Source organism: Pan troglodytes, chromosome 16 (genome assembly GCF_028858775.2).
Source record: "Pan troglodytes isolate AG18354 chromosome 16, NHGRI_mPanTro3-v2.0_pri, whole genome shotgun sequence".
NCBI classification, from domain to species: domain Eukaryota; kingdom Metazoa; phylum Chordata; class Mammalia; order Primates; family Hominidae; genus Pan; species Pan troglodytes.
In genome coordinates, this window is record NC_072414.2 from 91379078 (window position 1) to 91627616 (window position 248539).

Below are 248539 nucleotides of genomic sequence, written 5' to 3' on the forward strand. Positions count from 1 at the left end.
GCTACTGTCCTGGGACCCGGGGAGCTCGGCTGGCCAGTCCGAAAGGGCCTTCTCGCCCTCGAGACCCCTTCAAGTCCCCCTTTCTCTCCGGGCCCGGGTCCCAGAGTCCCCTTGTGCTTGCTCCTGAGGGTGACCTGCCCGTGCCCCGGGGCGAGCACAGGTGCGGCCCTGGCCACAATGCGGGCGTGGCGAGCCGACACCCGGGGAGGCCAAGGGCGCCTCGAGGGAGGGAGGGAGGAGGCTGACCCGGGCGTCCCGAAGGACCCGCCCGGCCCCGCGCCCCGCCCCCGCCCCCGGGAGCCCCGCCCAGTCCCGTCGCGCCGCCCCGCCCCGCTCCGCTCAGCAGCCTCGCCGCCCCACCGCCCGGGTTGGCCGCCCTGGAGGCCACGCGCGGCGATTTGCCACGCGCCGCGTCACCGGGCCGCTCCCGGCCTGGGCTCCCGGGGGCTGGTCACGGAGGTGGCGGCGGCTGAGCGGCGGAGCGGGGGCGGCAGGGCGCGACGCCGCCGGGCCGCCCCGCCCTGGGAGGCGCCCGGGCCCTCATCAAGTGACCAGTATCCCTTCCAGGAGAACACGGTCCTTCAGAGGAAAGCGAGCTCCAACCCGCGGCCCCGGCGCCAAGCCGCCGTCATCTCCTTCCTGTGCCGGGTGATCGTCTCCTCACCCACCCGGAAAAACATAGTCCGCCCCCACGTCCTTGTGGAATAGCGCCCGCTTCCAAGCACCGTGACTCTCTTTGCCCTACCCTTGTCTTTCCCATTCCAATTACTCTAGAACCCACCGAGAGGATAATTCAGTCCTGAAAAGAAACCGATGGGGAGAGGCGAGGAAGGGAACCCAGGAGGGAGGGGAGGCAGGGCTGCGGAGGGACACCGAGGCGGCGGACGTAGTGCGCACGCGCAGCATAGAACGAGTTCCGGTCTGGCCGAGGCTTGTCTCCTAAAAATAGCCCCGGTGTGGGGATCCGTGCGCGGATGTCCCGGCGAGTCCCGGGCTGAAAGAGGCGGCTCCGGGCGGCGCGGAGCGCTGGTGGCGGGCCCGGGCTGCGGCGTGTGCGCGCCCGCCAGCTGCTCCGGAGATACGGTGAGGGCCGCGGGCAGCGGGGCTCAGTCCGCGGCGCCGGCAGTGCTGGAGGGGGGCGGCGTCTCGCTTAGGGGACCGAGTAGGGGTTGGGGTGGAGGTGCTGGGGCGGGGGACGGCGCGGCCGAGAGGGTCGCCCGGGGGGCTCCGGGGACCCCTGGACGAGGCCGTGTCCGGCTTGGAGGGGGCCAGGGTCGCGTTCGCGCATTGGCGGGGCGGGTAGGGTGCTGGGAGGCGGGTAGGGTGCTGGGAGGCGGCGAGGGGTGGTCGGGTCGGGGTCGGCGCTGAGGAGCTAGGCGCCCGGGGAGGTGGGGGCGGGGTGCCCTGAGGGCGGGCCGGGGGGGCTGGATGGGGCTCGGCTGGGCGGGCCGAGGGGAGCTCAGTCGCGCGGGCTGGTGGCGAGCAGCCTTCCCGGGCGCGCACCGCTTGGGGCCGGGGGGCGGTGGTGGACGTCGCCTCCTTGAAAGTTGAAGGAGTTCTCTGGAGACCCCGGAGAAGGTGCGCTCCGAGGGCCCTTTCCTTCCCCTTTTCCCTCCAAGCCCGGGGGTCTCCCCGAAGGGATTAGCCCCAAGTGCGGGGGGCCTTCTGCCCTGTTGGACTTGAAGAAGTTCCCCCACTTCTGCTTTGGGAGAAGATTGGTCCAACGGGGCGGAACGCTTAGGTACGAGTTCTGTGAGTGTGTAGATGTCAGTGGCGGGGTCGGTGTTTGGGGCGGACACCTGCGGTTGCGGACGCCCGATCGTGCGGGGAGACGTCGCGGGGACAGAGGGGCTGCACAGGGAACCGCTGGCTGAACCCCTGCCATCCGGTTAGATCCCAGCACGCAGAAAATATTTTTTGTGTTAGAAACTTTGCTTTTTGGCTCGATTTCATGCCTTTGAGCAGTGAGGGTTAAAGTAAGTGAGATAGTGCAAACAAGTTTGGAAAAGGTGAGCAATCCTGAATAAGAAAACAGTTTTTCTTTAAAAGTGTAGCTGTAGAATTGTTGCTCACATCCGAAATAGATTCCTGAGCTGTGAAGCGAGCCTCCTGTTATGGTCCAGCAGGGAACCGTGTGTAGCTTGAATATAACATAGTGTTAACCTGCGTTTTAGTTTACAGTGAGATTGGGATTCCAATAAATGCCCTATTAGAAAGGCCTGCTGTGATGTGTTAACAATAGCATATGTATTTTTAAACAAACATTGTCTTAACATTTTTTCGGGTTTTTAGCGCAGTGTGTTTCCCTTGTGTCTTGTATCATCTATTACTATATGAAGAGGAGATTCTCTAAAGCTGTAATTAGGTGTACATTACCCAAGAGTACTTTCCCTTTAAGAATCCAGCTGTGTTGTTTTGGCAACTGCTAAGTACTCTAGTTGTCAGTTTTAGAATCTGTGTTACCTTGGCAGTTCTTGAACAGTCTGTGGAAAAGGTAAACAAAATAGTTCTTTTTTAAACATACAAAACTGACATTTCTTTTAATATGAATTTAGGAAGTGAGGATAAAAATGACTGCATTGTGCCTTTATGGCTTTTGTATGTACTGTGTGTGTGTGTGTGTGTGTGTGTGTGTGTGTATTTTTGGAGAGCTCAGTCTCCATTTCTTTTTCTGTAAATTACAACTTTTGTTTTAGGGAATCAAGAGTTTTCACTAAAGCAGATGCTGATTTAGATTAGTTTATATTAAATGTCATAAACACACACCTGTATATCATAAAACATTAAGATCAGTATTTGTTATATATGGTGACACATTAATTGACAATAGAATCACCTTTATTTTAATTCTCAGTGAGCATTGTTGCAAAAAGTTGTGATAATGGTGTTACAATAATCAGAAGTACTCTGAAGAGCTAAAACTGGTGATTTGAATGTTTGTAGACTCTAGATGAACAGTTTTGTTGAAGAGTGTGGTTCCAGTAGCTACTTAGTGAAAACAGTGACTGTGAAGTAATGGTGACCTCTCTAAACGCAATTATTTGCTTACCTATTTCCTTTAATTCACACTATGGTTATATATAAAATTGTGGTTTGATTTCATATTAGAACAAAAGTGTTAAAATTACACTTTACTTGCCTTCAAAAGTTGTTTAAAAAATTAAATTCTGGGGGGTGTTCAGTGGAAGGAAAATAGCTTATTGACACCCAGAAATAATTGTAATGTCACCATGTTGAATTAATGGTTTGAGAATAATTTCCTTCTGTATTCTTAGAGTTTGTTTTCATATGGGTATGTGTGACAAGGATTTTTTTTTGTAAATGCAGTTGGAAATAATCTCTTAAAAAGGTTGAGTTGTTTCAAATGGTGATGTTATGTTTTTCAAAGCAATTTCATTACAATTTGCCTTTTCCATCATGCATTGTGGGTTAATATTAATTTTATTAATATTCCAGCAATAGCAGTGTCATCCATTAATTGGCTACCAAAAAGAGGAATATTGCATTATATTCTGAGGGTGGTTAAGAAATTGTGGAAATGTTCATTAGAATATGATTTTGGAGTTTGAAATAGTCTAGCTAAATCTTTTCAGTAGATTTGTGTTCTGATTTAGGAGGAAGAAGCCATGAAGAAATTTGTTACTGAAAAACAGCATTATGCTTGTCAGGTTGGAAAACCATCTTTTTTCCTCCCTTTGCTGCTTTTAGTCTGGCAAGAAGAATGTAGTGTAATATACGGTGATGATGGGCCTGGATTTGGGGGCATTTCTAATTTCACATATTCTGTGTTGTCATCAGACCGTGCCCCGGTTACTCATGGTACATATGAATGTTTCAAAGTCTAGCTGAAGTTTTCTTTTTATGCGATGACACTATGAGAAAACCATTTGTGGACCAAAAATGATCACTATTTCTTTTTTCTAGATAAGAAAGAAAATCTGTGGATTCTTAGTAAATGGAGAAGTGAGTGCCTTCTCTCCTAATGTTTAAATAATAAGTGTAAATATGGAAATCAGATCACCCTTTAAGCTGGATAACCTCATGCAAGAGAATGCTTTTAACATATGCTGATTTGCAAGCCCCAGTAAAGGAAGGCTGCTTGACTCTGTAGTCAGATCTTGATTCAGATCCAGCTCCACTGCTGACAGAGTTGAGATACCTCCTGTAAAATGAGATAGAATTACACTACCTGCCCCGTGTTGGAATTAAATGAGATAGCGAGTGTAAAAGTTCTAGCACACTGCCTGAAGCTTCATGTGCAAAAATGCGTATTGCCTGATCTCCCTGCCTCCCTTCTGGCTTTTGTTTCTTCTTTCCTCTGAAGATTATGTAGGTACCCTGCCCAGTACCCATACGTTTAGTGTTTGTGACCAAAAGGATTTCGTATAATGTATCAATAGAGAATGCTTAATGTGTTTGTTTTGGATAAAATATCCCAGCATCTTAAATTCATTGTCAGATTATACGTAAAACGCTTAATTGGCTGTTTTAAAACATTAGAATTTTGATCTTCAACCATAGTTTGTTTCTAATCTCCATAATCTCCCCAAATATTTTTCTAAAGATTCAAGTTAAATATAGTTTCCCAATCTTCAGTGAGTTCTGTCTTTTAGGGATTGTCTGTTGGAATGGTCTCTAAGATACGGTATTTAAAATTTAAAGTTAGAAGAATACTTCTGTAATCTACCTTGAATAGGTATTTTAAAATAGCTTAATTTCTGAAGAAAAGTTTTTAAATATTTTAATATTGAAGGTTATTTTAATATTTTAAAGTAACTTTAGTTAATCTGTAATTTTTAAAATACTTTTATTTGGTGTGAAATTAATGATTTTCTCGAGTATAGTTTATCTGTGTGCCTTATAATAAATGGACCTTGTGTCCAGTTTATTATAATTAAGAGTGTAAATCCATTTGTTAATTAGTAAATCTTACACATAGCACACGATATAGGTTGGTACTTATTTAATAAGTACTAAATTTTTATATAGATGCTTTATATTTTAATAATTATATTTACAGAATTGATATTTACTGAATTTAATATTTTAATTAATTATCTTAGTCGAGATGAAATCATAAGCATATGAGTTAAAAATATTAGATCCTTTGTGAGGTGGAATACCATATTTAAACATTGGTGTATGAAGGCAGGTAATTTACTTCATCATTATTTTAACAAGTGATGTTGATAAAAGCCGGAGGAACAAACATGGGTGAAAAACATATTAATTAATCAAACTTCTAGTAAATACCAACTCGGGCATGTCTTTTTATGGTTGTCTTGAATTAATACTAATTTTACTTCCTTACACAAAAATACAAACTTCAAAAACAAAATAAACAAGAAAACATGAAAACATAAAAACGAAACAAAGCAAAAACAAAACAAAAACCTTTAATATATGGACTTAAAAAAATTCTCACCATTATTAAAATTATATGCTCGAGAAAGGTTTTCAGTAGTGGTCAGTAAGTTTATACTGCATGAGCTGGACATTTTTACTTTGTTACTTTTGCGTGACCAGCAGCATGCATGTGCAGGTTGACTTGGATTCATTTGAGGCATGATTTGTGACACTTGGAACAAAGGGCTGCTTCCCATTCGACCTGGTAAGAGAAATTGTAACTTTTGGGCTTAATAAAACAAGCGGCTCTTGCATTGACTAATACTATATTTGCCTGTTTCACCTCTCGTCCTCATCCTTAGCTGTCCATCTTCTACATAGAAATTGGAATTATATTTCTAAAATTCAGATCTATGTGTCATTTCTTCTTAGAGAAAAAAAACAACTTTTGAAGGCGTATGAGATCAATAGAGTGGCAGTAATGTAAGGGATAGAAGATTGGCCTGTAAAATCAGACTTCCTGGCTGGGCGCGGTGGCTCATGCCTGTAATCCCAGAACTTTGGGAGGTGGAGGCGGGCAGATCACCTGAGGTTGGGAGTTTGAGACCAACCTGGCCAACGTGGTGAAGCCCCGTCTCCACTAAAAATACAAAAATTAGCCGGGCATAGTGGCTCACACCTGTTATCCCAGCCACTCTGGAGGCTTAGGCACGAGAATCGCTTGAACCCAGGAGGCGGAGGTTGCAGTGAGCCGAGATCGTGCCACTGCACTCCAGCCTGGGTGATAGAATGAGACTCCATCTCCAAAAAAAAAAAAAATCACAACAACAACAGACTTCCCATCCTAAGTTAAAATACCTACTGTTCTTACTGTGTTCTTACTTAGTTACTTACACTTTGTGTTCTTCGGCAAGTTCTTATGATTTTTGAGGCTTAGTGTATAAAATAGTAATTATAACATTATTTCATACAGTTTTTGAGAGGATTAAATGAGGTGTGTATTATAAAGTGCAGTGCCTGGTATATAACCTGCATTAATTTTCCTCCTACCATTACTATCGTTACTACTACTGCTATTGCTATTAGTCATGGCTCACTTTATAATATGATTCCATCGTGTCTTTTGAGGCTCATTTTCAGCCATCACCTTTCAGTTTCTATGCCCTAGTCAAAGCCAACTATTAGCACTAATCTGAAAAGGCCATATGTTTTCATACCGATGACTACTACTTTTATTTTTCCAGCCCAGACTTCTCTTGAGTTTGATATTCACTTGGAAGTCTAGTTGGAATCTCAAATATAATATAAATGATATGGGTAAAATATAGCTATTTTTTCCCTCTCCCCCAGCCTTCTTCCTACCCCTAAACCCTGGTGTCTCTGCTGGCATTCCCCATATCCATAAATGGCAGTACCCAAGCCAAAAACTTAAGATATTATTCTTGATTCTTTCCATTTCTCTTAAGTCCGATCCATCCCCGCGTCGTGTTGCATCTTCACAATTTGCCTTGAGCAGTCCACTGCTCTTAGTCTTCGTTGCCACCTCTTTATTTGAAGCCATCATTCTCTTGCATGAAGTACTGCAGTAATTTTCTAAGTGGGCTTCTTCTTTTTCTTCTTGCTCCACAGAAGTTTTTTTTTTTTTTTTCTTCACACAGCAGCCTGAGAATTATTTTAAGAGCCTACATTGGATCATATCATTTCTCTGCTTAAAATCTTCTGGTGACTTCCCATCCCTCTCAAAATCAAGTCCTCCATTCTGTGGCCTAAATGGCCCTGAATGAGCTTTCTCCTTCTCATCATTCTTCCCCTCATTCATCACATGTCAGCCACGAAGGCCTCTCAGTGTTTCTTAAACCCTCTGCACCCTTTTTTCTTTTAGGGCCTTTTGCACTTTCTGTACTCCCTCCTTGGGATATTCTTCAAATGTCTGGCTTGGCTAAACACTTTGGAGTTTGGCCCAAATCTCACTTCTCACTCAGAGGCCTAATCTGACCATCCTATTTAATATTGCAGTCTGTCATTTTACTCTCTTACACAGATTATTTCCTTCAAGACAATTGTAATTTGTGTATACCTGGTTTGTTTAGTTAATGCTTATTTATGGTATTTGTCCATTACCTGAATGTAAACTCCATAAAGGCAGAGGCCTTGTTCATCTTACTCTTAGCTGTATCCCCAGGCATTAGCATGCCGCCTGGCATTTGGAAGATAGTAAATATTTGATGCTTCTGTATCTTTGTTCCTGTTTTTTGCCAATGATTGGAATGCTGTCTTGCACACAGTTATAGTTATTGAACTACTTATCCTTTAAGTCTTAGCTCAGATGTCATCTGTGATACCAGTTTTAATCTCCTAGACAAAAGTTTTTTGCTCTTGCTCTTGTGTGCTTCTAAAGCCCATGATACATGCACTATTTGTAGAGTAAATCCCATGTTAGGTATTTAGAATATTATTTGATTATTTGAATATAATTGATGTCACTGTCTTCTATTAGGCTGAATTGCTATGTCAAGGACCAGCTGGCTCTTTTGTGTGCTCAGTATCTACCAACCAACCTATTATAGTAGATATAGTGAATTCTCAGTAAATGTTGAATTGAGTAGAAGTTGTCCTAATTGGCCGGGCGCGGTGGCTCACACCTGTAATCCCAGCACTTTGGGAGGCCGAGGCGGGCGTATCACGAGGTCAGGAGATCGAGACCATCCTGGCTAACACAGTGAAACCCCGTCTCTACTAAAAATACAAAAAATTAGCCGGGCGTGGTGGTGGGCACCAGTAGTCCCAGCTATGCGGGAGGCTGAGGCAGGAGAATGGCGTGAACCCTGGGAGGCGGAGCCTGCAGTGAGCCAAGATCGCGCCACTGCACTCCAGCCTGGGCAACAGCGAGACTCCGTCTCAAAAAAAAAAAAAAAAAAAAAAAAAGAAGTTGTCCTAATCAACGGAAATAACCAACCACAGACCAGTTTTCCCAAATCACACTTTAAAAATCATAAAGGTACTTTCCAGATTATAATCTTACTTTATGTGTTTTCTATTAACGTACGGTCATTATTCTAAGGGCAGGAATTTGAGAGCTATGGAGCACAAGGGACGTTTCCTCAGATTCTATTTTGCTTTCTTGCTGGGCACTGAGTAGCCATCTTGTCTGAGGGAAGTATTTCCAGTTTGAAATGCATATCTCTGTTGTTCCTTACTAACCAACATCCCTTCTGGCCCTATTCCTTCCCTCTAGCTTATCCAACTAATTTCATATGTTTATAGAAAAGCTCCAAGTTGAGGGGGAACCTTATGGAAATTAACACAGTATACATGAAATACATTACTAATTCAGCTGTATTGCTAATGAAAATACATCAAAGAACTTTTGTAGCCAACATTAGGAACCCAGTCACCATTTGTAATAGTGAAAGTCATTCCCCATTCTAAATAGCTGACTTACAAATAGGCTTTTGGAACATATCCCATTTGTAAATTGGGGATTCCTTTGGCAAAATGTTTATTTTGATACTGAAAACCTTTTTGTTAATGGTGATAAACCTAATTGATGATATGGATTACGAAGAGAAAGGGAGAGAAGAGTCTAGGAGTTAAGGTTTTGTTTTTGTTTTCTTTCAGAAATGGCTTAATTTCCACAAAGTAAAGTTTTAGGGTTGACAGATTTTTTTTTTTTTAATTTATTTCGGAAAAAAATCAAACCTAGAGAAAAGTTACAAGAATAGTACAATGAACTCCCATTTATATCTGCCGCAGATTCACCAGTTGTTACCATGGACCATATTTGCTTTGTCGTTCTTGCTCTCTTTTTATATTTGCAGAGTGGGTACAAAGTCTGGAAACAGAGATTATTATTTTATTTACAGTTTGAAACTCCTTGATTACATCTTCTGCCTAGAGCAGCTATTACCAGCCTTTTTGGCACCAGGGACCAGTTTTGTAGAAGACAATTTTTCCATGAATGGTGGGGGGAGGGGATGGTTTCAAAATGATTCAAGCACATTACATTTATTGTACACTTTATTTTCCATTATTATTACATTGTATTATGTGATGAAATACTTATACAACTCACCATAATGTAGAATCAGTGGGAGCCCAGAGCTTGTTTTCCTGCTACTAGAGGGTCCCATCTTGGGGTGATGGGAGACAGTGACTGATGATCTCATCAGGCATTAGATTCTCATAAGGAGTGCACAACCTAGATCCTTGGCGTGTGTGGTTCACAGTGGGGTTTGTGCTTCTGCGATAATTAAGTGTTGCCGTTGATCTGACAGGAGGTGGAGCTCAGGTGGTAACGCAAGCGATGGGGAGCGGCTGTAAATACAGATGAAGGTTCACTCACTGGCATGCCGCTCATCTCTTGCTGTGTGGCCCCATTCCTAACAGGCCATGGACTGGTACTGATCTATGGCCCCGGGGTGGGGACCTCTGGTCTAGAATATGTCAAAGATGCAAGTTTATTTAGTTAAAGTCAGTGGCAAAACATCACAGGTATGATTAAATTCAGGTTATATACAGGGATAGATGGAAATGCTATGTTAATGCACTGTGTACATTTCTAACAAGGAAACCTGACATGTTATTATCATTAACACATCAGGCATTGTTATATAATATCAAGAATCCACTGTGTAGATCTGTTTCCTCATCTCTTTTTCTCTTTTTTGTTCTCTTCCTATTAAAATTATTTTTATTGTTGAACCATTTGAGAGGAGGTTGCGCACATCAAGTTCCCTTACCCCTAAATACTTCAACTGATATCTCCTAATAAGGGCATATTCTTACATTAGTATGGGGGATTCAAGAAATTTAATATTGATCTTATTGTTTAATGTACAGTTCATGTTGAAATTTCTCCCATAGTGTCAATAATATCCTTTAATATTTTTCCCATTCCAATATTATACAATGCATTTTAATTATATCCCTTGTATTGTTTAATCTGAACAGTTCTTCAGCCTTTTTAATTTTTGGGTTTTGTAGAGTACAGACCCTTTGTTTTGTAGGATGTCCATCAGTTTGGATTTGTCCAGGTGCTTCTTTGTAATTAGATTCAGGTTTTGCATTTTTGGCAAAAATCCCATGTAAGTGATGGTATATCCTCAGTGCATCACATCATGAGGCAGTACGGTGTCATTTTGACCATGTTGTTGATGTTTATTTGGACCACTTAGTTAAGGTTTTACCTGCTAGTTTTCTCTATTACAAAAGGTATCATAGTCCCCTTTGTTATTACTGAATAATCTGTTGGAGACACTTGGAGACTGAAAATTTCCTCCTCCAAACGCTTACAGAATGGTTTTAGCATTCATTGATTACTCTTGCCTGAATCACTTACTACACAGAATTGCAAAATAGTGTTTTTCTAACCATCGTTCCCTCTCCATTTATTAGTGGGCATTCTAGTCTGTTTTAAAGAAGACCTTGTCCTATTCATTTTGATATCAATATGATATAATGGATTCTTTTTTATTAAGTAGGTTGTTTTCTGTTACCTGCCAGTATTCATTTTGATGTTCCAAATTAACCCACATTTGGTTAGTGGAAACTTCTTCACATTAACTCATTGGTTGTTTTAACATGCCCCCATCATTTGTTGAGCACTTTCTTGCATTCGGGACCAGTAAGATATTCCAGGCTCATCTTATGGTCATCTCCTGCTCTTGTCCTGGAATCAGTCATTACATTATTTCAAATTTTCCTTTATTGGGTAAGAGTATTTAGAAACCAGAAACCAGGCAGCAGGTATGCTATTGATATTGGAGTTTCATTGTTTTAGAGCCTTTTGGCTTATTAAGCTGAGAAATTTTGAATTTATGCTGATTCCTCGGGCAGTAGTTTGTAATTTATCTTTATAGTCCCAAAACTCCTAGGAGAAACTGTTTTCTTTGAAAGTGTTAACAATTTAAATAACTACTTTCACCGAATTCTTCTATTTAATTCTACAGTGGTTGGGTCTTGTTTTCCAAAACATTTTAAAACAGGAGTATGAATCCTGTTTTATATCTTTTACTTACTCAGTGAATATGTTCATAGTGTCTTGAGCGTGGTTGATTTGTCTTGAACAAGGTTGTTGTTTATAATTATAATAATGACCCAACATTATTTTTATTACTTTTATATGATAATGAACTATTCCTGTATTTGTTATAATATTTTAGTTAATTTTGTGGAAACCTTTCTTTTAAGCGAAGTGTTGATTTTATATATTTTGTTTTTAATAACTGTTATTCTAGAATAAACATAAACTTTAGTTTTTTTGTTGTTTTTTTTTTTTGAGACGGAATCTTACTCTGTCACCCAGGCTGGAGTACAGTGGCGCAATCTTGGCTCACTGCAAGCTCCGCCTCCCAGGTTCACGCCATTCTCCTGCCTCAGCCTCCTGAGTAGCTGGGACTACAGGCGCCTGCCACCACGCCCGGCTAATTTTGTTTCTTTGTATTTTTTAGTAGAGACGGGGTTTCACCCTGTTAGCTAGGATGGTCTTGATCTCCTGACCTCGTGATCCACCCACCTCGGCCTCCCAAAGTGCTGGGATTACAGGCGTGAGCCACCACGCCTGGCCATAAACTTTAGTTTTTAACTTAAAAAATTTAAAAGCCTAATTCCTGAAATTAAAGTATATAATTAATGAACATCAAAATGCCTAATGTTGGCATTGGTGTTATACTGTTTTGTTCATTAGCAAGTAAAATAACCTTTCTGGGCATCACTTTAATTATACAATGATATGATAGCTAGATCCTTTTTAACTCTGTGTTACACACTGTATATGTAATTAATGTTAAATTGTTTATGAAAGTGAAATTAAGTGCTATAAAGCATAGTGGAAGGAATATTATGCTTCTGATCCAGGAGTTATTGAGTTCAAATTCTTTGTAACTATTGTGTTACTTTGGCTTATATATTTTGTTTTTAATAACTTATTCTAGAAGAAACATAAAGATTTATTTCACAGTTTGAAATAACTGGTAACAACTGGTAACTTCATTACTTTATTCAGTCCACTGGGCTAGGTGCTGCGGAATACCAGTGAGCAAGGCTTGGCTTTCACGGTCGGGGGGCGTGTGGACATAGATGATTTGTGCTTGATTTTGATGTGTAATAGATGTGTGCGACGCAGAGTACACATCTGCAAGGGTAATTAACCTAGTTTCAGGAATGCCAGGAAAATCAGCTTTAATGTTGGACAGCTATATAACCATAATGTAAATGCCAAAACCAGGAAAGTAATACTGGTATGATACTGTTTACCTTTTCACTATGAAAACCTTCTTTTGAATTTAATCAGTTTTTCTTCTAATGGTGTTTATCTGTTCTAAGTTCTAAGTTTCAATCCATAATCCCACATTGCATTTATTCGTTGTGTTTCTTTAGTCTCCTGAAATCTTGATATTAACTCATTTTTTCTGTTGTCTTTATGATCTTGATGCTTTTTTGAAGAGTACTGGTCGTTATTTTGTAGAATGTCTTTCAATTTGGGTTTCTCTGATGCTTTCTTATGATTAATGTGGGATTATACATTTTTGGCAATACACCGAAGTAATGGTATCATATCAGGAGATATGTTTATATCAGGGGCTACAGGATGTCACTGTCTTATTACTAATGACGTTAATCTTGTTCACTTAAGGTAATATCTGCTGATCTCTCCTCTGTAAAGTCATAGTGTAGTTGATAAATATTTTTGGGGAGATACTTTGAGATTATGCTAATTTCTGTTTTTTCTTCCAACTTTCATCCATTCACTTCAGCATTCATTGCTGGAACTTATCTGTGATACCTACTACTGTAGTATTAACCTCATGGTGATTTTGTGATTTCCTTGTTCCTTTCTCATTTATTAAAATTCTTCAGTGAAGAAGTGTCCCTTCTCCCTCGTTTATTTATTCATTCATTTATATCAGTATGGACTCAGAGGTTTTTATTTTCTAGGTTGCAATCTGATGCTGTCGCTTATGTTACTGCTCAGATCGTTCTGCTTTGGCATTGAGAGCTCTGTCCGGTTGGTTCCTTGTCGTTTTTACATGCTCCCTTCAGCTTGAAAGCTCTTCTTCACTTTCTGGTACTGAAAAGTTCCTGAGAAACTTCAGGCTCATCTTGCATTTTACCAGCTCCAACCCTGTAATCATCTTCTTTTCCACAAAGCCCTGGCTCCTTGTTTTGGGGGATAGCATTTAGAAACCGAGATCTGGGTACTAGGACTGCCGCTTATTGCTACTGGGGAGTCTTTTTCCTTCTCAGCAGACAGAGCTAAGAAATATGTGTGTATACGAACCCACACATTTACTCACATCCACAGTCAATTCTGCTATAACGCAGCATATTTATTCCCCAAAATCACTATGTGTGCATAATCATGCAATGAAAGCCACAGGGTTCGTGTGATCAATGAAGTTAGAGACATAGCATTCAAAAACTTTGTCACTGACACAGTAAAAGAAAGGATTGGAACTTAAACCTGATTAAAACAGTGGCATGGTTTTAGACATGTTAAATCATTAAGGAATATATAAGTACATGATAAATGTGTTACTTTACCATGAAAAAGGCATGAAGTTTGCTTATGTGAGTGTCCTAAGGTGTGTGGCTTTTGAGTTACTGTGAAATGGTGGAAGGAGAGTTGTCAGATGAAACCTAACACCAGATGTGGATAGATGGGGCTCATAACACATGACCTGTGGTAGCTCATTTTCATTTGAATCACTTCTTTCTTGGGTGCCTTGCAATTCAGTCTTCATTTCTGTACTAATGTTGTATTTTTTCCCATTTCTTGTCTGAATTTAGCCACCTTTTAAATTGCTCTTTGTATTTTGTCCATTTAGTTTTTAGATTTCTGATTCACGGTAGTTTTCATATCATCAAATGCTTGTTTGAATGTATTTAATTCTGTTTAGAGTATTGGCTTATAGTTTTTTTTTTCTGCTTTAGGGTTTTTTTTTTTCGGTCAGTGGAGGGTGGGGCAGGGTTCCTTGCTGGATATGTACCACATTCTCTTTCTTAATTTTCTGGACTTTATTTTTCTTTTGTCCTTTTTTTTGAGACAGAGTCTCACTCTGTCACCCAGGCTGGAATGCAGTGGCATGATCTCAGCTCAGTGCAACCTCTGCCTCCCATAGTCAAGCGATTCTTGTGCTGCAGCCTCCCAAGTAGCTGGGATTACAGGCACGTGCCACCATGCCTGGCTAAGTTTTTGTATTTTTAGTAGAGACGGGGTTTCGCCATGTTGGCCAGCCTGGTCTCGGACTCCCGGCCTCAAGTGATCCACTTGCCTCAACCTCCCAAAGTGCTGGGATTACAGGCGTGAGTCACTGTGCCCAGCCTTGTTTATTTTTATAGTATTGAGTGTTTTATAGTATTCCTAGTTTATTGATTCCCTCTTTTGTCAGTATAGAGTAGTCCTATTACTTCAGTGATTTTCATTTGTTTCAATGGTTGGAGAAGAGTTGTGGGACTTGCAATTTTATGAGTCTTTTAAGGTCTTGTAGGACCTTAACTATTCCCTTTTCTTTTTCCTTTTACCTTACAGTTACTGAAGAACAGTTTCCTCTCCCTTTTGCCCATTTTTGCCTGCTGCCAGAAGCTGTGTGTTTCGGTGCGCCTCTTTATGTGGCCCTTTAAATCAAGAGAATTTTGAAATTCCTTCCCTGTAGTCTGTGTTCTGATCTCTCCAGAAACTTCTCCACTATTTTCAGATTTTAGGGTGGGTTTAATATTTCTGATGATCTTTCCAGATGATCCTTAGGTCCCATTGCTAGCCTCTTGCCACAAAGCTTTGGGGTTTCGGATGGATGAGAGTTTGGGGGATCAGTCAAAGAGCTGGGGTGAATGACAGTTTGAGGGATCAATGGCTGGGATTTGGTGACTTCCCCCGCCCCCCTCACAGTTTTGCATTGTCAACATTCTTTGTCTTCAGGCTGTGCTGTGTGGTTTGGAATAGAATTTCCTTTTCCTTTCTTGTTTTTTCACATGGTTTAGGGATAGTATTTTAGTGCATAGATACACTTGCACCAATGTGGCAAGTCTTTACTTTGAGAGGGGTGAGGAAAACCCATTGACTTATCCTGCCCATGCTAATAAAGCTTTTAGTTATGAAAAGACATAGGCAGTCAACTTCCACTGGTGAGCTAGAGTCTCTGGAAAGTATTGTGGAGGAGGAGAAATAAACTACATTTAAATGCCCTTACTTCATTCTGATAACGTGCAAATACTGGTTCTGGGTTATTGCAAGTCTTACTGCTTTTTCTGAAAAGCAAGGTTATTCAAAGGTTTGTGTCTATAATATAAATAGGAAATGGCTTGGTTTTATTATATGAAGGAGTTATAGGCCTGTATTTGACCAAGGGCTTCCTTTGGTACTTTTTATTTCAATGTCAATCTAACATAAGATGTTTTCTGAAAAGGTAACTTCTAAACTTGTGAATTGGTTTGGTAGATGTTAGCTTTTTGAAAATTAAACTTCATTACCTCTTTATATATTTATTCTACTTTTGGTTTTCTTGGTTTTATTTTATGGTTTTGACAGTTGTTCCTTTCTTCCAATAAATGGTAGGTATGATGTTATTCCTTGACTCTACACTTGTTATTGTGTTTAGTAAGATGGCACTAAATCTGTTAGGTAGCTTAATTAGTTCTCTTTTATGCCTTTTATCTGTTTTTTTAACATGAGAGATTTAACATAAAGTTGGAGTTGTGTAGAAGTTCTTTATGCTTGGTTTTCCTCTATAAATTAGTTGCTTAAAATATTTATTACTTGTGAACATTTTTTTCCTTAGAGATAGTAAGTAGTCTGTCAGTATTTTCTGTTGGAGTAAGAAATAGACTTAACTTCATTAGTCATTATACATTTATTTTTGTAAAAATATCAACCAGAATTAAAGGGCATATTGGCTTTTAACATCAGAATTCTATCATAATATAAATTAAAATCTTTTGCTATTAATGACACAGCTTTGGAGTTATCCACATGGCTTTCAAATGTTGTTCAAAGGCAGTCGGTCTCCATGCCCATGTGTCTGTCATTGGGACTTCATTTATGAGCTTTCTTTTTTTTTTCCATAGTTTCCACAAGGCTTAATGACTTCTCAGACTCATTATACCTTCATTTCCTCATTTGAGTGATCATTTGCCAAAACTCTTTCTTTTTATTGACCTCCCGTTTTTTTCTTTCAACTGGTAAATATGGATCATCCCCATACAATGGCCTAGGCTCTGGTTCCCCCAAACCCTTCCTCTTTTGGACTCTGTCCCTTATCTGTTTCTCACTGTTTTAGTGATTATTTCTATATTGTTGATTCTGAAATGGAAACATATATAAGATATAGCTCTTTGCTTCTAGGAGGTAATGGTTTAGGCAGGGTAAAATCCCATTAATTACTAAGTGATGTGTAAATCTTACACATGATAATGGATTAGGGAGTTCAGGAGAGGAAGAGTTTGGAGGTGTTCAGGGAATGCTTCACGGAAGGATTGACATTTGAACTGGATATCAAGTTTTATTGTCAGAGTTGTGGAAAAAATACACCACATAGAACAGTTTGAGCAAAAGAGCCAAAACAGAAAAAGAAGAGCTGCTTGTTGGACACAGTTTGGCTAGATTGGAGGGTTTTTCAGAAAAAGAGATGGTAAAGTGGGAAAGAGAGCTCGAGACCAGTTTTTAGTGCCGCTGGAATGTTCAACAGTTTAAATTTTGTTCTTCAGGTAAAAGAAAAAAAAGAGCCATTGACAGTTTGTAATCGCGGAAGTGACCAAAGCCTTCTTTAATATGCCCATATAAGATAATGAAGATAATGTATATGTCCTTTCTTATTATTAACATTAATAATGATTAATAAAGCTTGGGGCCTTAAAGAATAATGCTGAAGATACTTTTTTAGAAAGCATAGTGATAGGCTCATTCTTTGATTGTTGGAAGGGAATTGGTAGGAATACACAGCTTTCGAGTGGAAGATGGGGGTAAAGATTGTCCTTTCGTCATTCTTCCTTGTATCCCGCTTTCTTCTTGATTTCCTTTCCCAGGCCAGACTGTGCTGTCCTTGAAAACTGGATTCCTTCTCATTAGTAGTTTTTCTCTTTTAAAATCCGATAGTATTTTTTCTGCCTTACTGTATTTTTCATATTTGACCTTATACTAAGGTAATAGATGTATACACACTGCATTGAAGGCTTTTCTGCTTGTCTTATTTCTTCTTGTATTCTCTTCATGTAGCATCTCAGTGAAAATGTGGTATGTAAATGAATCCTTTACATTGCTGTCTTACAAATGACTCAGGATTTTATGCTTTGCAAAGTCGCTATTCATCTAGCATTTGGACTGAGCTGAGCTTTCGACATAGTGGCTTTAAAGTCATCTCTGTAGCTCTGCTGGTCTAGATAAGTAGTTGTCAGCCTTTTTCTTCTGTGAGATACAGTAGGTAAAATTTTGACATGCATGATGCACTCCCTTGACTTTTATAGCAGAGAGGTCTAGTATTACAGTAATTTATAATTGCCGCAACTATCCTGGGATATGTTGTAGATAGAACAGTTAGTAGGTAATGTGCAATTCTTAGGGCAGTAGCTATAAATCACCCCAGTTCTCTTCCACGGAAGAAGGGATATCATAGTGTAAGCAAAGGGGATGTTATGAGGATAGTCTGAAATAAACTCATTTTTCTTTTAAGATTCAAACTAATACTTTAGGAGTGTCACATTACTTGTAAGAGAACTCCCAAGTTGTTATGTTCATCTGTCAAGTTAGCTTTAAGACCTTTTGGAATTTTTATTTTCCATTAGTTCAGGTGCTTTTTGTTCGTTTTAAATAGATAGAACCCTATTTCAATATAGATTAGATTGGTAGTTGGGATTATACTCCTGGATTCTATTTCATTTCTCTGAGCTTTAGAGTTTGCATTCCTCAAATGTCCTCTGAGGCTTCTTCCAGTTCAGAACTTTAGGAAGTTGGTGAATATCGTGAATAGAGCATCCAAACTTTTTCTACATTCTGGTTAAAAGCCTTATTAATATGGAAACCTGTTTGATAGACTTCGACACTTTACTAGATTGTTTAACCAAAGTCATGCATATTTGGCCATTATGTGAAGTACAAAAGATTACATTTTAAAGTGTTCCTGTTTTTAAAGTTTGTGTTTGTGTGTGCTTCTTGTTACAGGTGTTTGGGTGGTTGAGGACTGTAAAAGTGATGGATTCCAGTCACCATATGCCTGAGAAGGAATACTGGGAGTATTAGCTTGTACCATGATACTGAAGAGTAGGGCAAATAGAAACTTAGCATTTGGGAAGTCACATCCTCAATCTGAAGAATTAAAATTCTAATGAATTTGTAATTGATAATATGTATTAATAAATATTAGCCTTAATATTTATTACAGGCTAATATTAAGTTTAATGTGGAAACTTTCAGTATGGTTACTGATTATAGATTTGAGGTGGTAGTAGTGATAATTTATTTGGGAAAATACAATAGGTACAGTCATGAGTCACTTAATGACAGGGATATGTTCTGAGAAATGCATCATTAGCCAATTTTGTTACTTTGTGGACGTCATAGAGTGCACAGTATTTACACAAACTTAGATGGCACAGTCTACTACACACCTAGGCTATATTTGGTATAGCCTATTGCTCCTAGTCTACAAACCTTTACAGCATGTTACTCTGCTGAATACTGTAGGCATTTGTAACATAGTAGTGCGTATTCGTGTATCTAAACATATCTAAACATGGAAAGGGTACAGTAAAAATATGGTATAAAAGATAAAAAATGGTAGACTTATATAGCACAGCTCCATTATAATCTTATGTGACCACCGTCATTTATGTGGTTCATTACTGACTGAAATGTTGCTATGCAATGACTGGGGAATGTCAGCCAATATGTGGATCACTGTGGAGAAGATGTTAGATACCCCAAGGCAGTGATACAGAAAATCTGAAGACACTCTTAGGTTTTTTATTGTAAGAACAGAAGCTAGAAATGAACACATAGATTCATGTGAAAACTTGTGTACAAATGCTCATGGCAGCATTAGTCATAATAGGTAAAAAGTTGAAATCACCCAAATGACCATCTGTTGATGAAAGAATGCATAATAGGTTGTATTTCCACACAAGGGAATATTACTCAGCAATAAAAAGGAATGAAGTGTAGATACGTGCTGCAACAGGGATGAATCTTGAAAACATGTCAAGTGAAAGAAGCCAGCCACAAAAGACCACATATTGTGTAATTCCATTTGTATGAAATTTCTGGAATAGGCAAATCTATAGAGACAGAAAGTAGGTGTCCCACTGCCTGAGACTGAGCCATAGGGGGCTGTGGTAGGCATAGGGAATGGGGAGTGAGTCCTAATTAGTACTGGGGTTCTTTTAAAGGGTGATGAAAATGTTATGGAATTAGATAGTGGTGAGGGTTGCACATACCTGAGGATATCAAAACATTCAAGTGTATGCTTTAAATGGGTGAATTGTATGTAAATTATATCTCAATAAAGCTACTTTCTTTTTTATTTTTTCAGAAAAGAACGGAAGCTGTTTGAACAGATGTTTTGGGCCTTTGGGTAGTTGAGTGGATGTAGATGGAGGTGGAAGGGCATGGGGGGGATAATGCGTATTTCTTGGCATTACTGTGTTATCACATTGTCACACAAATGCTACCTTCTCCTCCATCCACTAGCTAAGAATGTAATAAGTTGTGTTTTAGTGGAGATTGTATAAAAACCTATCTTTTTAACCTACCTAGCACTTGGGCTGGAATTGTGCTTTATTCTAGTTGACAGGATTAATCTTACCATTCTCTTATCTGTATTTTTTAATATTAAATTCAGATGCTTTCCTATTTTCAGGGTTAAGGTTATACAAAATTGTGTTCTGCCCATCTGTCTATCCTACACCCTCCTTTGCTGTTTGTTCATCCCTATTCAAGTTTGTGTCATTTTTCTTTTTTACCTCCTGTAATTGGAACAATCTCGTTTCGTGAGTGTGTATAATCACTTTCTTCCTTAAATGCTTGCTTGTGTGAAATTTTACTGACTTAAAGATATTGTTTCCTGTGAATTAGTATCTATTTATATGTTTTGAAATAAATCTGTTATTTTAAGACCTTATTAGTTTTTTAAAAAAATTATAGTATTCAGCTATTTAATGATTCTAAATATATTCCAAAACTTCTAATTTGGCTTTTACTGTAATATTTGCCTTTCTGATGTCTTGGACGCAGTGACGACTTTTCAATAAGAATGTCATTAAGAAATTAGTCATGTGTACCACAGTAAATACTTGGTACTTAAGGAGTTTTTAGTGTATGCCAGTCACTGTGCTAAGCACATTACATGCTTATTTAATTCTCACAACTGAACTTATGAGGTATAGATATTATACTATTTATAGATGAGGAAACAGACTCAAACAGTAATGCTGATTGTTCTTGGTGTTAACTTTGTGAAATCACAAAAATCTTTTAAATTATAGCTTTCCAGTGTTGAGGAGTGGCTTTCATAATGTATGAATTGTGGATCTTTTTGTGTTCTTCGGTGGTATCTTAAAAATTTGTAGGTTTTTTTCCTAAATGGAATCATGCAATAGGTATTCTCTAGTGTCTGGCTTTTGTCCCTCAGCAAAATGTTTTCGTGATTCATCTGTGTTTGTATCTATCAGTAGTTTGTTCCATTTTTCTGTTGACTAGTGTTCCTTTTATATTTAAACTACAATTTCGCTGTTTGCCTTTCATGGACTTTTGGTAGTATTATGAATAAAGTTGCTATGAAGATTTGAGTACATGCCTTTGTATGGACATATGCTTTCATTTTTCTTGGGTGAATATTATACCAAAGAGTGGGATTTCTGGATCACATGGTATATGTATCTTTTATTTCATAAGAAACTGTGCAACTGTTTTCCAAAGTAGTTGTATGATTTTACAGTCCCATCAGTAGTAAATGAGAGTTCCAGTTTCTCCATATCTTCACCAACACTTTGCATTGTGAGCCTTTTTAAGTTGAGACATTTTAGTGGATATTTACTTGTATATCCATATCGTTTTAATCTCCACTTCTTTGATGACTAATGATTCTAAACGCTTTTCATTTACTGAGTGGCTCTTCATACATCTTTTTAAGTTTAATGTTCACATCTTTTGCCCATTTTTAATAGGGTTATTTGCCTTCTTATTACTCAGCTGTAAGACATCTTTATATATTCTACATAGAAGTCTTTTTTTCATTTTCTCCATTATGTTGTGAATATTTTTATCCCTTAATGGTATCTTTCAAAGAGCAGAAGGTTTCAATTTTGATGAAGTGCTGTTTGTCAGTTTTCTCCCTTATGGATACCTGCTTTTTTGGTGTCCTATCTGATAAATGTTTGCCTTACTTGGGGCAGTGGGATTTTTGTTCAAACTGTAAAACTTTGAGAAGTTTTATAGTTTAGCTTTTATTTATAAGTCTACAGTTCATTTTGAGTTAACTTCTGTGAATGTTATGAGGTAATGTCAAGGTTCAAGTATCATTTGTTGATAAGGTTTTTCTTTTCCCCTTGAATTACCTTGACATCTTTGTTGAAGATCAAATGACCGTATTTGTGTAGATTTATTTCTGGATTCTCTGTTATGTTCCATTGATGTATGTATTTTGTTATTACAAGAGCACACTGTATTAAATAGTCTTAAAATCAGGTAGTGTAAATCCTTCAACTTTTTTTTTTTTTTAATTATACTTTAAGTTCTGGGGTACATGTGCAGAACGTGGTGGTTTGTTACATAGGTATACATATGCCATGGTGGTTTGCTGCACCCATCAACCCATCATCTGCATTAGGTATTTCTCATAATGCTATCCCTCCCCTTGTCCCCCACCCCACGACAGGCCCCGGTGTGTGATGTTCCCCTCCCTGTGTCCATGTGTTCTTACTGTTCAGCTCCCACTTATGAGTGAGAACATGTGGTGTTTGGTTTTCTGCTCTTGTGTTAGTTTGCTGAGAATGATGGTTTCCAGCTTCATCCATGTCCCTGCAAAGGACATGAACTCATCCTTTTTTTATGGCTGCCTTTGTTTCTTTCAAAAATTGTTCTGGCTGTATTATAAATTTTTAATTTTTTTGTCAATCTTTACAAAAATGCTTTCTGAGATTTTGACTTAGATTGTGTTGAATCTATGGATCATTTTAGGGAGAATCAGTATCACAGCAGTATTAACTGAGTGTTCAGCTCCGTGAACATGGTATATAATTATTTTTGTAGGCCTTCCTTAATTTCTTTCAGCAGTGTTTTCTAGTATTCAGAATGTTAGTCTTGCACATGTTGTTAAATTTGTCTTTAAATATTTTCTGCTTTTGAAACTAATATAACATATTTTTACAAAACTTAATTTTATATTTTCATTACAAATATGTAGAAATACAGTTGATGTTTAATAGTGATCTTGTATCCTATACCCTTGCAAACTCCACTTCTTAGTTCCAGTTACTTTATTGTAGTTTTTTTTGTTTTTTACTGTGTGTGATGTTTGTGAATAGAACCTGTTTTAATTCTTCCTTTCCAATCTGGATGCCTTTTCTTTTTCTTATATTATTCCATTGCTTAGGACCTTCAGTAAAATAGCAATTAAAAATGGTTAGAGTGGACATTCTTGTTTTGTTCCAGTCTTAGAGGGGGAAATTAGTCTTTTACCATTAAGTATGATCTTAGCTGTAGGTTTTCTGTGGATGCTCTTTATAGGTTGAGGAAGTTGCCTTCTTTTTTAGTTTGCTGAGGTGTTTTGTTTTGTTTTGAGACAGGGTCTCCTCTGTTGCCCAGGCTGTTGTACAGTGGCACCGTCATGGCTCACTGCAGCCTCGACTGCCTGGGCTCAAGCAGTCCTCCTGCCTCAGCCTCCTAAGTATTTGGAACCACAGGCGTGTGCCACCACACTCAGCTAATTTTTTTTTTTGTTGTTTTTTCTTTTCTTTTCTTTTTTTGAGAAGGAGTCTCACTGTTACCCAGGCTGGAGTGCAGCGGCACGATCTTGGCTCACTGCAACCTCTGCTTCCTGGGTTCAAGCAATTCTCCTGCCTCAGCCTCCCGAGTAGCTGGGACTACAGGCGCCCGCCACCATGCCCAGCTAATTTTTGTTTCATATTTTAGTAGACTCAAGGTTTCACCCTGTTGCCCAGGCTGGTCTCGAACTCCTGAGCTCAGGCAATCTGGCCATCTCACCCTCCCAAAGTGCTAGGATTACAGGTGTGAGCCACTGCACCTGGCCTTAATTTTTGTATTTTTTTGTAGAGATGGGGTTTCACTATGTTGCCCAGGCTGTTCTCAAACCCTGGCCTCAGGCAGTCTTCTTGCCTCAGCCTCCCAAAGTGCTGGAGTTATAGCCGTGAGCCACTGCACCTGGCCAGTTTGCTGAGTTTTTGTTTTTTTTTTTTTAATTTTTTCCTGAATGGGTGTTTTGTTATTTCTCTATGTCTATTGGAATTAATCACATGGGTTTTTTTGGCATGTTAATGTAGTGAATTACATTGATTTTTGAATACTGAACCAACCTTGTATTCCTGAGACAAACCCCATCTGTACTGATATTTTCTTTACATATTTTGCTGGATTTGACCTGCTAATATTTTGTTAAGAATGTTTGCCTCTATACCCAAGTGACACTGGTATGAAGTTTCTTTTACTTGTGGTCCTCTTGCCTCATTTTGGTATCAGGGTTATTTATACTGGCCTCCTTAAATATGTTAGAAAGTGTGTCCTCTCCTTCTGTTTCCTGAAGAGATTGTGTACAGCTGATATTAAATCTTTAGATGATTGAAGAATTCACTAGTGAAACCATCTTGGTTTGGAGTTTTCTTTGTGGAAAGCTTTTAAATTAGGAATTTAGTTTATTCGATACAGAATTATTTAGACTTTTCTTTCTGTGTCAGTTTTGATAGTCTGCATGTTCTAAGAAATTTTATCTACTTAAGTTGTCAGTTTTATTGGCATAAAATCACCCTTAGTATACTTTTAATGTTTGCAGCATTTGTAGTGATGTCCTTTCTTTTATTTCTGATGTTGGTAATTTGTGTCTTTTTTCTTGACCAGCCTAACTAGAAGTTCTTTTCAAATAACCAACTTTAATTGATTTTATCTAGTTTGTCCCACATCTCTGTTACCATTTTCTACTTTTGTTATTCCCTTACCTCTACTTTTAGTTTAATATCCTCCTTTTTTCTAGTGTCTTAGGGTGGAAGTTTGGAATGCTGTTAAACCATTATTTTTTCTTCTAAAATATGCACTTAAAAGCTGTAAATTTCCAAGTATGTATCTTTAGCTTTACCCTATATAATCTAATCATGTTTTTGCCATTTAGTTCAATGTATTTTTAAATTTTTAAATGATTTATTTGATCCATGAGTTATTTAGAAATCTTAATTTCCAAATGTTTGGAAAATGTCCCAAAATAGAAATGTCCCCCCCCAAAAAAATGTCCTTTTTGTAACTGATCTTTAATTCTTTTGTGGTCAGAAAACAGTTTCTATGTCATTTCAGTTCTTATAAATTCATGTGTCTTGTTTTATGGTCCAGCATATGTTCTTTGTTGTTGATTGTACCAAGACACATGTACATTTTCATGTTTGTTCTTATGTGGTTGGTTGTAGTATTCAGTTAAACCAAGGTGGTTTATAGTGTTGTTCAGGTCTTATACATCTTCACTGATTTTCCATCTACTCATTTTACCAGTTAGTGTGAAGGAAGTATTTAAATCTCCAGCTGTAATTGTAGATATCTATTTCTCCTTTTAGTTCTGTCAGTGTTTGCTTTATGTGTTGTGGAACTTTATCATTGGCTGCATAAATGTTTAGAATTATTTTGTAGTTTTGATAATTTGAGACTGTAAGCATTATGAAACATATTCCTTCTCCTAAAATCTTCTTTGTCTGATATTAATATAGGCACTGCTGCTTTTAGGATTAATGTTTATATGATATATCCTTTTCTATTTTATGTTTCCTATCTGTGTTAATTTAAAGTGATATCTTATAGACAACATATATATAGTTGGGTCTTGTTTTTTTACTTAATCTGACAATCTCTACTTTTAATCTAGTATGACAGTCTCTACTGTTTAATTGAGGTTTGTAGATAATATATATTTACTGTAATTATTGATATAGTTAGATTTAAGTGTACCATCTTGCCATCTTTGTTTTCTACTTGTCCTACCTATTTTGTGTTTTCTTTTCCTCTTTTTATACCTTTTTTGGATTACATATTTAAAAAATATGCATTCCATTTAATCTACTTTCTTGGTTGATTAGTTTTATTTTATGTATTTGGTAGTTGCCGTAGGGTTTTACAACATGAATCTTGAACTTATCGCAATCCACCTTCATCACTTTAGAAATAATGTAAGATCCTTACTGTAGTGCACTTCCAGTTTCCTTCCCTTCATTCTTTTTGCTTTTGTCATTGATTTTATTCTACATGTTATTACCATACATTATTACTACTTTTGCTTTAGATAATCAAATGTCTTCTTAAAACTTAAATGTCTTATAATTTGTCACGTTTACCATTTGTTACTCTTTCCTTGTGTAGAGCTAGGTTTCTATCTGCTCTTTTAAAAAATTTCGTAGACTATATCTTAGAGCAGTTTTAGCTTTACAGAAAAATTGAACAGAAAGTACAGAGTTCATATATACTACCCCAATCCCACCCTTTGCAGGTTCCCTCTTGTATTGGTGTGGTACATTTGTTGCAACTGAGGGCTGATACATTATTCTTAGCTGAGTCCATAGTTCACATTAGGGCTCACTCTGTGATGTACGGTTCTACCATTTTTCTGCTTCTTAAAACTCTTCCTTCAGTGTTTCTTGGATTGCAGGCCTCCTGGTAACAGATTGTCTCAGCTTTTGTTTGTTTGAAATGTCTTTATTTCCCCTTTATCGGTGAAGAATATTTCTGCTTTATATAGATTTTAGCTTACAGAGTTTTTTTTTGTCCTTTCTAGCACTTTACAGATGTAATTCCTTTGTTGTAAACTTGTTGCATTACTCTTGACAAGGAGTCTGGTAATTATTATCTTTGTTCCTCTGTGTGTAATGTGTCTTTCCACTTCTTTGGCTTCTTGTAAGATTTTCTCTATATGACTGGATTTCTATTATGTGCCTTGGTGTGGTTTCTTTGTGCTTAATCTGCTTTATGTATGTTGGAGTTTCTTGAATATGTGTGTTCAGTTTTCCTCAAATTTGGACCTTTTTCTGGCCCTATTTCGTCATATATTTTTTGTTTCTCCTTCCTTCTGCAGTTCCAATTACATTATGTTTAGGTTGCCCTTGATCTTCTCACAGGTTCTTCATAATCTGTTTTTGTTTTGTTTTGCTCTTTTTGATGTTTTTACATCTTCAATTTTGTCATCTTTTTTTCTGCAGTTTGATCTACTGTTAATTCCATCCAGTTACTTTTTTGAGATACTGCATTTTTTATGTTTAGAAAATGCATTTTATTCTTTTAAAAATCATTTTCTTTTTTGTTCCTTTAAAAAAATCCTTTAATATATTTATAATATTTTGAAGTTTGTGCCTTTAAAGACACCCTGTCTTGCTTCTGGGCTTCTTTCTTTTATCGGATTTCCCCCCTGGTGGTGTGGGTCACACATTTCTTCATTTTCTTACATTTAGTAAGTTTTGATTGACTCCTGGACATTCATCACACTGTTGTCTGGATTTTGTTGATTTCCTCTGAAGAGATTTTAATTTTGTTTTGGCAGACTGATAAATTTCTTGCAGATGTGTATGAACCTTTTGAGCTTCCTTTTACACTTTGTTCTGGCAGATCTAGTGTAGCCTTTACTGTAGGACTAGGTTAGCACGCGGCGGTGCTGCTGCTGCATTTTCTACTGATTGCCCAGGTTTCTCTGGGTGGAACTTGAGCATTCTGCAGTCTTATGTAATCTTTGGGAACTTTTTTTTTATTATACTGCTTCCTGATCATTGTTCTTTGCCTGGCCTTGTGAATTTCACTTTATTCATGCACACATTCAATGAAAAACTATAGAGCTGTGTTGTTACATGTGGTAGCCATTAGCCATATGTGGCTCTTGAGTGTTTGAATTATGGTTATTCTGAATTTAAATGTGCTGTATGTGCAAAACACACTGTGTTAGTCTGTTTGCATTGCTGTAAGGGAATAACTTAGACTGGATAATTTATAAAGAAAAGAGGCTTATTTTGACTCATAGTTCTGCAGACGTGCAAGAAGCATACTGCTGGCATCTGCTTCCAGATGAGTGTGTCAGGAATGTTACAGTCATGGTGAAAGGGAAAAGGGGAGCAAGCTTGTCACATGGTAAGAGGAGAAGCAAGAGAGAGTGGGTGGGGGGAGGTACTACACTCTTGAACAACCAGATCTTGCGTGAACTCAGAGTGAGAACTCACTACCAAGAGGAGGGCACCAAGTCGTTCATGAGACATCTGCTCCCATGACCCAAACACCTCTCACCAAGTCCCACCTCCAACATTAGGAGTTACATTTCAACATGAGATATGGGTGGGGACAGATATCCAAATCATATCACACACACTGAATGTTAGGGGTGTAGGTTGGAAAAACATATATGAAAATCTCACTTTTTAAATATCAGTTACATCCTGAAGTGATAATATTATGAGTGTATTGGGTGGTATACATTGTATTAAAATTAATTTCACCTTCTTTTTACTTTACAGTGTAGTTACTAGAAAATTAAAAATTACATTTTAGGTTCATAATATGTTTCTTTTGGGCAGTGCTGCTCTAGAATCCCTCTGCAGATTTCAGGAGCACTTTCTCTCCTGAGTACCATCCTTTTTGCTAATCTGTCGCACAAATTCCCACTACCTCAGACTTCCTGAATTTTTATCTGTCTCTTGTACTCTGTGAGTCCTCCGTATTCTTCTTGGCTTCCCTTTTCTGCACTGTCGTCCTGACTGTGCATCCAAGCATTTGTAGAGACACTTTCCCTTTTTCCAGGCCTCACAGTGCGGGGCTGTTCATTGTCTGATGTTTTAAAATTGTAGTTTTATATATTTTATCAGTTTTCTAGTTTAGTTCAATGGGAGAGCATGTCCGATACCAGTTACTACATCATGCCTGGTAGCAAATATCTTAAGGCATGAGGAGTTGGGTGCCCATATGAGTTCACCCTTATTTGGAATTAAAAATACCCGTTGCAACTAATCCTAAATTTTGATTACAAGTGAAATCCATAATTTTGTGAGTTTCATTTTGGATTGACTTTGGAACTGTTTTCATATAGAAACTTTTGTTTTCTTTGACACTGCATTATGCTCAGTACAGCAGCATCCAGTGAAATTTTGATAGTTTTTGAATGTAAGGTAGTTCAAATAGTTTGAACACTGATTGAAGTCATTTCATTTAACCATTCCTACTAGTATGGAAAATTGGAAGCTGAGTTAAGTTGTACCATGGTATAAAACATGATATTCAACATTTAAATGTCCTTGATAATGCTTCAAAGGTCTTGTTTCTTTCAGGAGTACCTTCTATTAAAAAAGATGTTTTGTTTTGTTTTGTTTTTAATCACCTATTTGAGATAGGTAAAAAACAAATTTTTTTTTTTTGTACTCTTTCACACACCACTCACCACAGGATACTTTGCCTTCGGTCACCAAAACGTGTGTGAGGGTTTCCCACTTACCAAGTAGTTCTCCAGTGGACACCAGCTGGATTTCCTATAATTCAGTTCAATTCTGATACTATCTACCTGGAGATGGCATCATATCCTACAGGTTGAGGGCTCAGCCTGACAAGACTGACCCACTTCAGATGCCAATTACAAGTCCCTGGTTGTGATCAGTACTTCTGATCAATTGGCTGTAAATCAGGGGTTCTCACTACCCCTTCTTCTGGTTTGATTAATTTGCTAGAGCAGCTCACAGAACTCAGGGAAACACTTTACTTATGTTTACCCATTTATCATGAAGGATATAGATGAATGACCAGATGGAAGAGATGCATAGGGCAAGGCGTATAGAAAGGGGCACAGAGCTTCCATCCTCTATCTGGTTGTGCTACCATCCAGGAACCTCCGCGTGTTCAGCAATCTGGAAGCACTCCAAACCCTGTCCTTTCTTTTTTTTTTTTTTTTGAAGGGTTTGTTACCTAGGCATGATTGATTACATACATCATTGACCGTTGGTAATCAACGCAACCTTCCGTCTCTCTCCCCTCCCCAGAGGTTGGGAGTTGGGGCTGAAAACATCAACCCTCTGTTCATGCCTAGGTCTTTCTGATGACCAGCACACGTATTGAAGCTACCTAGGGCCCCCTAGTCACTAGTCATTTCACTGACATGCAAGAGACACTTGCCACTCCAGCAGAAACCAAATATGTATTTCTTATTACATCACATTATTTCTATCTGTGTGATTTGTGTGATATTGTATAATTTTTAGTTCTGGTAATTGTCATATAGAAACTCTAAATATATTTTAAAGGGTGTTATGAAATTATCAGTAACTGTAAATACTTCACAGCAGGTGTCTACATGTTCATGGTCTCTATCATACATAGGTATTGATGTACAACGTATATCTGAACCTGCTCAAATGTACTGGTCCTCTGAGACTGAATTTGCTTTGCTGTCTTGAATCTATTGCTATAGTAGGCATTCATTTTTTCCCCACCTCTTTATTCACCAAAAGCATTTACTGAATTGTGGTTTTGTATAGCAGTTAAAAGCATTCCTGGATTCTAATCCTGGCTTCACCACTTTACTAGCTGAATACCTTGGGAAGTTGCTTCTTTAGTATTTGCATTCCCTCTTGAGAATAGTAATGGGGTAATAATGAGGTGGTTGTTGGCATTACATCAGGTAATGACATGTAAAGCAATTAGTATGCTGATTAGCATATGATAAATACTCAAGTATTACTGCTGCTCTTGTAGTTGTTGTTATTATGTTAGGCTTTCCCTGGATGCATTGTCTATAGTTTTAATCTCCTTCCTCTGGCAGTACTTCCTTCCCTGCTTAATTTTTTTTTCTCATTAAGGACTTTTCCACCAACCTACCACCTATATTATATATTCCTTATTCACCTTGTACTATAGGTCTCCCCACTAGAATGTAAGCTCTATGAAGTCAGGAATAGGGATAGGGATTGATTCCTAGCACCTAGAAAAGTGCCTGGAATATGTTGGATGCTTAGTAAAAATTTTCCAAATGAATTATATTGAATCCTGGGCCAGATATTGAGTAGGTATTGGGGATATAAAAAGAACAAAGTACAAAGTTCCTTCTTTTAAAAAAGCATATGGTATAATAGAGGAGACTCATACTTGTACAACTAACTACAATAATTTTACCCCCCTGGGAGTGATGGTGATAGTTAAGGTGTACTGAAGATGGCGTCACAGAACGCGTCATTGAAGTGTACGTTTGATCTATATAAGAGACACAGGGGAAAGTTATTTCCAGGTGGAGGTAAAAACAAAGTTAAAGAGCTTAACAGTTTCAGCAGTGGCTTGTTGTCTAGGTTAACAGTGTACGTCAACGGGTAGTCGAGGGAGATAGGGATAGCAATTAGAGGACCAGGCTGTCTCCCTTTTAGGTGGATGGAAGCAACGGGATTTGAAGGTTCAGTGTATGAAATTTGATGATAACTGACTCAGCACTAACATTCTAGTTTAGTTTTTTTTTTTTAAAGAGCGTGTCTCATTACAGATTATTGTAAAATAACTATAAAAACTTGATTTTTTACAGTATTGTCTTTTAGAAACTACTTGAAAACTAGGTACAACGTACATCATCAATAACAGTACATTTATATAATTGAGGAATGCATTTTGAGATGAGAATATGTACTGTGATGTGTAACTATCAAATTTGTGTTTAATCACTTGTTTGCCATGGGCCAAATAGCTAAATTTTGGCTTTACTTTGAATGATTGTATTTTAGAAGTTGGTAATGCAACTAAATTTGAGGAATTTTTTCCTGCATTTTAGTACCATTAGATTAAAAGCTGAAATTGGTGTTTTAAAGTAAGCTCCTTTTACCTTTGCAAAAAAAAAAAACTTGTTTATGTGTTTTTATGTCTTTTACAGTTTGGGTTTTTAATACTTAATTTGTTAGTATAAAAAGAATACTTGGCAGTTTGTGTTTTTCCCGCCCCCAGAGGAGGTGTCCGTTTCCAAATAGAAACAAAATCAGGGTCATAATAATTAATACTGCTGAATCAGATTCAAAAGATTGGTGTTTCTGTGGATAAATTATCATTTTCATTTGATGAAATGGATTTACTTGGGGATTGGTTGAATCACCGGATCATGCAATTCTAAATTATTGTGTTAGCATTATAATTGATCCTGGCCAATAGGAGCGAGGAGAGAGACAGCTTTCCTTTTTCTACCTGAATGTCCTGCTCTATCTTCAAGCAAGAATGTAGCAGGGCTGGATTATTGTTTGTGCACCTAATCCATTGAGCAGTGTTCACTAGTTGTTGCGAGAAGTCAGGGACCCCAAACGGAGGGACTGGCTGAAGCCATGGCAGAAGAACGTGGATTGTGAAGATTTCATGGACATTTATTAGTTCCCCAAATTAATACTTTTGTAATTTCTTATGCCTGTCTTTACTTCAGTCTCTTAATCCTGTCAGCTGAGGAGGATGTGTATCATCTCAGGACCCTGTAATAATTGCATTAACTGCACAAATTATACAGCATGTGTGTTTGAGCAGTATGAAATGTGGGCACCCTGAAAAAAAGAACAGGATAACAGTAATGTTTAGGCAACAAGAGAGATAACCTTAAACTCTGACTGCCGGTGAGCCGGGTGGAACAGAGCCATATTTCTCTTCTTTCAAAAGCAAATGGGAGAAATATCGCTGAATTCTTTTTCTCAGCATGGAACATCCCTGAGAAAGAGAATGCGCACCTGGGGGTGGGTCTCTGAACTGGCCCCCCGGGCGTGGTCGTCTCTTATGGTTGAGACTGCAGAGGTGAAATAGACTCCAGTCTCCCATAGCGCTCCCAGGCTCATTAGGAAGAGGAAATTCCCGCCTAATAAATTTTGGTCAGAGACCGGTTGATCTCAAAACCCTGTCTCCTGATAAGATGTTATCAGTGACAATGGTGCCCGAAACTTCATTAGCAATTTTAATTTCACCTCGGTCCTGTGGTCCTGTGGTCCTGTGGTCCTGTGATCTCGTGATCTCGCCCTGCCTCCACTTGCCTTGTGATACTCTGTTACCTTGTAAAGTACTTGATGTCTGTGACCCACACCTATTCGCACACTCCCTCCCCTTTTGAAACTCCCTAATAAAAACTTGCTGGTTTTTGTGGCTTGGGGGGCATCACGGAACCTACCGACATGTGATGTCTCCCCTGGACGCCCAGCTTTAAAATTTCTCTCTTTTGTACTCTGTCCCTTTATTTCTCAAGCTGGCCGACGCTTAAGGAAAATAGAAAAGAACCTACATGAATATTGGGGCAGATTCCCCGATAACTAGTGTTCCTTTATTAATGTGAATCATAGACAGCCATCAGTCTTCTATTCATTTTTGTCATTTTGTGTTAATTTCATTGTTCCCTTTAAAATATAGCTAGCTAGTGAAAATTACAAATATACACATTGTATTGAAATACAGGTATATTTTATGGTGATAACAATTATTTCACAATTTTCTTGATGAAAACAATATGGTGAACATTTTAAACTATTTAAAACAAGTTTAGTTTATTGAAACTAGTAAGTTCAATAGGCTATACGCACAGTACAGATAAATATAAAGCATAACATGATACAGAGGATAGGAAAATGGGACCTAGGAAACCAATTTTTGAATCTCGCGATGCAAAGAATATTACTGAACATTTGAGTAATACTTCCTGAAGAAAAAGGATTTGTAATAGTAGAAATACTCAGTTGGCTGACGTTTTGTTTTATTCCAAATAAATGACTTTTTAAAATATAATTTTCATTTAACAGTATTTGTGGAGCTTTCTGCTAGGAATGGTGTTGAGTGCTAGAATTTTGTATAATGTATATTTAATTCAGCTTTGGAGTCAAGAACAATAACGCATCTCAAATTTTTTTCTTTTTTAAGGAATTGCATTTTGTGAAAAAAGAACAAGAATTTTCTGCAAGGATCATATCTAAGTGCACTTTTTGCTGATACTTCATTTCTAGTAAGACATTTTTTCTTTTCTATGTTAAGTAAATACAATGGAAATGTATTTTAAAAATCAGGCTGTTCTTGTGAGATTGAATGGCAGTTATTTTAGAGGTTTTCTTGGGGGCGAGGGGGGCTTAATTTAGACCCAGTTGAGGAAATTTGTAAAATTCGGTTGAAATGCATAATATTGTGTAGTGGCAGTTTCTCTTATATTTTGTCTGACGCTGCTGAAATCATCTCATATTTTTTCATCTTTCACACTTCTTCCATATTCTCTATCAGTTAACCTCTAATTGAAGAAAGAAGAAAAAAAATTAAGTAGGTAGTTGGTAGTTACTGAGACAGTTAATAGGATGAAGGGAGAGTTGGGGGACATGAGTTACATGAGCTGAGGAAAGATTTTCAAGTGAAAGATGACATGCATGTCTAGCCATATCTCATGAAGCATGGGAAAGGTCAAATAGAAAAAGCAAATTTTAGGGGATCTTTTAAAAATGTGGACATTTTTAATGACTTGGAATTTACTGCCTTAAATTAATGGGTTCATATTTGCAAAGCTCAGGAGGAGATTATTTTGATTAAAAAAATTACATTGGCCTAGGTTAACATTCACAGTATCTCAGTAAGATGTGTAGTCCTCAAAAGTTTTCATGAGTGAAACCTTACCTGAATTCCACCTTCTACTTAAAATGGAAAAGAAGTGAATTATATTAATGCTAGAATATTTTAAAATAAGTAATTTTGAAAAATGTTAGGGGATATTCTTCAGTGTGTTATAATAAGTTAACATTAGCATTTTAAATATTAGATATCATTGATCCAGGCTGATGATTATGTCAGTAAAAATCTTGGAAAAGGTATCTTAAAAATTTTTATTTTGCCCATTTCAGGAATACTTTTGCTACTTAACATAGGTCTAAATTTTTTTTCTTGAATAATTAAATAGTAGAAAGAAATCACATTTTACAAACTTAGAAAAATGAGTTCTTTGTTGAAGTATGATATTCTGACATCAGTTTCATATGGTTATATATTTTTCTTGTTATAACTTGACTGAAGAACAGCCCATTTAATGATTGATAATCTTTAGTTTAGGAGACTAGGAGAAAAAGGCCTGTTTATCCAACTGATGCAAAGTACCGTCAGTTTAAAACTTGGTGTATGTGTAGGTGGGATGGGAACAGTGGAGTTTAATTCTCATTTTAAAATATAAACCTTGATTAGTCTTCTGTAAATCTTTTTCTTTTCTCATCATTACAGTTGGCCCTTACTACCCATAGGTTCCTCATCTGTGGATCAACCAACTGTGGATTAAAAAATACCCTAGACTTCAAAACAATAAAAAATAATACACCAATAAAAAATTTTACATTGCATTAGATATTATAAATATTCTAGAGATGATTCAAAATATAGGAGGATTTATGTAGGTTGTATGCAAATACCGCACCATTTTTATATAAGAGACTTGAGTGTCCTAGGATTTTGGTATCCATGGAGGATCCTGGAACCAATTTCCCACTCCACAGATACTAAGCAAGGATTTTACTTAAATTTCTCACCTGTTTGTTTTGTTCATTAACTGCTGGAAACTGAGTGATATGAGCTAAAGCACTCATGCCCTTAGCTGAGAACTCTGTACTTTCTCTGAACCTCAGTGATGGCTGTGGTTATAACTTCAGATGTTATATTTTGAGTCATGTTTAAATTTTAGGGAATTCTCTATGCTGCTTCCTCTACTAGTCTCTAAGGATGTAGACAGTGTCTTATCCTTCATGACGGGCCTTCTCTATGGTTCTATGGGTTGTGCCTGAGTTAATAACTACTTGTTTAGGAGTTACTCTTGAGTGTTTAGATTGGAAATGCCCTTTCTTTTTGAATAGATTCGTATGTTAACTGGCGAAGCTCAGATTAGAGATTTTCTTTACAATTCTGCTGCAGTAGAGATTGAAGGTTTGTCATAGGGATTAGACAGAATTTCTCCTGGCTTTCCTTCATGTCTTGGAACTTCTTTGGACTACTACATTGAGGTCAGTGATCCATTTTGAATTAATTTTTGTATATGGTGTGAGGTAAGGGTTGAAGTTTACTTCTTTGAGTATAGATATCATATTGTTCCAGCAGTTTTTTTGAAAACATTATATTTTCCCCTGTTGAATTATCATGGCACCATTGTTGAACATTAATTGGCCATTATGTGTGGGTCTGTTTCAGGACTCTGTTCTGTTGATCTGTATATCCTTATGACAGTGCTTCACTGTCTTGATTACTGAAGCTTTCATAGTAAATCTTAAAATCTGGTAATGTAAATCCTCTAAGTTTGTTCTTCTGTTTCAAAGTTGTTTCTTCTATTCTGGATCCTTTTTATTTCTTTCTATGTAGTTTAGAATCAGCTTCTTAATTTCTACAAAAAAAGCCTAACAGGATCTTGATTATGAATGTTTTTACCCTAGAGATCAATTTGGGAGAATTGACCTCTTAAGGATATTGAATCTTATTAATGCGTGAGCTTGGTACCTCTATTCATTTAAGTCATCTTTACTTTTTCTCAGCAGTGTCTTGTAGTTTTCAGTGCAATGGTCTGACACATAGTTTGTTAAATTCATCTTTAATTATTTTAATTTTGTTATTATAAATGGGAATTTAAAAGAATATCAGTTTCCAATTGATTGATGCTAGTTTACAGAGATAGAATTGATTTTTATATAAAACTTTATAATTTGTAATATTGCTAAATTAATTATTAGTGCTAGTGGCTTTTTTGTAGATTTCTTCAAATCGTCTGTGTAGATCATTATCTTCTCTGTGAGTAAAGACTATCTTATTTCCTCCATTTAAATTTATGCACCTTTTATTACTTTTGCTTGCTCTATTAGACTGGTTAGTAGTCCCAGTGCAATGTTGAATAGAAGTGGTGAGAACTAACATCCTTGCCTTGCTTCTGATCTTAGGTGGAAAACTTTGAGTTTTTCACCAGGTCTTGGTAAGAGTTTTTTTTTTTTTCGTTTTCACGAGTAGGTGTTGAATTTTGGCCAAATGTTTTTTCTGCATCTGTTGATATGGTCACCTACCTCCCCTCCTGTTTGTCTGTGCATATGGTCAGTTACACTGATTGATTTTAAATATTGAACCAACCATTCATGTATTCTTAGGATAATTATCACTTGGTCATGATGTGTTATACTTTTTGTGTATTGCTGGATTCACTTGCTAAAATTGCGTTGACTCTTTTAAAAAGTCTACATTCATAGAAGGCATTGGATTGTAGTTTTTGTCTGTTTTTTGTGTGTGTGTGTGTGTGTGTGTGTGTCAGGGTAATGCTGGTCTCAGAATGAGTTAAAATTTCTTGTTCTTGAAGAATTTGCATAGAATTGATGTTATTTCTTCTTTAGGTGTTTGGTAGAATTCACCAATGAAGACCTCTGGACCTGGAGGTTCTTTGTGGGAAGGTTTTAAACTGTTACCAGCGGTGAATCTGCATAGGTCTACGGCAACCTCAGTTCTTGCCTTCTCAGAAGAAAGAATTCGACTGAGGGGTATAAGGCAGAAGGAGAGACCGAGGCAAGTTTTAGAGCAGGAGTGAAAGCTTATTAAAAAGCTTTAGAGCAGGAATGAAAGGAAGTAAAGAACACTTGGAAGAGGGCCAAGTGGGCAGCTTGAGAGATCAGTGCGTGGTTTGACCTTTGACTCAGGGTTTTATATGTTGGCATACTTCTGGGGTCTTGTGTCCCTTCTGCCCTGATTCTTCCCTTGGGGTGGGCTGTCTGCATTCACAGTGGCCTAGCACTTGGGAGGGGAGCCTCTGCAGTGTGTTTACTGAAGTCGTATGTATGCTTCCTTGAGGTATTCTTCCCTTAACAGTCCAATGTCCCTAGGAAGTCATATACCAGTTAAACGCTACCATTTTGCCTCTTAATGCGCATGCTGGAGCCCATACGTCCAACTCCTGAGATGTTATAGGGAAGCGGCTGATCACCAGCTTCAGGTTTTTTCTATCTGTTGGGAGACTGCCTTTCACTGGCTTGGGCCGCGACCAATTATCATTTTAGAGAGACAGTTTAACAACTGCCTGACCGTCACCTGGTGGTTGCCTGACATTCCTGGTGTGTGTGTGTGTGTGTGTGTGTGTGTGTGTGTGTGTGTGTGTAGGGGTGGGGAGCTTTGTAACAAAACTATGAATTTAGTTTCCTTAACTGATACAGGGCTGTTTGGATTTATGTTAATTCTTGTTAAATAAGCTTTAGTTGTTTGTTTTTCAAGGAATTTGTCTATTTTATGTAAGTTGTCTAATTTATTGGCACGAAGTTGTATTTTAGAATCCCTATTCTTTTACATTTGAAGAATCTGTAGTGATATTCCCTCTTTCATTGCTGATATTTGGAAACTTACTTCTTTTTCTAAAAGAGTATTTAATCTTTTAATTTTCCTTTGTTTGCATCCTACAATGTTAGTAATGTTGTGTGTTCATTTACATGGAGTTCAGAGTATTTTAAAATTTCCATTGTGATTTTTTTTCCTTGACCCACGTCATTTTCAAATATTTGGTTAATTTTCCAGATTTCTTTCTCTTACAGGTTTCTAATTTAATTCTACTGTTGTCCAAGAACATACTTTGTGTGATGTAAGTTCTTGTCAACTTGTGGAGATTTATTATAAGACACAGTTGTGGTGGTCTGTGTTAGTAAATTTTTTTTTTTTTTCCAAAGACAGTCTCACTCTGTTACCAAGGCTGGAGTGCAGTGGCGTGATCTTGCCTCACTACAACCTCCACCTCCTGGGTACAAGCAATCCTGTGACCTCAGCCTCCTGATTAGCTGGGACTGTAGGCATGCAGTCATCACACCTGGCTGATTTTGTGTGTGTGTGTGTGTGTGTGTGTGTGTGTGTGTTTGGTAGAGATGGGGTTTTGCCATGTTGGCCAGGCTGGTCTCGAACTGCTGACCTCAAGTGATCTGTCTGCCTTAGCCTCCCAAAGTGCTGGGATTACAGGTGTGAGCCACCATGCCCAGCCAGTGTTAGTAAATGTTTTGTGTGTACTTAAGAAGAATGTGTTGAGTGGAGTTTTCTAAAAATGTTAACTAGGTCACATTGGTTGATAGTGTTCTTTTAAGACTTCTGTGTCCCTTTTGATTTTCTGTTTGTTTCAATAATTTCTGAAAGAGAAGTGTTCAATATTCAACTTTAATTGTGAATTTATTTTTCCTTTTACTGGTTCATGTGTTTGGAGGCTCTGTTACTAGGTGCATGCGTAATAAGGGTTTTTATGTTTTCTTGATGAATTAGGTCTTTGTCACTATTAAATTTTGTGAAATAGTTTGTGAAATAGTTTGCATAGTTTCTGACAAAAAGTCTGCTGTTCTTACCTTTTGTTCCCAGTATGTAAGTTTTCTGTTTTCTTTGGCTACTCTTAAGACTTTATTACTAGGTTTTAGTCATTTGATTTTGATGGGCCTTGTATGGTTTTCTTTGCAATAATGCTGCCTAGATTTTTTAGTTTATTGTTTAAAACCAAATTTGGAAATGTTTCACCACTATTTCTTCAAATATCCCACTTACTCCAGGTTTTTGTTTTTGTTTCCCCTGTAATTTTAGTTATATATTTGAAATATTGTCTCTCTTGGCACTGATACTGCTTTTGTTTTTCATTCTTTTCTTTCTGTCTTTGCTTTATTGGTTGGTTAACAGTACCATGCCTTCAAGTTCACTGATCTTTTCTTCTGCATTGAATAATCCCATCCAGGGTGTTTTTAATTTCTGAAAATCATTTTTCATTTCTGGAAGTTTTATTTCTTCCATTATTCTCTTCATGTTCTTATTTTTCTTTGTCTTCTGTAACATACTAAGTTTATTTATAATCTTTTTTTAATGCCCTTGTCAGTTCCGTTAACTTTATCATTTTTGGATCTCTTCATATTGATTGACTTTTATTATATGGGCCACATTTTTTTGCCTCTTCTCATTCCCTATAATGTTTGGATGCTGGATGTTGTGGTTTGACATTGTTGGGCTTAGGGGTTTTTTGTGTGTGTGTGTGTCTTCTATATAGTGTTGGACTTTGTTTTTGTACATATATAAGTTAGTATCAGCTGAATCTTTTTGTTTAAGCTTGTCAGTGTTGGTCCAGAGAAGCCTTTTCCGTGGGGTTAATTTACTGCCCATTAAGGTTATATCCTTTTGAGGGCTATACTCCATGCTTTTCTGAGGATTATTCTCAATTCAAAGTAATCCCAATCAATATTCCAAAAATTTTGTTAGTTTATCTGTTTTTGTTGGAGACAGAGTCTTGCTCTGTCGCTCATCCTGGAGTACAGCAGTGTGAGCTCTGCTCACTGCAACCTCCACATCCCAGGTTCAAGCCGTTCTCTTGCCTCATCCTCCCAAGCAGCTGGGACTACAGTCACGCATCACCACACCCAGCTATTTTTTTTTGTATTTTTAGTAGCGACGGGGTTTTGCCATGCTGGCCAGGCTGGTCTCGAACTCCTGGCCTCAAGTGATCTGGCTGCTTCAGTCTCCCAAAGTGCCGGAATTATAGGTGTGAGCTGCTGCGTCCTGCCTCTCTTCCACTTTTAAAGATGTGTTCACTTTGAGCCAACCCAGATAATCCAAATTAATTTACCTATTTTAAGGACAAATGATTACCAACTTTAATTCCATCTGCAACCTTAATTCTCCTTTTCCATGTAATGTAACATATTCACAGGTTCTGGCAATTTAGGATGTGGTTGTCTTTCCTGCGTAATTATTCTGCCTATCACAACTTCCAAAGTTGAACTATATTGTGCAAGGTGGACATCCAAGCTACCAACAATGTTGAAAGCTTAGATTTGTTCAACACATTTACAGACGTTACATTCTTCTTTATGCCTGAAAGGTAAACCTTATACATAAAGCATGAACAAGTAAATTGGTATGCTTTTTTATAGGATTCTTGGCTCAGGGCCCAAGGAGCTTTACAGTACTTTTTAGATTTTAGGTTTAAAAAAAAAAAAAGGGGCTGGGTGCAGTGGCTCGTGTCTGTAATGCCAGCACCTTGGGAGGCCAAAGGTGGGTGGATCACCTGAGCCTAGGAGTTCAAGACCAGCTTGGGCAACACAGCAAAACCCTGTCTCTACAAAAAATACAAAATTAGCCAGGCATGGTGACGCATGCCTGTAGTCGCAGCCACTCAGCAGGCTTAGGCAGGAGGATCACTTGAGACCGGGAGGCAGAGGTTGCAGTGAGCCGAGTTCATGCCCTGTGTTGGATTTTAAAGGAAATTTTGTGGCCCAAGAATAGCTAAAGTAGTCTTGAAAGAAGATCAGAGTGGAAGAACTTTCTCTATTAAAAACTTATATAAATCTACAGTCACTGATTTCATGAAATAAAGCCACAAGGATAAACAAAAGAAATTAAATGCCTGGAAAAGGGTTCACATGTACACGGACACTTGCTTTATGACAAAACGCACACTTTAGTAGGGAAAGAATTATTCAATAAATCGTCCTGGAACAAGTGATAATCTCTATGGAAAGAAATGACTTATGTTCCATACCATATGCAAACATCAGTTTAAGAATGATTCATATATTTCAACATGAAAGACAAAACTGAAACTTTTGGAAGCTAATATAGATGAACAGGTTCATGCTCTTTGGCCAGGAAAATATTTCTTAAAAAAAAATCAAAACGGCAAGTATTAAAAAATTGATAATTTTGACTACCTTAAAATTAAGAAATTTTGTTCTTGCAAAGTCACCATTAAGAAAAGAGAGGCAAGTCAGAGTAGAGAAGATATCTGCAGTACCTTTAACAGACAAAAGACGTATCAGAATATTCAAAGCGCTTCTACAAATCAGTGTGACAGAGACAATCCAATAGAAAAATGGGCAAGAGACATGAAAAATACTTCACAAAAGAAATTCAGATATTTAAGAAACGTGGAAAAAAAAGTGCTTAACCTTATTAATAATCTGGGAAATGCGAATTAAAAAAAACTAGGCTCCACCATATGCCCACTAGAATGGCTGAAATTTTAAAAAGGGATTTATAGTACAAGTTTTTGAGAGGATGTTAGGTTATGGGAACTCAGCCAGTTTAAGAAACATCTTGACATTTACATACCCTGTGACGCATTAATTTCTTTTCATGGGTATACACTTGAGTAATACATGTACATGTGTGTGGAGGGATGTGTTAAAGAACGTTGGTAGCTGTTTGTAATAGCCTCACATTCAATATGATGTTCATCATAGTTGGCTACATAAATAAACTCATGATACATTCATACAGTGGAGTACTTTACAGCTGTAAAAATGGAATAACTATAGCTATGGATAAATATCACAAGATGTTTCTCAAATGAAGCCAGAAATCACACATTATGTGTGATTCCACGGATATAAAGTAAAAACAAAACATGCAAAAATAAAACAGGTAAAATAAGCTATGATGATTAGGGATCTGTGCTTATGCCATGAAATGGAAAATGAATAACAACAACAACAACAACAAAAGAGAGTTGCTACCACAATAATCAGGAAAATTGTTGACTTCTAGGTGTGGTGGAGGAGGGATTTAATGATTGTTGAATAGTGGGTGATTTTAGGAGTGCTCATATTCTCTTAGATCTGAATTGTAACTTGAGTTTGTAATCAGTCCTTGAATTGTGAATTTTTGTTTTATGTATTTTTACATCTCTGATATATACTCACAATCATATTTGACTGAATAAATATTGATAAGGTTAGACTTAGAGCACATTTATCAGGTTTGATTCAGATGATATGAGGTTAAAAGGTTTTAATATATTTGATATTTGAATCATGATGTAGAGAACCGAGATTATTTCTACTAATGATAATTCATCTTTTTGTATGATTTAATTATTTGTAAAACATTTTTTCCCCAGTAGTTATGACATCCTGAGAAGTATTTGAGATAGGCATAAGTATCTGCATTTTACAAATGAGGGAGCATTAATTATGAGAGTGAGTTGTTGGTGGTAAAGGATTAGAATCTCATTTTCATTTCTATGCCTTGCCTTGCTGTATCCTTTATTTCTCTTTTGTGTCCCATGTGAAGACAGGACGTTGTTCTTTATGTTGGTGTAATTAATCTGAGGATGAAAGAGCATGGATGGAGGGGCTGTCCTCTTAACAGGGCAGTTTACAAAGTCTCCTTTCTAATGATTTTCGTAATACTGTGCTTATCTCTAAGGAGTTCAAGGTGCCTTGTGATTATATCATCAGTTCTTATAATTTCCTATAGGAGTTTTGAGCCATAGTCTTGCTGTGCTTTGTAGAAATGAATTGAGGTAGTAGAAGACATGAATCACCGAAAATCAAATTATAATTCATTGATATATTTGATATTTTATAGACTGGTCATCCACATAAAAATTTTGAAGTTAGTAGTTTGGATGATTTACCATGATCAACTAATGGTTTATGTAGTTTTAAAATAATCATATGTCCTGTTTAAGGAAGCCCAACTTAAAAAAACTTTGAACTTCTTCAGCAGTTAAGTGAAGGGAGTGATTATTGACATTACAAAAAAAAATTACTTACAGCTTTAATGAAATTTAGTTAATTTCACTGTGAATGTAAGGTACTTGCACTATATTTGCTATTCATTGTATAAAATATGTTGCATATTTCACTAATAGGAATAGGCTGTAAACAGTTTACCCTTAAGCTTCTTTTATTTTTCAACATTCAGCTTTGAATGTCTCTAATCTAAAAACACTGTGTGGAAGCATACAAAAATATATAACTTGTTATTAATTAGAGAAATCCAAATTAAAATAGAAAGATGCCATCTTTCAAACCATGTTTTAGATTTTTAGATGATTTCTCCCCTCCTCCCATCCTGTTTTTGTTTTGGTGTATTGACTATTTTACCTAAAACATAAGAAGTAAACACATGATAAAAAGTAATACTTTGGGCGAGCGTGGTGGCTCATGCCTGTAATGTCAGCATTTTGGGAGGCTGAGGTGGGTGGATCACCTGAGGTCAGGAGTTTGAGACCCAGCCTGGCCAACATGGTGAAACCCCATCTCTACTAAAAATACAAAAAGTTAGCTGGGCGTGATGGCACATGCCTGTAATCCCAGCTACTTGGGAGGCTGAGGCAGGGGAATCACTTGAACCCGAGATGTGGAGGTTGCAGTGAGTTGAGATCGTGCCATTGGACTCCAGCCTGGGTAATAAGAGTGAAACTCCGTCTCAAAAAAAAAAAGAAGGTGCTATTTTGTTGTTTTGATTTTAGGCAAAGGTACCAATAATCAGTATTTCAGTTGTCTTAACTTTTCTAACAAGTAGATAGTTTAGAGGTATCATAGCTAGACCACAGCTAGTCTTTGCAAAGTTGGAAAAGGCCCCTCTGATTTTAAGTAAATAGTGGCTTCTGCTACGGTTAAGGTGTTAGACAGTGGAAGACAAGTTGGCTTTCAGACCCCACCTGCTCACTCTTGGCCCCAGGCCCATGTGCATGGCACGACATTGTTCATAATGGCTTTGGGTCATAGTGATTTCTTGCTGTCTTCTAGTTAGTAAGGGATTATTTTTCTCAATGCCGTGTGTATTTTTGTATGTTTATTGATCTTATTTCTTGAATCAGATGTTAGTATTTTTGAATTTTACCTAAAAATGTATAATAACCTAATTTAATTCAGAACTTCATAAAATTAGTGTGAGTATTTGTAGGGTATGTTCTGCCTTTATGAAAGTTACATAAAGCCAAACTGCACTTTCAGGTAATGACCATAAGTCTATGAGATTTATATTCAAAGTACAGTTGATGTTTTTGTTATCGAATCATTTCTTTATGGCTGTGATTGTGTTCATACGACATAATGTTGTATTTTAAAAACATATGATAATATAGCATGTACAATTCAGGCTCAAATGGAATACCTTAGTCATTTTCCATAAAATAATAGCTTATGATAGTCTCAGGCTAATTTAGAATTTGAATTTTGCCTGGATTTAATTGTAAACATTAATTAAAACATCTTAGTTTAGTGGGAACAAAGAAAAATTATCTTATATTAAAAGTAATTAGAAGATAATTCTGTAAGGGTAAAGAATCTGCCATTGTGTTACAAATTATAGAATAATTCTCCTCAAGCTTGACAAAGAGAGTATACAGTATGAGTGGGTTTTTATTTATATATTTTATAAGAAAATATATGGCATCATTTTTGTGTGTGGAATGTAGTTGCCTTGTCTCATATTAAAATTGGGATTAAAACTAATTGGCATTTCTTGATTCTGGTTTTTCACCATCTTTTAGCAAAGTAGACAGCCACTTGGGTTTCTTAGTTAGATCAATTTTTTTTCATTCTAGTAGATACTATTCAGAGGACCCAGGGTATCATATTTAAATACAGTAAAAATTTTAAATTAACCATCTTTTATATTACTGGAAGCGTTTGAAATCAAGAATCGTATAGAGCACTGGCAGTGAACAATCCAAAAATGAAATTATGAAAATTATATTTATAGTATTATCAAAATAATACAGTTCTTAGGAATAAATTTCACAAAAGACACAGAGCACCTGTACACTGAAAACTACAAAGTATCATTGACAGAAATTAAAGAAGACCTAAATAAATGCAAAGACAGTATCATCTTTATTGATTGGCAGATTTAATCTTGTTAAGATTATAGTCATCCCAAATTAATCAACATATTTAACACAATTCCTATCAAAGTCCAGCTGGTCTCCCCCGCCCCCCCCCCCCCCCCCCCAGAAATTGACAAACTGATCCTAAAACTCATACGGAAATTGAAGATACCTAGAATAGCCAAAACAGTCTTTAAAAAGGATAAAGTTGGAGGCCTCCCACTTTTGAATTTGAGAATTTACTACAAAGCTACTGTAACCTAGACAGTATGTTACTGGCATAAGGATAAACAGATCAATGGGACAGAATTAAGAGTCTAGAAATAAACCCATGCATTTATGGCCAGTTGATTTTTTTTAATTAATTTTTTTTTTCACAATGATGCCAAGACAGTTCAATGGAGGGAAATAGCCTTTTTAACAAATGGTGTTCAGACCTCTAACACTATATACAAGAATTGGCTCAAAGTGGATCAAGTACTTATTACATTGTAAGAGCTAAAACTATATAGGCTAAGTCTTCATGATCCTGAATTTGGCAATGGTTTCTTAGAAATAACATCAGAAGTAGAAATAACCAAAGAGGAAATAGGTAAATTGGACTTCAGCAAAATTAAAAACATTTTGCTTCTAGGGACACTATCAAGGAAATGAGGCCGGGTGCGTTGGCTCATGCCTATAATCCCAGCACTTTGGGAGGCCGAGGTGGGTGGATCACTTGAGGTCAGGAGTTCGAGACCAACTTGGCCAACATGGTGAAACCCCATCCCTACTAAAAATACAGAAATTAGCCAGGCGTGTTGGCAGGGACTTGTAATCCCAGCTACTCAGGAGGCTGAGACAGGAGCATCACTTGAACCTGGGAGGTGGAGGTTGCAGTGAGCTGAGAATGTGCCACTGGACTCCAGCCTGGATGACAGAAGAAGACTCTGTCTCAAAAACAAAACAAAACTCGATGAGTGGGAGAAGGTATTTACAGATCATATATTTGTAAGTGTTAGTATCCAGAATATATGAACTCTTACATCGCAACAATGAAAAGACAGTAACCCAACTTCAAAAAGGATTTTCTCCGAAGAAGATAAATAAATGACCAATAGGCACATGAAAAGATGCTTAATGTTATAGTTGTTAGGGAAATGCAGAATTAAAACCACAGCAAGATACCACTTCACACCCACCATGATGGCATAATAAAAAAAGACAGAAAATAAGTGTTGGAGAGAATGTGGAGAAATTAGTATCCTCATACTTTGCTGGTGGTAATGTGAAATGCTTCAGACTCCTTAGAGAGTAGTCTGGCAGTTCCTCCAAAAGTTAAATGTTGTTACCATATGACCCAGCAGTTCTGCTCCTAGCGATATATCTGGTAGAATTGAAAGTATATGTCTGCACAAAAACTTGTGCACCGTTATTCATAGCAGCATTATTTATAATAGTCAAAGTGGAATCAACTCAGATGTCTATCACCTGATGAATGGGTAAATGAAATGTGGTGTATCCATACAGTACAATATTATTCAGCCAAAAAAGGATGAAGTACTGATTAATGCTATAACCCAGATGAACCTTGAAAACATCATGTTAAGTGAGAGAAGCCAGACACAGAAAGCTACAGATTGTATAATTGTATATTTCCAGAATAGGCAAATTCCATAGAGACAGAAAGTAGATGAGTATTTGCTGGGGACTAGGGAGAGGAAGGAGTGGGGAATGCCTGCTAATGAGTATCAAATTTCTTTTTGGGATGATAAAAATGTTCTATAATTAGATAGTGGTAATAGTTGCACTGCTTTGTGAATACGATTTTTAAAAAAACACTGGGCCAGGGGCAGTGGCTCACGCCTGTAATCCTAGCACTTTGGGAGGCCAAGATGGGTGGATCATGAGGTCAGGAGATCGAGACTATCCTGGCTAACAGGGTGAAACCCTGTTTCTACTAAAAACTACAAAAAAATTAGCTGGGCACGGTGGTGGGCGTCTGTAGTCCCAGCTACTTGAGAGTCTGAGGCAGGAGAATGGCATGAACCCGGGAGGCGGAGCTTGCAGTAAGCCGAGATCACACCACTCACTCCAGCCTGGATGACAGAGTGAGACTCTGTCTCAAAAAAACAAACAAACAAAACACTGAATTATTCACTTTTAAAAGGTGAGTTTTACGGTATATGAATACCATTCACATACCATATTTAAACTCAATTTAAAAATCATATAGAATTGAAGACACCACCCTGAACAACACAGTGAAACCCCATTTCTTCAAAAAACTTTTTTTTAAAAATTAGCAGAGTCAGGGCAAAGGAGAGGAGCTGAGATGAGAGGGTTCCTTGAGCCTAGGAGGTTGAACTATGATTGTGCTACTGCGTTCCAATCTGGCTGAGTGGAAACCCTGTCTTTAAAAAATAAATAAAGGAAAACAGTGGTGTACTTCTAATAAACTGCTATCCAACCTGGATACTTTTGACAGTGAGGGGTCTTACTTAATAGTTATACCTGTCTCAGGTAAACCAGAATGTATGTTCTCCCTACTTTGGTGTGTTGAAACTATTTTTCCTTCAGAAATGTGAAGAATATAAAATTCTTCTCATATTCTTCTTTAGCAAGTGAAAAAAAAAAAAAGGAAAAGACCAAGAAAGCCATGTAATTCAAGGAAACGGGAGAGAGAGATTTCTCTATGGAAATGAAGGCCATAAATGTGTGTATAAATTGCAGTGCGTAGATATAATGCAATCAGGACTTGATTCATTTGTATGATTTTGCTACTTCACTCTTGTACATAGCCAATCAGTGTTTGAATAAAGAGTGTAATATTGTAATATAATAAAACAGAGGCTGTGAACTAAAGACGTACATCATCATAATCTGTGGAGCTTTTAAAAAGTAGTCTTGCTTGGCTATTAGTCTCAGTTATGATTTTATAGTTTTATTGTGGGGCTAGGGCAAGTTTGTGCATGCAGAGTATATGTTTTAGTTCCTCAGTTGAATCCGGTGTCCTTTTAAATTGAGAACCACTGCATTAGATCAGTGAGTTTTATTGATCCATTTATTGAACTATCTAGTTATTATTGTTTTATGCAACAATAGTAAATGGCAGTAGGAACTGAGAGAACCTCAATCTAAACAATACACACTTTAACAGTCCCCGCACCCACCCCTCCTAGGGCCATCCCTGTGGGTAATCTAGCAATTGTGATTCCTCTAAGTCTTTAATAATTGAGATTGAGAGGAGTCATTTATTTCTCTTTTTTTTAAAGGTACCTTGAAGCAGGAGTAGTAGTGGGAAGTAAGAAGCTGAAGTTCCTTTGCAAATGCTTGCAACTACAGTATATCCATGGAAGGCAGGGAAAGGTTATCAGCGTTGATAGCAGAGCAGGAGGGATTGGGAAATGGAGACCTTTGAGGAGGTCAGAACTCTTAAGTTAGCTGATAACTGCTCAAGGCATTTGTATTTTGACAGCCCATAGTAGCATCAGATAAATTGCCTTTTAAGGGGGAATGTATTGCCATGTAGTGGTCCTTCCACATGCTCTAGTTTCCCTTGTGCAGACATACACAACTTAGTAGAAATTGTTTTAATATTCTACTACTGAAAAGTACCATAAACTCATGAAATTGGGGTTTGATGGCTCCTTGAAGGTTTTATCACATCAGTGACATTTTTAACCACTATTTAAATAGTTCCAGTGGTGATAATGTACTGTTATGGAAAAAGACATGATATTAGGGCCAAAATTTCAACTCTGCCTCCTAGTGTGACTTTGGGTAAGTACTGATTGTTTTTACTCGCAGTTGCTTCATTTAGAAAGTGGAACAGATGCCATCTACCTCACAGGGTTATTGTTACTGTTACATGAGATAATATATATTAAGGTCTAACACAGCTACTGATAAATGTAGAAGATATTTAATAAATATTGTTACCTTCCCTTCTGCAGTTCAGTGAAGAATAACTTCTTTTTTTTTGGAGATGAGGTCTCACTATGTTGCTCAGGCTGGTCTTGAACTTCTGAGCTCAAGTGATCCCTCACCTCACCCTCCCAAAGTGCTGGGATCACAGGCGTGAGTCACCGCGCCAAGCCCAACAATAACTTATAACTCCAAAAAATTGGTTCTTAGAGAATGTCCAATAGCCTGGGATTGTGAAATCTCATACTTTGACTTTTGCTTTCATTTGTTAAGCAACTATGGTAGCAGCTGAGGTTATAGGAGTAAATACAACAGACTTGATCTTCTCCTTTGGTTACAGTTTGGTTGGGGGAAAAGAAATCAAACATTTAATTGTATAAGGAAGTAATTACAGTTGAGATAAATGCCATAAGAGAGAAGTACAGTCTGTTAGGAAAGTGCATTAGAAATCCTAACATAGTTTGGATGTTAGGGAACATTTCCTTGAGGAAATAATGGTAATACTGAGACACAAAGGATGGGTAGGACTGTCAGTAAGGAGAAGGGCTTGGGATAAGAGCTACTGAGAGAGAGCAAGGTGGTAGTATGTATGAAAGCCCTGAAACAGAAAGGAGTTAGGAGCTTTCTAAGTACATAACAGCTTGTGTCAAGAAGCTTGCTGGGCAAGAGGAAGTGTGGCATGGAATGAGGAGTTCCATGAGTAGAGGAGTGACAGGATAAGGCAGAGCCTTACAGGCCATGTTAAAGGCTTGGGCTTTTAAGAACAGTGATAAGTGACATGATTATATTGGCACGTTAAAAGGTTGCTGTAATGAAAATGAGGAAATTGCACTGGAGGGAAATAAAAGTGCCTGCTGAGACCAGTTAGGGGGCTGTTGCAATGCTTAGGGTAAAGGTGAACAGTGGCTGGTACAGAAAAGGAACAGGCTTGGTGTGTTTGGTTTAAGAAAATGTTGGGTTTTGAGATACCTGTAGGGTATCTTAAGTTGAGTAGTTGAGAATGTGGTTGGATATAGCCAGTTAGGCTAGTGAGGTAGCTCTGGCTGAGGCCTTTGCAGTAGGCTGATAAGCTGAGTTTCTGGTATTTGTCTTTTATGCAGACTTAACAGCAACTTGAGTGCATGTGTTGTGAGTATTTTTATACTCATTATTTTACAGTTTTTAATATTAAGTAATGATTATCACTTTATTAAGTAATGGATATTGCATTATTTTACAGTTTTTAATATTAAGTAACGGTAATAATAATGGCCAACATTGAGCACATGTGCAGATTACTAGGCCAAATACTTCATATGTGTTATCTCTTAATCTTTACAAGTTTATGAGCATTATTATTAGTCCAGTATTTTAAAGATTTGGCATCTGAAGCTTAGAGAAATTGAGTAACTTCCTCAAGGCAACCCATGTAGTAAGAGGTGGAGCTGAGGTTTGAATGCAGGCGGGCATGCTGCAGACCCTGTCCTGTTAACCATGTTAACCACTACCGTATGCCACTTCTTTGTGAAATTTGAACCAACCAGACAAACCAAACAGAATGACTGAGAGACCATTTATTAGTGAACTTTTATGGAAGACCTGTGTATACTACACGTTGTACTATAGGTGATTTGATACAGTCTCTTATTTATATCAACATTCACATGGCCTGTGTAGTATGGTTTTTGCCTCATTTTAAAAATGAAGAAACTGTGGCTGAGCAAGTAAGTGACTTGGTCAAGATCACTAATAGCTATTTAGTGGAACTTGGATTCAAAATGGACTCTTCTGTGTTATACTACTTAAAAATAAAAACTGTGTTGACTTAAAAATAAGAAAATTTCGCTGGGGAACACAATTAGATTTAGTGGTTCCCATATATCAAGCCACAGTCAGACTAGTTCTTAAAAAAAAATTAGATCTCAATGTTTAAAATTATAGATTGAATTTAGAGAACAAACAGCTGAGAAAATTGAGATACTTAAAAATAAATAATAGGTATTTTACATGTATACAAAGTAAAGACTTTATTAAAATTATTTTAGAAAAGAAAATGAGAAAATATTTTCTAGGAAATGTGTATCCATTTTATAATATCTGCGAATAGATTAGACAAAATTACAATATTGATGACTAGGTTTTTTTTGTCAATAGTTAATTGTTAGCATTTGTATAGGACTGCATCTTGATCTTGCTGTAATCACTCTGTCCTTTAAAATTTCTTCTGTTTCTTCCTTAGTTTTGAGAAGACAAATGGAAATTAAGTCAATGAGGTAACATATTATAATGCATCTTAAATATTGGCTTCTTTTAGCATCAGAGTTAAGACTCATCTTACCAGTACTTTCTACTGCCTACTAAAAATTAATAAGAGGCAATTAAGCGTAGTATTAACAGTGTAGCTCCTTTGGGATCTGGTTTTTGGAATACTCTGTTTTCAGTAAGCCCTTTGCAGAGAGATTTAGCCTTAGGTATATACTAAAATAAATATGTATATATACACCCATCATGTGCCTTCCACTTTTTTACTGACAGTTGATGATGAGGGACATCTTTTGGGTACCGGATATCTGTAAAGTAATGTTATATTTGGTTTTCTTTCGGTCGATGGGTACACCATTGAAAGCTGTGGCCATGGGGCTTGTTATTACAGTAAGAAAAAGCCTATCTCCTGAGGCTAGCACAACCTGTCTGGAACAGATAATTGGATTTTGATTGGTTGGCTGGAAGTGAGAGCCTTTTTGAAGCAGTCTTATAAGGTGCTTTTGATTTTAGGAAGCCAAATCAACAAGTTACTCTTCCACTGTCTCCTGCCTTGTCTTTGTTACAGTCATTTATTTGTCTTTTTTCATGTGATTATGATCTGTATATCTTACGAGAATTGCTTGCTCTTCTTTGAATGCTGTCTTCTGTCACCCAGCACTGCTGTTCAGCAGTTTTTGAGGACTTAACTCACACATCATCATTTCTTATAAAGACTGCCATACTGAGTTACCTATAGGATATCAGAAACAGTCAACTTCAGAACTGTATGAGAAGTTTCATTTTTAAGGCCATATATGTGTTTGGTTTTTTTTTTTTTTTTTGGTATGGTCTGTATTTATTTGTAAGGTATCTTTGCTTTCTATTTCTAGCTTTCTGGCATTTTGACTTAGATGATTTTGGTCTTCTTGACACTTTAGATATGTTATTAGTACAGTTTTTATGGCTAGAATAGAAAATATAAGATGAAATGACAGAGCAGAGAAAGAATATTTATGATTTGACATGAAAATGACCTACCTAAAACATTTTTGAATGATGTATAATCTCCTTGTCCTTTTGGGAACAGATTATAATCAGCTCTTAAATTATCAGCATGTATGTATCAGGATACTTTCTGCTGCAAGTAACAGAGGCTAATCAAAACAGGAAAGATTTTACCATCTCATATAATGAGAAGTACAGTAGGGTGGTTCCAGGGTTGGTTAACTCCAGTCCCTCTTTCATCTTTTCTTTGTTATTTTCATTTTCTTCTACTCTTTCATTCTAAATTTTTTTTTGTTAAATTGCCCATAACTATTAGCATAGTCTCTAAGCAGTGTGTGGTTGACATAAACTGTGTTTATGCCTGTGGGGAGAAGAAGCAGTAGTCATAGGCTTCTTTGCTCTGAATTGTTTCTAATGATTCTAGTGTATTTTCTGTTTCATCTTTTATTCTCGTAGTTGAACCCAAAGGAATATGAATTGTTGCCTAGATACCTAACAGTGTTTATTTGTAAATTACATGTAAACATTTAATGAAACAAACTTTAAAAAAGCACGGAAAATCAGTGTTTCTCTCTGTAGTCAGAAGCCCCACAGAAAATAAAGCATCCTGTCAGTAAATCCATTGCACTTACTGTGATGTCCCTTGAGTTGTAAAACATACTAATCTTTGCTTAGCAGAAATTATAATCTTCAATTAATATTACATATTACATTTTTAGAAGTGCTTTATAGATATTAGAACCATGGAATGTTAGAGCTATGTTACCCTAAGAAGGATCGAGAATCACTTGTGTAGTATTTTGGCTGGAACAATCCTAAACTGAGGAATATTCTGTATAATGACTGGCTTATATTCTTGAAAATGTCAGTGTCACAAAAGAGAAAGGCCAAGAAACTGCTCTAGATTACAGGAGACTAAAGAGACTGACAACTAAATGTGATGTATAATCCTGAATTGATCCTGTTACTGAAGAGGGTAAAAAATGCCCTAAAGAACGTTATTGGGATAAGTTACAAAATTGCAATTATGGCCTGCGCTTTAAAGTACTGCGGCAATGTTATATTTATTGAATTTGATAACTGTGCTATGGTTATCTTTATATTAGAGAATATTCTTCTTAGGAAATTTCGACTTTAAATATTGAGGTGTAAAGGGCGTGATATATGCAACTTACCCACAAGCGGTTCAGAATAATACATTTATTTATCTATGTTTATATAGATGTGTAGTACATATACACATAAACATATCCATGAGAGTGAGAAGAGAGAGAATGAAAGTTAATGAAAAATGTTAAAAATTGATGAATCTAGGTAATAGGCAGGCATTCTCTATACTGTTCTTGTAACTTTTCACTAAGTTTGAAATTATTTTTAAAAAGCAAAGTTAAAGTTGTAAGTTAAAAAGTAAAATAAAAACAGTTTTTCTAAATGGTTGCAAATATGAGTATACTTGCTAAAGACAAGCTTTATATTTTAAGGCATGTGTGAAATTTAAATTGTGAAAGGATAGGTATACTGAATCTAGGAAGATCTACATTCCAAAGTATGAGCAAATAGGAGGTGGCAGCACTTGAAGCTTGAAAGATTATAACACCTCTGGCATGGCTATTAAGGATGGAAGGGGGAAGGAGGGAAAGAACCAGGCTGTGAGAGCGGTGGTGGATTTCTTTATGTCGCTAGGGTTTATAGTCAACGCTCCTTTGGCAGCAGTGAGATGAGGATTTCTGTGGTAGGGCTGGGCAAGTAGCAGCCAGACTCCTTACCTTGGGGAGAGCCCTGGATCTACGGTCCCTGGGCAAGGGTGCTGCATTGCGCCTCAGACTAGCTGCTCCGAAAACCAAGGCAGGGCTTTAGCTTCTCACCCCCTCATGAAGGCAGCAGAATACAGCGGTTGGAGTGCTCTTCTGGAATACCACAGACCTGAGTTGTCTTGGCTCCAGTATTTAGCATCTGTGACCTTGGCGGGGTGATATTTACTGCCTAGGCTTCAGTTATTTTTCAGATTTAAAATGGGGATAATAATAATGCCTGTCTTATAAAGAGGTTGTAAGAATTTAAAAAGTTATGTGTGAAGTGTATTGCTGTTGTTACTATGCAGCAGGGCCCTAGAAAACCTTTCTTTCTCCATTCAGCCAACTGATTACTCATTTTGTTTTCAGATCATAAATATTCACATCATAAATGTTAATGTGTTCTATACCATGATTGAAAATGTGTGTGTTAGTATTGTAGTAATACTGTCTTTTGGACCCCTTTCTTCAAAATATTTGCAAATGTGTGGTATTTTATTCTGGCCTCATGTGGTACATATAATGCATATAATTGGATTTTCCTGTTGTAAAAAGTCACTTTTACTTAGAAATTGTCAGGTGCCAAAGGTTATACAACTAGTTTAGTGACAGGTTTGGGGCTGGGATGCAGGTTTTCTCACTTGGCTTGCAGTAAACCTTCTCAGTCAGGTTGTGAAGAAAGAGTAACTGGAAATTGCACAAGATAGTAAAGTAGAAGCAACATTTCAGTAAGTTTAAAGTTTTCTGGCATTCAGGATGTTTTTCTTCTTAATCTTAAAAGCATCCATTAGTTCTTGTTTTGTAGTAACTTTTTTTCTTACCACGACAGTGGTGTGTATTTTAGAAAAAAGGAAAATAATTTTTTAAATTGCCTTTAAGTTATTATTTTAAATAACTTGAGTATATGCTGCTAGTCTTTTATCTGTGAACACAATATCTACAGAATTTTTTTCTTTGACTTTTATTTTTGGTTCAGGGGTATGTGTGTATGTTTGTTACATGAGTAAATTGCGTGTCACTGGGGTTTTGTGTGTGAATATTCATGTCACCCAAATAATAAGCACAGTAGGTGATAGTTTTTCAATCTTTACCCACCTCTTACGCTCCTCCCTCTAGTAGTCTCCAGTGTTTGTTGTTCTCAACTTTGTGTCTATATACACTCAATGTTTAGCTCTCACTGATAAACGAGAACAGTGGGATTTGGTTTCTGTTCCTGTGTTAATTCGCTTAGAATGATGGCCTCCAGCTGCCTCCGTGTTGCTGCAAAGGACATGATTTTGTTCTTTTTATGACTGTGTAGTGTTCCACGGTGTATATGCATCACGTTTTCTTTATCCATTCCACTGTTGTTGGATATCTAGGTTGATTCTATGTCTTTGCTATCATGACTAGTGTTATGATAAAACGTACATGTGTCTTTTTTGGTAGATTAGTTTATTTTCCTTTGGGTATATACCCAATAATGGAATTGCTGGGTCAAATGGTAGTTCTGTTTTAAGTTCTTTGAGAAATCTCCAAACTGCTCTGCACAGTGGCTAAACTAATTTACATTCTCAGCAACAATGTGTAAATATTCCCCTTGCTCTGTAACCTCACAAACATCTTTTTTTTTTTTTTTGGACATTGAGTCTCACTCTACCCCCCCAGGCTGAAGTGCAGTGGTGTGATCTCGGTTCACTGCAACCTCCGCCTCCAGGTTCAAGTGATTCTCATACCTCAGCCTCCCGAGTAGCTGGGATTACAGGCGCCTGCCACCATGCCTGGCTGATATTTATATTTTTAGTAGAGATGGAGTTTCACCATGTTGGCCAGGCTGGTCTTGAACTCTGGACCTCAGGTAATCTACCCTCCTCGGCCTCCCAAAGCGCTGGGATTACAGGCGTGAGCCACTGCGCCTGGCCAACCTCACCAATGTCTATCTACAGAATATTTAATAACAAAACTAGAACTACATTTTTCCTACCCACAACAATACATTGTGAACATTTATTGTACAGTGTTCCACCTTTTTAATGGCTACAGTATTGTATGGACAGGCCACCTCTGTAGGCTTCTATATTATTCCCCTGCCATATATTCACTCTTTTGATTGTGTTGGGATGAACATCCTTATTTGTATATTTTTCTCATTATTTTTTTTCTTAGACTAAATTCTTGAAAGTAGAATGGATTTTTCAGGGGAAGCTGAAATTCATTTCTTTTTGAAATACTAAATTTTTAAATGTTGCCCAAATTGTTTAAAAACTTTCTATCTACAGGATGATTTGGGGGCCATTCATTTGCAACAGTAGTAAGTGTTTCTGTTTCTTGGGGCTGAGTTTGCTGTTTTCATTTTACATTTTGTCCCTTTACTATTGTCTATATGCCCAAGACTCCCAATGCTTATTTTTAGCCCTGATGTATGAGTCTTATGTCTAGTTTCCTATTTGACATTTTCACTTGCCCATGACCATCTCAAGTTTCGTATGTCCAAAATTAAATCCTTAAGTTCCATTCTTTTAAAAAAGTAATAGATCCTTAAAGATTTTCTTTTGATAGAGATGCCTGTTTATTTCTTAAAGGAGTTCAGTTGTTGATTGTACATAATCATTTTTATTCCAAAAATCATTTGCTAGTTTAAAAAAAAATTTAATGTGTAGTTGATTGGCCAGAGTCATCAAAATGGGGTGTTCTGATGAACTCAGTGATTGGTGTTAATAAGGACTCAGTTGAAAAAGTAAAGTTTACCCCCTGTTTAAAGTCCATGCTCTTAAAATATTTATTTACTTAAGCAACAAGTTTCTTTAAAACAGTAAACAAAATTGAGTTTAAAAGACTGTGAACATTTGTGATCAGTATTAGTATTAAATTGGTCTGAATATGAGTGCTAGATTGTATGATATCTTTTAAATTAAGACAGTAGAGCCCATATTGGGAATGTTTTTAAAAATCTGGTTCCTGATTTTTTAAAAACATGACACATTTTTTTCAGTTACCTGAGTATTCAGTTTAAAGTAATTTTTTCCTGCATTCCTGTTGCCTGAATAACAGATATAGGACTTGGGATTTAATTGGAGAGATTCTTTTTTCCCTCCTAGGAAAAGATAATATTAGTTTATGGGAGAAATGCCCATCTGTTTTCTAAAGGTAGATTTTAAATGTTGCCATTTTGAGTAAAACTCCTTTAGCTTTACCATATTGAAAAATCAGTACTTGCATGATTTAAAAAGTTAGTGGTTAGCTTGAATTAATAAAATCTGACTCCTGGAATTATTTGAAAGATATATGCATTTTTTTCAGTATTTGAATATTTTGAAATTGTACATAAATTTTTTGAAATTGTTTGAAATTTGTAAAACATACTTAACATAGAATTTACCACTTTAACCCTTTTAAAGTATATAGGTTAGTGGCATTAAATAAATAGACATTGCTGTACAACCATCACCACCATCCTTCTTTAGGATGTTTTCTTTTTTTTTTTTTTTCTTTTTTGAGATGGAGTCTTGCTCTGTCACCCAGGCTGGAGTGCAGTGGCGTGATCTTGGCTCACTGCAAGCTCCGCCTCCCGGGTTCATGCCATTCTCCTGCCTCAGCCTCCCTAGTAGCTGGGACTACAGGCCCCGCCACCATGCCCGGCTAATTTTTTTTTGTATTTTTAGTAGAGACGGGGTTTCACCATGTTAGGATGGTCTCGATCTCCTGACCTCATGATCCACCCGCCTCGGCCTCCCAAAGTGTTGGGATTACAGGCGTGAGCCACCACGCCCGGCCCGGATGTTTTCATCTTCTCAAACTGAAACTCTGTACTCATTACACAGTGACACCCTCCTCTTGACCCTCCCTGCAACCCCTAGCAACTAACTACCATTCTACTCTATGTCTCTGAATTTGACTACTTTACGTACTTCATACCAATGGACTCATTAGTAGATTGGTCCTTTTGTGATTGGTTTATTTCCCTTACCTAATGTCTTCAAGGTTCATCTCTGTTGTAGCATGTGACAGGATTTCCTTCTTTTTTAATGCTGAATAATATTCCATTGTATGTATGTACCACCTTTTAGTTTATTCTCCCACAGGTGGACATTCAGGTTGCTTCCACCTTTTGACTATTGTGAATAATGCTTCTATGAACATTGGTGTACGGATATCTGAGTTCCTGCTTTAAGTTTTTTTGATTATATGTCTAAAAGTGGAATTCTTGGATCAGATGGCAATTCTATATTTAATTTTCTGAGCAAACGCCATACTGTTTTCCATAGCAGCTGTACTATTTTACATTCCCAAGAACAGTGCACAAGTGTTCCAGTTTTCCACACCCATGCTAGTGCTTGCTGTTCTGTTTCTTAATAGCCATTTGAATGGATGTGAAATGGCATCTCATTGTGGTTTTGACTTGCATTTCCTAATGATTAGTGATGTTGAGCATCTTTTCATAGGCTTATTGAACATTGGTTTATCTTCTTTGGTGCAATGTCTATTCAAGTCCTTTGCCCATTTTTAAATTGGGTTATGTTTTTGTTGAGTTTTTAAATATATTCTGGATATTAATCTTGTATCAAATATATGATCTGCCGTTTTTTTTTTTTTTAATTGAGACGGGGTTTCGCCCTTGTTGCCCAGGCTGGAGTGCAATAGTGCGATCATGGCTCACTGCAATCTCCGCTTCCCGGGTTCAAGTGATTCTACTGCCTCAGCCTCCCAAGTAGCTGGGATTACAGGCATGCGCCACCAACCCGGCTAATTTTTTGTATATAATAGAGATTGGGTTTCACTATGTTGGTCAGTCTGATCTTGAACTCCTGACCTCAGGTAATCCACCCACCTCGACCTCCCAAAGCGTTGGGATTACAGGCATGAGCATGGCGCCTGGCCATGATCTGCAGTTATTATCTTTCATTTGGGGTTGCTGTTTTACTCTGTTGATAGTGCCGTTTGATGCACAGAAGTTTTTAATTTTGATAAAATGTAGTTTTTGTTGTTGTTGTTGTTGATGGTGCTTTTGGTGTTGTGACTAAGAAATTATTGCCAAATCCAACATCTTGAAGCTTTTGCTGTATGTTTTCTAAGAGTTTATAGTTTTAGCAGTTGGGTTTAAATCTTTGATCCATTGTGATTTAATTTTTGTATATGGTGTTAGATAAACATCCAACTTTATTCTTTTCCAGGTAGATATACCATTTTACCAGCATCATTTGTTGAAAAGACTGTCCCGCATTGAATGGTCTTAGCATCCTTTTTGAAAATCATTTGACCATATGTGAGGGTTTATTTGCGGGTTCTCTATTCTATTCCACTGGTCTTTATGTCTGTCTTTATGCCAGTACCACACTGTTTTGATTACTGTAGCATTATAGTAAATTTTGAAATCAGGTGTGAGTCCTTCAACTTTGTTCTTTTTCAAGATTATTTTGGCTATTTGGAGTCCCTTGAGATTTCATATGAGTTTTAGGGTGACCTTTTCTATTTCTGCAAAAATATCATTGGGATTTAATAGAGATTGCATTGAGTTTGTAGATCCCTTTGTGCAGTATTGATATCTTAATAACATGATCTTGAATCTATTAATATAAGACATCTTTCCATTTGTTTATGTCTTTATTCTTTCATCAGTGTTTTTTAGTTTTTAGTGTGCAAGCTTTTCACCTTCACCTCCTTGTTTCATTTTCTAAGTTCAGACGATACCCAACTTACAGTGGTTTGACTTACAATTTTTCGACTTTACAGTGTTGTGAAAGTGTTGAATTAATTACATGAGGTAGTCAACACTTTATTTTAAAATAGCTTTGTATTAGATGGTTTTGCTGAACTAGACTAATGTAAGTGTTCTGAGCACGTTTAAGATAGGATAGGCTAAGCTATGATGTTTGGTACGTTAGGTGTATTAAGTGCATTTTTGACTTAGGATATTTTCAATTTATGGTGGGTTTATAGGGATTTAACCCCATCGTAAGTCAAGTAGCATCTGTATTCTCTTTGATTCCATTGTAAATTGAATTTTCTTGTTTCATATTGTTCATTGTTAATATATAGAATTGCAGCTGGTTTGTGTGTTGATTTTGTATTTTGCTACTTTACTAAATTTATTAGTTCTACCATTTCTTTTGTAGAATCTTTAAGAGTTTTCTACGTGTAAGATCATGCTTGCTTATGAAAGGATTCTAGGGGACAAAAGACATCATGTCATCTTAAAACAGATATTTATACTCCTTTTTTTCTAATTTGGATGCCTTTATTTCTTTTTCTTGTCTAATTGCTCTAGCTAGAACTTCCATTACAGTGTTGAATAGAAGTGGTGAAAGTGGTCATCCGTATCTCATCCCTGATCTTAGAGGAAAGGCTTTCAGTCTTTGATCATTGAATATGATGTTAGCTGTGGAATTTTTATATATAGTATTTATTATGATGAAGTAGTTTCCTTCTTTTCCTAGTTTGGTTGAGTGTTTTTATCATAAAAGGGTGTTGTATTTTGTCAAATCCTTTTTCAGTACTAATTTAGATGATCATGTTTTTTTTCCCCCTTTATTCTCTTATGTGGTGTGTCACATTGATTTTAGTATGTTGAAACATCCTTGCGTTGCAGGAATAAATCCCACTTGATCACCATTATAATCCTTTTAATATTCGGTAGAATTCAGTTTGCTAGTATTTTATTGAGGGTTTTCGTGTCTATTCATAGGGTATATTGGTCTATAGTTTTCTTGTTGTATCTTTGATTTTGGTATTAGGGCAATAGGACCTCATAGAATGAGTTAGAAGATGTTCCTCTTCAGTTTTTTGGAAGAGTTTGAGGAGGATTGGTGTTAGTTCTTTAATTGTTTGGTAGAATTCATCAATGAAGCCATTGAGTCTAAAGCTTTTCTTTGTCAGGAGGTTTTTAATTACCAATTCAATCTCCTTACTAGTTATTGCTCTATTCAGCTCTTTTTTATTTCTTTGCAATTCAGTCTTGGTAGTTCTAGAAGCCTTTTGTGTTTCTAGGAATTTGTTCATTTTATCTAGGTTATCCCAGTTGTTGGTATATAGCTGTTTATAGTACCCTCTTACAGTCTCATTTATTTCTATAGAGTAAGTTGTAATGCCCCCACTTTCATTTCTGATTTTAGTAATTTTGAGTCTTCTCTTTTTCTTCCTAGTCAGTCTAGCTAAAGGTTTGTCAATTTTGTTAATCGTTTTGAAGAATCAACTTTTGGCTTCATTGATTTTTTTTTTTCTGTTGTTTTTCTGTTATCTATTTCATTTATCTCTGCTCTCAAATTTGTTATTTCCTGCTTTCTGCTAGCTTTGAGTTTTCATTTGGGAGAAAATCACAGCATCTTAATTTTTATGGCTTTATATAGTATGTGTGTCTTTTAGCTTTATCATTCAAGGTTTTCTTGGCTATTGTTTAACCTTTGTATTTCCAAATGAATTTTAGAATCAGCTTATCAATTTCCACATACAATAAGAGAGAACCCGCTGATATGTTGATAGGGTTTGCATTCAGTCTGTACATGAATTTGGGGAGAATTAACATCTTTATAAAGTTGAAATTTCTGAAATTCTGCAAATATAGATTTGCTTATTATTTTCTACATTTTAAATTTCTCTCAGGATCAAGACAAGCAAAGTCATCTAACCGAAAGCGAAGATGACTGATGCATGTTGGAGATGTAAGCAGAGAGAATATGGCATAAAATAATCAACAAGGAATTGGGAAATGGAAGGTTTCTGGAAATGGAAGATTGTAATATGAAGGGAATATTTGAGGTTTAAGGTTCATGACCTTCATGAACTTAAAGTGAGATTAATTGGCTTGATTGGCATGCTAATTTTTTTCATCTAGCCATATTTAGCTACATGGAAGCTGGTCTTCAGGGGTCAGATTTTGCAACAAAATGGAGGCAAGGGGTTGGAGCCAAAAGGAGGTGAGGGTGTGAAAATGTAACTGGATAAGGAGGATAGTAAGGAACACGAAGTGGGTTAGGGCCAGTGAAAAAGTGGGAGTTTGAGATCAGCCTGGCCAACATGGTGAACCCCGCCTCTACTAAAAATACAAAAATTAGCTGAACATGATGGTGGATGCCTATAGTCCCAGGTACTCGGGAGGCTGAGGCAGGAGAATCACTTGAACCCAGGAGGTAGAGGTTGCAGTGAGCCGAGATCACGCCACTGCACTCCAGCCTGAGTGACAGAGTGAGACTTTAATCTCAAAAAAAAAAAAAAAAAAAATTACTTGCTATAATTGTAGACTTGACTTAGTTTTTTTGGTGTTGGCTTTATATATAGGCATACCCTGTTTCTTAGCTGAAGTTTATTTAGGAAAAGTGTATTTTTACATCGCAAAACTCAGTAGTCTAACAAACTGGTATATGTGAAAAGTCACAAATTATATTCCAAGTACAGTTTGTAGAATATTAGAATTACATTTAGGCATTTTGAAGCATGTAAAGGGAATGTGCATCTCTGATGTTGCTGGCAATAAGCAAGACATTACAATATTAGAAGCCTTTGAGCCATTGTCTTCCATGTGTGTTTGTGCTAAACATTTTTCTAATTGCCTTTCATATTTAGCCCTTATTTTTGCTTAGATTTGTAGAATGCACAAAAAAGTTGAGGAAGTGTTAAATTGTGGAGAAGGAAAAAAAGCCAGTGAGAAAGTAACTGCATATGAAGTCATGTAGTAAGCATTTTACATCCCTTAGCCATGGTAATTTACTATAAAAGGGGATTTTTTTGTGTGTTGAATTTTAAAAGAGAAATGATTGGGGATTATGGTTGATGTGTAACATATTATAATTTTTCCCTACTTGAAATAATGGGAAATAAATTTCTGGTTATGGTTTTTGCACAGAATATCTGATTTTCAGGAGCAGATTCCTAACTGTAAGTGTTGTTAGGTACACTCAGATTTAGAACTGATTTGTCTTCCTGGTGAATTGAACTTTTATTGTTTTGAAGTATCCTTCTATATCTATCCATGCACTCCATGTATATGTATCTAGTGTCTGCCTCCTGCATTCAAGTTTACTATGATAGCCACACAACTTTCTTTTGGTTTGTGTTTTACATGGTGTGTCTTTCACTATGCTTTTACTTTTTTTCTGTATCCCCATATTTAAGATGTGTCCTCTGTAATCATCATATAATTGGGATTTTTAAAAATCCACTTCTATTATCTTCTTTTAAAAATTGAGGTTTAGTTTAATCCTATTTAATGTAATTACTTACATATTTGAATTAAATCTGTCATCTCTGTTTGCTTTCTATTTGTCTTTCCTTTCTTGCCTTTTGGGTTATTTATTAATCCATTTTTCCCCCTCTTAGCTATTTGTGCTTTTACTGTTCTTGCCATAGTTACCCAAGAGATTACCACATGCATCCCTGACTTAAGGTCTAAAGTAAATGAGCATTTTTTCTACTTCCTAATCAATGAAAGGATTTTAGGACACTTTTATTTCATTTTGCTATCCTCCCCTATTATGTACTATTACTGTTATGTATTATAACATTTGAAATCCCACAAAGTATTATTGTTTAGTCAGTATTCCTTTATTCCTTTGGAGTTACTCACTGAACCCTCTCGACCCTGTTCATTGCACTTCATCTTTTGTGCATATCCAAGCTGTATATAGGGTTCTTTTTTCTTTATACTTGAAAAGTCCCTTCAATGTTTCCTGATAACAGACTCTGTTTGTTTGCCTTAAAGTTGCCTCTCTATTTTGCCTTCATTTCAGAAGGATTTTTTTTTTTTTTGTCAGATACAAAATTTTGGTTTGGCATTTCCCCACCAGCATTTTGAAGATACCATTTCACTGTCTTCTGGCTTTTATTATTTGGGAAAAGTCAGCTAGCTATAACTCTTATTGTTGCTTCTTGAAGTTAATGTTTTTAAATTTTTCTGGCTGCTTTTAAGATCTCTCTGTCTGGCTGAACGCGGTGGCTCATGCCTGTAATCCCAACACTTTGGGAGGCCGAGGCGGGTGGATCATGAGGTCAGGAGATCGAGACCATCCTGGTGTTAGGAATAACACTCAAAATCCTAAGGAAATTGAACACTCGAACAAAGGATTCTTAGCAAAGCAATTTACTTCTGCACAGAGGGGTGCCTCGTTGGCCAGTCGCCATGAGAGCACACCTGAACAAAGGGGCACGAGAGCCTTTATTCCTGATGCAAGTCCTGCCCCTGTACCCTTTTCCCATTGTCTGGGGTCGGGTCGTACAATCTAAACTAATCCCGGTTGGCTAAACATTTGATTTTTTTTTTAGATAAGGTGGGCATGTAAAAGAAAGCGGAGAGGAAAGGGGAAGGGGTGTCTGTAATGAGCTAGAAAGTTAGTCCTCTTTCCAAATAAGGAAAGGAATGTGAGCTGGTACTGATAACGCCTGGTACTGTGGCGTGCCTGGGCATCTAACAAAGGCAAAAGGAGAAAAAGGGAAAAAGGCCGGGGGGGTACTATGAATTAAAGAATAAAAGATTGATCATGTTATTTGAAGAGAAACTTCATCGTATCCCATACTGGCTAACACAGTGAAACCCTGTCTCTACTAAAAATACAAAAAATTAGCCGGGCGTGGTGGCATGTGCCTGTAGCTCCAGCTACTTGGGAGGCTGAGGCAGGAGAATCGCTTGAACCCTGGAAGCGGAAGTTGCGGTGAGCCGAGATCACGCCACTGCACTCCAGCCTGGGTGACAGAGCAAGTCTCTGTCTCAAAAAAAAAAAATCTCTCTTTGGGGGTGGGGGACCTCCTTCTCCCTCCCCCAGTCTTGCCTCCGTCCCTCTCTTCTCCCTCCCCTCTTTCTTTCCTTCTCCCCCTCTCTCCCCTTTGATGTGCCTAAGTGTGGTTTTCTTTGTATTTATTTTGCTTGAGGATTGATAGAGCTTCTTGAATCTGTGGCTCGATGTCTCACTGGTTAGTTTTGAAAGTTCTTAGCTATTATGTCTTCAGATATTTTTTTCTTGCCTATATGTTTTCTCCTCCCCTCTGAGACTCCAGTTACATGTACTTTGTATCCGTTTTCCATGTGCTATAATTTCTCATTCTTTTCTATATTTCTCATTCTCTTTTTGTGCTTCAGTCTAGGTGTTTTATTGTTTCCTGTCTTCTGGGTTGATTCTTCAGCTGTGTCTAAAGTATTATTAAAACCATCCATCACTTCTTTTTCAAAATTGTATTTTTTGATTTCATGTTTTCCACTTTTTGTTTATGAAAATTCTTCATTTTACTTTTTAATTCCTTGAACATTTAACTTGTTTTAAACTTTTTTCTGATAACACCATTATCTGGATCTACTGTGAATCTGTTTCTATTGCCATTTTAAAAATCTTGGTTTCAGTTGGGTTTTGACTGGTTATATTTTGATTTCCAGACATTTATATGAAACGTGAAAAAATGTGAATTTCTAGATGATGTTATCTTTCTGCTGAGAATTACTTTTGCTACTGGTATGCAGCTAGGCCAATAAGAGTAGTTGGCCCAGATTGCCTTAATCTAATTAGGGATTGAGATGATTTAAAGCTGTGCTTCTCTTCCTGTGTGGGGTAGTCTGTTTCTAGTTTACCTTTATACCTAGAGTGTAGTTCTTTGGAGTCTGTCCATATGCCTGATGTGTTTACTAGGGCTGTTCCTCCTTGGCAGGCCCTAAATCTAAGTTTTGTATGTCCACCCACAGGTCTCTTGAAAGCTCTGTTAACGTTCTCAGTCTCTCAGGCAGTAGTTTTGGAATCTACAGGCAGATGAGTCCAGAGACTGGTCTCACCTATTTCTTCCACATCTCCACCCTGCAGATTCTCTAGTTTTGAAAGTTCTCTAGTGTATAAAACAGATTATCTTGTGTTTTTCTTTTCTAGTTGTTCTCAAAAGAAGGTTGGTTTGAAGCAAACTACTCCACCATTGTCAAAAGCAAAAAATGCCCAAATATGTTCTGGAATTCAGAATTTTTTAGGTGATATAAGGTAGTACAGTGTATCCATCTTACAGCCATTAAAATATCTTGCATGCCTTAGCAATACTGTCTCTGTAGTAAAATGTATTAATATTTCTCTTGCCTACTACAGTACAAGTGTTTATATTGGGAATTGGATACAATGTGATCTGTTAAAAGAAATATTCTACAACACAGCCTGTTTGATTGGGCCCCACGAGTGACTAGCCATCTTTCAGTTCCTCTAATGTTTCCTGTTCCCTTTTGTCATGGGGCTTTTGTACATGTTGTTCTCCCTGCCTAATATGTATATCTCATACTCGAGTTTGAGTATGAGACACATCCTCAGGGGAGCCTTTCCTGAACCATAAATTTAATTCAGATAAATGAACTTTCTAGTTTGGAATTATGCAAACTCATTTGCATTATGGTTTGATTAATGTCTTTTTCTTCTACTAGACTCTGAACTCTGCTAGATTAGGAATCATATCCTTTTTTTTTTTTTTCTGACCATGTTATCCTCTGTGCATAGTTCAGTGTTTGGAAGTACATTTATTAGAAGTAGGTGAACAATTAATAGGTTATCAGTTAATAGATGATCAACTACTGTTTGTATCAATGAAGAAATAAAATAATGAGGGAAGATAAATAAGAAATGCTGTGCTGATGTTAGTGCTGGAAATGATAAGAAACGAAAGGCTTATAGCTTTTGAGCAAAAGCCAGATTTAATCACACACTGGATTTGCACAGTACAATTGAAGTTTTATTGATACACATGTACAGTATTAAAAATACTTGCATAAAATTCCCATGGGAATGTATTATTATGACTGTTCTATTATAGCATTCATGCCCCCATCTCCTCGTATTTTTATTATGTAAGTCTGAAAGCACTAGGTTTTTAAAATGACACAGCCATCATTCAGAACATGACAAACTATATCATTTCCAGTCATCCTACTACACAGAATAAATGGAATAAAAAACGCTTGAAAGACTTTTTAAGTCTTGAAGGAAAGCAGACTTAAAATTTATACACACACACGAAGGTGCTGTTGTTTATTCTACCAAGGGAAATTGATTTTCACTTCATCTGGCAGTGCAAACTGAATCTTGACTGATAAGGAGGTGTTCATTAAATGGCCAAAGGAATGTTTCATTTAAATGCATATTTTTACGAAAGTATATAGTGGCTTTGTGAATTGACAAATAGTGATTTGGCTAGAGGCTAGGGCAATTTGCAAGAATTTGAAAAGACAGATTGGGGCTATCCAGATTAGTTCATTGTTTGGTATGGAGGTCATCAGAAGTTTTTAAGGATATTCTGTGTTGTTAAGAACAGAAGTGCTGGAACCAGATTCCCTGAGTTTATAACCCCAAGCTCTGCCCCTTACTACGTGACCTTGGGCGTATTGCTTAATTTTTCTGTGTCTCAGTGTCTCTATTTATAAAATGGAGGTAATAATTTTAGATTGCTATTAGGATTGAATGAGTTAAGACATGTCCATGCTTAGGAAAATGTCTAGTACATAGAAGAATCCCAATAAGGCTTGGCTCTTGTTGCTATTATTGTATACATTGAGAAAACCTCAAACATTATTGTTGCATTAGTTTAACCAGAACTAGAGACACAAAGAGATTCAAGAGGTATTTTAGGGGTAAAGTTAACAAGACTTCAACTTATTTACTAATTTTGTATAACCAGAAATTTCAACTAATAATGCTGTGTGCAGTGTAAAAGCAAATTTGAAATTTGTATAATACTTACATGATTTGTAAACTTACAGATTTTAAATCTTCTAATTTGTGTTTTGTTTTAGATCTTGTAGAAAATTTCAGCTGTAGCCCTTGGACTAGAAGCTGAAATAACAGAAGCTGTGTACGATGCATTAGGGTATTGAAGAAAATTAACTTTTGAATTAAATATTTGGAATATAAGGAAATAAGGAAAGGTGACTGAAAATGGGGCGGAAGAAAATACAAATCACACGCATAATGGATGAAAGGAACCGACAGGTAAATGAAAATTTTAATTTATTTAATTGATATAAATATTCTTTTAAAAAAGAACATGGGACAGAATGGTTGGGTTTTTCTTAAACTTAATTTTAAGTCTAAATATTTTTAGTTACAGACTAAATGAAAAATTCTAACAATCATAAAATTGTGTCTTTTCATCATCTGCTTTAAAGAGACTTCCTTATTATAGAGATATGTCACCAAAAACATAGATACTCAAAAGTAAAATCACCACAATCCCCACCATTACCATCCATTATATAGATTCCTCATAAGATATTTAGTCTTCTATGTATTTGATTATATATTTGACTGTTAGTCTTTTTTATATTGATTATTTTTAAGTTATCACATCTGTTTTTATAATTAGCTAAGTTAACTATAATTATCAGTGAATGTGTTCTAGTCAAATTTTCTCGTTAACCAATATGTAATGAGAATTTTTTATACTTATTGCAAATATTTATAAATTTATATATGTACCTCAGTTTTAATTGATAAAATATATTGAAGTTATTTTATGGTACCAGTGTGGGTAAATCCTTACAGATTCAAGGTAATTATAATGATGCTGGTATATGAAGAGGCCAGAAGTTTTAAGTGTCTAATGTTGGCTTAACAAACTATGGTCCATGGGCTGGCCATCTGTTATTGTAAATAAAGTTTTATTAGAGCACTGTCATGCTCATTCATTTACATATTGTCTATGGCTGCTTTCGCATTATAACAACAGAATTGAGTAGTTGCCCCAGAAACTATATGGTCCATAAGCGTAAAATGTTTACTCTCTGACACTTTTAGAAAAAGTTTACCAACTCCTTAGTTCAGAAGAAAGAAGGAAAAATAATTTCATAGCATATTATAAGGGAACTACTGGAGAGATGCTATCTCTGGGAAAGTTGCTTATCAGGAGAAGTTTCAAGAACAAGTGGTTTCAGAAAGTTTACCAGGAACAGAACGAAACTGAAGATTCTGCAAATCTGAGTAGTAATTCACTGGAATATAGATATAATTGGAGATAAAACTCAACTGAGCAGCCTGTAAGGAAGTTGGTGGGAGAGATGAGGGTTGCCCATAGACTGAATTAAAGAGGAGGCCCTGGTTTCAACTCATGAAGATTGTTCAACAAAGATATAAGGCCCACACAGTATGATTCATTATGAAGGTTGGTACAATAGGGAAGATTGGTAAACTATCCATGCTGTTATTCCAAAGGAATGATTCCAAGCAAGGCTGCAAATTATCTTCCCTTCACAATCTGAGGATTATGAAGTGTAGAGGAGGCATAGGGACCTGCTTCATGGATATATGCAGTATAAATATAAAATAGGGTTTATTGGGGAATAACATACAAGCAAAGAACTGGAGGACACATAAAATTTTCGAGCCCTTATTATTCCATAGATAGTCGTGTTTAAATTGGACATAGCTAAACTGGACCTACCTATGGAAGGGATTCACATTTGTAGAGAGAAAGAGCAGCTAGGAATGTGTAGGTGATGGTAATGGAACTTTTTGAGTTGAGGAAATGACCTTGTTGAAAAGATAGATACTGCCACTAAGCAACTAGAATGAGGCTGTTCTTACGTTGGACTTAGCTGCTGTGTCAGCTTCTTGCCTAGCTGCCAAATGGGGCAAGGACTATCTGAATTTCTGTCTCAGATAATTTTGGCAAAGATTGGAGAAAAGACATAAAAGAAATAATTGGACAGTTTATTTTTCAGGTTAAATTAGACACAGAAACAATTTGTCACAAACTAAAAGAGTATCTTTATTGATTTTAGAATTTGATTCTGATTTAAAAGTTTCATGTTTCTTCATGAAAGGGAGAAAAACTATATCTTTGCAGAAGAAAAGAGATGTCATTTATTTGTCCAGATTCAGATATATACTATATCCCAAGAGACTGTGTTAGGTCCTGGAAACTCACTAAAAATATATAGCCTACATAGGAGATCTAAATATGTGGCAAATAGAAATAATATCAGATACTGGGAGAGTTTATAGAAGAAACCGCTAACTTCTGATGGAGTGGTTTAGGGACTATTGGTTGGAGGAGGTAGTAGCAAATAAGAGTTTTGAATTACAGGTGTGAACTAGCAAGATAAAAATCACACTTCATCATTGGAACAGTACACAAATAATCTTGCAGGTGGTGGAGGGGTGACAGTATCATACACTTAAAGAGCTGCTTCACTTTACTTCCACTTAGAAGCCTCTGGTGAAACCTTATGTTTGTTCTTCCTTATCTAGAACACTTTTAAAAAAGTAAACCGTATTAAAGTATAAGATTAAGAAAAATTCAGAAATCCTAAGAGTGTGGTTCAGTGAATTTTTGCACAAAGAGGAAGACCGTGTAGCCACCATATCCCAGAGCACCACCCGAGAGGCACTGTATCCTGTCTCCCAGTTGTTTCCCCCTGCCCCAAGGAAGGTCATTATCCTGACTTCTAACACTATAGATTAATTACACCTGTTGTTGAGTTTATATGAACAGTGTGTCTTCTTTCGCACAATATTACATTTGTGAAATTTATCAGTGGTATTGTTGCGTGTAGATATATGTAAGTATATCTTGTACATTTTCATTGATGTATAATCTGTTGTGTCAATAGAATACAATTTATGTATTTACTTTTTTCTATTGTAAATGGACATTTGGATTGTTTTCTACTTTGGTACTATTATGAAGACTGTAATTTTGAATATTCTCGATAGTATACGTGAACACTTGGGTAAATAGGAGTGCAGTTACTGAGTCATAAGGGTATGCATTTGGTTAGTAGTTGACGGAAGTTTTCTAAAGTAGTTCTACTGGTTTACACTCTGCTGGCAGAGTGTAAGAGTTCTAGCTGCTCCGGTCTTGAGCAATACTGGGTACTGTCCTTTTCATTTTAGTCATTCTTGTAGGTGAACAATAGTAATTTAATGTTAAGTTTCCATGATGTCTAATGAAGGTGCTCACTTTTTCATATTTTTATTGGCCATTTAGATATATATCTTCTTCTGTGACTAGTCTGTTCACTTCATTTTGTTTTCTTCTAATGGGCTGCCTGCTTTTTTCTTATTAATATGCATTCTATATAATCAGGTGAGTGTTTTGTCCATGATATGCATTATAAATATTAGCTCTAAAACTATGGCTTGCCTTTTCACTTTCTTTTTTAAAAATTTTATTTTAGAGACAGGGTCTTGCTGTGACGCCCAGGCTGGAGTGCAGTGGTGCGATCATACGTCACTGTAACTCAAACTTTTGGGCTCAAGTGATCCTCTCGTCTTCACCTCTTGAGTAGGTTGGACTACAGGCATGTACCACTAGGGCCGACCCATTCTTTTATTTTTTTGTAGAGATGGTGTCTCGCCTAGACTGGTCAGGAACTCTTGGCCTTAAGTGATCCTCCTGCCTTGGCTTCCCAAAGCACTAGGATTACAGGCATGAGCCACCACACCAGGCCTACACTTTCTTAATGTTTTAAAAAATCAATAATATTTTAATGGTTTCCCATTTACCTTTTTTTCCCATTCCTTTGTGGGTAATGCCTTTTATGTCACGTTTAAGAAATCTTTACTTACCATAAGGCCATAAAGATATTCTTCTATGCTTTCTTCTGTAAGGACTCTTTTTTTTTTTTTTTTTTTAACCTTTCATGTTTTAGACCTGTTATCCATTTGGTGTTTATTTTTGTGTTTGGTTTGAGGTGTAGGGGTCAGGATTTGTTATTTTCCAGATGGATATTTAGTTGTCCCAGTACAATTTATTGCATAAAACCATCCTTTCCTCACTATATGACAGGGTTGCCTTTATCATGAGTCGAGTAACCATATGTGTGTGAAACTGTTTCTAAATTCTCTGTTTTGTTCCATTTGATTATTTGTATATCCTTGCTTAATTCTGCACTGTTTTAATTACTATAATTTGATATCTGGTGGTGTAGTTCTGCACCTTTTTTTTTTTTTTTCTCAGAACCAGCTGACTATTCTTGCCCTTTTTCAGAATATCCAAATGAAACCAAGTGTCATTGTTCACTTAAGAAAACAAAAAACCTACTGGAATTTAGATATTTTTTTTCCACTGGATGTAGGGATCTATTTAGGGAGAATTGAAATCTTTACAGTGTCAAGTCTTGTAATCTATGAACATGTTTGTATTTCATTTGATTTTCATTAATTCTCTCCATAATGGCTGATAGTTTTCAAAATAAGTCTTCTACATTTTTGTTATATTTATTAGTAGATATTTGATTTTCTAAAGCATTATTAACATTTCTTCTCAAATTTTATTTTCTGCATATTTGCTGCTAAGTATATAAAAGTATACTTAAGAATTGCTAGATGACATGGTAACTCTTAAGTTTAACATTTTGGGAAATGCCAGACTGCCAAAGTGGCTGCACCATTTTGCTTTCTGCCTGCCATGTGTCAGCATTCTAGGTTTTCCACATCCCAGCTAACACTTGTTATTGTCTGTCTTTTTTTTTTTTTCTGTGTAAGACGGAGTCTCACTCTGTCGCCCAGGATGGAGTGCAGTGGCACGCTGTCAGCTCACTGCAAGCTCCGCCTCCCGGGTTCATGCCATTCTTCTGCCTCAGCCTCCTGAGTAGCTGGGATTACAGGCGCCTGCCACCACGCCCGGCTAATTTTTTTGTATTTTTAGTAGAGACGGGGTTTCATGGTGTCAACCAGGATGGTCTTGATCTCCTGACCTCGTGATCTGCCCGCCTCGGCCTCCCAAAGTGTTGGAATCACAGGCGTGAGCCACCGCCCCCGGCCCTGTCTTTTTTATTGTAGCCATCCTGATGGGTATAAACTGGTATCTTGTGGTTTTAGTTTGCATTTCTCTGATGGCTAATGATGTTGAACATCTTTTCATGTGCTTATTGGACATTTGTATATCTTCCTTGGAAAAATGTCTATCCAAATCCTTTGCATAATTTTTCATTGTTTTTTAGTTGTATCATCATTTTGAAAGCTGTTTTTATTGGTTGTAGAATTCTAGATTGGCAGTTTTATTCTCTTAGTACTTTGAAGCAGTTGTCTTCCAACTTCCATTCATTTCTGTTAAGAGGCCAGCTTTTGATCTTAAAAAAAATTTTTTTTAAAGATAATGTGTCTTTCTTTTCTTTTGTTGCTTTAAAGCCTTTGCTTTTCCTTTGTTAATATACATTTTTACTGTGATGGACCCACAAGGGGCATGTGTCTTCAGATATTGCTTGTGTCCCATTTTTTTCCTTCTCTGGGATTCTAGTTACATATAACGGTTTTGTATCCCATACATTTCTTATGTATTTTGTCCTCCTGTATTTTTTACTCTTTTTTTCTCTGTACTTCAGTTTGAATGTTTTCTAGTTATTTTCTAGCAATCTATTTTCTAGTAAGCCTTTCTCCTGCTTTTTAAAATTAACTGATAAAACAGCCTAGTACGTTCTTAATTTCTGATAATATAGTTTCAATTCTAGAATTTCTTTTTGATTTTTCATTTTTATGGAAATGGCCCATCTTTTCATGCATTTTCTCCATTTTTAAACTTTTTAAAAAATATTAGCCATAGTTATCTTTAAGTTCATGTCTGTGAATAGCTATATCTGGATTACCTGTAAGTCCATATCTGATCCCTTTTTCTCTTTGTTCTCAATTATACGATGCAGTCTTTTGACATGTCTAGTGGTTTTTAATGAGCCTTCAGACCTTGTATGTGAAAGAGATTATAGAATCTTAGCATCTCCAGTCTTCCTGCTTTAGCAGCTTTCTGATGTCTTTAAAGAGGTATTTGTTGTATTTCATCCTGTTTTACTAGTTGATTTCAGTGGGTTCTTTGGTCTTCCAACAACTACTCCCTCTAACCTAAAAGCAGACATCCTCATATACTTAAAAAAAAGAAAGAAAGCAGTTTAAAAATAAAAGTTTTTTCCAAAGGTTCCAAAGGTAGAGTACAGAGAACGATACTTCAAGGATTGCTATATTCATTATCCAGAAGTAACATATGTCAGTGCTGACACATTTGTTATATGTATTTTTATTTTTATTCATAAAGTGAAAACAATTAGAGATTTACTGTCCTCTTTATAATTTTTCCTGGTCTCTTCCTACTTTCCTTCTCATAACCACTATCATGAATTTACATTGTGTTTTCTTTATATTTTTTTAACAGGTATTATTTAATATTGTTTCAACATGGGTTTAAAGTTTTACATAGTGACGTTTTCATTTGCACTTGCTTTTTCACTCAGTGTAGTGTTTTGAGATCCATCTGCTCTTATTCAATACAGCTAGTTTTAGGAATAAATATTCTTAATTCATCAATACTTCTATCAAAGAACAACTATGTTGTTTCTAATTTTTTACTGTTATAAATGGTGTTGCAGTATATACATCTGTTGACCTGTCTCATTATACATGGGTAAAAGTTGCTCTGTGATACTTTCAGAAGGAATTGCTAGGCTGAGTATGTCCATCATCAGCTTTACCATGTTTTCAAGTTGCTTTCCAAAGTGATTGTACTAGCTACACTGCAGTAAGTTTGTATGATAATTCCTATTTGCCCATGTACTTTGCCTTTCCTTCTTTCTGTCTTGTCTGCCTTTCTTTTCTATTTTTTCTGTCTTTGTCCCTTTTTAAATTTTATTTTATTCTTTTTTCTGATCTTAGGAAAGTGAAATGCAACCTGTTTTTGTGGTTTGCTTATTTTGTGCTGGGTTGTTGGTTTTGATTTTTTTCTCTTAGAAGTTCTTTACATATTCTGGATATTAATTCTGTATGTGTTGTCTCTGTTTCAGATAGTATCTTTCAGTCTTTACCAAAACACTTTGTAAACACTTTTATGACGGGGCTTATCATAGTGTTGTATATTGCCCTTATTTCAGTAGATTGTGAGCCTTTTTAAGTGTGTTAAGACTTGCTTTATTTCCTAAATCAAGATTGGTTTTTTAAATGTTCCGAATGGAGTTGGGTAAATATGTATTCTTTGATTGTTGGATGCATGCATCTCCATATATCTTTCAGATAACTCTCATTGTTGTGTTCTAACCTTCCGTATTCTTTGTGACTTTTTGTTTTTCGTTCATTGAGACTTATCAATAATTGTATGTACCACAATGGTGGATTTGTCCATTTCTCTGTATATTTTATTGATTTAATAATACTGTTTTATACATTTTGGGACTATTTCGTTAGGCTTGCACATATTTAGAGGTGATGTACCTTCTTGGCAAATTTTGCAATACATATTGACCATCTTTATCCTCAGTAAGGCATGTTTGTCTTAAATCTACCTTACCTCACCTTGATATAGCTACATATTTCTTCCTTTCCTTTTCTTTTTTTCTTTTCCTTCCTTCCTCCCTCTCTCCCTCCTTCACTCCCTTTCTCCCCTCCCCTCTTTTCTTTCTTTTCTTTTTTTTTTTTTTTGAGGCAGGGTCTTGCTCTGTCACCCAGGCCAGAGTGCATTGGCATGATCATGGCTCACTGCAGCCTTGACCTCCTGTGCTCAAGCAATCCTCCTGCTTCAGCCTCCAGAGTAACTGGGACTACAGGTATGCGCACCATGCCTGGCTAATTTTTGTACTTTTTGCAGAGGTGAGGTCTCACCATGTTGCCCAGACTGGTCTTGAACTCCTGAGCTCAAGTGATCCTCCCACCTGGCCCTCCCAAAGTGCTGGGATTATAGTGTGAGCCACGGTGCCCAGCCAGTGTTTTCTTGGAGGTCTGAAACTCTGTGTTATCTTTCAACCTTACTGTTTCCTTATGTTTTAGGTATGTCTTTTATAGATAGTATAAAAGGCTGCATATTGGTTTTTTTATCTAGTTTGATACATCTCTTAACTCACCAGTCTAGTTGATTTTTATTCCCTGTGATCTTGTATGTATTTGTACCAGTTTACATGGTCCTAGTTGATCATATAAATTTGTTAGCGGGCCCCAGCCATCAAAAAAGTCATAGTATCCGCAAAGAACTCTGATTGCAGCTCCACACAGAGCCCCCCAGGGAAAAGAACATTGGAAGAAGATATTTTATCTACCTGGTAATCCACCAAACTTGGAGGTTCTGAGTAAGAATGGTTGAGAAGTCACACTGCCAGAGGTTAGTCAGTTTCTACCTGATGTCTTCAACTCCTATCTCCAGCAGAGCTTTTGTACTGCCCAGGTTTCATTCTGGAGGGCGTCTGTCTGCATCAGCATGGCTGCCAGTTCTCTTGTGATGTAGCAGGCATTGAGTGTTCCAGGCAGCGGAGGTGAGAAGCACAAGCTGAACCCAAACTGCTGTTTTAAAAATTTGTCTTCTCGGCCGGGCGCGTTGGCTCACACCTGTAATCCCAGCACTTTGGGAGGCCGAGGCGGGCGGATCACAAGGTCAGGAGATCGAGACCATCCTGGCTAACACGGTGAAACCTGTCTCTACTAAAAAATACAAAAAATTAGCCAGGCGTGGTGGCAGGTGCCTGTAGTCCCAGCTACTCGGGAGGCTGAGGCAGGAGAACGGCATGAACTCGGGAGGCAGAGCTTGCAGTGAGCCGAGATCGTGCCACTTGCACTCCAGCCTGGGCGACAGAGTGAGACTCTGTCTTAAAAAATTTGTCTTCTCATAATCCCACTGGCTGATTTCTTCTCCAGGCTACAAGCCTCCACATCCCTGACCCCGTACATTTTCCAGCATACCCTCTGGGGTTTCTCACTTTTTCTTCATTATTCCTTTACAGATTTATTCAACAAATTTGTTTAGCACCGCCTCACTGCCACACAGTAGCTTTGTTTTAGAAGCTGAGCGTGCAGCATTGAACTTTTTTCAACTTATGTTCTACTCAGATGACTGGTTTTTTTTGTTTGTTTTTTTGTTTTTTCAGCAAGTAATGCTTGTTAGTTTTTTTGCCCCTAACAAGGGCTTGTAGGTGTTATACTTCCTGAGTTTTTTTATGTTTGAAAATGTTTATTGTCTTTATACTTGAAGTCTAACTTGGCTAGGTCTGACGTTCTAGGTATAGGCCCTATTTATTTTCCCCAGAACATCGTAGAGATTTGGTCTTCTGACTTTGAATGTTGCCAGAATTCTAACACCAGACTGAGTTTTTTCCCTTCTTAAAAGTCACTCACTTCCTTCCTTGGTGTACATGGTATTCTTTCTTTGACCTTGACATTCAGTAACTTAATCTGAATATGCCATGAATTTGATTATTCCTTATCACTTTTTTGAGAGATTGTATGCCTTTCTGTGTTTCATTTTTTAATAAATATTTTTCCTTTGCTAAATGCTCTGGGCTTTTTTGGTATCTTCATTATCTGTCAACAATACAAACAACTTTTTTCTATTCATTTTAGTTTTCTGTTTTGATTCTTTGATTTTCATTATTGTGCTAAAAATCTCTGTTATGATTTGATTTTTTTTCTCTTCTCATTCATTTCCGAGCCATACCAGCTCACATTTTAGATCTGTTATCTCTGACAGTTTTGGCAATTATATGAAATATGAGTTAACAGAAATAGCTTTCCTATAAAATTATTTTCTTTATTTATTTTGGTTTCACCTTCCCTGGCATTCTACATTTAGAACAAGATTCTTCACTTATTTCATGGGCTTCTGATACTTGTGAATCTTGTAGCACTAATCAGAGGATCCTCTCAGAGGACACTGCCACTTGTGAAGAACTCAGTGTGAATTCTCTGAATCCACTTTCGTTTTCTTCTAAATTTCACCACATCTGGCAGATGAAAATTTGTAGTTAGGGATTCTTACTTTCCTTGAAGAAAACCCAGTCTCTCTTTTATTATGTATGTATGTGTCCATGTTTTTAGAGGAGTAGAGAGGAGTAAACATGACTTTATTCCATTTTGAATTTAAAACTAACTTTTGTGATTTCTTTTGAAGTTAATATAAAGAATTTACATCATTTTAATGTAATTAAAATCATCAGTTTAAAAATATTGTCTTAGAATAATAAAGTTGAGTCTTGAGTTTTAATTATGTAGTTAGTATTCTGTAGCCTAATTTTAGATTACGTTACCTCTTTCATATCAAATTTATGAACTGAAACGTGGCTGTATTGTAAAATACTAATTAACACTCTACTAATTAGTTGGCTTTTACTGATTTTTCACTTTTAGATGTCTTAGAAAGCTAGTATGTAGAAGGAAAATCTCTGTATGACAACCAAAAACTTACTTTGAACTGAAAACACTAAAATCAAGGCAAAATGTAGACTCTTAACAGCTTGTTTTCTTGCTTTGTGACTTGTTATATTTTGTTATAATCTAATCTTCTAGGCATATACTCATGTCATAAGTGATAGTATTTTTCATTCCTTTCCTTATTGCTTTCCTCCATTGTATTCTATTTTGTTTTTGTTTGTTCCCAAATCTATTTGTAAAAACAAGTACATCAACAGATGTGGAGGTTTTTCTACTTGTAATTTCTGTTTTATATTGATAATTTTTTTTTTTTTTTTGAGATGGAGTCTCGCTCTGTCGCCCAGGCTGGAGTGCAGTGGTGCGATCTCGGCTCACTGCAAGCTCTGCCTCCAGTGTTCATGCCATTCTCCTGCCTCAGCCTGCCGAGTAGGTGGGACTACAGGCGCCCACCACCACGCCCGGCTAATTTTTTGTGTTTTTAGTAGAGACGGGGTTTCGTAGTGTTAGCCAGGATGGTCTCCATCTCCTGAGCTCGTGATTCGCCTGCCTCAGCCTCCCAAAGTGCTGGGATTACGGGCGTGAGCCACCGTGCCCTGCCGAGAATTTTAAAGTATCAAATATAGACCAGTATTCAAAGATGATTCATAAAAGGTGATTTGGGTATATGGCACAATTTACATGTAAATATGTATCATGAACAGACTAGATGGTATTGGCTAGTTAAATTTTCTTGTTAAATGAATATTTAAAGAACCTTCTCAACTCTATTTTCATTCAGTTTACTAGCTAACAGAATATTTGAGCGGTCATATAATACGTGGAGTATTGTGCTTTGTGCACTTGAGAAATACGGAGAGAACATAAGGTTTTGAGACTGTTAAAGAGATTAGATCTACATAAAATTAAGAGTGATTAAGGTGACTAAATGCTAAGATGAGTAGATGTTAAATGCATTTGGTGTTACTATAGGGAGAAAACAGATATTCTGCTTAAATTTAGTGAAAACCATTGAACTACTATACCACTGTTTAATTTTATCATGCTACATAGGAAATAGACTGAAAAAATACAGAAACATCATTGAATTGTACATGTGAAATGAATTTTGTTGTTGTTTTGCTTTTACATGTACGTATTATATCTGTAATGAAAGAGGATATTAAAGTCATGCCCGTGAAAAAAATTTCTAGTGGCAGTAATTGCTTTTCATGATACTGGAGATCCTCTACTTCTTTAATAGCTACTGCAATAACTGATTTTAAGTCTAGGCCAATAGTTAAAGTTTATAGAAGAAAATCGTATGATAGGTATCCATGGGGAAAATTGCTGAACTTTATGTTGTTGCACAATTCCAAAGATTATTCAAAAGTGTATTCTTACTGACCTTTCAAAAACTGTTTTTTAAATAGACTTTATGTTTTAGAGAAGTTTTAGGTTCACAACAGCATTGAGCAGAAAGTAAAGAGTTCCCTTGCACTCCTTTCCCATCCCGTATTAGAAGAAGAGGGATCAAGGGTAACTCTTGCTCACCCCAAGGAGGGTTGTTGGGTGGTAGAATTTTTGTATGGCATGAGCTTCAGAGTATTTGAAGTTTTTGAAGGGGAGGGAAAGAAAAGTAGTGTCGAAGAGAGAATACAGAGCATAAAAAGACATCGCTTTTAGGGCCTTCAGTCAATATAAAGGATGTAAATAAAAAAATTTTTGGGGGGGGTCTCTGTTAGAGAGGATTTCAGGTAACAGGTTTCAGTTAAAGAAAGAAACAGTTAAAGAAGAATTTGAGGACTTTGGGGAATTTGCTGATCCCAGACTGTGAATTTCAGTGGGTACAATAGAGAAGGGCTTGAGAGGGAGGAGAAATACTTTAGATTAGTGGATGTATTTAGTTGTTTAGGGATCAAAGTCTGGCTGATGCTACATTACCTGGCTGGGATTTGGGGTTTCTGATGGTAACAATTTTAACTGAATGATAAGGGAACGCTGATCAACTGTTCCTTCTGCGGTTCTTCACCCTCTGTAGTGGAGTGGCAGCCAAGGATAAGGAAATACTTCCCCAGGAGACAGCTCTGTTGGAGAACTTGGCATATACAAAACAAATGTAGGACTGTAGCACAACAGGAGAGGGAAGGCTCATATGGAGGACAAAGCTGGGAACCTTTTCCATCTTTGAAATCTGGCTCAGTATTAAGAAGAAGATTCATCTTCAGATAGCCCATATTCAAGTACTACTAATGCTTTTAATAAAAATATACCTTTTTTATTGTTTAGGTCACTTTTACAAAGAGAAAGTTTGGATTAATGAAGAAAGCCTATGAACTTAGTGTGCTCTGTGACTGTGAAATAGCACTCATCATTTTCAACAGCTCTAACAAACTGTTTCAATATGCTAGCACTGATATGGACAAAGTTCTTCTCAAGTATACAGAATATAATGAACCTCATGAAAGCAGAACCAACTCGGATATTGTTGAGGTAACACATATCTAGTAATACATGAATTGCAAGTAATACTGAAATATTTTGTTTAATAGCATTAACTGTCAGAATGACTTGTACATCTAAAACATAAATTAGGTGTATATGTATCTTTTCTCTAAATCATTTCTTAGAAGAGTGATTGCTGTATGGCGACTCACTTGTGTTATAAACATACTCTATTCATTCAGACAAAGTAAACTATGTTGTTTTACCATGTATACCAGCATAATCTTAACATTTCATCTATGATTACTTATTTTGTATGAGTTTTAAAATTAATATTGTAAGAGACTATCATTTTTGCACAGTATGAAGTTACAGTTTTGGTATGTCTTAATCATTTCATTATGTCATTGACAGCTCACAACTTTAAACACTTAAGAAAACAATGACAATTATGTAAATAATATTTGCTTTGTTAATAGTGCTTTAGTTGGGCAACAGGAGAAAGTCCTCATTTTCTTTGTTTATCTGCTGCCTATTTGATAGCTCTCATAGTTCTCCCAACCTAATTAAGTGAAAAAGAAAAGGATTTATTATTAGAATGATCTTCTCAGAAATAGTGTTTTACAATAAAACCTTCAAAATGGAAACCAGTATGCTTCCCCCTTTTTATCTTCTCTCTTTCAAGATCTTCCATAAGATAACTTTTCCATGTGTATTTCTAATCACATTTTAAATTAGCTTCATAGTTACTTTTGTCTCTTTTGTTTATATTTGGAGGTTTTATATTTATTCAGTGGAGGAATTTTTTATTACTTGAAAGATGCATATTTTGGCTTAGTTTGTAATAGAAAAGTATTAGGCATTTCGTTGGTGAAAGTACGGAAACCATGTGAGGATTATGTAGAACAACTGAAAAAGAACAAATGGAGTGCTAATCTAGATGGTATTTCTAATATTTAAAATTAAAGATAATTTAGCTGTTTTGTTGTATAGGAATCTAATTTATTTGCCTCCTCAAGTTGTTATTGTTCCGAAAATGCATTTTAAATTTCCCCTATACTTCTTTGCCTTAACTGTCCCTCTTTAGGCAGTGATTGATACCATTACTACACACATAAAAACTATTACTTGTATTTTAAAAACAGCTTTTGTTACTTTTTAGTCATTTTTTCAAATGAGAAGTAAAGGTATAGCATAATTCCAGCTAGGACTCATCTCTGTTGCTTGACTTATCCATAGTTTTATTTATGGGGCTCACTGCTGTTAACCTCCCCTGAATTGTATATGAAATTTTTTATTTTGCTTTTGTTGATAACTTTGATTAAACTACATGGTTATATCTTTAGCTAAACCCCTTAATGCAGTTATATTTATGTCATTTATAAATTATATTATTTAGCAGTTATGTTATATGTTATCATTTATTTATAATACTGTATAGTAGACCTTTCCCCTATTACATGTCATGAATACATTTTGTATTGTAATATTGTAAATGAGGGTATCATTCAGGTAAGCTTTGTTAAGAGACTTCATAACTGGATTTCCTTGAAATGGAGAGTAACCCTGTTGTGTTTAAAATAGCTTCTTATCTTATAAATCTATATGTCTCATCAAAAGTTACACTGCCTCAACTCAAACCAGTGGAGCTGACTTCGATAATGTCAGCAAATAAGTATTCTAGCTAATTTCATTATAGAGGCAACCACCTCCTTAACCCTAACTACTCTGCTCTTTCATTGCAGCAGTTGTTATTCTTGGTCCGTGGAAGTTGAGGGTACTTCACACTGCCTAAAGCTTACTTCCCTAGAGAATACGGAGAATGTAGTCTAATTTAATCCTCATAGAATTTTCAGACTACCTCAATCTTCATCTCTGTTGTGGTCAGCAAAGTGTAAGAGAGCAGATCCCAAACATTTTTTTAAGCAGTCTCCTATATTACAGTCTGTTTCAATATGAAGGAAAACTTTTGCGGCTCAATTACATATTGGGATTTTGATGTTTTCTTTTTAATTGCATTTCCTCAAAATAAGTTAAAATGAATCGTGTTAATAGTTCCTTGTGAAGTTCTAAATTATATAAATACAGTAGATAGAAGACGCATTAGATTATTAGGGATTAATTTATTGTGGTAGGATAAATTACAAGGCTTAATTCACACTTCTTGTATATTAATGTCTTACTGAGTCAACTTTTATTAAGAGAGTGGTTGTTAAGCTTGTGAGATAGGCCTTTTTTCACATATGAAGATGATGCAGCCTACATCTTCACTAGTAGTGCAATTCACATACGAGTTCTTTTTGCCAGTGGTGTAATGGCTTACGCTAATGCATCTATACAGTTTGCTATGGTTCAAATTAAATTTACAGGATAACAGTAATGAAGTTACTTACATAGAGCTTCCTATGGGTCTTAGTTTTTACAAAGTACTTTACAGGTGTCTCATTGAAGGATATTTTTGGAATACCATTTTTTCCTTTTCACAGTTTCCTTTCAGGCAGTTGTATTGATGGGAAGCAGGCTTTTTGATGCCCATTTACTCATTTGACAAAGATTTGAGGGGCTTCTATGTGCTTTGCAAGTTGATCTTATTTAGAGATTCCTAATTCAGGCCAGAAGAATATTCTTCCTACCCATATTTTTATAAACCATTGAGGTATACTTTTACCAACTGAAGATTTTATGTATATTTATAAGAACTTTGAACAAGTTGGTGATAAGCTTCTGGACCTCCTTAGCCATCTCATGTGGTTGAAAACATCAGGATAAAATAGAGGCATGAACAGTTATAAGTGATCTACTTTAGAGTGATTTCTAAAGTATATGACCAATATACTTAAGAGTTTGTGTCATTATGTGACCAATAATGACACAAACTCTGAAAACAACAACTTCCATAAGGCCTATAACCTGACTCCACATATTTCCGTTTGCATATATGTTAGTCTTTAAAAAATCGGCAGGATTTTACTTTCCCTATATTACTGAAATATGCTTTGACAAAGTCTTGAGTATATTAACATGGCGTCTTCATTAGATGTGTTCCTTTTCTGTTGCATCCAATACACAAGCCCTTTGAGGATGTGCTGTGAGGATATGCTGTCAGCCTCACCTGTGTAGTCTGTAGTACAGGACGCACATGTATTAGGTCTGCGGAGTTAGATATAGTGTGTTTTGTGGGAGTACTGTAAGATTAATATAATGTATTAAAAGTAGTTGGTATTTGAATATTGTTGATTATAAATAGGTAGAAATGGTGCTCTTATTTTTCTGTGTTTCAATTTTATTTATAAACTTAAATCCATCTATCTTTGTTCTGCCTCATTTTATATTATGTTTTTAAACTAGTTCTTAAATTTAAAATTTTAATCAATTTTTTAAACTTTGGTTAGAGTTGATAAAATTTAAAAAATTCTATACAGGTTTATTTTTTTAATTTGTACTTACATATTTTAAATTGCATTTAGGTATTTTAAATTAAGGTCTGCAGTGTCTTGAGGATGTATATATCCCCTACATTAAGAAAGCTGAATATATGATAAAGCAGACTTACACATTAGTAAATTAAGAGATTGCCATTAGGGTAAGATTCATAAGAGACTTCATAACTCAATTTCTCTGAAATGAAGAATATCATTGCTGTGTTTAAAATGTTTCCACACTGCTTTTCAGTAGTATATTTCTTACAAAACATGAGTTTTATAACTTTATTTCCCATATTTCATTAGGTGACATTCCACAAAGAATGTTGTCAAAGACACACATTTTATCTTTTCAAGTTATTAAGCATTGATACAAAAATAGGTGGCAGACTTTTGTTTGGTCCTATAAAATGTAGTAATTTAATTTAAATGTATAAAGAAAATGTTATAACTCCTTAGTTTTCTTTTCAGTAAAATTAAGATTAAAAATTATGAACTATATTATATAATTTTACAGGAATACTAGGTATGTCCTAGAGTGTAGGGAACTACAGATGGAAATTACCAATACAAGCAGTTGCCATTGTTCATACACATGTATATGTGTGTAATTTGAATTTATACTAAATAAAAGCCTAGGGCCAATAGAGGCTTTGGGATTCTGCATCAAAAGAACAATTATGCTAAAAGGCAACAAATGATACCTAAGAAACACCTGAGAATACTTTTGTATCCGTGTTTTTTCCTGTCATTTGGCAGAAATATTGAAAATACTAAATATTTCTGCTTATAATTTTTTAAAAATAGCCGTGACTTGGTAACATTCTGAAATCATTTGTATGGCAATTCAGATTATTGTGCTGTCATTTAAGGATGTAAATAAAAGGGTCATGGCCGTTTGTCTCTCGTTAATATCTGGTGCACTATTCCCAAAGAGAGGAGATTTTCACCACAGGCATACTACGGTACTTAAAACAAAAATTCTTCTCGCAGTATCTCATTTAAGCTTCATATCCAAGGTAAGCTTTTTCAGAAGCAAAAATTGGGATGCACATTAAAATGACTTGCCCAGAGTCATGTAGCAATGTAGTGGCAGAACCAGGATTAGGACCCAGGTCTGTGACATTAACCTTTCCCCTTGCTCCCTAGTTCACTGCATCCAGGGGAGCTCTGGAGCATTTTACCATAAGTAGATAAGATTTTATACATACACCAATCATGTACGATCTATAGCAGTCACGAATAAGTTTTCCTCAGTAATGAACACAAAACTAGTGAGGATAATAGCAGTAAGAATGATAGGTATTATTAAGCACTTAACATGGTCTAGTAAAGACTTTATTTGAATTATCTTATTGAATCCTTACTGTTGCCCTTATTTCACATTGAGGCAATGGAGACACAGTGATAAATTAAGTCAGATGTTGATAATTTGGATTCTGAAGAAAGAGAAAATCTGTTTATTTGAGTCTTAAAAATCCCTTCCTATTTTCAAATTACAAAAGAATTTGGAAGTAACATCTAAAAGAAAGGAAGATAGGGAATCAGTATAAGATCCGTCTATCAATTAGAAAATAAAAGCAGATGGTAGTGAAAGTGATTATACTTGAGAGTACCTTATTTAAAATCACTGGTCCTCACAATGTGTAGTGCCCTGATCAGCAGCAGCAGCAGCCCCAGAGGCTTCCTAGAAATGCAAGTTCTTGGTCCCACCTTAGACCTACTGAATCTGCAGCTTTTGAGATGAAGCCAAAGCAGTCATGAATTAATTTGAATTAACTTGCCTTGAGTGCAGTTATAGACTAAAAGTTTCCAGTTAACAGTTTCTTGGGAGTGATTATCCAGCTTTTTAAACATTTTTATCCCCAAGAATATCCCTGAAATAATTTCAAACAAAGAGCAAGCACAAACTGTAATTTTTTAAACCCTCTAAAAAGTAATTCAAACTAGTATGCAGTATTGGTGTGAATTGCACCTAAGGAATACATTTCTAATGGGTTACATTTCAGTTCGATTCCACATGGTTATAAGAGCTTGTGTGAGTGTGGTTTCTTTGAGGGGTGCTTCTTTGAGTGGTGTGGTGGGGATGAGTCGGAGGTGGAATCTGGCTCTTCAGATGAACAAAAAAGAAAGTTAAATGACTTATCTCCTAAGATCATCTAGTGCTTGACCTTACAAAAGTAGAAGCATGATTATGCTTGGATTTTCTGACAGTATCATGATATTCTCAAAGAGGCTTTTTGAGCCAGTCCTCTTTTCTCCCCATGTTATAGACGAGGAATGGAACAGACAGGGAGTATTTAAGAGGCTTGCCTAATGTTTTACAGGGCTGCAGTGGAGCATCAGGGAAAGGGAAAAAATAATGAGACATCTGAAGACAAGACAAAGCTTTCCTCCACCTCCAGTCCCCTGCCCTGCTCTTTTATTCCTAACAGAGCCTGAAGCAGCAGGATGATGATTCACAGGGTGAGGCACACAGTCCTCATGGCTCTCCTCCGCTTCCCACATGTCACTGCACCATCGCCTCACACAGCAGTCACCATAGCTCTTGTAATTTCAGTTTTACTACTTTTATTTTGCTGTGCATGTGAATATTATTTATCATACAATTATTGGTTTTCATTTATGTGCTTTGTGTAAGGGACTACGCGTCTCTAAGTGTGGTTTTTCTTGAGGTCATATTTTTCTCCATTAGAGGTTCATGTCATTGATACACAAATGAGAGTTCATGTGGGGAGGAAAAGATGATAGATATCACTTGTATATATAACTGAACTTTTTTCTGTAATACATTTCTTGTGATTATTGATGGATACCTACCTATGTGTTCTTTTTATGTCATATGTGTCAGGGATTGAATATTTTATTAATAGTACTTACCACCAGATAAAGTGTTCCTTTTTCTGCAGAAGATATCTGATGCTTTGGTCAAATTTTTGACCAATAAGAAGAGGAGATAAAGAGGATGGAGATAAAGTTGCTCTAGAGGTGATGCTATCACCAGAGTTCTTTAAAGCAGCAGTCCCCATCCTTGTTGGCACCAGGGATGGGGGTTGGGGGTGGGAGGAATGTGGACAGGGAGATGGTTTTGAGATGAAATTGTTCCACCTCAGATCATCAGGCATTAGATTCTCATAAGGAATGGGCAACCTAGATCCCTTGCTCGTGCAGTTCGCAGTAGGTTTCGTGCTCTTACGAGAATCCAGTGCTACTGCTGATGTGACGGGAGGCAGAGCTCAGGCAGTAATGCTCACTTGCCCGCCACTTACTTCCTGCTGTGCAGCCTGCTTCCTAACAGGGTCTGTGGCCCCGGGGGTTAGGGACCCTTGCTTTAAAGGGTATGGTAGGTGGAAAACAAAGATGCTCTAGGTCAGAGGGGCAGCTTATATGGAAATTAGGAAATGAGACACTGCAGTTAGTGTATGAAGTTGAAATCAGCCAAGTGTCACTGTAGTATACTGTGAAGAGTGGAATAGCTAAGACCTGAGAAGTAAACCAGGTCCACATGAGCTATATAAGGCCCTTCACTTTATCCTGCAGGTTTGGATAGCCACTGAAAGAGCTGAATAAAATAGCTGCTTAGGTTTCTCCTTGCATTTCCCAAGCAGTAATTTGTGTTAGGACTGCATGGTAATTTTTTGAGGGGAGTTGAAGAAAAAGGAAAAGAGGTAAAAATATTGAATGTAATAGTTCTACATTTTAAATTTATTGTACTGATGTTTGTCATACTATGTACCAGGCATTTTGCTAAACACTGGGAATATAGTGGTAACTGGCCCTATTGCTGCCTTTTTCCTAATAAGATGATATGCTGGCTGTTTTATTATCTTATGGCAGAAGTGCTTTTGTTAGATACACTTCAATATCGACTTAAGACCCTTAGAATGCCAAGATTTTTATGTTACTCATCAGATATTAATCATTAAGCATATAACTATTATAAGATAAGATATTATACTGCTATTCAAGCCAGAAGCTCATTTAGGGCAGAAGATACTAGGTGCTTCCCGTGTTTCTCAATGTTCTGTGTCAGCCTGTAAGGTGAGATGTATATAGTCTAAATGATCTTTCAGTTCTCTTATATATAGATGGCTAATGCAGACATGCAGTTTTGTGAAACCTGGCACTTCAGACACACAATTTAAAATTAAAGAGACAGCTGTATAGTTTTCATATTTATTTTGAAGTTATTTTTGTGGCTCTGTTCTCAGAGACTAGGGATCTAGATTCTACAGAAAGACACCTTCTTGCATAGATTAGTCATAACTCAACTTTTTAATTTACAATTATGCAATCAGTGCTGTACTGGTAAAAGAAATTCCAAATGATAGTATGAATTATATTTTAGAAAATGAGACATACCTTATAATTTTCTAGGTTTTTGTTTGGTTGGTTGATTTTCAAATTTCTAACGTGTTTCACTGATTGTGTATGCTAAGGGTATTTTATAAAGAAAATTTGATATGGGATTATGGTTTTTTCCTCAAATAATGTTTCTTGTAGTTTTCATTTTAATTCATTAGCAGTAAAACATGAGAAGGTAAACCTTCCATATTGTTTTTAAAATGTTAGTGATTTTTAAAACTTGGTAAATAGGCACTACATGCTTAAGCCTTCTAGAATAACCCAAAGCTTTATTATGCACGTTGGACTTTATCTCCTGTAACTCAGTGGAGAATATTTTTCTGTCATGCTTTGTTTTTATATAAATTTTCTTTTCAAATATCTGGTTTATTTTGTGGTAATTTCTGGGCTTAAGTGTTATTTCCAGAATGTATCTCGAAAACTTTAAAAATGTTTATGCTCTGAAAAAAGAACGTAGAAGTAGCAACTAGTATTTGTAGAGGAATTCAAGACATTAGCTTGCTTTTTTTTGCGCCACCCATGTTCATATAGGATTATCCCATAATATTATATAATTAAAATATTTTTATTGTGGTTTTCCACATTTATGTAGTTGAATTAAGTTTTTAAAAATGGTTTCGTTACTTTGGTCTCTTATAAACCTATCAGTTTTGTGCTGTAGGGCAGTATAAAATAATGTTTTAGATATTTTGTGAAAGTTATTTGATATTCGACTCTCAAATCCTACTTAATATGTCACTTACTAGTAAAGTAGATATCTGTATTTAATATTCTAACTAGCATATATTTGCTATATTATCCATTTATTTATTGAATGGTTAGTGTACTGGGTTACTAAGCTCAATGTTTAATAGGGCAGAGAGAACAGTATTAAAATTTTAAATCTTATTGAGTTTTGATGATCAGTTAAAATAATGTATGTGAAAGCATTTTGAGAACTATAGGTTGCTTCTGGATGCAGGCAACAGAAGACCTCACTGAAATTGGTCTTAAAAATAGGGGTATTGGGGGACAGAGCGAGACTCCATCTCAAAAAAGAAATAAATAAATAAATAAAAATAAATTTAAAAAAAAGGGGGGGGTATTGGTTATTTCATGTAACAAAAATTCCAGCAGCATGGTAGAGATTTGGCTGTGTTCAAGCGGGCTCCAGGTCTCTGCCTTTGCCCATGCATCATTGTCTTCACACTGGCTTTTTCATGTTGATAAAATGGCAGTGGTAGCTCTAGGCCTTATATGTGAACACAGCATCATATAAAGCAGCACTATCTAATAGAATTTGTTCCATATTTGTGCTGTCCAATATAGTAGCCATTAACTATGTGTAGTTATTGAGTGTGTAGTGCAACTGAAAAACCTGAGTTTTTAATCTTCTTAAATTTTAATTTAACCACATGTGGCGATTGGTTACTATGTTGTTGAGCATCTATCTAAAGTATCAGAGATCAGTTGTGTCCCAGAATCCACAGCAGATGTTATAAAATTAATTCTAATTGTACTGTTTAAATCGCTTGCCTCTCCATCTCCCACTCTGAAAACACTAAACACAGTGGTAGAGAAAGGATAGAATGTCCTGATTGGCTTATTCTAGCTAGATGTTACAGCCCTGGGATTTACTACAAAACTAAAGTAATTCAGTGTGGTATTTGCATAGGGATAGGCATGTAGTTCAATAGAACAGAATAGAGAGCTCAGAAATGTACCCACGTATACATGGTTAATTGACTTTTGACAAAAGAGCCAAGGTAAATCAATGAGAAAAGGACAGTCTTTTCAATAAATGGTGCTGGGAAACCTGGATATCCATATAGAAAAAAAATAAGCCTCAGTATTTACCTTATATCATATACAAAATGTTTATGGAATAGAGGCTTTGCATAGGGGAGTAATCAAAGGTAAGGAAGAGACAAATTGAATATAGTTGATAGATGGTCTTGAATACCCAGCTGTGGTATTTAATATTTGTCCTATAGGCATTGGGCAGCCTTTAGAGGGGTGTTTAAAAGTTTTAAGTAGTCAAGTCATTGTTACAGGAATTAATCTGGCAGCAGATTAGCAGTATTTTAAAAGAAGTGTGTAGCTTTTAAAAATAGACTAAATTATCTCACTTATTACTTATGATAGGCTTTAGTAATGTTGAGAATTATAGAAAGAGGAATGCAATTCCATTTGGTTTGAATGGAGAGGGGAGATTAAAGTGGGGGGTTAGGCCATGTTCTAAGGAATAGAATATATTGACACATCATGCTGTTTAAAAATTGATTTATAGAAAATTTGCATAATTTGTAAAACATATATATTATTATATATAGAGAGAATTGACCTAATAATGCTGTGAAAAGTGGTTTGTGTGTTATAAAACAGTTAGGAAACTCTGATCTGGCTCTCTCTTTCATTTAACTGACGAGGAAGCCGCGTCCAAAGAGAGCAAGAAAGACTGTAGATCCTTTGAGGCAAAGACTTCGCTAAGGAACATTAGTATTTTTCACAGTGCTCAGTAAAGATTCAGCACACAGCTTAATAATGACCTATAAAATGGAACTAAAGGTAGTGTTGTGTACTTCAGCATTCACTTAATCATAAATTAAGAGTATTTATGATACTCAGTTAAAACTTCATCAAATATTACAAAATCTAGTACGGACAAAAATATAAAATATGTTTAAGTTGAAGGAACACTCAGTGTGTAGGAGGTGATTCTTTTTACTCTGTTAACACTGGAAATGATAACTTTATTTCCTTATCCTCCCATCCTCCACATCTACTAATATATATTACTTCCAACCTTTAGAGAAGTAAACGTACTTAAAAAGATAAGTGTAGAGGCCTCTGCTGTATTGCAGTGTATGCATTCTTGAATAATCTCATAAACCGCAAAACCTATGCAGCTTTGTATCTGCACATGAACATAAATGATAATTGGAGGGATAGCTTGAAATGCTCAGTGAGGCATCTTAGTAGCTAGTGGCCACTGTGGTGGGTCCTGTAAATACACAAAATTACTTGAATAGAAATGCTGGCAGCACTTGAATTAGGATGGGCTAGTGCCTCTCAGGACAATATGATATGATTTCCAGTGTGATAACTTCATGATTGGAGTATACATTCCCAGAGCTTTCAGTAACCTAATTAATCAGGTTAATACTGTAGTAGTACTGTTACATTACCTTGTATCTTTATAAATAATTGCTCCAGACATCCTTAACTATCATGTGAAATTGAATGCATATTTTAATTGCTTATTGAAATGTGGTAGGCATACCTGAGATTAACTTTTTTGCTCTTCTTTTAAATGAGATATAATTCGTATACCATAAAATTCACCAGTGTAGATTATGCAGTTCAGTGGTTCTTAGTCCATTCACAAGTTGGTACAACCATGAACACCATCTAATTCCAGAACATTTTCGTCAATCCGAAAAGAAACCCAGTACCCATTAGCAATCACTTACCAACTCCTCCTTCCCCTACATCCTGGCAACCACTAATGTACTTTCTGTGTCTATGGATTTACCTATTCTGGGAATTTGATATAGATGGAGTCATGCAGTATGTTCTTTTGTCCAGCTTTTTCACTTAGCATAATGTTTTCAAGGTCCATCCGTATGGTAGCTGTATCAGTACTTCATTCTGTGACCAAATAGTATTCCATTTGCTACTGTGAAGTTTGTATACAAGTTTTGGTATGAGTATAAGTTTTCACTTCTCTTGGGTATCTAGTTAGTAGTAGAATTTCCTGGATTGTGTGGTAAGTTCTGTGTTTAACTTTTTGAGGAACTGCCAAACCCTGTCCTACATCTAACTTAAAAAAAAAATAGCAAAAACATCAACAAAAACCAATAACTTTATGGATATTATTAGAAAATGGTTGATTTTTTAAAAATTTTGATATTGTTGGGCTAGGTTATCTGGATCAACTCTTCTGTTGAAGACATCTAAAAACTAGATAAACTGTAAAAACAAAACAAAAAAACGTTTTTACGTTATCAAAGAGCTCAAGGAATATGCCAGGCCAAAATTTAAGAGAAGGTAAGAACATAAAGGTAAAAAAGTATTTAAAGTTCTAACCACCCTGAATCATTTGCCCATCTGGATAAAGCAGTTTGTAAAACTGAGATTTGGGTTCTGATAGATTCAGAATCAAGGGGAAAATGATCACTTCTAGGTTTATGAGCCTAATAGATACCCCCAAACCCCTTTAAGCTGGGGCCTTAAGAAAAGAGGAAAATCCACTGCCTTCTGCTCCCAAAGGATTCCAAGGAGAGTTATTTAGTACTGAGCAGATAGGGGAAAGAAGAGAACACGAAAAGAAAAAAAGAACATATCTGACAGATTGTAAACCAAGTTACCAGCATTGTGTGGAATCATAGTTCCAAGTCATATAATACCAGACATTCAAGAAAACTAGTGCCCTGTTAACTGGGGGAAGCAAATTTATATCCTTTTTGAAGAAAGCCACCTTATTCTGTGTATCAGAAATCTCTTTCAAATAACCTTTCAGAACTATAGAGCATCATACAAAGATGACCAAGCATACAAGAAAACAAGGCACAGTGAGGAAAACACAGCAGGATACAGCAGAAAATAGCTCTTATATATTTCAGATGACATTGTTATTATATGTAGATTATAGAACAGTTTCACTTTCTATGTTTTAAGAAATAAGCTTGAAAATATCAGTAGGAAACAGGAAGTTATATAGGAATTGACATAGCAGAGTTGAATGAAATACTTCAAGATGTGAAAAAATACGATGACCAAAACTAATTAATGCAGTAAACATGGTGGAAGTAGATTTTCCATAACCGCAGAGAGAATTTGTGAACCAAAGATAGAAGAAATTATCTAGAATTCAATGCAAATATTAAAAGGCAGAAAATATCAAGAAAGGTTTAAAGAAAAGGAGGATCATGTTTAGAAGTTCTAGCCTATGCTTAATTGGCATTGTAGAAGACGGAAACAGAGAATCGGGTAGAGGCAATATTTGATGAGATAATGACACAATTTTCTAGGATTGATGAAAGCCCACCATCCTTAGATTTAAGAAATTCAAATCCCATGCAGAGTAAATGTGTAAAAAAAAACCAAAAACTCTATATAGACATAGTGAAACTGTGCAGAAAACAAAGACAAGAAAGACGTAAAGAGACTATCCTCAAAAGAGTGCTATTTCCAAATAACAAATGAAATCTGGAGTCAATGAAATGATATCCTAAGTGTGCTGTTTAGGAAGGGAGTAGAATGCAACCTAGAGTTCTATACCCAGAGAAAATTTCGAGAGGGAAAGCATAACACCTGTATATCAGTGTTACAATCAAACCATCTACTGCTTTGGAAGAAAGGGCCAAGACCAAGTCAGGCTGCCATGGTAAGAAAGCAGTCTTCATCGAATGACCAGATGATCTCTACAGTCTTCATGTGGACGATGATCTATGTCTAATTTATCAGTAAATATCAGCATCTAGTAGGGTGCTTTCGATAAATTTTGTTGAATGAAAAAAAAGGCAAATTAAGGTATTTATTCAGTAAACAAAAAGGGATAGTGAAGAACCAAGCTCCAGGACTTTTGAAGATAGACTTTCTTGTCTGTGGTGCACTGAGAATCAGCTCTATCTTAGTATTCATTTATGTGTGGAGATCTAGAACAGAGTTACATTCTTTCTGGTGACAAGCTGAGACTACCTGGCTGCTCAGTATCCAGCTCCTGGGAGACAAGGGCCTCAAAACTGTTGGGATTGGGGGGTGGGGCAGGTAGGGAATCTTACTACCATTTGTTAGGATTTTTACTATCAAACCTAGGAGTAGCTTAGAACTGGGTAAGATCTTAGAATTTAGAGAAGCCATAGCCTGAACACCACACACTTCTCACTGAGGAAGATAGGGGTGATAAGATCATGGAGGAACTGGAGAGGAATATGAAGACAGTGCCTACAACCACCACATACACAGTAAACATTCTCTCTTCTCAGTGGTTGAAGTTGTTCCTGATTACAGCTCTCTTATCTGTTCTCCCTTTGATTTGCTGACTGATGGATGCAGTCCATTTAAGAAATGAGCATAGCATATTGGAAAGAGCACTAGACTTAGATTCTAGTCCCAGTTCTGTCACTTAACAGCTATGTGTTGAGGTGAGGTGAGGGAAGAGTACTTGGATCTCTGGATCTCTTTTAACTTTAATATTCTCCTCTATAAGGGTAGAAGATGAACTAGAAGATCACAACAGTACCATTTAGTTTTCTGTTCAGTGGCAGTTTTGACATACTTTTTTGAGCATATATAATCTCAGAATCCTATGCCTCAAAACTTTGATTCACTGGACAGATTTCAAGAAAAATATAATTTAACAAATGTAATAAAGAAAAAATAGAAAAATTGAATAATCTTGTCAAGTTTTCCACAAAACTACAAGTCCAGATGGCTGCATAAGAAAATACTAGCAAATTTTTAAGAAGGAAGTAATTCCAGTATTTCACAAACCCTTCCAAAGAATAGTAAAAACAAAGAGCTTTCCTTTCCTCGTTATCTAAAATTAGCCTAACTTTGATAGCAAAACCAGCTAGGAGAGTTGCAAAGATAATAATCAGAAGCCAGTCTCACTGAACATAAATGTGAAAGTCTTCAGCAAAATATTAGGCTACTTCGTGTTCACATCTTTCTTATGGGAGACTTTTTTGTTTGTTTGTTTTTGAGATGGAGTTTCGCTCTTGTTGCCCAGGCTGGAGTGCAATGGCGTGATCTTGGCTCACCCCGACCTCCGCCTGGGAGACATTTTTATTTTCAGAATGACCCATTTTCTCTACTGTTTGGGCACAAAACTAGACTCTGTATTAGCCTCCCCTGTGGTCAGGAGTGGCCATGTGACTGACCTCTGACCAAGGAGATGTGAGTGAAAATGATGCAGGCTGCTTCCAGGTGTGACCAGTAAGATACTTCCCACATAATCTTCATACTCTTTCTTCCCTGTTTGGCATCCCATGTGCTAAGAATGGGAACCCTGAGGTCCTATATGTGGAACCATAAGGTAAATGTCTTTGGGCTCTGAATCTCACACAGGGCTCACTGAGAATAAGAAACATCCTTCTTGGGCTTTGTATGAATAAGAAAGAAATAAACTTTCATTGTGTTAAGCCACTGAGATTTATGGATTTATTAAAGCATCTAGCATTACTTATACAGAGATTAAATCTAGTGATATGTAGATGAGATAATATATTATGACTAAGTTGAATATATCCTAGTAGAGTTATACCATATTCATAGATCAGAAGTCTCAAATTATATATATCTGTGCCACATAAGATAATCTCTGTAGAGTTGATGAAATATCAATCAGATTCCCAAGAAATACTTTTTGAAAGAACTTCAACAACTGATTCTAAAGTTCACAGAGAAAATAGAACAGAAGACACTGAAGAAGAACAAGGTGAGAGGGTTTGCACTGCAATATATTGAGACTAATTTTAAAGCTATAATAATTAACATACAGTGGCAGTGGCACAAATACCAAATGCCAAACATACCAATGGAATAGCTCAGAAACAGAACCATGCATATTTAGATACTTAATATATGGTAGAGTGGCAGAACAAACTCCTTAAGCAGTGGTATAGGGACAATTGGTATCCATATAGAAAACTCATGAAATTGCACTTACCTCAGATTATATACAAAATTACCTCCAGGATGCTTATAGACCTAAATGTAAAAGGCAAAATTATAAAGCTATTTACAGGATAATATAGGAGAATATCTTCATAATTTTGGAAAGGATTTCTTATATAAGGCATAAAAATCGCTATCATATGGATAACTGGAAAGGAAAAAACTGATAAATTTGACTCCGTTTAAGAACTCTGCATCCAAAGATAAGCGTTTTTTTTTTTAATGCTACATAATGGGAAGATATTTTTACAATGTATAAAATTAGCCAAGGGCTTACATTGACTACTTATAAAATAATTACTATAAAAATAAATAATTAAAAGAACTACTATAAAACAATTATCAGAAGGCAGTAGAAAACTTAGCAAAGTACTTGAATAGGTGCCTCACAAAAGAGAACATCCATGTGGCCAATAGATATGAAATGTGCTTCATTTCATTAGTAGTTGGTATTGCAAGTTAAATCCCACAGGTAGGAATGCACATTGATACAATTACTTTAAAAGACAGTTTGGCATTATCTAGTATAACTGAAGATCCACATGTTTTATGAACTAATACTTCTATTCCTAAGAATACATACCCAAGAGAAATGTGTGCACATTATGCAGTAGACTATCTACAGAAATGTCCACAGCAGCATTTTTATAGATTCAAAAGATTGAAGCCACTCCAATGTCTGTCTGTTGTAGAATGGATAAAGCTTTTTTTTTTTCAAGCCATGTAATACAGTATTTAGTGAAAATGAGCCAGCTATAACTCTGTGTAACTCTATGGCGGAATCTCATAAACAGTGTTAATACTGAATAGTGTACTGTGTGTGGTTCCATTTACATATCATTCACAAATAGGCATAGCTAAATTATATTTTTAGGGATATGTATATATGTGGTAAACATATAAAGAAAATCCAGATAATTGTCATCACAGAGTTAGGATGGTATTACCTGTAAAGGTGGGAGGAGAGGGTTATGGGATGAAGGGAGATAGGGAGGGTTCTGGCCTTGGTCTATTTTTTTGACTTGATTGAAATGACTGATGTTCACTTTATAATTATTTGTTGAATTTTATATAAACTTGTACATACCTTACATATTTCACAATTTTTAAAAATTGTTTTTATGTGTTGTCAGAGTAGCTAGAAAGAATAGTATATGTTTCAAAATTGGAAATAATTATTTACAATGAGGAAAGACAACTTTTCTCATTTTTAAAATATCGCAATAATCTAGTTTCAATTTCCTGAAACTTAAGAAATGATTTCTTTTTTCCTCTTTTTTTTTTTTTTTTTTTTTTTGAACAGAGTCTTGTTCTGTCACCCAGGCTGGAGTGCAATGGCACGATCTCAGCTCACTGCAACCTCCACCTCCTGGGGTTAAAGCGATTCTCCTGCCTCATCCTCCTGAGTACCTGGAATTACAGGTGTCTGCCACTACGCCCAGCTAATTTTTTTGTATTTGGAGTAGAGACAGGGTTTCACCATGTTGGCCAGGCTGGTTTCAAACTCCTGACCTAAAGTGATCTGCCCGTCTCTGCCTCCCAAAGTGCTAGGATTACAGGCATGAGCCACCGCGCCCGGCCCAAGCCATGATTTCTTTATTTTACAAGCACTTGCTTATACTTATGCTAGATTTACTGACTACTCAGCTGGTGTTTATGGAGCATGTACTGCTCAGCTGTGTCATAGCAATGAGATTTAAGGTGGGTGGTCAAATTTTTTGTGGGTTTATTTAATTGATTTAAATCAGTTAACTCCTCATGCATTTAAAAACCATGGATTTATACCTTTTGAGTAGTTTTAATTCCATAGTTTCACTTGTAAGTGCTATGATTCTATTAGCTTGGAATGGAATTTGGCAATAATAAAGTTGAGCGTATGTTAATTTTTTTTTTCAGTTCTTGGTAGGCAGGAGTTAAAAGTGCAGGCATGGGCTCTAGCAGATACTCCAGCAGTATAGGCTCTTCGATCCAAAATGTAGTGTCATATGTCAAGATTCCAGAAAATGCAAGTCCCTTGGGATATTTATAAGTTCTTATTTAAGAGCCCATATGCTTTAAATATTTATTTAAACATATTTAGAAAGATAATCCTGATTTATTTACTCTGTAAACAGATGCCAAAGATTATAGTAATATGCATTTGTGCACGTATATATATGCACACATTATATACAGAAATGGACTGCACTTTTAACTCCTGACTACCAAGAACTGAAAACACTTTTAACATATGCTCAACTTTATAATTGTCAAATTCCATTCCAAACAAATAGAATCACATATATATATTTAAAATTTTAGACAAGCTTATTTTCCATGGAAGTTTTTATGTATATAAAACTTTTTATATTTTATGTATAAAAGTTTATATTTAACTATTTTTTATATATGTATAACATTTCCATGGAAAATGTGGCTAAAATTTTAAATATAGAATTTCTTGCTGAGTATTTAACATGAAAGAGCATAAGCTAAAAGAAACGCATTTTAAATGAGTTGCCCTGCCTAATTAGTAATTCATTTTGAAATAAATTTTTGTAAGTTTATTATGTAAAAGAAAACCTCAACATACTTAAAAAAAAGTTTATACAGTATTGTTTTTGTCCTCTCAAGTATCTTTTTTCTTTGTCTTTTCACCTCTTCCCTTAATCCTTTCCATCTCTAGTTTCACCAAGAGGTTTAGTATATAAACCAGAAAATGAGAGGCAGATGTACAGGGTCAGCCAAGTGGTAACATATACCCAGAATTCTGTAAATGTTTCCTTGAATTTGAAAGGTAAGGTTGTCAGTACTCTATAAGTAGAATGATAGGACGTATGACTTTAAAGATTTTTGTTGGGGTAGATACCATTGTTTCAATCAGTTATCTTTGACCAACAACAGTAATTAATCATCACTTCTAGGTTTGAGACTCTTTCTGGATTCTATGTTGTAGAGGTACTAGCCAGACTTATTTTGAGAAATATGTGACTTGGATAAAGAGACTAATAATGTGTTACCTAAAGGATCACTAACAGTTTTCTTCCTCATGCTTCTTTGATTATAAGGGATAGAAACCCATTTAAAGTAGCTCCAACTAAAGAAAGAATTTGTTGAAAGAATGCAGACAGATAGCACTCAAAGGCAAGAGGCAGGAGTAGCTGGCTTCCTGAAGGCCGGACACCAGGAACTCCATATTAAGGGCTCCATGGTCTCTCATCTCTGCCACCAAGGCTGGTTTGCAAAATAACTCTCCTTGCAAGCACAACTGATAATCTTCATGTAGAAATGAATTGATTTAAAACAGGTGAGAAATTCAAAATGATATTGAGGGGAACTGAATTGGTAACAGTTTATGGAACAGATAGAATGGAGAGAGAGAAAAGTGGAAAAAAGATATAAGAGTCTAGACATAAGATAGTGCAGGCTTGAGTGAGTATGGGGACAGTAGAAATGGAAATAATATACAAAATTTGGTATTCCATGTGAATGTAGAGAGAGAACAAAGGGAATAAGGTCGACTAGGTTGGTAAGTCCAAAGGAGAGACTGGTTTAATAAAAGATAATGAATTCTATGCCAGTTAAGTTGAAATAGAAATGTTAGTAAAATATCCAAATGAAAGTGTGCAGCAGGCAGTTGGGATTATAAATCTTCCAAGTTGCAGATTAGATTTGGATGAAGGCATAAACATTACTATCATAAAATTATAAAATGAACATATTAGAGATTTTATTTGAGTCATTAATGAATGAGGGAACAATAAGATCATAAACAGAGGAGAACTCAAAAATATAACACATTTATAGTTAAAGAATGCAGAAGTAAATTTATAAATAGAAACAAAAGTGGCCAGTATCCACAGGGTGACAATCAATGGTATTCCACAGGAAACAATTTCTGGAAACAAGAATTATTTGCAGCTACTACAAGTTTTCTATAAGTTAACTAATGTCCATCTCTGCAGTGTTGTAAAATAGCCTCATCAAAGAAACGGAAGTGGATATAACTAACCTAAATGGAGGTTCTAGCCAGGGCACTCACTAAGTTTCAGGCTTTCATTGTTTTTCCTTAAATTGGTATGGAAATTTTAAACTCAAGAGCCTTCCTACTACTGGAGTGTTTGGTCAGCAGTAGATAGAAAGAAAAACAAGCAATGGGGAAAGGATTCCCTATTTAATAAATGGTGTTGGAAAAACGAGCCAGCCATATGCAGAAAGCTGAAACTGGATCCCTTCCTTACACCTTATACAAAAATTAAGATGGGTTAAAGATTTAAACGTAAGACCTAAAGCCATAAAAACTCTAGAAGAAAATCTAAGCAATACCTTTCAGGACATAGGCATGGGCAAAGATTTCATGACTAAAACATCAAAAACAATGGCAACAAAAGCCAAAATAGATAAATAGGATCTGATTAAACTAAAGAGCTTCTGCACATCAAAAGAAACTTTATCATCAGAATGAACAGGCAGCCTACAGAATGGGAGAAAATTTTTGTGATCTATCCATCTGACAAAGGGTTAATATCCGGAATCTACAAAGAACTTAAATTTACAAAAAAAAAAAAAAAGCCATCAAAAAGTGGGTGAAGGATATGAACAGACACTGCTCAAAAGAAGACATTTATGCAGCCAACAAACATAAGAAAAAAAGCTCATCATCACTGGTCATTAGAGAAATGCAAATCAAAACCATCATGAGATACCATCTCAAGCCAGTTAGAATGGTGATCATTAAAAAGTCAGGAAACAACAGGTGCTAGAGAGGATGTGGAGAAATGGGAACACTTTTATACTGCTGTTGGGAGTGTAAATTAGTTCAACCATGGTGGAAGACAGTGTGGTGATTCCTCAGGGATCTAGAACTAGAAATACCATTTGACCCAGTAATGCCATTACTGAATGTATACCCAAAGGATTATAAATCATTCTACTGTAAAGACACATGCACACATATGTTTACTGCGGCGCTGTTCACAATAGCAAAGACTTGGAATCAACCCAAATGTCCATCAGTGATAGACTGGATAAAGAAAATGTGGCACATATACACCATGGAATACTATGCAGCCATAAAAAAAGAATGAGTTCATGTCCTTTGCAAGGACATGGTTGACACTGGAAACCATCATTCTCAGCAAACTAACACAAAAACAGAAAACTAAACACCGCATGTTCTCACTCATAAGTGGGAGTTGAACAATGACAACACATGGACACGGAGTGGAACATCACACACTGGGGCTTGTCAGGGAGTGGGGGGCTAGTCTAGGGATAGTGGTAGAAGTACGTAATGTAGATGATGGGTTGATAGGTGCAGCAAGCCACCATGGCACATGTATACCTATGTAACAAACCTGCACGTTCTGCACATGTATCCCAGAACTTAAAGTATAATAATAATAATAATAAAAAGATCAGCAAAGAAAAAAAGGAAGGCTTTTAAAGTTCCTCTTCTTTTAGGTAAAACTGGTTTAATTAATGCTAGACAACAAAGCAAAACCTTCTCTTTTAAGTTTGATTTGGGCATTTACAACACAGAAATAGTGTGGATATGATGTAGGGATTCCTTTTCCCTAGAAATATTTTTAGGCAGTATGCCCTTCTCTCTTCCTCCACCAGCTTGAATTTCATTTTAGATCTTAATAGCTTCCGATGAAAGGAAGGTTGTGGGATTTGCTGTTTAGACAGTTAACATTCTTAATGCTGCAATATAAATAACAATTTATGAATTACCACAAGAAGATTTTGAAGATGAGTATTGAAAGGCCACAGGCCCTGTCTTGTCATATTTCATCGATACCTGATATTATAACAAATACAGATTAATCAAATATTTTTAGAAAATTTTAAAGAACAGCATACTACTTCTTCCTTTTAAAAACCAATACTTGCTCCAATAATAAGTTCTATCGAGGGTTACTAGGAATCTCTTCCTGAGTTTAGATCTGAAATCAATGAGTTGGGTGGTTTCACACTCGTAAGTGGTAAAATAGTTTTTGTTTTTTGGTTTTTGGTTTTTATTTATTTATTTATTTGAGACAGAGTCTTGCTCTGTCGCCCAGGCTGGAGTGCAGTGGCACGATCTCAGCTCACTGCAAGCTCCGCCTCCCGGGTTTACGCCATTCTCCTGCCTCAGCCTCCCGAGTAGCTGGGACTACAGGTGCCCGCCACCACGCCCAGCTAACTTTGTTTTTGTATTTTTAGTAGAGACGGGGTTTCACCGTGTTAGCCAGGATGGTCTCAATCTCCTGACCTCGTGATCCGCCCGCCTCGGCCTCCCAAAGTGCTGGGATTACAGGCGTGAGCCACCGCGCCCGGCCGTAACATAGTTTTTTATAAAGGTGATTATATCAAGTGAACATGAGTCAAAAATTTTAAGTAATTAATTAGTGAGGGAGCCTGAAAAAAATGTTGCCTTTGTAAATTCAAAGATCAGACAAATATATAAGCCCACCAAGAAGGCCAAATGAATTTGCTTCATAAATACAAAAACTGGCTCTTCCACAGTTGAGAGAGGAAGTCAGTTGAACTTCCACCAGGCGGGATTTGTTTGCACATCTACAAACACACATTATTTGCATTACTCTCACTTTTCTACACATTATCTTCTGTTTACAGAGTTGGAAAATAGCTCAGAAACCAAGGTACAAACCCCCTAGAATCAGATAACTTGGAATGTGCTCTAAACAATACGGAGTTTTAAGAGATATTTAGTTTTTTGGGTTTCATTTAAAAATATTTCACTATCCTTACATAACTAGCGTTGAAAGGTAAATATTAGCTAAGTTTATTACTTAAATCCTGCATTTTGTACCATAAATGAGAATGTGCAGAAAGTACCTGAATTGGCCCAAGTCAAAAAAACCTGTTAAAATAATAATGGAATTTAACTTTGTTGTGACATAAATAGAAAAATGATTGTTTCTAACAAGTGCTTAACTGACCCTCCAAAAATAAAATTACTGTCTTCTATAGACGTGTACTGATGAAAAATATAGGTGTGTTAATTTTAGGATTTTATTTGAGTAATATTGCCAATTGGGACCTTTAAATTAGTTTGGAACATGTATAGAACAGGGTGTATCATCGGCTTAAATTGATTAATAATTACTTATTAATATTGATCTTTATAGCAGCCTGTAATGTATGTTTTAGAAGACATTTCTTTAAGAAAAGCAACTAGGATAAGTCAACTTAAATGGGTACACACCATTGAAATTTGAAATTATTTTGGCACAATTGAGTTTTCTCCTTAAGTTTGTTGGAATGGCATTGAAAAACTCAATCACGTTATTTACAAGGAGTAAAATATCTTTGAAGTTTTATTTACTTTAGAATGGATTATAATGACTAGTAATAGCTATAGAGAGTACTCAGTGCTAGCACTCTTGATGCATTTTTCTACTTTTTCTTTATGAGGAATAAGCAGATCTCTCATAGTGGTGACCTTTCACACTGTATTTTCCTCATTGAGCAAGTGTCTTTATTGTGGCTAACTTGTGTGTGAGAAAACTGAAGCTGGCCAGGATCGTATGTACCTTGCCTGGCCTTCTTAATAGATTACGGCATTCCGCTTGACAATACCAGTGGCACAGGAGAAACTTCTACTGTTGTGCTATTTGGTAATGTGAAGACAGAAAAAGTCTTTTTATGGTAGTTGGGTCCTCAAAACAACTCTTCATGGTTTAGTGATAAGGAGACACAAGTTGCCTATCAAACAGAGGTACATTAGCTTATTATCTACAAAGCTGATAGAGCCTCTTAAATTCTCTCATGGTGACAGAAACCCCATCTGAAGTGAAGGCTTGCAGAGCCGAAGATACCAGAGCACTTTCCTTCCTCATAAATACAAGTAGAGTTAACCCTACTCTTGTAGAATAAAAATTGCATGTAATTGTTGAACAAAAGCTGCCTTCTTTTTTCTCTGGCAATTAAAATGTGGTCAAAGAGATATATACTTGGTGATTGCCATTTGTGAAAATTTCAGTGATAAGCATTACAGCTTACTAAGAAGAGCAAGACTAATTAACTAGTCTTAAAATAGATGAAAATTGAGGGGAAATATCAGAGATTTAGGACTAGAATAAGTCAACAACTTTATGATAAGATCTGTGTGTAGGCACCTACTATATTTGTTCTGTTTCTAGTGCTGTGTAGGTTTTAAGAGTTCAATGTGTTCCAGTGTTCTGAGTGTCTACATTTTCACTGCTCATAGCTACTTGGAAAGATTTGGCAAGTAAACTTGCTACCATGGTTGGGGGAGGATAAATGCCTTTATCCTTTAGTGCTCCCAACAACAGGACCTTTTATGGCCAAGCACACATAAAAGTCCATGTGATTACTTAGGCTCATAGAGCCTAGTGCCATGGAGAAAATGTTGGAGAAATAGATGTTGTGTTTGCTATATGCACATGCCAAGTAATTTAATAAGCTAACGTATCTGTACTAATGATTGTTTATGATTCTTCATGAAAAATTTTTAAAAATCACATTGAATAAAGTGAATTTTAAAAATAATTTGACTTTGGAGAAACAAAAAAATTCTTGAATCTTAATGTACTGTGCTTATGTTCTACTTCATTCAAGAAAAAAGGAGTAAAATAAACATCCATAATTATTGCTAATCATATTTTAAAGGATACTAAGATGTGCTATGAAATAATCAAAAATATCTTTAGATCTAATTTAATCGTTTATTGATGAACTTCTCTGGGACTAGTTCAGTGATCAAGCTTTGTTTCCTAACTAAGCTCTGTTAGTTAGGCTTACTTAGAAATTTTAACTTCCTAATCCTTCTCTGCAGTTGGTCAGAAAATCAAGAAGTCTCAGCCATTTCAGTGTTGAACCCTGTAACTCCACTTTAAGATACGACCCACCAGGATTTTTTAAAAAAGAAGAAAGAAAGAAATAAGACATTCTGAAAGTAAAGGAGTATTCCATATATTTTCAAGCTCTTGGTTTTTAATTTATCCTTTTAAGTACTGGACAAGTTATTTCGTGATGAATTTAAGTTAAAAATAGAAATCAGAAAACCAACTGTTTTTTGCATTATACTAAGAAAAAAAAAGTCAGTATAATCCAGGAGATATTTTAATGGCACTCAAGAATATTCTCCAGAAAGGGCTGGGCACAGTGGCTCACGCCTGTAATCCCAGCACTTTGGGAGGCCGAGGTGGGTGGATCACGAGGTCAGGAGATCCAGACCATCCTGGCTAACATGGTGAAACCCCATCTCTACTAAAAATACAAAAAAAATTAGCCGGGCGTGGTGGTGGGCGCCTGTAGTCCCAGCTACTCAGGAGGCTGAGGCAGGAGAATGGCATGAACCCAGGAGGCAGAGCTTGCAGTGAGCCAACATCGTGCCACTGCACTCCATCCTGGGCGACAGAACGAGACTCCGTCTCAAAAAAGAAAAAAAAAAAGAAAAGACAGTTCTCCAGAAAGTCAAATCAGTGGATTAAATCAAACCATGAAATACACTCTGAATAACTTTTGAGTGCAAATTTTAAGAATATGTAAAGTCACTGATAATTTGTACATTCTACATAGGAGTCATTGCAGACATAAATAATTATCAAGTTTGTTGTATTTCAAAGTTATACAGGAAAGTGAATAATAGGAATGAAATTATTGGGATATCGTGCTGATTCTTTCTGTTGAGTAGGATAAAAACTCTGATAGGCAGAAAGGAAGAATACGTGAAGTTGCTGAAATGTTCAATTTATAAAGGTATGATAACTTCTCAAAGCATCATTTTTATAGATTTCTATTTTAGTTCTTTCATGCATTGGTTATATCAGATAAATTGATCAGGCTTTAATCAGATTTGAGTTTTAACTGTGAGAGCAGTGAGTCATTTAGTATTTTGAGAAGTTTAGAAAGGAAGAATCCAAACAAATATTCCTTTTCTCTTAACATACAATGGGAGAATTAATTTTACTTATATTTAATGTTTATCTTATTTGAAGAAGTAAGTACATTTGTGATCATTTAGAAACCGTTTCAGTGGCTCTTGTATAATTCAGTTCATTCCGTCTGTGCTCTCTTAATAAATTTTACAGAAAAACTCATGGCAAGTTAGCATTATTTGTGTGTGAATTTTCCAATTGTATTTCAGACTTTAAGAAAGAAAGGCCTTAATGGTTGTGAGAGCCCTGATGCTGACGATTACTTTGAGCACAGTCCACTCTCGGAGGACAGATTCAGCAAACTAAATGAAGATAGTGATTTTATTTTCAAACGAGGCCCTGTAAGTACTTTTACTTTACCTCTACTTTTTATTTGTTGATCCTTTTTGTTAACTTCATTATTTAGGCTCTGAACAAGAAGGAACACAGAGGGTGCGACAGCCCAGACCCTGATACTTCATATGTGCTAACTCCACATACAGAAGAAAAATATAAAAAAATTAATGAGGAATTTGATAATATGATGCGGAATCATAAAATCGCAGTGAGTACTAAAGTATGGTTTGTGCTTTTATCTTGTGCATGAAGAGATTGACCAAACATCTTGTTGCTTATTTTTATAGTGGGTGATGACAACAATAAGTAGAAGGGAAGAAATGCATTTTATTAGTATTTTTTATAAAACTTCAAAATAAAATTGCTGAAATCTTATACATGTTCAGTATCTTAAATGTAGAAGTGAAGAGAAAACATGCCGATCCAGACTTTGCTACTTCTTACCCCAATACCTTTGGATAGGGCACCTAAACATCTTGAATTCTTTCTCCATCTATAGTGAGTTGGCTCTCATGATTTTTAAGGTATCTTCCAGCTCTAAAATTCTATGATTTATAGTATAGAGTATGTATAAAACTTTCCCTCTACTCCCATGACTTAAAAACATATGTGTTCTTAAATAGATCTTGAGAAAGCAAAATGTAAGGTAGTTAGGTTTGTTGCGAAACTTGTTTTTTTCCTAAATTATCTTCAATTATTTTATATAGTTGCTATAATAGCAGAGCTAAGCTTACTGCTTTGCAGTTTGTAAATGTCCCCAAATCACTTAGCAACAATACCACCAGACTTTTGTTCTTTTCTTATGCTGTAGATACTAAGGAAGAGCAGCTTGGCTTAATTTTAATTTAGGGCAACAATTTTCTTAAACTGATTGCAAAACAAATAGTGACTTTACAGTTTCTGTATACTCATTCATCTAACCATAGTGAAAGAGTATTTTTCTTTGAGCTCATGCTCCTAGACTTGATAGTTTTTCAAAGAATTCTCACTGGAAGCTCCATTGGCAAGAGCTACTTAAAACAGTTATTCTGGATTTGATTTCCTAATTCTGTATATGTAGGTCAGCCGCCCTTGAACAAATTAGTTTCAATGCTGATATTTATTTTATCATCAGAGTTAATTCTTTCAAAACTGTGCCCTAAAGTATGCATGATGGATCATTTCTTCAGAGTAGTCCTGTATTACAGGTTGGGTATCCCTTATTGGAAATGCTTGGGACTAGGAAGTGTTTCAGATTTGGGATTTTTTTCAAAATTTGGAATATTTGCATATGTATAGTATCTTGGGGATGGGACCCAAGTCTAAACATTAAATTTATTAATGTTTCATACATACCTTACATACTCATGGACTGAAGGAAGTTTTATACAATATTTTTCATAATTTTGTACATGAAACAAGGTTTGTGTACATGGAACCATCAGAAAGCAAAGATGTCCCTGTCTCAGCTACCCATGTCATAGGTCTTGGCTCCATGTGGAGCATCATTGGGAACCTGCTGTTAGCATGTGTAGCCTACACATGTGCCATTTTATTACCCTTTGTGGATGTGCTTGTGTGAGGGAATCTGGGTGTGCACAGAAAAGATACATTGAAGCTGATGGCAGACTGGAACGGTCCTTTTCCCCTTGGAGACACTGAATAAACTGTGTATTGTATGCCTGCATTTCCACATGTCAGGTTTGGAATTCTCTATGGCATCATGTTGGTGCTCAGAAAGTTTTGGATTTTGGATTTTCAGATTAGGGATGCTCAACCTGTATAAGAAGCCAGCTCACAAAAAAATAGCCTTAAGGAGTTACTTTTGGGCAAGTACCATTATTATTCTTAAAAACAATACAGTAGCAAATAAAGGGATGTTGCTGACCTTGCAGTTAATGTTAAAGCTGCAAAGATATCGCACAAATAAAAGTGTTTTACTTTTGAAAAAAATTGTCATATACCCACTGTTTTTATATTTGTTGATGTATAATTTTTCTACATGAAATAAACTACTATTGAATAAAGTACAATAAAATATATTCTTCCAACTTTGAATTAGCAGTGTTACCTTATTTTTGTATGTTAGTCTTTTAAAATGAGGGCAGAGTAAAGTTGTTTTATTTTTTCCCACTTTAAATTGTAAAGAGCAACATATATTTATCATGGTTAACAAGCATATTGTAAATGGTGTGTGGAGGAAATGCAAGATGAAAATAGAAAATAGAAAAAAGGGGATATGGAATAATTTGGAGGGAGGGAAGGTTAGCATTTATAATATTTGTAATTTAATCTTTATACAATTTAAAGAAGATACCAAAAACTTTATTACTTTTATTACTGGCTTGGTTAGTAGTTAATTTTGTTGTTTAGATTAGATTTCTTTGCATTTTCATTAAACTCAAATTGCATTGTTATGTATATAATTACTTTTTTTTTTCTTAGTTTTGCCCTTTAGAAAGTTAGTCAATTAAATCAGAATGGGGAATATTTATGATTTATCAGATTTGACATATTAAGTTAATAATATGTGTACACACTTTTCTCCTTCCGTTATATTTGGGCTCTCTCAGTAGAAATGTAATGTTATTAAGGTTTACATTGAAGTGCCAATTTATGCTTACTTGGTGACAGTGATATATTTTGTAATGTCTAAATATGACAACACTACTTGATTATCAGGTTTATCCTCTTAAGTTTGTCTTTATGAATATTTGAAATATAGAATATAGACATTAGTATATATTAATATATAAAGTTGAAATTGAAAAGGCTCATGTCAGTCATATTCATGTTCAAACATAATTCTAAAGAAAATAGCTTTAATCTGTAAATTGGTTAAGAACCTATCCCTATCCTCTACTTTTAGTAACTTGAGTTACCTTGCCAAATTAAAGTTCAGAAGTTACTTTGTAGATGAATACGAAACCAACAGTTTTTTCCTTCTTTTTCTTTATTTACAGCCTGGTCTGCCACCTCAGAACTTTTCAATGTCTGTCACAGTTCCAGTGACCAGCCCCAATGCTTTGTCCTACACTAACCCAGGGAGTTCACTGGTGTCCCCATCTTTGGCAGCCAGCTCAACGTTAACAGATTCAAGCATGCTCTCTCCACCTCAAACCACATTACATAGAAATGTGTCTCCTGGAGCTCCTCAGAGACCACCAAGTACTGGCAATGCAGGTATGTAGTGATACCTATTATGCTGGTTCTTTAATAAAGAGGGTGAAAAAATTCATTGCTAACATAAGCAGTTTCTTATTTTGCTGTTCTTACTTTTATTGCTTTGATGAGCAAGAATCACTGATACATAATTGGCCTCATTTTAAAGTATTTTTTTGAAAATCAATTGTGGGTGTAGCATTGTGTCATGCAAAGTAGAACAGTACTGAGAACCTGCCATTTATATGCTTTCCTTCTCATGGGAAAGCCATACTTTGACAGGCAGAAAATTTAGTTAGATATCAGAAGCAAAGATTTAAAGTAGAGTGTGAGCCATTCATGTTAGAAATATGGGTGATAGACTACCTGATTGGAGTTAGAGTATCTTTTACATCTCCTCCTGCCTGAATTACTTCATTAATTCAGCAAAATTTATGTTACATTTATTGTATTAGTCTACGAAATGCAGTGTCTCCTCTCCCTTAAGTCCTAGATTTAATTTAGTGATTTAATCATACTCCTTACACACTGCCCCCGTTTTTATCAGTATGTACTATTTTGGTATTGATGCAATACCACTATTTGGTATTGAAGGCGACATCAAGCTTGAAAGGTAAACTCATATATATGAGATATAATAACTACATCAGATTACATGTTAATGCCAACTTCAGACTGAGCTAGTTTTTATTTTTGTGTCTTTTTAGGATTAGAGTGAGAGTTACCTCTATTCAGTTCACATTCAGTTAGGTAAAGAGAGCTAATTCATATTCGTTCTCTGCCCTCTGTCTTCTCTCCGTAACGTTGTTAGGTGGGATGTTGAGCACTACAGACCTCACAGTGCCAAATGGAGCTGGAAGCAGTCCAGTGGGTGAGTGAATTCCTACTCTTCTGTTTTGTAGGTATCTATCGTATATGAGATTAAAGGAATGTTGTTCCTGAAATAAAGCTTTCTGGGAAATTTCCTTCTGAAGGGTGCTTTCACTAATACATCAAGATAATTTCTTAAGGGGAGACTTTCTCTAACTTCCCTGCTTACCAAAGTTAGACTGTTACCAAACTACTCTATCTTACAATAGCATGAAATGTTTTCAGAGAGATTAGAATGAAAAGAAATGGGGGGTCTATCTACTTCTACAGATAGAAAGATAATTAAGATATTTGTCTTGGCCGGGTGTGGTGGCTCACACCTGTAATCCCAGCACTTTGGGAGGACGAGGTGGGCAGATTGCCTGAGCTGAAGAGTTTGTGACCAGCCTGGGCAACACCGTGAAACCCTGTCTCTACTAAAATACAAAAAAATTTAGCTGGGCGTGGCAGTGTGCACCTGTAGTCCCAGCTATTCGGGAGGCCGAGGGAGGAGAATTGCTTGAATCCAGGAGGCGGTGGTTGCAGTGAGCTGAGATCGCATCACTGCACTCCAGCCTGGGCGATAGAGTGAGACTCCTTCTCAAAAAAAAAAAAATTATGGAGATGATTGAATGACTTAATAAAAATGATGAGGAAGAAATAAACATCAATAAAGATATTATTAAGACAAGTTACAAAATATTTAATGACAAAGTAGGAATAAATGCCTAATTATATCTGCCACAGTATTAAATATTTTAATGGAATTAAACAGATAAGACCTATTGTGGAGTCTTACTTAACAGAAAACAATTAAATGTGGGAAAATACATAAAGGTTGTACCAGTTAAACACTAGGGCTGCTACTCTTGTATGTGTATTTCCAAATATTTATGGTTTTTTTTCAGCTCTTGTTTTAGTTGTTTGTATGCCTACATACTGTTTTTGTGTCCCTTTTTTTTTTTGATTCCCCCAACAAAATAATAAGTTCAGGGCCCACCAAGAATTGTGAGAGCCTAATATGCTTCTCTCACATTGGGTTGACACCCCAAAAGGCTGGACTCTAGAAGTAAAGTAAACCAGAGATAAACAGTTCTTCTCAGTAGTGACATCTTACAGATGCATCATACAGTTTTGTGTTTTTTTTTTTTTTTTTTTGATACGGAGTCTCGCTCTTGTCGCCCAGGCTGGAGTGCAGTGGCGCCATCTCCGCTCACTGCAAACTTCGCCTCCCGGGTTCACGCGATTCTCCTGCCTCAGCCTCCCGAGTAGCTGGGACTACAGGTGCCTGCCACCACGCCGGGCTAATTTTTTTGTATTTTTAGTAGAGATGGAGTTTCACCATGTTAGCCAGGATGGTCTCAATCTCCCGACCTGGTGATCTGCCCACCTTGGCCTCCCAAAAGTTTGTTAAAATTAGATCGTAGTGATTAGAAATTAGATTTAGGGTTTCCAGAATGCCCGGAAAAGCAAATAGTCTCTGGAAGAATAAAATAAGCCTGGCCCACATGGCAAAACCCCATCTCTACTAAAAATACAAAAATTAGCCGGACGTGGTGGCAAGTGCCTGTAATCCCAGCTACTCAGGAGGCTGAGGCAGGAACATCACTTGATCCCAGGAGGCGGAGGTTGCAGTGAGCCGAGATCATGCCACTGCACTCCAGCCTGTGCGACAAGAGCAAAACTCTGTCTCAAAAATAAATAAATAAATAAATAAATAAATAAATAAATAAATAAATAAAATAAAACACCATCTCAGACCTTATTATTTCTAACTTGGCACATAAGCTGAACTAGGCACACACACAAATAAAGCAAATGAAAACTTGCAGAAATAAACAAACAATGGAATCAGCCTCCTGGGAACTCCAGAATTTGGAGTTACTAGGCACAGACTTTGACTTTAATATAACAGTGTTTACTGTGTTCAAGGGTATTTAAAAAAACAAAAAGATTGAGAATTTTAGCAGAGAACTGAAATTTATTTAAAAAATGGAAATTTTAGAACAAAAAAACCCCGTAATGTTAAGAACTTAACAGATGGGCTTAAAAACAGATTGGACAAAGCAAATACAAGAATTAAGAAACTAAAAGATAAGATAGAAGAAAATTATCCAGAATTTTGGAGACACAGAGGGATGGAAAATTAAAAAGAAGACCCAGAGCATGCAATAAAAAGGACTAGCATACATTAAATTGAAGTCCCAGGAAGCAAAGTCAGAGAAAATTGGGCAGAAGCAGTATTTGAAGAGATAATCACTGAGAATTTTCCAAAACTAACAACAACAAAAAAGCCACAAATTGGGAAGGCCTATAAAACTCAACGTGGAATACAGATAATGCTGTGCTTTATGAGAAATTTAAACCTTTATGAACAAAAGACTGGGAGATGGTGAGCTAAACCTCCTCAGGAAGTCAGAAAAGGACAGCAAATTAAACATAAAGTAGGTAGAACCAAATAACAAAGATACAAGCATTGAAATAGAAAACAGAAAATTTTCTATTTCAGGCATGGTGAAACAGATGATCTCATACGTGCTTTTGTGGTATTGTAAATCAGTAACAATCTTTCTGGAAAGGTTTTGGCAAGATGTTTCAGTGGTCATAAAAATACAAGTATTGATACTGAAATAGAAAAACAAATTGAATTAACAAAACATACTGATTATTTAAAAGACTAATAAAATGGAATGTTTTCACTAATATTCAATTCGAAATATTTTCTAGTTTCCATTATATCTTTTTCTTTAACCTAACTTGTAAGTTATTTAGAATTATATTTCTTAATTTCAAATACATGGAGATTTTCCAGTTATCTTTGAGATACTATTTTCTAGCCAGATTGTTTTGTTACCAGAGAACTTACCTCTATATGATTAAGTTCTCTGAAATTTGCTGATACTTTTTTATAGGCCAGCATGTGCTCAATTTTTGTCTGTGTTGTGTACTGGAAAGGAATGTTTATTCTGTATTATAAGCATGGATTGCAAATTCTACTTGTTTTAAATACGTTTTATCTGTATATGTGTCATAACTTACTGTATCAGCTCCAGTTTAGAAACTCGTGATAGGTCAGTTCCAGATAGTTTTGCGTTACCTTTAAACCATATCATTTTTACCAATATTGTCATTTTCAAATACGTAATTTGTTTATAGACGAGTCTTCCATTTGCCTTGTTCGTATTTTAATTTTTGTTGCATCTTCTGCCTGCTTCCCTAAAATTGGAATACTTCAGGCCCATGTACTGTTGAAAGAAGAGGCATCCTTGAGACTTTTAAAGCACTGAACAAACTCAGGAAAGGCAAAGACTTCTTAAATAAGAAACCAAAGAAAGTCTAATGGAAAGACTGATTGATTTGCTTGTGTGAAAATTGGAAACTTTGTGAATCAAAAGCACTGTAAAGAGAGTAAAAAGGCAAGACAGAATGGGAGAATATATATAGTATGTATACAATCAATAGAGAGGTTTTTTTTTTTTAAGAATACCTATAAATCAGTAAGAAAAAGAAAACTCGACTTTTGAAAATGTGCATGAGAACACATCACTTCACAAAAGAAATGTCTGATAAATGTGAAGAAATGCTCAGTCTCAGTAGTCATGGAAATGCAAAATTAAACCACAAAGAGAGAACACTGCACACCCACCAGAATTGCTAAGATGAAATAGATGGTATACCAAATATTGACAAAGCTATGAAAAAGCACAAACTCATACACTGGTAGTGGGAGTACAAGTTGTTGCAACCATTTGGCATTATCTGCCTAAGCTGCAGATACGTGTATTGTGTGACCCAGCATTTTCACTCATCCTTATGTACTGTAGAGAAATGCATTTGTGCATCACGAGTACCAAGAGATATGTAAAAGAATGTGTACAACATTATGTTAAAGTCATTATCTAGAAATAGTACAGATCTCTGTCAACAGTAGAATGGATAAATATAAGAGTACATTCATATGAAAGAATATTATACTGCAGTGAAAATGAAATCACAGCAGTTCTCAACATGGATGAATGTCACCAAACATTATGAATTAAAGAAGATAGATACATACTCAAGATTCTAACTATATAAAGTTTGAAAAGCAGGCCAAAAAAACTATAGTGTTTGGGACGCTTGTGTAGATAGATGGCAGAGCCATAAAGAAAAACCAAGAAATTACTGTAAAATTCACAATAGTGGTTACTTTGGGTAGGTGGGACTCTGGGAATATTTTAAGGGGCCCAGTTATGGAAACTTCTGGGGTTCTGGCAGTATTCTTAATCTGAATGGTGGTTACGTGGATCTTCACTTTATGATAAATCCTTAACCTATACGTTTTTGTTTTGTACATTTTCTGTTTGTGTGTTACATTAGCAAGAAAACAGTTTTGAAAATAAAAGAATACACTAGATATAATAATAAAGGAACTATAACAACAAATATAAAGGCACTTTTTAAATTATAAGAGAAAATAATGTACATTTTGTGGTATTTATACTATTCCAAAATTCAGAGAGAAAATTTATAGACACTCAACACTCACATTCATGCACAAACTAGAGGTAGCCTTTGAGTCTTTGGACATTGTTGTCTGCATGTGGCAGCTGGAACTCAGCACCCATCTTAAGATCATGAGACAAGTCAGTTTAAGATGACAGGTCAAAATGCCAAGGTTGATGAAGTGAAAAGCTGGTGGCCCTCAGTGTTGAGCTGCTGAAGCAGCTGAGTCTGGGACCACTCTTCCCCTAGTCTTTTTATGTGAGATAATACGTGTTCCTCATTCTCCAGAGGAAAAAAGTAAGATAAAATCCAAGCAACAGATAGGGGAATGTTTAGTAATGGGCATTTAATTGTGCCAAAATACACAATTCAAAAAAGAAACCTAACTAGTATTTTAAAAACTGAAAAGGTTGTTCATCATTGGTAGTATTCATGAAATTCAAATTAAAATAACAAAAAAAAAAAATACTACTCTTACTTACTAATTCCCAACTATTAGCACTTTTTATTGTGATATTCAGTGCTAATGAAGGCATGGTGAAACTGATGATCTCATGCATGCTTTTGTGGCATTGTAAATTAGTAACAATCTTTCTGGAAAGGTTTTGGCAAGAGGTTTTAGTTGTCATAAAAATGTTTATACCTCCAAGCCCACTAATCCCATTTTTGGGAATCTCTCCTGAAGAGGTAAGTTAGAATAAGCAAAGCTTCATTGCAACTTTATTTGTAGTAATGAATAATAGGAAGAAATCAACATATTCAACAATATGAAAATGAAGTAAATGAAATTTCAACTGAATTTCTTTTTGGTTGTGATTTAAAATGAGCAAAAAATATGAGCATGGAAAACAAAAAGGGAAAAATCCAAAGAGATTATAATACTTACATTAAGATGGTGGGACTGTAAGTGTTTTTCACTTTTTTTCTAGTTTCAGTGATGCTGTATTAGTACAGTTACCTCTACAGTCATAACATCTTTATTGTAGTAAATTAGAATATTTCTTTATTTATTACTTATAACTTGTTTTCCATTGTCATCTGTGCAAATAAAACTTGGCAGCTTTGTACATATTGTAATTTGTATAGATCTTTCATAGAGGTAATTTGCTTATTTGTTTATGATTTACTAGGTATATTTCTCTGGGGAGTTTATATTTAATACTGGGTTTATACTATAGTTCAAATGACTTTGGGGACTTTTTACTTTGGGCACACTTTAAAATATCAAGCATAAAATAAAGTCAGATATCCAACAACTTCACTTTTTAAAAACACATTGAGAAAGAGAAAAAACATATATGGTACTAGACATAGAAAGGCTCAAGATGCTCTTGGAATTATTTGGGGTTAAATGAAGGTAAAATAAGGGTTTGCATTGTAGCAGGCACACTGGCAGTTAAAAAGAAGAGATGGAAGAGGTGAAAGATATCATGAAGAAAGCTTGATTGCTCTGAAGGTGGGGATGGGATGGCGGAGGACAGCAGTAGTTGAAGTCTTTAGAACAAGCTGAGTTGAGATGACAGCAGCATGTCTGGGTGAAAGTGGCCACCAGATTATTGAATATGGACTGGAAATTAGGAAAGATAAAGCAGAAACCCAGTTTTCAGTCATTCACATGGAGGTGATAGTTGAAGTTGTATGAGCTTCAGCATTCATGCTTCATGAAGTTGCTGAAGTTTCTGAAAGAGAAGAAGATATGTTGCCTTTTGGGGGCTGCCCACATGGGATAGAGATGGGGAATACAGTATTCAGAAAGAAAAGAAGCGGACCCCATGAGCATTGCCTATTTTTGTTATAAATTTTTATTGGACAGGATCCATGTTGTCCATCTTACAAGACATTTCATTGAATCAAGTACACATGCATTCAATTATTTCAAAACCTGTGATCTTTATTATTTTATTTTATTTTAGACTAGTCAGGTGCAGTAGTGAGAAAGGGGGTAAAGAGTAGAACAAGGAGTTGGATAAGTTGAGATAACTCACTGCCTTCGAACCAGCCCTGTAATCTTTTCTACTTTCAGAAACCTCAAACAGTTCTTTGTACAAATGACATAATTTTATAACTGTTAGAATGTATTTTTGTTTATTGAATAATTAGCTGAATGTCAAATTTTATGAAAATTTTGCCAAATATGATTGAACTTTGCTTTGGATGAGTTTTTCAGAATCCTTTGAAGTTTGCACATCAGTTGGACTTCTGAAATGAATTCATAGTGAAATATTAGTGACATCATTGTCTGCAGTTTAACCCTAGAAGAGTAGTATCTAAGGACACAGAGTACTTGCCAGCTACTCGAATGCATTATTTCAGCTGATGTGATTTATATTTTGAAATATGAGCCAGACTGATGGAATTGACTAACCTATCTTATAGCTATAGGACTGTAATTGAGATCAAGTTCTGTTAAGTTTCTGAAGGCATGGGTATGCGGTTTGCTCAAGAGCATTTTTTCACATTTGTGTTAGGATAGTAAATTACCTTGAAAACTGGAAACACATTTTAACAACATTAAATTGGATTTATTCATTTAGTGTAGATACTGTAGTTCCTAGGTTTGTAAACTGTGGCAAGATGGGTTATATACTGAAAGTATTTACCTCAAAAGTCTATCTGAAAAATATCTTCATTTTTGTAATAAAAATTGAGCTGGAGGTAAGAAGGTATATATTAGGGTATATATCACTGCACTCTACAAAATAACAAGTCGTGCATAGGAGATTCTCTTAGCTTCAGCCTGGCAAGTTACCAAACACTTACATCATCCTTTAATCATCATCTGCTACTGACTCCTGACTTTACATCAAGAAATACTGTGCTTTTAAGTCCCCTCTTACTCTTGAAATTTGGTTCTCATGAGTTACCATCATGTCATATCTATCTAAAGCACCATAGACTGCACATGGGAAAATAGTATTTGTGCTTCTTGATGATGTGTGGCTCTGAATTATATATTTACATCATTTTTTGTCTTTGAGAGGAAATTCTACTTTCTCCTTCAGATTTGAGTATAAATCAAGTAAAGAAGAATCTTCTAAATAATATCAGAATCAGAACACATATTCATGCCATTGTATATTTTAAAAATTATTAATCTGACATTCTCATACTGTTAACGCAAAATGAAGTTTCTATTTAACCTTCCTATTTTTGAATAAAATTATTTAATAAACATTTTTAATTCTTTAACTGTCTGGCTTAGCAGTTACCTCTGTCCAAGTCATATATGATCTCTACTCGACAGGATGGCCTGGTGAAGTGGTTGTTTTTTAAACTGCACTGCTTTCTGAAGCTTAACAGGATGCAGGAAATTACTCTATGGGGTGTGGAAAGGATTTAATTCATACCCCTTCAAGATAATGAAAGCAGAATGCAGGAAATAACCTCATGAGGTTAACTGAAATACCAGTCCCCACAGCAAAATTAGATCATACATATGAATTAAAACTGAGTGGGTCACTTGGTAAACGTTTTGGAGGAAACAAGAGGAATTGGGTGAGGGTAAGGAAGAAAAAACCACACTAATCATCTGGAACTCAGAAATTCTTTTGTTCGTTTGAGACAGGATCTCACTCTGTTGCCCAGGCTGGACTACAGTGGCACGATCTCGGCTCACTGCAGCCTCCGCCTCTGTGGCTCAGGCAATTCTCCTGCGTCAGCCTCCCTAGTAGCCAGGATTACAGACATGCACCACCATGTCCTGCTAATTTAGCATTTTTTTTTTAGTGGGGTTTCGCCATGTTGGCCAGGCTGGTCTCCAACTCCTGACCTCAGGTGATCCACCCATCTCGGCCTCCCAAAGTGCTGGGATTACACTTGCAAGCCACCATGCCTGGGCCTTTTATTTAAAAAAAAAAAAAAAAAAAAAAAATTATTTCAATAGTTTTGGGGGAACAAGTGGTGTTTTGTTGCATGGAAAAATTCTTTAGTGGTGATTTTGGAGTTCACCAGAGCAGTGTACCCTGTACCCAATATGTAGTCTTTTATGCCTCACCCCCTCCCAGCCTTCCTCCTTGAGTCCCCAAAGTCCATTGTATCATTCTTAGGCCGTTGCATCCTCATAGCTTAGCTCGCACTTATAAGTGAAAACATGTGATGTTTGGTTTTCCATTCCTGAGTTACTTCTCTTAGAATAATGGTCTCCAGTTCCATCCAGATTGCTGCAAATGCCATTATTTTGTTCCCTTTTATGGCTTAGTAGTATTCCATGGTGTACATATATGTATATATATATATATATTACGTTTTCTGTATCCACTTGTTGGTTGATGGGCATTTGGGCTGGTTCCATATTTTCGCAATTGCAAAATGTGCTGCTATAAACATGTGTGCGCAAGTGTCTTTTTCATATACTGACTTCTTTTTCTCTGACCCAGTAGTGGGATTGCTAGATCAAACCGTAGTTCTACTTTTAGTTCTTTAAGCAATCTCTGTACTGTTTTCTTTAGTGGTTATACTAGTTTACATTCCCACCAGCAGTGTATGAGTGTTTGCTTTTCACCATATCCATGCCAACATCTATTATTTTTTGATTTTTTAAATATAGCTATTCTTGCAGGAGTAAGGTGGTATCTCATTGTGATTTTGATTTGCATTTCACTGATAATTAGTGATGTTGAGCATTTTTCGTATGTCTTTTGGCAATTTGTATATCTGCTTTTGAGAATTGTCTATTCATGGCCTTTGCCCACTTTTTGATGGGATTGTTTTTTTCTTGCTGATTTGAGTTCCTTGTAGATTCTGGATATTAGTCCTTTGTCAGATGCATAGTTTGCGAAGATTTTCTCCCACTCTCTGGGTTGTCTGCTGATTATTTCTTTTGCTGTGCAGAAGGTTTTTAGTTTAATTAGGTCCCATCTATTTATTTTTGTCTTTGTCATATTTGCTTTTGGGTTCTTGATCATGAACCCTTTGTCTAAGCCAATGTCTAGAAGAGTTTTTCCAGTGTTCTAGAATTTTTGTGATTTCAGGTCTTATATTTAAGTCTTTGATTCATCTTGAATTGATTTTTGTGTAAGATGAGAAATGAGGATCCAGTTTCTTTCTTCTACATGTGGCTTGCCTATTATGCCAGCACCATTTGCTGAATAGGGTGTCTTTTCCCCACTTTATGTTTTTGTTTGCTTTGTTGAAGATCAGTTGGCTGTAAGTATTTGGCTTTACTTCTGGGTTTTCTATTGTGTTCCATTGGTCTGTGTGCCTGTATTTATGCCAGTACCTTGCTTTTCTGGTAACTATAGTCTTGTAGTATAGTTTGAAATGGAAATAATGTGATGCCTCCAGATTTGTTCTTTTTGCTTAGTCTTGCTTCGGCTATGCAGGCTCTTTTGGTTCCATAGGAATTTTAGGATTTTTTTTCCCCCGAGTTCTGTGAAGAGTGATGGTGGTATTTTGATGGGAATTGCATTGAATTTGTAGATTGCTTTTGGCAGTATGGCCATTTTCACAATATTGATTCTACCCATCCGTGAGCATGAGATGTGTTTCCATTGGTTTGTGTCATCTGTGATTTCTTTCAGCAGTGGTTCATAGTTTTCCTTGTAGAAATTTTTCACCTCCTTGGTTAGTTATGTTCCTAAGTATTTTTTTTTTTTTTTGCACCTGTTGCAAAAAGCGTTGAGTTCTTGATTTGATTCTCAGCTTGGTCATTGTTGGTGTATAGCAGTGCTGTTGATTTTGTGTCCTGAAACTTTACTGAATCCAGTAAAGATGTCATAGATGGCTTTTATTACTTTAAGATATGCCCCTTCTGTGCCAGTTTTGCTTATTGACTTGTGTATGTTAAACCATCCCTGCATCCCTAGTATGAAACCCACTTGATCATGGTGTATTATCTTTTGATATGCTGTTGGATTCGGTCACCTGTTATTTTGTTGAGGGTTTCTGCACCTGTGCTCATCATGGGTATTGGTCTGTAGTTTACTTTTGTTATATCCTTTCCTGGTTTTGGTATTAGGGTGATACTGGCTTCATAGAATGATTTAGGAAGGATTCTTTCTTACTCTGTCGTTTGGAATGGTAAAATAAGATTGGTACTAGTTCTTCTTTGAATGCTTGATAGAATTCGGCTCTGAATTCATCTGGTCTTGGACTTTTTTTTTATTAGCAGTTTTTAAAATTACTGTTTCAGTCTCGCTGCTTGTTATTGGTCCATGCAGAGTTTTTATTTCTTCCTCATTTAACCTAGGCGGGTTGTATATTTCCAGGAATTTATCCATCTCCTCTAGATTTTCTAGTATATTTTTCCACCCCTTTACTTTATGTGAGTCCTTACGTGTTAGGTGAGTGTGTTGAAGACAGCAGATACTTGGTGGATTTTTAACCATTCTGCCATTCTGTATATTTTAAGTGGAACATTTAGGCCATTTATATTCAACGTTAATATTGAGATGTGAGGTACTATTTTATTAATCATTGTGTTAGTTGTTGCCTGAATACTTTTTTTTTTCATTGTGCTGTTGTTTTATGGGCCCTGTGAGATTTATGATTTAAGGAGGGTGTATTTTCAGGTTTTGTTTCAAGATTTAGAACTCCTTTTAGCATTTCTTGGTTGTGCTGGCTTAGTAGTGGTGAATTCTCTCAGCATTTGTTTGTCTGAAAAAGACTCTCTCTTCTTCATCCATGAAGGTTAGTTTTGCTGGGTACAGAACTCTTGACCGGCAATTATTTTGTTTGAGGAAGCTAAAGATAGGACCCCAATCTCTTCTGGCTTGTAGGGTTTCTGGAGAGAAATCTGCTGTTAATCTGGTAAGTTTTCCTTTGTTGGTTACCTGATGCTTTTGCCTCTCAGCTCTTAAGATTCTTCCCTTTGTCTTCACTTTAGATAATCTGATTACTGTGTGCCTGGGTGACAATCTTTTTGCAATGAATTTCCCAGGTCTTTGAGCTTTTTGTATTTGGATTTCTAGATCTCTAGCGAGGCCAGGGAAGTTTTCCTCAATTATTTTCTCAAATATGTTTTCCGGACTTTTAGATTTCTCTTCTTCCTCAAGAACACCACTTATTCTTAGGTTTGGCTGTTTAGCGTAATCTCAAATTTTTTGGAGGCTTTGTTCATTTTTGTTTTTTGATTTTTTTTTAATTTGTCTTTGTTCGATTGGATTAATTCTGTCACCTAGGCTGGAATGTGGTGGCGTGGTCTTGGCTCACTGCAACCTCTGCCTCCTGGGCTCACCTCAGCCTCCTTAGTTGCTGGGACTACAGGTGCACACCACCATGTCCTATTAATTTTTCTTTTTTTTTTTTTTTTTTTGTAGAGACGGGGTTTCACCATGTTGCCCAGGCTGGTTTTGAAGTGGGCTCAAGCGATCTGCCCACCTCAGCCTCCCAAAGTTCTGGGATTACAGGCATCAGCTACCACGTCTGACCCAGAGGCAAACCATTTTACGTCTCAGAATGCAGTCTTGTCAGGATGAGATTTTTAGGACGAATTTTAGACCAGTGTTAAGCACACAGCAGACACTCAGTTTTTGTTAGTCCTTGCATGTGTATTAATACAGGGGTGTGTGGGTGTGTGTGTGTATTTGTAACACCTAGTGTCTGCTTATTTTTCGTGAACTCTGAAGTTTTCTTTTTGGCTTTATACTAGAATGAAAGGAGCAGAACAAATACAGCTACTTTTTCCTTCTGATGGTCCCTGAAGCTGTGGAGTATCCAGGCTTATCTGCTCTGCCATTCCTCACTCACACCTTGTTCATTCGTGCTTTAACGTGTTTTTCTCACATTTATCCATAATGCCTGCCTTCTCTTTTCTTCTGTTCTTCTCTCATTTCAGACTGCTCAGTAGTTAATCCCACAAAGGCTTTCCTAATTAAGCTGATAGATTTGTTATCAGTGCTTTCTATTTCATTGTAAATTTTGTGTGGTTACCTCTAGTTTGCCCATATTGTGAGTATAATTTTGGTATATTCATGCCTATGTGATATGCCTGCTCTTGCTAACTAGATGAAAAGCTACTTGAAGACCTGTAGGCTTTTTATGGTTTCTCTACATATACCCTCCCAGGGGCACAGTACTGTAACATAATAGATACTTGAATTTTTTAAATTTCCAAATAGTAAAGGTACTTCTATGACTTCCAATTTTAGGCAGTTGCTAGTCTTAATGACATGTGAATGCTGAGTCCTCCCCGGAGAACTTAAGAGGCCTGTTTGACTCATCAGGAACCTCTGGTTCACTATTCTGAATATTTTGTTCTTTGCCAGCTTTGTAATAAACACTTATCTTTTATTCTTCTCTGCTTTAATTGTGATTTACTTTGAAATTGAAATACCACACTGTAATCTCTGTTTTATAAATGCACATGATATGTTTCTGTACACTGGTTACTTATCTACTTTTTACTTGTCATTATCTCTGCTGTTGGACTGCAAGCTGGTGAATAATAGCTGTTTCTATTAGGATAGTATCAGTTGCAACTAACAGAAAACTACCTCAGGCTTAAATTGTATAGGGGATGTATTAACTTATATGTAACCGAAAGATCCAGAAGTGGTACAGACTACAAGCATGGTTTAATCAGGGATTTTACATCATTTGTTTGCTGTTCTCCTTTTTGTATCAGCTTTTTCCTCATTCTGGCCTTCTTCTGAGTCTCAAAATGACTTAATAAAATGCTGGCCGGACACGTTGGCTCATGCCTGTAATCCCAGCACTTTGGGAGGCCGAGGTGGGCAGATCACGAGGTCAGGAGATCAAGACCATCCTGGCTAACATGGTGAAACCCTGTCTCTGGTAATACCACAAAAAATTAGCCGGGCGTGGTGGTGGGCGCCTGTAGTCCCAGCTACTCAGGAGGCTGAGGCAGGAGAATGGCGTGAACCCAGGAGGTGGAGCTTGCAGTGAGCCGAGATCGCGCTGCTGCACTCCAGCCTGGGCAACAGGGCAAGTCTCCGTCTGAAAAATAAATAAATAAATAAATAAAAATAAAATGCTTCCTCAGGCACAGTTTAGGGAATGTGGGAGCCTCCTGATAATCATGGAAGAGTTGTTTTACCCGGGTTCTGATTGGTCATTACCACATCCAGTCACTGTGGTGAGCGAGAATGACCTGAGTCAAATGCCTATCACTAAGTTCATCTGGGGGTTGGAGGGAGGGTTGCAGAGAGTCAGCCCCACCCAGTCCACATGGTTGCTATACATGGGAAGAAGTAGAATGACTGACTACAGTATTCATGAAAACAAGATGGTTTCATATTTATTTTATATCTCAACTAGTACCCAAAAGTATTATATACATAGAGCATATATCACAATGTGCATTTTTCCTCATTTCATTAAGGGAGATGGAAGGTTCTGTTAGGGAAAGTTTAGGAATAAGATGATTAAAGTGAGATAAATCAGAAATATTTAATAAGGACCTCAGTGAAGCTGAAGAAACAGACCCAGTAGAAGTAGAGCCATAAGGAAGAAGTACGTGGTGAAAACAGGGCATTAGAAATGAGTGCTGAATAAGCTGCAGTTAAGAAGCTGCTCTGATACGTAGTTCACTACTCAGAACTTAGTGGTAGCAGTGCCTTTGCTCTCACGAGAGTGAATGAATAGGCTGGTCTCAGACATTTTTCTATAATACCTCCATTATTTTAGTCCCCAGTATGAGATGCCCTCTTAGAAATGCGGTCTTTTGCTTGTTTGTTTCTTTGAGACACAGTTTCACTCTGTCACCCACGCTGTAGTGCAGGGGCATGATCTCAGCTCACGGCAACCTCCGTCTCCCGGGTTCAAGTGATTCTCCTGCCTCAGCCTCCTGAGTAGCTGGGATCACAGGCGTGCGCCACCACATCCAGCTAATTTTTGTATTATTAGTAGAGACGGGGTTTCAACGTGTTGGCCAAGCTGGTCTCAAACACCTGACCTCAAGTGATTCACCCTCCTCGGCATACCGAAGTGCTGGGATTACAGGCGTGAGCCACTGCACCTGGCCAGAAATGTGTTGTGTGTTAAATCTCTTTCAGCAAGTCCAAGGAGTAATGCTGTACAAGTATCTTAGTCTTAAGCTTTATATGTATTTCAGACTTTGCTTGTCTTCCTTTGCTTATTTTTAAGATATCCCAAGGTACTTCATTAGTTACCACAGGTTGAGTATCCCAAATACAAAATGCTCTAAAATCTGAAACATTTTGAGCACTGACGTGATTCTCAGAAGTGTTAATTGGAGGATTTTGGATTTTCAGGTTTAGGGATGCTCAGCCAATAAGTATGTAATACAAGTATTCCAAAATCAGAAACACTTCTGGTCCCAAGCATTTCGGACAAGGGATACTCAAACCTGTAGTGAGTTTTGTTATAAAATTTATTTGCAACTCAGACTGGGGAAAACTTGATTTGTTTGTGCCAAAGTATTTTAATAACTCTTCTCACATTATTGAATGATATTTTTCCCCCCAGGGAATGGATTTGTAAACTCAAGAGCTTCTCCAAATTTGATTGGAGCTACTGGTGCAAATAGTTTAGGCAAAGTCATGCCTACAAAGTCTCCCCCTCCACCAGGTGGTGGTAATCTTGGAATGAACAGTAGGAAACCAGATCTTCGAGTTGTCATCCCCCCTTCAAGCAAGGGCATGATGCCTCCACTAGTAAGTTGAACCTTTCTTCAACTTCATTCTTGAAAACACATATTTTATACATAGTCAATCTGTAGCTTCCTTTGGAATTTTCTGTGCCACCGTAGAATCTACACCTATTCCTAATAAATATTTCCATTCAAAATTAGTATTTGAAGAGACAAGTCTATTTCAAATACACAAAAATCAGATTATGGAAATTTGCTTAACAGTTACTTAAAATTAAAGCTAAATACGAACGTGGTTGGAACTGGAGGTTATTGTGTTAAGTGAAATAAGCCAGGCACAGAAAGATAGATACTGCAAGGTCTCGCTCATGTGGGACCTAAAAAAATTGGTCTTGTGGAGATAGAGAATAGAATGATAGCAGAGGCTGGGAAGGGTGTGTGGGTGGGAGACGGGACGAAGAGCGGTTGATTCGTGGGTAAAAACATACACTTAGATACAATAAATATACCCCTGTATTTGATAGGAGAGAAGGGTGACTATAGTTAGCAACATTGCAGATGGAGTATATTTCAGAGTAGCTAGAAAAGAGGACTTGAAATGTTCCCAACAAATAGAAAGGATAAATACTCAAGGTAATAGATGCCCCAAACACCCTGACCTTGATCATTACGCATTCTATGAATGTAACAAATATTCACATGTACCCCATTAATATGTAACACATTTCGAATCAGTTTTTTTTTTTTTTGAGTCGTTTTAAGGAGTGAAATTTAGTAGCCAAGAAAGAAGGAAGGAAGGAAGGAGAAAACAGCTCCCTTCAACAGAGACAGAGGGAGGGGGGATTCAAAGAAAGAGAAAACCCCTTGAATGAGTTTTTAAAAAGTAAAATACAGAGAGATTATTATGTTTAATTTTAATTTTACCAGGCTAGAAGCATTAACCATGACTTATTTATTCTCTGTACTTTGTATACTTTCATTAATCAATTAAACATGCTTTTCTGTGAGAGAAGCACTAAACTATTTGTTAGAAAATTCTACATACCAGGCAGGGTACAGTGGCTCACACCTGTAATCCCAGCACTTTGGGATGCCAGGGCGGGCGGATCACCTGAGGTCAGGAGTTCAAGACCAGCCTGGCCAACATGGTGAAACCCCATCTCTACTAAAAATATGAAAATTAGCCGGGCGTGGTGGCGCACGCCTGTAATCCCAGCTACTCAGGAGGCTGAGGCAGGAGAATCGTTTGAACCCAAGAGGTGGAGGTTGCAGTGAGCCGAGATCGCACCACTGCACTCCAGCCTGGGTGACAGAGCAAGACTCTGTCTCAAGAAAGAAAAAGAAAAAATTCTGCATACCACAGAACTATTGTAGGATAGGGAAGAAAGCACACAAACTTGAGTGAGTTATTCTCCAATTAATTTTATTTGCTTATTCCTTCTCAAATAACCTATTTAACTGTATAAAGAATGCAGGTAGCCTCTATTCCACTCCTTGATGACGGCTTTAGGGTTCTAGTCTCATTTGTTTTTGAGTCTTAAGTCTGTTTGTAAAGAACAGGAGAATCTATTTATCGCCCTTAGCTTCCTGTAGAAAAAAAACTAGAATATATAATCAAGTTTTAAAACTTCTTAGTTTAGCAACTGTTTGACTACTACCATACTAAATGATATGCCAGGTGTTCTCTCTGCTGAGCAGTTGCTAAACTCACCATTAGAGTTTTTGCTAAGTGAAAGCGATGCTGTCAGGCTTAGATAATAATTCCACTTTGGTATAATGCTTTATAGATTCCATAGCACCTTCATGTGTATATTGTCTCATTTAATTCTCAATTAGCCTGTGTCATTGCAAGGTAGAGATGAGGAAACTGAGTTAAAGGTTATTACTTGTCCAAGATAGTTCAAAATAGAGCTAGGACCAAATCTCTAAGTCTTACAGTCCAGGTCAAAAAACAAGTACTTTTTTATTTGGTTATACAGAAATCTGGAAACAGTCACTCCCAGCCTCACAATTAAAAAAACTTGGATATACAGAAAGTTCATAGTTTTCCTTGAACTCATTATAGTGCTGAGATTTCACGGCAACCAACTGGCCCAGATACTCCAGAGTCAAAGACACTGTAAGGAGAGTTGACATTTGAGCATTAGACAAGACACAGATGGTAAGAGTTAAGCTAGGGTGATTGGTGAATTGCTGGAGGCCAGGTGTACATTGACAGAACTGTGTGAAACTCCTGGGGGCCGCAGTATAACACACGGTGAGTCTGTGTTCTCTTGTATACTTTTTTCCTCCGTGAATCCCGTGGGGTGCTCAGAAGCTCCTGAAAAGGTCTCGCTGTGGTACACAACTGGGAGAGGGGAAGAGTAGCCACTACACTAGGGGCAAAAAGTTTTGCCTGGATCTTTTTGTCTTCTTTCTCTAATATGAAACAAAAGCTTTAATCTCTGAGAAGACGAACAACAAACATTATCACTCTTAGGGCACTGTTGAAATCCTGTTTAATGGAAAAGGCAAAATATCTCAACCAGTGGTGAAGGAACAGGAAGACATGCTCGGTATGGAGCGATGCCAGGAGAGTGGCAGGATGACTGAGAAGGCCACAGCCTGAGGCACAACAAGAGAGGGGATGACTTAAAGCTGAGAGTGGAGCAGGCACTAGGGGAAAACCTGGCATGCAGATCCCCACCCCCAGAGGGATATGAAGCTTGTGGTAGGTGCCCTGATGGTAACCAGAGCAACAGTAAGGCTCAAACCCCGTCCAGCTGCTAATGAAATTAACTCGATTCTTGCACTAATAGCTTAGCAGGAGGGAAAAACCTGTAGGTGTATTAGTAGGAATTACCCATGCTGAAATACAAAGAGAAAGAAGAGTGAAAACACGACAAAATAAACAGAATTAAGTATCCAAGAGCTATGCGCCATTATCAAATGGTATAACATATTTATAATTGGACTTCCAAAAAGAGAAGAGAGAACAGATTAGGAGTAATATTTTAAATAATAACCAGTACCAAGTAGGATAATTACTACTGCCAACACACACATGCACGCATGCACACACACACACAGATGTATGCACGCACACACACTCTCACTCCTAGACTGCTAAAAGCAAAAGATCAAGAGAAAAATCTTAGAGAAGAGATACATTACAGAAAAACAAAGATAAGGATTAGTAACATACTTTTTTCTTCACAAACTAAACTATTCGAGCAAGAAAAAGGGAGTAACATTATTTAATGTGCTGAAATTTTTAAAAAATTCCTCACCCCAAAATTCTCTACCCACCAAAAATATCTTTGAGAAATGAAGATTTCCTCAAACAAAAGTCATGGGAATTTATTGCCAGCAGACCTGCTCTACAAGAAATGTTAAAGGAAGCCCTTCAGCAGGACTGTGATCCCAGCAAAAACTCGAGTCTACACAAAGAAATGAACAGTGGAAATGCAATAAATGAAGATAAAATAAGTAAACTCTGGTTTTCCCTGCATTTTATAAACGTTTTATTTTTAGAACAATTTTAGATTTATAGAAAGATTGCAAACATAGTACAGGAAGTTTTCATACACCCCACACATCATTTTTTCTATTAACATTAGTATGGTATATTTGTCACAACTATTGAACCACTACTGATACGTTATTATTAACTGAAATTCGCAATTTATTCAGATTTACTTATTTTTAACCTTGTGTCTTTTTCTATTCTAGGATCCAATCCAGGATACCACATTATATTTAGCAATCATGTCTCTTTAGCCTCCTCTTGACTGTGAGAGTTTCTAAGACTTTCCTTGCTTTAATGACCTTGACAGTTTTGAGGAGTACTAGTCAGGTATTTTTATAGAGGGTCTCTAGTTAAGATTTGTCTGATATTTTTCTCATGCTTATACTGTGGTTGTTGGTTTGACGGAGGTAGGCCATAGAATTAAGATGCCGTTTTCATCACATCATATCAAGAGTGCCTACTACGTTTATTATCCCTTATTTGATACTCAGGACCAGACGTATTCCAGATTTCAGATTTTTTCAAGTTTTGGAATATTTCCCTTATACTAATAAGTAGAACATCCCAAATCCAAAAATCTGAAATCCAAAATGATCCAATGAGTACTACATGCAAGTGTCATGTTGGTGCTCAACAGGTTTTGGATCTTGGAGCATTTCAGATTTCAGATTTTCAGATTTGGGATGACCAACCTGTATCGCCATAACTATTGCTGATGTTAATTTGGTCACCTGGCTGATGTTTAACAGGTATTTACCAGGTTTCTTTTCTGTAAAGTTACTCTTTCTCCCGCTTTTCATACTGTAGCCTTTGGGTAGGAAATTACCATGTTCAGCCCACACTTTTAAGGAGTGGGGAGTTAAGGCTTCACTTTCTTAAGAGAAGGATATCTACATAAATTATTTGGAATTCTTCTGCACAGGAGATTTATCTCTTCTCTCTCATTTATTCAACCATTTATTTCTATCAATATGGACTCGTGGGCATTTATTTTAATACTTTGGTTTATAATACAATACCACGTTTTTCTGTTGCTTTGTTCTAGCTTCAGCTTTTGAGGGCTATCTACTTGATTCCTATGTCCCTTTGATATATCCTTATTTTTGTGGGGTTTTTTTTTTTCAGGGGGAGCAGGCGCTTTTTTATTTTCCGGCACTATAATATGTTCTAGGCTCATCTTGTGTATTTTCTGCCCCAGTCCTAGAATCAGGCATTTCTCCAAGGAACATTATTTTTATGGAGAATGAAAGAAACCAAGATCCGAGTGCTTTCCCTCTTTTTAATTGCTCCAAAAGGTATCTGACTATGTAAGGCAAAAATAGTAACTGTATTTTGTTTCTGTAGCACATGTAAAAATAAAATATATGACAACAAAAGATGGGAGGGAGGAATTGACTCTACACATGATGTAAATATTATTTGAAGATGAACTCAAGGTAACTAAAGGTGTATATTATAAACCCTAGTGCAACTACAGAAGAAAATTTTAAAGAAGTATAAATAAGTCAGTAGAAGAGATAAAATAGAAATATAAAAAATGCTCTACTAAGTAGCCCAAGAAATGGGAGAAAAGAAGACAAAAAGCAAGATAATGGTAGCTTTTAATCCAGTCATATAAGTAATCACATTGAATGTGGTGAGAAAGCGTCAGTTAAAAGATTGTCAGATTTGTGTGTGTGTGTGTGTGTGTGTGTGTGTTTCTTAAAAAGCAATGTGGTGGCTCATGCCTGTAATCCCAGCACTTTGGGAGGCTGAGACAGGCAGATCACCTGAGGTCGAGAGTTTGAGACCAGCCTGAGCAACATGGAGAAACCCTGTCTCTACTAAAAATACAGAATTAGCTGGGCATGGTAGCACACGTCTGTAATCCCAGCTACTTGGTAGGCTGAGGCAGGAGAATCACTTGAACCCGGGAGGCGGAGGTTGCAGTGAGCCAAGATCATGCCATTGCGCTCCAGCCTGGGCAACAAGAGTGAAACTCTGTCTCAAAAAAAAAAAAAGAAAAATGCTGCTTACAAGAAATGCACTTTAAATATAAAGACATAGATAAAAGAAGGGAGAAAATTTACCATTGCAAACACCAAAAAGAAAGCTAAAGCAGACCTATTAATTTCAGACAATATAAGCTTCACAACAAGGAAGAGTATCAGCGATAAGGAGGGACGTGACATAGTCCACTTTCCAAGAAATAACTGTCTTTAATGTGTATGCACCTAACAGCAACCTTCAAAATACATAAAGTGAAGACTGATAGAACTAAAAGGTGAGTAGAAAAATCCACAATTGTAGTTGGAGACTTCTATATCCCCCTCAGTAACTGATAGAACAAGTAGGCAGAAAAATCAGTAAGGATCTAGATGATCTGAGCAACACTCGACCAACATGACCTGAGAGACATTTATAGAACACATCACTCGACAACAGCAGAACACACACTTTTCACAAGTGCACATGGAACATTCACCAAGATCACATCCTGTGCCAGGAAACAAACTGGCAAATTTCAGTGAATTGAAATCAGGCATATTATATTCTCTGGCCATAAGGAAATCAAACTAGAAATCAGTAACAGAAAGGTAGTAGGAAAATGGCCATATATTTAGACATTAAACAACATACTTTAACCCAAGGACCAGAGAAGAAATCTCAAAGGAAATTTAAAAATACATATAGCCAAATGAAAATGGAAATACAGCATCAAAATTTTGAGGCCCAACTAGAGTAGTGATGAGGTGAGATTTATAGCAACAAATGCCTGTATTTGAAAAGAGGGATCCCAAATCAGTAATCTAAGCTCTTACCTTAAGAAACTCAAAAAAGAAGAGCAAACTTAACCCCAATCAAGCAGAAGAAAGGAAAATGTAAAGTGATACCAATTCTACACAGTCTCTCTCAGAAAAAATTAGGAGAGAACACTTTCCAACTTATTTTTTTAGGTCAGCATTACCCCGGTGCAAAACCAAAGTAAGCCAACACAAGAAAAAAAGTCTACAAATCCATATTCCTCATGAACTCTAGACACAAAAATCCTCAGTAAAAAGTAAGTAAATTGAGCAATATATAAAAAGGATAATATATCAAGACCAAGTTGGTTTTGTCCCAGGAATGCAAGGCTGAGTCTACATTTGAAAATTCATTAGTATAATCAGTATATTAACAATTCAACATCTATTCATCATTTAAAAAAAAAATCTCAATGAACTAGTAATAGAAAGGAACTTAACCTAATAAAGAGCATCTACAAAAAATATACAGCTAAAATACTTCATAAGGGGAAAGCATTCAGTCTTCTAGCATTTGGAGCTAGGTAATGATATATTTTTTTCTCACCAGTCATATTTACCATGGTAGTAAAAGTCCTAGCCAGTACAGTTAGGCAAAAATAAATGAATAAAATGCATATATATCGGGAAGAGAGAAATTAAACTTCCTCTATTCACAGGAGATAGATTCTTTCGTGTAGAAAAGTGTAAAGAAATTACAAAAAAACTCCTCGGACCAATCAGTGAGTTTAGCAAGGTTGCAGGGTACAAAGTTAATATATAAAAATCGATTATATGCCAGCAGTGAACAATTGGAGTTTGAAATTAAAAACAAAATGATAGCACCCCAAATAAAGGAAGGAAAAGAAACATCTAGGTAAAATTCTGACAAAATATATACAGTCTGTATGTTGAAGACTGCAAAACACTGATGAAAGAAATGAAAGAAGACCTAGGTGAATAGATAGATACATCATGTTAATGGATTTCAAGACTCAGTATTGTCAAGATGTCATTTCTTCCCAGATTGATCTGTAGATTAAACACAATTTCAAAATCCCAGCAAGCTCTTTTGTAGTTACTAACAAGCTGATTCTAAAATATATAGGTAAAGACAAAGGAACTACAATAGCTAGAATGATTTTAAGAAGGAACAAAATTTTAAAAAAATACTACTACTACCTGATTTCAAGACCTACTACAAAGCTATAGTAATCCAGAAAGTGTGATATTGTCAAAAGGATGGGCACATAGATCAGTGGACAAAACGGCTCAGAAAATTTACACCTATACATATATATTCAGCTGGGTTTTTGGCAGAGGTAGTAAGGCAATTCAACAGAGAAAGGATGGTGGTTACAACGAATGGTGTTGAAACAATTCTACATCCATACACAAAACAAAAACAACCCAAAGTTTGAAAATAACTCAAACTTTATTAAAAAATTAACTAAAATTGGATTATAGACCCAAATTTAAAACAGGAAACTGAAGTTTAGAGGAGAAAATCCAACACAAAAAGCAGGATCCATAAAGAAAAAACTGATGTATTGGAGGTTGAACTTAAGTTTTGCTCTGTGAAAGGCACTGTTCAGAGAGTATAGGACAACCTACAGATTAGAAGAAGGTATTTTCAAGTTACATATCCAATAAAGAGTTTGTATCCAGAATATTTTAAGAATTCTTAAAACCCAACAGTAAGAAAACATTTTTAAAAGGGCACAAGATCTGAACAGATACTTCAAAAAGAAGATACATGGATGGCAAATAAGTGTATGAAAATATGCTCCATATTTTCAGGCCCTAGGGAATTGAAAATTAAAACCTAATGAGATATAACTGCACATCTAGTAAAATGGCTAAAATTTAAGAAAACGCAACGGCTGGGCGCGGTGGCTCACACCTGTAATCCCAGCACTTTGGGAGGCTGAGGCAGGCAGATAACCTGAGGTTGGGAGTTCGAGACCAGCCTGATCAACATGGAGAAACCCCATCTCTACTAAAAGTACAAAATTAGCCAGGGGTGGTGGCGCATGCCTGTAATCCCAGCTACTCAGGAGGCTGAGGCAGGAGAATCGCTTGAACCCAGGAGGCAAAGGTTGCAGTGAGCCAAGATCATACCATTGCACTCCAGCCTGGGCAACAAGAGTGAAACTCTGTCTCCAAAAAAAAAAAAAAAACAAAAACGCAAAAACTAGAAATGCTGGTGAGGATGCAAAGCAGAAAATCTCTCCCATATCTTTGGAGTGCAAAATGGTACAGCCACTTTGAAGAGTTGGTCAATTCTTATGAATTTAAATATACACTTGCTGGCCAGGCAGGGTGGCTCATGCCTATAATCCCCACACTTTGGGAGGCCAAGGCAGGAAGACTGCTTGAGCCCAGGAGTTCAAGACCAGCCTGGGCAACACAGCAAGACCCTGTCTTAAAAATTAAAAAAAAAAACAAAAAAAAAACTTGCTGTACTATCCAGTAATGCCACTCTTTGAGTATTTACGCACATGAATTGAAAACTAATAAGAAACCCGTATCTTTCATAATTGTGAAACACTGAAACTAGCCTAGATGTCCTTCAACAGATGAATGGATAAACACACTGTACACCCATATAAAGAAATGCTACTCAGCAATAAACTGTTTATTCACCCAGCAATACAGATGAATCCTAAGTGAATTTTGCTAAGTAAAAGAAGCAGTAGTGTATGATTCCATCTATATTTCATTCTGGAAAATGCAAAACTCACTGGCTGCCATGGGTTGGGAGTGGAGAGAGGAGTTGACTATAAAGGCTTAATAGGGAATTTTTGAGGTGATGGAACTAATCTGTGTGATGCTGTTTTGTTAGATGCATGGGTCTGTGTTTGTTGAAACTCATTAAACTGTACCTACAAAGAGTGACTTTTACTAAATGCAGTTTAGTAAAAAAAGATTCCGGGGGAGCCCAAGATGGAATGCATATTGTCACACATGAATATAACTTTATTACAGATGAGTAACATGATATTGAAGGGGTCAAGAAAGAACCTGGTCTAAGTAACTTTGGAAACTTTTGACTGGATACTGTAAGGTTAGAGACCAACAAAATTGTAGCAAATCACTGTACTCTAGATGGTAAATTCATCCCTCACATACACAAACACAAAGGGTTGAACATATAAACATAAATAAATATAAAATATAAATAAACAAATGGACATTGTAAAGGCAGCCAGGTTTCTCATGGTTGGAGGAGAAAGTTGCAGATAACCCAGGGGGTTGGGGGTGGGGTCTAGAATGAGCCTGTGTTTCAGGGTTATAGTTGAAGGATTCAGTAAGAGTTTATATGTGTGTGTGTGTGTTTGTGTGTGTGTGTGTATACATATAATTTTTGTATTTTTAGTAGAGACTAATTTTTGTATTTTTAGTAGAGACGGGGTTTCGCCATGTTGGCCAGGCTGGTCTCAAACTCCTGAGGTCAACATCTGCCCGCCTCAGCCTCCCGAAGTGCTGGGATTACAGGCATGAGCCACTGTGCCCAGCCAGACACATACGTATATATGTGTGTATACACACACACACACACACATATATGTATATATATACACACACACATATATGTATGTGTCTGGCTGGGCACAGTGGCTCGTGTCTGTAATCCCAGCACTTCGGGAGGCTGAGGCGGGCAGATGTTGAGCTCAGGAGTTTGAGACCAGCCTGGCCAACATGGCGAAACCCCGTCTCTACTAAAAATACAAAAATTAGTCGAGCGTGGTAGGATGCCCCCGTAGTCCCAGCTACTTGGGAGGCTGAGGTGAGAGGATCGCTTGAGCCCAGGAAGTCGAGGCTGCAGTGGCCTATGATTGTACCACTGCACTCCAGCCTGGGTGACATAGCGAGACCCTGTCACACACACACAAAAAAGGTACAGTTGTGTGTACGTATGAATTAGTATACATCATATATTTCCTAGGTCTGTTTGCTGAGAGGTCTGTGAGGCAATAGCATCCAGTAACTGAACATACCTGGTGCTCAGATTTTAGTTTCAGAACACCATTTTCTAATACAAGGACTGAGGGCTGCTTGGAAAAAAATGGTTTGTTGTAGAGCTGGGGCAGGGAAACGGGATGAGCTGGGGTTGTCAGAGGTTAAGAAAGTGCGTATCAAAAGTCACGGGAGCTGGCCTTTCAAAAGAGTTTCCAGTGGCCAAAACTAGAACAATTTGAGTAACAGAATAACAATAGTATTGGATTATAGCCCAGGGAATAAAAAACATTGAGTCCATTACTGATATAAATAAATGATAGAATAAATAAGGGGAAAGGGACAACTCTTCCTTAGAAAATAACTAATTAATAAATGTAGGAAGAGTGAGAGAGAGTAAATCAGCATTAGAACACCACAGTACAATGGTAATTGTTGCAGGCAAAGTCAGTGGATAAATGCTAACATAAGTGGGCAAAAAGTTTAAGTAAAAAGCCATTTTGCTTCGTCTCAAAATGTCTCTTCCCCAATATTCATTTCTTACAAAGGGAAAAATTAGAGAATTAGAAATAGGAGAATCCTGGAAAACACTGCCTTAACCGGAGGATCAAGGTTAACATCACCAGTAATGGGACATAAAGACAACATGTGCCTTCCAATATGACATGCTAAGAAAGCCATGTCTCTTTGTGGTATTCTTGCAAAAATCCATGCCCTTCTATCTGATTATGAATGAAAATCAGACCCAAATTGAGAGACATTCTATAAGATACCTGATCAGCACTCTTTCAAAACAAGTTGTCAAGGTCATGCAAAACAAGTTGTCAAGGTCATGAAAAGGAAAGACTGAGGAACTGTCACAGAGCAGAGGAGACGAAGGAGATGTGAGAACTACAGGCTTGTGGGATCCAGGATCTGATCCTGGGTCAGGAAAAAGGACATCAGTTGAAAGACTGGTGAAATCCAAGTAAAGTCCAAAGCTTTAATTGGTGCTGTATTATTTTTATTAGTTTCGACAACTGCATTGTATTTCCTTGTGATGTTAACATTGTGGAAAGCTGAGTGAGATGTGAGGGAGCTCTCTTTGCAAATGCTGTCTAAAATTATTTCAGAATAAAAAGTTTAAAATATATACATACATACATAACAAAGAAATACACCCCAAAAGGGAGCCAAGAAAAAATGGCATTTAGGATGGTCCCATAGCTCACCTTTCAGGTACTGGCTATGCAATACTTGCTACTGTCTTTCAGAAATAAACTCTACAAAATGTCATGTAGGGTACAGAAATGTTTACAAGAATTGTTAGTAAACTGCCAATTTAGAGACAAACTACATTTAAGCATTTTAGCAATTGCTTAATAAAGTTATGTCTGATTGTTAGGAGAGCATGAAGGATCTCCATGGAAAACTCAAAATGTGTCATATGAACTATTTACACGCTTATTCCTGTATATTAAAGTGAAAACCATATGTTTTACACATACACAGCTATAATGTTAGTATATTTTGGTGTGTACCTTGTGTTTGGAGATATGTAAAGATATCTATAACAAAACAGTTGAATAGCATCTTGCCCACATTGGAGATAGCAGTTGTAGATCAAGTGATTGTTCTTCAGAGTAAGTAATCGGTCCCACCTACTTTACACCATTTACAGAGAAACCTTCTTCCAGATTAGGGCTTCATGTATCAGTGGCACTTACAATGACACTTTTCACAGACTGACAGAGAAGCTTAACTTACTCAAGTAAAACAAGTAAAAACTGATTAGACTGTTTCTAGCATATTAATATTTTCTAAATGTTATGGAGAAAAGGAGCAAAAATGTTTCTTTCTTTTTTTTTTTTTTTTTTAAGACAGAGTCTCACTCTGTCACCCAGGCTGGAGTGCAGTGGCATGATCTCAGCTCACTGTAACCTCTGCGGCCCAGGTTCAAGCAATTCTCCTGCCTCAGTCTCCTGAGTAGCTGGGATTATAGGCACCTGCCACCACACCTGGCTAATTTTTGTAGTTTTAGTAGAGACAGGGTTTCACCATCTTGGCCAGGCTGGTCTTGAACTCCTGACGTGAGCCACCGTGCCCAGCCTTATTTCTTTTCTTTACATGACTTATGAATTCATTTCTCCTTCAGTCTCATTTTCTTCAAATATGTGGTTTTTCTCCATTGAAGTCATTTTATTCACATGAAAATATATTTGCAAATGATAAACATATATAAAACTGGTATTTAAAACTCATGTATTTATTAACAAATGTTTGTGTTCCTGTTGTTTTATAACTGTGCTAGCTCCTGCGGGAAATAAAACATACAGCAGTTTCTTTCTGCCAAGAAGCAGAATTCAGTAGGAGATAGATAACATGTATCACCAGGTGGGGTAATAGTAGGGTGATTAAGATACAGAGTTACAGGTACAGAGTTGATATTCTTACAGTTCCAAATACAGATCAATAGCATGATGAGGAACCCCTTTTAAATACTGTTGCAGTAGCATGACTATGTATAAGAGAGGCCAGCATGAAAGCAGACCAAGTTGGGGTAGGAGGGTGTCTTTGAATACTGGCCCTAGAGAATTTAAAATAATTTTTCTAGTCTTTTGAAAAATCAACAAGTAGAGACAAGTAATTTATATTTCTATCTGTTGTGTATATAATCGTCTCTTTAGAGTTCCAGACAGCTGCTAGTGTCCAAATATGTTTTTCTAAAGAAATATTTTGTTTGTGAGTACCAACAGTCTTAGTAACTCTCTTATCCCTCTTATGTGCTGAGTACAGTCGGAGGAAGAGGAATTGGAGTTGGTGAGTGTGGGTTTCTGCTTGAAGGAAGTTGAAACAGATGTAGAAAGTACTAATTCTCTTACGTGTTGTTATCTAACCAATGTTCCCTTTGTAACACAAATTTTTTTAAACACTATTCGAACACTTTGAATAAAGCAATCTACTGGTACTACAGACTCTAGTTTTTCTATTTATAATTGTATGTGTTGACCCATTTTATTTGTTGGAGGGAACATTGGAATAGAGCCTTTAAAAACAGTAGCTGTCCATGAGCATAGGATACTTGTTAATTTTTTTTTTAAGGAAAGATACAAAATACCTTATATAGCTCTCCAAATTATTGAAATATTTTTAGAAAATGACTTCACCCTCGAAGTTCCTCAGATTGTAACACACGATGTTGTGTTGTTTCTCTTTCAAAAAGATTACATCATTTTTGGTGAGGTCACCTTTTTCAGCGTTGGAATTATTTCATCCTGCATGATACAGCCTGAACCACAAGGGGGTTCCCTGTTTACTAAAAGGAATGTCTGTAATTGAATGTATATAAGTTTACTTTTCTATCAGAAGGCACTCTTTTCTTAAAAGCAACTATTGCCCTTTTTCCAAAACAAACGTTTTCTGTTGGCTTTTCCTCTAGAAAATAAACTTGACTAAAAGCAACTTGCAGTTGATCTATTTCTTCTTTAGGAACTAAAACCAAAACCTCACAGGAGTCATCATATAATTTCAAAGTCAGCTGCTAATTAAAGGACTTAAAGGGGAATAAAAACTTGAAAATGTTTCTTAGCATGGACAAAGGTTAAGAGTGCATGAAAGCATGGGGGAGGAAGGCATCCGTTGGTTTTAATATTCCATGTTTATGCATGCTGGTGTGTTTTGCACAGTTTGTTTTCTTTTCAAAGAAGGTTATCTGTTCCCCTTAAAATACGAGATTGTTCTTTATTTAGCTTTGTGATCACTCACAGTTTTGGGTGTAGTTTTGTATTGGCCAACTGAAATATTCTAGTCAGCTGTAAATGTTTTGAATTATATTATGAATATCTTTTGGAGAAACACTTTCCTTAATGATACCATAATGATCAGTAAATGAGAGTTTATAATTCAAGCTAAAATAATTCACCTTAGGTTAGACCTCACTGTTCAAGGAGGTGTGAATGCGTCCATGAATTATCTAGCACTATACTGCCCTCTTGTGGTTCTGAAAATCACTCACTCTTGTAGAACTCAGTGCCGTTGAGATGAGGAGCTTAGGTGAGTGGAACTAGTAGTGTTTGAAGTCTTCACTGCTTTTGAAGACATGCCAGGAGATTGCATGAAGATGATGCCATGGAGTAGTTAGGGTCCAGGCCAAACTATGTCATACTGTATTCTTTCACCTAGTGATTGGACTTTTGAAGTACCAGACTAAATATTAAAGAAGAAATTAAGTCCAAAGTAGATCTCTATCTCGAAAAGTCATTAAATTTATAAACTCGATGCTGAGACTAAAATATATTCCGAACTGGCATACATTGATTTTCCACATTCCTCAGAGTACATCTGTAATTACAGAACCTCAGAGATAAATATATTAGGTCCTTGAAGACTTTAAAATACATATCTAAAAACTTATAAACAGCCATTTATATTATTTAAAACTTAATCAATTAAAAATGCAGAACTTTATGTGCCAGAACCAAAATATAATCAGAAGCACAGTCCGTTACAACTTAGAAAGTTGTTCAACTTGCCTTGAGCTCTAAAGTATAATTGTGGATGACTCTGATCCGAAGTGCAGAAGGACAGGTGCCCTGGGGCCTGCACTAAAGACTGTACTGTTAAGACCAGCGACAGATTCCTTTAGAAGCCGAGCAATACTAGAACAACTTGATTTCATGAAAGCTGCAGTAGACTAGGCTATGGATTAGAAGGAATAAAAATATGTATCTTTTTTCCCACCAGTTATATAGAAATTTGGGACAGAGGGTTTCTTAGGACAATAAGGATATTATCTTACATTTGTGTAGTACTTCAGTTATGAAAGCACTTCTGACATAATAACCTCATTTGATTCTCACAGTAGCTGTGCAAGGCAGCCAGGACAAAGATTGCTATATCTTCTTTATTTGACAATGAAGAAGTTCAGAGAGGTCAAATTATTTTCCCAATGCCTAGGAAATGGTGAATCTGGGACAGAAACTCAGGCAATACATCCACATCCACATGATCTTTCTCACATCTTCTAACCTAGGTTAGAAAGTAGAAATTAAAAAGAAATAAACTGAGATCAGGATCCTCATCGAATGTTTGTAAGTGTCTACATCTGGCCAAAGGCCTTTTTGTCTGATGTACCCTTTTGAAAATTGTGATAGAGAAAATGGAATCACATTCTAACTCTTCATAATCTCAAAGGCACTGAATTATACTTTACTGATTTGGCTCAGACCCCCGAATGTCAGTTATCAGGCTGTAACATAATTTATAAAAAACAAATAAGAGTTGTGCTGTGGCTTTCTTATGTGCTAGTGACACAGAGTCTGTTGTGTTCCTCTGATCTTTGATTTTCGAAAACTGTTACCTTAAGCCAGTTTGGCGAGAAACTGCTTCTGTCGTACTCCTACACGTTAAGGACAATGACTATCTTAGACTAACTGGATTATTTAATAGTTGAATTTTTTTATCCATTCCCAGCATGGATAGGATGCTACACAGATGCATCCAGTTGGCAAAAAGCATTTAATATTGCTCTTCCACTGCCCTGTCGGCAGCACTTGATTCAAAATTCTCTACTCAAAGCCTCTGCTACAGAAGGCCAGGGGACTATGAAGGGATACATGTCCGAATCTGTTGTTAAAAAATAGGTCAACTGCATGATTGGAGAGAAAGAAATAAGAATACAAGCTGCACCCAATAAGCCATGACTTCAAACCGTGTTAACACGTAAATAATACCGCAAAGAAAAGTAGTTTTGATTCCTATACTCATAGACGTACAATCCCTATATATACAGATGACCTTTGCCATCATCAGGTGTTTAAAACCTACACATACTTCATTTAGGGGAGTCTGACAGTATTTGTAGTGGCATCAAGTCCTCATTTTGTGCTAACAAATAGAAGTGCTAATGCCTGTAACAGAAGTTCCTATTTTAACGTGGGGTGTCTGACATTAATCAACTATTTTAAAAGAATTAATGTAAAAATAGGACCCTTCAAATTAAATATTTAGTTATTCTCACTAGTATTTTTGAAGTTTTCACATCATCAGTGCTTCAGAAAATGACATTCATATGTAACTGAAAAATGTCACTTAAATTGAAAGTGATTTTTAAGTCAACATAAATACCACATCAGAACACATTTTCTCTTTTTTGATCTCACAGAATACCCAAAGGATCAGTAGTTCTCAAGCCACTCAACCTCTTGCTACCCCAGTCGTGTCTGTGACAACCCCAAGCTTGCCTCCGCAAGGACTTGTGTACTCAGCAATGCCGACTGCCTACAACACTGGTGAGCCTGCTCTGGTGCCTTCCGTAGGTTTTACTGCTCTCTGTTTTGTGATCAACGTGTGCTTCTGTGATTTTTTTTTAAGTATATTTATTGAAATAAACTATTTCCAGTTTTTTAGATTTAAATTAGGATGTATTTTTCAATGTGCTAGCCTTGAAAAAATTACAAACAAAATGGATAGTGTGGATAGTGCGATGAGTAAGTTATTCCTGCTTCTCCAGTGTGAACTTTCACTTAACCCCTGACACAAAGCCACGTGGATGATAGCAAAATGGTGACATGCATCAAGCCAAGAGGGGAGCAGCCTGTTGCTTGAGTATTGCTGATGTAGTTTCTCTTTATACAGTATCACGCTTTTCCAGGCTTTTAAAATAAGATGTTTGTCTTTATGCTGTGTTAACCTGCTTTGGGAAAGACATGAATCCCTTTGGACCTGAGACTTTGGGAGGTGGCCGATGTTTGGCTGTGTCTAACAGGCTGTTTTCCTCCCTGTAACCACTAGCTTGGTCCATGTCATGTGCACCTGAGGGGCAAGACAAGGGCTGTTCTGATTTCTCCTCAGAGCCAGTCACTCTGCCTTTGAGGGGAGCTTTTACTTCATTTATGTTTATTTAGGCATTTCGTCTTAAAATGCCCTAATTGGGGTTGTATTAGGAAAGTTTAAGAATATTACAGTGATTGTAGGAGTGCTTTTAGCCAAGCAGACTGTATGGAGAATCGAGGGCAGCTGGTTTCATTTAAATTTACCAATCTAAGAAGGAGTGGAAAACACATGTGGTTTCGCTTTCTCATCAGCTGAGCCAAACACCTGATGCTTCAGAGGAAGACGGCAGTAGTTCAATTCTCCCTTGCCCATTACTCAGAGACTGCAATGCAGAGAAGTTATTATGATTCTCCTGAGTGTCATAAGTAGACTGTGGTAAAGATGGTCTGATTTTAGCCTTCAGGGTAAATGCTTTGGCACAGAACTTTGAAACTGCTGTCTGCAGCTACCTGAGGGGACAGAGCATTGATAACATTTGATTGCCACTTGAATTCTAAGAAGTTCTTTTAAAACAGAATCAACAATAAAAGGTTTTATTGGAAAAAAAAAAAAAGCCTCTTAGGAAATATCCATTACTTTTCCAACAGTTAGTATGAAAAATAATGCCCAAATTTGTCAATTGCGTACTGTCTTAGGGATTGTGAATCATAGCCTGTTATTTGTGCCTTGCACAGAACAAGGTTCCAGAGTAAAGCCAGGGATGAAGCATTCATAGAAATTCTGTTTCGACGCATTGATCACCTGCTCTGTGAGAGACTGTACTAGGGACATAGCTTTCTCCAAGTTTATTCCAAGTGAGGAGGCAGGACATACCTAAGTGGGTAACCGTGGAGGGGAAGTCCTGAATTGTTGTGATTGTGAATTTATACTCTGAGAATTGAGAAGGGAGGGCAAAGCTATACTGTTCAAAGGTGTATTGGCTGAGAAGAGGGAGCTTGAACTGGGTGTCAGATTATGGTTTACTGACCGTTTCATTACAGGTTTTTCAATATACTTAGAAATTCCACTATACTTATTTTTAGAAATGCCATTGAATTGGGAATTTATTTTTTAAAAGTATAAAAGAAATTACCAAAGCATATGAAAATGGAGGCAGGCTCTCAAAATCATCAGTCGCTTAGCGTCAGTCTCATGCCACCTTTTGACCGACTTTATCTTTCTTCTCTTTCTCGTAACACTTACTCTGTTTGAAGTTTACCATGTTGTTTTTAACTTATTTCCACATCTATTCAGCAAATATTTATCAGGCAGCTACTGTGTGGCAGGCACTGGAAATGCAGGAGTGCAGAGTCAGCAGTGAAGCCTGGGGGGAAGGCACAAGACACACAGCTCTAGGGATAAGCTGCTGCAGTTGTGTCAAGGGCTGTGTCTCAGCTCGGACATGAAGGAACATGCGTAACTCAGCCAGGCAGAGGAGGCAGAGTGCTCTTGGGAGAGGGTGTGCCTGTACAAAGGCTAGGAGTTTGCGGGCGGGACGGGGCTGAAGGAATGGGGACAGAGCGTGGGTGGTTAGAATTGAGACTAGAGAGGTAAGTAATGATTTGTAGACTATGTCAAGGATTTTGGAAACTGTCCGGAGAGCATTGGGGAGCCATAAAAAACTTTTGAAGTAGAGGAGTGCCACGACCATATTTGTTATTTTAAAAAGATGTCTTTGCTGTATATAGGGTTAAAAGGCAATGCCAGGAAGCCACATCAGAGGCTACTGTAGTGGTCCAAGCAATGGGTGCTGATAGCATAGACTAGAGAGGTGGCAGTAGAGATGGTGAGACCTGGGCAGGCTTGAGAGAGAGCAGATAGAATTGCTCAGACCTGGAAGTTGATGTTGGGAGTGAGAGGGAAGGGAAGTAGCAAGGATAACACCCATAGGCTTCTGCACGAGCTGCTGGGTGCATGTTGGTGCCGTGTACTAAGAGTACTTGAGGAGGAACAGGTTTGCAGGAAAGGATGGGCCATGTCAGATGTGTGGCGTTTGGAGTGGCGTCCAAATGGACATGGCACTAGGTCGTTTAAAAGATCTAGAGGTCGAAGGAGACTGTGGGCTGGAGGGAGCACTGGGGAAGGCGTCAGTGTGACGGGCCCTTGCCCCAGCCCATGGGAGTGTATAGAATGACAAGGGCAGAGTCAGGACAGCCCTGAGCACCAGCTGTGTCGCTTCAACTCCGTTCCTTTTTTAAAATGTTAATTCACTAGGAAGACCAATTTCTTTAAACACCTCTCTTGAGACATGAGAAAGAAGATAAAAGTAGAAGAGTTTTGCCACCTCTCTTTGGAACCAAGTGAGAAAGACAAGTGTTAATGATGAGCTGAAATAACTCCCCGTGTGAGTGATAACTAACGTCCTAAATCTTGGTCCCAGTGATTACGACTGAAGCATTCATATGATATGAGCTGGGTATACTCTAGGACACCGAGTTTTTTCATGAAGTTGAAACTCTTGCATGCTATCAGGGAGTCTGCGACAGTCTAGGTACTTGAAACAAATGCGCTTACTAATTGTGTAATGATGTCACTGAGCTTGGCACCCCATGCAGGGATTCTGTCTTTCCTGTCCCCTATTCCCTGTCCCCCAACCCCTTGCTTCATTAAGACTTGCTGATTCAAACTCACTCTGGTTGAGGTTGAGTGTTTCTCTTTGTTCCAAAGGGTAGTGGCAGGCATATTTAAAGTAACAGTTGTACAGAACACTCTTTAATGATGGCCTCTTATTTGAATCATCCCAGACAACGAAATATTGCTAGATCCTGTAAATCTTCCAAGAAAAGATTGTGCGGATTTTAGACCCACATGTATGTTGTTTTGTTGTGAAGTATCTGGCTTCTCTCAATGTAGGAACTTTCTATTTTTATTTTTTTGAGAGGAAATCTGTTGCCCAGGCTCGATGGAGTGCAGTGGTGTGATCTCGGCTCACTGCAGCCTCTGCCTCCTGGGTTCAAGCAGTTCTCCTGCCTCAGCCTCCCAAGTAGCTGGGACTACAGGCATGCGCCACCACGCCTGGATAATTTTTGTATTTTTAGCAGATACGGGGTTTCACCATGTTGTCCAGGCTGGTCTCAAACTCCTGACCTCAAGTGATCCGCCCATCTTGGCCTCCCAAAGTGCTGGGATTACTGGCATGAGCCAGCATGGCTGGCCTCAATGTAGGAACTTTTGCAGTAGCTACCTAAAAAATAGATTCCGTATGGACCTTCCATCACATGCAGAGCCCTCTTGTCTTCCTTTGTAGATTATTCACTGACCAGCGCTGACCTGTCAGCCCTTCAAGGCTTCAACTCGCCAGGAATGCTGTCGCTGGGACAGGTGTCGGCCTGGCAGCAGCACCACCTAGGACAAGCAGCCCTCAGCTCTCTTGTGTGAGTAATTAGAAGTTTTCCCTGCATCTTTACTCCTGGCCTACACACTCTCTTTTCCTATCAGTGACAGCCTTTTGCTCTGTTGAGTTTCGTGTGAGGAATCCTGTAATGATTCCTTTTCAGGTAGATACAAGTGTCGGGAGAAAATATTTTCTTACATGGCTCTAGACAGTAGCTTGGATACTGACAAACTAGGCATTCCTTGAAGGGATTTGGGGAGCAAGGCTTCTCCCATAGGGACATCCTGAGGTAGAGAGACTCAACCAGGATCTGAAGGGGTCTGAAGGCACAGATACCACCCACATGCACCATCCTTCTGCCCTCTGACCAGTGATGAAGCTGCCTGCTGCACCCCTGCCCCCAAGCACCTGCCTCTGGCTGCACTGCTTGAAAGGCAGCCTGTAGGCATTCAGGACCCCCTGCCACCCTTGCCATTGACTGCTTCGGTGAGTATCTGTAGACAAGAATAGGAAGACAAGCTGGACCTGTTGCTTTCTCCCTGGGCCACAGGGAAGGAAAACTGGGGACAGGGTGTCTTATATATCAGTCAGGCTCCATAGGATTTGTGTGACTGATCCCAGCCCAATGCACACACCAAACCTCATTCACAAAGAGAACGTTCCCTATGGGCAGGCTGTAAGGATATAAGCAAAGAGAATTTACAGTGGCGCCCAGATGAGGCCAGACATCCCTGACAGCAGGGAGAAAGAACAGGGCTTTTGTGGAACCAGGATGACAGCAGACCCATGGAGCAGTTGGAGGAGAGTGTCCCAAGAGAGGGGACAACATAGCAGACCCAGCTGGCCTCCATGAAGACTGGCTGCCTTGCCTGTGCTCTGGGCAGTAGGAATACCCCAGGCCCCTAGCCTCTGCCCAGGAAGTCCCCAGAGAGCCTGAGCTCAGCAGTCCCTTTCCCTCATCCATTCTGAAGTAACTGCACAGTGAGGATGGTTGTCAGTGGTCTTCTTAGGAATTATGTCATGGAAAAAGCAGCAGAGTATCTCAGGGAAATTTGCCTACACAGGATTTGGCCCTCAGGCCTATCCTGAGCATCCTAAATGAATGCACTAGAAATGGTCCTGGAAAAGCAAGTGGAAAGGGCTCAGAGCCCAGGCCTGGGGAACAGCCTGCTTGCATCCTCCTCTACTGCTCTCAGCCAGCTCCTCATTTCCTCCTCTGGAAAATGGGGTGGTATGACTTGCACCTTCGAGGTGTTGCGAGGATGAGCGATGTTGTGCCCTGTCACAGGGCCAGAGCAGTTGGGGAGCAGATGCTGAGGAAGAAGAGGCAGTGAGCAGATGAGGCTGCTGTTCCTCTGTCTTTCTGGTCCCTGCACAGCATTAAGACACTGACATTGTTTCGTATACTTTAGCTGCAAAAGTACCAACGTTGTGGGTAACAGAACCAAGTAACGTAAGGGCTCAACGGTACTGTTTTCTTTCCTCCTAGGAAGATGGGATTTCCTTTTGTGCCAAGCACTGAAGGAAACGACCCAAACCAGTCTTGGGGAACTCTGATAAGATTTCAGACTCTGGGCCCTTTTCCATCAGGCAGTGTCTCTACTGTATCATCCCAGTTTTGCAGAGGTACTTGCAAGCCATCTGACCTCTCTCTTTTTTTTCCTTCAGTGCTGGAGGGCAGTTATCTCAGGGTTCCAATTTATCCATTAATACCAACCAAAACATCAACATCAAGTCCGAACCGATTTCACCTCCTCGGGATCGTATGACCCCATCGGGCTTCCAGCAGCAGCAGCAGCAGCAGCCGCCGCCGCCACCGCAGCCCCAGCCACAACCCCCGCAGCCCCAGCCCCGACAGGAAATGGGGCGCTCCCCTGTGGACAGTCTGAGCAGCTCTAGTAGCTCCTATGATGGCAGTGATCGGGAGGATCCACGGGGCGACTTCCATTCTCCAATTGTGCTTGGCCGACCCCCAAACACTGAGGACAGAGAAAGCCCTTCTGTAAAGCGAATGAGAATGGACGCGTGGGTGACCTAAGGCTTCCAAGCTGATGTTTGTACTTTTGTGTTACTGCAGTGACCTGCCCTACATATCTAAATCGGTAAATAAGGACATGAGTTAAATATATTTATATGTACATACATATATATATATCCCTTTACATATATATGTATGTGGGTGTGAGTGTGTGTGTATGTGTGGGTGTGTGTTACATACACAGAATCAGGCACTTACCTGCAAACTCCTTGTAGGTCTGCAGATGTGTGTCCCATGGCAGACAAAGCACCCTGTAGGCACAGACAAGTCTGGCACTTCCTTGGACTACTTGTTTCATAAAGATAACCAGTTTTTGCAGAGAAACGTGTACCCATATATAATTCTCCCACACTAGCTTGCAGAAACCTAGAGGGCCCCCTACTTGTTTTATTTAACTGTGCGGTGACTGTAGTTACTTAAGAGAAAATGCTTTGTAGAACAGAGCAGTGGAAAAGCAGGAACCAAGAAAGCAATACTGTACATAAAATGTCATTTATATTTTCCAACCTGGCATGGGTGTCTGTTGCAAAGGGTTGCATGGGAAAGGGCTGTTGATATTAAAAACAAACAAAACAAAAAAGCCCCACACATAACTGTTTTGCACGTGCAAAAATGTATTGGGTCAAGAAGTGATCTTTAGCTAATAAAGAAAGAGAATAGAAAACACGCATGAGATATTCAGAAAATACTAGCCTAGAAATATAGAGCATTAACAAAGTAAAATTAATATATTAAGTTATAATTGGAATATGTCAGAAGTTTCTTTTTACATTCATATCTTAAAAATTAAAGAAACTGATTTTAGCTCATGTATATTTTATATGAAAGAAAACACCCTTATGAATTGATGACTATATATAAAATTATATTCACTACTTTTGAACACATTCTGCTATGAATTATTTATATAAGCCAAAGCTATATGTTGTAACTTTTTTTTAGAGAATAGCTTTATCTTGGTTTAACTCTTTAGTTTTATTTTAAGAGGGGAAAACAAAAATATCTTGCAAGCAGAACCTTGGAAAAAAAAAGCCATGAACACTTATTCTAAATGTAAATTAAAAGTTGAGCCAAACTCTTTGTGTATATAGCATCTTAAATATATTATCACCTTTGATGTAAGTACCTATGTATTGTATGGTCACCAGATTAAAAAGTATATTTTTGTGGATTGCCGCCAATTTGGGGGGAAAAGGCGAGGTCCTTTATTAAGTATTCACTGTTTAATATTTACTATTTTGTTAAATATACTGTACTTTGGATTTTAATTATTAGCCCAGTTTTTTCAGAGGATTGTATAAAGGGGTTTCTCCCCTCACTGGTGGTGAATGTGTGATGTTACATTGTAATCTTTGTGCCGTATGGGTTGAGCATCATTATATATTTTGTATGTGTACATAAATAGCAAAGTGGCAAAAAAAATTGGTGTTAAGTTCATCCTGCATAAGTATAAAATGTGTTGTAACAGATTTTATAAGGCATTATTTAAAACTTGCCTTTTGTGAGGAAAAAATGTAGTAGAAAAAGCTGACCTAATTTAATTAATATTAGAGAAAATGGCAAAATAGTAGATGAGCACAAAGGTTTTATAAGTGGTAAATGATTAGGGGAAAATACTCGTGGGGAAAGGGATCTTTTTTCCTTGACCCTCTGAAAACAGAACGATGCAGCTGGTTACAAAATCCTACCGTTATCAGCTCTTCTGCACATTGCAGTGATGCTTTGGTATGCGGGGAGAAACGCTCTTAGGGTGCCGGTCCTTGGCATGACTCTTGCCATTCTAATTGGAATTAGTGCCACCCTCAGCTTGGATTTTGAACAAGGCCTTATTCTTTCAGGAAGACAACTAATGGATGATAGCAAGTTCATCCACTTACTGGGCTTGTGCCATGAGCAAAATTCAAAGTCCTGTATATCTTTCATTGTAGATTTTTAAATACTCCTTTTCCTAAAAAACTCAAGGGTTTAAAAATTGCTATTTTATATTTTAAATGATATTGAGCAGCTACCTACAATTTCTATGTACATTTTGTTCCCCCCCCCCCCCCCCCCCGGCCAAATTACGTTCCTTTTGACATTTTCCTCATCTGCTGTTTGTGACAAGTCATCAGCCAGATTTCCTGACTGACACACAGGTATGATCAGTGCAGGAGAGACCTGCGCATCACAGGCTGCAAACTGGAGGTTCTGTTCTCACGGCAGTTTGGGCAGTAACTTTTGGGAGAGGCCAAAAGAGGATGACATGCTGTCTCCTCTCTTCAGTATAGACATTTGGCTCTTATTCAGAAAGGATTTTTCTTTAAAAATGTACTTACTTTACTGAACTACTTACAGGCACATTTCTTCATAAGGCCACACCTAATCCAAACAAGACAGTCTCCCAACACTGAAGTTCCAAAATAATCCTTACCACTTTGTAAACCATTTATAGCTTTGAAAGTGTTAAGTGATTCCTTCGTTATTATTTATGCATGTTCATGAACTTCTGCTGTACATTGGAATAGGAGTTAACACATTCACATTTACTGTCTATTTTCTTGTGTGCCTTATGAGATGGCTTTTCTGACTGTATCTCAATAGTCTTTCTTTCTATGCAGGTTTATAATCAGTACAACTACTGTTTTCTAAAATAATACTACTCAAGGCTCGGAGTTTGTATTTAAATTACACTGACCAAGTAACAATGTATTCCATTTCAGGAACTGAATATTTGACTGTTAACCTTTTTCCCATATGTCAGTGTGGCATGGAGCATATGGACTTGACAGACATCTCTCACCCAGACGCCCATGTGTGAACACACGCACATCCACATCTCTGGGTGGAAACCAGCCTAGAGTGCGGACGACGCTAATGGTGTTGCTTTAGAACCGTCTTTTCTTACCCTTTTAGACTCGTGTTTTGTATGAGACACCATTGCAAGAAAATTTTATCCCTCCAGAAGTATTTTATTACTAAAGAACAAAAGCAAAAAAAGCTGAAATTGCACTGGTTAAAGTACAGTTTCCAACAGCTGTCCTTCCTCAGTACTCTAATCGCTACTCCACTGCGAGTGGAAGTCACCGTTGTGTGTACACAGGTGGTCCCAATCAAAACTCCATCTTTTGAGCCCAATTATGTCCATTGTGTTATAGACTAAATCAGGGGTTTGTTCTACAAGAACAATACATGTTTTACCCTTTCCTTTAACTAGAAGGATAACTAGTAATGCATCAACATAATTTCTGTATTAACCATCATGCGCACAAGAAATACATAGTAAATAAGGAAGCTGAAAACTCCTGGCATTGGATCTTAAGCTAGATGATTAGAATGTGAAAAAGATTTTACAAATGTAAAACTTCTATTTCTCTGTAGAAACTTTCTTCACTTTGCTGTGCAAGAAGACACTGCTTTGCTATATTTAAAATGGCTTTTTTAAAAGAGATTTATGTATTTGGTAAATGTTTGTAGTCAACAGTTCACACAAGAAGCTGTACACGGTTTGATCATGTAAAACCGTTTGGCGGCACAAGCTGGACTTTGTTGCCATCCTTGAGATGAACCTTTTAAGAAAAATAAGTTAATCTCAATTTTTCCCTGAATGTGTTGTTTTTCTTCATTATACAATAAATATAATAGTGAACTTTTTATCAAATGGTGAAGACAATGCTAACGGTTGTTGTAAAGTGTTTGTCTCCCGCACTCACTCAGGTAAAGACGGACTGGCTCTTCCTGTGCGTCCAGACTCTGTCATGTTTGCCCGGGGACACAAGGCGCTGGCTTTGCCACCAGGCAGCCCCTTCCCCTAAAGCCCTCTCCTTTTTCATTCCTTTCACGAAGACCCTTTTCACCTGCGGGCCTCTTTCTCCGGGTTGAGACAGGGTCAAGGAAACCGTCCCAACGCCCCCACTGGCCTCCCCCTTGTCGGCTCCCGGGTCATCCCTGCTGGGCAGCCCTGGCGCCCATAGGAAGCAGCGGGCCACGCAGTCCCACCGGGGCCTAATCTGGCTGTTGCATGCACAGTGCTGTGGATGAATGGAATCCATTCGGCCTCCAGTGACTGCTGCTCACAGGAAATACGCCAAAGCCTGTTAGAGGGGGTGGGTATGTTAGAACCATCATTAGATTCTGGGTCTCTTTAAAGTCTAGGGTGTGAAATGATTAGTTTTGCCCAAAATACATACATGATGCTGAGCTAGATGCAGCAGAAGACAGATGTGCTGGCATGAATTGAGTTTTCAAAGTGTTAGGTGTACGTCCCAGTATGTTGGCAGGCGCTTCATGGTCATCTCCCTTTCTCACAATTCAGCTAGAAAATGAAAAATCTTCAACTTTCAGTAGAAGATGGTCTCTCCTGATGTGCCTTCTAAGCCAGCTCCTAGCTAAGCAGTTTCCTGGTGTTAAACTGAAAACTAAATTTTTGCGCTGGCTACGGTGGGGCTCTTATTAGCAGGTTTTGAAAGCTGGTTGATTCCTGTGGCTAAAAATACTCTAATCACAGCTGCAGCTACTTAAAGTCAATTCATTACATTTTCCTGCTTGGCTCCCCTGGGTGCCTTGCTCTAGGCAGTATCCTGTTTTCAGGCCGATTCTGTGGCACCAGCCAAGATGATTTTCAGTCGGAGCCCTGTGCCAGCTGATTGGCTGCAGCCTGCTCCGTCGGTCGTCCGGTGCTCACAAGCAGCCCGAGGACCACTCGGTTGTAAAACTGAGAGGAAGAGGAGTGTTTCTTCCCATCTTCCACGGGGCCAGGAGGTTTCAGATTGGGGCTTCAAACACCAGACGTTCCAGGTCAAGTGGGCTTGTGTCCTCATCCCGCAGAAAGTTGCTGAGCCCCGTCTGTGAGAGGTAAGCCCTGATCCCAGCTGTTGCGGGCTTTGGGCTGAGGACGAGCTCTTCCCAGGCAGCCCCAGCCCCAGATGCACATAGCTGGGGTGTAAAGCTTTGGTGCTCCTCATTTCATCAGTCTTGCTTCCCAGAGGACCCAAATTGACAGGGCATCTTACTCAGCTTAGACGCCAGGGCCTACACTCCAGTCACTATCTCACAGATGCATGATGGGCCTGCTTTCTAGCTAACCTAAGCAAACGCAGCTGTGGAAGAAAGAAATCAGTTGTACTGACTGGTTTCACTACACAGTCCCCCCTTTTTTTACTCTTAGTGTATACACTTCATTTTGAACTCACTTTTGACTTACAGAAAAGTTGGGAAAATAATGTGGTTTCCACATATCCCTCAGCGGGCTTTCCCTAATGCTAACATTTACATAACCATAGTACAAGTACGAGAACCCAGAAATTAATATTGACACAGCATTTTTAACTAAATACCTCACTTGAATCTCCCCATTTTTTCCACTCATACCTGTTCTAGGATCCAATCCAGGATCCCACATTCCCTTTGCCACTTGTTACAGCTTTTCTTATATAACCTTTGACACTTTTGAATACTGATCAGTTATTTTGTCTAATACCGCTCGGTGTGGATGTGTCTAATGTGATGATTGGAAGGAAGTTGTGCATTTTGGCGGGAAAACCACAGAAATGGTATGTCCCTAATGCATCATGGGGTCCATGTTGGTGTCTTATTCCAGGCGATACTGACTTTGATCACTTGGTTCAGTGGTTTTTACAGGGTTTCTTCAATGTAAAAAGTTTCTCTCCCTTTGTAATTGATACATATATTGGGGGAGATACCTTGAGACTCTGCAGGGTTATATTTTCACCCACTAATTGTGCAGCGTCTATAGCTGTGGTAGCTGCCTGTTTTCTTCCACATTTATTCATTGGAATTCTGCTGCGAGGAACAGCTGTCTCTTCTCATTTCGTTACTCATTATGTCATTGTGGACTCGGATTTTATTTCTCCTGTGGGCTATAATCCTGTCATTATTTTGCTCCTCCACTTGTTCCAGCTTTGGCCATGAGGAGCTTGATCAGGTGGCCTTCCATGTGAAGTCTGAGTCTGTCCACACCCTTAGCATGTCCTTTCTGGCACCACAGATGCTCCACACTCATCTTGTGTTGTTGGGTCAACCACTTTTTCCACGATTCCTGGTTCCCTTTATTGGAGAATGGTATTTGGAAACCAGATCTGGGCAATAGATGTGCTTATTGTTACCAGGGTATCACCTCTTTCGGACTCTTTCTGCAGACACAACAAGGAAATACATGTAGTTATGCACACGCACACACACACACACACACACACATCCATCCATATTCCTAATTACCTAAACATGTCAAAAGCCATGGTTTATGCGAATGCTTTGGATTCATTTGTAACTTCTTTCTCCTGTGGTGGGGAACCCAGCTCTTATTATCTACAGTCCTTTTACTTATTGTTCAGTTCCAGTGTACACTTATTTTCAGAACTGCCCATACCCGTGTAGGGAACACACATTAACTGACTAGATGACAGCATTTATGTGGTTTTGTGGTTTTTGCCTTTGGCCTTACACTATCCAGTCAAGACAGTGGTTTCCAGTTACTTGTAGTTCCCAGTCCCTTCAGTGTGGTTATCTTACTATCTGTAACATGGTTAGCTTCATCTGTCCATGTTTTATTTCACTTTCGGCACCCTCCCCATCCTAGTTGGTTTTAATGATTTATTTTGAGGGGTGTATGAATAGTATCTGAAACATTACTGTGTTTCTAAGCTATACAAAAAGATGCTCAGAAAAGCATTCTCTCTTCACCCCTGCTAGCCTATTCCTATCCCCGCCTCTCTCACCCGCCCCTAGAGACAACTAGTCTCTTTAGTTTCTGGTTTAAGCCTTCCTGTACTTGTACAAATAGGCAGCTTTGCTTTTTCCACTTAATAGTCTAGCTGGAAATCACTCCATAGAGTGATTAGTTCATAGACGTTTTCATCCATGGTGTGGATGTACCATGGTGCTAGGCATTTAGGCTGTTCCCAATATTCTGCAGTCGTCAATGAATAGCCCTGCACATGCGTATATTTGTATTTTTAAAGATGTATCTTCGGGGTAGATTCCTAGAAGTGGGATTGCTGAGGGAGTTCACCTGTAGTTTTGCAAGGTATCGCCAAAGTTGCCTCCAGAGATGTACCAATTTGCATCTCCTCCAGCGGTGTAGGGCATCCTTGCCAACAGAGTGCGGTCCTATTTTTTATTTTTACCAGTCTGAGAAGTGTATCTCAATGTTGTAATTTGCCTTTCTCTATTATGAGTGAAATTGAGCATTTTTTCATATGTTTGAGAACATTTTAATATCTTTCAAGTGTGTGAATTTCTGTTCTTTTTCTCATTTTTCTATTAGATTTTTGATTTTCATCCTCCAACTTGTAAGGGTTACTTTTATATTAGGGATATTGACCCTTTGGTGTGTGTGCTATGAATAACTTTCTTGTGGTACTTTAGTCACGCAAAATTCTATTTTTATGGAGTCAAATTTATCCATCTCATTGCTTATAGATTTTGAGTTACATTTGGAAATATTTTCCGCACACCAAGGTTAGAGAGGAAGTCACCCACGTACTCTTGTTCTAGTATGGTTTCATCTTTTACTTTTAGATTGCTGATGCATTTGGAGTTTGTTCTTGTATGTGGATCTAATTTTATGTGTTTACCAAAGGCTCTCTGTGGCCAGGTGTGGTGGCTCACGTCCATAATCCCAGCACTTTGGGAGGCTGAGGTGGGAGGATCACTTGAGCCCAGGAATCCGAGACCAGCCGGGCAGCACAGCAAGGCCTCCTCTCTACAAAAAGAAAAATACACAAGTTTCAAGGCTCTCAACTTGTCCCAGTACCATTTATTAGAAAGATCATCTTTACTTCACTGAGTAAAGGGGCTAATTCTGGACTGTTTTCATTCCTCATGACCGTAAATTGTAAATGGCTCTCAACCCCGCCCAGAGATGCAGCTGCGGCTTCCTGGCACGCCGGCTTCCTCGCTTTGAGACGTAACTACTTTACTGCATCTCCTCTCCTCTCACCCCTCCAAGACCACTTCCTTCTCTCCTCAGCTGGTTACTTCCTCTCGCATTTTCCATTGAGAAAATAGATGGAATCTGATGAGACCGACCTCACCTTCTCACGGGATATCCAGCAATCTTCCCTCCAGGCACTGTCGAGGGACCTTGGTGCCCTTATCTAAGTCCAAGCCTTCTGTGTTGCATCCTGGGTCTCATCATCTCCTTCCCAAGGTCTTCGCTTCTGTAACTGTCCCCTCTTTCTGGCAGCATCAATTTCTCCCTCTCTCCTAGATCTTTCCTGTCAGCATAAAAGCATGCTCTTCTATCACCCGTTTCAAAAACAAACCAAAATAGAACAAAACTACCACTGCCCCCTTTGTCTAAGACACTAAGGTTCATGTGAAGATCATGAGATCCCCTCTGGTTTACCTCGGGGTGCTAGACATATTTGATTCTTTTCTATATGTGATACAACCTGAAAAAGATGGGGAAGCATTGACCTGCAGGGGTATCAAGGATGAGGACAGGTGCTAAAGTCATCACTGGAGGAAAGGAAGCGACCAGATCTGTAGATGATGCAACAAGGAAATGGGGCAGGAACTGTGTTCTGACAATACGTGCTTCAAAGAAGCAGGAGGATTTAGGGAGGAGGGAGGAGCAGTGATCTCAAAGTGCCCATAAGGAGCCAGGGTGACACTGCCACTGCCTGGATGACTGGTACATGGGCTATCCTTCCTTTCTAACTACTCAGCTGAGCTAAGACTCTCAGAAACAGGGAGTCTGGCACTTGACAGGGGGAATGCAGTCATGTTGATTGAACTAAGTCAACGACACACCTCCAGAGCAGCTGTTTCACAGTGCATGGAATTTAGTGGACTCCTTCCTAAGCCTTTCTAAGAAAAATCTGCCCCTTTTGGCTTCCTGTCCCATGATCCAGTCCAGGCTCACAAATTAGAGTCCACTGACAGGCCTGCTCCCCTGGCCCTGCCTCAGAACCAGTCTTGCCCCGTCATGCCACCATTTTGGCTGCCCCTCCCCTGACCCTGGCCTATGATATTCTGTTTCTGGCCATATTAGAATAACAGCAACCAGGTGTATTCTTTCACTTTAAAGAATCCAAGAAAATATGAGGCCTTGGACAACGGGCAGTGCAGGACAGTGATCTCTCAGAGACCAGAAATAAACCAGGTGAAACTGATGAGTGCCCCAGCTCACCACCTGCAGGGTTTGCAGACCATAGGACAGAGCCAGGTGGTCTTGCCAAGTAGAGGAGATGGAGTTTGGAGTTCAGGGAGTCTGCGGCATCTAGAATTTGTGGGGGCACAGTACTGGGGAGGGGGAAGCTGGACAGAGATTCCCCCAAGTCTTTGGCTGAGTACTGGCCTGTACATGCATGTGAGGAAACTGCAGAGTCAAGGAAAAGAGCCAACAGAAAAAAGTAGGCGGGACAATTCCCAGAGCTTACCCAGGGCCAGGAATCATCTGTGTTCCCACCAGATAGATTATGAGGTGATTATTAACTAGGTTATTAATGCTGCGTGTGTTCGGTGGTGAGACCTCCTAACGCACACAGCATTCGGAGAATCTTAAAAAGGCATCACCACAGGAGCAGGACTGAAAAAATCCTCAGAAGGCCTTGCCCCGGGAGCAGGGCCGAATGAGTCCTCACTACATGCTGCTCTACACCTACCCTAACATAGCAGAAGAGTGAGCCTCAGAAGGACTGAACTCATTCCAAGTAACCATGCCCCAGGACAAAGCACAAACTATTTAAAGGAAGACAACAAAATCCAGCATCCAACAACATAAAATTCACCATGTCTAGCATCCAACAAAAAATTACCACACATGTAGAAAAACAAGAACATACAATCTATAATGAGAGGCAGATGGAGGGAGAGATCAACAAATGGACCCAGAATGACATAAATGACGGAATTAGCAGATAAGGATGTGAAACAGCTGTTACAAATATACTCCATGTGTCAGAATATACAAACACAATGATGAAACAGAAGATATTTAAAAGACTCCAACAGAACCTTTAGAGATTAAAAAGACCTGTAGTAAAAGATGCGTTGGGCCAGGCCCAACGGCTCATGCCTCTAATCCCAGCACTTTAGGAGGCTGGAGTGGGCAGATCACTTGAGGTCAGTTTGAGACCAGCCTGGGCAACATGACAAAAACCCATCTCTATTAAAAACACAAAAATCAGCCAGGCATGCTGGTACATGCCTGTAATCCCAGCTACTTGGAAAACTGAGGCAGGAGATTCGCTTGAACCTGGGAGGCGGAGGTTGCAATGAGCCAAGATCACGCCAGTACACTCCAGCCTGGGTGACAGAGCAAGACTCTGTTTTTTTTTTTTTTTTTTTAAAAAGGACGCACTGAATGGAATTACTATAGATTAGACAGATACTACAGAGGAAAATAGCAGTAGAAACTATCCAAAATAAAACAGGAGACAATAAAAAATGAATAAAATATAAATGAGCTATATAATTGGAGGGAAATAATGAGGAAAAAGTTTTCAAAGAAACAATGGCTAAAATTTGTCCAAATTAGATGAAACTATACAAACCCACAGATCCAAGAAACAATGAGCCCCAAACAGAAATACGAAGAAAGCCACACCGAGGCCCCTCAGAATCACACAGCCAGTTCTGCGCCACCTCCTGTTCTGGGCTTTCTTAGATTCTGCATTTGTCTGTTGAGCATCCCTTCATCACAGGGCCAATTGTATTAACTCTTTCTTATTGTGGTAACTGGTTCTTATCTTCTGTATTCTTGATGCTCTGGCTTTGTGGGCCTTGCTGACTGAGGAGAGACTGCTGTTCCCAGGACTAGCCTGTTTGCCCTGCCCTGCCTTCCCTTTCCCACAGAAACACGATGAAGCCTCTGGCCTGAGCGTGCCCCTGGCTCCCTTCTGCCTCCTGACCAACACTGGTGCATCCCTATGTGGCCCTGTGGGGCCTGGTGTGTTCCCTTCTCTTGGGAATTACAAGTAGTAAAGCTTCTTGCGATGACACCAGGAAGAAGCAATGTCTCCATGTTGTCATGCATCGCCTCTATCAATTAAAATCCCATGAGTAAAAATCGAGACACCTCTTAAGGTCTCCACTCCTCCAACCAAGCCTCTCCAAAACTGCGACCAGCATTCTTCACTTCAGTGCTCATCAACTCGCTATTGCTCCAAGACTTCAGTAGCTTCCTACTGTCCATCAAATCATGTCCAGATCACTTCAATGTGGAATTCAGCGTTGCCTAGAACCTAGCCTCAAACTAGTACTGCAGCATTTTCCCACAGCTCCGTTTACATTTCCTTCACGCCAGGCCACCAGACTATTCATAGTTCTCTGTCTACATAGTCCCCCGTTTCCAGCCTCTAGGCCTTCGCTCACACTGGACAGTCCTCTTTGAAAAGAAGCATCCACTGCCATATTACTAAATCCCAGCCTTCTTTCAGATGTCGACTAAGGAAATGTCATCTCCTCCAGATGTTTTATTAGCCACTTGTCATATATTTCCCTCTGTGGGCCATCGTGTGTTCTACCGTATCTCTACTCTGGCATAGGTCTTTTTTAAAAATTATCATTATTTCTCCTGAGACAGGGTTTGGCTCCGATGCCCAGGCTGGAGTGCAGCAACACAGTCTCAGCTCACTGTAACCTCCACCTCCCAGGCTCAAGCCATTCTCCCACCTCAGCCTCCCAAGTAGCCGGGACTACAGGTGCACGCTACTGTGCCTGGCTAATCTTTGTAATTTTTCATTACAGATGGGGTTTCACCATGTTCAGCCTAGGCTGGTCTCGAACTCCTGGGCTCAAGCAATCTGCCCACCTCAGCCTTCCAAAGTGCTGGGATTACAGGCGTGAGCCACTGCGCCCAGCCCTGGCATAGGTCGTATCCCATTAGGTTATAAGCACCTTGAGGACAGGGGCCATGTCATGTTATCCCATCACCTCTTGGTATATAATTGGTGTTCTGGCAGGTTATGGATGAATAGATGGAAAGTAGCTCATGTTCCTTATTCAGGATAGTGAAATGGTGATGTACAATAACCCAGTGTTTTCCAAAGGTGTGAGAAAGTCTCCCCCAGGTGTGGTAAGGACTCCCTGCCTCCTCACTGGCACTGTGGTGGCAGTCTCTCTGCAAGTTTTGAGCAGGCATGGGAAGGGGTACAGGTCACAGATTGGAGCGGCACTTCATCACCACACTGGTCCTTCCAGGGGCAGTGGGGTGTGACTGGCGGTGCAGGAGCAAGGAGGCTGCCCTTCCTCACAGCAGCTCCACTGCACCAAACTTGGAGAACAGGCAAGTTGGATGCTATCCACACTCTCCGAGCCCTGTTCCCCTGCCTGGCCTGAGACCAGCCATACCCTGTCTCTGGAAATAAGCTTGGAAGACCTGTCCCAAGGCCTTAAGTGCTGGGAAGGAAGCAGGTAAGGGAGGCTCCTTTCCTGACGGTCTCTGTTACTCAAAGGCAAGGTGTTGGGAAGAAAGCTGAGGCAGTGCTTGCATGTGTGACATAATGTCCTCTAGAATGTGTCTAGACTTCCTGGCTCCTTACTTCTAGCCCTCCTAGGCTCCTAGATCAATTGTATTCCCATTATCTCAAGTAGCAGAACATGTTCCTTATAAATGCTAAACCATAACAGCTATAGATCATGTGTCTGCCCTTTTGACCTCCACATTCTCACCACCTGTTTCTTTGTTGGATTACCAATAAATAGCATGAGTTCCCAAAGCTCGGAGCCTTTGCGGCCTCCACGATCGCGATGGCCCCCTAGTCCCACTTTACTTCTCAAACTGTCTTTTTCTCAATCCTTTGACTCTGCTGGACTTCGTGGCCCCCACAACCTGGTGTTGGGTCTGATCACCCCAACACAAGGGGCCTGGTTCACTGGCTCAGAGGCTAAATCCAGTTGATTCTCCACCAAGAAAATGGGCAGGTAAATGCTGATTCTACAGTTACTGCGATTCAGGCAATGGATCTAACTTTTCTTATTGTGAGGCCAGTACCCCAAGTGGGCCAGTAGAAATTTTCTCTGCTGTCCCCTCCTGAAGCCCTGCCTTGGGAGACCTTAAGCATCCCCCATGTTCTGTGAGCCTGGATCATGCCACAGGTGCCCTACCCCAAGCCCACAGTGGACTGTCAAGCACGTGGCAGAGCAGAAACGGATTAAGAGCACAGGCTCCCAAACACCCCCATTTACCAGCTGTGTGGTCGTAAGCAGCTTGCTTTTTCCATCTGTAAACTGGGGATAGAAGTGCCTGTGTCGTAGGGAGGTAGTGAGGGTAAAGTGGGTGAACGTATAAAGCTCTTAGAGCACTGTGGCATCCAGGAAGCACCATGGCTTATATGATTGTTGTTGCTCCTGGGGCTGCAGCCCAATCTTCCCCAAAGAGGAAATGGTCATGGCTCGTTGGGCCTTTCCCACAGCTGAGCCCAGGCTTCCGCTGTCTCAAGTGGTTTGTTTTTTTTTTTTTTTCCGTCTGAGTCTCGCTTTATCTCCCAGATCTCGGCCCGATCTCGGCTCACTGCAACCTCTGCCTCCTGGGCTCAAGCCATTCCCGTGCCACAGCCTCCCAAGTAACCAGGACTACAGGCCCACATGACCAGGCCCAGCTAATTTTTGTATTTTTAGTAGAGAGGGGGTTTCACCATATTGGCCAGGCTGGTCTCGAACTCCTAACCTCAAGTGATCCATCCGCCTCGGCCTTCCAAAGTGCTGGGACTACAGGCGTGAGCCACTGCGCCTGGCCCCAAGTGGCTTTTGATTCCATGACTTCAGGCACATCTCCTCCCACCCCTCCCCTCCACACTCCCCCCACTGCAGCGCAGAAGGCCTTGCATGGCGGGGCCTTGACTGTCCTCCCAACATGCTCCTAGGCTGGGCCACACCTTCCTCACCTCTGCTGGGCAGTGGCGGTTCTGGGTGACCCTGAGGTGTCTGCCTAGTCCCTGCAGCTTTGTCTCTCCAGAGTAAAATTAAAGCATCATTTGCTTGACAATGGAGATTCCTTGGGCTTCAACATTCAGCACTATAGTTCAACCAAGAAGACTGGAGACTAGATAGCAAACCTATTTCTCTGAAATATTCCCTCCCCAAAGACACTGAAAACATAGCAAAATGTGGAATAGGAAGTAACGTGGTTATTTCTTATATACACCTAATAAAGCAATATTAAAGCCTGTATACAGATCAATCAGCGATCAATCATCCCTAGAGCACTGGTTACCACTTTGTCCTGCACCTGTCTGAGTAACCTCGGGCACCATACAAGCCCCAAGTTGGTGGCCAGGTGCAGGGGACAGGCACAGTCCTCACTCCTGACAGATACGTCCATCTTCTCCAGCAGCATCCCACATCTTTTAATGCTAAATTATCAATCCCCAAATTTTAAAAGGTTGGGGCAGGTGCAGTGGCTCACATCTGTAATCCTAGCACTTAGGGAGGCTGAGGTAGGCAGATTCTCTGAGGTCAGGAGTTCGAGATCAGCCTGGCCAACATGGCTAAACCCCATCTCTACTAAAAATGCAAAAATCAGCCAGGCATGGTGATGTGTGATTGCAATCCCAGCTGCTCAGGAGGCTGAGGCAGGAGAATCGCTTGAACCCGGGAGGTGGAGGTTGCAGTGAGCCCAGATCGCGCCACTGCACTCCAGCCTGGGGGAAGGAGTGAGACTGTCTCCAAAAAAAAATTAAATAAAAAGGGGGAATCAATTTTCCTTCACAGAAGAAATGATTTTATTCCATTTGAGAAAAGTAAAGGATACATTCTTTGTCTGACAAAAGTGATTTTGTCATGGAACTCCAAGGCCTGCCTGGTGAAGTGACAGTGACAGATGTTAGAGGAACCTGTGGCCCTCAGTGACACAGAGAGCACAGACATTTGGCTGGGAAAGCACTTGCATGATCGAAACATTTCCTATTGCAGAGATTCAGAAGTTCTTTTTATCCTGGAGATCATTCTGGTCTCTAATTTAAGATTGAAGATGATTTAATTTGCTAATGGAACCCAGGCCAGTTGTTTTTTCACACAACTGAAAGGAGAGAAATCGGAAATCACTCTTACATGGTGAGACCTTTGATACTTTTCTCCAGGCCTCATGAGTCAAAGGCCATCACTGTCCCTCCACCGAGCATCTGGGCAGTGTCTGCCTCCTGTCCAGAACTCTTGGAGGCTGGGCCAGCAGCCATCTCAGCCCCTCCCACCCCTCCATGCCACAGGGCAGCACCAACTCCCAAGTAGTAGCAGGCTCTGCCCCGCAGTCCCCAGCCCATCCACAGCACCACTGCTGCCTTGGCAGCGAGAAGGGCTGGGAAAACTGCAAGCCCCTTCCTCCCTCAGGTGTTCTGATCGCCTTTTACAACAAGGGTCGCCTCTAGCCCCTCCATCAAGCCTTTGGTCCTGGAACATTGTGAGTTACATTGCACATAGTGTTATTCTAAGGGCATCACCCAGAGAAAAAGGACGAAGCGGCCTTCTCACTCTGGAGCTCTGAAGAACTGAGCCAGGGAAGCAGCAGGGGGAGCGCCCTGTGTTTGTTAGGTGTGCACAGGGGCTGCGGCTCTCAGCACAGGCCTGACGACTGCCCAGCTTCAGACGCCAACCATGGTGGAGCCTCAGTGACAGGCACTCACCCTCCCCTCCAAACACTGGCCAGCAAGAGCTCCTTCCAAGGAGGACAAGTGGGAGAATCCAGAGAGCCACGCTGTGGGACGGCTCCTGCGGAACTGGGCGCAGCCTGTGTGTGCTTGGCCTGGGAGATGCCTGTGTGTCACACTAAGCCGCTCTAAAAGGACAGGAGTAGGACTGCCCTTTATTCAACAGTGCAGCAGTTTGGGTCCAGGGCTTTTTCAACTCTAGAAATGGCATTGCCTCAAAAAGGCTAACTGAGGGGGCCAATATGAAGTAGGCTTGTTACAACTGTAACTGTCACTCTCTAAAAACAGGGTGGCATGCCAAGCCTATTCCACAGCACCTTTGCCAGGCAGACAGAGAACACTCCTCAGAGCCAATCCCCGCTCCACAGGAAGTGAGGATACAGCGAGAGCCAGGCAAGCCGCGCAGATGCCACTGGCTCTCACACTGCAGGTCCCTCGACAGAGGCCATAAATCTTTCCCTCTGAGCACGTCCAACTTGGGGGTCCACACAGTGCTGCTATGAACTGGCCAGTCCACTAAATGTCACAGGGAAATGGCTCTCTTGCTGCGCCTCTGTGGATAGGGGCCGAGGTCGCTGCTGTTTTAGATCCTGCCAGCTTAGACTGGGTAAGGCCATGCCCAGGGCCAGTGCAATTGGGAATACTGCAGTGACTTCTGAAAAGTGTCCATCCTTCCCCGGAAGCAAAATGCAGCACCCCTAGGACATCTCCAGTGACAGCTGAGGCACATCAACAGCCAATTGCTAAAGCTGGGCCGAGTCTTTAAAAACAAAGCTTAGCTCCCTGCCTGGGTGGTCTGACTGAACTGGCTGTCTGCAGAAGTGACGGCTGGCACTGCAACTGCTAGTCTGGGGGCTTGCCCTGGAACTGTACCCATTGCCATCGAGCCATTGGGGATGACAGTTGTGTTCAAGCTATTACGGGTCTCACCACTAGCTTGTATTTTAAAATAGACCAAATAAAAGATAGGCAAGACAATACCAATCAGCAACATGATGAAAACAGCATTCCACCACTGAATGCCACAATCTGCACCATCCATTGGCGTCTTCGGAGGTGCCGGGAGCAGTGGCTGATGGGAGGTGTCCATGCAGTAACCTTCATGTAGAAAGATTTCTGACTGCACTGCACGCTCAATATCCTGGTCAATCCCCTTAAAGAAGCCCATCAGTTGGCCGGCCTGGGCACCGGTGCCCGCGCCTGTTCTGTCTGCCTCTGGCAGTTCCACGGTCACTGTGGTCTCGGAAGACGGGCTCAGAAGGGGTTTCAGTTCTTTGTGGGTCTCCGTCAGGATCCCATGGTTTCTCACTGGAATCTTAACAGATTTCAAAGCATATAAGTCTTGTTCTCTGATGAAGTTGTTGACTTTCTTGATATCTGCAACCTAGGAAGGCACGAAGATAAACATCATAAAATATGCGGAGCTCCTTAAAAATAACTTTCCAAAAAGTGGCTCTTAATCTTTCTGGGTGATGATTCAAGCCCACTTCACTGACGAATCTGATGAAGACTGGAAAACTGCAGCTGTACACAAAGTTAGTTTAGGCTGAAATTTTGTTTTTTTGGCTTTCACTCAACCTCAATATATAGTTTAGTAATCAGATATTCCTAAAGATTTACAGGTTTGAACAATTTAAGATCAGTTTTGAAAAACAGATCTTTCTCAAACTGTTTAAAGTGTGACTGCAACAAATCGCTTTGGGCGAAACCACCATGGCACTGAAAGGAATGTTGCAGCCTTCTCCACCTTTCACTTTTGAGGCAATAGTGCCCCCATCTGCCTGCCTTCCCCCTCATGCCAGAACTCAGTGGCTGCCAGATGTTAGCATTCACCAAACACACAGCCTCAGCCAGCTCTGCAGACACACTCAAAATCCAGTTTACCTGTAATAAGGTTGACAGATATGCCCTCGGCATTTTCTTTCCCAGAAACACTGTGGGGCATGTCAACTTGTTAAATAAAAGTGACTGACAGTTACTGTACTTAACTGTCAGGAAAAAGGAACAATGCTGTGAGTTTCATCAAGTAACAAAGTTCATGACAAACTCCTCTCATAATCAAACACGAAGATTTAAGAAGCAGGGGGAAATGTAAGTCAAAGGGTAACCCCTCCCTCAAACTAATGTTTGAAAACTTTCCAAAAGCATCAGAGATGAACTCCGAACTTTTAACACTTAAGTCCACTTAAACTAGAAAGTGAATACAGCCAACAGATCTCATTCAAATCAATCATTTCCATTATTATTCAGCAACTGCTGTTATTGTAACTGATTTGGGGTAGGGGACGTTTTTAATTCACTATGTCCTGAATCTAATGCATGAGACCCTTGAGATCTTTCTGTCTCTGCCTTCAATAAATTAAGAGCAAATTTATTTACTTCAAATGGGAAAACTGATCACTTATCAAAGGCTTTATATATTCTTTACGGATTTCGACATCACCATACCAAGAAGCCTACTCCATCTATTCCGGTCTTTGTAGGACAGGCTTCATTTTTCAGCCCATGTTCTGTAAGCCACACAGTATGCCTGCAGAAGCTGCTTATCGGAGCCAAATATAATTGTCAGTACAATTTAAAGACCACTATGTGTCCCCGGAGACCAACGTGTTTATTTCCCTGAAAGACCGCAACACCCCACACAACATGTTTGAGACATTTGGACCTTGTTAGATAAGACACTTGTAGGAGAAAGAGATTTTTTAAATTAAGTAGCTTATATACCCCTAGAGAAGGCCATACAAATCTGTAGCACAGTGTTAGCAAAGTGAAACAGTTACAATCTAGGAGAAAATGCAGCAATTCTAGAAATACTTTCCTACTTACTTTGCCATTGTTAATCACTCTGAATGCTGAAAACATAATTAGAGAAAAACAGGGTTATATAGATACACAGCATACAAAAGACCATGCAGTTCTAAACGAGAGAAGGTAAAACTTTACCAGTCAAGTAAGCTACCACCAAGAAAGGTTCAGAAAAATAAGAGCAGCGAGAAAAGCAAGCATACCATAGAAATCTGGAATTAAATTCTGCCTGGTATCTCCAGCCCCATTAGGTCTAAAATAAAATGTGCTCGAAAGAAGAAAAAAGGTTTCAGAATTTCAGTGTGGAGAAAACAGGAAAAGGAGAAGTTCCCTGCAGAGAAACAAATGCGCTAACCCTCCCTCTTTGGGGGCCAGGGTTCGGAACTAAAGGTACTCCCACCTGCATTCCAATTCTGGCTAAATAGGGGAGTCCTTGGCTGCTACAGCAGGCCTCTCCTGACGGCCTGGCAGGGTTAAGAAGGGCGGCAAGGGCACCCACCCTGCAGTGAGTTCCCCGTGTTCCTCGAAACGGAGCGGGGCAGGGCCCCTGAGGGGTGTCTTACTTTGCAGCCATACTGCAGCGCCAGCTTGTTGAGACTGTCCTCCTGGGCCAGCTCCCGCTGCAGCAGCACCACGTCACCTGCTCCCGCCTGGTGAGGCCGGTGGACACCGCTCTTCTGGCGCTCCTTGCCCCGGGGCCGCAAAACCACACGGTGAGACTCTTCTTCAGAAGAGTCCCCCGAGTCCCCACTGCCATTCTTAAACATGTATACGTGGCTGGTCGGAGTCCCACACACGACAGCTGGGCCTTGGAAGGTCTTGGTTAACAATTCCTTGTGCCTCATTTTCTTCACTGAAAATCAAGCCCGAGGGTTAATTCCCCAGAAGACATACATCATCATCCCTCCACCGCCTAGTTTAAAGAGAAGTGTCTTGTTAGAGAGTATTCCTTTTCCTAATCGCTGCAAATACTCAACATGTATCATCAACAGAAAAAAAAGAATGTGCTTATGCTGGCTGAGATGGAAGAAGATAGGCAGAATAAAAACCCTTTGTTTTTCCTAATCGCATACGTTTTGTGCAGAAAACAAACCCCGCCCCTATTCCTCATCCACAGCCGTCTCCCCTAAACCCACATCTGTAAAGAAACAACTACTTTTGCTCTCAGAGTAGTAAGTTGAGATCCTTGCAATGGAAAGTAAGGGCTGCTGCCGGCCTCCGCGCACTCAGAATCTTCAACTCAGAACCTTTGCACAATAATTTTGTATTCAGTATTTTACACATTGCAAAGTGTCTTCACTAGGAAGGTCAGCGCCAAGGACTCTTGCTCAGAACCGTGGGACTAAACTGCTCTTACTGTGACACAGTTTAACTCACAGCATGTGGGGCAAGCTAGGGGGCGAATTCATGCCTGTCCGCCGGGGAGAACCGTCCAGTTTGCTCACGGGTCACTCCGCATTCATTACATCCCCACGTCTGGTTTTTATTTTCACCTCGAGTCAACAGCCAAAGCCGCAAGACCCCTGTTCCTCTCTCCAGATTGTTCGGGTGAGATTCCAGAAACGAAATCTCAAACACGCTGACTGACAACTTCAGAAAAAGGTGGCTTCGGAGCCACAGGGGAGCAGCCCATACGGGGACAGCCGCGGCCCCAGCTCCACCCCCTACTCCCCGCCCACGCCTTCGAGGGTCACAGGCCCACACCCCGCTTCTCGCACTCCTGAGCCTGCCCAGAGGAGGGGGGCGGCCGGCGGTCCTCGCGGGGTTGAGGGTCACCTGCAGGACCACGGCGGCAGCCCGGGGACGGGGCCAGCCTTCGCGTCCGAGCTCAGGGGCGGCAGCAGCGGCTCTCAGGCCCGCTTCCCTCCGAGTCCCCTCTGCGAAAAGATGGGGCACCTCAACAAGAGCCGACAGGAAAATGGGGAGCGGCCCGGCCCTAGGGCTCCACGGCTCCACGGGCGGGGCCCTAACATTCCAGAAGGCAGAACCTCTGACCTCTGACCCCCAACCCTAGCCACCTGGGGCCAGCCCACGACAGTCGCGGTCACCGCCCCTCCAGCTGGACGGTCCCCCTAGGAGCCCGGGGAGGGGCGGCCCGCCCGCGAACCCACGAGCGAGGCCAGGTCGCCGTACCGCCATGAGCCCGCGCGGCTCCCTAGCCAGACCGCGGCCCCCTCGTCCAGGCCCCGGTACCTCAGCGCCCAGGCTCCGCCGCGACCGGCGACCCGCGACCCGCGACCTGCGACCCACGACCCGCAGCCGCCGCCGCGCCTGCGGATTGGCTACGAACATCAGCAGGGCCCTCCTGGGGGCGGGACTGGGGAGGCAGCCAATGAAGTCAGCGGTGGGCGGGCACTGGAGCGAGCCTGGCTGCGCGGAGAGCTCATCCCGGGACCACAGGGCCCGGGGCGGGGCTTGGGGCGGGGCTTGGGGCGGGGCTTGGGGCGGGGCTCGGGGCGGGGGCAGGGTTCCACACCCCGGAAGTGGCCCTCGCCCCGCCCACCCGCCTACCAGGTCTACCCGCGCGGGCCCTGGCTTGTTTTCGCGTCTGTTCGGGGTAATAAAGCACCTCAGCTCCTCCCTCCCAAAGTGCTTGGCTTTCTGCTGAGCCGCAGCTTTCTCGCCCGTAAAGAGGCCTTTGACCCCACTTGTGGGTAATGATTTGTAGCTGTGACTCGGGGTGGATTCCAGTAGCGTGGGGTCCCCTGAGCCCTCCTGCGGGGAAGGGCTGGGCGCAGATGGGCCAGGGGTCTTTCTGCGGCGGGATCTGCGCTCCTGGGCCTTTGAGGGCCGCACCAGGGGAGGCATTGCCCCACCCCGAGAAGAAAACAGAAATCCACGAGTGTAAAACGTGGATGCGGACAACAGGGACCAAGAAAACTTAAGTCGTGTTTATCAAATGTCAGGTGGCCGAGGATTTCTTAAGATGAAAAGTGGTGAAGAATTCTCACACACTGGCCGGGCGCGGTGGCTCACGCCCGTAATCCCAGCACTTTGGGAGGCCGAGGCTGGTGGATCACGAGGTCAGGAGTTCGAGACCAGCCTGGCCAAGACGGTGAAACCCCGTCTCTACTAAAAAAAAAAAAAAAAAAAAAATTAGCCGGGCATGGTGGCGGGCGCCTGTAATCCCAGCTACTCAGGAGGCTGAGACAGAGAATTGCTTGAACCCGGAGGCGGAGGTTGCAGTGAGCCGAGATCGTGCCACTGCACTCCAGCCTGGGCAACAGAGGGAGACTCCATCTCAAAAAAAACAAAAACCTCACACACTAAGGCACAAAGTTCAGAGCTTCTACTTAAAAAGGAAAACCAAAATTAAAAAGCAGATAACCTAGGGAAAATAAACTGAACACAACAAAGGATTAAAATCCTTCGCTGAGAGAGACTTCATATGAATAGGAAAGATGCTAAGACCTCAGCAGGTCTGAGGGAGACCTCAGAGAGACAGGAGCAAATAATTCAGCAAACAAGGCAAATGGTCAACAGGTTGAAAATGTTTTTAACCCTCACTTGCAATCAGATTAAACAACAAAGCAAACATTAAAACAAGAGCTCACAAACCTTTTCCCACTAATAGGATTTGACTGTGTCCACACCCAAAACTCATCTTGAATTGTAGCTTCCACAGTTTCCACCTGTTGTGGGAGGGACCTGGTGGGAGGTGATTGAATCATGGGAGCAGGTGTTTTCTGTGCTGTTCTCCAGATAGCGAATGAGTCTCACTAGATCTGATGGTTTTATAAAGGGACGTTGCCGTGCACAAGTTCTTTTCTTCTATCTGCTGCCATGTGAGATGCACCTTTCACCTTCAGCCATTATTGTGAGGCCTCCCCAGCCACGTGGAACTGTGAGTTCATTAAACCTCTTTCTTTTGCCCAGTCTCGGGTATGTGTTTATCAGCAGGATGAAAACGGACTAATACACCCACTTAAACTAAAAGTCAAATTGTTAATCTTGGTGGACAAAGCCCAAAATGGTCTGGACTCCAGGACTTACCCTCCCCTAACCCCCAGGGTTCTCAAGACTCTGGCCTTGGAATGAGAGTGACATCATCAGCTTCCCTGGTTCTGATGTTTTTGGACCTGCACTGAACCATATTATCTGCATCCCAGGGTCTCCAGCTTGCAGACTCACCTGTCCCGGGACTTTCAGTCTCCTTAATCGTGTGAGCTGATTCTAATCTCTCTCTCACTCACTCACTCTGTGTCTCTCTCTATAGGTAGATATAGATAGATAGATAGATAGATAGATAGATAGATAGATAGATATCTCCTATTGGTAGGTAGGTAGGTAGGTAGATGGATAGATAGATAGATAGATAGATAGATAGATAGATAGATAGATTAGATAGCTCCTATCAGTTCTGTCTCTCTGGAGGACTTGACTCTGTGTCTGTAGATAGGCAGATATCTCCTATCGGTTCTGTCTCTCTGGAGGACCTGACTCTGTATCTGTAGATAGATAGGTATCTCCTATCGGTTCTGTCTCTCTGGGGAACCTAATACAGGCTTCAAGGCTCCTTCTCTCAAGCTGCTTGCATTACTGGACTGTCTGAGCCTCAGGCCTCAAAGTAAGTCATCTTCTCAGTGAGTTCTCCCCTGTCCAGCGGGTATATGTAGGTGCTCCCTTAGTGCTCTGTGAGAACACGGTTTCTTCATAGTACTTCCTAGTTCATTTACTTGTCATTTATTGCCAGAATACTACTGTCCCCATACAACTTCCAAGGCCCAGCTGAGTGACGGCGTCTAGAGGTGCTCATTCGATGTGGGCTCATTAGGAGAGCTGTTCTGATGACCTGACCCAGGATACGGGAAGGCAAACTAAAATTAAAAAGCATATTATCTGGGGAAAATAAATGCATCCCGACAAAGGATTAAAATCCTGAGTTGAGAGCACCAAAATCCAAATCCTAGTGTGTCTATTCCAGAGGCCTGGCTCTCAGCCACCAGCTGTACTTCGGGCCCAAGGCACCTGGCCATGGCCCGGTGGGTTTGGCAAATCCAGGAGTCAGAATTTCAAAGTGTGACTAATGGCAAGAAAAGTCACAACAGAATTTGCAAAGCTGGATTAGTATTGCTGCTTTCTGATCAGTTATGGTTGTTTCATTCATTCAGTGTGTCCAATACAAAATAAATCCAGACTTAGGATAAAGTTTATTCCAAAAGATTATTGCAAGGTGGTGGGAGGGACTATTGCAATGGGGAGAACTTCTGACCATAAGCTCTGTAACATCTCAAGAGTTAGACAGAAAGTTCTCCTTTCACAGTGAAGTAACAAAGCTAGAAAGAGCACGGTGTGGGGAAGCGGGATGAAAGGGTGGTGGGATCTGGTAGTAGATCAGAGAATGTTCTACCCTGGGGTCAGCCGAGTCTCAGGAAGAGCTTATGCTGGCTCAGGTTGTGGTGGAGTCAAGGTTTATTCAGTGGGCTAGGGGAAGAGAGAAGCCTAATCAAAGTTTGGTTAGCAAGCATTTTGTTCCAATTGATTACTGGGGTCAAGCAGTTTCACTAATTATTTATGAGATAAAAGGAATTTGGAGGGTCTGGGGCTGGCCTTGTCATAGGTAAACCAGGGCGGCATTTGTGGGTCTTACCTAAGTCATATGGAGAAGGGAGTTCTTTGTAGTAGGTGTTTCCCAGAAGACAAAGGGTGGAGGAATTTCTTAAACCCCACTGTTTTCCAGGAGCACAAGGTTTGGGTAGAGTTCAGCACTGTCAAACTTATGTCTGTGGCACTCCTTCCATGTGCTGGGGCACAGTGGCGGACAAAGCTATAAGGTCAACTTTGATTGGCTGTATAAGGCTGATAAGGCCTCATAGCCTTACAATTGCCAGAAGGAAGATGGAAAATCAAAGACATACACAGAAAAGGTCATTACAGATGGTGCAAGATCTTCCAAAGAAACAAGGTCATGCATGTGAGCAAAAATTATATAAACTTTGTAAAGGCAAAAGAATGGCTGTGTCCTTTCAAGGTCATATGAGGACTTGGCCGGCTGAACTGCCCAGGAATTAAGTGATTGTCAAGGCAGCAGTTCTCCAAGTGTGTTCTAGGGATCCCGGAGTCTGTGATGTCCAAACGACGTTCATAGTAATGCCAACATTATTTGCCTTTTGCATTTCACTTTCTCCTGATGTACAATAGTTTAGTTAGCTCATGTTTATTGAGTCCTTACTGAGTACAACACCCATGTGAGGTGGGAACTATTATAATCCTCAACTTACAGTTGGAAAAACTCACTAGGGGAGAAATTGCAAGTTTGCCACCTAATATCAATTCTCATCTTTTCCTTTAGAAAGAGAACCCCAACATTATTGGGGGCATCAGCATGCCAAGCCAAAACCACATATCAGCCTTCCTTGCAGTGGGTTGTACGCATGTGAATAAGTTCTAGACAATGAGGTCAAAGAAGAAAATGTGAGCGGGACTACTGAAGAAGTCCTTAAAAGGGGGAGATCTGGAAAAGCTCTGAAATGTGAGTGCCTTTTTTTATTCTCCCTGCCTCTCTGCTGCCTGGAATAAAGATGTGATGGCCAGAGCACATGCAGTCATCTTGGACCATGAGGTGGAATCCATGTGCTAAGTAAGGATGGCAGAGCAGAATGGTGGATGGGGTGTAAAAGAGAAATAAATGTCCTCATGTTTAAGATGCTGTTATGATCTCTATCAGTAGCAGCTGAATAAATTCCTAATTTATATGCTTATGCACAAAGATGAAGTTACTTGCTCAAGGTGTCATAGCTAGTAAGTACAAGAGACAGGATAAAACCCCAGACTGTGGCTCCATAGCCCCAATCTTGTGAAAACTTCTGAGCAGAGCCCATTTTTGCTTTCACTGCTGACTCAGCCCCACCCAGGAAGCCTGTTCACCTGGTCAACATTTTCCCCAGAAACATCCCCAAGTTTTCTCCCCAGGCCTTGGCTTGACTGGCTGAGTTACAGTATCTCTGGCCTGAGTTTCCTGAGGCCAGATGAGAAGTGTTAAGAGTGACATGACTTGTCTCCTGAAGTGTGCCAAGGTCATGTCCACCAAGGACTCCACTACTGTGGCCCCAAGAAAGCTGGGACTAAACCTGCACAAGCAGACATGCCACCCAGGTGCCAAAGCTGTGTCACCTCATGCCTGTGCCCGACCTTCCTTGGAGCCCTAGCAAGGGTAGGGAGAGAAGAAAAGTAGCAGGTGCTCACTGAGTGGCTGGCTTTCACAAAATGTGTCAAAAATCCAGTGGGTGGAGAGCAGAGAACTGTGTTATCAAAGTCATTAGAATTTCTTAAGCTACAACTGCTCATTTTATAGAGAGGAATTTAAGACCCAGAGACATGAGGGGACCTGCCTGAGGCTGCACAGCAGGTTAGCACGTTGGGAGATGAGCTGAGTCCAAAGCCAGCTCTGCATTCAGTGGCTGTGTGACCTTGACTGAGTCCTGTAAGCCTTCTGGACTTTGTTTTTCCACTGCCACTGTGTTTTTCCCTATGCTTGGGGTGACCATACATTCTTTCTGTCCAAAACAATCCCAGAGCATGCCTATCGTCACAGCACAATTATTAGAAACACTCCTTCCCTCCTCATAGTGTCTGGACACACCCTACACCTCTCTGTGTGACAGTGATATGGTTTGGCTCTGTGTCCCCACCAAAATATCTTGTTGAATTGTCATTCCCAGTGTTGGGGAAGGGATCTGTTAGGAGGTGATTGGATCATGGGGGCGGATTTCCCCCATGCTCTTTTCATGATAGTGAGTGAGTTGTCATGAGATCTGATGGTTTAAATGTGTGTGTGATGTTTCAAATATTCCCCTCACTCTCTCTCTTCTGCTGCCATATGAAGAAGGTGCTTGCTTCACCTTCTGCCATGTTTGTAAGTTTCCTGAGGCCTCCCAGTCATGCTTCCTGTTAAGCCTTTAGAACTGTGAGTCAATTATACCTCTTTTCTTCATAAATTACCCAGTCGAAGGTAGCTCTTTATAGCAGTGTAAGAACGGACTAATAGACAATTTGCCCATGGACTGTGTACCTGGCACCTGCTCCCCACGGACCCCCCAGCAGACTTTGCCAGTTCATTGCAGAGGCCCAGATGGCCGTCAGTATCCAAGACAGCCATGACCAATCAAGCAATATTGTCAGGGGAGGGGAAACTGATTTGCCATCCCTGCTCTGCAGTATCTAGTAGTCTGGATTTGGGTTCTCTAATGACTCAGGAAAATCCACTGGTTATTGCCAGTGTGGAATTTGCATTTCCATGAAATAGAAAGAAGAAAACTTCCTGACTTCTGCTTGTTGTCAAGTGACTGTGAGAAGTGAAGCCCTTGGAAGAAACATGGCTATGAGTGTGAGAGCTCATAGCTCCAGAGATATTGCCAACTTCAGGAATTCATGAGAAAGTAGTAGAAAGAAGAAAACAGGAAATGTATTGCATTTGGTACGGCAAAAACAATTATTGAAAGTTTAACAGGCTTATGACAAATTGGGTAAAAATGTTTGCCATCTTTGATACGTTGATATCCTTAATATATAAAAGGCATACAGATCTCAATAAAAAAAGCACTTTATAGAAAAATAACCAAATGATGCAAAAATTCACTAAAGAAATACATATAGGAAAAAACTGTTAACTTTACAGATAGTCAAGTAAATGGAAATTCAAAAAACTACAAGATATTCATTGTCACCTACAGACTTGGAAAAAGTCAAACCTAAAAGGATGATAGCGAACTTGTCTGTGCACGTGGGGAAAGGAGTGTACTTACTCCTGGGCAGTCTCATGGGAATGTAAGTTTGGGATGTTTGTAGCATTATATAGTAGTAATTTTTTAAATGTTCATATTGTTTGATTCTGATCTCCTATATTTAGGAGTTTACCAAGGAAGCAATTTGGACATGTAAAAAGGTTTAGCTACAGGACTGTTCTTAATGGTGAGAAATGGTGGAAAAACTAAAAATGTCCAAGAGTGGGAGATTAGGTTGAGTTCATTAAACTCATTTATTAAATGGAATCAAGTATGCTTATTTAAAATAATCTTGTAAAAATATAGGTATTGACATGGAAAGATTTTTAGGAACAAGAAATACTGTTTTAAAAATCTCTAGGTGATGGTTCATGCCTATAATCCCAGCACTTTGAGAGGCCAAGGTGGGCAGATGACAAGGTCAGGAGATTGAGACCATCCTGGCCAACGTAGTGAAACTCCATCTCTACTACAAATATAAAAATTAGCTGGGTGTGGTGGCCCGCACCTGTAATCCCAGCTACTCGGGAGGCTGAGGCAGGAAAATTGCTTGAACCTGGGAGGCAGAGGTTGCAGTGAGCCGAGATCACACCACTGCACTCCAGCAGAGCGACAGAACGAGACTCCATCTTAAAAAAAAAAAAAAAAAATCTCTAAGTGGATTGAACCTATAATCCCAGCACTTTGAGAGGCCTAGGCAGGAGTTCGAGACCAGCCTGGGCAATATAATGAGACCTTATCTCTACCAAAAAAAAAAAAAATTACAAAAACTAGTCAGGCATAGTGGTGTGCACCTGTAGTCCCAGCTGCTTGGGAGGTTGAGGTGAGAGGATTGCTTGAGCCCAGGGGGTTGAGGCTGCAGTGAGCTGTGATCAAGCCACTGCACTCTAGCCTGTGAGGCCCTGTCTTAAAAAGAAAAAAAGAAATAAAAAAAATTTTAAATGAAAATAAAAATCTCTAGAAAAAAAGTGAGGAAGATAAATCCCACAGCATCACCTCACAGACATCCAGAGGGTTGTCAAGCTCATAATGTCTAGTCCCAGGTGACTTTCATTGCCTTATGTCTGTTCATTTGCATTGTTTGAATTGTCTCTATGGCACACGTTTGCTCTTATTATAAAGAGGTGGCATACCATACCGTGGTTAAAACCACAGTTTCTGAAATCAGGCATTCAACATTCAACTTTGAATCCAGAGCCATCCTTTAGTACCTATGAGAAAATTCTGTGGTCCCTGCAAGCCCGAATTTTCTCATCTATGAAATGGGATCTGAGATGGTTGCTGCTTTGTGACAATTAAAAGGGGTGATGCCTGTTGAGTGTTTGACAGGCCCCTAGCATACAGTAAGAACTCCGGGAATGTTAGCTATCATTATTATCAAGGGGAAACAATAAAAGCATAAAAGTTAATTTTTCATTAAACAAATGCATTCCTGCCTGCAATGAGCTGCATGTTCGTCTCCTCCTCAAATTCGTATGTTGAAATCCCAGCTCCCACAGTGATGATATTAAGTGGGGCCTCTGTGCTTGTGGTCTATGCTACTCAGAAGGCTGAGTCAGGAGGATCCCTGGAGCCCAGGAGTTGGAGGCTGCAGTGAGCTATGACGGCACCACTGCGCTCCAGCCTGGGTGACAGAGTAAGATCCTGTCTCAAAACAAAAAAAAAGTGGGGCCTTTGTGAGGTGATGAGGTTATAGGGGCAGACCCCTCAAGAATGGGATTAGTACCATTGTGAAAGGGACTCGAAAAAGCCCTCGAACCCTCTCTCTGCCTTGTGAGGATACAGTGAGAAGGTGGCTAGCTGTTTGCACCCTGGAAGAGGGCCTAGCCGTGCTGGTACCCTGGTCTCAGACTGCCAGCCTCCAGAACTGAGAAACCAATGTCTGTTGCTTCTAAGCCACCCGGTCTATGGTACTTTGTTAGAGCAGCCTGGACTAAGGCACTGCCCTAACTTACCTGGCTGGAGGTAGTTTGCGAGGCTCTTCTGGGGCCCATATCTGCTCTGATCTGAAAACAGATTTGTGGAGTGGGTTTTAAGTCTGTCTACAGCTTTATTTGTGTCTGTGTCAGACTCAGTGGTCCCCAGGGCCAGGGTGTGGGGAGGTGCCTGCAAACAGGAGGTTGATGAACTGGGCAAGCTGTCCTAGGCAGATGTCAGCTGGGGCCACCCTTCAAACCTGTGTGAGACTCCACTTGGGAAGTCCAGAGCCCCACCCAAGCATCCTGGACTCCCCACGGGGCTCACCTTCCTGGGCTGACTTCCTCCTGACCCCTTCCCTTCCTCGGAGCCTGGGTTGCTCTGCCACCTCCACCTTGTTGGGGAACTGAGTCTCCTTTATTGGTTTCACCAGAAAGACACAGCCACCAGACCTTTGTGTCTACAGCAGGGTGTTTAGAGTTTTCACACTCACATCTTAGTACCGCCTCTCTTTTCCTCTCAGGAGCAAAAACTCAATTCCTAATCCTCCCCACTCTTCTACCTCCATTTTCCAATCCCCTTGGCTCTTTTTTTATTCTTTTTTTTTGTGATGGGGTCTCACTCTGTCACCCAGGATGGAGTGTGGTGGTGCAATTTTGGCTCACTGCAACCTCTGCCTCCCGGGTTCAAGTGATTCTCGTGCCTCAGCCTCCCTAGTATCTGGGATTACAGGCACCTGCCACCATGCCCGGCTAATCTTTGTATTTTTAGTAGAGACAGGGTTTCACCATGATGACCAGGCTGGTCTCGAGCTCCTGACCTCAAGTGATCCTCCTGCCTTGGCTTCCCAAAGTGCTGGGATTACAGGTGTGAGCCACCACAACAGGCCCCACTTGGCTCTTTCTATTGCCAACTTTTAAATTCGGCTCTGGCCTTCCTGGGCATACCTGGGAATTATGCCCAGCTCTGGAGGGCCTAACTCAACACTTCCATGGTCTCCGTCTCTTCCCAGTCCCTCAGGATAGGGACAGGGGACATGCTTCTAATTACAGTGAGCCCTCTGAATCCAGGGGTCCCACATCTGTGGGGTCAACCAACTATGGATCGAAAATGTAATTAGGCTGCGATGGTTGAATCTGTACTGAACACATCCAGACCTTTCTGGGGGGTCAGTGTTCCCTAAACAATACAGTCTAACAACTATTTACATAGCATTTACATTGTAGTAGGTATTCAAAAATAATCTAGAGATGATTTAAAGTATATGGAAGGATGGGCGTAGGTTATATGCAAATACTACACCATTTTATATCAGGTATTCATTTTGGTATTCGTGAGAGGCCCTAGAATCGATCTTCTGAGGGATAACTATACCCTTTGAAAAGCTGCCACTGGCTGATCGTGGTGGCTCACACCTGTAATCCCAGCACTTTGGGAGGCCGCGGTGGGCGGATCACGAGGTCAAGAGATCAAGACCATCCTGACAAACATGGTGAAACCCCCGTCTCTACTAAAAATACAAAAATTAGCCGGGCATGGTGGCATGCACCTGTAGTCCCAGCTACTCGGGAGGCTGAGGCAGGAGAATCACTTGAATCCAGGAGGCAGAGGTTGCAGTGAGCTGAGATTGCACCACTGCACTCCAGCCTGGCAACAGAGAGAGATTCTATCTCTCTATCTCAAAAAAAAAAAAAAAAAAAAAAGAAAAGAAAAAGAAAAGCTGCCACTCTTGGAGGAAATGTACAGCCTGACTGTTAAGGGCTGATATATGTCTCTCCCAAATTCATATGTGGAAGTACCAACCCCCAGTGCCTCAAAAGTGGAAGTAAGGTCTTTAAAGCGGTGATTAAATTAAAATGAGGCCTGTAAGGTGGGGACATAATCCAATCTGACTGTTGTCCTTATAGGAAGAGGAAATTTGGATCAGGCATGGTGGCTTCTGCCCATAATCCCACTGCTTTGGAAGGCCAAGGTTGGGGATCACTTGAGGCCAGGGGTTCGAGACCAACCTGGGCAGCTTAGCAAGACCCCTAACTACAAAAATATTTTAAAAAATTTATCCAGGCATGATGGTGCGCATCTGTAGTCCCAGGTACTTGGGAGGCTGAGATGGGAGGATCACTTGAGCCCAGGAGTTCGAGGCTGCAGGGACCTATGATCACACCACTGCCCTCCAGCCTGGGTGAAAGACTGAGACCCCATCCCTAAAAAAATTTTAAGTAAAAGAGAACATTTTGCCATGCAGTGAGACAGCAGGCATTGAGCACATAGAGGGAAGGCTCTGTGAGGACACAGGAAGAAGGCAGCCACCTGCAAGCCAGAGAGAGAGGCCTCACCAGAAACCAACCCTGCTGACATGATCTTAGACTTCCAGCTGCCAGAACTGTGAGAAACGAAATTTCTGTTTAAGATGCTCAATCCATGGTATTTGTTATGGCAGCCCAAGCAGGCTAATAACACTGCCCAAGACTCTGTTGCTGGTGGAGTCAGAATTCGGCAAAAATCCAACCCACTGATGGCAGCACAAAAATGCCACCCAGATGCCGAAAGGCGTCCCCTCCATCTCTCCCAGATGCGCCCCTGCTGGCCAGGATGGCAGATGTGACAGAGAGAAGGCTGTGTGCCAATGTCCTTCATGATCTCTCTCTGTAACACCCACACACACACACACACACACACTACTTGTGTGAGATGGGCACGGAGGTCCCTGACCTATCTCCTTCAGACTTTACCAGCCTTGCCACAGTTGCTGTGCCATCTACTTCCAGGACAGTCTGGCTGGCTTTGTCAGGACTTTTCAGACGTGGTGACAAACACCGAAATCATGGGGCAGTGGTCAGTTCAGACTGTCCTACCAGTGCTAGTGAGAAGGTCTCTGTGCCTGGGTCTTCCTGAAGAGTGGCCTCTTGGGAACCGGCCCAGGGACCTTCCATATCACCTGCACATGGCTCAGGGGTCCTGGGTTTATTTTTAGAGTTTGTACTTAAGGGCTCCCATCTTTGAAATTGGAAATCATCTCCCCGGTTTGTGTGAATACAAATAGTGTAATTCCTAAATCACTCCATCGACATTCACTTTTTTTTTAATGGCTTTATTGAGATACATTTCACATACCATAAAATTCACTGTTCACATTCCCTTAGGAAAATTTTCTTCAGATTCACTTTTGAGCGAACTACACGTTGTGATTAATAATGGGGGTGAGGGGACACCATCCTGGTCTCTGGGCCAGGTGAGTTGGAGACCGGAACGGAGGGAAGCCACCGGGCCCTGTGCATCCAAATCTTGTCCCACAGGAGGGAAGTGGCAGGACATCGATGAATGAGTTTTCGGCTGTAGTCGTGTTAAGGGAAACACTTGGAACACGGATATTTTCTAGGCTTCGTTTAGGTTTGATGTGTCCAGTCGACGCAGCTTTTGTCTCCTCCATGTGTGAATGCCTCAGTGGCACTGAGCAGCTAGCTGTGGGGTCGGAAAGCCAGGGTTTCCACTGGAATTCAGGGCAGGGAAAGCAACACCCCTTCCCCTCTCCCTTGGCAATGCTTACGACTGAGGGGGATGTCCTCAACATAGTCAACGCTTTCATATTTTAAAATGAGAAATAAGGGACACACTTCGAGATTTCTTGAGCCATCTTAAGGACAAGTGCCCGTGTTGGGGTTTGCAGTATGATTCAGCTGCTCCCAGCCAAGATACTTAGAGGTTTCGTCTCCATCTTTCCTTGTTGCAAGGCATCATCACTGTAGGATCAGAACCTGAGCCAGAACAGATTAGATCCTAATGCATGCTGGGGAGCGGCCCATATACTGTCGGAGGGAGGTCCAACATCTCAGATTACTGACTCACATGAAAGCAGAAAGAGTGGAGAACTAGCCTTGGCTAGTTTTTAAAAGAGAGTATCTATACTGAAAAGAGAAGGAAGGGAGGGCGCGGGTAAGGGCCATTCTAAGGAAAAGACATGAAGATACTGACATCTGGGATCCCCTAATGATTGGCCCAGCCAGGTCACTTTAGAGCAGTGGTTCCTAACGGGGATGATTTTGCTCACAAAGGGACATTTGGGGATGTCTGAAGACACAGACTGGAGAGTGTGTGTGTGCAGTGTGTGTATGTGTGTTTGCGTGTGTGTGTGTAGTGTGTGTGTGTTTGCGTGTGTGTGTAGTGTGTGTGTAGTGTGTGTTTGCGTGTGTGTGTAGTGTATGTGTTTGCGTGTGTGTAGTGTGTGTGTGTGTGTGTAGTGTGTGTAGTGTATGTGTGTTTGCATGTGTGTGTAGTGTGTGTGTAGTGTGTGTAGTGTATGTGTGTTTGCGTGTGTGTGTAGTGTGTGTTTGTGTGTGTGTGGTGTGTGTAGTGTGTGTGTTTGCATGTGTGTGTAGTGTGTGTGTAGTATGTGTAGTGTATGTGTTTGCGTGTGTGTAGTGTGTGTGTAGTGTGTTTGCGTGTGTGTAGTGTGTGTGCAGTGTGTGTATGTGTGTTTGCGTGTGTGTAGTGTGTGTTTGCGTGTGTAGTGTGTTTGTGTGTAGTGTGTGTAGTGTTTGCGTGTGTGTAGTGTATGTGTGTTTGCTTGTGTGTGTGTAGTGTATGTGTGTTTGCGTGTGTGTGTAGTGTTTGTGTGTAGTGTATGTGTGTTTGCGTGTGTGTGTGTAGTGTGTGTAGTGTATGTGTTTGCGTGTGTGTGTAGTGTGTGTGTGTAGTGTGTGTAGTGTATGTTTGCGTGTGTGTGTGTGTAGTGTGTGTGCAGTGTGTATGTGTGTTTGCGTGTGTGTAGTGTGTGTGTTTGCGTGTGTGTGTAGTGTGTGTTTGTGTGTGTGTAGTGTATGTGTTTGCGTGTGTGTGTAGTGTGTTTGCGTGTGTGTGTAGTGTATGTGTGTTTGCGTGTGTGTGTAGTGTGTGTGTAGTGTGTGTTTGCGTGTGTGTGTAGTGTGTGTGTTCGCGTGTGTGTGTGTAGTGTGTGTTTGTGTGTGTGTAGTGTGTGTAGTGTATGTGTTTGCGTGTGTGTGTAGTGTATGTGTTTGCATGTGTAGTGTGTGTTTGTGTGTGTAGTGTGTGTAGTGTATGTGTGTTTGCGTGTGTGTGTAGTGTGTGTGTAGTGTGTGTAGTGTGTGCGTGTGTGTGTAGTGTGTGTGTAGTGTGTGTAGTGTATGTAGTGTATGTGTGTTTGCATGTGTGTGTAGTGTGTGTGTGTAGTGTAGTGTATGTGTGTTTGCGTGTGTGTGTAGTGTGTTTGTGTGTAGTGTGTGTAGTGTGTGTGTTTGCATGTGTATGTAGTGTGTGTTTGCGTGTGTGTAGCGTTTGTGTGTGTAGTATGTGTAGTGTATGTGTTTGCGTGTGTGTAGTGTGTGTGTAGTGTGTGTAGTGTGTTTGCATGTGTGTGTAGTGTGTGTGCAGTGTGTGTAGTGTGTGTGTGCGCGTGTGTGTGTGTAGTGTGTGTGTGTAGTGTGTGTAGTGTATGTGTGTTTGCATGTGTGTGTGTGTAGTGTGTGTAGTGTATGTGTGTTTGCGTGTGTGTGTGTAGTGTGTGTGTGTGTGTGTGTGTGCATGTGCTGCTATCTGTGGATACTGCTAAGCCTCCTACATTGCACAGGAACATCCCCATTCCCACCCCAGAAAAGAATTGTCCACGCCACAATGTCAACAGAGCTAAGGCTGAGAAACCTGCCCTTCAGTGAACTTCAGCGTCTATAAGCCTGCCATGCACTTGACTATCCGAGCAGGCTTTTAATCATTTACCCTTGAACATAAGCAGACAGTGATCAATTAGCAGACAATTGAAGAAAGCCCCTAATACGAATGATAGTGATCATAACACACAGAAAAAAGGTAACTTGAGTGAAATAGATTATACAGGGAGAATAAAACGTGAGAGATAGATAGAGACAGAAAAAACAAACCTAAATACGTGAAATAAGAACAAGATGCTATTTAAAAAGTAGCAAAAAGTGGCTGGGGGCTGAGTGTGGTGGCTCACACCTGTAATCCCAGCACTTTGGGAGGCCGAGATGGGAGGATTGCTTGAAGCGAGGAGTTTGAGATCAGCATGGTCAACCAGCCTGGTCTTTTCAAGATGCCATCTCAAGAAAAAAAGTAGCAAAAAAATAAGCAGACAAATAAGAACTTTTAAAAATGAAAAATATGATAGTAGAAATAACAAACACTAAACAGCTTAGAATATAAAGTTGAGAAAAATCTTCCAAAAAGTAAGGCAAAAAATCAGAGTGAAGACAGAAGAGAAGGTATGAGAAAATTAGGGGACCAGCCTAAGAAAATAGTAGGAGTTTTACAAAGAGAGGACAGGGAAAATGCAGGAGGAGAAATCATTGATAAGTATTTCAAGAGGCCGGGTGCAGTGGCTCATTCCTGTAATCTCAGCACTTTGGGAGGTGGGTGGATCACGAGGTCAGGAGTTCGAGACCAGGCTGACCAACATGGTGAAATCCTGGCTCTACTAAAAATACAAAAAAAATTAGCCAGGCGTGGTGGCGCATGCCTGTAATCCCAGCTACTCAGGAGGCTGAGGCAGGAGAATCGCGAATCCAGGAGGTGGAGGTTGCAGTGAGCCGAGATCGCGCCACTGCACTGCAGCCTGGGCGACAAAGCAAGACTCCATCTCAAAAAAAAAAAAAAAAAAAAAAAAGTCAAGAAAATCCCCACAACAAGAACATGAGTATTCATTCTGAAGGGGTGAAGTAAACCCACATGCAGGCATATCATGGAGAAATTTTCAAGTACTGGTGACAAAGAGACTATTTCATAAGCTTCAGGAGAGCAATTAAAAAACCAGGCCACATTCAAATAATTGGAAATAAGAGTGACTTCAGATTTCTCATGATCACACCAGAAGCCAGAAGACAATTGTCCCAGAAGACAATTGGGACATTGCCTTCGAACTTCAGAAAATTGGTTTTCAGTCTGGAATTTTAGATCCAGACACACTGTCAATGAAATGAGAAGATGGAATAAAGGCATTTTTAGATATGCAGAATCCCCTAGAATTTGCCTTCCATATGCCTTTTCTTAGGATGCTACTGAAGGACGTGCTTCTTCAAAACAAAGGAATACAGCAAAAGGCATCCAGGACACAGAGTCCCACACAGGAAAAACAGTGGTGGTGAAGGGCGTGCACGAGGTGTTGGGGCACCCTGTCCAGACTGAGGCAAGTCAGGTAAAGTGTGTCTGAATATATTCAGATAGATTAACGGAGAGTTTAGAATTCAATTATTTTATTTTATTTTATTTTATTTTATTTTATTTTATTTTATTTTTATTTTATTTTATTTTATTTTATTTTATTTTATTTTATTTATTTTATTTTATTTTTGAGACAGAGTCTTGCTCTGTTGCCCAGGCTGGAGTGTGGTGGCGTGATCTCGGCTCACTGCAAGCTCCACCTTCCGGGTTCACGCCATTCTCCTGCCTCGGCCTCCCGAGTAGCTGGGACTACAGGTGCCCGCCACCAGGCCTGGCTAATTATTTGTATTTTTAGTGGAGACGGGGTTTCACCATGTTAGCCAGGATGGTCTTGATCTCCTGACCTCGTGATCTGCCCACCTCGGCCTCCCAAAGTGCTGGGATTACAGGTGTGAGCCACCGCGCCCGGCCAAGTAGCTCAATTATTGACAAAAACTGAAAACTACAGGTTTTTAGAAATCCAAGAATTATGACTCCAGGAAAAGTAAAACGTAGTGTAGAATCTAAACTTAAGAGTGTTATACTACATGACTTGGTTGTAAAGAGTGTGCTGACCTAACCCAGTCTGAACACTACTTGGGGAGTGGGAAGGAGGGGTGTCTATGGTGTGGTGGAGTATGCAAGACCCTGCATTGCACACCTGGTACCCCAGCTGCCTTATGTGGCAGCCAGTGGGCATGATATTTTATGAATTAAATTGTGTCCTCCTCGGAAAAGATACGTTGGAGTCCTAACCCCCAGTACCTCAGATGTGACCTAATTTGGAGATAAGGTCTTTGTAGAGGTAACCACGTTGAGATCACTAGAGCAGGCCTTAACTCAGTGTGGCTGGTGTCCTTATAAAATTTGGACACAAAGACAGATATACACAGGGAAGATGACAGAGAAGACGGCCATCTACAAGCCAAGGAGAGGGGCTGGAACGGATCTTTCTCTCACAGCCTTAGAAGGAACCAATCCTGCCACCACCTGCATCTTGAACGTCCAGTATCCAGAACGGTGGGACAATACATTTCTGTTTAACCTGTCCAGTTTATGGTACTTTGTTATGGCAGCCCCAGAAAATTAATGCAGGAGTTGAGGGGGCAAAACCGAGCAGTTTTGTGTGTATGTTTGTGTGTGTTTGTGTGTATGTGTGTGTGTAGGTGTGTGTGTGCACGCATGCGCTGCTGGTATCTGTGGATGCTGCTGAGCATCCCGCATTGCACAGGACCATGCCCATCCCTGCTAAACTGCTCACCTGCTAAACTGAGAAATCCGCAGGTGGTATCTGACACTAGAAAATCAAGAGGAGCAGCAGAGGCAGTGACTGAGAGACGGAAAGGAAAATATGGAATAATTCGGATGAAAGAGTTGAATGGATTTTCCCCTAGGGGGAGGGAAATGGGACGACAGATGATTGCTATTGTTTTTAAAAAGCCTTATAGAATGTTTTAACTCCAAAACAGATGCTTGTATGCCTTTGATAAAAATGGAAATTTAAAAAAATTAAGGGAGGGATAGTAGGGAGGTGGGAGGAAGGGAGATGTGCTTTTTACAGCTGGTGCTTCCTGACTAGTGACTAGGGGGAAATGCTTGGGCTGAAGTGTACCCTTCTGAATGCTGAGCTCCTTAACAGAACCCAGGAGGGAGAAGCCTGGGAAAGCGTCAGGCCCCGGCCCAGGAGGACACTTCATTCTCGCAGGTCTTAAAGGTTTCAAATGTTCAACCCCAGAACTGCTATTGTCATGAAGGAATGAAGCCAAAGAGGTAGGTTTCTATTAGGGCAATCTGACCCAGCAAAGGGGGCTTGATGGAGGTTTCTGGTGCTAAGACAGAGGGAACTCTTTAACATCCCCTCCCCGGTAGCCCGCACCCTGGCACACTCTAAGTTGATGAACTTGGTCCCACCCACGGGCACACGGCCGTGACTGTGTGGACAGAGGACAGTGCTTTCATTTGGGTGGTTCTCTTCCAGGAAGTGTTTGTATTTGATCTCATGATAACCTAGAGAGGCCGGCTAGATGAGTTTTCTTCTCATTTTCAGACAAGGGAAGCAGGAGACAATGATGTCATAGAATAAACTTTGGGATGACACAGGTTGGGGTTCTTGGCTGCTGCCTACTTCCTGTGTGGCCTTGGCAAGTTGCTTAGCCTCTCTGAGCCTCAGTGTTCTCTGTTCCTCTTCTATGTCAAGTTATTCCCACTTCATAGACTGGTGGCCGGGATTACCTAAGACAAAGTATGTAAAGCCTGAAACCCAGTACGTCATAAGCACCAGTGGGTGTTCTCACTCCTCTTCTAGCAATAAGATGCTTATTTTATATGCAAAATAATGTATCTGTTGTCCTGACTCAGAGCATGAAACCCCTAGGTGAAGTATGGCATCTTGACAAGCTAGGTACTTTGAACTGAAGGACATTGGAAGAGCCTCAGAAGTGAGACCTCCCTGACCTCCTTCTACCCTCCCATCTCTCCCAAAGCAGGTCATAGAAACCAGAATTCCTCTTCCCCACGGTGGGTCATAGAAACTGGAATCCTTCTCCCCCAAAGCAAGCCACAGAACCTAGAAAGGTCACTCTCTCCCTTCTCCCGTGAAGACCCTCATTCCAGAGGGGTCCTGGAATATATATCTGGGAGGACGCAATGCTACCAGAGAGGCCAAGACGAATCTGGACAGACAGGCCTTGCAGGGTCCCCCTTCAGCCTGTCACCATTCGATCACACTCTGTCCATTCTTCATCGAATCCAAGCATACAGACAGTTCTCCCTGGGTTTTGGGGTTGTGAAAGGAAAATAAAATCTCAGGACCCCAGTTCACTATGTCAAAGGGAAAAATGAAGCTGGAAGCTGGGTCAGGCAAGAAGCTGCCTTTCCTTTTGTTGCCCAGCAGACAGCGAAAGATGAAAAGGCCAGGCAGAGGCCAGCCATCTCCACAGGTGGCTGCTGTGTTTATCTCATGTAAAGCGCCCACTTGCCGAGCGCTAGATGAATATATAATCAACTATGCCTATATCCCCTCCTCTTCACATGTAACATGTGGATTCAGTGACGTGACCGCACCCTCATTCCTTCCCCTCCAACATGTGGATCCAGTGACGTGACCGCACCCTCCCTCCTTCCCCTCCAACATGTGGATCCAGTGACGTGACCGCACCCCCCCTCCTTCCCCTCCAACATGTGGATCCAGTGACGTGACCGCACCCTCCCTCCTTCCCCTCCAACATGTGGATCCAGTGACGTGACCGCACCCTCCCTCCTTCCCCTCCAACATGTGGATCCAGTGACGTGACCGCACCCCCACTCCTTCCCCTCCAACATGTGGATCCAGTGACGTGACCGCACCCTCCCTCCTTCCCCTCCAACATGTGGATCCAGTGACATGACCGCACCCTCCCTCCTTCCCCTCCAACATGTGGATCCAGTGACGTGACCGCACCCTCCCTCCTTCCCCTCCAACATGTGGATCCAGTGACGTGACCGCACCCTCCCTCCTTCCCCTCCAACATGTGGATCCAGTGACGTGACCGCACCCTCCCTCCTTCCCCTCCAACATGTGGATCCAGTGACGTGACCGCACCCTCCCTCCTTCCCCTCCAACATGTGGATCCAGTGACGTGACCGCACCCTCCCTCCTTCCCCTCCAACATGTGGATGCAGTGACGTGACCGCACCCTCCCTCCTTCCCCTCCAACATGTGGATTCAGTGACGTGACCGCACCCTCCCTCCTTCCCCTCCAACATGTGGATTCAGTGATGTGACCGAACCCTCCCTGCTTCCCCTCCTGCCTGCTTTTCCCATTTAAATACGGAAGCCCTCAAAATTCTCTTGGGAAAAAGTAGGGATCGCAGATTTTTTCCTGCAGTTTTGTGTTTCTTTTTCCCTGGTGCGTCCTTAACCTTTGCTAAATAAACCTCTAAATTGCTTGAGGCCTGTTTCAGAGACCTTTTGGTTTATAGACTCATTTCTGAGGCCTCCTGTATTACATAACACTATGAGTAAATACATTTGATAGGCATTTCTCTTGTTAACCTCTCTTTTGTTAGGAGTGCCAGCCATGACCATTGTGATGGTATCACATCTTTCTTCCCCTACACCGTGCTCCATTTCTTTTTACATTTTAATTTGAAAAACTATTTTATAATTTCTAAAAATAATAGAGATGGAGTCTTACGATATTGCCCAGGCTGGTCTTGAATTCCTGGGCTCAAGTGATCTTCCTGCCTTGGCCTCCCAAAGTGCTAGGATTATAGGTGTGAGCCACTGCACCCAGCCCATTTCTTTTCTTTCTTTTTTTTCTTTTGATACAGAGTCTTGCTCTGTCGCCCAGGCTGGAGTGCAGTGGTGCAATCTCAGCTCACTGCAACCTCTGCTTCCCAGGTTCAAGCAATTCTCCTGCCTCAGTCTTCCGAGTAGCTGCGACTACAGGCGTGTGCCACTATGCCTGGCTAATTTTTGTATTTTTAGTAGAGGTCAGGTTTCACCATGTTAGCCAGGTTGGTCTTGAATACCTGACCTCATGATCTGTCCGCCTAGGCCTCCCAAAGTGCTGGGATTACAGGCGTGAGCCACTGCACCCAGCCCATTTCTTATTTTTAAAATGTCTTCTAAGTTGCTTATCACTTTAAATAGCTTATCTAGGCTCTGGGATACAGCAGCCATTAAGACAGGCACAAAACACTTCTGCAGCTCATATTCCGGTATAGAGAAGACAGGGTTAAAAACTGTTAGGTTGGTGCAAAAGTAGTTGAGGTTTTTGTAATTAAAAGTAATGGCAAAAACCACAACTACTTTTGCACCAAACTAAATAAGTAAGCAAAACAGTTGACATGGTAAAGTGATTCAGAATAATACAATAGGGAGATAAGCAGATTTCTAAGGAGTGGGGTGATCACTATTTATTATAAAATAGGAGAGTGAGGAAAGGATTTGTTCAGGCGACATTGGAATAAAAGGAAGTAAATATATGATGTCAATGGCAACGAATGCTATGCAGGAAGATAAAGCTGGTGGAGGGAGGAAGACTGCTGTATTCTAGAAGTCTGGGGAGAGATGGCATCTTACTGTATTGCCCAGGCTGGTCTTGAACTCTTGGGCTCAAGCCATCCTCTTGCCTTGGCCTCCCAAAGTGTTAGGATTACAGGCGTGAGTGATAAGTGGCATTTGAATAAAGTGTTAGGATTGCAGGCGTTACCAATGAGTGGCATTTGAACAAAGATGGTGGGAATTAGTGGAGTGAGGCACATAGATTTCTTGTGGAAGGAAGTCCCGGCAGAGGGAGAAGGGGCTGAGGCTGTGAGCAAGTGCCCAGCCTGCAGAATGGCAGGGCCAGGGAGGTGCTGTCGCGGGGTCAGATGGCCAGCAGTGGGAGGTTGCGTGTGTACATATGTATGTGACAGACACAGGCACACCAGGACCTTTTGGGTTTTTCTGTCTTGCTTTTCTCACCCAACAGCTCTGCATGTCAATTCCTCTGTCTCATTCATGTTACAGCCACCTAATTGTAGTGGATGCTGGGGTGTGCCACACAGATCACCCCCTTCAGAGAAGGAACTTGTTCCCCCAGTGCCAAGAGCAGCTCGACACACCCCAGTCCTTCCCTTGGGATTTCCCTTGGCCCAGGAAGCTGCCTTGCCCGTGGTGACTGTCCCGCCTGAGGACAGCCTGGATTCAATGCCTGCTCAGTACAGGGCTACATAGACACAAAGGGGCTCCTTTTGCCTCAGTTAGGGACACTTGAAGGCCATTCCAGCTCCAACCCTGCCTGGGGCTGAGCCTTTGATGCAAATGTCTAAACCTGCCTCCCTTATCCCAAGAGCATTCCCCTGTAAATGTCTTGCCAGAAGTCTCTATCTGAAGCCTGTCACCAGGAACCTGCCCTAGGGCAGTGGGTGCCAGGGGTTGTCTCAGGAAGCTGAGTCCAAAGTAAGAGTTTGGAGCTGGATGCCCTGCTGCCCAGCAATGCAAAGCCACTTCCTGGCAGGAGGTGGAACACCTGTCACCTCTGCGGTGCCCCTGGGATGCAACGGGCAACTCTCATGGGTCTTGGCTCTGGCTGTCATAACAAAACACTAGAGACCTGTGGCTTAAACAACAGATCTTTATTTCTGACAGTTCCAAAGCCTGACAGTCCAAGATCAAGGTGCTGGATGATCTGGTGTCTAGTGAAAGCAAGCTTCCTAGTGAAGGCTTGCAGATGGCTGCCTTCCTGCTGTGTCCTCACCTTATGGAGAGAAACCATCTCTTTTGTGTCTTTTCTGATAAGGACGCTAATCCCAGCATGAGGCTCCACCCTCGTGACCTAATCACCTCCCAAAGGCCCCACCGCCTAACACCATCCCACTGGGCGTTAGGCTTCAACATTTGCACTTAGAGAGGACACAGACATTCTGTCCATAGCAGGTGGGGTATTGGTGGAAAGAAATTCAGCAGCTGGTGCAGTATTTCAGGATCTGGGGAGCTGCAGATAAAGTCGTCATTATAAGGATTTTAGAATCAAATGGCTATTTCAGAGGGCAAATGATGCATTAAAAAAGACAAAAGGTGAGGGTGATTACTCAGCTATAGAAGGCTCAGTGTGGAAGCCCGAGGGCCTCCTTGACAGCACAGGCAAAGAATCTCACGCAGCTGATGGGAAGAAAAAATGGAGAATCAGGCCCTAGACTTAGTTACAGGGGAAGCAGAGCTGCCGAGAAGGTTGAATGCTCATGCTCAACCCTAGTAAGCTTCCACCCTGAGTCATGGGGTGGGGAGAACTGGGTTGATACACCTGGAAACTCTGAAACCTCAGAACCTTCTGAGCCTCTGGGCCTGCAATGGGCTAGCACTGACCCCTTGCTTGAAGACAATTGCAGATGCTTCTGCCTTGTGATTCTGTATGCACCTCCCTCACTCTTGGGGATCTGCCTCCTTCTCCTTGGACCACCTGACTAGTAACTAGGGTCCAGACTCAACATACCTCAGCTGAGGGAGTGTGAAGCCAATTAATTGACCCTCAGGGGGAGGAGGTGGATGCTGCTGGTAAACCGTGGGGCAGGGAACAATGCCTTTGGTCCCCAGGTGATCCACAGAGGTGTCATTTGCCACTTCCCTACCAGAGGCAGGCCTGGGCAGGGCATGATGACCAGGGGCTCAGACCCCTTTGCCATCTGCCTAGTGGAGGAGTTATTGAGGCCAAGGGGGAAACCAGAATGGGCTATAGAGGAGGAAAACCATATGCATCCACTGGGGCCTTGTGACCAGTGGCAGCTGTGGGGATTGGAGTTTGTCCCACTGGACTTCCCCTGTGAGTTTCTCCAGGACCGGAGACCAACCAGAATCTTAAAGGAGCTGTTCTCAGATCAGGCAAACTGGCCACAGGAATCACGTGGACCCTATTAACGCGATGGGTGGACAGTAGTGGAAGCTGCAGTGCCCTACTCAGATCCCCCCAGCTCTAGGATTGCTTGTCACTGTGGCTCATAGCCGAGTCTCTCTTTGGGAATCACTGCCTGCTGCAGGGGCCACTTCACTCAAGGTTAAGACTCATCCTGGGGGCATCCACAGCCAATGACTGGCTAATGTATACACCCCAATGCCTGGCTCTTGAGCTCCACTCAGGACCACTCTGAAAGCCTGCTCAGCTCCAGTTCTCCATGGGTTGGTAAAGCCTGTCTCAGAGGAGTGATGCCCAAAGCAGTTCCCAATAACCTCACTAGTCTCAATCTTAGAGTCTGTTTCCAGTGGAATTGAACCAGAGATGCTATTATTCGGGGTATGAATGAAACATAATTCATCCAACCATTTCCCCATCAGCAGCATTCACTTTGTTTCCTATTTTTTCCAATATAAACATTGCTATAGTTAGCATCCATGCAGATATAGCCTGCTGTATTAGCCCATTCTCGCATTGCTGTAACGAAATACCTGAGACTGGGTAATTTATAAAAAGAGGTTTAATTGGCTCATGGTCCTGCAGGCTGTACAGGAAGCGTAGTGGCTTCTGCTTTGGGGGAGGCTTGGGAAGCTTCCAAACATGGCAGAAGGCAAAGAGAGAGCAGGCGTCTTGCATGGCAGGGACAGGACCAAGAGTCGGGGCAGGGGGAGGTGCCAAATTTTTACTGACCAGATCTCATGAGAACTCATTCACTATCAGGAGGCCAGTACCAAGGAGATGGTGCTATAGACATGTAGTATTTTAAACAAGAGAAGCTTTATTATGAAGAATTATTGGCCGGGCGCAGTGGCTCTTGACTGTAGTCCCAGCACTTTGGGAGTCGGAGGCAGGTGGATCACCTGAGGTCAGGGGTTCGAAATCATCCCGGCCAACATGGTGAAACCCCATCTCTACTAAAAATACAAAATTAGCCGGGCATGGTGGCACATGCCTGTAATGCCAGCTGCTTGGGAGGCTGAGGCAGGAGAATCACTTGAACCTGGGAGCTGGAGGTTGCATTGAGCCGAAATCATGCCATTGCACTCCAGCCTGGGCAACAAAAGCAAAACTCTGTCTCGAAAAAAAAAAAAAATTATTAAGCAATGAGAAGAACATAACTACAAGGTACAATGGAAAGCTAAAAGGTATCTTAGGCCTGAGGAAGAGTAATTTAGGAAAGACAAACTTGGATACCTCCCCAGGGCTTGGGTTCAGGCCTTGGAGGTTGGAGAAGGTGTGATTGCTGTTCACTGGATGACACAGAAGATCGTTGGTTTGCCCAGACCAGATGTGATGCACATTCACTAGGCCGGCAAGAAGTCCCTCTTCAGGGGGCAGTTGGACTGCAACTGGGCAGGTGTACAGAAGGCATTGGTGTGCTGCTGCTGACAACTGGAATATGCATGTCCACATTGGGAGGGCTCTAGGAAGGGGGTTGCTAGGCTGGACTGGGATGGCAAGGTTGCCGAGGGCGCACACATTTTAGCCACATGGTAGGAACTATCACCAGTTGTCTTCACACATGCTCTGCTGACCAAGGGTGCAGCCGCCGGAACCAGCAGAAGCCCTCTTCCTCCTGCAACGTCAATCTATCGCCCTCTACCGAGAAATTTTAACAATGTAGTCACTGTTCCGGAGAAATGCTTAAAGGAATCCCATTCATTAGCACAGAGCAAATATTGAAGAATGAATTTAAAGCTGAGAGGCAAGAAATTGATAACTATAACAGAATCTAGGAAATCATATTGGAAAAAGATTGTATAATTGAAAGTCATCTGCCTTCTTGTCCCTGGAGTAGTACAATGAGGCAGTAAATGTTCAGCACTACTGTTTAAATTTTAATTCTGTCATAACTGGACTGCTAATAGCTAACAGTTTAGTGCCAGTTACCTTTAAAAATGGTTTATAGGCATGAACCTATCACATGCTCACTATAAGCTTTTGAGTTAAATACCGTTATTATGCACACCTGAGGAAACTGACACATACATTTTATTTACCGTAAATTCCCATCAGACCAATAGCAACAATCTTTAAAACCACCTGCTAGTGAAGGTTTGAGGGAGAGATAGTGGTCTACCCGGATTAATGTCATGATAGTTTTGATAAAATTCAACCTCTGTACACTTATAAAAAATCTCAAAACTTAAGCATTGGTCCAGGGAGCAGTTATTGGTAAAGTTAAATTCATCACATCAAAGCCAATTACTTTTTATTTTTTATTTTGAAAAATGAAAAGTAACTTGAGAGATTATTTGTACTTTATCGTCTCAAAGAAGTCAATATCTAAAAATCTAATCTTTCTGTAATAGTTATAATAGGGAAGTACCATTTTGTTTTTTGTTCGTTTTGGGAAGAGCTACGGGAATAGAGAACTGCAATCCCCATAGTAGAATGGTTGAGTTTTTGCTGGTATTTTGCTAACAGATATTTCTTGCTTTCTGTTCTATACAGAATAATAAATCATGAAGCTAGACTTTTTGTGTCATATGGTGAGGTAATACATTGAGGAAGAACATCTTGGGAAAAAAGGTTAATATAAAAAAGAATTCTTTTTTCATTGTCTTTTATTCCTAAAGGATTATTAGAGCTTCATTCTTAGCATTGATCAGGGTATAAAGAAACCCTAATGTCATTTTATTTTCAAAAAGAAACCCCTCTTTTTGCCTAATGAGCCCAACCATATCTAACAGAAATGCTTCTGTGACATCAGTGGGCCTTCCTTGTCCAGAGGCCAGGGTCACCACAGCAGTACCATCTTCCTTGCCAAAAACGGGACAAAGAACGCGAGAAAGAATGATGATATTCAGCTGATGGAGAAAGGCCAAAATGTCCCAACAAAGGTGATACCATTAAAAAATGGACAACAATGCTTGAACACTCAGAAAACTTCCTGACAAAGAAGGTCCTTTGGGAAAATTGTCTCTTTTTAGCATAGTATTTTTGCTATGAAAATGAAGAGATGATAGCTCTATTATTTAGTCAACTTGGCCCAGATATTTAATTCTGAAGAAAAATCAATATTATACAAAAACAAATATATTTTCAAATATGCACATGCTTATTTTCAAATATCTCAATCAAAAAAATAAAAGTTTATCAATAATCTTATTTAACCTAGATGAAGTAGATTTATAGCCTGAGAAGATTTCACATGGCTTATTAAGAGCTTACTTTTTTTTCTTTTTTCTTTTTTTTTTTTTTCCAGACAGGGGTTCACTCTGTTGTCCAGGCTGGAGCGCAGAGCTGGGATCATGGCTTACTGCAGCCTTGACCTCCTGGGCTCAGGTGATCCTTCCACCTCAGCCTCCTGAGTAGCTGGGACCACAGGCACCACCAAACTCATTTAATTTTTCTAGTTTTTGTAGAGATGGGACCTCGTCATGTTGCCCAGGCTGGTCTTGAACTCCTGGTCTCAAGCAATCCACTCACCTTGGCCTCCCAAAGTGCTGGCAAGCTCACATTTTTGTAATAATAAAAGTAATTCTGATAAAGATGCCTTGAAATAATGGATGTTCCAAAATGAATTTGCCTTATTTGGATTTGGAATGCAGTTTCATATTTATATTTTAAATTTGGATTCATCTGGTTACTGGAATTAAATATACAATTAAAAGGATCACAAAGCGCACTGATACCAGAAAGGCACTTTAATAACACCAGGGTGCATGGCCTGCCTCCTCCTTTCACTTACTGCTTGTGTCATCCTGTTCAAGTCATTTAACCCCAAGTGGTAAGCCTCAATTTGCTCTCTTATGAAATGCACGAAGTCGCTGTCTCTCTATACTTCAGGATTACCGTGAGAGTAGAACCGGAACCATGTATGTGGCAGCAGTTTATGAACTGTGAGATATTAGTCTAATCATTCTCAGAGTCCTCGCCTCGGCTGTTTGTATGCCCCTCCCAAGTTTTCAGAAATGGACAAAACTAGCCCCCTCTCAAATCATGTGTGCAACAACCGATTGCCTATTTCCCCAAGGGAACATTTAGCGCTGGGGATGTCTCCGAAACTATGTTAGACATGAGAGTCAACAGAGATGGCAGTAAGTCTTGGTGAGAAGGGCCTGGAACTTAGAATCAAAAGAAGGAGGAGAGAAACACGGAGCAGTCACTCACCAGCTACGTGGCTTTGGGCAATTTGCTTATTGCACAGAGCGTCGGTTTCCATATTGGTAAAATTAAGATGATATTTGAACTCAGCACTTCATGTGGCTGTCGTGAGGATCCACTCTAGCAATGCAGGTAAAGGTGCCATCAAATAGATATAAAAATAATATTAATAGGCATAATTGTAGTTAAATTTCAATTCAGACATACTTTCTTTTGAATGTCTGGTAGGTCTGCTGTGTTGGTTGTATGTGGGTTTTCCTCCATATCCACTTTTTTGGATTTAATCTCACCATTTTTTACATGTAAACGTATCACAATATTAATAACATTAATTAATTGAAGGTTAATTATATAAACTAAGTGAAATAAATCTTTAACCAGAAATAAGAAAATTTATTTGTATTTGAGTCACAGAACAATATCTGCTAAAAGGTTTAAATTAAATAATCTTTACTTATATGTTACTAAAATGTTTTGGAGGAAGCAAACTAAATTCTGCATGGCCAAGGAAATTATTTAAAAACCCTTTTAGTAAACTGAAAATAAAAAATTATCTCAAATCATAATTGACTTGATCAGAATAATTTTTTAAATGTTAATCTAAATTTTTTAAAATGTTAATCACAGATCATGACCGTGATGAATTTTTTCTTTTCAGTTTGGGAACTAATATCTTCAAATTGTACTTGAATTGACTTAGAAATTATAGAAAATACACTGATATTAACTCTTGGGATTTCAAGCATATTTTTAGGATTTTCATTTTTCCTTGCAATTTTACAGCTGACTCTGATTTTGCTCTTCTTTTATGATTTTCAAGTATTACCTACAGCAAGCATGTAAAAACATTGTCTTTCTTTAAACACATATGGTGAAAATCATTCAAGCAGATGGCTGTATACAGTCATTAGTAATAGAGGATTGAGTGTCAGCTCAGTTGCTGCTGAAATGGAGTCCAGTTTAATAGCTCAAACGAGGACAAGAATTAAATTGGAAATTGCAAACTGAAATATTCTGCATTTGATCATAAAGTGATTATAGGAAGGAAAGAACACAGTGTAACTATCTATATTTTAGAAGGAGCCAGGCTTCTGATAGTTTTGTGCTGTATCAGTTCATAATCAAAGTAAGCAATATAAATCCATTTTAAAAACACTAATGTGTCTTAGATTTTTTTTTAAGGAAAAGGCCAATTTCTTGCAGGTGTACAGTGGCATTAAAATTCTATTTCCTGACATTTATAATCCTGGTGCACTGGACTTGCAAAACAGAGTTTAGTTTTGCTTTGTTAGGGGAGAGGGTAATATTGTCTCTGTCCTGGTCCCTGTTCATTCTAGCCAGGTGTTCGGGTGTGTTTGTTGACATCCTCTGCTGTTCCCAAGACCCACATTTAGTGGCTGCAATTTTATTTAGCACCATCAAGACTTCTAAGATGAGGCAAAGGTTGGGTTGCTCATGAGCTCCTATTTGAATAACCATATTAGGTTCTAGCTATGTAACTAGTACAGTTAGATCCTGGCATGCCGTCAGAATAATGTAACATAGAACACAAGGGCTTATTTGGTGGCATAAAATATGGTGGAACACAGTGATTAGAGCAAGTCACTTAGCCTCTTGAAGCCTCAATTTCCTCCTTTGCAAAGGAGTTAACAGTAGCACCTACAGGAGGACACTGTGAGCATTCATTGAAACAATGCATATGAGACGTGTCGTATAGAATATGCCTGACCTAGAGTGAGAGCAGAGACACTACATACCTTCCTGGTCCCACCACTTGCTTGCTGCTGGATGTTGGGCAAATAACCTCTCTGTGCCTTGATTTTCCTAGTTCTAAAGTGGGATTAATAGTAACATTGTGTTCACTGATTTCCTACGAGGACGAAATGAACTAATGTTTATAAAGCACTTAGTACAGGGCCAGCCCTTAGTGATATTATCATGAACGCACAGTCATAAGCACACGAATGCATGTTATCATCAGTATCATCATATATTTATTCAAAACAAATGAAGTGTTGTCAGTAAAATATAAATTGTTGTATTAAGACATTGTGAAACTTAGAGACCTAAATGAGAATGTTACAACAAACTAAATATTCTGTTGGTACAAATATATTTTAAACAAACCAAGCTGGAAATATCCTTGTCATAAATTAACACTGGACAAAAAAAAAAGAAGTATTCTGCCATGCTGAGCAATACTAAATCTAATTGTCTTTTTTACTTATAGTTTTAAATTTGTTTTTTTTTCTTTTAGTTTTGTGCAAAGAATATTCCATTTTCAGTTCAGTACGGTGAACTGTCAAGCAGGCATACTTAGAATTTTCTCATGGTATTTTGAAATTAGTTTGAACAGATTGGTTAACACATTGTTTTTTCCAATTTCAATTTGAATAGGCAAAATATTATTTGCATTGGTAATAAATATTAGTCGTAACTTGAACATTTATTTCTTCTTTTTTAGAGATGGAGTCTCACTACATGGCTCAGGCTGGTTTCAAACTTCTGGCCTCGTGCGATTCTCCTGCCTCAGCCTTTCAGAGTGCTGGGATATGAGCGTGAGCCACTGTGCTCAGCCAATATTATAACAAACTAAACTAAACACTCTGTTAGTCTCCATCGCTCAGCCAATAACTTGAATATTTCTTTTTCCATTTCTAGGCTTTTTCTTCCTTTCATTATCATTCTTTTAAATCATTTGGGCTGAATTAAGAAATGCCAAGAAACCAGTGTATTAGTTTTATAGGGCTGCCATGCCACAAATTTAGTGGCTTAAACAATAACAATTTTAATACCTTACAGCTCTGTAGATCACGAGGCCGACACAGGCCTCACTGGACTCAAAGCAAAACACCGACAGTGCTGTGTTTCCCCTGGAAGCTCTACGGGAAAATTCATGTTCTCGTCTTTTCAGCTTCTAGAGGCTGCCCCCTTTCCTTGGCTGCTGGGCCCCTTCTTCTAGTATCTGAGAGTCCTGTATTTCACACATCTCATCACCATGATACTGACTTCTTACTTTTTGACTTTTAATGCTCCTTTCGGTTACATTAGGCCCATTCAATTAATCCAGGATAATTTCCCCATTCTACCATCAGTTGATTCACAGCATTAATGCCATTTACAACCTGAATTCCACTTGATCATGTAACTGAACATATTCATAGTTTCCAGGATTAGAATGTGGACATCTTTGGGGAGGAGGCATTATTCTGTCCACCACAGCCAGCAATCGTATTATCAGCCTGTGAAATCTCGTGTCTAACTGGGTCATTTCAGTACCAATTATGTGATAAAAGTGATAAATTCCCCTTTTCCTACAAATGCTGAAGAACAGGGTAAAGATCATGGGTTTTCTATGCACAAGTTGAAGCAGACAATGCCAAAAGTATTTTATATATCATCAAATCTTTAGGAAATTTTGACCTCGAGAAATTTATTTCATTTTATTTTTGTTTTATTTTTTGAGACGGAGTCTCGCTCTTTCCCCAGGCTGGAGTGCAGTGGCGTGATCTCGGCTCACTGCAAGTTCTGCCTCCCGGGTTCACGCCATTCTCCTGCCTCAACCTCCCGAGTAGCTGGGACTACAGGCGCTCACCACCACGCCTGGCTAATTTTTGTATTTTCAGTAGAGACGGGGTTTCACCGTGTTGGCCGGGATGGTCTCGATCTCCTGACCTCGTGATCCGCCCGCCTCAGCCTCCCAAAGTGCTGGGATGACAGGTGTGAGCCACCGCGCCGGCTGGCCTCGGGAAATTTTTAGCACTGGGAACAAAACTGAAAGAGTGGATTTTCACATGGCCTTTAAGGAAATAAGCGTCCATTTTGTGTGAATACTTGATGTGGGTAAAGACCTCCTCATCCTTTCAAACAAGAAGCAGCCAAGTGTCAAGATTTATCAGCTTCTATGACAGCTGTATTTGTGGATGGCATCAAACACTCCCTGAAAGTGTTGCTAATATACTAGATCTTAAAGTTCAGTCATGAAGAATTTTAATGTGTCATCAAATATTTGTTATATGTTATCATCCTCTAGGTCAACAATAGCAAAAAAGCAAAAAACCTAAACTCAGAATGAAATAGAATAAGTTTGACAAATTTGGTAATCTCTTCAACATTCTTATTTACATATTTACATTTTTTGGCATTGTGATATTTAACTCTCGCAGTTTGGCTTTTCTGATTGGGAATTGGAAGTTGGGATCAAAATGCAGCAATACAACTGAAGAACAAATCCTTACCTTCTAGGTGAGGACACAGAATACACTGGAGCATTGGTGGATTTGTTATTTAGTCTGTTACTGCAGAAGACCAAACCATAACACTAGAGCCAGATTATCATGAAAATCAAGAAAAAGCTAAAATATGTTTAAGGACAGTTCCATTTATTTGCTAATGGCTGGACTGACTTAAAATCCATTAGCCTCTTCAAGGGCCAGGATCAATACTTTTGAAACTTTCAACTTCCTTGGGGCCCTGAAAACCCGTGGGCCGTGATGTAATGAATTGGCTGCATCAGCTTATTTTTCAATATTCCTCTATTCAATCTCCTTGTCTTCATGTGATTCCTTTAGCTTTAAAAATATTACAAGGTAATTTGAGATATTGGAAACAATATTCTCTTAAATCAAGTTGTGTATATCTCCAAACATTTTGATGTTTACTCATGAGAAGATGATGGGTGCCGATTTCTAAGTTGATAGCTACTCAACAATTTCTGAGCATAGCATCATCTTCCCGCTGAACTGTCAATAAATTCTGCCTGGAAAATCAGTATTTCAATAGTGTATAGGACGTTTAGTGATGTGAGACACGCCTCTTGAGATTAAATGATAATATGTTCTAAACTGAAGAAGACCTCTGATCCCATTAGTTGAATTATAGTTATTTCCTCACCAGTTTGTATTTTATATGGTGATTATATAATTTAACTTATTAAAATGACTGTTGACAAAAACAAATTTGACTTCATAAACAATGTATAGAATACATTGTAATATCTACTAAATGTTGATCACTAAAAAGTTCGTGTCAAATTAGGAATCAGAGACACAATTCTAAATAGAAGGGTAAAAAAACGTGGACTCATTGCTTTAAAAAATCTTTAAAAAAAAGAACTTGAAAGAGAAATGTATTTCCTTTATATAAAACGAAAAATGAAGTGAAACTTCAATCAATAGGCCCATTCTAAAAAAAACAAAAAAATCACTTGCTTTAGTCATAAGTGTGGCAAATGAATGTAAATTTCTACATATTTAATTGAAGTAAAATGTAAATATATACTGTTATGATTTTTTTTTTTTACAACTGTGCTCTAAGTTTCTTAATTAATGGAAAAATCTTGTGGTCTTAGTCTGAGAGATAGGGCAACTTTACTGAAAGTTTTTAACTCTTTATTTTGACTGTAACGGCAAAGCCCTAAGAAGCCTTGCTCACCACACTTTATAGCACTGAAAAAAAGCTATATATGAGACAGTGTCATCCAAGGGGAAGAGCTATGGCCTTGAGGTTAGGTTGGCAGGTTTTTATTTGCATGACCCTGGACGGAGATCGTAACCACTTAGATTCAGTTCCTTTATTTAACAAGATAGAACTTAGAAAACTAATCTTTAAGAGAAGAAATAAAGAAACCAAGGTGAAAGTGCCTGGAGTGGTGTAATCACGCAATAAATGTTCGTTTCTTTTTCCTTCAGTAGAATAATATATAACCTGTTTTGGAAAACTTATGTAGAAATGTATTGATTTTCTTCAAAATTTATTTTCCATTAAAATATTTACGTATTCCTTTAAAGCTTGCTATTTCAGGCAAAATTATGCTTAGTTTACAAATACTTTCTCCAGAATGGCTTATGAGTCTTAAAAAGGAAATGAGTGCATTTTTTACCTCACAGAAAAATCCTGCTTTTCTTGCCTAAAAGTGAATACAAGAGGAGTAGAAGAGGTGTCACACCTTTTACATCTGGGTGTTTAATGCAGTTGTCCCTTTGATTTGCCAATTGTAAAATTTATCTGATTATTTCCTAAAATTTTCTGATTAGGATAAGAAAAGAATAACATCTTTTATTTGGATTTAAACCAATTCTATCTGAAGTAAGTTAGCCTCAAAATAATGGTGCTAGCTGGAGGCCATTATCCTAAGCAAATTAATGCAGGAACAGAGAAACAAATACCACATGTTCTCACTTGCCAGTGTGAGCTAAGCCTTAAGTACACATAACCATAAAGATGGGAACAATAGACAGTGGGTTCTGCTAGAGGGAGGAGAGAAGAAGGGGAACAAGGACTGAAAAACTACCCACTGGGGACTCTGGTCACTGCCTGGGTGATGGGATCATTTGTATCCCCAACTTCAGTGTCCTACAATATACCCACGTAACAAACCTGTATATGTATCCCCTGAATTTAAAATAGAAATTGAAATTTTAAAGTAATTAATTAATGAAACAGCAAAAAATAAAATGAAGCAGGAAAAATAGACACAAAAATAATAACAGTGGGGCTAGCCATATTGCATTAAAACATCCACACAAAGCACATGGACAACTGTCTTTAATATCTCCATCTTCATTAGGCTAGTGAATAAAGCAATAGAAAAACTCCAAGTGTGTAATTTCATCATCTAGGACACTGATGACTTAGAATCTCTTGTTTCACAGATGGATCCAGGCAAATCCTATTGATACAGGGAAAAATTGGTTGCTTTGGGTTCCATTTACCTGCAGAAATGGAAATTATTACTTGCTAAGTGATCATTTGAACTACTAGCATTGGAAGGCATATGTCGGCTCATATGTTTAAAACATATTTTATCTGACAACCGCTTTTATTTTAAAGATATAGAATAATGTTTTATGTCTTGAATTATTTCTCTCTATATACTTGGCAAAATAGCACAGTAAAAATCCAAGACTTTTTTCTATAACTGGGATGTATCTTAATTCCTCTTTTTTTAAAAAAAAATAATTAAGTGCATAGCAGTTGGAAATAATGAAACGTTGATGAGTACTTGATGGATGATGACGAAGCCCACCCTCGACTGTTCTCTTCGGAGTTAAATTTCTAGATCCACAAGCGATATGTTGCATAAATGAATGAAAGTGCTTAGGATGTAGCAAGACTGTAATAACAATACTTTAATTAACTGAAATTAAACGGTGATGTCAGAGAAAAACTTATGTCAGATCACCACAATCAATTAAACACAGTGATAAATGTAACATTATTCTAATAAAAGAACTTAATCCTATTTGCCACTTCAGATTGAATAATCAGTTTTTCACTCACTAAAATGGAACCCAGAATACATCTTCTATCTTACTTTGTCGTTTGATAAAATGTTAGTTTTTCTATATTTGTTAACACAGACCAGTATATGTTATTAAAACACTGGCCTTAAGCAGTGTAGGTAGTCTAGCATATATTCATAATTTCTTTGTACAAGCTAAGAAAGAACACATTGATCGAGTCCTTTTCAACATAAATTGTATTTCATGCAAGTTAAAATTAAACAGAAAAGTGCATTTAAATAAATGTGAAAGATTCAAATAGAAAATGGCCTTTGGAACTCTTTTTATATTTAGTCATTTATTATGTTTCTTTTAAAAACTATTAGATAAAAAGCTTAGATAGAACAATTAACATAAAATGCTTTTTGGGGAGAGGGGCTCTTTTTTAAACACTGTTTAGTATCGTGATATCCTATTTTATTTTACGTGAGACATTTGCATGGACATATTAATTCCAAAAAGCTAAGTGATCTTATAGACTTTATAGATGAAATACAGCAAGAAACAGAAAGCAAATAATTGCATGACTGTTACTGGCTATATTCCGGGTCTTTAAGAATTTAAGACCGCTATAGATAAATGATATTGCTTGGTACCTGCCCGTCACCAGATTGGAGTGGAGGAATTTAGTATTTAGAAATCTTTTATTTTCTTCTTGCTATTATACATTGTTATTGAGTTGGTAATCAGTGAACCATCTTGGGCTTTGAAGCTTCCCTTGTGTTATGCTACCCTGCTAGGGTACATAATATGATGGTTTACCGTTCAGCAAAATCTTTTGTTTTCACTCAAAAAAAGCAGTCCCCAGATATATTTAAACTCATAGTATAAATGCCATGGTTTTAATGTACGGTGCCATTTTGTAGGCATAAAAGACAAACAAGGTGTGTTACTGTTTTTGATAATTTACTCACTTTTATAAAACCTAAGAATAGTTATCTGAAAATATGTCATTCCCTTGGACTGGAATCTAGCCCCCAGACCTGTGACGAAATAAGGATGATTTCAGCACACTGAAGAAACAACGAAGTGAAAGGAAGAGGAGCCCACATAGGGTCCTCTTCATTGTGTTTTAGGAGGTCAAATTCTCTGGTTATTAACAGACAGAGTATTTCAGAGTTTGAAGAGACATTAAGAAACCAGGAATCTCCCTCCTCCCTTTTACAGAAAATGATACAAAAGATAATTCTTTGCCATCTCAGTGCCCACGAATGGCTTCCACTTCACCATTCAACCTTGTAGGTGGTGGAGCTGGAGGGCCTGTGTGAGGTGAACAGGCACCAAAAGGACTGAGAGTGGAGAGAATATGGTGGAAGGAGAACACAAACTTCCTGGCAAGAGCCGACTTATTGAGGGAATGACACAAGAAGCAAGTGGTGTGCCTGGGCGAAAAATGCACAGGGTAAGGGTGACATTCATAAGAGACTTTCCGAGGCTTGTGGAATTGCTGAGAGCTGGAGAGCTGGTGAGGAGGTGAGAACCAATCTTGATAACTCTTGCTGTGTTATACGTCTGGACCTTATTTTAAATGTTCTTTGAAGGCACAGTGAAGAATTACAGTTATTTCTGAATTCCTATTGGAGGCTTCTTAAAAACTGCCGTCTTAAACTGGGCAACACATCAGCTACTGTATAAAGTGGGTCTCTAAAATGATAGTTTATAGTCATATAAAGAAACAGATATCAGGAAAGAGAAGATATTTATCTAATGAGTTGATCTCTTCAGTCACAACAGTCAGTTTGGATAATGTTATTCACCGGTGCATTCTTCTTTCCTTTCTAATCATCCCCAAGTTTATCTCCTCTGAGGCTCACGCTCAGGCAGAGATTGATTTACTGAACTATATAAAAGTAGCTGCTCTCCTGCCACAAAAACTCCAAACCTTCTTTCTTTTAAACTGTCTTTCATAATAAAATAATGTAAGGCAACCTTTCTAATGTGAAGACAACTTTACTAAATCAGTTGTAGAGACAGAAGAGAAGCTTGGCTGGTAATAGTGATAACACTGCACAGTTACACATTTTACAGAAATCTAGGAGTTTATTTATGAGCATGTGTGGAAATGAATAAATGACATTTGTATAGTGCTTACTATATGCCAGGTATTTTTTTTAACTGTATCATACAGTTAACCATTCGATATTTACAGTATGTTCAGGAGACAGGTTCTGTTGGGATCATTTCATTTTACATAGAAGAAACTAAGGCATCGAGCATTTAAGTGACTTGTTCAAGTTCACTTCTTTGGCAAATGGCGGAGAGGGGATGTTGAGCCAGAGACCACCTGCTCAACCACTGCCTACATTGCTTTTATTGACTTAAAATTACAAAATGTTTAATTAAAATACCTGTTAGGTATTCTTCATATTTACATTATCTTGGCAAGTAATATAATGATCATAGCTAAATAAATGCTGCATAACTTACTGAAATGAGAAAATTGCTTTGAGTATGTTGAAAAATCCAGTAGATCGTGCATATTATGTTACACTATTACTTCACTAATGAAGGACTTTACTATGGCTAGTCCCATGGATAACCAGCCAAGGTCATGTCTCGAAAGCAATGCTCTTTCCACAAATGTGGTCTGAATCACAAAGTTTTACCTGCATAAATTATATTGTATTTTATTTTGAATGTACTTCAGAAATTTGGAATTGTACTTTGGTGCCGTAGACATTGCCTACTCTCGTATCCTTTATGACATGGCTGTGAGGATGGGATGTATATATATAATATATATACACATGCACTATATATGTATTATATATAATAGCTATTACATATACTGTATCTGTAGTATATATAATATATACATATACTGTATCTGTAATATATATAATATATACATATACTGTATCTGTAATATATATAATATATACATATACTGTATATGTAATATATATAATATATACATATACTATATATACACATACTGTATATATAGTATATGTACTTATATATACTAATATAGTGTATATATAGTAAATATACTGTATATACTATACTATATATACTCTATATACACTATACTATATATATACTATACACATACTCTATATATAGTATATATATTTTTACATATATGCTATACATATACTCTCTCTATAGTATATATTTTTATATATATACTATACATATACTCTCTATATAGTATATATATTTTTTATATATACCTATATATGTGTGTATATATATGTAGTCTTTACTTCTCTAACATTTATACTCATTGAGGAGAGTTGGCCTTTTCCTGTCTAAAGGTTCACTATAAAATGGACACATCAGCTGGGCGCGGTGGCTCATGCCTGTAATCCCAGCACTTTGAGAGGCCGAGGCGTGCGGATCACGAGGTCAGGAGATCGAGACCATCCTGGCTAACTTGGTGAAACCCCGTCTCTACTAAAAATACAAAAAATTAGCCGGGCGTGGTGGCGGGCGCCTGTAGTCCCAGCTACTCGGGAGGCTGAGGCAGGAGAATGGCGTGAACCCGGGAGACGGAGCTTGCAGTGAGCCAAGATCACGCCACTGCACTCCAGCCTGGGCGACAGAGTGAGACTCGGTCTCAGAGAAAAAAAAAAAAACAAAACAAAAAAACGGACACATCTTTCCTTTGCCTTGTTTAAGAGTGGCATTTCCCAGCAGCCAGGGAAATCATTTTAATTCTCTGTATCTGAGGCAGAAGGAAGATTTCATGTGTAAAATAAGGTGAGACTGTTTCTAAACGGGGATCTTTCCACCTTTTGCCTGGTATGGAGACTCATCTATGAGTGATGTTGCCAGCGTATATGCCAGTGATACAGAGAACCATTATGTTCTAGACTCGTTCCATTTACCCATCTCCTTCTCTCACTACTTCCACTGCCAACATTAATGTGACAGACAATCACAAATCTTAACTCTTTCTGCTTCGGCCCATTCAGAGACTCTCTGGTTTAGCTGCTTATTAAAAAGAGTGGGACCTGGAAATATGTGTGAGGTAGGGGCCATATTGATTTGCAGTATTGGTGTTGGCAGAAATCATGCAGCAGACCTTGTAGGCCAAAAACCACAATTGTTGTATGAGGTTCTGTGACGTTGTCACCAGTAGAAATCCAATATTCTCATATCATAGTTATTTGCAGTTATCTCAGTATGTCATATACACATCACTATTTTGTAATCAAAGTAGTTCTTACACTTACTAATAGATTTTATCATTTCATATGTTGAAAAAATAAATATAGGTTATATCACGATTTGTTTATATTTTGCTAACAATATTTAAGATAATTGGTTTACTTAATAATTGTCCTTCATTTATGCCAATAAGGTCACATTCTGGGTAACAAACAAAAAGGTCAGGAATCCCTGCTATAAAGTGATATACTGTGGAAAAGGCAGTAGAAAAATAAATGAATGCAGAGCCTTTTCCGCTTGCATTTTTGAAATTAATGCTGAACTCTTGGGTGCCTGAAGAAAGGGGACAGAGAGTGTTTCATGTTCTTTCGTGTGATAGTCAGATGTGGTCATATGAGGAGGCTGTGGAGAGGCTCCAGAAACAAACTTGACTGTGCTCACAGGCCCTGTAGACAGTAGACATGAGATACCACATGGGACCATGTGGAAAAAAACACCAGGTTAGTCAGAAGACAAAAGACAAGAGCAAGGGGAAAGTTTAGGCCGAACCTTTGTTTGAGTTTCTCCCTGGCAAGGTAAGGCAGGGTGATCAGCTTAGGATTAGCTAGTTTGAATAATTTTAGTGGGCTCTAAGCAACAGGGTGGTCCTTAGTCACCTGGTACCTGGCCCTGGATGATGCAGGCAAAAGAATATTGCCTGTTGGAGTGTAAGAGCCAGATAGGGGAGGGCTGGCTCTGGATTGGTTCACTTGCAAATGAAAGGTGTGCTCCTGGCTAGGCCCTTCTATCTCTAAGAATTGAGTAGCTGCAGAAGGGACAGTCTCTCCTTAGCTAGAAAGGATTTTTAAGATGTCAGAACATCATAGTATGCAGAAAATAGTACACTTGCCCCAACCCCCCCGCCCCCCACCCTGCCGACACACAGACATACACACACACACAAACACACTACAAAGAGCATCTGACAGAAGTCAGGGTAGCTGTCCAGATGCTGACGTACCGTTACTTATACATGTATTTTTAGCCCACCTCTTTCATCATTGCATTGTATGCTTTTCTATTAAATCTAAAGAGTTTCCACTTCCTTAAAGACATCGTGTTGAAGTTGTCCCTTCCACTTTCTTCTATTGCCGGGTAATGTATGCTCCCGTAGTTCTGAGGGGAAATAAGCCAAGCACCAAGGGTAAGCCTTGTTCTCTTGCTGGCTGAGCAGGAGTTGAAAGAGGAGGTTCTAGTCTTTTAGACAGAATGTCCAATGGACCAGAATACTGTTACTATAAGAGTATTTTTTGATGCTTGCTCCCTGCTGATCATGCCTGAAAAACACTTTCTAGAAATCTGATGTGTCGGAAGGGAACTCTGCCATGCGGACTTCACAGCACCAGGATCACAAGAAGCTCTAAGACTTTCCGGGGGTTTAGTATACCACTGCCTGCATGTGGTGAGAAGATATCAGTATTTATTCAGGTATTTGTTTTATGTTTTTTTCTATTACTATGTGTGCTAAATAATAATGTTGTTCTATGTTCCAAGGGTTGGCAACAGAGTTTTCTTTGTTTTCTAAGTCTTATATCTACAATCTTAAGAAGTGTACAGAAGAATCACCTGTAACACTTAAATATATATATATAAATATATATATATATATATATATATATATATATATATATATATCTCTTCCCTGCTTACCCCAGTGATATACTGATTTCAGAGACATCGGAGGTTTTCAAGAAACCATGTTTTTACAATGGTGCATATATAACAAACATAACCCCAACTGAGAAAACTACCTTACTGAATTCATGAATAAATAAACCCTTGTATCATTTTGACTATGATAATAACTGCACAAACACATATAATACTTGGATGGCATTGGTTAATATTTTATGCAGTTATGTGCACTTTTGTGTAACTTTTTTTGAAAAAGATTAAAAAATAACCAACCCTGAGATATGTCATTTGCATATGTTAATTTCTTTCATTAGAAAATGCATAAATTAACTTTAAAGAATGAAGAACATTGAGATATTGTAATTTATGTATTGCATTTATAGACCAAGTCTATATAAAAGTATAGCTTCCTTTAGTTGAAAGGATTATCTTTATCAGCTTTCCTGAAGTCCTGTGTGCTTGATTTACTACCAATTATGCCACAGATCTCTAAATAGCTGTTATCTTTTCTCTAATATTTCCATTGCTGGTGTTAATCTTCTCTTGATTTTCCAGTTACCTGTTTCTTGATGATGTACATGAATCTTCTTTATTTATTTATTTATTTATTTATTTTTTTGAGACAGAGTCTCTCTCTCTTGCCCAGGCTGGAGGGCAGTGATGCGATCTCAGCTCACTGCAAGCTCTGCCTCCGGGTTCACGCCATTCTCCCGCCTCAGCCTTGCGAGTAGCTGGGACTACAGGCGCCCGCCACCACGCCCGGCTCATTTTCTGTATTTTTAGTAGAGATGGGGTTTCACTGTGTTAGCCAGGATGGTCTGGATCTCCTGACCTCGTGATCCGCCCACCTTGGCCTCCCAAAGTGCTGGGATTACAGGCGTGAGCCCCCGCGCCCGGCCTTAAATCTTCTTTTAGTACCTTGGATCCCATCTTGTTGCTCTCATGAACTCCAAACTCTTTATATTTATCATTTGCTTTTTCATCTGGATATAGTATTTAATTTTATTTCTCAAATACAGTCTCTATTAAATGTCAAGGAACATTTTCTGATATTCCAGGCACTGTTCCAGACCCTGGAGATGTGGAGTCCCAGTCCTCTGAGAGCAAACAAGCAGTTATAATACCATGTGACGATTGCCATAATCCAGGTGAGCCTAAGTGCTGACTGAGGGTGACTCTGTGCAGGCTTGCCCCAGGATGTGATTCCTGAGCCAGTTTACAATCATTAGTGGAAGTTAGGCATTCAGAACTATGACTTATCCACCTGTACATCACCAGCCCCTTATATGGTACTTGTCTCTGACACAGAGTAGATGTTCAATAAATGTTAGATTTGACTGAAGGATGAGGAAAACAGAGTTGTTAGCAACTGAAAATAATTATCTGGGTTTGAGGATTGACTGCAATTCATGAAAAAGTTTAAAAATGTGTTTGAAACTATGCCAGGGGCTTTAAAATGTATTTCTGTGCTATACAAGGTGTTTACGTTTTATTTTAAGACAATGAAATTCCAATTAGGGTAAAGTATTATCAAATTTACTTTCTATAATGTGCATTTGGGCTTCTTATAGAAAGTTTGGTCTTGTAAAAAGGCCTACCAGTGCCCTTCCCAAACCCCTACTAAAGAATCTACATAGCTTTTCAAAAAATCAAACTTTAACCACATCAACATGGTAAGACAGAAAAACAAATTTTTCAAAATCTGCAAAAATTTTGACGCTATCACTGATTGAGCTGGACTGAGAGAAACGATTGGTCGTCTATTTAGACTTACATGACAAAAAAGACAGACTCGGTTCATCAAAAGGGGCTAGGAAAGCACCATATCCCTCCACAAGATCGCCCCCGTCCTTTTTTTTTCCTCTCAGAGATCTTAAAATTGTGCTAAGAACAAAAAAACAAACATCGAGAGTAGTCAATCCTGTTATCTGATCTCTGATGACTACTGCAAAGATTAAAACATTCCCTGTGTCTCTCCTTTCCTTCTCTCTTGTTTTAGAGCTGGCAATGAGAAACTCTTTTCCTCTCCTGTTTATAGGTGAATACTCTTTAAAAAATGCTTATATACCGGACTATGATACGTAGACTATCTCAGCACATTCAAAAGAGCAGACATTGTACAGATGACATTTCAGACCACAGTGCAGTACAATGAGAGATGATTAACACCGTTTTAAGAATACGTGATGATCTATAACAAAAGGTTAGTACATATTTAATTACTCTCTGGATGGGCAATGGCTTTCTAAGAAGGTAATTTTAGAAAGAAAGAAAAAATACTACATTAAAAAATGTGGTTAAACGCTTGTCTTTGCTCTCTGGCAGCTTTTGCTTGTTCTGAAAGAGCACCTACCACATTAATATTAAGACTGGGTGTTTTCACGTGTGCATTAACTGACATTCTGTAAGTTTATTGAAGATTGCAACTGTGTACCTTAGGTCTCTATATCCTGCCTGTTACATAATGGATATTAATAAATCTCTCATCAAAGACTTTTTCTAAAATCACACTTAAAAATAAAGAAAATGTTGACAAATATAAAAATAATATTTGCAAGTCAAAAAGAAAAGACTAGTACTCTAGTAGAAAAATATTTTTAAAAGTCCGGACTATTCAGATATCTGAATTATTAATAAACTATTTCTAAATGTTTAGTCTCCTGCATTTAAAACAAAGTTAAAACTAGATCACACAAATTTTGTTTAATAAGTTGGCAGATGTATACATTGCTTTACAGGGTGATGGTGTGAATGTAGATTCATTACAATCTTCCTCGAATACTTGTAAAAAGCAAAAGCAGGAGATACTTTACCACCATTAGAAAACAAAAACAAAACAGAAACCCAATCATATTATTTATTGCCCCACATAAATTCCAAATACTCAATTTACAGGAAATAAAGAGGAGTATAAAAGTATCTATGCATTCACAAAATCAAATAAAGTTACTGAAAGTGATTCAGTCACAGCCCAGGAAGATTACTTATATTATTCTTCACGTTCTCCACTATAGTATACACTTGTGTATGAAATACATTTCCTACTTGTAATGTTACAGACTTAATACTCTCCTTCTTCTTGGCTGCACTCTAATTTATTACTCTAATAGATTTCACTAAGTCAAGGATGCAACCCATGTAGCAGATGTATTTTGCTAGTATATGGAATATATATGTAATATATATATTTAACATTTATTAAATATATGTATTGTATTAATGTATAAGTTTATATATTCATATGTTTATGTTTTATCCAATATGTGCTTTCATTCTAAAAGCCCATATTCTTATATGTCTAATTTTAAATTAAAATTAAAAATAAATTATATGCATTTACTTTATCTTACATTATACAATTAATTATATACTGTAAGATATATATGTATATCTTTATTAATTATATATCTTATATATGTATTATTATATATAATCATAAACATATGCAACAAAAACCTACTTAAAGGACAAATTTTAATAAAGTTGGAAATGAAGAATTGATTCACTGTTACCATTGAAAATGTTCTCTGTTTATACAAATAAAATTATATAATGTATAATTATATAAGGTAAATATATAATTACATTATATATAATGTAAGATTACATATATATGTAATTATATATTTACATTATATATGTAATGTAAGATATATATTTACCTTATATATGTAATGTAAGATATATAATTACATTATATAATTTTATTTGTATAAACAGAGGACATTTTTGATGGTAATGGTAAATCATTTCTTCATTTCTGACTTTATTAAAATTTGTCCTTTTTTTAATTAAGTAGGTTTTTGCTGCATATGTTTATAAGATTAAGTCATTTCCTTTTATTCTAAATTGAGTTAAATGTTTCATTATCAAAGAATGGACATTTACATTTGCTTTTGCTAAGTAATTTTAGATATCTTTCAGAATATCATTTAAATATTGTTTTAAGTATATTTCCATGAGGATTTCTAAAGTTCATCATTGCTTGCTTTCCTGAGATAAACTCTATTTAGTCAGGATGTCTTATTCTATCAATAAATTGCTGCTGTTGAGTTGGTAGTACTATCTAGTATTTACATATATGTTCATAGTGAGAATTTGGTAGAGACAGATAATGTGTATGTATCTTCTTTCAGTTTTATTGGGATATAATTTACATTCCATGATGTTCCCATGTTTAGTGTACAATTTCATGTTTTTAGTATGTTAATACAGTTGTGCAAATACCACCATAATCTATTTTTAGAAGATTTTTATAATCTCAAAAAATAAACCTTGTACCAATTAGCAGTAACTCCCTATTTCCCACTTCTGGATTTTAAACAGTGCCAGAACATAGAGAAAAAATAGACTTTCTAAAAACTTACAGGAGGTTATGAAGTTGTAAAGAAAACAAAAAATTATCCATTAATTGTAGATTTAACAGATCTCATCTATTCAAATTACTTTGCCTTGTAACTTCATATACACATATACATTAATTTTATTGACTTATCAAATATATATATAATCTATCAAATTTTCAAATGTATATGAATAAAATTTTATTTAACATTTTATATAATGTTTTATCTATTTTATCTTTAGTTGTATCATTTTCCTCTTTCCTCATAGTAATAGCATCTCCTTTATTTCTGTCTTGTTTATATTTGAAAAATAATTTATTATTTATTTATTAGTTTTTTTCAAGTAAATAGTTTTGGGGATGAATTTTTGTTTCACTAAGTTTGCTTCTTTGTTTGCTTGTTTGTTTTTGAGACGGAGTCTCGCTCTGTCGCCCAGGCTGGAGCACAGTGGCGCGATCTCGGCTCACTGCAAGCTCCGCCTCCCGGGTTCACGCCCTTCTCCTGCCTCAGCCTCCCGAGTAGCTGGAATTACAGGCGCCGCCACCACGCCCGGCTTATTTTTCGTATTTTTAGTAGAGACGGGGTTTCACCGTGTTAGCCAGGATGGTCTGGATCTCCTGACCTCGTGATCTGTCCGCCTCAGCCTCCCAAAGTGTTGGGATTACAGGCGTGAGCCACCGCGCCCGGCGTTTCACTGTTTTTAAAATAATTCCTGAACATTAAATTATATTTGATTATTCTACTTTTTTTTTTTCTCTAGCTTCTTGGGCTAAATCTATACAGGTAGAAAAATATAATAAAAATACATAAATCAAAATTAAAAGCATAATGTAGTTGGCTTATTGTTGCTTTTAATTTTCACCATTAGGTTTTCTACATTTTTGATGCTATCAAGAATCTGTATGCATCACTGTTATACTCAAAAGAAAAGAACCATTATTTTTTAAAAATTTCACTTGAATGAAAAGACAGAGGGTGGTTTATAGATAGAAGAGTACACAGCAGGATAGTTTGATTCATATGTAACTTTCCAAGCCATTTGTGATATGACTGTTTTGATGAATCTGTAAACTATTTGAAATGTACAACCTCTACCTTTGTTATCAAATAATATGAGCATAATGTGTCCTAACTCTTACTCTTACTCTGCCCCTTATTGAACCACAATTGTGGGCAAATTTTATTTTTTCTTCTCTCGTATATTGTTTGAATATGTATGCACAAGCGTATGAATTATACGTCTTTTATAATTAGGATAAGAGCTACAAAAATATTTTTACCATTTTGGTTAGGACCATATTTGCCTATGAGAAGGAATCAGTCATGTTGTCAAATGACATCATCATAAATGTGTGATGTCATAAAATATGAGGTATGTAGACTGTGGGATACATTGGGAGAACTGTTAAAAAGTTAGTTGAGGAGGCTGGACGCGGGGGCTCACGCCTGTAATCCCAGCACTTTGGGAGGCCAAAGCGGGCAGATCATGAGGTCAGGAGATCGAGACCATCCTGGCTAACACGGTGAAACCCCGTCTCTACTAAAAATACAAAAAATGAGCCGGGCGTGGTGGCGGGCGCCTGTAGTCCCAGCTGCTCGGGAGGTTGAGGCAGGAGAAGGGCGTGAACCCGGGAGGCGGAGCTTGCAGTGAGCCGAGATCGCACCACTGCCCTCTAGCCTGGGCAACACAGCGAGACTCCGTCTCAAAACAAACAAACAAAAAAAAAAAACTGAGGAATTCCTGTGGATTCTGGAGAGGAAAGCAGGACTTATGCTGCGGCTGACATAAATTTTCCCATGTTTGTATAAAGTTGAAGAAACCAGAGATTTTGAAAACAAACCATTCAAGGCTCTACAAAGTTGTCAGCTAATAAAGAGCAGTTATGCTCAGAAAGATTGAATCATCTGGTTTGATTGTGTGATGTAGCTGTCAGACGGTTCCTCTTTGTTCCCTTTGCTTGGATATATTCCGCATATCTGCCTTCTACAGCCCTATATGGTCCCACACTCAGGGGTTGAGTATGGCTTGAGGGTGAAACTGTTTGGGGACATTACCATATAATTTTATTGAAAGACTAAATTTTGTATAGATTTGTGTCATAATGTCTACATGTCAAAAAGGCTACTTTCAGGTATCCAACTCAAATTCCAAAGTTTCTGACATTAGAATAGCAATACCAAAATAAGAGTTTAGTTGGTTGGTACAATCATCTAGGTGAGAAACTATGAGGACTAAAGTAATACGATAATGGCATAGGTGATGGAACAGAAATTAGTTTTGAGAACAAGTTAAAACTAACAGGTTTGATAAAGGGCTAGAGATCATATTGGATATGGTGGGCTAGAGGTTAAAGTCAGTGTTATCTAACAGGTTTCTGTGCTGGAAGAAAGATTCTCTGAAAGTTGTATTTATTGATACTGAACAATAAATGCAGAAACAAATGGCAGAAATAAAAATAGTAACATCAATTATGTAAATTTTGACTTTATGTTGCTTATGGGTTGAGATATTAGTAGGTATGTAGATACCTATTCTAGAAATCAGAAGAATAAAATGGACTGGGAGTATCCATTTGGTCTAATCGGAACAGTCATAAATAAAGCCTTGAGAGTATAATTAGTTCAGTCATGGAGAGTGAATAAAGTGAGAAAAAAAGAAAGTACAAGTGAGAATCTTTAGAAGTAAGAGAGAACCCCTTGAAGAAGACATAGATGTTTCAAAGTAGGAAGAATGGAGAGATGATCTTGGAAACTAAGGACATATCAATGAAGGGAGTGATCAACAATGTTTAATATTTCAAACAGGTTAGATTATTTAAAAACTGGAAAAGCATCTCTTGGACTTAGACTCCAAGTAGACACAGTGAAATAGCCAAGAAACCTACTGAGTACGTGACTCCAGGATGGAGAGATCACTCAGTGGAGAAATCAATGCAGAGCATGGAAATGAAAGAAAATTATTTCAAAGTGTTGAACTAACTCAAAATTCTTTTAAGATTCATGACTTCTTCTGAAATAATTAACATTCTGATGTCACTGGCAAATCTGAGCCTTACCACTGGTTTAGCCTTTAGCTATTTTTTTCCATTTATCTTCCTCTTACAAAGTAACTTCGTTTTTTAAAAATTTTCTTGCTCTTTAAATATAAAATTGGCTCTTCTTAAATTTTACAAAGTGAGAAAATATGATTCCTGCAGATCCCATAAATATATTATCTGTCATTCTTTTTCTGTTAATCCTTATTTTGTGGCCTCTCTCTGAGACCCCGTATGTGCTCTTAAGGGCGAGGACTGTAACTTCTCTCAGTATTTATAGCACTGGAAAAGCTGCCCCCATTTCAATATGGGTTTGTTGAAATGGAAATTTTTGATAGCCATTGTTCTCTTCCTTCACTCTTCACACTTACTTTAAGTTAGTATTTTCAAGATGGTTTTGTGAAATATTACACCAAATTCTCAAAGTTAAAAATGGATTTTCATTAAACAAGTTTGGGAAACAATTTACAGTATTTGGCTTTTTGGAGATTTCTCATTTTACATTGGCACAGTGACATCACAGAGAAGTCCTGACTATTTTCGTATTTTAAATTAACGCATATTAGTATCTTGTAGTACTAATTGGAAAATGAAAAAACTCTTTAAACAGCTAAAAGTTATTTCCAGTTTGCCCTTCAGGGAAAGTCTTGAGAGACTTGCTTGACTTCTTTTCTCTCTTTCACCAAATGGTCTACATTTTGATTAGTTTTCTATTTCCATAGAGAGTTTCATAATTCCTTTTTTTGTTTGTTTGTTCTTCTCACATTATTCTTGCACAGGCAGTATTTCTTCTTACACCTCCTACCTCCTGCTGTTTCTCAATACCAAATGAGTTTAACATCTAGACTTCATCTCAAGATCCCATATGTTTCGCCCCAGTGAAGCAATTTTCATGCTCTGCCACCCTAAATCAAAATAAAAACAGGTTGCTTTCTTCTTGTCTTTACACTAAACCTTTATCTTACTCTTAGTAGCTCCTTCAGATGAAATTATATCCCCATGTGCAAGTAAATTATGGGAGTTCTCTGTTTTTGCAAAGTAAATGACTTTGGAGAAATTTCTTGGTTACTATGCATCTCAAATTTCCTGTTATTCAAGATTTTTTTTCCCTTGCAAATATCTGGTTGATCTGACCAATTTTGACTTTTAAGAATTTAAGAAGGTTTTTGAGACCTCAATTTCCATTTAATTATTTTCTATCTCTTTTTTTTTTTTCCTTTTGGCTGCCTAGTTTTAGATTAGCAGTGTCTATGGTAATTGTCATAGTTTGGGTGAGGGAAGAACACAAAAAATTTTAAACTCTCATACATTGTGCTGCACTGTGTGCTTCAATTCTTCAGTCTTTTGGTTTCATAAGGTAAAGACATTCTCTCTGTTTCAGAATGCAAAGAATTCTGGTCCTGAGAACATAAGTATGAGTATAACTAATACTCACAATTATCACAAAAGCTAAACAGCATTGTCAGCATTGTTTTCTGCACATACTGTGCTCAGCATTCTAGTTAAAGCTCTATTTGATTACGTCCCAAGAGTAGATGTAATGGGAGTATAACTCAAACATTGGTAGGGATATTAATCCTTTGGCTTTTTCTAAATGATGAGCTTAAAAATAAACAAACAAAGCAAGGCAAAATAAAAACTGTAAAAACAGATGAGCATGAGTTTGTTTTCTGCCTCACTGATCCAAATATTATCAGGATAATAATTATGTTGTATATGCTGCCGTTGTTGCTGCTGATAATGATGTGTACACATATTGATATATCTTTACAAGTGCCATCAATCCAGTAGTTTTTAATGTAAAAGAAATGCATAAATTTTCAGTGTACCTTTACTGAGTTTTGACAAACATGTATACCTAAACATGAGTTAAAATATAGATTTCAAACAAGTTTTTTACTACTCCTTTTTCAGGTCTTATATAGATAATACCTGCCATTGGAATATGTTACTTGACACATATTTCCTTACTTTTGGCCTCTGGATCCTGATTGAAAATCAAGACAAAAGAGGCCCATTTTGATACCTACTTATTTCTGTAATTTGATAAAATTAATTGATAGTCTCATTCTCACTTCGTTCATGCCATAAATTTGAGAGATATTACAAACTACTCTTCAAAATGACAAAGCTATTATCAGAGACATATATACTGAATAGAGATAGCATAATTCTTTGGGGCTAAAGAGCTCAATCCCATGGAGTAATTTAATAAAAAATGTAGGTTGTTGACCTGGATAATAATGCTTCCTACTTACTGAGAATGCATTAAAACATTAGCTAAGATTCTTTTGTGCTCATTTCTAAAATAATAAATCTATTACCAGAATGAAATAATACATAAATAGATATATATCTAAATAATATAAATGGAATCACATCATATATAGAGATAAAAATTCACAACCTATAGATGCTTAAAATCAAAACTGAAAACAAAAACATTTTTTATTTCTTTGAAGAATAGATATTTCTGGCTTAAGAAACAGGGAGAAACATTCAGTATACTTGAATTATAGTTGTCAGTGATATTATATGTTACAGATGAATAGCTATATCAAGCTTCCAAAGTCAAGGTTTACAAAAAAGAATTGTGTGTGTGTGTGTGTGTGTGTGTGTGTTTGGTAAAAGAAACTTTCCCCCTTTTACCCCTACCTTCCTGCCTCAAACTCTTATTTAAATAGAGGTTTTTAAAAATCACTTGAAATGAGAAAGTCAAAATAAGGAAAAGGCAAACTGTTTGAGGATGTAAAATGGAAGCATACTTTGTTCTTAGCAGACTTAATTTTCTCCTTTGCTGTTAATGGGCAATAAGTTCTAGTTTGTTGTTATTTTTCTTGAAGGAGGCGTTGTTCTCATTTGCTGAACATTCAAACACTATGTATACTAGTGCATGACAGCCATCCATACAAATATTAAGTCATTTCAGTGCCAGGAAGTGGCATGAGACATAGTGAAATATATAGATAAATGTAAAATTGACTTGGCTTTGGCTCAAGTCTCTGAACAGAGGTGAACTCTGCCTTCAAACCCAGAGAGAGAACAGCTCGCAAAGAGGTAGACCCCAATTTGTTTTGCTTGAATGTGAATTATTAACTTCAGTCAAAGATAATTTTTAAAAAGAGGAAATAAAGGTCCTTCATAACCTGCAGCATTAGAAAAATAAGAAAAGGTTTTCTGTCTCTGTTAGCATGACTAAATAAGTAGTTAAACCACACAGAAATTAGCTGCAGTTTAGTAGGTATATTTCCATTCCCTATTTTTTTCTTTGACCTGACGTATTGAGTCAGAAATAAGTATAAAACTCTTACCTGTGCAGAATGGACCTTATTCAGTAAAGCTCACAACATAAAGAGGTCCCTAGGGCCAGGCGCAGTGGCTCATGCCTCTAATCCCAACACTTTGGGAGGCCAAGATGGGCGGATTTCCTGAGGTCAGGGGTTCGAGACCACCTTGGCCAACATGGCAAAAGCCCGTCTCTAGGAAAAATACAAAAATTAGCCGGGCGTGTTGGCACACACCTGTAATCCCAGCTACTCAGGAGGCTGAAGCAGGAGAATTGCTGAAGCCCGGGAGGCGGAGGTTGCAGTGAGCTGAGATTGTGCCACTGTACTCCAGCCTGTCCAACAGAGTGAGACTCTGTCAAAAGAAAGAAAAAAAGAAAAAGAGGTTCCTATAGTTAACCAACTGATTTATTCATTCTCTATACTTTTTTCATTTCAAAAATGAGAACATTCATATTTTAAATCTAGCCAGAAAAAACACTGGGTATTAGAAAAGCTGCCCACTGGAGATAACCCACTGGAGATATTTTGTCCTCTATTTTAAATGCTTATCTCTAAACTTCATTTACATTGTTCCGTCTGTCACTTTCAGTATCTTTAGTCATTTAAAAAATTTTTAGTGTTTTTTATTTTTAATTTTTGTGGGTACATACTAGGTGTACGTATTTATGGGCTACATGAGATGTTTTGATACAGGCATACAATGTGAAATATGCACATCATAGATAATGGGTTATCCAATTTGTAGAGCAGATTTGATATTCACATAGTAGACCAAAAAATAAAACTAAGAAATAAGAATTCCTGGAAAAGTAATGGAAAGGTTAAGATGTTGAGATTATACCGTATGAAGAAAAAAAATATAAGCAAAGTGGGGATAGTTTTAAAGTTTTTATGTCTTCACTTTTCCACATAAAAATCTGTATATATTTGGCTTAGTACATGATACATTTTACTCATACTTAGTATTTCTAAATATTATAATTGTCATTAATTTTTAAAGCTCTTGTGTGTGAAATTTGACAAAGGCCAGAAAGAAAGGCTTGGAGATTTTATTGCTGGCAATTATTAAAATAAACATTATTGTTATTTGTTTAGCCTAACTTAAATATGATGTATTTTATATATTTAAAAATATAATTTGTGACATTATATACTTATATATATATTTTTAATATAGAGGTACTGCCTAGTATATGAGACCATTCATGTCATTTTGATAACATTAATTCTATAATTGTTGCTTGGTATATTTACTTTTAATATTTTATTTTCTTTAATTAAAAATGACGATTTTTTCCCAATAAACCAACCATGTTTTTTATCTTCGTCAATTTTTGTGTTCTTTGCCTGAACATAGAAGTTTACAGGCTGATCTCAACTTTTATGTTCAATTTGAAAAGAATAGTAGCCGTAATAATAATTTTTCTTTTTAATTTTTGATTTTTTAACTAAAAATAATTTCCCATTACCAACAAAGAACTCTGAGTAGAATACAAAGATTTTTTATAGTTGGTTGTATGCCCTTTTGCTTGGAGGCAGGTTCAAATGCTAAATTGCTATATTGATTATAGAGAAGAATAGATCTTGAAAGGCTGGCTCTCTGGGGCTATCCTATCAGAGCATAATTAATTTATCCAGTTTGAGGTTCACAGGTACACAATATGTAAGAAGAGAATTCCTTTAAAATTATGCTGTTTTATTCCTGGAAACTCATTTCAAGTTTCTCTGATGAGTCACTGAAGGAGACTTCCTTCCTTCCACATCTGCCTCCAGTGACTAAGTCAGCTGAAAATAGGTAAAAATACCTCAAGCATCTGCATCAACTTCAGGACTTTGTGAATAGCAGAAAATTTGGAGCAATGTCATTCACAGATAAAGTCTTTCCTTGCCGTTACATTTTTTTCTAAAGCACTTTGAAAAAATATATTCCTTCGCTGATTCAATTTTATGTTTATTATTATTTTAGGTCATATTTCTTGATTCTCTTTTTTAAAAGGAAGGACAATTCATTTTCATTAATATTTCCCTTTTAATCTAAATGCTCTTTCATTTTCTCATTAAAAAACACCAACACCAATCTATTTCCCCCCAAATGTGAATGCACCTAGCATCATAATGCATGATATCTTTTGAAATGAGAAAATTTCTTAACTCTCAATGAAAAAAAATTTTTTTTACTTTACCCCCTCCATTCACATAAAAAAGGAAAAGATGATCCTAAAACAAATGGAGAAATTATCTAAATAATGTGGAAACTAAATTTCAGTATCAAGCTAGTGATTTCAGTTCACATATTTAGTGTAAGCTTCTTTCCAAATATTAATTAAAATGACCAAAAAAGAGATAAAAATAAATTATGTTTCACTATTAATAAAACAAAAAAAATTGGTCCTAGATTAGTAGGCCCAAAACAAGGGAAGGGCCAGCTGCCTCATGGATTATTTGATACATGAGTTGGGAAAAAACAAACAAACAAAAACCACTTGGGTTATAAGACAGTAAGAGCTGAGAAAAACAAAACAAAATAAAAGCAGAAGATAAAACCCAACAACAATAACATCCAAATCATGTCTTTTAAAAAATTTGTCACATAGAAAATTCCTCCAGTTCCATTCTGGCAAGAGGGCAAATTTAAATGTTCCTTTGAGCAATGTCACATTTGTATGAGACAATTCCCCAAGTGGGCTTTTGCAGTTACAAAAATGTTAAGAAAACACCTTTCTGTTAAATGCCAATGTATTTCCAGAGTTTCTATGGTTGTGGGATGAGGCTGCAGAAAGGTGGCTCCTGGCTTTAGCTAGCGCCTTTCAAATACTTCTTTTCTGTTAATTATCACAACAAGAATGGGTGGTGATGGAAATATTAAGACGTCTACAAGTGAGCCCAACATCATGGAAAACGGATGGAATCACACCCCCATCTCAAACCAGGTTTGGTATAATTAACAGTTTCTATTAGTCAATATGACCAAGTAGCTTCTCTTATTTAGTATACATTCATTACATCAAGGGTACTTCTATTTGGGATTTTGAAATTTAAGTTTGGCAATGCAGTATTTAAAAACAAAACAAAACAAAACCCCCACAAAGCAGTATAGCCCAACGACATAACATTAGCACGTATTTTGATATGTATACAGAAACTGGAGAATCTTGTGTCTAAACTATACATATGAGATGCATTTTTATGTTGCAAAGGGTAAACTGCAATAGTTGAAAAATAACACTTAAAAGTGTATGTCAATTTTAAATATATAGAAAGAGTCTTAGGCATATTTTTGGAGCCTAAGTAAAATATATTGAAAAGGTAACATTTAGATGAAAAATTTTAGTCTTCCTTGCATTAAAATATAAGAAAATAAACCTTCACCTAATATTAAGGCGTCCATACGATTTTTCAAATCCTTTCTCTTGTGAGAATTGAAGGAGGTTATTTTAATCATTAGGGTAAATATAAATTAACCCAGACTGCCCCAGGAAAACCAGGATATATGATCATCCTACCTAATATAAAACATAAAGAAAGCAAAATCTTATTTTTTATTCTATAAAATTAATAAGAATAAACTGGCGAAAAGGATGCTGGATCTGGGGCAACAAAATAATCATTATATCAAGAACTCCAAATACACTTGTAACATACATATTAAAGAAATAAGCTTTCAAAGCAGTAATGTAACTTATAAAGATCTATCACTTTCATCTTAAACATATAATTGAATAGTCTCAACGGTAGTTGATGAAAGTAAGTTAGGAATTATTATTTCCATCTACAGATGCAGAACCTAAAGATAAAAATGAAGTTCAGATAATTACCCAGACATTGGTTTACTAGGCAAGGTAAACTAGGACACCTTACACTTAAAGTAGCACTCCCGGTCAAATCATACTACTGTCGATATACATCTTTATCAGAAGGCTTATCAATATTTATAAAAAATAGTAGTGAACATGGGAAATACATGTGTAAAATCCACCTATTATAGTTCAAATTATAAAAGTATAAATGTTGCATCTGTTGAAAACTGGAGAGTATAGGCTTTAAGAATACAGGCTTTGACATCTGGCAGACTTGGGTTTGCATCCTGTTACTATCACAAAGCACCCATGTGACGTTAGATCGGTTATATAACCGATGTAATCTCAGTTTACATTTCATGAGAATAATCAAAACATTTACTCATAAGATCGTGATGAAAATAAGATAAAATACTGAAAACTGAATGAACGCACAGGGTCAGACACATTGTAAATACTCAATAAATATTTACTCTTATTAGCTACTATTATGTAATAAGTATGAAGTGTTTTATTTTTAAATATTTTTATTGAAATATAGCATACAAAATATTAAGTATAGAAATATAAAACCCTATGGAGATTAGTTAAAGAAGACTTATACAAATAAAAGTATACTCCATGTTCATGAATTGAAACATTCAGTATTGTCCTTGCCACATTAATTTACAGATTTAATGAAATCCCAATCATAACCAGAGCAGATATTTTTGCTTGTTAGTTTTTGTTGTGAAATTGGCAAATTAATTATAACATATTTATGAAATGCAAAGGACTAAGAATTGTGACAACAGTCTTTAAACGGAATAAAATTAAAGAGCTTTCACATTTGATCTAAAAATTTGTTATAGAGGATGACATCTGCAAGATGGGTGACTAGAAGCCCTTAGTGCTCATCCTCCCCATAAAAACAGCCAAAACAAGAAATAAACAATTACATTTTGTTGAAAATAAGGAACACACCAGAGGTCATCACAGGAGTAGCAGAAACCCTGTAGAGCAACCCACGATAGCCACCTAGAGAATAGAAGGGAACATCCAGTCTCCGCCAGCCCATCCCCCAGTGGGAACCAGCTCAAGCCAGGAGGGGCTTCTCCCTCAGAGGAAAAGTAAGCAGAAGGATTCCAGCAGCCTTTTTCACCACCTTGGACACTTCCAGTCTTTACCGTTGGGACCCCTGCAGTCCTTGGAGGCACTAAGCCCAGTTGGAGGAGCTTCCTGGAATCCACACAGCTGTGTTCTCCTTGGAGAAGCTGGCACTGTGTCCCAACCCCTGCTGCTGGCACAACTTATGCCCATCTTAGAACTCGAACTACTACTAGAGTGTGTCCTGCTCCACAGCCATTGTCCATGGCATCCTTCCATGCCAGAAGCTTAGCTGCCGCTGAACCACCCCCATCCCATCCATATCCATGAGCCAGTTTGCTACTCTATTTACACCTCCCAGTCACTGCTGCACACGGCGCCTTGAGATCCCAGCTATAGCTGTGCGCTCAATCCTGTAAAATCAGTGCCTTGGCAGAGCCTCTCCTTCTATGCTTCCCAGTAAATGCTGTGCCCTAGACTTTATGCTGAAACTGAAGTGGCACCCTGCATCCTAGGAAAATGGTGCCGTTGTCACTCAGAGTAGTCATATCCCCTATGCCTGAGCTGAAGCAGTACCCTACTTTCTGGGAAAATAGTACCTTGGATACCCAGAGTAGTCACACTTCCCCTGCATGCTTAAGTCGCCTGAAAAAAAAAATCAATATTTTAAGGAAACTCATTGAAACACAAGAGAATATAGAGACAATTCAACAAAATCAGAGAAACAATTCATAATCTGAATGAGAAATTTAACAGAGATAGGTAGATTAAAAAAAATAAATCGTGAGTTGAAGAATTTCATGAATAAAATAAAAAACACAATTGAGAACTTGAACAACAGACTACATTAAGCAGAATAAAGAATTTCTGAATTTGAAGACAGGTATTTTGATATGACCCAGGCAAACCAATAGAAAAAATGAATTTTTAAAAAATGAAGAGGCCGGGCGTGGTGGCTCACACGTGTAATCCCAGCACTTTGGGAGGCCGAGGCAAATGGATCACAAGGTCAGGAGATCGAGACCACGGTGAAACCCCATCTCTACTAAAAATACAAAAAAATTAGCCGGGCGCGGTGGCAGGCACCTGTAGTCCCAGCTACTCGGGAGGCTGAGGCAGGAGAAGGGCGTGAACCCGGGAGGCGGAGCTTGCGGCGAGCTGACATCGTGCCACTGCACTCCAGCCTGGGCTACAGAGCAAGACTCCGACTCAAAAAAAAAAAAAAAAAAAAAAATGAAGGAAGCCTATAGGAGTTTTGAGACAGCATTAAACAAGCAAATATTTGTATTACAGGAGTTGCAGAAGATGAAGAGATGAGAAAAGGAGTGCAAAACTTATTTAATGTAATTAATACTGAAAACTTTCCAAATATTGGGAGAGATATGGGCATCTAGATTTAGGAAGCTCAAAGATATGCTAATAGATTCAATCCAAAAAGGTCTTCTCTGAGGTATAGTCAAATTTCTAAGACAAAAAGAGAATTCTAAAAACAGCAAGAGAAAAACATCAAGTCACATGTAAGGGAATCTTTATTAGACTAACAGCAGATTTCTTAACAGAAACCTTACCTGCTAGGAAAACATGGAATGATATATTTAAAGTACTGAAAGAAAAAAATAACTGCCAGTCAAGAATACTGTGCCTAACGGAAATACACTTCAGGAGTGAAAGATAGTCTCTAGCACTTTGGGAGGCCAAGGTGGGCGGATCACGAGGTCAGGAGATTGAGACCATCCTGGGTAGCATGGTGAAACCCCGTCTCTACTAAAAATACAAAAAATTAACCGGGCGTGGTGGCGGGCACCTGTAGTCCCAGCTACTCGGGAGGCTGAGGCAGGAGAATGGCGTGAACCCGGGAGGCGGGGCTTGCAGTGAGCCGAGATTGTGCCACTGCACTCCAGCCTGGGTGACAGAGCGAGACTCTGTCTCAACAAAAAAAAAAAAAAAAAAAGAAAGTCTTTCCCAGACAAGCAAAAATTGCGATAATTAATTACAAGTAGGCTTGCCATACAAGAAATGTGCAATGGAGTCTTACATCTGGAAGGAAAAAGACAATAATTAACATCGTGAAAAAATGCAGAAGTATAAAACTCACTGGTAGAGCAAATACACAAATGAGAAAGACAAAGTAATCAAAACTTATAACTACAGAAAACCACCAAATTGCAAAGATGAACGATAAGAGATGACATTACGTCAAGTGAAATGAGCCAGGCACAGAAAGATAAATACTACGTGTTAATCACTCATATGTAGAAGCTAAAAATGTTGATCTCATAGAAGCAGAGAGTGGAATAGTAGTTTCTAGAGATTGGGAAGGGTATGTGGGGGTTGGAGGGAATAAATATGGTGAGGTTGGCTAATTGATAGGAAATTACAGCTAGATAGGAGGAATGGAGTCTAGTGTTCCACAGCAGTGTAGGGTGACTACAGTTAACAACAACTTATTATATTTTCATCTAGGTAGAAGAGAGGATATTAAATATTCCCAACACTAAGAAATAATAAATGTTTGAGGTGATGGATATGCTAATTACCCTGATTTGATCATTACACATGGTACACAGGTATTGATATATCACGCTTCATTCCATATTATATACAAATGTGCCTATTAAAATTTTAAAAGTGGAAATTTATTTTACAACAATAGTAGTTAAAACAGACCCTTTCTGGTGCAAGAACAGAGAAATAAATCAATGGAAGAGAATAGACTTCAGAGACAGACCTATGAATATTTAGTCATTTGATCTAACACAAACATGCCACTGGAATGAAATGAAAAAATAATGTCTTTGGTAAATGGTACAGGAGCAACTGAATATCCTTGTGGAAAAAAAATGAAACTTGATTTCTAATTTACATGACACAAAAATGAATTCCATATGGACTAGTAGACACACATGTGCAAAGTCCGAGTTAGAAAATAGCATGGGAGAAAATACTCACGAGCTTGGGATGGTCGTGAACATTCTCCAAAAACACTTTTCGTAACAGAAAAGATCAATAAAGCAGGCTTCGTTAAGATTAAGAACTTCTGTTCATTAAAAGACGTCATTAACAAAGCAAAAAAGGCAATTTCTACAGAGGGATGTTAACAATATAACTAGTATCTAAAATAAGAAAAAATAGAAAATCAAATGAAGTTGTGTAAAAAGAATTTATCAGGCACAACACAAAAAAAGGAACATGGAAATTATCAGTGTATTCACTTTTCATGCAGTAAGTTAATTTTTTCTCAAATCATATGTTTTTATTTTATCCAAGTTTATGTTTTTAAGTTATTGTTTCCCCATAATAAATACATTTTCATATAATATTTTTAAAACACTGGAAAGTAATGCATAGATACAAAACCATCCATCTTGTACTACCTTGCCAAACACCATAGCAACTTACAAGGGATTCAATTTCTACATTTTTATGTACCACCTTACAAGCATTTTAAAAACATTTTAAAATATGCTGGTGGTTACTAAAAGATTTTTCTCATATTTTCTACTTATTTAATACTATAACCTCAGTGTTTCTCTATACTATTCCATAATCTTCATAAACATTATTATTATTATTATTTATTATTATTATTTTTTGAGACAGAGTCTCGCTCTGTTGCCCAGGCTGGAGTGCAGTGGCGCGATCTCAGCTCACTGCAACCCCTGCCTCTTGGGTTCACGCCATTATGCTGCCTCAGCCTTCCGAACAGCGGGGACTACAGGCACCCACCATGACGCCCGGCTAATTTTTTGTGTTTTTAGTAGAGACGGGGTTTCACCATGGCGTCCAGGATGGTCTTGATCTCCTGACCTCGTGATCCGCCCGCCTTGGCCTTCCAAAGTGCTGGGATTACAGGCGTGAGCCACCACGCCCGGCCCATAAACATTATTTTAAAATTAACATCATTATGATGAACCATATGTATATGTCCTTATTTACTTGAATCTTCATCTGTTATATCCAATATGGGAATCTCAAGTTCTGTGAGTATTTATGTAACTTTCTACATTAACATTTTAGAACCAGGTGGTATTCCCTGCTAGTCCGCCTATCATACTTCACCCAGTGAGGTAACTCCCCTGGTCTTCTTGGACATTGGTGTTCTCATGATTTTATTAACATGATTACTATTCTGAGATGTTGCAAGGACAATGGTCATACAGCAAAACTGAAAGTTCTCTACAGTGTAATACGTGTGTTGTCATTAGACCATATTTTCCCTGGGCCCAGAAACACTTCTCATTACAATGTTGCGCAGAGGGGCCTATGTAGCCATTAATTATTTTCTACTGAATGGAAGTCTGTTTCTTCCACAAAACCTTCCTGCTCTTTTTCCTAATCAGTCGAATAGTTTTGAATTGGACCACTTGCAAATGGTCTGACCATTCCAAAAATAAGCTGCTCAGATCAATTAATAAAGTACCCTAGACATTTGCAAATTGATCCGGTTTTGTAAATATAGATTAGATCAACTTTAAATGTATTTTTAAATAACACTATTAAATATCAATTGTAAGAAAATAATTTGTATCCCCTATCACCAAACACTGATATTTCATCACATTATTTTTTCTTTCTTCAATTCACAATTCCCGATCATACTTTTCTATAGGTCCACTATTATCATATTCATATTTATAGCCATCTAACACCTTAAGGTACATCTCATGCAGCAAGGAAGCTACATAGCAATTGCTTTTATTTATGTGTTGAAAGAAGAAGAGAAAACTACCGAATAGCTTTGTCTGAAAGTGTTTTCTTCACGTAGGTTGCCACATTATTCATGATAGAGCTTTTCATATTGATTAACAGATATGAGCATGCTGGAGATTTTTTGGTTTATTTTAATCTATATCAATATATTGTTATTTTGCAATTCAAATGTGGAAAGGCCCCAACATCTATAAACAGTCACATAATGAATATAAAGACCAAAGTCAGTTAATCTAAAACTAGTCATATAATGTCCTTAAAAGTATATTCTTAAGGAAAATATTTGTTTCTATAATAATCTGGAAAATTCAGAAAATATTACTACCAATTATATAGAATTATTAATTCTAACCTTTTTGGTTCTTTAATTGGATTTAAGCCAATGAATTAAGAAAACTGGAGGGTGGAAAAGAATTACTAGCCCCAATGTACATCCTTCTCAAAATTAATGTTTAAGCAGGATAAAATGATATAGAAGACGTTATCAAAATGTGTTCTGTGAAGTAAGTGCATATAGAGAGGTGAGTACCAATATTACCAAGATACTAGGGTAAAGGAGGCTATAAAGAGGCAACAGAAGGAAAAAGGTGGGAAGGGAGGGATGGAAAGAAAGAGAGAAGGAAAGAAAAAACTATCATCAGAGTGAATAGGCAAGCTACAGAATGGGAGAAAATTTTTGCAATATATCCAACTGACAAAGGGCTAATATCCAGAATCTACAAAGAACTTAAACAAATTTACAAGAAAAAAATTAAACAACCCCATCAAAGAGTGGGCAAAGGAAATGAACAGACGCTTTTCAAAAGAAGACATTTATGCGGCCAACAAACATATGAAAAAATGCTCATCATCACTGGTCATTAGAGAAATGCAAATCAAAACCACCATGAGATACCATCTCATGCCAGTTTGAATGGTGATCATTAAAAAGTCAAGAAACAGATGCTGGAGAGGATGTGGAGAAATAGGAACACTTTTACACTGTTGGTGGGAGTGTAAATTAGTTCATCCATGGTGGAAGACAGTGTGGCGATTCTTCAAGGATCTAGAACTAGAAATACCATTTGACCCAGCAATCCCATTACTGAGTATATACCCAAAGGATTATAAGTCATTCTACTATAAAGACACACGTACACATGTTTATTGCGGCACTGTTCACAATAGCAAAGACTTGGAACCAACCCAAATGCCCATCAATGATAGGCTGGATAAAGAAAATGTGGCACATATACACCATGGAATACTATGCAGCCATAAAAAAGGATGAGTTCATGTCCTTTGCAGGGACATGGATGAAGCTGGAAACCATCATTCTCAGCAAACTAACACAGGAACAGAAAACCAAACACTGTATGTTCTCATTCATAAGTGGGAGTTGAACAGTGAGAACATATGGGCACAGGGAAGGGAACATCACACATCGGGGCCTGGTGGGGGTGGGTTGCAAGGGGAGGGATAGCATCAGGAGAAATACCTAGGTGATGGGTTGATAGGTGCAGCAAACAACCATGGCACATGTATACACATGTAACAAACCTGCACGTTCTGCACATGTATCCCATAACTTAAAATATAATTTAAAAAAAGAAAAAAGAAATGGGAAAAAGGATGAAGAGAGGTAGGGAGGAAGGAAGGAAGGAGTGAAGCAAGAGAGAGGGAAAGAAAGGAGACAGAAAGAAAAGAATAGGACAGGAAGGAGGGAGGGAGGTGGAAAGGGATAGATAAATGGAAGGAAATACAATGGAATGAAGAAAAAAGGAGGAAAAGGGGAGTGGAGAAGGAAGATCAGGTGGGGAGAGGAGGGGACGGAGTGGAAGTGGAGGATGAACAGATAATCCATTTTTACACATGTAACATATGGTTACTCTAAACAGACTAGTTTGGAAAATTTCAAGTTATTTGCTGAGTTAGCCTGGTCTAATGAAATTAGCGTCAGACAGGGAGTCAAAATACTTTAGTTGTAGCTCTAAATAGGTCACCAGCTTCCAGTGTAATTTTAAAGAAATATATTAACCTCATTCTTCTTTAAGCTTCTTAACATGAAAAATTAAATGTTTAGACCAGCATCTTTAAGATTCCTTCTTGCCTTAAAATCCTATTCTTTCAAAAATTTCCATAGTAGGAGACAAATTAAGAAAAAAATTAAAAAGACTAAGACAATGATGCTATTTAGATGAGACATTTTCAGTGTCTTTTGATTGGATTTATAAAATGCCTTCCTCATGCAACTAGCATCAACTTTGTATCTTAAGGTTTGTTTGACTAAGGAGTTTGGAATGAGCGTCTCACTTGGTATGTCAGCAATGAGACATGGAGATGGATAATATACTCTTAGGCTGGCAGAATTCCAACATTCATTACCAAAGATGTCGCTGTTTCTGATATCTGTGGGAGAGCGGTAATGCACTAGCACACCTAGGAGACTGGTTGTAAACTTACATTAGGCAATCAGGGAAATGATGATGAACACGACTTGAAAGCTAGTGACATGAACATATTTTACTCGATGCCTGGAATGCAAGAATTCAGATAAGCCTGTGCATATGTTTAGCTCTGACAGAAGAATTTATAGTCTGTGAGGTGACCAAATCACATAAAAATTAAAACTCCTTGAAGAAGTCAGTTGTCTACTTTTACTGATCACTTGAGCTATATGGTGCAGTTAGAGTTGCCTTTGAAATGGAAAGCATTTATTTAAGCCACAGATAAAAAGGTTGTTCTTGGGAACCTTTCAGTCACAATTTCAATTATTTTCTGACATGATAAATTTTCTTTCACAGATGCTTATACCAACTACACTACCGTAAATCTGCACTTGAAAAATGCTTTAATGTTTAACTTCGAAATATGCATTCAGCTACTTACATTTAAAAGACTGTTCACGAGTTGCTAAAACATAATGTAAATGAACACCTTTTCTTCATACTGCTTTAGATATGGACTTTTAAATATGGTAACAGTTCTTGGAACACCCTTTAACTATAAGCCAAAAACAAGGAGATGTAAATCTTTTCAGAGCTAACAACTGCAACATACCTCGTTACATATTTTCTTTGATAAATACGAACAAAGCAGAAGATTTGAAAAATGCCAAGAGATCAAAACTTACAAAGAATTAGACAGGCATACACACTAACAAGCCTGCATAACAAAAATAAAATGATTAAAATTTGATATATCATATTTGACTCTTTTTTTCTGTGATTAATGTATACAAAATTATGATATTAATACATATTTGAATTAAATGTATACCAAAAGACTTTGTCCAGATCATCAGTTTCCAATAACCATGATATTCATGGCTACTGAAGGCTTTATTTGTAGATATGCCGTAATTTAATAATTTCCTTACCTGAGAACACTTGCTTCAGACTTTTGTCATTATAAACAATGCCAAAAAGAAAATCTTTGCTCATAAACTTTCTTTTTGCTTTGTTTTTCCCCCAGGCCGGACACCTAGAGTGGGATGATGGAATCAAATGATTTGCATTTTCTCAGTGCCATCTGTATAAATTACCAGACTGCTTTCCAATCCAGCAGAGGTGAGAGGGCCTATCTCTGAATATTCTGATCTTTGTAACAAAAAGTATGCTAATTTAATTAAAATAGCACCTTGTTCAAATCTGTTTCCCTTTTATTAGTAGTGGAATTAACATTGGGTTCTTCTACTTTTTATTGATATACATCTTTCATTCATATGTTTATATATCTGTGTATATATTCAGTATTTATTAAAACTATTAACTGAACACTACTATTGGAAATGTATCTGACATAGATGGTTGGGAACTATAGTGAAATGGTTTTAAAAATGCTGCATTTTACTGTCCGTCATGAAGAATAATACCAGATACTGGTGTATGAAAGGCTCAGAGATGATGCACATTAAATAAACTTAAACGTTATTTAGTAAAAGACACCCAAATACATTTTAATACTCATCCATTTTTCATCTAATAACTATTAATATTCTGGTAAGCTAATGTTACATGAAAAACATATCCTGGAAATTCACTATTAAATATATCTGTTCCTTGTCTAATTTTTGCAAAGTTTTTCATGCTTCCATCTTAATTTAATACATATTTTGATTAAGATAATCATGATCATCAATGCTCACACTATTCCACTGAGGTGAGTTTTTATATTGTCCTCAAACTTGCTATATTAATTCCAACCTCCATGCCTTGTTGTTTCCGTTTCTAATATACAAGTACCAGGGAATGTGGTGTTTAAGTATGAAATTTCTGTGGCAAATAAAAGCTGTGTGCAAAGTAAGTTATTGGCAAAGAAGATCATGTGAAACCAACCCAATAGTCTCACAGACGGTTGTGTTTTTTTTTTATAAACATAGAAATGGAGTATTCTAGTCTTAAAGCTTAAAATTTATACTTGTTTTATTTGAGTTCCTTCCTCAAGAACTTACTCTCAGGCCTCTGAAAAAGTATCAAAGAACAGAAACTCACCAAATCACTGCCTCCAATGAGGTGCCACAACCCTCATTCATCATGATTGCTTCCGGACCCCTCCCTAGTTCCTGTTTTCTTACATTTTGTTACATTTCTTTCCCGCTACGTAAACCCCTAGTTTTAGTCAGTCAGGGAGATGGATTTGAGGCTGAGCCCCAGTCTCCTGGGCTGCAGCGCCTGATGAAAGCCTCTTCCCTGGCAATGGTGGCTGTCTCAGTGATTGCCTTGCTGTGCAGCAAGCAGCAAGACCTACACGGAACCCTTGGTGTTTTGGTAGCACGTGCATGAACTGAAGAGAGAGATTCATTACGGAAGAGTAGAATGAAGCAGACATGAAAAACATATGGACTCAGAGAAGAAACACCAAAGAGAGAAGCCCAGCACTATAGGTCTTTACGGCTTTCCATGAAGCCCAGCCACATTCCTGACCATGGAAGTCCGTGACATTTCCCAGAATTATTCAAAGCAACCCTTTGAAACTAACCTAATTTAAATGGGTTCCTGTTCTTTGCAATTTAATGAATTTTGACTAGAACTCTAATAATATCTCATTTGACTTTGTGGGCCAGAATCTAGCACAGAAAGATTCAATCTAAGATCAAGGATATGATTACATAGGTATCTTTGGAAGTACAACTGAAAACTAATAAGGCTTTCTTCCTTAAACCTTTGGCTGTGTTTGTTTCTCTTTTCCTATCCTCCTCTATCTGTTTTTTCTTGTACTATGTTTTGACTTTTTTAAATCTTGTATTGTTCATGAATTGTTTTATATCTTAATATATAATCCTTTTAAAAATTTAATTCTATACCATTTCATTTTACTGTCTAATTCATATTTTTTTCCTCTACTACTTGTAAGCTTTTTGAGCACAGAGAATACATTACACAATCATATTTTTCCATACATGAAATACTCACTCAAAGTTACTTGAATTAATATTTTGCAGTAAAGGTCTAGGGAATTTTCCCACCTTACTAAAATTTCCGTTTTCCACCTAAAAAATCTGGTAATGATTCTGCCTTCCATTAAATGCTTTGAAATACATGTAGAATGTTATGTGTGAAAAATACTGTCTAGGAAGTTGTTGTTATGAGGCAGAACACATAAAATAAATGATTACATGCCCTCATCCTCCTTTGCACAACTTTTTTGTCACTATTCTCTGCTTGGTGCAGAGGTATATTCTTCCAAGGTGAAAGGCCTTGAGAAAGGAAAAAAGTTGCATAGGACAAAACTATATTTCAAGGAAGCCTGACTTGTGTCATTTATTTATTGGAGACAGAGTTGCGCTCTGTTGCCCATGTGGGAGTGCAGCGGCATGCTTGCTACAATCTTTTCCTCCCAGGCTCAAGCGATCATCCTACCTCAGCCTCCCAAGTGGCTGGGAAAACAGGGTGCCACCTGCTCAGCTATATCTTTAAACTTTTTAAATTAAATTTTTTTTGAGATGGGAGTCTTGCTCTGTTGCCCAGGCTGGAGTGCAGTGGTGCGATTTCGGCTCACTGCAACCTCAGCCTCCCAGGTTCAAGTGATTCTCCTGCCTCAGCCTCCTGAGTAGCTTGGACTAAAGGCACGTGCCACCATGCCCAGCTAATTTTTGTACTTTTAGTAGAGACAGGGCTTCATCATGTTGGCCAGGATGGTCTCGATTTCTTGACCTCGTGATCCGCCCGCGTCGGCCTCCCAAAGTGCTGGGATTACAGGCATGAGCCACCGCACCCGGCCTAAAACTTTTTATAGAGACGAGATCTCACTATATCGCCCAGGCTGGTCTTGAACTCATGGGCTCAAGTGATCTTCTCACTTCAGCCTCCCAAAGTGCTGGGATTACAAGCATGAGCCACCTCACCAAGTCTGTTTCTGTCATTTAGTATCGGTGCCCAAGTAGCATTGGGGAAAAAGGCTTTGTTATGAAGAAAATTCACACCCTTAGTTAGGTTTTTGAATTGCAAATCTAACTTGTGTAAAAGTTTTCTGATAATATAAACAGTTCCTATCTTAAATATTCTCCAAGGACCCTGAAAAGGATGTGGTTCCTATAATAAAAGGGAAGGAAATAAAAAAATGGACCCCCCATCGTGAATTCCCATTAATCCTGCTTTCCTCTGTCTAATCCTTTTACTGTCATAAAACAATGGCTTTCATACCAGAATGTATTTCTTCTGAGGGAAGCCTATCAATGAGGTCTTTTCAAACATACATTTACCCTCTATTTAATGCTATGGGACTGGAGTTTCTGCTGAACTATGTTAAACCAAGAAGTGGGGCTGAGGAGATACCTGTTTTAGGTTCCAAAACTCACTCTTATCTAAAAAAAATTTGTATTTAATACTCAAAGCCCTATTATGCTGGTTTCAGCATAATATGTTAGCTTCTTCCCTTCAATACAATGTTTAGACACAATAATAATACAAGTAAATGAATATTCCCATTATAAATAATTAATGTAAAGAAATTTTCTGACGGTAATGTTAATGAAGAAAGAATTAGAAGATTTAGGAAAAAAAGTAAAGAATTCAAGGGAGATTTCACAATTTATCAAGATATGATTGCTAGCTTAAAAAAATAGATGAACTTAAAAAACCTATAGTATGAGAACATGTAGTAAGATAAAATAAAGGTGGAAGTTAAATTTTTACATGTATTTTCATCATACATTTTTTATTTAAAAAGTACTTTTAAGGTAAATGTTTGCATACTAAATTCTTTTTCCCATTGGATTCTATAATAAAATTTGAAATAAATTCGTATGATATAATAAAGAAGAAATGAACCAACATTTTAAAACTGCATTTATACTGAAGAATATATTTTTTGATAAAGCAGTAATAATTATTCTGTAATTTGTCATAAAATGAGACTGTTATGTAGAAAGGATTATGTTAGTACTTGCCAAAGTAACGTAGTTCAAAAAAGGAAAATGTCAGCTTAATAAAACTGCCACTTAGGATCTACCTAAACCCACATTGTTTTGATTGTTTATAACTCTGTTTGTTATGTATTCTTTCATTTTGCAAAAGATGTTGTGTTTACAAATGAATTAGTTTATTGGGTCCTAAAGAAAAGTGAAACAAGAATATTAAATAACCACTCCTGAAAATATAAATAAGCAATGGAGAAGTTTGGACCTGAAACCCCAGTGAAAATACCTGAGTCTTCATATAGTTCATGCTGTATTACCATAATTTTACAAATCCCTGAATATGCCAGATTTAGAGATTATAAAATGAAGAGGAAAGAGATTAGACTTCAGTCCTTTTGGGGATCCTCTGGTAAGTGATCAAAAGAATTGGTGCCAGCTTGCAGCAATCCTATTTGGTGTCACATATAGCGTTTTGTATTTCTTTGGGATTTAGTAACCTACATTTGGATATTAGACTATTTTGATTTTCCATAAATTATAAGCCACTTGCACCATCCTTTGTCTTTCATCCAGATCTATTACATGAAATATTTTTATTTACGATCATCTACTCCTCCTAGAAAATAAGTTCAGTGAGATCAGATAGTTTGTTTTCATGATTTTAATAATCATCAATGTCTAGTTTATAGTTGGTATATAATATATATACTGAATTAATGAATGAATGTTTGAGTTATGTGTATGATTGTCTTACTGAGGTCAAAGAGCTAAACTACAGCCATGTGGATAGGGGTTTTCCCTAGAAGAAACTGTCATTTGTGTCACTTCTGAGGAATTAAATGAGGACTTAAGAAAATGGGCAATAGAAACTTCTTCTTTTCTTCGGAAGTCAGTAATAAATTTTTATTTGCAGGCTGGATATATGGATATAGGGGATGAGCCACCTGCCTTTAATTAGAGGCAGCCCCAGCATGAGAAAAAGAAGCAACCACATAAAATTCTCTGAAGTGCATCTGGGGAGGTGCAAGAGTTAACAGGTAACTTAATGACACTGTACTATCCTATGTCCAAATTTGATTACTTTTAAATGAAAAATGTCAAACTGATCTCAGTTGGACTGTGTGAAATGATAACCATATTACTCCTACCCTTAGGACAACATAATTCATTACAAAACATAATATAAAAGTGGCAGTGTATCCTTCCCTCAGGAAATCAGAGAGGCGGCACCTGCCCTGATCACTGCGAGTGGAGAGCAGTACTCATAGAATATCAGTCTTCACTGTCAACAGAGGCAACGGAATCCTAGCATAAGCTGGAATAGGAGCAGAAGAGTTTGAGGAATGGTTCTTGATCTGCAGCAAGGCAGAGCATGTGGTGTGGGGCACTCATTTCTGGCAAGATCTGATGAAGGTGATCACAAGATCTCATCTGTTTATACAGACACATACTGTATGTACATATGTATACATATGTATCTTTATAAACATATATATCTATATATGAATATATACACACATATATATATTTAGTGTATTATTTTTACTGAATTGCACACAATGAAATATATATATTTTCATATCTCTATATATTTTTAAATATATATATATTCATTGTAGCAATCCAGTAAAAGTAATATATCCTAAAACTAGTGATCTATTCAACATCCAAGCATATATTATTTGGTTTTAGGTAGCCAAAATCTCTATTGTAACATTATTCTTACCTAATATTAATCTTTTATCACATGGGTATGACTCCTTGAGTTCAATGAGATTACGGAGGCTCACATGAACTTATCACCTGTCAGACTAGAAAAAGAGTGTAGGCTTTGGCTTCAGGAAAATCTGCCAAGTTTCAACATCTAAGACGTGGTACAATCAGAAAGATTCTACAATCAATGAAAGCCTTGATATTGGGCCGGGTGCGGTGGCTCACACCTGTAATCCCAGCACTTTGGGAGGCCAAGGTGGGCGGGTCACGAGGTCAGGAGATCGAGACCATCCTGGCTAACACGGTGAAACCCCATCTCTACTAAAAATACAAAAAATTAGCCGGGCGTGGTGGCGGCGCCTGTGGTCCCAGCTACTCAGGAGGCTGAGGCAGGACAATGGCGTGAACCCGGGAGGCAGAGCTTGCAGTGAGCTGAGATCACGCCACTGCACTCCAGCCTGGGCGACAGAGAGAGACTCCGTCTCAAAAAAAAAAAAAAAAAGCCTGGATATTAGAAGCTTCGATTTCTGTCGTATTGTGCTAAGGATTTAGGTCTTTATTACCTGCTCAGTATTTGGGCTTTTGCTCTAGAGGAAGGTAACTATTGAAGGATTTAAGCAGAAAGTGACAGGATCATGTGTGCTTTTCAAAAGATCACCTGAAAATCTATGTGGAGATTCCTGGAAAGCATTCAGAAGTCCCTGGAAAGCATTCAGAGGAAGATCATCATTTATGTAACGATTCATCAATCTCAATTAGAAAGAGTAAGAACCTGAAATAAGGTAGCAATAGGAGAGACATACAGAAATGTGCAGAAGTGTGAGTTTTTAAGAAAGTATGGTGGAAGGCATTTATGTACGCGTGAGGGTGTGAAAATGGCGTTGACATAGGAAAAATGAAGAACTCAACCCAAATATTTTACTTAAATTGGAAACCTTGAATGTTGGAGATAATGCCTTGGGCCTATCAAACCCTCTTCCTCTTCGGTACACAACTAGACTGCATGTCCCAGGCTTCTGTGTACTTGTCTGAGGCCACAGGAGGGAGGTGTAACCAATATAATTGGCAGGAAGTATGTATTCTACTTTCAGACATGGAAAAACAAAAATAAAAACAAAACAAAACAATTTCAATGCCATTCTTCATGTTTTCTCTTTTTTCCTGCCTCCACTGGCTGCACTCACAAAATACAGTGGGGAACTCTGAGGCCTTAGTGGGTGGATGGCAGTGGCACTAGATGTGTTCTTGAATACATGTAGAGAGCTGAGCCCCCCACTTCCACCTTGACCCTAATCCACATGCCCTAAATTGAACTAATACGTGACGAAAAAAATAGTGCTTTTTAATATGGAAGCTCCTAAAATTTCATTGTGTGTGTGTGTGTGTGTGTGTGTGTGTGTGTGTTTTGAGACAGAGCCTCACACTGTCGCCCAGGCTGGAGTGCAGTTGGCGCGATCTCGGCTCACTGCAAGCTCCGCCTCCCAAGTTCACGCCGTTCTCTTGCCTCGGCCTCCCGAGTAGCGGGGACTACAGGCGCCCCCACCACGCCTGGCTAATTTTTTTTTTTAAAAAGACATGGCCTGGTGCGGTGGCTCACGCCTGTAATCCCAGCACTTTGAGAGGCCGAGGTGGGCAGATCACGAGGTCAGGAGATCCAGACCATCCTGGCTAACATGGTGAAACCCCGTCTCTACTAAAAACGCAAAAACAAAAAATTTGCCGGGCGTGGTGGTGGGCGCCCGTGGTCCCAGCTACTCTGGAGGCTGAGGCAGGAAAACTGCATGAACTCAGGAGGCGGAGCTTGCGGTGAGCCGAGATCGTGCCACTGCGATCCAGCCTCGGCAACTGAGAGAGACTCCATCTCAAAAAAAAAAAAGTAGATAAAAGCTTATGGAATAAGAATATAACAAAAAAAAAAATCGTGTATAACAGTACAATGTGTTTTAAGCTACATTTATTATAGAAGAGTCAAAATGTTTAAAAAGCAAAATTATAAAGTAAAAAATTACAGTAAGCTAAGGTAAATTATTAAAGAAAAAGAAATATTTTCAATAATTGTAGGGTATTCTAAGTGTACAGTATTTATAAAGTCTGCAGTAGTATACAGTAGTGTTCTAGGCCTTCACGTTCACTCACCACTCACTGACTCACCCACAGCAACTTTTTGGCCTGAAAACTCCATTCATGGTAATTTCCCTATAAGGTACCATTTTTTATCTTTTACACTGTATTTTTGCAGTATCTTCTCTATATTTAGAGACACAAATACTTACCATTGTGTTACAATTGCCTACACTACTCAGTACAGTAACCTGCCATACAGGTTTGTAGCCTGAGGACAAAAGGCTCCACCATGGAGCCATAGGTGGGGAGCGGGCTGTATATCATCTAGGTTGGTGTAAGTCTGCTCATGATGTTCACACAATCGTGAAATCACAGAAACATGCATTTCTCACAATGTATCTGGTATGGTTGGGCTGTGTCCTCACCCAAATCTCACCTTGAATTGTAATAATCCCCACATGCCAAAGGCGGGGCCAGGTGGAGATAATGGAATCATGAGGGAGGTTTCCCCCATACTATTCTTGTGACAGTAAATAAGTCTCAGGAGATCTGAGGGTTTTGTAAATGGGAGTTCCCCTGCAAAAGCTTCTCTTGCCTGCTGCCATGTAAGATGTGCCTTTGCCTTCTGCCATGATTGTGAGGCCTCCCCAAACATGTGGAACTATGAGTCCGTTAAACCTCTTTCCTTTATAAATTACCCAGTCTCAGATATATCTTTATTAGCAGCGTGAGAACAGACTAATACAGTATCCCCATCATGAAGCTAGGCACAAGTGTAGTTACTCCTTCTTTCTTCCTACTGAATTAGAATGTTCTTGAGGATGAGAACTGTTTGCTCTTGTTGTATTGATTAATTATTCACTCACTCAGCAGCAGTTCTAGTTTGAGTGCAATACAATAGTGGATAAAAGTGTACCTGACTTCCGCTCTAATGGAAGTTATAATTTAGAAGTAGAGACATTTATCAAGTATTCATTCAAACTGGTGCATAAACTGAATTTTAATTATATAAAAAGTGGTATTTCAGGGGGAAAAAAAAACCTGGCCAAAACTGGAAAGAAGAATGTTGTTAAGGAACCTTTTACTCTTCCAGCAATGTTGGAAAAGAGGTAAGTCACTTAAGGATTTTGAGCTCAATCCTAACTTCAACAAGAAGTGGTTAAGTAATATAAAAAGCAGAGAATGGATAAGTTGATTTTTTAGGAGTTTCTTCTGGCTGCCTAATGGAAAAAAATAAGATAAGGGTGAGTGGGAAGCAAAACAGTTTCTAGGAGGTGAATTAACTGGTCATTTAAGTAATTCAAAAGAGGGATGTTGTTAGATTAAAAGAGAATGGTGGTTGTGGACATGTGGATATAAGACAAATTTGAAATGTATTTTTGAAAGAAAACAATGAGACTTGTTAGTGGAAAGAATATGGGGCAGTGTGTCAGGCACAATCTGCTACACACCCAGCATCAGAATATCTTTTTATACTTAGCCTCCCAACATCAGCTAGGTGTTAAAAATCACTTGTCTTCAACCCCCTTCTTCTATTCCAGTAGGATTTGATTTTTTTTTCTAGCTAATGAGAGTTCAGTAGATCTTAGAAAGGAAATGATCCCCTGTCTCAGCTCCAAGGGGTGAACTGTGATTGTCTAATTGAACAGTGCCATGACAATTGAATTCTTTTGGTTTGTGGTTGGTTCAGAGTGGTCATGCAGCCTAATTCTGGAAGGGGGGATATAAGCAAGTGAAAGCTCAGTAGGGTTTCTCTGAAGGTTTTTGCTTTCCAGATAGAAAGTGACAAACTCAACTGGCACGATTCTTTTCCCCTTTTTGCCCATACATGTTTGTTAGTTTCCCGTTGCTGCTATTACAAATTACTACAAGCTTGGTGTCTTAAAATAATACAAAAATTAGTGACCTTAGAGTTCTGGAGGTCAGAAACCTGAAGTAGAACCCAGTGAGTGAAATCATCTGGATGTTCCAGCGGAGAACATGTTCCTTTGCCTTTTCCAACTTCAAGAGGCCACTCACGTGTCTTGGCTCGTGATACTCTTCCATCTTTAAAACCAGCAATCGCGAGGTGAGTCTTTCTCACTCCACATTATTCTGCTTCCATGGTCACCCCTCCCTATCTGAATCTCCTGGCTCACTCGACTCTTATGATTCCATTGAACTCACCCAGATAAGATAGGTTAATCCCTTCATGTCAAGCTCCTTAATTTAATCACATCTGCGGAGTACATCTGCAATGTAAGGCAACACAGTCACAGGTCTGGCAATGAGGGCTTGGGAGTCATCTCTGGGGAGGGGCATTTCCTACTTACCACAGTGGTTTTTAGTCTTCGAATGTAAACGTGAGGCCTGGGATAATCTGTCATCTTGTGACCATGAGACAACAAACGGGAGAGAAAGACCATTCCAAAATGCAAATACTAGCATGTACCTGGCCATGGAGCTATTATTAGTGGATGTGTAACTGGGACTTCTTATATGACATAGGTAAACTCTCTATTGGTGAGCCTTCTTAAACTTGGGTTTTCTTTTTCTTGGAGCCATCCACAATAAGAAATGTATTTTATGTTATGACCCAATAGTGAGCCATAATCCTTATTTGAAAAACATTGTCCTAAGAATAAAGATTATTTAAGCTTTTTACTGTTTTTTTTTTGTTTTCTGCACATTATACTGCATTTTATTTGAGCCATGTAAACAAGGCAATATTCCCATTTAAATTGCTTGTTAAAAAGACCTCTCAGCACTGAACTCCATACAAATCTTAGCACCATCTAAGTCAGCTACTCTTTGCTAAAATCCCCCTACTGTTTGTATTGAAGATTCTGTTTCACTCTGCTTTTTTTACTTTGTAGTCTTTTTTTTATTATTATTTTTGTAGAGATGGGGTTCTAGATTGCCCAGGCTGGTCTCAAACTCCTGACCTCAAGTGATCCTCCCGACCTCAAGTGATCCTCCCAACAACACCTCCTGAAGCTCTGGGTTTACAGGCATGAACCACCATGCCTGGCCCCCTTTGTATTCTTTCTGATGATTATCCTTCATCCTGCTGTCCTCTAACTGTAGCTCCCTCAAGGTATTTTACTTTTAAAATTTTTGACCAGGACCTTTATTGAGAAATGCATTTTACATCACAAGTTACCACACACATAGGGCTAATGTTTGGTTTTCAGCTATATTTTCACAATTTGATTTTTCTCTGAAAAAATAACTGTTATGTGGATAAAACAACTGCATTCCTATCAGATGTCAGCCCCTTTGTGTGCTAGAGCCCACTGCCTTGCATCGTCTGAGGACTTATTTATTTTGGACAATTATCCAGTCTCTTTCCTGCATCATTAATTTCTTACCTTCTACAGGATTATGCCCTAAATTTCATTCTGTTACACTCATGGAAAGAAGAAGAAACTGGAGATGGAGGAGAGGGAGGAGGGGAACTATGTCTGCAGCTCTACTCTAGTTCTCTGCCACCCTTAAAAGTAAAACTTCTAGAAAGAGCCATCTATCGTCGCATTCTCTACTTCATCACCTGAATTCTCTCCTAAGACCACCCTAACTGAGCTTTCATTTTCACTGCCTTTATGAACGTTTGTTAAGCTACGTGCAGTGAAATCCAAAGGTAACTCTTCTATTCTTGTCCAAAATGTCTTAGAAGTGTTCAGTGAAGTTTATCACTTGCTTCTATGATGAAGGCTTTCTTCTCCTGGTTTCAGAAACCCCATCATCTCCTTGCATCTCCTTTGTCACTGAAACTCTCTTACTGTCTCCTCGGCTCAATCACGGTATGCCCCTGGGCCCTTTCCTGGTCCTGTACTCCTTTCTATATAGAGGTAAAGCATTTTAAACCCATCTAATCCCTGGGCTTTAACCAGTATCTGTATAAACAGGACTTTCAATTCTATATGTCTCATTCTGAACTCTTTTGGACTATGATTTGTGTAATCACATACGGACTTGATATCTCCACATAATACAGAATATTGGAGGTACATATTGCCTAATGATGATCTTCTTTGTCCACTTCATTTCCTGAAACTGAAATGTAGAGAGGTTGAATAACTTAACCGATTTCCTATTGCTAGTCAGAAGCACAGTAGATATGCCTTCGAAACAGTGCTATCAGCTACTCTTTAGTAGGGCCAAAAAATTAAAAAGCACATAATGCATGTATTAAATACTAACAAGCAAGAGTGTAAGATTTCTTTCTGTTTGTTAGGAAGCTCCAGTGTCGGATAAAGCTGTGCTGGACAGACTCCTGTAAATTCAAGCCCTGTGGTGGGGCTCTTTATGTCCCATGCTGAGTATGGCAGCAGAGGCATAACTGCATTTCTTTTAAGCTTTCCCCCAAAATTCAATCTGATTTTTGCATTTTTATCTTTTCTCTCCCTGCTGGTAGGTTTCACTGGACTGATATAGATTTACATATTCCCCAATCTGATTATATTCCAGTTTATTGATTAAAAATTACCAGGGTGATATTAAGTTATTACAAAGTGAGGCATAATTTTTTAGTGAATTATCACTTTTGCAGATAGGGATCACTGTGATGGGAGGCTCTCTTTCAATTATCCCATCAAATAGTTATTGGTTATTTAGAGCTTGCTGAGAGTCAGATCATTTACGTAAATTTCTAAATCCCCAAGACTCAAAGCTGATTTCCAAAAATATTTGACTTTAACAGTATAGTTTCTTCAACTCAACTGTCTTTATTTACAAGCCTTTTAAGGATCAAGAGAAATTGCAGGTTTTGACACTCAGCATGTGAAGGCTTATATTAACTATTAAAGAATGAATTTCCTACAGAATATTTTTTCTCAACTGGGTCTTCATGCAATAATGTTAATTATCAAGATAAATGATACAAAATGAGATTAAAGCTAAACATCAAAATACTGAACAAATTCTCCATGATCATGGGGATGACTCCATTAAAGCAAATTGCAGCTAAATGCAGGGCAGCAAGAAGGGAAACAGGGCAACAAGGAGATAAATTATCTGTATCAACAACAGAGCTCTAAAGCCAAAATATTTAAGAGAAGTACAAATGGTCCGGCTTTGGGAAATAAACCGAATGTCAACAGTTTGCTATTACAATGATCATGAATGCCAGGTACTTTGAATACTTAGCATTTTGCATGCCAGATAGTTTACTGGGCAACACCGGTTACAGCAATGTAGGCTGTACAGTGAATGGCTGCTGGTTTTCTTTTCCCCTGTAACAACATACCGCTACAGTAACTCTGCATGCTTTCATTTCGGTAACCTCTAGAGGTCCTTTATTACAAGGTATCAGAGCACTAGAAAGATTTCTGGGACTTCATTGAGTTTAAAAAACAGATGCATATGCCTATTTTTGTAATTGTTAACAGATACTTTTTTACATGGGGCAGGTTTTGGCTACAGCTACTTTTATTATAAAAACACAAGATTTTCAAGGAAGAAACCTAATGCCCTCATTTTATGTTATCAATTTTAGAAAGAAATAACAATTAAGCATCAGTCAATTACCTTCACTTAGGAGAGGGAAGAAGAAAGCATAGCCCTCAGACAGACTGGGGAGGCAGGAGAGAATTATGCAAAACAGGAGGTTTACTAAGGTCCTACAGATACATGCCTGGGTTCTTCCAAAAATACCTTCACCCACTCTCAGATATTGGGCTTAGGATTCTAAAGTATTGAGCTCAGTTCTTGTGGCAACAGGACGTAAGATTCTAAACAGTCTTGGTTTGAAATGGAATAAGATTATGTGGAATTGCTTTAACAAGGCATGTGAACAAGTTGTTCTTCACTGCCAACCCTTTCCCTCCACTTTTGCTTCCTAAGATGTAAAGCCGTGGTTTCCTGAAATGATTTTTTGCATAGGTGTGCCTAAATATTGTGGAACACAACAGCATTTGCTCGTTATTAAATGTGTCAGATTCACTATCTTCTACTGTTTATGTTCAATGCTACATTTGTTCCTGTGTCCTTGCTCCACAGTTTGTGAGTATACTTCCTGGTTACAATTTACTAGTTAAAAATAAAGTTGGCCTGGCATGGTGGCTCACACCTGTAATCCTAGCACTTTGGGAGGTCGAGGCGGGCAGATCACGAGGTCAGGAGATTGAGACGATCCTGGCTAACACGGTGAAACCCCGTCTCTACTAAAAATGCAAAAAACTAGCAGGGCATGGTGGCAGTTGCCTGTAGTCCCAGCTACTCGGGAGGCTGAGGCAGGAGAAGGGCATGAACCCAGGAGGTAGAGCTTGCAGTGAGCCGAGATTTTGCCACTGCACTCCAGCCTGGGCAACACAGCAAGACTCCATCTCAAAAAAAAAAAAAGTTAGAGGAAGCACTAATGGTACTATTTTTACTACAATTAGAAAGACAGGTACTCATTTCCTTCACACTCAAAAAGAACATTGGTTTGATGATTTTGTGGCAAGGCTTGATCTACGGACGGAATATAACTTTTCTGTAATCACTGTATAATAGTCTTCCAACCTCAGCAGATATTTTTTCTGAATATATTTGAATAATTTCTCATACTCTTCCTGTCTTCTTCACTTTGTTGAAACAGATCAAGCCCAAGTATTTTTGGGTTGTCTACCAATTCCAAAAGAGAGTCTTGATTTGGGATTAGGTTACTCTGAAATATTTTCCAAAGTAACTCAATTTTACAGAATCAAAGTGTACTTGTAGTTCATTTTATAGCTATGGAGAATAAGTATTTCTAATTTCCACTTTAGAGGGTTTTTTTTAACCATCACAACTAGGAATTTTAATTCTTTGTCTGAAAAATTATACCGTACATATTTCCCTCAAAACCATTTGGTATGAAGTACTGCCCATTAGAAGCAAGCTGAACATTTTGAATATATATTATTCATCTCATATGGGATGACCTTGCTCAGTAGGTCATAATTTGAAGATCTGTTATGACTGTGATTAATAGGACTTCTCCCGACCAGTATCTGAAATAAATGCAAATGGCCACCGTAACACAATTACTTGGTTTCCATTTTAAAGTCTTTCCACTTAGAAACTAAGTATACATAGAGGTTACACATCTCAGTTTGGCTGACAGACTCTCAGGTGGGTGGGCCTATTACAATCTATGCAAACAGGAAGACCAGGTCACTCATTAAACCATGGTCAATATAAATGGTGCAATGGGTTTTGTCCCAAGGACCGATGGCTAGATAATTTGACAAAAGGACAGGGAAGGATTGTGGAAAAAAAACAAAAAAACAAAAAAAACAGATCAGTGGCTATTAATTTGAAAGCAACACATATCCTAGAAAGAAACAGTTTATGCTGTTATTTAGAATAATTACCATTTTCAATTAGCTGACATTTCACATAGCTTTGGGACTATAGCAAGGCAATGACCCTCAACATCTAATCTCAGCCCTGCCTTTTGTCAATGATCTCCTGATACCACTTCAAAGGCAAACCCAATACTTTGTGAGCAATGGCTTTCTTTGTCATAAATAGCAAGTAGTGCACAGAGTTCAAAGGAAGTTCAAGTGATATACACACTAAGGCAAAATATCTCATGTTAAAATTTCCCTGAGTACGTGAATATTTTTTTCCTGGCCATTTCCTTAATGAGCATATAGTTCTAATGCAATAGAGCAGTAATTTTATTGTATTATGGTGACACTATAAAAACATAAAGGAATTAAAAGTTCCATTGTAGATTTCTATCCCGTCAGTGTCAATATACAATTTACATAAGTTTTTAAAGCTAAATTATAAACTTAATTATTCATATCATTTTAAGATACTGTTTGGAATTTGAAAGTATAATATGATACATAGTTTAAAATAAATTAGCCATTTCCTATTTGAAAAATAAAATCCTCAATCTGTTAAGAGAACACATCATGATACTGATGAGAATCACTTGTGTTGAAATGCTTATTTGGTCAGCACACCAGACCATTAGTCCAAAAGCACAGGACTAACCCTTGTCTATTCTGTGGCCCATGCCATACGTTCTTAGTCACCTAGAACTCTGCCTGGTAGAAGGCTTCAATCACTACACTGGAGCTGAAGAGAAACAGTGTCACCGAGTATAAATAAAACATTGCAACCCATAACTTCTGAAACACAAAACTCGAAGTCTGTATCTTATTGGTTACTGGTTAGTTGTATCATCTGTATTGGGCATTGAGGTACTAGCAATAATTAAAAATACAAGCTTGCAAAAATATTATAAATGCGTTAGACCTAATAAAGATCTAGACAATGGATGAAAATATGTGGTTTGTGCTGTCCAGACCACAATCCTTGGAATCTAGTTGTGAAATGCTGCTCTATTCCCCTTAATAATTTTTAGAAATATCATCAATATCTGTTTTTGACAATTTTTATTAAAGTGGCAAATGGTGGTTAATCATTTTTAGATCAGTTTTTCCATTAGATAGCAGACAGAATTATGTAGGTATGAAAAGCCCATCATAAATAAGGTACCATTCAGTTAAACCGCTTTGTTCACACAGAGAATCATGCTATTAGTTTGCTACTTCTTAAGGCTTCAATTTCACACTCTTCAGTGTCCCAATTATATTGTCAATTAAGTGTGTCATTAGCAAAGCTGGGAACCCTCAGACATAACATTTCCATTCAAGGCAAAATTAATACTGAGCTGATGTCTAAAATGCTTACACTTTACAAGATTTATCTTACTATAGCTCAGATAGTGCATTCCACTTTTTTGTCACTCTATATATTCATCTACAAATAAGCAACAAAATAAAGTCATTTAAAGACCAGAATTAAGTGTCTGTTAAACTTCTTAGGTGTTGTAAAGTATTCATCTATTGACCCTGCTCTCCTAGGCTCTGAACAAGTTGTTCTATTTGGGCAACTG

The 248539-nt window shown here is 38.5% G+C and overlaps 2 protein-coding genes across 51 annotated transcripts; one reads left to right on the forward strand and one right to left on the reverse strand.

Annotated features, from left to right (window-relative positions):
• The first annotated feature begins 542 nt into the window (after positions 1-542).
• MEF2A (myocyte enhancer factor 2A) lies at positions 543-151145 on the forward strand. 43 transcript variants are annotated; one of them, XM_054667197.2, is made up of 13 exons: positions 907-1083; positions 33404-33485; positions 36865-37033; positions 67719-67914; positions 80299-80502; positions 106003-106134; positions 109072-109291; positions 110082-110141; positions 124991-125178; positions 138120-138143; positions 141487-141613; positions 145384-145510; positions 147139-151145. In XM_054667197.2, exons 4-13 carry the CDS (start codon positions 67861-67863, stop codon positions 147506-147508), a joined length of 1506 nt encoding a protein of 501 aa, XP_054523172.1. In that variant the 5' UTR covers positions 907-1083; positions 33404-33485; positions 36865-37033; positions 67719-67860; the 3' UTR covers positions 147509-151145. The 43 variants fall into 43 exon arrangements, with proteins under 43 accessions (XP_016783015.1, XP_001140333.1, XP_054523176.1 ...); XM_063794390.1 differs by lacking the exon at positions 106003-106134 and adding an exon at positions 106200-106337 and having other exon boundaries at positions 946-1083; XM_063794389.1 differs by lacking the exon at positions 106003-106134 and adding an exon at positions 106200-106349 and having other exon boundaries at positions 948-1083.
• Positions 151146-153548: 2403 nt separating this feature from the next.
• LYSMD4 (LysM domain containing 4) lies at positions 153549-168225 on the reverse strand. 8 transcript variants are annotated; one of them, XM_016927533.4, is made up of 5 exons: positions 168034-168121; positions 166464-166753; positions 164077-164479; positions 155080-155207; positions 153549-153636 (listed from the first exon to the last, which is right to left on the reverse strand). In XM_016927533.4, exons 2-4 carry the CDS (start codon positions 166743-166745, stop codon positions 155110-155112), a joined length of 783 nt encoding a protein of 260 aa, XP_016783022.1. In that variant the 5' UTR covers positions 166746-166753; positions 168034-168121; the 3' UTR covers positions 153549-153636; positions 155080-155109. The 8 variants fall into 8 exon arrangements, with proteins under 8 accessions (XP_016783022.1, XP_009428216.1, XP_009428210.1 ...); XM_009429941.3 differs by lacking the exons at positions 153549-153636; positions 155080-155207 and adding exons at positions 165922-165947; positions 166104-166168 and having other exon boundaries at positions 162151-164479; positions 168094-168172; XM_009429935.3 differs by lacking the exons at positions 153549-153636; positions 155080-155207 and having other exon boundaries at positions 162151-164479; positions 166464-166813; positions 168094-168182.
• Between the last annotated feature and the right edge of the window lie 80314 nt (positions 168226-248539).

What these genes read in the sequence shown, in the direction of transcription:
- MEF2A (XM_054667211.2), top strand. Translation starts at nt 67,861, where the DNA reads ATGGGGCGGAAGAAAATACAAATCACACGCATAATGGATGAAAGGAAC. An exon ending in AGCTGGAAGCAGTCCAGTGG is followed by an intron (nt 110,142 to 124,990) that starts GTGAGTGAATTC and finishes TTTTCCCCCCAG; the next exon opens with GGAATGGATTTGTAAACTCA. An exon ending in GCAGCCCTCAGCTCTCTTGT is followed by an intron (nt 145,511 to 147,138) that starts GTGAGTAATTAG and finishes TTTTTCCTTCAG; the next exon opens with TGCTGGAGGGCAGTTATCTC.
- LYSMD4 (XM_009429941.3), bottom strand. Translation starts at nt 166,657, where the DNA reads ATGGCAGTGGGGACTCGGGGGACTCTTCTGAAGAAGAGTCTCACCGTG. An exon ending in CGCTGCAGTATGGCTGCAAA is followed by an intron (nt 166,169 to 166,463) that starts GTAAGACACCCC and finishes TCTTCTTTCGAG; the next exon opens with CACATTTTATTTTAGACCTA. An exon ending in TTTAATTCCAGATTTCTATG is followed by an intron (nt 165,948 to 166,103) that starts GTATGCTTGCTT and finishes TTATGTTTTCAG; the next exon opens with CATTCAGAGTGATTAACAAT.